General features: G+C 38.1%; 4 protein-coding genes, 1 long non-coding RNA gene and 1 pseudogene across 5 annotated transcripts; 3 read left to right on the plus strand and 3 right to left on the minus strand.

Annotated features, from left to right (window-relative positions):
* Window positions 1-14,965: 14,965 nt before the first annotated feature.
* On the minus strand, window positions 14,966-26,936 carry LOC140230084 (egl nine homolog 1-like). The gene is made up of 6 exons (XM_072310296.1): window positions 26,118-26,936; window positions 24,866-24,985; window positions 24,034-24,167; window positions 23,161-23,240; window positions 20,344-20,477; window positions 14,966-16,461 (listed from the first exon to the last, which is right to left on the minus strand). The coding sequence occupies exons 1-6, from the start codon at window positions 26,835-26,837 to the stop codon at window positions 16,324-16,326; spliced, it is 1,326 nt and encodes a 441-aa protein (XP_072166397.1). The 5' UTR covers window positions 26,838-26,936; the 3' UTR covers window positions 14,966-16,323.
* A 4,155-nt stretch (window positions 26,937-31,091) lies between these two features.
* Window positions 31,092-49,136, plus strand: LOC140234469 (uncharacterized). The gene is made up of 14 exons (XM_072314545.1): window positions 31,092-31,165; window positions 34,127-34,189; window positions 34,955-35,117; window positions 37,577-37,642; window positions 38,053-39,082; window positions 39,614-39,761; window positions 40,702-40,866; window positions 41,926-42,090; window positions 42,606-42,756; window positions 43,644-43,809; window positions 45,667-45,771; window positions 46,386-46,575; window positions 47,864-48,073; window positions 48,986-49,136. Exons 1-14 carry the CDS (start codon window positions 31,092-31,094, stop codon window positions 49,134-49,136), a joined length of 2,847 nt encoding a protein of 948 aa, XP_072170646.1.
* Window positions 49,137-54,018: 4,882 nt separating this feature from the next.
* On the minus strand, window positions 54,019-57,934 carry LOC140235844 (retinol dehydrogenase 14-like). The gene has a single exon (XM_072315844.1). The coding sequence runs from the start codon at window positions 57,907-57,909 to the stop codon at window positions 56,893-56,895; it is 1,017 nt and encodes a 338-aa protein (XP_072171945.1). The 5' UTR covers window positions 57,910-57,934; the 3' UTR covers window positions 54,019-56,892.
* Window positions 57,935-64,889: 6,955 nt separating this feature from the next.
* Window positions 64,890-193,181, plus strand: LOC140230096 (uncharacterized). Its single transcript, XM_072310304.1, has 9 exons — window positions 64,890-65,023; window positions 110,474-112,269; window positions 166,510-166,609; window positions 178,730-178,870; window positions 185,743-185,815; window positions 186,773-186,827; window positions 189,254-189,403; window positions 190,760-190,933; window positions 192,830-193,181. The coding sequence occupies exons 2-9, from the start codon at window positions 110,608-110,610 to the stop codon at window positions 193,043-193,045; spliced, it is 2,571 nt and encodes an 856-aa protein (XP_072166405.1). The 5' UTR covers window positions 64,890-65,023; window positions 110,474-110,607; the 3' UTR covers window positions 193,046-193,181.
* Window positions 88,865-89,025, plus strand: LOC140237535 (U2 spliceosomal RNA; annotated as a pseudogene).
* A 7,138-nt stretch (window positions 193,182-200,319) lies between the features above and the next one.
* LOC140230107 (uncharacterized) lies at window positions 200,320-207,158 on the minus strand. Its single transcript, XR_011901357.1, has 4 exons — window positions 207,123-207,158; window positions 205,025-205,212; window positions 202,108-202,779; window positions 200,320-201,147 (listed from the first exon to the last, which is right to left on the minus strand). It is a non-coding gene; the product is annotated as an uncharacterized lncRNA (long non-coding RNA).
* Window positions 207,159-216,307: the final 9,149 nt, after the last annotated feature.

Here is a 216,307-nt window from a genome sequence, read left to right on the forward strand (position 1 = left end):
ACTTCTTTTTTTTTTTCTCTCTCTCACGAGGATAGCATTTGGGCTTTAGGCTTTAGTCAGCAAGGCTCCCCATCATTGATAACAAATATACTGTGCTAGAATAGCGATACAGCGTGCATTTAGCTCCTAAATTACCGGCAAATATATTTCCTTTGTTTTGCAACCATTACGAAGACATCGAAATGTGGAGGTCAAAATGTCCTTTATCATTCTGGTCTATAGCCGGTTTGCGGAGGAGGGGGAGGGGCTGCACCCCCAAACTTTTAGGGGAAAATATTTTATATATAAAAAAAAAATCAAAATACTATAATGTAAACCATGACCTTCCGAGGGTTCCGCTCCGAGATTCTTCCCATTGAAGAAATGTTGTGTTTGCGTGTATGTGTGTGTGTATGTGTGTGTATGTGTGTGTGTGTGTGTGTGTGTGTGTGTGTTTTCTGAGGCTACCATCACTATCCAAGCACCTACGCACTCATGCATTTTCTTTCTCCTCTCTTAAAGGCCTACTTAAAATAAGTGTAACATGGACTTCTTTGATTTCAATGTATATTTTTATTCAAATAGCGTACTTTAAATGCTATCGTGATCATTATACCTGAATGCTTTGTAGATAGGTGATGATTGTTATTCCGTAGGTTCGTTAATCTGAAAATAAAATGAGGTCCCTCATTCCGAAGGTTCTTTGTTCCGAAACACCCAAATTCTGTATACCTAAGATGTTCGTTAATCAGAACATTATAAGATGATGCCAATTTGAAGGTTTGTTAACCCTAAAATGGCGGAAGGTTAGTTATTCCAAAGATGAAAGAAGGTTCGTTATTCCGAATGTTTGTTATTCCGAAACAAACAAATTTCGGACACCACCCAAATTCCGTCTACCTGGATAAAAAAGAATGGCGTTATTCCGAAGGTGCGTAATTTCCGAAAATGAAATAAGATTATATTAAATCGAAGGTTCGCTAATCCGAAAATGATGTCAGGTTCGTGATTCCGAAGGTTCATTAATACGAAAATAGAATAACTTTCATTAATCCGAAAATAGAAAAAGGTGCGTATTTATGGGGTGACACGACATTTGCTCCTGCGACAGATTATTGCTCCGGTCTTATTTTCTCCAAGGACTTAGGGTTAGGGTTAGGGTTGTGATAGGGTTTCAGGTTTATTTTGATGTGAGGATTAGGATTAGGGTGAGGGTTATGTGTTATGTGTTGGGCTTAGCCTACAGATATTTCATGGGAGCAATTGTTGCAGGAGCAAATGTCATGGAACCATTTATGGACCTTCGGAATAACGAACCCCTTTTTCATCTTCGGAGTAACAAACCTCCCGAATAACAAACCTTCGGAATAAATAACGGCAAAAGTCGATTTTGTTCGTATAAAATTATCGTTCATTCATGTATGATTTCCATGAAAATGATTGATGAAGAAATAAAATCAAACTGAATTGAACCATGGTGTCATTCTAAATCTCATTTTATGCGCACATGACCAGTGCTTGCTATATAGTGATAATGTACCCCGTCTTGAAAACATGTCAAACATTATTTATACAATTCCATAAATTTCTTTTATGTCTGACTATATATGGAGAAATCCCTACGTCTTAATTTATATTAAAAAAAGAAAAACCCGATCGGGATATAGTAAACTCTCCCTTGCCCCCTCTGCACCGCGCTCTCATACACGCATGGCCACTTAAAATAGATCATGTACCACCCAAAGGGCAGTATGTCTTTTTTTTTTTTTGTTTTGTTTTTACAGTAGGCGATGATGGACTTGACGAACCCCTATACAAGGTAAAAAGACAGTCATAAACTGTACATCTTGGTGCGAGGGGTATAACGTCACAATAAGACTTCGTATAGATAGCTCAACGAATCACATCTTTATGCGAGAGTCAAAGGTCTGAAATAACTTACAAATAGTATTGATTGCGGCGAGGAGGTCAAAAGTCTGTCGTGAATTATTCTTACGATCCAACAGCTAACATTAATGTTAGCAACGATGAGAGACGTTTGTTGTTGCTATTGTTTTATTTCACTCCAGTCATTGGTTGTTTTAGTATCCATTTTTGTTATTGAAATCATCGACTTGAATTCAAACTTGACACCAATTCATTATTCCTAAACGGGGTCTATATAGCGCGTTAACGAGATGAGAGAGGCGTATAATACACATAAACTAATGTCATGGACCAGACTGTCCTGTCCCAAAATCATTTTATTAGCACATTATCTTGGTAAAGAATTTTTATATATCTCGTTTTTAAAAGCAATTTTTGCCCCTTTATCTTTATTGGTCGATGATTATTCGGGATTTCATCATAATTACGTTTGTTAACATGCATACTTTACCCCGTCTATCATAACTATGAATAGGGCGGTTTTAATGAAATCTACACTCTTAAAACATCCGAGTCAGAACTGACCCGGAACTGGGTCCGTTGGGGTCATACACCGTTCCGGGTCAGAAATGACAAGGAATGTAGTCAGATATGACCCATTCAAAGTCATAAATTGGCTCAGGATGACCCCATTCGGGGTCTTCATGACCAAATTCCAAGTCATTTCTGACCCGGAACGGTGTATGACCCCAACGGACCCAGTTCCGGGTCAGTTCTGACTCGGGTCTTTTTAGAGTGTAAACATTGTCATGATTTGAAGCTAACTTGAGAAGTATTTTATCTCAGATGCACTGTATTCTTAAAGATAACTTCACTGGAGAATAATATGTTTGTTTTTCTGAGTACATATTCCCGTGGAAAAAAAAATGAGACTAAATAATGCGTATCGACGAACATAAATATACACAGTCATTGTGTGCTGAGTACATCCCACAAACAAACAGACAAGTAAGAACTATTGCACCTATAGTATTGTGAATTTATATTGCGCAGTTTCTATGAAGCATATAATACTCAACTGCGCCTGTGTCTATGACAGATAGTGTCACAAAAGGAAAGATAAAGAGAAAGAAAAAGAAAAGAAAAAAGGAGAGAGGCAGAGAGAGAGAATGTACTTTGCAAAATAAAGGATAAACATTCATCATTCATGAAGCTTGATGGCATCATTGTACAGTAATCGTCAAAGAGATATGCTAAGAAGATAAAGAAATGTTGTTTATTCTATATGTTGTTGATTCTACTCTCCCAGCTTAATGGCACGACTGTCTGTTCTATAGGTCGACTATAAAGGAAACTGCATGTAGCATTAAAAGATTTCAGACATCATTTATCTATGTCGCGACAAACGGCGGCGTGAAAAAAAAAAAGAAGCAGAAGAAAATAAACCTCAGATTTCTTAAAAGGTGAACCACTTTCGAGAACCAAACACGAGGAAAACGTGAGGAAGAAAGGAGATAAACACATGAAAGAAGACAAAGAAAAGTCCTGGAGTGTTTCATCACTCAGAAATTAGAGAAACTCCAGGGAGATGCGAAAATAAGAGAGATAAAAAAAGAGAAATCGATAACTCTGATACAAATGGTCACCCATTACCGGATTTCCTACGATGGAGAACGCCCAGTCACTATAGCCTCCTGATATATATGGGTCATTGCCACGTTAATCGACAAAAACTTCGGCGCGATTCTTTGGCAAAATAACACCAGAGCCTAATGGACGTCATTTCCTCTATGGGGGTGGCATGAGAAGGCGTGGATCGATTTCAATTATGTTGCAACAGAAGCCGGTCTCCGGCAGACGTGACAATGATGATGTGGGGCGATCGATACCGCTATCGATTGCTTTCACTTTTCGGGTCAAGTTGAGTTAAGATTTTCGAATCCTCCGCGGTCTGGTGGAAACAAGGTTATACTTGTTAGTGTTCACGCACGTTCTCTTAAAGATCTCGCTGACTAAACTCGGTCTGGAGAGTTTGTTGTAACCTCTTGTTTCGTGATCTTTGAAGGAGACTCGTTCAATGAAGTACACGTACTTCTGAAAAAGACTTTAGTATGTTTTGTGAATACTGCATAAGAAGAGGCCTGTTTCCAATGATGCAATCATTCTTTTTCTCAATGCTATAGTAACCCTCAAAAGCAACCTGAAAGGTCAACTAATCAGACAGATGAGCAATTATTTGTGTATAATGGCTCATTCTCATTATTCGCGCCCTTCAACTTCTTTGAGAACGAATAATGATACCGACCATGCACTTACGGAAACTCTCATCGCTAATGTACTTTTAGAGATTATCTAAAATAACAGACTCCATAGCATCACCATTCGATGACTACCATTGATAGAAAAAAAAAAACTATCAGTGACCATCGATCCTGTATTACCAGCGGAAATCACTGGAGCTTTTATATCTTACGAAGGTTCTAAGGTATCGAATGGTCTATGAACAAATTTCAAATCAGCCCAGTATAAAGGATTAAAATATGCCTAAGTGTTTTCCAACGCCTTTTCAGAGTCGGTATTTCAACAATAAACTTTGATTATTGTGAAGTGTACCTATTTGCTATTTCCCATGCTTGCGCAGTATCTATTCTTATAGTTTTCTTGCGCTCAGTTTTTTAAAAGATTAATCATTCCAAAATATTCATTTCAATGATCAGCTTATAAAAACAACAACAAACCAACGGATGCAAAGGAGAGACTGACAAATAGACCGAGAAAAAGTCCAAAACATGTTCCTCCTGATTGAAGCATCTCATTAATGTATGAAACATTAAAGAAAAATGAATTCGTAGCATTAACATTGTGTTGAGATATAGCCATTTTCTTTTCATGAGTTTATGGAATCTTTCTAAACAAGCTACTTGATACACACGATTTCGCAGAATCATTCAGTTATTCTTCGAAAGCCGCTGTCGTTTTACGCGTTTTGTATGGCGTGAAGAACTGAAGGGAAAGAATGAACAATGAAAATGAATATCAGGGGGTCATTTTTCTATGGAGGATTTCCACAAAACGAATAATCCATATCAATAGAGCAGCCAAGTTAACATTGAGCAAGGCCATTGGTTGTCGTAAGGACAGTGTTGGGTCCCTCTTATTCACAAGTTACAAGACGAAAAAAATCATGAACGAAATGGACACGCTTAGATGGTTACTCTTTCTTTCCTTTTCTTTTCTTTCGTCGATAAATGCAAGGCCTCTTGCGTTGTACGAAGATGAAAACTCAAATCTGACACAGAAGGGTGACGTCTAGGACATTCTAGGAAACGACACAAACGTTCTCAACCTTTTATACGCCGGTACTACTTGGCGTATAGCGAGAATTTGACCCTGGTATGTCGTTGTTGTTGTCCCTCTGCATTGTCCAAGCTCTGCGGTCATTCCTCGTACAATCGGTCAAGAGACAAACAAGTCTGCAAACGAAGCAAGACAGTGCGTCTCTATTATTGATCTGTGATGTCTGTCTGAAGCCAAATTCAGACGTAAAATTCACCTATTTTCTGTCACATTACATATGCCCCCCCCCCCCCCGAAAAAAAAAAAGCGGATTTTGCCATTCATAACTTCCAATATTACTGAACTGTCAAAAAGTTACTTCAGGATCTCAAAATATGAAATGATTCGAAAATTCATAGTCATATATACATGTTTACATTAATTTTGATGATGTGTATTATTCCATATGTATACTTACCAACAAGGCAGGAACGTCGATTGGAGGGGGGGGGGGGGGGGGAAAGGGGCTGGGACAAATATATCACCCCCCCCCCCCCATAATTCCCGAGATGTGGATGTTTATTTTCATTTTTTTTATTTTTTGCTTCTTGATCGGAAACGTTTCAAAATATTTCACCCCAAGTGTGCACCAGATTGTTGAATCTCAATTCTGAAAATGCAAAATGTCACTCGCGGGGGAAACTCCCTCCCACACCCTCACCAGTTTGGTCCTTTCCCAAGGACTTAGTAGGTCTACACTTTTAGATTTCAAGATTTCCAAATATTTCATCAAAAGTGTGCACCGCTTCAGTTAAAAAATTGCGAAAGTTCCCTCGTGTGGGAGGAGATCTCTCCTTTAAATTTAACCCTTTCCCCGCTTGGTTTTAATTCCTCTCCATTCAATTCAATTCAAATGAAATGTTATTTCCAATAACACATGTTTGTTATCGATACATACACTTCCCTGACAGGGTCCACTCCATGTACCCCGCATCGCGGGGGCAGTCACCAGAGATCTCATTTATTATTCTTTATTTATATAAACGGTGCACTTTGGGATTGACAATTTCCCGAAGAAGTGTGGATCAGATCAGATTGACTTCTAAAAGTGCAAAAGCTTCGTCGTGTGGAAGGGGCTGTATACTTCCTCCCACAATACCCCCTCCACCCGTGCCATCAACTTCCATATACTTAGTACACAGTGATGACGCACACGCGGCACAAGAGTTGTGATACCTCCATTTAGTCGTTGATTTCCGTATTTATTTTTCTTACTTTTTTATAGGAAAAAAAAGTCCAAAAATTTCACCAAAAGTGTACACCAGAAAGCTGAATTTCAGGTCTGAAAATGTAAAATCTCCCTCATGTGTGTGCGTGTGTGAGTGTGCGGGAGGGGGGAGGGGATACCCCCCCCCCCCCCCGCGGTCGCTCCGCTCCCTCGTACAGATCTTCCAATCCAAATCCAAATCGATGCCCCCGCAAGCAAGGAGGTGTACTATAACATAGGGGCCGCGAGCGTCTTTGAGTGTGTGTGTGTGTGTGTGTGTGTGTGTGTGTGTGTGTGTGTGTGTGTGTGTGTGTGTGTGTAGGGGTTGGGTGGGGTGGACTACGGGTGGAAGTCAACGGTATCCCCCAGAATGTCCTGGCGGAATCCTCGGTAAGTCATGCGTTCTGTTCTTGATTTTCTTTATAATTCTTTTTTGTATGTTATTCTTTTTCTCTTCTTTTTGGAAAACCAAAAGTGTGTGTGTTTGTGTGTGTGTGTGGGGGGGGGGGAGGAGGAGGTAGGTAGACCTACCTTCTAATAAGATATTGCTCGTATAAATACGGAGTACATGATATCTTTAAACTTCTCCGAACAGACAGATTTTTCTGTCTATTGCAGGTGCTATACATGGTGACAAATCAGGAAAAAGAATAAAAGAGCAGCAATTTCTATATATGATTTGAAAAAATAAAAAATTCCTTGATTTACTACAGTGTATTAAATTCCCATCCAATGTGTGCGTATATGTGTCACAAATCAGGTTGAATTAGACATGATAGAGGTTTCAACATATTATGCACTATCGAACTTTGAATGAATAAAAGAGTTACCGAATTTTACAATTTCCCATGTTTTGTGATGAGAAAGAAAGAAAGAGGGGTAGAGATGGAAGGGGGGGGGGGTAGAGGGGGAGAAAGCTACAAAACATTGGGAGCCGTCTTGAGCAGTGTATGGAAGAAATCAACCCCACTCTGTGATATTCTCAATTGTGTGCTGAAACATTACAGCTAGATCATAGCTTGCTCATCATGATCTCAGGTCTACAGTAAGCAGAATACACAAAATAATCACTACAATATTGAACGTCTTTTTATGAATAGGCCAAACTCATGGTTTCAAATTCAGCGATATTATTCCCTTACGGATCTAGAGTAAGCTATACTGGCCACCAGTCCTTACTAAATGTATGTCAATAGATGTGATCCAGTTAGCATTCATTAGCTGCTTCTGTGTTGGGCAAGCAAAGGAAGACTTCCATTTATCATACTTCAATTCATAGAGGTAAGCACAAAAGCTGATAATGTAGGTAGCACTAGGCCCTACATCAATACTTCTCCTGTTGGTCAAACTTCAGACAATACACCAGTTTACTGATGCATTAACCTCAGTGGATTATGTTCCCTGGGAATTACTAATAAGTGAGTCAAATCACCCATTCCTCTAGAGTACAGTGTGTACCATTACTTGTTGCTATGTTGCGCAAACATCATGCAAGCCGTAAGGGCGTCCCTAATAACCTTTGTTATTATGAAAGTATGTAAGCAAACTAGATTGGTGTGAAGACCAATACACACAGACACGACACGATTCATACAACTCCATAACCTGCATCTAGCTTCACCAAGTAAGGGATACCGACACATTACACATTCAAGAAATAGCTGAATAAATTTGATTTATTCAAAAACAAAACAAAAAAGCACTGGGTAATACATGAATGAATATACTGCCAAGCGGAAGCATAAATTGTTTAAATGTACAGAGCACTAGAAATGATCGATGCACATTTTGTTTTTCTTTCTTTCTTCACTCCCCCTCTTTGGTTTGATTTACATCAAAGTAAAATCTTCATCTGAAACACATAACACAAAAATAGATGCTAGTTGTGATACACACGCAACAAAGGAATTATACACAGAGATTATCATGGAAGAAGGGCATGAGTACTTGTACCCTAAAATTCATCCTTTAAAGGGACATTGCAATGCAAAGTAACATTGACTTGCATTGATTATTAATACCCTAATCATCAATTACGTGGCTTAACTAAAATCTAAATCTATGTCATATATTTCATTGTAAATTCTTCTTTTTTTTTCAGATTTCTTGGATATGCCCACAAAAAAAAACACCTTTCCAAACTAATAATGTGCTGCCAGCGACATCATCAGTCAATCATTGCCAATGGACATATATGATGAATAAAACATACAACTGCACCTTCCCCTAGACCAAGTATAACTAGTATTGCTCCCTGCACTGTCTTTTGTTAGTCACTTAGTAACATGGAACCAACAAGTTATGCTCAGTCTAGTGAAAGGTGCAATCAAGTGTCTTTTGTGTATCATTTTAGTACTTTAGAAATGACCGACAGATGATGTCACTGACAGAATTTTGGTTTGCAAAAATTTTCATATCTGTTTAGCCACACAATATATATGACGTTGAAGTATCATGAACCAACACAAGTCAATTTGCATTTGCATTACATAATTCCTTTAGTCTGCTCAGCTTTTTCGTACAGGTACAATATATGCTGTGCCCTGAAGTCAAATAAAGATTGTCAGAAAAACACAAGAAGAATGTAGTATGTTAATGGGGGGGGGGTGGGTCTTGTCAATATCACAAAGCAATATAATCCATGAGGATATTCACACAGAACAATATTCAGGCAATAGTACAATAATAATCATTTCTTTCCATGAGTGTTCTCATTTTATATGCGTACAATGTATTTATGTAAAAGTTTTGTATAACAGTCTTGGATTGTGTGTACGGCAGGTATAATTATTACAAAGTGTATATTGGCATTGCCTATATAAATCTGTATGTACAAAATCATCTACCACTCTCAGCTAATATTCAACATATCTTCAAATGAAATGGTGTAAAACTATAATATATATTTCAGATAACATACACCGTAAACTTATACTTCAGTTCTCTCCGTCATTTCCTTTTTTCTGGTCATATTTTTGCCACATGATTATATCGACTGTCAATCTCAGAACTCGATAGTGTGGTTACATGTCTTTGCAACAGGAAACACACAAAGAGAGAGATAGAAGTCATGAACTAGGCAATGCATGGCGGGCACATTTATCAATATACATGAATAAAATATGTCATGTGGCTGTGTGATATCACATAAATACATGTAAAGGTTTTATATCCCTTTCGCAAATGTCAAAATTTTGCACGATTGAAGACAAATGTCTCCCAATATTGGGTATAAAATCTTTATAAAGTAATACACCTCAGAGTTTAAAAAAAAAGGAAATGAAAAACTAATCCTATGTCATTTGAGAATATGTTCCACTTTTGTATCAAGAATAATGGTTGGAATTTTTTCGGGGTGTAAATAAATTCACAGGAACTCTAAGAGTGTTGTTTTCCCGTCCATCACAAAGAAATTTCAAGTTTTATTATTCTGAGGAAAGGTTTGAATTACCTACCACTGCAATATAATGGCTTATGAAGGAGTCTAATTTTTACAGGGTTGCAAAAGGGACTCATGAACTTTAAACTCCATAGTAGTGTAGCAAGAAATGACTCACTATAGGCTTATATTTGCATCATAATCAGCCATATGACATTATGACCATAACATTATCGAGTATGTATAGACACAATTTTAACCAGCATAAACCATGCAAGTGAACATTGTGAACACACTGTACCTGGCAATTGTAGTAGAGGGCACTTCATTTTCCTTAAGTGTCAATAAAGTAACATTCCCCATTAGGTCATGGTCACACATTGTTACTGTATTGGGTATTCACAATGGTCAAACAAACAAACAAACAAACAAACAAACAAGAATCCTACTCTATCACAAAAGGAATGACTCTTCTGTCAGATGGCCAAAATTATTCACAAAGGTGAAATCATGTTGGTGAAATCATGTTGGTCAATTCTTGCAGTCAGTTACAACAGCAAACTCCTAAACTTGCTTCTATGTATTAAAGTAAAAGTACAATGCTGGCTATCCATGATAAGGCTAGCATCATTGCAACACTGCGTACTCATAAACTTCTACGCCATGGTTACAAGTGCTGTACAACAATGTTTCCTATTCAAAAGCAATGAAAAACTCTGAGATACTGTATGGTTCCTATTACATACTATAAATTGTGTTAAAAGCAGAGCTATGAATATGTAGCTCAAAACAAACACTTTATGCTTCATTTAAATAAAGGAAAGAAAAACAAAACAAAAAATGAATAATATGTGAGTCATTAAATACACCATATTCAATTTACCCTACATATGGTTATGTTGAAATAAAGTGTTTGGTAAATGGTTTAATGGGCATGGTGATATTTGTTCAAGATATCTTGATAGCGACAGTGTAATTTTATAAACATTTGAAGAGTTTAATTGCACAATGAATTATGCACTATTTGAAGTAAATCCATCACCAGATATAGCAAAATAAAACCCAGTGATACCTTACTTGTTACATAACAAGGCATATTCTTGAAGTTATGATTAAAAATATCAATTATTTTCTTCTGACTTTGTTTGTTTGGGGTTTTTTAAGCAGCTGTAATCACAAATATCTCAAATGAACAAGTCTGGAGATAACTCCTTTCGCTATCACACTCTTCATATTTGTATGCGTGCCGCTTTGTGCTTGTTATGTTTGTTTTTTATTTTTTACAAGAGCATCATTACGCAGCTCAGATAGAAAGGTTCAATATGTATTTTATAAGAAAGTAGTGTCTAAATTGAGCCATCACAATTTCGAACAGTGTCTTCAAGAGCTTGCACTTGGAACATTGAAGAGGATTAGCTGGATGTCAGGCAAGGAGGAAAATAACAAACAACAAACAGCTTGAAAACTATCTTATACACATAGTAAACAGACTTTTAAAGGTAGTTGGCCTAAAAACAGAATGTCATTCATCCGGTAAACACATCAAAGCATATGACCATGAAGTAAATGTTGAAAACATCTAAAATTAGAATAAAATGCTCTGTACTATGAGTATTATGACATTTGGAAGCCCTACAGATGTAACACATGAACAAAACAAACAGAACAACCTTCTTCTAAAAAATGAAATCAATGGAATACATATGTTTGTCTTTGACTGACCAAGAGCATATTATCAAAGATTTGGCACATAGCATCTCCTCTGACAAACAATCTCAAGATAATTGCAAATGCCTGGAAAAGAGGGAAATATGCTCAAGAGTACATCGATTCAACAGAAATGGCACAAAAATAGCAGGCAAGCATCTATCAGCAGTACACTGTTTAAAGTGCAAAGCCTCTCCATGTTAAAATGAATGTTAATAAACGGAGTAAAATCATACTAACAGAATAATGGCAGTCTAACTGAAATCGGGCAAAGAATGATAAGTTTATGGAATCTAGAGTGTCACGTTTGTATGGAACATTTATAATGCTCACATCTGCTCATGCAAATAAAACAAGGTGATGAAATCTTTGCAACACAAGCCTCCCATTTGCTTTGCACACAAATCTTTTCAAAAGTTCCTTGTTTTACATGAAATAAAAGGGATTTTGTGTGTCAAATTATTGTTGCCTTTTGATAGTCTTACAATGATGACTTCAAAGGAGGAATTGGGCCATACTTGTCAATTTATGACTGACTGAAATCTTAATTTTTACTATTTTTTGTGCACATACCAATAAGAGAGCTGGGAGGAAAAACCTGGGAAATGAATGTGTGGAAAACAAATGATAAGGAATGGTTTCAACACTATGGTATTGACAATAAATACAGTTTTAAAGACTTGGCACTTGCTATTAAATTCATCATAATCAGCATCTTGGAATATACAAGCTTGGTTGGCTGGAAGTATTAAAACATGAAATTCTAAAAAATGACTATGCAATGCTGTAAACACGGTATATTGGCTTTGTGGAAATGTTCTCATTTGTGCTCAAAATCAGCATTTAAAACAAAAACTAAAACAAAAACAAAAACAAAACAAAACAAAACAAACTAGAAATATCACTGAAGGTGATTAATACCCCCGCCCCGTGACGACAGTCTTACCCAAGGAATGATCTTTCCTTGATCTTCTGCCATTTAAATGCCGTTACCATGGCAACGCAGCTTCCGACACGTCCGAAAAATATGTCTTGCACATCTTCCCACCAAGACTATTGTGTGTGCCACATTTCATAAGCTTTTGTCAAAAACTGAGGAAGTAGTTCAATCCACAAGATCTTTCCTTGATCTTCCGCCATTAATATGCCGTTACCATGGCAACGCAGCTTCCGACACATTCAAAAAATATGTCTTGCACATCTTCCCACCAAGACCAATGTGTGTGCCACATTTCATGAGCTCCAGTCGAATACAGAGGAAGTAGTTCAATCCGCAAGATCTTTCCTTGATCTTCTGCCATTTATATGCCGTTACCATGGCAACGCAGCTTCCGACACGTCCGAAAAATACGTCTTACACATCTTCCCACCAAGATCAAGGTGTGTGCCACATTTCATAAGCTTTGGTCAAAAAACTGAGGAAGTAGTTAAATCCGCAAGATCTTTCCTTGATCTTCTGCCATTAATATGCCGTTACCATGGCAACGTACTTTCGGGTACTGTCAAAAAATGCGTCTTGCACATCTACAACCAAAGGCACACATCTGTACCAAGTGTCATGGAAATTGGGCAAAAACTGAGGAAGTAGTTTGCAACACAAAATTTTCCATCATTTTGGCTCATAATATGTGAGCTGTTACCATGGCAACATACTTTTTGTCACTGTCAAGAAATGTGTCATGCTGACCTATATCCTAAGACAAACATTCAATATGAATTCCATGAGAATTGGAAGAACACTGATGAAGCAGTTTTGCCATGAAGCATTTTGCCCTGTATTTTACCAATAACATGCCGTTACCATGGCAACGCACTTTTTGCCACTGCGGAAATATGTGCCTTGCACATTAACATATTCAGATGAACATCTGTACCTAATTTCATAAAAATTGATCAAAAACTGTGGGAGGAGTTCGCGACGCAAGATTTGTACCCATTTTTGCCCATAATATGCCGTTACCATGGCAACGTACTTTTGGGTAATGTCAAAAAATACGTCTTGCACATTTACAACCCAAGGCACACATCTGTGCCAAGTTTTATGGGAATCGGTTGAAAACTGAGGAAGTAGTTCGCGACGCAAGATTTGCAACGGACCGACCGCCTGACCGCCCGACCGCCCAATCGCCCAACCGACCGCCCGACCGCCCGACCGTCCGCTGATTCCTATACACCCCCTTCAAACTTCGTTTGGCGCGGGTATAAAAATACAAATTAAAACATGCCAATATTTTGCTCCCTGCATTTAATCTACTTGAGGTTATAACATTATTTGTACAATGTAAAATGTAAAATGCGATTGTGGTCTCAACAAAAATTTCCAGATAAACTGTGTATTATTGTTGTTGTGACATGTGTGCTTTCTTCTTTTTTCTTCAATTGGAGGAGGACCTGAAAGGGAAGCTTATTACATTATATAAATTCAATTTCAGCATGTTCATGTTCTGGCCAAGAAGAATCTTCAAATATGAAAGCAACATAGAAAAGATCTTACTGTAATATTCTTATGTTCTCAAACTGCCAGTCCCTAAAGACTTTGCTTAAAAGTTAAAGTTTTTTTCTTCAACATCCTCAGATATAAGGTATTAAAGTCTACATTTTCATTCAATTTGAGAAAAGTCATTCTAAACATGTGAATGAGCCAGTGAATTGTACCGCCACCACTGTGATCACTTTTGGAGTAATTGTACACGTTTTCCCCTAGATATTCCTTCAAAACCCATGCTCTTCTGATATACTCTGACCAGGGAATTTCAATGATGGAGCTGAATAAACCATGCATGATACCATTGCTATGTTGGGCAGTAAAAACTTCAAATTGAGCATTCTGCAACAGTGAATCATGCAATGTAACAATGACAGAAGATTGAGGGATAGCTTTCACATATTTGTGGTTGAGACAGCAGCGTATTCTTCGCAATGAGATGCAGAAATACAAAGGGAATATGAGACGAAAAAATTATCAAAAATCTTCTGTCATTCACTCATAATGACACTTGGCATATTAGAAAGTTTTCATTTCGATTTGTGCTAGTAGATGGCTTTGGAATGAATAGTACAGCTGGTTAACAAGAAGTTACAGAAAGTTATACAAAAAGAAATATTTTGAAAACACACCTAGCTCAATGACAGCAACATTGACTTGAATCTGCTCGCTCCTCTTGAAAATAAAAACAGAGTAGCTCTGTGGGCCATCTTTATGAAAGGTAGGCATGTCCAACTCAAACGCAAATCAGACATACTCCAAGCTCTATGATTGACACCTGGGTTGTGTGAACACACCACATCATCAAAGCACAGATGTGCTACAGACTGACTCTTTATGCAGCTTTCAGACTCTAAATCGCAGGGACAAGATTACTAATTTGAGCTTTTGGCTTTCATTGATAGTCGATGCTAGAGTACTGCAGTGCACTCCCGTTATAACGAACATGGTTATAACGAAATTCTGGTTACAATGAAATAAAAATTCAGGTCGCAACAACATCGGCTCTATTTTTTGTATTGTTTATTTGTTCGGTTATAATGATATTTCGATACAATGACAGAACACTGCCGGTCCCACAGACTTTGTTATAACAGGAGACCACTGTACAGGTCGAGTTAGTAGACAAGGCTTGGCTTGAGTTAGGAATTGCTTCATAGGCTAAACTTGGTTTGACAAGGCATGATACTTGGCAAGTATTTCATCCTTGTATTTGATATATCTGTTAACTATGATTGTTTATACTGCGCTATGTGAATTTATCTTTTAAACACTCTGCAGAGACCATCAATATACAGTGATGAAACTGATTTCAGACCTGCAATTTTTAATTTGATGAGTTACTCAGCTATGAAAAAAGTACTCATAACCAATACGAATTTGTACAGTTGAATGGAAATGGAAAGGACAGATGATGCCAACAGCTTTCAAATTATGCCTTTCCTCAGCACATTTCTGTGGGGAGAATATTATGGAAACAGTCACAGCTACTGTATGCTAACTGTGCTATTTACATTCAGAGTGTGCAAAATCAATCATGCAGTAAGGGGCTTCAGTGCATGGTAAACAATGCGATAAATATGATCTGAATGTAAGAAAGCCAGTGCTAAAGGCATGCCATTCTTATAGATCCATGCAAAGTATTTCTCTTTTTTTTTTTTTTTTTTTTTTTTACACTCTCTGTCCATGAGTGAAACACTACTGAAGTCCAGTGATGGCTCTTCAATCGCCTTTGTGCCCAAACTCTGGAATGATCTTCCTCTCCGAACTCATTTATCACCTACCATGGCCAGTTTTTAGACTTCACTGAAGATCCACAATTATGCTTGGTAAATGAATATGACTCTTGTTTTTCTGTGTTGTCATTAACTGTATTACACTCTAGAATATCTAGCTTGCATGAAATTTGTTACATGTGTTATCTTGAAAAGTACTTCGAAACTCTCACAGCTTTACATAACTGTGCAGCGATTGCATTGTTTTGCGATGTCACTTTTTTATTGCGAGAAACATTTCCGGCACGTTCTCACAAACATTCTGCACAAAAAGAGGTCAACGTTTCCACACAAATTGAAGATACCGGTACATCATACGCTTGGTCATTTGCAAAAGCGGAAAACCATGGCAAGAAATGTCTTTACAGAGATGTCAATATTGAAAGGCCAGTGGGATGCCACATTTGATGAAATCTTAAAAGAGCATTTAAATGGGCATGAACTTTTTTGGAATGCGGTCTTTGCTAATAAGAAGCTTTCCCAGCAATCACAACGCAAAATAAAATACGTGAAAGATATGAACAAAACACAAGGAAATGGTCAAACAAAGTACATGTATGATGAAATCAGACCCAACAGCAGAGAGATTTTAGGTGGTGGGAGATGAATCGGTCTGTCTCTTATCCTGGAGGAGAGCCAGAAGAGCCTCCTGGATAGCTGGGGCTATCTTGAGACTGGTGAGCACTTCTCTGGGATTGGGGTGCTGCTCGATCATCGCCAGCACAGACTGTTTGGGGCAAGAACACAGACAGGAGAGAGGAACAGACTGGTGAGACCTAGCAAAGTTTATGAAGACGTGTCTGTTAAAAAGCTACACATCCAGACATTGTTACAGATAGATGGTGCTGTGTTAAAAAAAAATAAAATAATAATAATAATAATCAAGTAAAGAAACAACATTCCATAAGCATTATGTCTCCTCTTCATGGAAGAAAATCTTACAAAAGAAATACAAAGTTCAAAGAGGAAATGTAAAAACTACACTGCACTCATGTTATAATGAAGTCCTTGGGACCTTAAGTTCCTTTTATGTTACATTAAAATTTCTTTACAGCCAAATGGCAGAGTATGTAGAAATATAACATTATGTATACTGGTGGTAATTTTGGGACCTAAATTTTTACTTTGTTGTATTGAGAATTTCATTATGACTGTGTTCGTTATAAAGGGAGTGCACTGTACTTACATTTGCAACCCTATACTATTTTTCTGTATGACTGCAAAAAGACAAAACAAAAGTTGGCATACACCTGAAATAGTACTTTAGGCACTCAATCCACACAGCAAAATAAATAACTGAAATGGAGCATCAAGGCACAAAACCCCCCCCCCCCAAAAGACTAGAAATGTCGCTATGGCGACTGGTATGCCTCCGCCATAATGCATGATTCTCCTAATAGGTCTATAGTACATGTGGACAATGTGTGATTACATTTTCACAAAATTGGCAAAATATTAAAATGACAAGTTTGTCACAAATGTGTTGAATGTTCACCTTCCTTGACCTAGCTTTAATTGGATGAATAGGAGAGCATGTATTTGGGGATTCAAGGACTTTAACTTGACTTTGACCCATTCATATGTTTATGCATTGAGTAATTTTCAAGGTATGGAGAAAAAGTGCAATTTCTGTATTGAATAGTAAATTGTTACCATTTTCATCTGGCCTTTGACCCTAAATTTCATAAGAAAGTCACTGTCAGGCAGAACATGCATAAATATGTAGTAAGTTTCAAGATAACTTGAGCCACTTCCGCGATATGGAGGAAAAAGTTAGTTCAGCACTTTCACTTGATCTTTGACCTTTTGACCTTTGAGGCAAAAAAGAAAAAAGAAAAAAAAAGAAACTTTCCAGAGAATCTCTATTAGGTTATAAATGCATACACCAAGTGTAAAAGAAAAATAATCCTGTTGGCATTGCATAAATATAAGGGAAATAATAAAATTTTGAAGTGTTGCCCTTGACCTTTGACCCCTGACCTTTGACCCCATGAACCCTAAATTCTCTAGCTAATCACTGCCAGTCAGTACATGTATATTATATACTATGTTCCATGAAGATACCTTAAACAATTTCCAAGGTACGGAGAAAAAAGTGAAGTTTTAATATTAATATTTTTACTTGACCTTTTGACCTTTTAACTTTGACCTCATGACCCCAAACTTTCACCAGAGAATCTTAATTGGGTAATACATGTATACACTAAGTTTCAAGAAAATATCTTCAAGCATTGCATAGATATGGTGGAAATAGAGAAATTTTACGTATATGACCTTGACCTTTTGACCTTGAGCATGTGCACCCAAAAGTTGATAGGCACAACTTCACCCCCTACTACACATACATGCCAAGTTTCATTAGGATACCTCAAAAGGTTTTTCAGTTACGCTGTCCACAAAATTCATTACGGACGGACGGAAGGACAGACGGACGGACGGACAACCCAAAAACATAATGCCTCTGGCACCACTTTGTGGCGGAGGCATAACAACAGCACACACTTTCAGGACTAGAAACAAACTTTGTTCAGATAAATGGAGTGAAGATATTGCAGAAACATATCTACACTAAAACTTTCGCACCACAAACTGTTCTTAGCATGTTGGTTTCTTTTGCCACCTTTTACTGAGGTACAGGGTCACGAGTGCAGTACTTTGCTCATAATAGAGTGCCCCTTTCATGCATGCTAACATACGCGTTTGACTCAACATGAAATTATCACAAGATTGCTTTATTGCCCAATCTACCATGCACACTGCAGGCACATTCAAAACTTAAAAAGGCCAGTGTGTAGTATGTGGACCTCTTTAATTTGGCAAACAGGAGGAATCACAATATTTATAATTCTCATAGTTACTCATCTTTTCCTTTTAAGTAGACCTGAGACTTGGGAATTCTCGCTATCGCCAATGACATAAAAAGTACCCGGATGTGGCTTTTTCGTCAAGATTTAGTGCACTTCGTAGCAAGGGCACTTCCGGCGCGGGGCATAATTTGCACAGCGGAGTCACCCGCAAACTTCACCCACGCGGCCACGTCACGTTTCGCATGCCAGTCAGAGTCCTATTTCTGCAGATTTTTTTCATTTATTGTCATGCGAACAACACATGGCAGCTTCGCAGCAACAACCAATAGTCGTATCAACAGCAATTTCTTAAGAATGGAGAAATTTCAATAAGCTGTCATTCAAGTCGAGAAAACAGGAAGTACACGTAGAATACAGTTGGATGTGTGTGTAAATAGCATTAGTCATGTATCACGCGCGTACGAACGGAAGTGACTTTGCTACCGGACTATCCCATAACTCACCGTAAATGATGTTCAAATCAATATCCAGGTACTTTTTTCGTCATTGGCGATAGCAAGAATTAATGTTCTACCAACAGCCCATAAACACACCGAGATTAATTTTTCAAATTAGTGGGGAATAAAGAAAATGCCACAGATTGTACAGTTTTGTCCATTTCTTATCAGGATGTCCCCTGGATAACTGCTGCACTAGCAAAATAAACCTTGCTCCTTACTAATTACAGTTAAACTCGCCTAAGTCGACGTCGCATATGTCGAATAATCGCGTAAGTCGATGATTTTAAAAATTCCCGATTTTTCCCCATTGACTTACGTGTATTAATTCACTCACAAGTCGAATTTTGTAAGTCGAATACTCGCCTAAGTCGATGAAATTCCAAGAACACTTTCACGGAAAAACCATTGAATTCACTGTGCCTAAGTCGAATAAGATTTTATCGTGTAATAAATCACTGTCATTTATTATTCATTATTTATTACTCATTATTATTTTGTTGTGAGATGAGTTTGTGGTGACAAAAAAAAAAGATCTAAAGTATCAAAATTCAAAGCGATCACACCGCATGCGATCGTTGAACTCTCTTCGTGTTTGGAGGTCCGCTGGTACAGTCCTGTCAGCTGTCGCGCTACGTACGTACGTACAGCGACTGGGCTAGTGTGTATTGCTCCACTCGCAGTAAGGCGTTCGTACAGTACACATGCGTTCATTTACATGTACAGTATAGTATTGAGCTTTGCAGTGTAGCTTGGCATTTGCAGCGCTGTGCAGTGGAGTGGTATGGATGAAGCTGCTGAGTTTTCAAAGCGGAAAGTAGGGTGGAAAGTTACGGGCACGGGTAAATCAGAATTGCACCTCTACACGCATTTCAAGCCACGGTATGGTAAACTGGAATCAATCACTGCTCAAATGTCGTTCATATTCACTTCCCCAAGGTTTAACAAGGGTGTAAAGTAATCGGACCTGTGCCAATACTAATGCACTGTCCATACAAAGTTAGCCGGGGCCCTGCCGGGCGACCCGTGCTGCGGCACACCGCTCCAACTCTCGGCTTCTGAGTAGACAACATACATGTACATCATACATAATGTACGTGTGGTGTACCTGGTAACTGTAAGCAGGGAGGTGAGACACCTCCCTGCTGTAAGTCGATTTTTTTCGACTTACGCACAAGTCGAAAATCGCCTAAGTCGATGTGTTTTGCTCAGTCCCGAGAAGATCGACTTATGCGAGTTTAACTGTAGTTGATTTCAGTAGCACGACTCGACGGTCCTGCCTCCTCACTATGTGGAGGATCCTACCTGCAGCTCTTCCTCAGTCAGACTGTTGAGGGCGCTCTGTGCTTGCTCCTTGATGCGGTCCTTGATGGCCACCTTTTCAGCCTCCTTGGATTTGAGATCCATCAGGGCATACTGCTGCTGCAGCTTGTTGATATCTGAGGGGTTGTAAAAACAAAGGGCAAAATGGGATTCAAATGTATGATGCCATCAAAAGGATCCACTGGGACTTGCAAATTTGATCAGTATATCCGGTACATTGTTGTATTTGAAGACAAACACACAAAACTAGAAATGTCGCTTTGGCAACTGGTATGATAATGCATGATTCTCCTAATAGGTCTATAGTACAATGTCTTGACAATGTGTGATGACAGTTGCACATAACTGGCAAAATATTAAAATGACAGGTTTGTCACAAATGTGTTGAATGTTCACTTTCCTTGAACTAGGTTTAGTTGGATGAATGGCTATACTGTCTAAGAGTGCAGAAATTTGGGGATTTGAAGAATATTACTTGACTTTTGACCCTTTTATAAAGTTTATGCATTGAGTAAATTTCAAGGTATGACGAAAAGTATAATTTCAGTACTAAATAGTAAAATTTTAGCATTCTAACCCAGCCACTGACCCTTGACCTTTGACCCTATGATCCTAAAATTCCCAAGAGAATCCATGAAGAGACCTTGAACCATTTACAAGATCTTTCGTGTGTATTTTAACTTTGCGAATCTCGGCACTTGCAAAATTTGCGAAATTAAAATGCACGCGAACATTCTACGTTTTACAGTATGCACTTAGTTTCAAGAAAATACCTTCAGGCACTGCACAGAAATAGTGTGAAATTTTGAGCATTTGACCTTGACCTTTTGACCTTGAGCATGTGCATCCAAAAGTTGATAGGTACAACTTTGCCCACTAATACATATACATGCCAAGTTTTATTAGGATACGTCAAACAGTTTTTTAGTTATGCTCTCCACAAAATTGATTACAGACAGAAGGATGGACAACCTAAAAACATAATGCCTCCGCAAAACTTCGTGGTGGAGCCATAAAAAGGGGGAGCCAACCTCAAAAGGATATTGATACATTGGGGAAAAAGAGAGTTAGTTACAACTGGTGCTTCATCACATCAGAATTCTGTACATGGTTTTTTTCCAGTGTACCATTCACTAGCTACAGTCAAAAATAGAAGTCATGGATAGAATTTTGTTTTAAATCATCAGTGTCTGAATAAATAAAGATGGGGAAAAAAGTAACATATCTCATAGCAGACCAATAAAAGATGTAAATGCTTGGTGAATGGGCAATTCCGACATGAAGAGTGTAACAACACAATTTACAACATTGACTATCATTTAAATAAAAAATGAGTATGATTTTAATAAGTGGTGGAAATTACTTTTTGTCATGCATGCAATGCATTTTCAGGTAAAAGCGCTTCCAAAACTGCAGAATTTGGGCATACTAATTCACAGTGTAGTAAGAAGGGTTCAAAAACTGTTCTGCCAAATAAAGCACACAATATGGATTATAAGAAGAATAAATCATGAAATTGGTGAGTTTGACTCATATCTTGAGCATACAAAGACATGTATGCCAATTTTTGTAAATTCTCAAAATGACAAAAAGGGGAATTCTACCCCATTTCCTACTTATCCTTGTCAGATAATACAATTCTGCACACCAGAGTGAATGGAAGATATTTGAGTGTAGCGAGGGGCCAACTGTATTACCTAAAGTCCCACACAATTTCAAAGAAGAGGCCCCTGAACTAGAGGCATATACATCAGTATAGGTCTTGTCTTGATACTCTGTCTACTTTCTTGCTTTCTTCACTTTTTTCATTACCTTGAAAATTCACATTTCTCATGAGCCTGCAAGTACTGTACGAGCAGAAAATTTCATGTGCAAATTGCTACTTGTCTAGCACTTCTCCCATGTGGTTAATTTCGCAGTTGTGCGGGCCTTGTAATTACTTCACCTCTCACTAGACAAATAAGAATTATGATTTATTTAATTTATCAAGTTTTATCTAAAAAAAGTGAACAGGGTAGTCCCATTCAGGGCCCAGGCACCTGCTTTGATTAACAACACTAGTACTGAATGATTTTACTCTGTGATTCCTGTGCATATGTAGTGTGTTCTGCAGTCGAAGTACTGTACTAGCATGTTGATATGCCCCAAATATCGCTGCGTCACAGCCCACACAGCATGCTAACCCAACAGTAGTTACTAGTTGTGCATGATCCAGCGATGGCATGGGTTGATGTCTTTTATTTTAGAAATAATATTTTGGCTTGTTGTTTTGAGTGTGTTTATATTCGCATATGTCTCGGTGGTTTAGTACACGTACACGGGCGCACAGCGCAAGTTTCCTATAGAGACCTAGATGCTATCAACTCCTCTTTAGTGCTTACACTGTGACCCATTTCCATGAGTCCAAAGAAGTCTGATCCACTGTAGTCAGTGGTCCAGTCACAGTTTGGCTCATGATTCAGCTGAGGGGGATGACAGCTTTAGCAAACTACTTTTGTGACGTCATACTAAGAAGCACATATGCACGCACCTTGGCATTACTACAGACTGCGTGATGCGCAGAGAAAACAACGAAGGCAACGTTACCTAGCAACACCTACGCGATTTACTCTTGATGACAGCTCAACTTCAGCGATCTTCTTATCAATGCTAACGGTGATTGGCAGTATCATCAACAGCGCCCTGCATCCACCGGGTCTACGTGCATTTAATATTTAATAGGCAGTGATTACGCTATAGCACCAATAGAACCGAGTAGCGAGTGTGGCTGTCAGAAGATGGTTCAAAGAAAGATCTAACCTCCATTAGTCCTGGATTCCATAGCCTCTTTTGCTTCCTGTCGCTCCTGTTTGTCAAAGTACCAGACTGTGATGGCGTATCTGTTGGACAAAGATTGCACACAGCAAATAAGATGCAGAAAGTCAAAGTCAAGATGAATCCTAAACATTGTAAATCTGGAAGGATATCATTTCTGAGTAGACCAGTTTAGGTGTACAGCTAAAGAACAAGTGGTTCTCCTGACAACCAGAAAGCGTCCTGATGCTTGCCCAACATAGCAACAACAGGATGCAATGCATGCAAACTGAATTTTAAAGGGAAATTCCTGTGCAGTTGAAAAAAAGTTTGAAAAGAAGGAGCAAAATCTTCACAGAACAATGAAGATTTGACCGAAATTAGATGAAAAATATGGAAATTATGACATTTCGAAGTTTTGCTAATTTTTCAGGAGACAATTTTTGAAAAGTCAATATAAATATTACGCAAAAAGTGAGGTGATACTATCATCCCCTCACAACTTGTCATATGGTTTCTACACAGAATTTTAAAATATCTAATTTTTCATTCAAACGCAACTACACCCCAGTCTCAAATCCTGGAATATCTAACTGATCGTTAATTTCATAACTTCCCTAATTTTTATTTGATTTTGATTAAGCTCTCACATCAGCCATTTTGGAGAGGATTGACTGGGTCATCTGTATCTCCTATCATCTACAAACAGTACTACATCAAACATGATGTGCAATGTATCTGTGAACTAGGGGTTGAATGTTCACCTGTTGAACTCCCTCTTAATAATCAGTTACATCATCATACACCACAGACCCCAGAAATGGCAACTCCCTCTCCCCCCTCACAATCCCCCCCCCCCCCCCCCCCCAGTGGTCCTACCTAGTTTTGAATGCTGGCTGCACCTCATGTGGATTCCTGCGGTCCGACCAGAAGAAGAGCATCCGATTGAGAAAGGGCTCCACATCCACATGGTCCCCGGATGCAGGGAAGAGTCTCAAAAGACCACCATCACTCTGCAGAGGGGTATGCCATCACAGGGATAACTTTTGATCAAGTTTTATTACCTCTACCAATGCAGGAGGTTATGTTTTCATTGGTATTGGTCTGTTTGTCTGTTTGCAAAATAACTCAAAAAGTTGCAAGCAGATTTGGATGAAATGTACAGTATGTCCCCCCAAAAAAAATTACAATCAGATTTTCGCATTGAAAACTTCCAATATGACTAAGCTATCTGAATGCTATTTCAGAGTCTTATATAATAGAACATCTTAGCTATATTTTGCAAAAAAAAAAACAAAACAACAACAACACACATTCAATTTACTTAAGTGGTCACAGAGAAATGTGGATTGTTGTAAAGCATGTCATGGGTCTGATTCTTCCAAGTTTAGCACTTGGATGCTCTTGGAACTGCACATTAATGTGTGAATACAATAGACAACACTTGGAGGGAAGGGATTCCTGACATGCTCTACAAAAATCCTCATTTCTCTTTGACCACTCACGCAAATTGGATGGGGTTTTCTGAAAGATGTGGGTAATAAGTTAAAGTTTCTTAGGAAACTCTTAGAAGAAGAAAACATGACCATAAATTTGAATACAGTACGTGTAGTATTAAACAGGTCCTCTGGCTTCTTTGATTCTGCACTACGTTAACTCAATGCTGACTTAAAACTCACAGTACTTCTGTGTTTCCCTGCTCTGAACTTACTCTAGCATCCCATCCTTCGTTGAGATAGTAAAGACATGTTATGCAGCGGCCATCTTTGTTGGGATTGTCGACATGACAAGCATACCCAGTACCGTTACCAGGGTAACAAGCAACCATAGCCTGGAGGGGAAAAATGACACTAATAATGAAAGTGAAGCTTCTAAAAAGCAGTCAATACAAGTAGGAGTTTTTCAGTATGTATTCAAATTATCCACCAAGAGAAACATGAGTTCCCAAAGAGCTGCCAGATAAGGTGCTGTATATGCCGAATATTTCGGGAGGTTTTTATTTTCGTGAATTTTGCGAGTCAGTCGCTATTCGCGAAATTAAAAACACACAAAAATATTGACTCTGATTCTGATATGAATGTGACGTAAACATACACATTCCTGTGTTCAGTACAGGACTCCACGATCGCGAATTTAACCACTCACGAAATCGTCAGGAAGTTTTGATTCGCGAAAATTTAGACTCGCGAAATATATGGCATATACAGTAACAAATCATGTACTGTAGCCAATGTACCCCATTACCTCATAGTTGTGTATCTCAGCATAAAATATTAACAAAATACCATAAACTGTCAAAAAGACATTAAGTTGGAATATTGGAATAAATACTAAGTTACCATCACAGGCTTGTGTGGCCTGTCATTAAACTAAAAGAATTGGCCAGAATTTACAAATACTGTAGAAGAGGTTTAGAATGGAGACATTATCTACCAATGGTTATCAAGTATCTATATGTCACCAAAAACAAACCATATAATGCATTTGACAATGCAGTAGGATGGAATAAGGAGATGAACAGAGTTTAGCATCAATCGTATGGCTTAATGCTTAAGTTTGTGATGATTCCACACATGTAAGTGGACATGGACATCGAGACTTGTCAAATTGGAGAAACTAAAATAGAAACTCAGAAGCGCCGGCTTCCAGACTTTGCTGATCTAAAAAGGATTATGATGCACAGTAAAAAAAACAAACACACAAAAACTTTTTAAAAAATCTGTATGGAAAGAATTTCTCTAGTCAAATAATGAAAAATTACATGTTGTAGTTATGCACGCTTAGTTGAATAAGGAACAATCATATCTTTAATTTCAAAACCATATTTTCTCAGCTTGGATGAAGAAAAGAAAGTCTCAATGCCGTAAAACCATACAAATTGGAAGCTCCTTGCATGGAACACCCATATGATGTTAACATAATAGAGACAATTAGCGTTTCTCATAATCTGATGACTTTCTAACCTTTGTTCTTCCTCCTATTTCATATTCGCCATCAAGACAGCTGTTGATTCTAGAAAGTAGTCCGTCTAAGGTTTTCACATGAAGGCAGATGTATGGGAAATTCTCCTTTTCGTTGCCCTGAAGCCATGTGATCTTGTCCCCCCTGATAGTCTTCTTTGTCACAATCTGTGACGCCTCGCTGCTTGTCCTCCCGCCAGACAGCTGACCGTCCACAAAGATGCCAGACGAGTGGAGTTTGGTCACTTCACTGCGGATAGCAAGGGCAAGTTTGGGGTTCAAGAAGTTGTTCACGACACAGTAGTTGTCCTGTTTCAAGCGTGTTGTCACATGTGCAGCGAGCGTGGCGGGGTCTTTGGCAGTGGGCTGAGGGAACTGGATGGGCTTGTACGGCCTCTCGTCAAACTGGAAGGATAGGTCGATGGTTTTGTTTTGCGTCCCTGGGTTTGCATCTCCCTCCCCTGGGGCTTTAGCTTGGCCATCGGGTTGCTTCCTCACTTTGTCAGTGTTGACCACTGCAGCAGTAGGTTCCTTTGAAGTCACTTTGTCCTTGCATGTTTTCTTGTGCTTTTTCCAGTCCTGCTTCTGATGTTCCCTGCTACAGTAAGCAACCGACATACACTTGGCGCATCTCATTAGCTTCTGACTCTCACCGCAGACAGCGCACGAATCTGGACTTACTGGAGGAGGTACAGCCACCTCGCTGTCCTGCCTCAAAGCCATGATAATGTCTTCACAATCTTCAGAGTATAAAACTCTCCTGAGTGACTTTAGTGGATGGCTTTGAATTGAGGCGAGGATCACGACCGTGCCATTACATTGTTGGTCATGACAGGATCTTCAGTAGGCTCCTGACATACCCTGTAATGGCAAAAGAGATACAATTTTTCAGTGGATAATGATCATAATCACATAGTAAGTCATCAACTACCAATGCCTGAAGTCTTACAAAAGAAAACAACAACACTTACATTGCTTGAATTGAAAAGGTGCTTAAAAACCCAAATACTGAAATCAAGGAGATGGATGCGATTGTTGAGTTTACAACGCTTACATGTTGGACTCTCAAGATGAATGTTATTCATTTGTGTACAGAAAGAAAAAAAAGAATGATTATTCATTTACATGTAGTTCTACAGACTAGTAGAAAAAGTAAAATGAGACAGTAGCTCAAGTCCACGAACAAGAATGCAGAGTGAGCATCAACACTGATATGATTAACTGTCTGTCTTTTAATATTAGAAAGAGTTCCTATTGTACCCTCCCCCCTAAAACAATGCATACTTTTCCCAAATCCAACATTCTAAGAGAGGCAGCACTTCTGATGGAAATTGAGGAAAATGGGGCATGGTATACTTTAGGGGAATCTCTAATATTACATTGGATGGCTATGAATGGGATGCCACGGAATAATGCACGAGTTAAGGCCAATGTTGCACGAATCGAAGATGAGTGCAATATTGACCCTAACGAGTGCAATATTCCCTGGTATTCCATGAATTAATGCCATCCAATATAATTACTATCATCCACAATCAAGTAGAGCTAGCATAAACTGCACAAAAATACCGGGCGTCTACTCGTCTTTGAAGTTGACGCGGCGGTCATATCCCAGCGCTGAAAAGGGGAAGCCCCTAAAACTGCGTATGAAACAAGCAACTAGCAAGATGTTTGCGCGCTTGTGAATTGAAACAAAATGATGCACACTAGCAGCAAGCGTTTGCGCACTCAGCAAGCGCTCACACAACAGACGAGACAGAATACAGTGTGATCTTGAATGGCCAGTAACAACGGTAGCCTAGATGGGGAATTAATATGTTGGTCTGTGTTTCATTCAATATGCTGTGATATTGAACGGTAAAAAATTGAGCGGACAACAATACACATTTTTAATGCGCCGCTAAACGTCCTATATACAGTAGATGATAATATTCAATATCAACCAACACCTTAATCTTAACCAAACTCAACCCTAGTGCAAGGGTCTCTGGAATCCATATGTACACTAGGACTCTTGTAACAGTACAGACCCCATTTTTTTTTCTCACTCTCTTTGCCTTAGAAGCAATACACATGGTTGGAAATATTACTTCCACCAGGCATGTACATTTATGATAATTCTATTATGTTTATGTTTTTGTTTTGTTTTTTTACAAAAGGAACTCTAAATGATAGTTACCAACAGTATTTATTTGATATGTACTGACATTCTTAAATTGTACTAAGAGGTGAGGAAAACAGACAGCCAGAAACCCACCTAACTATTGCAATGATCTCCTGTCCACATTGCGGCAAAAATTTCCTATTTTTCTAAGTATAAATTGGGTTAATAATTCATCAATCTCACCCACAAAATTTGACTCTCTCTGATCTGAATATGACTGCATGGTCTTCAGTTACTGTATTTGTGAAAGAAAAGCAACATGAAATACAGGGTATACATGTAAATCAATAGATAGTCTGTAGCCTATTACCAAATATTCTTGTAGTCGTAGTACTAATCTGGTATCATAACTGCAGTCATTCATGATTGCTGAGACTAAACATGTTTTGTGGCATGTGGAGAGCTTTTCATAGGTTACAAAACGTACACAAGACCAAATTGATGAAATGACGCAACATCGTCAAAACCCAACATGCACAGAGTTGATCAATAAAGACTAGAATAGATTCTAACTGTGCAATCTACAACTCTAGTATGGTAGGGGTCCAACCCACCGACTGGGTCCATAACGACCGACCGCGCATTATAATGGCATTGCGCGTACAGAAAGAAAATGTACGCATGGGACTACGCGCAACGGTGTTCGATTCTTCACTGGGCTACGCTACCGAGTAAAATGTGGCGAAAACAACTAAGTATTCCCTCTAAATTACCGAAATTTAGCAAAATCGAATAAGGTTTATCGTGTAACTACATATAACTAGGCCTACCTTTGCTGACTCGTTGTTAGATGTAGAGTATCCTTCCGTAATAAATTTGATGATTTTGAACGCAAAATTGTCACCGCCGCTTGTACGATCGTGCACACACGTTACACATACACATGACATAAACATTTTGTCGCCCGCTACGACCGTACGAGTTGATGCAGAAACGAGAAATGAATGTGAAAAAACAAACCGACTCATCTAATTTATTTCAATTACGATGAAAAGTTTCCTAATGAAAATCAAGTCAAATTCATCAAACAGTCCTTCAAAAGTAATATCGAAGGATTCAAAATATATTCAAATATTATTGGGGGAAAAAATTACGACTAGAAAAAAACAGCAGCTTGTCGAAAAAACGCGTTTAAGTACGCTTTATACGTATTGTCAATAGAGGGAGGGGTGGTCGGTCGATATGAGCTCGGCAACTGAGTGCGGAAAAAATGACACCCCACGCGTTCGAAGCCGCCATCTAGAGCGCGTACCTCAGATCGCATTTTTAGTGCGCGCTTGTGAATCCGGAGTATTTTCTCCACACGTGAGTAAAATTTCAGGCAAATTGTGAGATTTTTCAAGTTTCTATTGATAGAAAAATGTTAGGTGTCCGATATTATGAACACCCAACCATACTACATTGTAGGGTATCAACAGGCTTAACCAACCTTGAAGATTCTTGCAGATCTTGGTATTCAGTGTGTGTTATGACATTATAGGGTAGGGTGCATATAATGCCAATATTCAATTTACAAGATACAAATAAAAACTGCCTCAAAACAAGCTGCTGCTGCCTTCCGTCAGCAGGAGACAAAACTGGGCAGGCATTGACTAAGGACGCCTTCACAACATTGTCTGGGAGGGAATTCCACGACCTAACCGTTCTACTAGGAAAGAATGGGTTTTGTTTTGTTTTTTGTCGAGTCCGGGATTTTGGGATGAGGGGCAAAATTGTGGAATAGGCCTCAACCACAACTACCGACAGTACCGTACTGGTGTACCACAGTACCAGTAACCTTATTGTGTTCACACCTCTAAAAGCTCCGCCTCTGGATCACATGGTCTGGTGGTGGATTTGGGTGATGAAAGCCTCACTCAGTTTTGTTAATCAGTTAATGCATTCCAATAGCATCATTACAGCCCATTACAGAAGTGCCAAGAATACCCAAATAGATCATGTAAACTAACCGTTAATAGATCTAGTACTGGTAGCTAGTAGTCTTAGATAGATACAATTTGTAGCATTAGCCATTATCATAAACACTGCCACACTGCACTGCCTCATCTAGAAGCTCAGTGCAGTGTACAGCAAAGTCAGAACTCCAGAAGTGACAGTGCCAACAGCAACGATACCTTCCTTTAATATGCAAATCGTTTGACTGAGTACAGCTACTGGGTATACCATGTAGGCCTATACAGTCGTCTCTTATCATGCTTATTAGACCTAGACTACTATTAATTTAATTAAACTTTACTAACACCAGTCCAGTAACAGTTACTGGACTGTTTTACTACTAGCTAGATAAGATGTTTGTTTATCAATTATTACCAATTGACCAGTCGACAACTGAAACCGACGCTGAGGGGTTGAAGTTTCTTCGCTTGATCAGTCTAAGGTGGTAATGGTGGTGTATTTTCACATGTTGTCTTATTGTCCCGTGGTTTTACCCCCTCCTCATCTCCTAGGATCCTCAATCAGTGTCCTCAATGTGTGTATTCGGATACTACGCCACAGATGTGCATTTGAGACAGCAGCAAGCGCAGTCGCATTCTGACTCGCAACATACAGTGCACTGTACTTGTACTTGACTGTACCCTACTCAATCCTGTTATTCATTCAAGAGCGGTAGGGTAGCGCGACGCCAGAGGTAGGCGCAGGCAGTGGCAGGAGGGCGGGCCAAAGGGGAACTACCGCCGCGCGATCTTTGAACGTTGATCTACACAACGACGCAACACTCGATTCACTTTGCACGCTCCAAAACTACACTCGATTGACTCCATACATGCAAGTTTAACACCGAGAATTCTCTGCGCTAAATTTCGATTTAGGCAATGACGGCACCATCCTCAGATAGTGTAGCATTTTATACTCGTTTGAAGAACATTCAAGCATTGCAACACAAGAGGTAAGTTTGGTTTATTTAGTGCCAATGATGAAAGAGGTTTACCGTTTACCCACGTAGACCCACCAATTAATTTTTGAGTATGTAACGTTAGGCCTAATGATTGAATGTGTAAACTATGTTTAAATTTAACCATGTCTGCTGTCTGAGGCAAACACTCGGCATAGCTATGTGTGATCATCGAGTACAGTATGTCTGGTTAATGAGTGGTAGTCTCCAGAGAGGATATACATAGAAAGACAGTAATTTGAAGACTCTAAGCTAAGTGTAAATTTAGTCAATGGTGGTAGTGTCATTACTGTACTAGATCTATTAAATTAGTTAATTTAGGGACGGTTAATTTACATCAATACATGTATTACTGTTACAAATTTTTCTCGGCTCAGAATGGGGTGTTGTAGAAACGCCCACTGCACTGGTGGGCTGGGGCTAAGTGACATGTAAAAATACATCACCCACTACTGCACTAGAAATAGTACCGTAATGACAATAAAGAAAATTGCCCAAAAACGATGTAGAATGCAGAATCGCACACTAATGTAGAAATAAATTTACATATAGTTCGCATACGTGTATGTGTATGTATGCGAATATGCGCGCGTGTGCTGACTTTTTTTTTTTTCAGTTACTGGTTATAGTTTGTAGAAAGAAGAGACAATACACTGTATTTACTTTCCCGGGGTTAGTTTTAGATAAGGCCCAGCGCCTTCTCATTAACCCCTTCACTTGATAACTTTGGTTGTTTGTTTGCTTGTTTGTCTATTTTGTCACTTTTCATGTTATACTTGTTATACTATTGTCACATTTTTATGTATGCATGTTTTATTAAGTGAAAATAAATGAAATGAATGAATGAATACGTACGTCACCCACAAATATACAATGGTAAAATGGTTATTTCTTTGTTGATGTAAAAATATACATACGTGTTAATTACCTGCAGCATACGAGTGTGTGTATGTGTGTGTGTGTGTGTGTGTTTGACTGAAAGATTGGTGAGCTGTATCTGGTCGTCGGGGCTGTGTTCCGCAGAGACTTCATCTGGCTTCATGGAATCCCCTCCTGCACAGAGGAGAGTGATAACATCAAAAAAAAATAAAAGACTCCGGAGAAAAGATGGATCTTTCTGTCTATGTGTGTGTGTGTGCATGCATGTGTGATGGGGGGGGGGGGGGGGGAGCATATCAAACTTTGTAAAAAGTGGAAAATATGGTATTTTATGCAGTTGGTATGAAGTTGATATCTGTGATTACAGTGATAAATATATTTCCCAAAAAAAAATTGTGGACAAAATATTACTTTAAAAACATGCAGTGAATATTGACTAATAATGGGAGGGCATTGAAACAACAACAACAACAACAACAACAACAAAACAAACAAACATATTTGTGTGTTCTTTTTTATTTGATATGATGTGTATTTTCTCATTATTTTGGTGGCTTTTTTAAATTTTTGGGCACTGGTATCAACCACAAATGTAACGATACATCTCTAGCACTCACTTAATGTAAAAATGAAAAAAAAAAAAGACTTTGTATTTGTTTGTTTGTTTTAATGCCGTGAGGCTTCCCATTTTCACTTTAAATATCTGCATGTCAAACTTACCTTCCCTGTGATAAGGATTAACATACTACCTGTAGTAGCCTGACCATATGCCATGTACATGTGAAGCACGGCTTCTGTACAGTGACAGGGCTATGTATAGTTATTGTAGGAATAGGATGATAGATTAGGATTTGAGTTAAGGTTAAGGATTAAAAATCTGAATTGATTCAGTTTAAGTTAGATAAGGGTTTCAGACTTTTTGTGAGAAACGAAATAGGAAGTAGAACAAGCTGCAATAAACCACACAGTGCAGTATATTTTCCTACATTTATGGGTGATGCACGCTGCTGCCTTACTGCATCAATGGACACTGTTCACTTTTACATTTGTGGTTGAAAATTTCTACATTAGTGTTGATGTTTCTACATTTGTGGGCGATTTCTTTATTTGTGGTTGATGTTCTTGTACATTAGTAGGTGTTTCTACATTTTGTTGGTTCAACACAGGGATAAGTTGCTGTTGATGGGGATAAGACTTTTTATAGCGAAGCTTTTCGAAAGTACGAGAAGTAGGCTTACATGTATAGTACTATTACTTAGAACGATACATCTGCCTCTTGTTCAGTGTCGGTATGAAAAATAGGCAGCCCCTCACAACAGGCGGATATTTTATTCACTCTTCTGTGCAGATTCACTTGTCCAACAATGTCAAGTAGGAAACAGGGCAGAATTCCCCCTTTTCCTTTATAAAGAGATCACAAAACTTGGCATGCATACCATACTCAAGGAACGAGTGAAGCTTACCAATTTCATGATTTATTAATTATTATAATTATTATTTTTTGCATGCATGCGTGCATGCAGACTGCAAACTACAATTGCCGTTGCCAATTTACCATTCTTTTTCTTTAAACCGTGGTGATATCTATATGTATGCAATCTTCTGAAATCGTGGTGAATTGCTGTTTCGATTTGATTGGTTTTTAGCAAAACAAATCTTTTATTTAGCAAAAAGAATCTCCTGTATTACATGGTACCACCTATGGTAATCATAAAAATATGTTAAGTTATAAGTCAGTGAATATATCTGCAATGTTTAGCATTACTAAAGTTAAAGGTGATGATTTAATGTCCCACCTGGCTGCACTTCTTTTTTTTTAATTTGCTTGCTTGTTGCAGAAATATTTTCCCCTTACAACGTAAAATGCTTCTGTTAATATCAATATACAATTTGATATATAAATCTCAAAAATTATTTGCCTTTTCACACTTTTCTATCATGTTGTATTCATCATACTTACAAAATGTTTCGTGGTAAGGTAACTTTGGTTAACACATAATGAGAGAAATCATCTTGTAGCATTTTCAGTGTGCTGCAATAAAGTGCATCATGTGTTATCATTTTGTCTTTATTCAGGGAACAGAAAAGAATGGAACTCCAAAGAAGGTTTGACAGCTATGTTACATCAGATCAAAGACTGTAAGTAGACCGGGAAAAATTGACTTTCTGAACCTTACAGATAGACCATTAGCATATGTGCATGGAGGATTTGACAAACAAACAGTATTTTTATGTCGTTGATGTCTTATGGAAGATGTAATTCCCATTCAAAATGTTATTGAAGCCAAGATATATATCTTTTTCTCGAGGACGAGTTGTACAACCACAGTACATGGAGACCAACTGATGTTTTTTTTTCTTGCATAAATGCAAATTACCCATGGAAATAAACACATTAATTTGTAAAATAAAAGCACACAAAGAAATTGTCAATAAACTTATTTTTATCCAACAGAACATTTATATATTTAACATTATTCTAGATAAACCTGTTTAAAGGGAGACAAACATATTTTCCTTCTTTTTTTCCCTTTATTTTGTCGTGAAACCTCTTTGAGTATCATTTGGGGTGAACATATCACTGGACATTTTCTAATTACTCTGAATACTTACACTGTTTGTCTGTGCATGGTCGTGTGTGTGTGTGTTTGTGCATTTATCTTTTTAGCAATATGATAGGAGTATTGTGTCAAATCTTGAATATTTATCAATAAATTGCAAAGCAATTATTTTCTTGTGAAAGGATGCATAGCTGCTGTGTGTTATTATTCAGTGATTCACCGATGCTTTTTCACAACTGTGAACTCAACTATCTCACAAGTATTCCTACAACTTATACAGCTGTGCATACCCTGTGGTTATCATTCTTTTGCAAGCTCTGCCTGTGCTATGTATTTTATCTAGGTCTAGACTGAGAGCTGCCAAGCTGCAGAGTTACTGGAAAAAGATCTGCGAGGATGAGAAAAAGAGCAAGGCAAGGAATGAGCAGCTACTCCGTGACTTCAACCGAGTAGAGGCACACATTGCAACGCTGTCAAGCAGAACAGAGAGACTTAGACTCTTGAAGGTCGGTTTGATGTTGTCTAAAAACAGCCTTAGAATGGGGATTGCGAGAATGTTGACCTAGCAAATGCAGCAGTGTGATGCAAAATAGGTAATGCTTTTGAAGGGATGGTATAGTTTTGGTTGAGGTGGGGGACTCAAGAGTTTAAGTTTTTGCTAGATAATTAGAAACCTCTTATGAAATATCAAAGAGCACACAATTCTTGGAGGAATTCAAAGTTTACTTGATGAAAAATGGCAGAGATATCCAAAACAAAGTATTAAAAACAAAGTGGTCCTCATAACAGGTGGGTCCAACCTTTTATTAGGATCTCTCTGTTTTTGGATATCTCAACCATTTCAAAACAAATTTTCACCCAATAAACTTTGAATTCCCCTTAGAATTATATGCTCTTTAGTGTTTCATGAGAGGTTTCTCATTATCTGAAAAAAAGTTGAAAACCTAAAGCCCCATCTTAACCAAAGCTATACCATCCCTTTCAGACAAAACAAAAATAGAAAACATGTTATATGCTTTGAGCACATGAGTTCTTAGTCCATGTAGGATGATGCCATGCCAGTCTACTCCTGTCTCTTGTCTAGGCATCACTCCCATGATTCGGTCTCAACATCTTTTATTAGGGGAAATATCCATGAGGGAAACAGTGAAATTGATTTCCCGACAGAGCCTTTTTGCCTTTTTTTCATGAACAAAATTGTTACTGTAAACAAACGAGTATGCCAGTTTTCAGGAAAAAGCCTGAATTCAGGCCCTGGTAGTATTGAAGTTCAGGCCCTTTTTTGGTACAAAGTAGCTTCACGTAGATATGTTTTCAGGACCTCTCTTCCAACCAATCTTGTGTAACTGTATATAGTCCTGTACTGGCCGCACAGAAACGCTTTTAGTGGGAGGTTTGTTAGCGCTATCAAGTCACTAACAAATCAGCCACTAACAGCATGAGCACCATGACTGCACAGAAAGCGCTGTTAGAGCGCTGTTAGACACGTGCACTGTTACGGCGCTGTTAGTGAATTTAGCCTTAGAGTTAGGCAAAATCTACGCTGAGTCACAGTGGTAAACATGTTATTGCGCACTTGTTGCAAGAGTACGCGCACTTGTAACAAAGTTTCGCGCACTTAATACAAGACGCCTCGATAAGTGGCAATCACTAAAAAAAATTTGTCAAGGAAAAAGTCGCCCAGAGTACGCGCACTTGTAACAAAGGTTCGCGCACTTAGTACGAGACGCCTCGATAAGTGGCAATCACTAAAAAAAATTTGTCAAGGAAAAAGTTGCCCAGAGCCAACGAGTGCAGAGAAAAGAACGGGGGAAAACGGGAGGAGGGGAAAATACAGCAGTCGATGATCCTGATGTCCTCAATTCCTTGAATGATGATGAAAAAGAAATGCTCTCAGTCATACCCCCAGAACAAATACGTAATAGGTAGGGTCCTAAGTTTTATTACATTTCCAAATGATGTCCCTATCTACAGTGCTTCACAGAAGTTCCTATATAAGACTATAATAAGGCGGACTGGGCCTAACTGATATTATCTTTTCGATAAAAAATTTACCAGCTAGAGATCAGTTGAAAGAGCTTGACGTGATTTTAGATATTTTTAACCATATCAGAAAGTTGGCATGTTTGACATTGCATGAAATGTTTATTTGTAAAATAACGTCATTTCTATGATGACATAGATTATTTGCAAAATTATGTCACAATCAATTCTGAAATAGTGCGTAGTTTTGTACCTTTCACTCCAAAATACAACACTTTTTAAACAATGTGACATAGCAAAGCAATTCGAACAACGCGCACTGCGCCGTACACTCACTCTGTGAAATGTAACACTTTCTAACCAAACAATTGCAAAGAAATGATCCGTATCGAAACCGAGAAACTAAATGTCATGAAAGAAACTTTGGAAGTCAAGCAAAATCAACGTCTCCCGCAACCCACCACATTCTCAATTATTTGTAGTTCTCGAGTCAATTTCGGGCGAAGTAGGTTTACTTGGGAGACAACAACAGCGCATGCACTCAGCGCGCATGCAAGAAGCACTAACCGTGCCACTATCAGTGCCCCTGGCACTGTTAGTGAGTTAATAAAACAGCACCACTGTTGTTAGCTTCTGTGCGCCCTCGCGCTGTTACGCTAACAACGCTGTTAGTAAATTTGACTACCAGCACGCTTCTGTGCGGCCAAATCGGCGCTATCGGTGCTGTTAGCGCTAACAACGTTTCTGTGCGGCCGCCCCTGATGGCTTTTAATGGTAGTGCAATTGTTTGGCAGTCCCTGCCTGTATGTCTTGTCTGTTTTGTGTTGTTTCATTTGTTTGCCTTGATTTATTACATTCAGTTTGTTAGTCACCTTTCTCTCTCTCTCTCTCTCTCTCTTTTAATTTCTTTATTACATACATGCAAGTATTCTGCAACCGTTTAATGTGATTTACTTGTAACAATTTGTATATTAATACTCAGGATCAATATGAAAAGCAAGTAGAGGCCATGTACCCTTACTGGAAGGAACAATTGGAAATCAAGAGAGTAAGTACAGAGTATGTACATTATAAGTATATTTATAGATGGTCGAATGACAGTAATCTTTGACTTGCAATGATCAGCAGCTCTCAGAATCTGAAAGCAAACCTTTTTTCTGCATGTAAATCGTAAAGATAACACCCCTATTAGTTGAATGTTACAGTATCTGTACTACAGAATGATATTCTTAGTTTGCGGAGGCCTATATTGTAGTTATTTCTAGGCTTGCATGTACAGAGGTTCCAACAGCGTATTAAAGCCATAAACAATATGCTTGCATGGTTTGTTTTTACCCTCAAATCTGAAAAATGATTATCAGATATTAAAAATGTGATGTAGCATCTTTCTAAATGCGTCTGTACTAGAAGATGCTGAGTCTGTGATGAATCCCCCTTTTTTCCCATTCAAACTTTCAGCAATCTCAGGTAGCAAGTAAACAGCATGTAGGTGGTGCAGCTCTGCCTACCGCATATCAACAGAATTTTAGGCAAGATACCCTGAACTCCCACTCTACTCCAGGACCTGTCCTTGATGGGGTTAGTAAAACCTTTTCAAGTACGCCACTGCATCAACCACAGACAACACCGTACACTCATGTGCACTCCGTGCGAGAAGCCGCATCCCCCGTTGACCCACCCCATGCTGTAGCAGTTCCACATCAGTGGAGTGGTCCCTCTCATGCTGGTCAGCTCCACCCCACACAGGTACTCTCCCAGCAGCAGCAGCACCGTGAAGCCCCTGTAACTCTTCCCCAGTCCGGACACAGTCATCCCGTGCAGATTATGACCGATGGCAACACGCTGCCTCACGTCCTGAGTCAGTATCCCACTGCAGTGCCCAGAGAACACATCCGTCATCCGGAGCAGATGGGTGGAACAGCAGCCCAACATGAAGAGAAGCTGCCCAGTAAAATAGAATCAGGAAGGCACCCTCAAGAGCTCAATGAAAGGACAGAAGACACAGGCTCATTGCCCACTACCTTAGAGTTTCCTCCATCTTCACTCAACCAGCCAGGAGACGGGAGTGCATCCCAAGGAATTGCTCTGGGTGTTCCCGCCAACAAGCCAGAAAATCTACGAGACATTGATGCTAATCTCGATGTGGTCACACCACAACCCATGAGTAGGACCCAGGGTGGACAACCTCAGAGTGATAGCAGTCATGGAGGCGGCCCTGGTGTAGCCCATGAAACCAAGGAGACTCTCCCAGCTCACAGCGCCGCTCCTCAGGCTCCCAAGATACCCTCAGTGGCAGCAACACCACCCAAGCTGTCCTCGGCACAGACGGAGCCATTTTCCTCTGATGATGAGGTATCTGATGTAGAGAGTGGGGAACGCCTGGACCAAGCTCTCTACTCTCCCGAGCTTCCACCTGCACTGCCTAAGTATGAGGAGGCCCAGCAACAAGATCCTGTCCATCAGGTGCAGCAGGCCCAAAACAGTGAAGGTATCATTCTTCTCCTTTGAAACTCTCATAATATATGTATGTAGTAAATATTGACAGATGCACAGATCATGGAAAATAAAACAATTGATGTTCATAATTCTTACATTGTATCAATAATTGCCAATAGCTGCCAAGAGAGTGTTAAGAGAGTAAACATCAAAACAGGCTTTTCCTTTTGTGTTTATGTGTGTTTTGCAGTGATTTTGTTGGTTTGCAAGTAGTAATGAGTGCTGGCATTCCAAGACAGCATTGTAATAAATAAGATGAAATAATCTGTATTCCTGTAAAGTCAGGCCACTCAGCTTTTACCATCTCATCATCTTGCACAAAACTTGTTTTATTAAAACATTTTTTCCCCCTGAAATTTATCAATAATTTGACATAATTCATAATCCTCTAATAATAGATTCATGGTTGGGCCATTGGTGAATCACTTCTGCATTGTAGAAATGATTGAATATTTTTAAAGGAAGTAGTTCTGTGATGGTTCTTAATTTCTTTTTCCATTGATTTGCTAAACTCCTATGACAGGGTCACTCCTGGGACAAGGGGATGTGAGTGAGAGCAGTGGTAGTGAAGAGGACAGTGAGATAGACAGCGATGTCAGCCTCCCTCTCAGCGATACTGATGTCAGACATACGGCCCCCATCCCAGCTGAGAGGAAGCAGGTCCCTGCTGGGTAAGATATCAGTCCAAGAAGCATGCGCTAGTAACCAAATGCCCCCCCCCCCCCCCACCCCCCCCCCACCCCCCCCCCCACACACACACACACCACATAAAAACAACACCAAAAACAAAACAAAACAACAAGCAAATAAAAAGAGTAAAGAAATAAAGTAGAAGTGGAATGGACATCCGCTCATACTGGTCATTTAGACTATCTTTGCAGTTACATGACGTACTGTGTCTTGAGGAATACCTGGTAAATCTTTATATAGTCACTCATACCCTCTGAGACGTAGGGAAGATTTTTATACTGCAGACTGCCACTGTTTTGTAGAAAATCTGCAGATTGTGTGTAATGCCTTTTTTTCTTTTCTGTCCATCTTTCTTGCATCCAAAAGTTATGATATGACAAGTGATATGTAAATAATACCTTCATCATAATGCAAGGTAAAATTGGTATTTTTTTCAAGTGGTGCTGCAGCCTGTACAAAAAGCTAGATGGTAATGATAGTGTGCATGGAATGAAATGGCGTGTAAAATCAAATCAGACAAGGAGAAAGCTCCTCTGTCCAGGGTATTTTGAAAATAGGTCACAACTAAAAAATGTAGATGAACTTTAGATAAAATGATAATAGTCATGGGAGAAAATTAAATTTGCTCAAATGTCAAGGGCATTATTCAAGTAGACCACAATTGAAAATTTATTGTAATGGGGTTTAAAATGCAAGTAGCCATGGAAGAAAATTCAAAATGGCTTAATTGGTCACAACTGATGAAAACAAATGTTGAGAATGTAGCAACTACAAAAATATCCCTCTTGTGTAGTTAATGTTGTCTTTGTGTGTGTGTGTGTGTGTGTGTGTGTGTGTGTGTGTGTGTATGTGTGTATGCTAGAGTGTGAGAAATACTTTTGTTGGTGCTTAAAGTGAATGATTTCTTTATATTACCCTCAGGCAAGCAGATAACAAGGACTCGGATCGTAGCTCCATCGCTCTGTCAACCACTGGGTTCTGGCTGCTGCTGAAGGCTGTGGAAGCAGAGGTTGATGAGACAGACTCCCTGGAGGGTATCTACGCCTCTCTTCCGTGCACTCAGATCATCAGAGATGAGATTGTTAGGTAAACCCCATACCCCATTTTTTTTTCCTATGATCCTGTGGCAATTAAAGTATATCACCTTTTACCCTTGTTGTGTGTTTTCTTTGCAGATTGGCACAAATGTGTGGAAACTAGTTGTCAGTGAATAGAGATTACCCATTTTCTAAACCCCTATTGTGTCACCATAGCCTTCCTGTTATATATGGGCTCATTGCTACACATGAGTTGGTTTGCTAATCTACAGCTAGGTCAAGTGTTATGAATTACTGAATACAGGAAAAGAAAAACTTGGCATTTTAAGCTTAATGCTTGAGCACACAAAGGGTTAATAAAGGCACTTCCAACATGTCATACTGACCATGCTCTTCTTATATTTCATCACCTTTTTGATCCTGTGATATACAATGAGAAGAAATTCAGGCAGAGCATTTAATGTGAGAGGCAAGGGTGTCAGCTGTTCGTAAGACTGTTATTCAAATTCATGAAATTCATGAAATTCTTCCATCGAGATCTTTTCATTGCAACTGATTGACAAATTGCCCTACATTTACGTGAATAAGCACTGAATTGATCAGTGTTTTAGTAGTAGCCATGATTAAAAATCATGGGCATACATACTTGAGCAGGATTCGAACCTACGACCTCCTGATCACCGGACAGGCGTCATTTCCACTAGACCACCGAGCTTTCGCCCGACAGCAAGTGTTGGTTCTCATCCTTATAGCATGCAGCAGGTACTGCGTAATGATATTATGTTCAGTGTCTGTGAGTGGCATCCTCAGTTTCTAAAGTGTTGATGTCATAATCATGTTTTAGCATTGCTTATATCTCTCTACTGCAGATTCAAGACTCCCTAATTATTTTACAAATTCATATAAGAAAATTAGATTTATGCTACCTTCTAATTAATAGATGACAATTATGTTAGTCTCTTTGCGGGACAGACAAAGCAGGCATGTTCTTACAAAACATTTGTATCAGATCATTATGAATTTGATATGGTTGTTCCACAAAGTCTGTGGGAACTTTATCTCAGGCACAGAATGTCACAAAATTATAACAATTCTTACTGTAAACCAGGACTGCTAATGCCAAGACCGGCTTTGACCGTCTTGATCCCCGAGCCATCAGCATGGTTGTGCTAGAGGAGCTCCCTCTATTGGTGCGTCAATTGCCTGGTGGCTGCCTCCTGTCCGAGCGACTTCTGGTGGCCAGTAGCAGGACCATCACTGAGGTGTCTATTAGGTATGTGTGGCATTTCATGTCCCTTGTGTGATATTGTATGATATTGTGGTAAAAGGCAAAATTTTGAATTCAGACCTTTATGCTATGAAAGTAAGAGAATATCTATGTAATTGTGCTCATAGCCAAATGCAACGCCCCTGACCCATACTTTTTTGCTTTCTGAAATAAAAGTGAATAGAATTCATGTGATTATTGATTGAAAAACTAGAAAAGCACTCGGAGAGCGCAGACCTCCGTCAAGCCAACAACTTATTTGCAACCATACATGCATGAAATTTCCCAATATAGAAGCTTTCGTTAAGTCATCAGCTTCCAGCTGCATCTTGCCCGAGCAGAGGATGCGCTTTAGTGCGTGTATGTAAACCTCCAGTGCGCGCAGCTAGAACTTCTAAGTTCATTGACCTTATGAGAAGGCAGAGGTATCTCAGTCAACTGTTCTCCTAGTGTAATGACTGTGGTTTACTCAGCCCTCTATATAATGTCTGTATTCACATGAATATTACACTCTTCACCAGGTCTCACATGTACTCCTCATCACTCAAGTTCTGGGATGACATCTTCCACCACATGGTGTTTCTCGTCAGGCGTGGAGTGATGGAGCCAGAGGCGGTTGCCAAGAAGTTTGCTCCGCTGTTGGTGGCCGCTAACTCCCAGGCCGTTGAGAAGGTCGGTAGCTCTGTATATCATGCATGCAATGTGGTCAGTGTACAGACATTTCTGCATTAGTCAAGTTTTTACTGAAGTCAAAGTACATTCTTAGTATTGAGGATGAAGGATGTGTATAATTGCATTATGTAGGTCAAATATCACCTCAGCATATTTTATGTATCATAAATATATATATATATATATATATATATATATATATATATGTATATATATATATATATATATATATATATATATATATATATATATATATATATATATATATATATATATATATATATATATATATATATATATATATATATATATATATATATATATATATATATATATATATATAGAAGTATTGGAACAAGTTCTTGTTCCAATACTTCTGTCTAAAGCTCTTCCTTTGAGGATATCGAGCACTCTTCATAGAAGGATAGAATCACCAAGTGTATATATATATATATATATATATATATATATATATATATATATATATGTATGGTTGAATTTATCAATGCTTCATAACCTACATGGATGTAATTCTGAAAGAGAGCGAAATGCTTATTTGCTGAGTTCATACTGAGACACAATCATTGATGAGGAGAAGAAATTTCTCATTTGAAGTAGAATAAGTGTTTAACACCCGCCATGTAAAGAATTAGTTTTCCAACTTGCAGGCAAAATCTATAGAGGTGCGGAAAAAGTTTGTTTGCATAGGTAGCACACGCTCATGACACATACCACATTTGCAGAGTTACAAGAATGAACATGTTGATACATACAATTTTGAGGGAGAAATTGAAAGCTCTATTACTTAGTGATATACAAGATATTTAAAAAAAAGAATTGCATGTGAAGGTCAACCATCAACCTATTTTTTGCTCATGATTGCGAAGGCTGTCAACGTGATGTCAGACATCTTGCTGAAGGCGGAGGAAGAGGAGATAACTCTTGGCGACGAGTCGTCCGTGACTGAGACCTCACCCACGACTCCCGACAACCCTATCCCCAGCCCAGAGATCACTCCCGCTCAGCTGGACAAGCCCGCTGATTACCCTGTCGGTCAGTGCCTGGTTTTCGCAGCATCTCTTGCAAACGTCTTCCTTCTTCATGTTATGTGCACCTCATGACTATTCGATCTCAAATAAGTAGCGACAAATACGTGGAATTTCATTTTCTCATTCAGTTTCATGAAACAAAGCACAAAAATTTGAGCTCACAAGGACATTATGCAGTATGTGTTATGTGCTACATACATGTAAGCACTGTCAGTTATTAATATTATTAAAAATTGATTGCCACAGAAACCACTGTGGTCACACAAAAGGATATTGCATGAACCTGTTACCAAATGCAGGAAGAATTCACATTTTGTGCATAGTACATCTCCCTATTTTGACTCTGGAGGTTTAGATGAGGGAGTAGGGGGATTAGGGCTGACATTCAAAGTAAAGAGAGAGAAAGAAAGCAAAAAGACAGCACTGCCTATTTCTCAGCATTGGCAGGGTCATAGGCACTATGATTTAATATGTATCATGAACTCTTGAAGAGGATTATTTAGCAGAACAAATGAAATTAAGGTTTGTTCAAATAATACATTTGCCCAAATTCTGAGACTGCTGTGTCATTTCAAATGCTGTTTTTGTCTTTGGGTGTTGTAACACACTTGTACTTGCTTGCGTGGATATCAGCTGGCATGATAGGAGTTTATGGTTTAGTGTAATGACCACATGTTGAGTTTTGTGTGAGGCGATTTGCATGGGTCAATATACCAGCCACTTCGTAAGCTAGAGCCCGGCTTAATCAGGAGAAAAACTTGTTTCCTGACCCTTCTTGATTAAACATGGGTGGCTGTATTACTTACCCTAATGATTCCTGGGTGATGAGATCCTGCGTATGAATTTGCAGTATTGCAGTATTTCCGTGATGCCAGCATTAACATACCAGGGCTCTATTTCATAAAAAGTTGCAATGATAGCAACTCCTGTTGGAATGGCAATTGATGATGGTAATGACAAGAATCCAGCTTCCTGATTGGCCGTTGCTACGGGAAGTTGCTACCAGGTATTCCAGCAAGAGTTGATATCCTAGCATCTTTTATGAAACAAGGCCCATGTGTACCTGTGATGACAACATACAGGTGCTACTTCCATAATACTTTGGATCTCGCTGTCACAGCTCAATTTATCTCAGAACAGCCATTCTAACAGGACAGGCATCTTGATCATGCCAATGTGCCATAGCCAAAATACAGTTCAGTTCTGTAAAACCAGGAAGATTGGTCTCCCACCCCCCTCGTAAAACTTCAATAACTTGCTGTGTTCATGTGTAATAGCATGTAGTCATGAGTGCTTTTTCCTGCATTTGGCATACAGTTCTTGCCAACTGATATTGGTGGGTTGTATCGTAAAATTGACTGATTCCATCGTTCAGGCAATCCCTCGGCATCCCAGTTTTAGATGTCTGCCTGTTACCACGTTTTTTGCTGTAGTCACTACGTCCTAATATTTATCCTTGAAGTATCTGAATATGTATGGCACAAGATGACTAGTACAAAGATGCCAGCTGTTAATTTTTGCAGTATTTAATACTGTTTAATAGTTGTTGTTTTTTTAGAAAATACTGCTGGTTTGTGGAAAGTACTAGTTTTCCCAAATTGTATTATTCAAATACACATGTCTATTGCAGGAAAGGTAAAAATACCATTTCCCAGAAAAATTACACATTTACAGCCCTCAGAATACTGCAGTGGTGTTTACTGGGTTGGCATCACTGCTAGCAGTACCTTGACAGAGTCTGAAAACTCATTTTGCATGTTTTAAATGCAGCATACAATGCAGAGCACAACATTTGGGTATTTAGCAAAAGGTTAGCAAATGTATTGGTACAAGTTTCAAACTTTTTGTGTTTCTCCATCAGTCCCACCACTCTCTCTGGGGAAAACGGATGGCGATACGGATGACCATGTTGACACCGGTAGAACTAGTGCTGACAGCTTCTTTGACAACAAGGTGCCTCTCACCGGTGAGTTTCACCATTTCATTCACAATTCATTTTAAAAATATAACCTATAAGTTGACTTTCAGACATGTTTATTGCATCTTCTGAACAATTCTTTTCTGGAATATTTATGCAAGATTGCAAATTTAATGGTTTACCTTCATTCATCAAAGAAAGGGAAACAAATATTTTTAAATGACATAAAATGCCAGAAAATGTTTGCATCTACTGAAATGAATGTTATGCAGCTTGCTAGAATACTGCAGTTTGTGTTGTAATTGTAGTGTTTGGATCATTTGTAAAAAACTTCATTCAAGTGGTATTTACTCTGCCAGATCTTCCTGAAAGACAAAACTTATTTCACACTTCTGCCCTTTGTTTTGCTCATAACCTCAATCAGTATAATAATTGGGACTACTTTTGTTCATATGCACAATGTGCAAATACAGGGTCCATCTTTTCCGGAATGAGAAGTTGTTGTAATTGTGAGCTGCTACAAGACATGAAATAATAGTCTTAATTCTAGACACATTTTCATTGGCAAAAATAGCAAAAAGAGAAAAAGAGTATCTGTTCATGATGAATGTGAATAATGATTGCTCTCATCAAACCTACACTCTGTCTTCCTCCATATCCAGAAACCTCCGCCTACCAGAAGATGATGATGATGACAACCCAGCAGGAGCGGTCCAGGGAGGGCAGAGAGTTTGCTGGTGCCGGCAGCTCTAACGAGATGAGCGAGGAGGAGGAGGAAGAGGAGGACAGCGAGGATGAGATTGAGAGAGCTGCCCGCCTAGACCTGGAATCCCCCGCTTCCCAGCAGGCCAAGTAAGCATTGTGAAGCCTGTGGCAAACTATCTCTTTTTTATCCTTTTATTAATTGTTGAAAAATGTAGGAAATATATCCATATGCATACCAAATAATGAATGGTTATGAATGCAATAGGCCAGGGCAATGGAAATTAAAAAAAACCCAAACAAACAAAAAAAGCAATAAAGTCTCTACCCACCTCATGATAGCCATTCTCAGTCGTACTTCTGGGTATTCAGCGGCAGCTGGAGTGAAAACCCTCAATCACTGGACGATTGGCGAATTTTTGAGACAAAATTATCTGCTTTTCTTTCATTATTGGCTTTGAAATTCCACGAAACCGTCAGATACGGTACATCTTAACATTTCTGATAGCCACAAGAAATATTATTGATAAGTTACATAAAAAAATGGTAGGTCGAATGTTTTGAACGCTGACGCTCTGTCGTCTGTATCACCACATAGATTCGTACACTGTATGCACTTGCATGCATGCATAGCATTTACACCGATTCACACTCCAGCTGGGCACTGTATTGTACAGGCAAGATGTTTGTTTTCACTCCAGCTATACTGGAAGTGATGTATATCTGATCATGTTTTGCTGTCGTTTTATTTCATCACAGTCACCACTGCCAAACATATGTTTGTTTGATTTTTTTTTCTTATTGTAGCAACAACAAAAAAAGCTGCTGAAAACAGCTTATCCAATAGTTGCGAGCCAGTGGAGTAAAATGGAGTCAAAAGGGGCCTGAGCTTTCAATCCTAGCAGAATCTTCGTCAGAGGCAAAATGACAAACAGGCAGGAAAAGCAATCATATATAAGTACTACACACAACAAAAGCAATCAGGGGAGGGCTAGGGACACAGAACAAAGAAAACAAAGGGATGGGTCATGAGCAAGGAGCACAACAAGTAAAGAGAGGGGATTAAAGCAGGAGGGTGTACAGACAAAAGGCAAAAGGGGGTCAGTGATGATTCCAAGGATCATGGGGGGGGGGGGGCAACCTGTAAAGGCAAAAGATGAATAGGGAGGCAGCATCAAATAAGATAAGGGACCACAGAGGGATAAAGAAAGGAAAAGAGTGATATAGCAACAGCATGAGTGGGGGGTGGGGGGGGGGGGGAGCTGAACAAGCTGCAAGCCCTAACTGGGTGTACAAGAAGAGGCAGCAAAATGAAAGTGAGAGTCAACCAACAAATACAAGTTACCAAACATATCAAAGTAAATATAAAATGAAAATTATAACAATAATGATCATAATGATAATGATAATATATATATTTTTCTGATTATTAATTCAGGAAGAAGAGGAATGTACTCTCATCACTTGGAGGAAGCCTCGGGAGAAGTCTAGACAGTCCAGTGGAGGACGACGATGGGTTGAAGGGAGATCCCATCCCATCTGACCGGTCCGACGATGTGTCATCCCCAGACAAGAGCGACCTACCCAGCTCACTATCCCCCACCCCAAGAGATGGGGGAGGGTACATGCCATCAGCCATGGAGAAGAGGTTTGTCTCAATCATGACTTGCATGTGTTCATGACTTGGCTTGGCTATGCATCCAACCACATGAACTTGTATCTTTTCCATCACACTCTTCTGCAAATATAATTCCTGCGCAGTGGTGAACTTTGAAAGATGAGGCATTGCCCTTTGATATTTTCTTGAGAACTATGGATAGTGTCAATACATCACTTCCATACACAAACCAGTTGAGCATTTGTCGGGTGATGGTACTGTGCTTTCATTCGTGTGATTGTGATCATTATTGTTGTGCTTTCAGACATGTTAATCATTTAAAGTCCATAAAACTCTCTTCTTACTATTTATGTAATATTGATGAAAGTTATATTTTTTTTTTTTTTCATGTTTGTTGAATTTAGTCTACTTATTTTAACATGGAGTGAAGAATCTCTTTAGACCAATATCTGCAATATCACCATTCTGCAGGGATATCAGCACATGGTTTTTAACCTGGAAGTCCACACCTTTCCATTAGCAATAACTTTAGGGCTGCAATATTATCACTGGCCTGAAAGAAGTTATATCACAAATTAATTGCAGCTTCCAATTTGATTGGGTTACACGTGTGCTTACAGTTGATTGGTTCATCCCAGGATTTTATAGGAAGTTACAATTTTCGCAAATTTCGCAAATCACTGTTGGACTGATTCTATCGATATGCGAAAATGTCGCCATACACTAGGCTAATAATGCATTTACAATAGGCTTGATGTCAAATGGCAAAAACAACATCTTGCAAAAATGTCTGTCACCTCCTCATTTGCGAAAATATCTGTACGAATATAACAGCTTGTACAGTAGTGCTCTAGTGTTCTTACTGTTATAATTGTGATGTGTATGCAGCATTGTAAATAATGTGGGATTGTTGCTTTTGTTTTTTCGTCTGTTCTCCCCTAGCATGAAGTCTACAGGACGCACGGATACCATGAATCGGTCAGCTGCCTTTTGGGGTAACGAGTCAGACCTGGATGACGAGTCGGAGATGAGCGTTCCCATGGGAACAGGAGTTGTGGAAGAAGATAAGGACGACTTTGACTTTTATGACTAAGGTCTTGGTTAAATAGAGAGAGGGGAGCAGTGAAACATTTTTTGGTGTTTTGGAACATTTCATCAATTCACAGCAACACCTTGGTACCCCTCTTGAAGTGTTCTTGTAATATTATAAACTTTCATACATTTTTCTTAAATCAAGATTTAACTGTTTTCTGTATATTGGTTATCCTCATATGTGCTGTTTTTAGTAAATCATAGCCTTTTTTTTGTCCTGCCAAAAATAGCTAGAATTTGTCCCCATTTGCCAAAGAATACATTTAGGAAGAATTTTTGTTGGTGATACTCTGTCTTGCTGTTGACCGATCAAATTTATGTATCACTAGTTGTATCACTAGTACCGTATGTCCAAAAAAAAAAAACAATTACAATGGGACCCTCCCCAATGATATCTTTAAAAGTAGTAAATCAATCTAAATACAAATTCAGGGTATGAAACTATAACTCATTGCCCACATCTTACAGAAAACCCCATTCGATTTGCTTCAGTGGTCAAAGAGAAATGAGGAATTTTGTAGAGGATGTCAGGAATCTCTTCCCTCCAAGTTTTGTCTATTGTATTCACACACACAAGAGCATCGAAATGCTAAAATTGGAAGAATCAGACTCATGACATGCTTTACAACAATTTACATTTCTCTGCGACCGCTCAACCAAATTGAGGTTTTCTGCAAAATAGAGCTAAGATGTTATATTTTAAGACCTTGAAGTAGCATTTAGACAGGTCAATCATATTGGGTGTTATCAATTCAAACATCTGATTGTAATTTTTTGGGGGACATACTGTACAGATTATGCAGTTTCCTGTTTTTAGCACATTGGGTGATTCCAAGTTCAGTGCTAGTGCTAGTGCTATCTCAACACTAGCACCGGCGATAAAACGGAACTTGAAATCAGATGGTGTTGGGAGGTTGACCTCAAAATTATGATGTATTTCCAGTAGTTTGTGTTGGGCCAGATGTTGAATGTCGTCTGCTGAACCGAACTCCGCCGTTTGTAGTGGCGATTTACATGCTTTTTCCCCATTGACCAAAACTAGCCCCTAGAGATTATCATCTTTGTCATTTCAAGTTCGATGTGGGCATTAGCATTGATGTGCGAGACCCACATTGATGTCCATAAGTAGATGCATGTTGTACGTGCAAAGACTAAGCTAATGCAATATTCATCCACATAACTAGCACGTAACACTCTAGACATGGCTACATAATCTGAGCCTGGGAACAAAAGTAAGATTTTGGAGAAAGGATGAAATTTGTGGCATTAATCCGTCTTCCTAATAATGACTACATCTTTAACATCTTGTAGTATTTGACTTGAACCAAGCGCTATCACTTCTTTTGTTGTGCAATTCCTGCGGACTCAGCAGTGGTGTGATGCCAACACCTCGTGTTGGGGATTGATAATGATGATTAGTATTGTTGCATTTGCTGACTGTTAGTGTTGGAGCTTGATTTATTATTAAGGCAGTTGTTTAGGAGATAGCACAAGCTCTAGCACTAGCACCGAACTTAGAATCACTCATTGTGTTTTGTTTGGATGTCATGTTGCACTGCATGTGAACTGTCACTATGACCAGTCTTCATTTGTGTGTGTGTGTGTGTGTGTGTGTGTTTCATTTGCAAATATTTATGCATAAACAGATTTATGTAAATGATTTCATGTGTATGTAATGTTTGCTTCTTGTTACTTTTGAATCTCTAAGATGCTATGTGAGAGTGTCATAAAGCCTTTCATTTTCTAGCAGTCAAGAAAATAAAAAATGTCTGTGATATCACATATTTAACAGTGTCTTTTCACTTTTTTCCTCCAATTGACAAACTGTAAATTTCAGGTCTTCTACAAAGCAATGGAGAAAAATACTCCTGGCAGTGATATTTGTTGAATGCTGGAAATTGTATGTTACCTCGATGATTTGCGAGAACAAGTACATGTATTACCAGTATTCTAAATTACAATTTGACTAGCAAATCACCGGCAGTGAAGTTTCTATCTGAATTCTGATTCAAGAATTGAATCAGGACTCTGTGTCTTTGTATGCTTTTATCTCCCTCTTCTCCTATTCTGTCTTTCTGTCTTTCTGTCTTATCACCTGCATTTCTTGGTACAGTGTAAAGATTGTAGTTCGTACTTATGAAGAATTTTATGCACTTGGTTAGTACATACATGTTGAGGTTTTAATAAAACAGAGGAATTTTAACCACCATTACTTGGCACCATTGTCTGAGGGATAAGAATGATTGCACTTTCCATCTGAAACCAGTATATTTTGTATTCATTGACTGAAATTTTGGTCACATTGTCAAATCAAAAACTCAGAAAAGTGTTACTTTATGTGGATGAGAATAAGGTACAGCAATCACAGACACTGTTGTGCGTGTGTGAGAAGTCTGTACATGATTTATTTTTCGTAACTGTTTAATTTGCTTTCTTTGTCTTCAATTATCATTACTTTGTGCCCACTATGTTGTATAGTGTGGTTGAGAATATACAAACATGATGTGTAGACAGAATGAAGATTCATTGATATATGTAATGAAAGGCAGTTCCCATCTGGGATATGATGATCATCAAATCTTAAACATTTGGCAGGCATCAAGAATGATGTGCTTTTCTTTGAGAGAATATGCATTTCCCCATTTTCCTGATCATCAATATTGTGTCATACTATGTACCTGGTATGTAACCTTATCAAAGCGGGACATGTTCATACAGTGTATATTTACGGGTATTTTCCTAGTGTACAGATGCACGTATGAGAGTCTGGATATTAGGTGCATTAATCTGACCCAATGACCTCATTGCAAATGGATTCCCCTGTGCAATGTACTTGTTGTGCACAGTTATTGTCAGTACTGTTATGCTGATCATAACACTAGTGCAAGGGGTTACATTATCTCCATGGAGCACAAAATATTGTGAAATAATGTGTTCAGTACTTCAATTGACTACCATTACATTAAAAGACCCTGTAGCATGGGGACGCCATGAGGTGTGAAAGGGGGGGGGGGGGGGCTCACTTAGATCAAGCTGCACACTGGCACTGGTCAGACGGTCCTTGACCAGTGAAAATCACTGTCAGACCAGTAACTTTATCAGGAATGGACCAATAAAAGAATGGAAAAACTGAGTACCTACTGGTCCGACAGACAGGTCGGACCAGTAGAATAAAATGAGTTAGTGTGCAGCCCTGCTTTAGACGTATTTAAGAATCCCCATAGTGAGCTGTGTACAGCTTTATCACTGATCCCTATGTATGTTCACACACAGCCAGAGAATCTCCACTGCAGTCTACCGTTACTGATGAGTGTACGCTGCCATGCACGTATTTGCCGACACATCGCCAAAGGGTGCTATTTGAATGCCCATGGTGGGCAGCAAATTCAGTTGGACCACTCATGTTTCCCCATGCTACCAGGGCTTTAATAAGGTGTACATTATTTTGCCAAAACCTCATGTACTTTTATTGGTATAGCACTTTGTTGTATATTACTGTACTACAATTCTTGTTAGAAAACTGTCCCTTATTGATTGCTCAAATGCATTCCACTCCTTGTTCAAATTAACTTTAGTAAATATCTTGAGTAAAATCAAACAGAACCATTAATTTTCATTCAAACCACACTAGCGACAAGAAATTTGTATGAAATTTCAAAGTCTTTGACTATTTTTGTTTCACAAACAGTAAGAATTGTCTTAACTACGCGTACATGTGGAAATAAGATCAGTGATAATGCTATCACTAGATGGAACACAGAGATATGAAATAAAAAAACTTTGTTTTGGGTGAATAATGGAACTTCAGTACTTCCCCATCTCGTTAAAGTTCACCATTGCAAGCATAAGTTTTTAATAATACACAGTACATTTAGCACCAGTTAGATGCAAATCTGTATTAATCTTTCCAAATGATGCGAGTTGGTGAACACTATTTGTGTACACATACAGATAATTGGTAGACTTATGAGACAAGGACATCATCACTTACATTACTTTACATAATGTGGTTGTGACTTATACATGTATGTTATTTATGTCACCCTGTCTTGAAAACAGACAAGATTTAATATTCCATGTCTTATTTTATGTCCAAATGCTGATGATACTTCACCCATTCATTTAGTTTTACTCTATACATTGATAGAATTGCAGTGTTACTAATGTATCTGCCATTGTTTTCTTGATGGAAAAAGTACAACATACAGTCAACCTTGCCCAAGTCGAAATCTATTTGAATTGAAGAAGTAGCTTCAACTTAGAAAAACTTCGACTTGTGAGGGATTCAAATCAATAGAATATAAAGAGGACTTCGACTGAAGTAATTATTCGACTAACGCGAGGTCGACTAAAGCAAGGTTGACCGTATGTTTACTTTGTTTTGTGAAGCCATAAATTCAATCTTGGCAGAAGTACATAATTGAAGGATGATTTCATGTTGATTTCCTCCACCTGAACCAAGTTCATTTCACCATTGATCAAAGCACCTTGGCAATATTTTGATTATTCTATTACTCTGTAAACAGTGGATGTATTGTATTTTCCAAAATAATTTGTCTAAATTTCTGAATGATCAGCTTATGCACAGCTTAACAACAGCTGTGTTTGTGCCATGTCCTAACCAGCCCATTCATCCCAATCACTATGAGAATTCCTTATTTTGGAAGCACTGACTGACTTCTAGATAGCAAAGTACTATGTATACAGCATGTATATCGATTGTTAATTCTTAATTTATGACTATACATCTATGATAGATGTGCATGTGTGTGTGTGTGTGGTGATAAATGTGTATGAAAATTAACATTAACATATCAAATGCAAAAATTTGTTATTGTTTTTTACTCAAATAAAGACTCTATTTAATAAACACTTCAATGCAGTTGTCTCATTTTCAATTTAATTTGAGAAGTTCAGCTCATGAAATGGTGTTTTTACATCTTCCCGCACATGCAATGAATATTTTTCAGACATTCGCATTGCTCATCCACTCTATGTACCACGATAGTGATCGTGCAGATTGTTCAGCTTCACCATGTGACATTCTCAATAGTGCTCTCCTAAAATATCAAAGCAAGCTAACAAAGAATAGGTGAGAGAAGCACTAACATGCAAGAAATTGACTATTTACAGTGCTCAGTCATACAAGTGTACAATGTATCTACTGTATTAAATAACACACAACAAGCTCTTTTGTGTAAGGAGGTACCTCCTTGGGACAATCAATTCTTATGAAGTGCATTCTTATTCTTTCTTCCCCCCCCCCCCCCCACTGGTTAGACATGTATAAAATGGACCTACAATGTCGTACATACATTGTACATACATGATACAAATATGTAGTTCCATTGTTACAACAGTTCTCCAGTACAGTGCTAGACTGTACACTCATCACTTTATTGACAATGGCATGACCGACTTGTTAATCATGGTAACCATTTTTTTGTATTGCAGGCCAACAGAATAAAGCAGACGATGGGGGGGGGGGGGGAGGGGGTATTTCAAATTTGTTCATATGCACATATCCATGAGTCTCCAAACATATAAAATACATGTATAAACAAACACAGATACAGTGTAAGCCCCATGAGATCATCATTTTTCAAGTGTACATGAATAGTCAGTGTCCATGATCAACAAAGTTCATTCTGGAGTACAAATATCATCCATCCAAGATAACCGTGCACTGTTTTCCTTTTGAAAATGTTTGCCCCTTATTGCATACACTTGTGGAGTCATTGCTTATTTCATTCTTATTCTTTTTTTTCTCTTTTTTTTTTTACCAGCACATCTGATAATTCAACTACATGTAATTATAATTCAGCATTACAATATTTCAGCATTACAAATTTCAGAAATATTGACACTGTAAGCTCCATTCCACACACTTTACAATCCACAATTCAAGGATCATGAACATTTCAAATTCACAAGAAAAAAACAATTGCATTTCTCCTATTTCATGTGTGTGTGTTGATTATTTGGTTGGTTGTTTTTAGAGTGCATCTGTTCATACAACAACCATGGTACCACTGCACAGAATGTGCTATCAACAATGCCAGTTAAATCAAACACAACTATACATATATACTAACAGCACATCAGTCAATCATTTACAGACTTGCATGAATTTTTCTGTTTTTAAGTGTCAACTGCAACCCTAAAGGCCAGGTCCCACTGGCCGATAGATACAAAACGTATGCAGAAAGGACACAGCAGATGAGCAAAATTTCGGGGATGGCTCCATCCGTTTTCATCCGCTCCAGAAATTGACAGAATTGGCAAAAATTGGCGAAAATAGAATGGAAAAAGAACGGATGTGGGTACAACGTAGTATGTAGCAGGGATGTTAAACGGATGTTCATCGGAAGGGGATGACAGCTCCGAAGGGGTAACCGGAGATAATTGCGAAACGGACGCATAGCAGAAAGAGTGGATGCAGAGCGGATACAGAGTGGATGAAGCAGATGCATCACGTACGCCTAACAGAAACAGACGCTTTCTCCATTCTAAATACTTTATATACGAGATGCATACGCTTGTAACTAAACATCCTTTCTATTTCCGTGCTATTAACGATGTAGGACGTTCCATGTACCATATCTTTCCTCCCTCTTTCCGTTTTCAGCTGCAGCGGATGTGAGTTGTGAGGATGCCCAGAGGATGCAGAGAGGATACAACGGACGTTTAAGGGATGATAACAGACATACAACATTTGTTGCTCGTATGTCGTGGATTTACATCATACACGGCGGAAAGTTCATCCGTTCTAAAAGTTTTAAGCAGCTTAAAACTTTTTGCGCGGATGAAATCGCAGTGGACGGATGCTCGATGGATAGAGCGTATGAAACACGTATGCGATGAGTACACAGCGGATGCGTAGCGTTTTCCAATGGATGGCAAGATTTTTTTTACATTTTACATCCTCTTTGCATCCGTAAGTGCATTGGGACCGGGCCTTTATGAAATGACACCTATATCTGAAAAGCTGCTGTCAGGATCACACTACATGCATCATACATTCCATTCTTTACAGTGTTTCCATTGGAAAACAAGTTGCTACACAAGTTAGATACAGCTCAAGGCAGCACTATCCCTGTAAGTTACAACCCCAGTTTAAAGTACCGGTACCGGTGGATGCCGTAACATTACCAGTGCCAATATGACCAACTTGTACCATATCTGGTATTCAAAATTAATATTTTGAAAGCTTGATTACCAGTTCCAAAAATTAAGTTCATGACTTGCAAAACACCCTTTCGATTACTTCATTCGCCTCTCGGTGCAAAAATATCAGCCTGTACCTTCCACTACCTCCAAAGTATGTCAAGGAACTTTTGATACTGTCCTCTTCTTTTTACATTCTATTTATTTTAATCCCTCATAAGTAAACATTTTCTCTACGTCAAGCTATTTCTTCAGTCCAAATAGATTTAACTTAGGCAAGGTTGACTGTACTGTGAGATTCAATTTAGTCAATTTACAATCTAGCATCACTAGCACAATGAAATTTGAAATTGAACTATATCATAATTCTGCAAATCTTGACCTAAATTGTTGATTGAATGCAGATTTTCATCATACCTTCTTGTGCATGCAAAATACGGAAGTTGATCAAGAAATCATTAAAAAAAAAAGTTTGTCAATGACTGTATATTTGGTGCTAATATGATCACTTTCTGTTATGTAATCGAATATAAGGCAGTCAGTAAAAACATCAAATTCATACTGTTCATCATCATAGGCACTCATTCATCTCAGTTTGCTGTCAGTCCTGTCATCCTTTCACTCACTTCCCACAATTTCCTAGCAACTGCATCATCTGCTCCTTTCACTTCAGGGTACGGCTTCTCCTTGCAGTCTCCGTAGTATCTCCCGGTAACATTCACCAACTCCTCTGAAACAGAGCAGTGAATAGTTGTCTGGGCACCGTACCACGGAGATTTCAGCAACAACCAGCGCAGGGGATAAGTTGCTGCCCAAAATAATGTAGAGAAACCGAGATACCGTCCAAGCTCTGTGTTGATCACACCTGGATGCAGGGTGTAGGTGGTGATGCCAGAACCATGGAGGCGTCTGCTCAGTTCCTGCCCAAACAGCACATTGGCCAGTTTGCTATCAGCATACGCTTTTGCCTTGTTGTAATCTTCTTCACTGGGGTTGAGTTTCGAGAAATCAAGTTTCCCCCTTTTATGCAATGATGAGGACACAATGACAATGCGTGAAGGTGCAGACTTCCTCAGAAGATCTAACAGTCTGTTTGTGAGCAAGAAATGGCCAAGATGGTTGACTCCAAACTGCAATTCAAAACCATCTACGGTCTTCTGGTAGGGGGTCTGGAAGACACCGGCATTGTTGACAAGAATATCTAGTCTATCTATCTCATCCAGGAACTTGTCGCAGAAGCTGTTCACAGATGCAAGTGAAGCTAAATCAAGCTTCATGACTATTAGCTCTCCACCAGTCGTCTGTTTCCTGATGTGCTCCACAGCCTGCTTGCCCTTCTCGACATCACGACATGCGAGAATGACGCGGGCATCCCTCTTTGCAAAGTCGGCTGCAGTTTCCTTTCCGATGCCTGTGTTCGCACCCGTCACCAGAGCAGTCTTGCCCGTGAGTTTGGCAGTACTCTGACAAGCACTGCCCCTGAACCTCAACTTGATGTACATCAGCAACCCTGTACTCACAGCAACACCTGCGACAGTCCACAGCTGAGAGCTGCTTGGAGAACTAAATTTGCCCTCGTCAAGGCTGCTACTGGCGCCCATACCCATTATTGCTCAACTTATTAAGTAGCCTTCTTGAATATAGTAATATAAAGTTCAAATTTGAACGGCAATTTATGTGGCATACATGTAAGTGCACGCAACATAAACGGGTATTTCCCACTACAACTAATTTCCTTCCCAGAGTTTAACGCCCTCTAACGACAAAAGAAGTACACTGTAGGCTAGTCTGGCTTCCAGACCCTCTGCCCATACTATTTCGCTATCCATGATATTGACGCCCTCAACGTCGAAAACTAGTATAGTTTAAGTTGATTTGCCTTCGGCAAAGGCGGCGACTTCGTCGCCGCGGAGTCCAGTTGGCAAAGGGTCTGGAAACCAGACTAACTGTAGGCAGGTGATACCTTCGCCGAACGCGTCACCGTGCATTTTTGTGAATGGAGTACAGTTGGTAAAGGATCCGGAAACCAGCCTTTATACACACAGACCTTTAGAATCTAGAAATCATAAAGTTGTCACTTTCCTGTAATAATGCAAACAATCAACATAACAAATCACATTTCATGGTAATCTATACACAGCCTGGCCATGTCGCTGTACATCACGGCGTCTGGCCGGGAAAATTTCAAGGATAGGAGAATCTACTAAGAGCGCATAGCGCTATGTTTTGTTTTGTTTTGTTTTGTTTTTGTTTTTTATCGAAACACTTGCAATCTATCCACAAGCAGGACGTAACTACACGTGTATGATTAAGATGATATAATGATCAGCATACAATGCAGAACACAACTGTATGCTTTATGAAATCTATATGATCACACCACACTGTCCTTGTGATTGACCGCTCTTGGCAAGAAAGGTTGTCAGGTGATCGCACTCTCGATTGCAGTTCAAGTTTAGGAAAAGTATACTAGTACTCGTACTGTAATTTGAGAGTCTCTTTCCCCCTTCCTGGTGCAACATTGTTTGATATGTATTTTACTGTCTTGCTAATTTCATTAACGTTTAGAATACATAAAGTCTGTATAGTTCATGAAACATACATACAATGGCACCCCATTGGGGATAGTTTGTTTTGATTATTGTTGATTGCACATTACAGAATGTATTTGCATACATGCAAGATGAACGTTTTGCTATATGTAAACTTTGAAATCAAATAAAGAGTATGAAAAAAAAGTGTAACGTGTTAATGTCGGATGATGCGTGTCTTTTTTTTTTTTTTTTGTCTGGTGTGTTGTCTTGAAGATACATATAAAAAACACAGACGACTCACTATAGCTTGTCAGATGAACGTTTGCACCTGTACTCAATCTGGATCATGTGTATCTTTTGGCTCTATAAAAACCAAGCCCAGCGCTTATGGGTACACGACCATTCAGCATCACTATTGTAGCTGTTAGGCCCTTCAATGTATTTGTGCACGTATTGCATCTTGCTTTACCGCTCACTATACACGATTATTCAATTTCATTTTTTTTTTCATTTTTCGACAAAAACATAATTATGTATACACATCACTTTTTTGTAACAGAAGGTGCGTAAAATGATGTAAGATGAAAAGATGATAATTAGGGTTGATAAGAATTTGATATTTGATATGCAATAATCCTCCTTATATCAAGTCAAATTGTCAGAATGCGAATATAAAAAAAAAAATGAAGTACACATTGCAGCTTCAATAAAAAAAAATGAAGCAATCACTATGCAAAGACAAAAATGTAACATATAGGCGCGGGTTAATCAAGGAGATTTATTATTGTAAGAAACAATTACGCAAAAATATATAGGGAGCCACGTTATTTCGTTTTTCAAGGGAACGAAAAATGCCTTATATTTTTTTTTCCGGATGTTTTCCGTTATCCACACTCATCACGTATAATTCGTGTGATATTGACAGAACTCATTACCATCTGTCGAAATGTAAAACATGCAGGGCATTTTGTTGACACAAGCTATACGCTGTCCGAACCTTGGTCACATTTCAGTTGAATTAACGCTTTATCAATGTTCAACTAAACTGAGAGTAATGATCAGATGATATGTATTTTTCGCCTCATTTATTGACAGAGCTTCCCCTCAAAATTTAATGATAACAATTAAGGAGTGAAACGTGAACGAAACAGAACTATGGGAGTTTGTGCATGAAGTTTGAGTTACAGAAGAAAGAAGCCCAGATTCAGATTCATTTAGAGGGTGTGAATTGAGGGAATGCAGCAATGTGAGTAGAAGCAAGTATAGAAGTGGAAGTCATTTATAGAATGTCAGAGGGAGAATGTCAGAGATAAAAAGTCAGAGGTTTCGAATACGTGTGTCCGTTATGAATGATTTTCACGGGACTATTATTGGATGCAAAGACTTCTACGTCAGTTCCTTTTCCTTCATTACGTATGAACTGAAAATCACTCTTTTTGTGTATACGGGTATGGCAGCAATATTGTGGTCACCGATCGCTATTTTGCACCGATTATAATTAAAAGGGTGCTGCCCGGCGTCACACCATCCCGAAGTTGACACAGAATGGCCGCACGAATATGGAATTTTCAATTTCGTGCGAAGTTGTCCCGTTGAATCATGGCCAAAAGCCAATCAACAGCCGAATCTTAGTATTATACAGAAGGTCACAATACATGCGCGCCCGGGTCACACGATGAACACCCGAACCATTATTCCACGAAGGCTGCACGGAGGTGTGAATCTTGCTTGAGAAGTTTACACGAAAGACACACGAAGGAAAACAATGACTGTATGAAGATTTTTCCACCGCCCACGAAGTTGCTGCTGGAGAATGACCCGATGTTCATTCGATCAGAGCCGAATGTGAACATTTCCTTTTTTGTGTGTGTCCATTTTTGCTCAGTTTCGGGACAGTGTGACGCCTGCTTATATGACTATACCCGAACCTTTAATTTTTTTTTTAACCTCTGACATTTATTTTTACCTGGCACCTCATGAATATCTCCATTTTCTCAAGACAGGGGGGGGGGGGTGGCTGCAACCCCCAGCATGATAGCACCCCTCATCCTTCTCTTATGCATGGCACCTCTTGGAGATGTCATAATATCTCCCAGAGTAATTCACAAAATTTACGAGCTATATAATATATGCTTCTCTTGTGAACTCCTCTATATTCCATATGATTATACAGTTTAAAAAAAATCAAATTATGTTTGCTTACTTGTTTATTTATCGAAATACAAAGTTGATATTACTGATATTGTACACAATGTTTTTGTTGAAGCTTGTGTGTGTGTTATTCAAAATTCCTTAAAATATTCCTTAAAATATTCTGTACTCATGTAAGTGTTATGTATGTTACTTTTTTACTCCATTAGCTCGCCACTATTGGATAAGTTTTCAGCAGCCTTTTTTTTTTTTTTGGCTATATTATATTACTTTGTATTACTTTATATGGAACTTAAAATTATTTGAATTTGGACGCTTTTTTAACATTGCAAAATGATCGATTCCCAGAATCGCATAGTCCAAAATACTGTTTAAACTTTTTGTCGAACTCGTGGGCTGTTTTGCCCATTATCTAGACTCGAACTCTGGCTTTATTTGCCTATAGTGTCGAACTCATGGGCTGTATGACTCGTGAGCTGTATGACTCATGGACCTGTTTTCATTGTCGAACTCGTGGGCTGTATGACTCGTGGGTGTCGGTCTCGTGGGATGACCCCGAAATTTTTACCTCTGACCAGTTTTTATATGTTTGGCATTTTAAGTGGCACCAAGTGGAACACATAGCGAATTTGGAGGACAAATCGGAAAGTCCATATTTCAAAAGTTATGAATTTTGAAAGTTTTGATGAGAAGACATACACACTTTGTGACGTCATGTTTGAACAACGCTATAAAAGGAAGTATAAAAAATAAACCTGCTTTCACTTCCTATAGCAAAATGAAAGAGGACATGAGTTATCATACCTCTTTCAGAAACATTAAAGGTAAAATAATATAGTCATACAGTAGGCCTAGCTTATAACTCTATTAACTACATTGTATTTCTATTTGAAATACATCTTCCCTTATTCCTTTCTCCCCTTCGTTCATTCATTTATAGGCATAAAACGCTTGCAGAGTTCTTTCTAGCCCACCTATTAAGATGCGGGGGGGGGGGAGGGCTCTGTGTCAAGGCTAACTGTACCCCTCCCCATACCCCCCCCCCCCCCCCCCCGCCTCCTTTGATCGGAAGAATCTCCGGGCGGAACTGTGTGAGAGTCCCGAGTTTTGTGATTTTAAATACAGGCCTAAACATGTGTGTGTATATTATATAGAAGTTATTGCTGGTCTGATGATGTTGTTGTTGTTGTTTTTTTTTTCCAGAACCCAAAATGTGTGTATGCGGTGTGTGTGTGTGGCGGGCGACTTGCATATCATATGCCTGACTTATTCATCACTCTAAAGCACTTAAGTTGAGCATTCAAACAATTAAGCTCAAAAATTAGTCCAAAAGCGACCGTCATTGTAGCCTTTAAACAAGGCGACTCGCTCTGCGTGCCCCCGTGCGCGTTTACCCCACAAACCTGTTGGCCGGCGAGTGGAGCGAGCCGCTCCACTCGCCGGCCAACAGGTTTGTGGGGTAAACGCGCTATACGGGGGCACGCAGAGCGAGTCGCCTTGTTTAAAGGCTACTCGCCGGCCAACAGGTTTGTGGGGTAAACGCGCTATACGGGGGCACGCAGAGCGAGTCGCCTTGTTTAAAGGCTACCGTCATTGTTGCTACCAGTAGTGCAATGTAGAATAATATCAATGAGTTAGGAGCGCGTAAAGCCACCCATCATAATCATTATGCAACGTTAAATTCTTTGGAGAGCTTTTTCCTTTGGTGCAAAACACGAAGACAGCTAGGAATATCACATGCAAAGATGTTTTTTTATTATTATACATGTTTTATCATCATCGTTATCATAATACCCCTTTTATTATCATTATTAAGCTTCACGGATACTTCATATTCATGTAGGTGCCCGCATTAGCCTTAGAATCTAGCTGTTATCGTAAAGATAAAGGATATATAAAGTGATCATCTTTTGCGGCTTCATTGTTTGCTTGTTTGTTTGTTTGGTGTTTTTTTTTTTTTGAAACTACACAAGGCAAAACGTCAGAGGTAGTGCTGACATGACTTTAAAAATCCGTTACAACAAAAAGTGGTCCATGTAAAGTAAACTGCTACGATGCTGTTTCATTTTATATCGTGTAATCTCTTTTATTCTTCACCTCTTTTTCTGATACTACCTCCTACTTGGCACCGTCTAAACGTGACCTATTTATCCATGAAGTACATGAGTTAATAATTAAGGTCACGGAAACCTTGCTCTATTTATTCATGTGCAATCATGAATATATATTTTCCCTCCTGAATAAATGAAGTACAACCTTGATACGCATTTCACCTGTTTCAGTGCTCTTTATTAGGAAAAAAAAAGACCAAACAACTTTGTGCTTTTGCACACGATCGATAATTTTTGATAGTCTAGTATAGTGGAAAATCTGTGTTTACACTCTCTAAAAAAAACTCGAGTGAAATATTCACTCTTGAAGGAGTGAATACAAAAAAAAAAGTGAATTTAGAGTGAAATTGGAGTGAACTTTGAGTGAAAATGTTCATTTTCACTCATTTTGGAGTGACCTCATGCAGGGATCACTCGAAGATTTTGGAGTGATCCCTGAGGTCACTCTAAAACGAGTGAAAATGAACATTTTCACTCAAAATTCACTCCAATTTCACTCTAAATTCACTCTTTTTTGTATTCACTCTTTCAAGAGTGAATATTTTCACTCGATTTTGTGTTTTAGAGAGTAAGGTTAGTTATGTGAGATAATGTAGGGTATGAAAATATCTGAAACTTTGTTTTCCGATTAAAATACGATCTTGGTTCTTATTTCTCGATGTATACCATTTACTTAGTACATCATAAAAGAAACAACTACGCCATTCATATTACATCATACATGTATGTATGTTGTGTTACGCTGAGCTGTAATGTATAATTACTGTACATTGTGTTGTGCGAAATATAAATATAAAGTCATCAATCAACAGGAAAAAAAAAAAGATGCCAAAAGAAGCCCTTTCCGGTTCGTTAAGTTTTCTACCTTTCTTTTTCTCGCCGTCTACAGTATGTTGTAAATACGCGTATTTACAATGATGAACTGGCTTCGTATACCATCACGCTTTGAGGGGAATGAAAAGATACGGAGGTGGATTGGATTGGCAGTGTCGTCAGCGTGAAGACGGAAGTAAAATGACTTCATACAGGGATCACTCGAAGATTTTGGAGTGATCCCTGAGGTCACTCTGAAACGAGTGAAAATGAACATTTTCACTCAAAATTCACTCCAATTTCACTCTAAATTCACTCTTTTTTGTATTCACTCTTTCAAGAGTGAATATTTTCACTCGATTTTGTGTTTTAGAGAGTAAGGTTAGTTATGTGAGATAATGTAGGGTATGAAAATATCTGAAACTTTGTTTTCCGATTAAAATACGATCTTGGTTCTTATTTCTCGATATATACCATTTACTTACTTAGTACATCATAAAAGAAACAACTACGCCATTCATATTACATCATACATGTATGTTGTGTTACGCTGAGCTATAATGTATAATTACTGTACATTGTGTTGTGCGAAATATAAATATAAAGTCATCAATCAACAGGAAAAAAAAAAAGATGCCAAAAGAAGCCCTTTCCGGTTCGTTAAGTTTTCTACCTTTCTTTTTCTCGCCGTCTACAGTATGTTGTAAATACGCGTATTTACAATGCTGAACTGGCTTCGTATTCACGCTTTGAAGGGAATGAAAAGATACGGAGGTGGATTGGATTGGCAGTGTCGTCAGCGTGAAGACGGAAGTAAAGTACGTTGGTGGTGTGCAACGAAGCAGGCGTCAACTGGTGGTAGTTCCGTTTCGTATTCCAGCATGCATGCTATCGATATGCGATGCGTATGCGCCGTGTACAGTGAATTGAAAACTACGCTTCGATCATACGGTGAGCAACACGTAGCTGTGTAACCTCGGTCCTGTGAGGAAAGGAAAAGCAGTCAACGTAATTTTTGAGTTTTTCGCCTTGGACGATCTTGACTCGCCAGAATAACACGATTTTTGTGGTCGGAATTTGGAATGCAAACAGATGGAAACATGACAACATAGGTAAGTTTTGTCTTTGGCAGAACTCAACGGTGTTTTATACTGGCTTTCCGAGCAGACGAGATAAGTAACGTTAACGTTAGACGGCCAGGCCAAACGTTACGCCAACCGCTTTGGCACCATTTGCTGCTCTCTGCTACGGGAGCTGCAGCTAGAACACCTGTAGAAATCTAGTGGCAGTAGTGCTGTAGGAAGCACTGTGTGCGTCCCAATGTGTCTGTATTTCACTCGGATTTTACTTCTCACGTGACAACTATATACAACTACGAATCAGCTCTGCATGTCGTAAAGGACGTGTTTCAAACCGTTCAGTTAGAGTAAGTTGAAATTAGACGAGAAAGCATAATTACAAATGTATGACGAAAAAAAAAAACATGAAAAGCCTGCAGTGCAAACCAGTTCACTTTTTTTTTTTTTTTTTTTTTTTTGTGAAGCAGGTTTCGGTAAGGCTAAGGCAGGGTGAAACCAGTTTCACTTCCTTGACCTTGGACTTTGGCGCAATCCCGTCTAAGTAAATGTTTCAATTGATAAGACTTAGACCACATATCCCATTCAATCGTATCAATAAAGATGTCAGTGTACAAGACAACGTGACAATAATATTAATATACACTGATCACAAACTCAAGTTGTGTATCGGTTACGTACCTATCTAACGTTATGGATACCTACTATATGGAAGATTCTGAATGCAGGCTGAGCCTCTGTATTCAGATCCAGGTTCAGTCCTTACGATAAGCTGGGTCGTGACCAGGTGGTGTGGCATCAAACTTAAATTTTATGGGTTCATTGTCCCAGAATTTATCCAAACCAATTTCAAAACTGAAGACACTGGGTGCATCTATTAAATTTCTAAGTAAACTATTCCATGGTTTCCTGATAAAAACACAAAGTTCAGTTGCATTCAAGAGTGAATTCATGTCTTTCCTATCTGCTTCTACAATGTAATGGTAATGTGGCAGATAATATTAATATCCTGCACTGCCTGTAACATTAGATAGACACGTTTTGGTAAAATCTAAGTCTAATATAAAAATTTAAAGTTGACATACAAACTCTGTCCCCAAAATGTGAATGGTTTAATACTTTAGGCCTACTTAGAAATACATTGTAATAGTAGTTTGTGAAAGGCTGCCTTTGTGAAATGGTATTAACTGCAACCAGCCGAATGCTGTTCATTCTGGCTGCGCATGTTGGCATTTAGTAGAGTATGTTGTGCGTGGTGGTATTTTGATATTATGATTGAGCTTTAAAAATCAATGTACTGGTATTTTTTATATCAATATGTGAAGATGTAAGTTGATTGTCGATATTAAACTTGTGACAGGTAAAATTTGGTTCCTCCATCCAATAATCCTTTATTGTCCAAATTGCTGAATTTTCTTGATACAGTCAAGTCTATTACAATGTACTAAAGTATACCGCCATGATATCTCTACACATCAATGGCGTGAAATGAGCAATTTGGAACTTTGACCGAAAGATCGGTCTGTATCTGTCCATCGGGGAATGTTCCGCGGAGACTGCGTCTGGCTTCACGGATCCCCTCCGTATACACGCGTTAATGGCAAAATATAAAAGAGTCCTCCGGACAGACGGATCTTTCTGTCTATTTGGAACTTTGTATGCCCATGCACCAGTCGATCATCACCTGTACACAAGCATTGAAGACATTTCAACCCCAGTGCACTCTTGTGAATGAGACCATGCGAACAGTTTGGTTATGTTCCAGTTTAATGTCGGGTAAAGTTCTCATTTAGATATATCAAACACTTATACAGTCTAAATGCCAGCCTATATGCTGGTGACTTAGGGCACTTTTAATAGAGGCGCCTGAATTCATGTGTTTTTCTCAGTACCGGGTATGCAGAATAATGTGCTATTCATTCAGGCTGCTCCCTCGGTGGAGATATAGTGGAGAGCCTCATTGTTATCATGGTGGGCATGGGTGCAGAGGAAAGTTAGACAGAAAATCTGTTTATTCGCAAGAGTTTTTTTTTTTTTTTTTAATCACTTTTTTACTTTTACGGCTCTCCTCCATATAACGTGAAGCCAGACGTAGTCTCCGCGGAACATATTCCCGACAACAAGATACAGACCGTTCTTTGGGTCAAAACTAAAGTTAACCCATGTAAGATGGAAATGAAGTTGTTCAATCCCCTCAACTCATCAGAACTATAAAAACAGAACTTTGAAAACACTGTATCCTCAAGAATCAAAGGGGAACCAGAGGGTCAAACCCAAATTGGAAATTAGCTCATATTGAATGAAAAAAATACATGCATTAGGTCACTACAAATGGGAACAGAATCGGACAATTTTTAAAAAAAAAGGTGGTACCATAACTGCTACACAAATGTATGTGTACATGTAGGTAAAATGTGTAGCATTTGCATAGATGACATGTCAAATTTGCTACAGACTATGTGAGTACAATGTTTTTTTGCACCATGTGCAGAAAGTTTTAACTTTGTGATTACATTTGATTTTTCTAATGGAAGTAAACTTTCTAACTCTTGTCAGTGCAGTTGTCTGATCTTCTTGGGTCTTAACATAACTTTTCTTCAAGGTATTCTATCAGAGTTGTGAAAATTTTTGCAAATTTTTGATAAAATCCAGCATGGTTTTCGGAAATAGCAAAATTATGTATATCTTACTGTGACATACACATACAGGAAAATAACTGATGGTCAAAAACAGAAAAAAGAAAGACTCTTCCCTGAAAATACATGTGTAAGTCACTCATGTATGGTATGAATTTGCATATAATTGATTATTTCACGTAAGTACTTCACCCTCACTTTTAATATTTAGTCACTAAATCAGCCTGTTATGTACTTAAATGTCATGATCATTTGTTATGGCAGTTTACAGTAAATTTTAAGTTTTGTATCCAAGGTGTTTCCCAACCTCATGTCAGAGTTCATTGACCGTCATTATGATAATAACAACTAATTTGTCAGTTAAAATCGATTCAATCTCTTCTCCCAGGCTATATTCTATTCTTATCATATCTTTCTCAATCTTTTCTCCTCTTTCTTTCAAGCTTGAAAGTTTTTCTTTCATGGGCAGCAGTTAATAAGAAGGGGGAAAGAAGAGGGAGGAGAAATCTATTGATTGAATAATTTGTGGTTGCTGTTGAAAGAGAATAGATCAATCTATTTTCAAAGTCATAAAAAACACCCTTGTAAATGTAATGTAAGGTTAAGTTCCTGCATGTAATCAAATTTTTCCTGTGTTGAAAAGTCTGGACTGTTTGTTGTATGTCTGACACGCACAAATTGAGCAGACGTAGAGCATCAGAACTTTGAGGATAGAAGTAATTTATTTATATACACTTATGTCATAGAAAAAAAGAAGAAGAAGAAAAGAGATACATCGTAATCAGTTTACCCCTGTGATTTATGTCTTATTCCATCAGTAAATATGTTTATTCTAAATATATGATGACTCTTCAGTTACTAAACATGCTGATAAAGTTTATTAGATGAAAAGATAGAAAGAGAAGTTGCTTTGTAAATGATTTGCGAAAACAAAAAGGCACATCTTTTAGTGTACATTATGTCCTACCACTGTGAAAAAAAAAAACAAAACAAAAACAAACAACAACTTTCTGTGATATCTACCACTGCTCCTTTAGACATAAATATTGGGAATACTGTAGAATAACTTAATTAACCATTTCCAGCTAATGATTTAAGAATTCCAAGTGTGAATGTTCCCTATGGAATTCTGTTACAACATGAAATTTTCTGCACACATAATTGGACAGGAACAAAAAAGCAATAACTATGTAAATGAGCTAATTTGCTGACATTGTACATGCAATAAGGGCATCACACTTTACTTGCCACAAGAATGTCATCAGGAGTTCACTGTAAAAGTGGATATTTTCGCGAGACTAATTTTTCGCGCTCGGCCGAGTAAGAATAATTTTGCATGTTTTAAATTCCGCATAATCAAGACATCAATTACTAGAACATATGGCAAGCAAAAATATTTGTGTGCTTTATTTTTGCGCTAGTTTCTGGTTGTGCCAAATGCGTAAAAATTTCAACATCGTGAAAATTTCCACTTTTACAGTGGTTGACTTCATTTACTCTGCTCACTTAAATCAGACAGTGATTTTTGCTCAAATAGTTTATTCATGCCTTCTACGATAGTGGGTTTGCAGTAGATAGTGGGCCATGCGCAAGAAACTTTTCTAAAACAAACTTTGTCTTTCAAAGATTACTGGAGATAGCACAATGAGAATGTGATATTAGCATGAAATGGAAGTTCCTTTGAGTGATTGTAGCAAACCATGGAAGTTATTCACATGCATCAAGGATATACACTCGTACTCAAAGCAGAACTAAAACTAGCACAAAAATAAAAGCACACAAATATTTTTGCTGGCTATATACTTACGTCTCCATTCCACAGAATTAAAACATGCAAAGTTGATCTTACTGGGCCAAGCGTGAAAAATTACTCATGAGAAAATATCCACTTTTACAGTCCAGTTTTATATTGCTTATACAATTACACTAGTATGGAAGTAGCAGCACCAGATCATTCTGTTCACATTCATTGTCTAATCGCGGCAAATACCTTTTGCTACAGACAGGAGGCACACAAATACAGCTTATCACTTATCAGGGAATGTATTCAGACTTGTCAAGGTGCTAGTTCTCATTAACGGCATAATGGCTACAGCCAGATACTGTATTTACGTTCTGCAGATAAAACTCACCTTGAAAATGTTTACTCTCTTTTACTGAGCAGATAAAAAGTAAATGGAGAAGGGAGGGGGGGGGGGGGGAAGAACCATAGGTTCAATGGTTTGGTAGCCTGTATGTCCAGGAGGGCTTGTGTCATTGCACAGAAAAATGAAATTAGCTGAATCAACATGCTTGTCCCATTGTAAAAGTTTGTTAAGGATTACATTGTGTATGTCATTTCCCTCTGTCCACAAATCATTTGTGTAGAAATAATATTGACTCAAAGTGTGGTCTCACTTACTGAGTTGAGACTCCTGCGCAATTGGAGGCTACTTTGTCACTCAGTGTTAGGCTTGTTGAAATTTCTCTGACAAAAACAGCCCCCCCCCCCCAAAAAAAAAGTATCATTAAGTACTTGTGATTGAAATTTTTGTAAAGTTTTGCCAATCATGAAAAGAGAACCCCCCCCCCCCCCCCCACAGGAAAAAAAAAGAGAGATATATACTAATGCTAGTTATTATCATTGTAAAGTTTTGGCAATCATGACTACAAGAAATACTGTGAAGCAAGATACACCTGTATTTTTCGCAGAATGACATTTCTGTGAATTGGAGCTGATGGTTGTTTTTGTGGCATGAAGTGCTCGCAAATTGCCACTGGCATTCTATGCCCATTGAGTAAACAAGAATTTTCATACATGTGCATTTTATTATCGCGAATCATGGCTCTCGAGAAATTCACGAAATTAAAATGCACGTGAACATTTCAGGTTTTGCAGTACCCCATAACATTGGATTGTCTTGTCATAGCAGAGAATATCAAACCAATCCTTTGTATATTGAGGAACAGTTGATTTACTGATAGTACTATTGGGCAATATGCAGGGTAAAGGTCATTTATTTAATAATCCTGTGAATGCAGTTATATGCTTAAAAAAGAAATTTGTTAGAAAATTGGTGGTTGTTCAATTTGCACTTAAAGAGCGGAATCGGTGTACAATTGGTTTGCATGATAATGATATCAACAATGCTGCTTTCAGTAATCAGTATGTGTTGTTTTGTGTGTAGTTTTGTTGTTAAAGACCTGTCTTCAATCTTAATAGAAAGTATATTTCACTATTTGAACTTCAGATGACCTTATCAGTTGAATTATTTAAATGCTATGTTGTAGCAGTGATTATAAGAGTGTGTGTGCTTTGCCCTTCTATGACACACATATAAATATCTTTTTTGTTTGTTTGAGTACAGGTGTGAATGATATGTGTGTATTGTTATGATTAGAAATTGTAAACGATACCAAACTTTACTCACGATTGAAATGCAAACAGCAGGTCAAAATGTGAGCTATTAGAGCACAATTTGTTTACCCAGTTACGCTCTTCTGAAAAGGTGTGCATTTACAGTGTACATTGTGCCATTATTTCTCCGATGATACAATGACTTATTAAATAATTCGAAGCAGGATGTGTCTGAACTTGATAGGAAGTGCAGGCATACAAAATACCCACGACTTGATTGAGTTGTAAACGTGGGGTTTTCTGTCAAAGAGCAAATGTATCGCACTTTGATTCATTACAGGATGCGAATTTGATGAAGGAGCATCACCAAACTGATTCTGACATACAGTAAAGTTGTTCTCGAGTACACATCATAGTTCTTGAACATTAGTTCGAATGTGGAAACATCATTTTAGGGGATTTTCAAATGAAAAGTCACAATCTTATGATGCTTCTTTTTTCATGCCTCCGCCACGAAGTGGTGCTGGAGGCATTATGTTTTCGGGTTGTCCGTCCGTCCGTACGTCCGTCCGCATTCATTTACGCGATAACTTGAGTAATATTGACTGGAATTTTACCAAACTTGGTCCAAGTATAAAGTATGATGGGGCAATTAGTTGATTAGATTTGGGTGAAATCGGTCAAAGGTCAAGGTCAAATCTTGAAATTGTATCCGTTTACGCGATAACTCAAGACTGGATCAAGCAAATTTCACCAAACTTTGTCCGAGGATGATGTATAACGGGACAATTATTTGATTAGTTTTTTGAGTGAAATTGGACAGAGGTCAAAGGTCAAAGATCAAGGTCAAATCCTAAAATTTAACTGTTTACGTGATAACTCAAAACTGGATGAAGCAGCTTTCACCAAATTTGGTCCAAGGATGATGTATGATGGGACAATTAGTTGAGTTGATTGTAGTGACATTGGCAAGAGGTCAAAGGTCAAAAGGTCAAGGTCAAATGCTAAAAATGTTGCTATTTCCCCCATATCCATGCAATGTCCGAAGGTATTTTTTTTAAAACTTAGTGTAGACATGTACTACTGCATAAATATTCTCCAGAGAGAGTTTCATGTCATAAGGTCAAAGGTCAAAAGGTCAAAGGTTACGTGAGAATGTTACAATTTCACTTTCTTGCAAATGGTTCAATGTATCTTCATGGAACTTGGTAAAAAATATGTGTACACATGTACTGACTGGCAGGGATTATCTAGGGAATGTAGGGGTCATGGGTCATTAGTCAGGGTCAAAGGTCAAGGTCAACTCCTCAAAATTTTACTATTTCCCTCATGAACTAGTATTATATGCAATGCTTGCATTATCATTTTTAAAACTTTTATATATTACCTAATGTAGATTCTCTCAAAGGTCAAAGGTTAAGGGTCAAAGGCCAGGTTTAAATGCAAAAAAAAAAATTATTTTATACTGTAATTACACTCTTTCTTCATACCTTGAAAATTACTCAGTGTATAAACTTACAAAAGGGTCGGTCAGAAGTCAAGTAAAAATCCTCACTTCCCCAAATGCGTGTACCTGCACTCTTAGACAATTATAGCAAACCTAGTTCAAGGAATGTGAACATTCAAGATATTTCTGACAAACATGACATTTCAATATTTTGTCAGTCATCACACATTGTGAAGACATTGTACCATGCCTATTGGGAGAATCATGCATTATGGCGGAGGCATCAGTCGCTATAGCGACATTTCTAGTTAATTATTGCAGTCAAATTACAGTTAAAGTCTGATAATTTGTAAATTTTGTAAAATAACTGATTTTGTTTCTGATGCTTCTTACGGGTAATGTTAATGATTTTCTAAAGTAAAGTTGAGCGATATCAAACAAACTTGTATGTTACAAATGGTCATTACCATATATAGCAGGAATTGCTTTACGTTAATGAATGTTGAAATCAAGCAAAGTAATTTTTCCCCATTACATGTATGTGGTATATTGCATGTGGTGCAGTGTGTACCCCAATTTGCAAATTAGGACCTATAAGGCAATTGAGTGGTTGAATTGTGATTGAGAAGTATTGCGATAGAATGAAAAGTAAAGCGATGTCCCTTTTCTGGACAAAATGTATAGAATCGTTTGGTGAATTCCCACTATGGGCCTTTGTGTTATGGATTTTTTTTTTTTTTTTGGGGGGGGTGGGGGGGTGGGGGGGGGAGTGATTGATTTTAATAGCAAATATTAATTCAGCTTGTGATATCTGCAGAATATACCACATACTGATATACAGTGTGGGTGACAATGATGGCCAATCAGTCAATACTTTGGTACAGGCCAGTCAAGATACACCTGTACATAGGGGACTAAAGCCCCAAGAAAACATGCTAAAAACACACAAGCAAAAGAAAAGTGCTTTGTATTTTCTCTTATAATTACATTGTATGTGTTGAAATCTCAGCTGATTGGTATGGTTTATTGTAAGTGGAAGAAACTGAAACTGCTCTTCTCATCCTTGTTTACGTGGTGCACACCATGAGAGATACATTGCATCAAGTTTTGATACAGTATCTAAGTTCATGACAGGATGAATTTATGCGATACAAATCATAATGTACATTAGTAATATCTTTTGACACAGCATGAGTAAAAAATTATTTTTGATACAGTACACTGTAAAGCCTTTTGAAGTTTGAAGTTTGAAGTTTGAAGTTTTATTAGCAACAACATTTGAACATGTACATTTTCAATCATTATACAATGGTATTTACATACATATATGAAAAAAAAAAAAAAATACTTATCTATTACTCCTTTACAATAACATGATTAAATGAAGACATTTGAGATTTAAATGTGATACATGTAGCGTAATTCTACAAAGTTGTTGTTAACAAGGAAACCAAAAGTTAGCACACGTGCTAGTCGAGATTGGTCACCTTGATCTTCATACTAAAAGCTAAACACAAACGAAAAATTATTACATGGTTGGTTGAAATGGCTGTTAATATTTAAATACAACGTACATCATATATTTTCTAACACAGAAAACTAATTATACTTGATACAATATCTATTAGAGAAGGAAATCTGCAAGGCATTTACGAAATGTAGATCTTTTGCTTTGTTCACGCATTTCTCCTGGCAATGTGTTCCAAAGTTTTGGTCCTAAGTAAGAAATTGAAAATTGTCCCTGTGTGGTTCTAAATTTTGGTAAGTACAACATTCTTTTTTCATTTGTTCTTGTCCTGTAAGTATGATGCACAATTTGGCAATAGTCATACAGAGGGTGCGGAATAGTTCCATTGCAGAGATCGTACATAAATGTTAAAACTGAGAACTTATGTAACCTAACAACATCTAGAAGTTTGAATCGTTGGAACAATGGTTCTGAATGTGTTCGTAAAGTCGAAAATGTTATAGCTCTCAGAGCCATTTTTTGAGAAATATGTATACAATTTAAGTGAGATTTATAAGTACTGCCCCATACTTCAATACCATATAATATGTGTGGTTGTATAAAAGATTTATACAAAAGCACAAGAATGCGCTGCGGAACATACTGTCTTAATTTATACAGTACACCTACTTTCCTTCGAACACATTTATTTACCAATTGAATGTGAGGTTTCCAAGTGAGATGACAATCAATCTGAGTTCCGATAAAGGATGCAACACTCACTTCATCAATGTCTGTGTCAGATAGTTTTATTGCACCCCTCATCGAAACTAACTGACGTTTTCTTCTGATTACCATATAATTTGTTTTCTTTAGATTGATTGTAATCTTATTGGCATTACACCATGTTTGAACTTTGTGCAGGTTTTCATTTACTTCATTCACATCTATTTCTTTTTGGCGAGCAGCATAAGTATGAAAAATATTTGAATCGTCGGCAAACAATCTGAATTTAAAGAAAGAGCAAGAGCGTGGCAAATCATTTATAAATATCAAAAAGAGTGTTGGCCCCAAAACTGACCCTTGCGGGACACCACAAGTTATAGTCTTCGGTGTCGAGACCATTCCTCTATAAGATAGCAGCTGAGATCTGTTGGACAGATAATCAGCAAACCATTGAAGTGGAATTCCACGAACACCATAATGAGCCAGTTTACATAGAAGAATATCATGATTTATCGTATCAAAAGCCTTTTTAAAATCTATAAAGATACCAAGTGTTACTTTTCCTTCATCAAGTGATGTCATTAGTGTATTTACAAGATCAATTAAAGACAATTTCGTACTGTATCTTTTACGAAAGCCATATTGGTGTTTATAAAAAATATCATCGGACTCAAAAAAATCAACCAGTCTATCATTTACAATTTTCTCTAAAACCTTTCCAATTATTGGCAGAACGGAGATAGGTCGGTAATTTCCAGGGTCCGATTTTGGTCCTTTTTTATATATTGGTGTTACTTTGGCTATCTTTAAGGCTTGAGGATAAATTCCAGTTTCTAAGGACAAATTAAAAATGTAAAGCAATGGCTTACAAACAAAACTTGCTGCATCCTTTAATAATCTTACTGGTAAATTATCATATCCATGTGATTTCTTAGAGTTTAATGCGAATAAAATATCGAACACTTCTTTCTCTGTAACTGGCCTCCAAAATAACGATTTATTATTCTTTTCCCCCAAGAATTCTTTTAGATTAATTTGTGTTTCAGGAATTTTAGTGGCCAACTTTGGTCCTACAGTAACAAAATAGTCATTAAGCTCTTCTGCTATTTCTTTTGCAGAAAAGACAGATTTAACTTCATCAACTTTATTAACCTCCAACTCTTCAATTTCTAAACTTGCAGTATGTTCTTTACCAGGATGTAACAACTCATTGACTATTTTCCATGTTTTACCCGAATCTTGCTTATTATCATTAAACATACTACTATAATAAACGCGTTTGGCATTTTTCAAAACAGTAGTTAGAATATTTCGATATACCTTGTACTCCCTTTCATATTTTAGATCAAAATTTGATGACCTATACTTTTTATACAATTTGTATTTCTTTTTAATTGATTTTAAAATGGCCTTTGTTACCCATGGATTTTTAGGGTAACATTTTGAATGACTAGTACTATTGTTCTTTCTTAATGGAGCATGTTTATCACATATTTCCCGAAATATACCATAAAATACAGAATATGCATCATTCACATCTTTACACTTGTACACAAAATCCCACCTAGCATTGGCTAAGTCTAAACAATATAAATCGACATCATAATGTTTATACGATCGTACAACTTTCCCAAAAGTTGGGACGATACTTTTAAAATAAAACATACTTTCAAAGACAGTAAAGATTGGAAGATGGTCTGAAACATCAGCCTCGATAACACCTGCATGTATATCAAACATGTCCATATTTGTATACAAATGATCAATCAAGGAAGCAGAATTTCGGGTTAATCTAGTTGGAAATGAGATCACTTGAGACAATCCAATACAATGCATGACAGTTAGAAAGTTTTCTGAATCTTTTCCAATATCAATAAGATCGATGTTAAAATCACCCATAATCAAACAATTATGTCTATCCAATTTTAAAGAATGCAATACATTCAAGAAAGATTCTTGGAATTCTGTAATGTTGGTATTGGGTTTACGATAAACAACACCAACAATGACCTTCTTTTTATCACATAAAAGCTCAAGCCACAGGGATTCTGCATGTGCTATTGCAGTGAAACCAAGTCGTTTATATTTTAATGATGAGTGAATGTAAGCCCCTACACCTCCACCCCTAACATTTCCGTGGCGGCATTCAGTCTCAAGATTATAGCCCTTTATTCCCAGTAAAGATGTGTTACTCACATTCCACACTTCCGATAAACCAATGATATCAAAATTTGAACTTAAACTACATTCATACAAGTTTTTTAGCTCATCGACATTTTTATTTAAAGAACGAATGTTAACATGTGTTACTGAAAAAGATTTTGCCATATGTCCCTGTAAAACATTATCGAAATTACTAGGAGTTAGACGGTACGATTTAACATTGAGATTACTTTCATGGTCAATGGGAGGGTTATCGGCCATGTTAACATATTATGTGTACTCTTAAAATAATACAGTGTTAATGTGCTTTCTTAAGCAAGAACATGAAGTTTGAAATCACCGTAATCAACATCGTCGATTCCAATGTCAAACAAGTCATCAGGGTTGCGTAAGATCTTTTGTTCACCATTATGCAGTTTGCAGATGATGTTCCCTGATTTGGTTTTCGTTTTCATCACACTCTGTGAATCCTTGGCCCTGGCAAGCACAGCTAACCGCATCGGGGTGAGGTCCTCGTTGATGAACAGACCTTTGTACTGGTCTTTCCCCTTTAACTTGAACCGTGCATCATACAGCTCATCCCTTCTCCTCCTAGCCACAAACCTGACGATGGCCTGTCGAGGTTTGCCGTCGGTTCTCTGTTTTCCAACCCGATTGCACATGGAGATGTCATCGGGTTTGATGTCGACACCAACTTCTTTGGCTATGTTGCATACTTTTTGGATGAGAGCCTCACCTGTCTCCTCCTCATTCTCAGGGAGGCCGTTCACCCGCAGGTTTTCCCTCCTCATCTCCTGCTGGATCTCGTCTTGTTTGAATTGCGTACGAAGGAGGTATGGGTTTACGATCTCCGTCACACTCGCCATGCAGGCATCTTTTACAGCCTGCACAATAGCAGGTACTGCAGCTTTAACCGCTGCTTGGACAGCAGTAGCAACAATTGTGGACATGTCACCCTGGGCAGCTCTCGCCCCCATCTGGCTGACACCCTCCAGCTGGTCTAGTATACCGTCCAAGTTAATGAACACCCCATTCCCCTCTGGTTTGGGCCCTGCTTTATCCTCCATGCCCCTCACTTTTTTGACTGCAGTGTCTATTCCCCCGTGGGCGATAACATTCTCCTTGGCCACGTTGATATGTGATGGAGTGCGAGCACGCTGTGGAGTGAGGAATTTGCCTGGATTCTTCCCTTGTTTTTGACGACCCATACTGTATGCAATGCAGAGCACTGGTAGCCAAAATACTGCAGGACAATCCCAAAAATGATGATCACAAAAAACTCAAGTTTCGTGGATCCAAGAGTGATAAAACATGTCCAGAAGGTTCCTGAGGCTATAACGATCCAAATATGGCAATATGATGGACCAGCTCCAGTAATAACATGGACAAAATAGCGCACATTTGTAGAGCAGAACAGGGCATGACCTCTTACTCGTCTCTTACTCTGAATGAAGGGCTTTGCAACGTTATGCTCTGATAAATGGCACAGGCTTGAGAATTTCCTACATAACTGCAAACGTCATTGAGCATGAAAGTGTGTAAGTTGTGCGATGTTTATCAGCGGTTGTCAGTCACGACGGCTATTGATATATAATGTTAGTTGCCGATTACCTTCATTGATTATCTCCAGATCAGCAAAAAAGCTGCTTCTTGAAACCTACAAGCCCAAATACACAAAGGTGGTTTAAATCTGAACAGGGAGGTGGGACCTCCCTGATCAAAACCATGGTTTGTGCAAATTTCTTCTGCATAAAAATACGTATTGACAGTTTGCGTATGCCTACAGACGTCCAGTAACAAACATGAATTGATACACACATGTCAAAAATACGCCCATTTCACGCTTATTTTAGACCATAATCTACATTTGTACCATGGTCTCAGTTTAAATCACCTTCTTGAATTCGAGCCACAGCGTTTATGCTGTGGTCGAGGCCCTTTTAGGCTGCTATAGGAGGCTCCGAAACAACCCTTTGTAGGTGGTTTCAGAATCTGATCAGATCTCCTATTCTGAATTCTGTCTGTTTATGCGGAGCTGAAAGACTGCTTGAGACTCCTTGAGGAGGCTTCAGAACCTGGTTTTTGCTTTTAAAGTACATATGTATAAATGGTATACTTGTTTCCAGGCCAATGAAATACCCACTTAAGTCTTAGCAAAATACAGCTGTAGCACTGTGTAGCAGTGCAATTTCCCAAGAATTTAGTGGCTACTTAAATAGCTGATTCTGAGCTAAATGCAGTTGATTGTAGCTTCATTTTGCTGAAGCAGGCAGGAATCTTGACCTACACAACGTAGTCCATGTTTAGAGCTGAAAAGTACCATGAATGCCAGCAGTGGAAATGCTACATGTAAGCATGTCTTCCTTCCATATTTCTGTGTCTTCTCATGTTTCTACTTCCGCTTTTAACTACTACTACTAATGCTGACATTTTATTTGCACCACCTTCTATTGATGCTACAACAGTAATTCTCCTTCTCAGTTGTATTTCCTTCTTTTCCTTCCTCTTCTATTTCTTTCATTCCATCTTCATTGTATCATTCAATTTTAGTCATTCTTTCCAATTAAATGGTTCAAGTCATGTCTTAAATTATGCATCAATGCTTGAACACCCCTAACATCAGAAATGACTAGGCAGTCATTTGCTGAAATTTCTGGAGGAAGGGAAATTATTTGGCTGTGCCTGTTGCACCTTGAACTTTCAAATGCCATTGGGGCTGGTCATTCAGTGTGATCATACAACCACGTACCTATTTACAGGTTGTTCAATTGTATGCATACACAGCTCTTGTCCAGAGATGCAGCTCATCTTCAGTGCAGCTGTTAATATCTGCCACGCCCACATCCTTATGCATGCATAATCATTTTAGTCATAAACACTTCTTATAAATGTCACCTTACAATATGATATGAATGTAAATTATGCAGTAGTACATTGTGCCATTGACATGATGCAAAACAGAACTGAATTTAACCCAGTCACATGTAGGACTTTAGAAAAGCATTCATTTTAAGATAGAGATGAACAAGATATTTGACAGTGTGTAATGGACCTTCTGTTCAAGTAACCTGAATTTAAACCAACCCTGTGTAGTACGATATCATTTTCAATACTTTAGTGTTTGTTATGATTCTGTTGAAGAAGACAGCTAAGGTAGAAATTAACTAAATTTAACCAGGAGTGTACAATGTATGATAAAATGTACTTTAAGGTCATAATGTAGCTTTTGTTTTTAATTAAAAAAAAAATGGTTTAGCCAAGCATAATGATTTTTAAGGAATCCTCAAGCAACTGTGTGAATGACATAGGAAACATTCTCCATTGTCATTGTTAAGAATGCCTTCCATGAACATCAGTTTTTTTCTATTTTCAACACTTATGTACAGTGCAACCTATTCAGTGGAGGTAACAATGTATGGGAATGTGGGATGTATTGCTGAACTTAGTCTGGATGATGAAGAATTGAAAGATATTATGTGTACATGTACAGATATGTATATGTGCACTTGAGATTAGATTCGTATTAATTACTGGGTATGTCAAATACATATGACTTAAAGGTCAATGATACATATTTAGACTATAATTCTTTTCCCACCTGAAATAATCACAAGGTTGTCTGATTAAAACAAATGATGATATTAATAATTGAAAAAATATACAGTTTGGTGATTCATCACTACCAGCACAGCACAGGAACCAATAGAACATTAAATGTTGATTTTTAGATAAAACTCTATATTAATGGCAAACAATAACATCCCTTTAAATGCTTTGATATAAAAGTTTATAAATACAACACCTACAAAGAATGTAGCTGTCCAATCGGTTGATTGCCCATCACATGACATTCAGACAAAAGTACCATTGCACACTGTGGCTGTAAGCTGTGCAATTTTGTTTAAGAGCAAAAACAGATAACTCGTGTTCCATTGCATAGCTCTGATATCATAATAAACAAACATTTGCCATGTGCACTCAACAATTGCAAATGTGCTTGTACTTTTGTCACTCATATTTTTGCAAACAACTAGAACCAGTCGGTTTTGCGTACATACATACATATATATATATATACACTTGATGACTGACTGTGACTGGGCAGCTACTCATTCGCCATTTATGAAAATTGTTGCCATTTCTGTGCTAAATTCAAGAATCTGTGTGGACCATGTCTGTTTACATCTGAGGTGTTTTATAGAACAAATAGTGTATGGCCTTTACTCATTAATGCAATAGAACAAGATTTCACACTCGGTGAAAGATGGGGCGCACTATTCTACTCAGCTTTGCCTCATTGAATAGAGCGTCTCTATTTTTCACCTTGTGCGAAATCTTGTACCATTGCACTTGTGACCATTTTCTGTATTACTACATTTTGGATATATTTTGCTTCTTGACTTATCAAATGGCGTAAAATGAAATTTCACCTTATGATAAAGCATATTAATAAAACAAAAATGATTCCTATCTAGGAATAAAAGTGCATTGTATGTGCAAAAGTGAAAATATAAGCTGTATGTTGTGAAAGTGTTTGAAATTGTACACTCATGGCAAACTGACTTTATCACTTTGCCGATTAATACTGACAAATAAAGCTGATACGGTATTGTCTTCGCGGTTGGTGCTTTATTGAGTTAGTGTCCAGATGAAGTTCAGTGAAGTAATTTTTATGCCTCCACCACGAAGTGGTGCGGGAGGCATGATGTTTTTATTTCTATTTTAGCATTTTTTGTGCAATTTCTATTCATGCAATGCAGTGTTTTAACAGTATGTATACCACTCATCTTAAATAAGTAGGGCTTGTGAAAAGTAAATATCATGATCATAAAGATGTATTTTCCTTAGAGAATGGCTGGTCATGCAATGAGACCTGAATCCATCATCTTCCTATTTTTGAGTGGTGGTATCAAACATGGGATCAAAAGGAATTAAGACTGTTATGACTCCATCTTTTGAACCTCCTTGTACATGTGTACACGCGTAATGTGAAGTATTGCAATTCAATAGTGAAAAAGGTGCTGCAATATTGTCTAGTATGTAGTATCAGCATACAGAAAATAAATTATGTTATACACAGTGGATAGTGTCTTAACACGGAAATTAGTGTACCAACATGTTTATTCTGCAATGCAAGGGGGAAAAAAAAACTGCAGATCCCATCCACTCATATCTTGTCCCTCTGAATTAATGCATAATGAATGGTCATTCATTCCATGGACCTTTCCCTTTGCTGATATAATGGAGTAAGACCCGTAGATATCTGGTGCAGTCGATCAATATCTGGATGATCCTGCAGCAGCTGAAACCATATTTGTGTGTGTGTCTGTGTGTGCTTGTGTTTGTGTATTGTATAAGCAGGCATACATTCAGTCAGTGATGAATTCTTATCAACTTTACCCAAAAAGGGAGGGGAGAGATTACAGCCAAGGCAATACTGTATATGCTGTTATTTTTGCGCATAGATATTTTCGCAAATGAGGAGGTCACAGACATTTTCAACGAGATATGGTTTTCTTGAATTGACACAGAGGCCATCATAAGCACACTAGTACCTCAGCGCATGGTGACATTTTCATGTGTTATCGCGAAATTCACAAAAATACCAGCATACATACAGTATTGTCCAATTTTCCCCAAACTTTCACTGATGTGTTCTACTGATATTGCTGCATTCACTCAATTCACATGTATATAGGGACTGATCCTTTTATCTCTTTTCAGTTAATGCAAATCACTGCCTTGAAAACACTCTATTCTGTCATGGTCTTTGTACTCAAGTTTTGGTTTAAAAGCAAGAGCATCTCATAGTACAAGAGCATTGTACAAGCATTAATAATGACCCCCTTTTAGGGCTTGTAGTTAAAGCTGTTATTTTCGCAAATGAGGAGGTCACAAACATTTTCACAAGATGATTGTTTTTGTTGTTTTTTTTTGCGAGTTGACGCCAATGCTATCATAAATGCATTATTGCCCTGTAGCGCCTGGCGACATTTCCGTGTGTTATTAAATTTGCAAAACTTCAACCCTTGCAAAAATAACAGCTTAAAGATGGCCCTTCCCTTTTGCATTCCTTCCCAAATAGCACAGAACATGATATATTCCACCAGAATGACAAGACTGTTGTAAATCTATTACATTTCTGTGATATTTGAAGGTTGTTAGCTGTTAAAATTCAAATAATGCACCAAACGCTCACCGTAACGTATTCTGTGTACTAGGCACAGCTGCATCCATTAATCCTCCTGTGGTTGAAATATGATACTTAAACTTCGAACAACGGATATGCATGTTAAAGCTGTCAGAAAAGAAGAATTCAGTAGCTTCTCTTACTTTGTTATCAATGGCAAATAACAACACACCACTTACATGAACTACATGTACAACTAAGTGCATCACACAGGTCTTTAAAACTAGACTAGTATTTAGATTTGTAATTTCGCAAAAATTATTCAAATCTTAACGGTCAATTTAACTAAACAAATAAAGACCCTCTTGAGTTCAAAATTTACAGGAGGTTTCCAAATAGTGTTTTCTTCAATACCTAAGTGTTCTCACCAATTTTTCAAAAATTTGCATGCAAAAGGGATTGGCTGTCTTTAAAAGTATTTAGTGATTAAAGCCTTCAAAGATAGTTTTAATTTTCGAACAAAAATATCCCCTGATCATTGTGAGCAATAGAAGTAAACCAGCCATACCAGTGTTGAGTATAATTTGATTTCTAAATCATATCAAGACAGTTCCTCCCTCTGATTACTGTAAAAGTGGATATTTTTGCGCGACTAATTCTTCGCGTTTGGCCGGGTAAGAAGAGTTTCGTGTGTTTTTAATTCTGCGGAATCAAGACATCACGCAAAGGAACATATGGCAAGCAAAAATATTCGCGTGCTTTCATTTTCACCTTAGTTTCTGGTTGCGCGAAATGCGCGAAAATTTCCACCTTTACAGTATGTGACACAGATGTGAACCTTCAAAATTGTGCATACTATTTGAATGGTTTATTAGAGCTTTGAAAACTTTACAGTTATACACCACCAGCATGATGTTCTCCTTAAAATTGAAAGCAATTTCTAATGGTTTATCAAAAAGATTTGTGTATTGAACACCATTACCCCCTCGATTTGATTTTTTTTTTTTTCTCTGTGGACATCTTAGACCCCGTTTACAGTGCAGGGCTGGGCCGAGCCGCGGCCGAGCCCAGCCTCAATTGCGGGGCCAAGCCCCCGCAATTTTGTCTGTTTACACTGCCGGGCTCGGCCACGCTTTTAATTCAAACCTTTCAATATTTTGTCGTAGTGGCGCTCTGCTTGTAAACAAACGCAATTTGGTATAGTCTGGTTGTCAGACCCTTTGCCAACGAAGTCGCCATTTGGGCAAAGGCCTTTGCCGAAGGAAAAATTCTTTGCAGGACAAAACCACCTTAAACCTTATACTAGTTTTCGACGATGAGGGGGTTAATATCCTGAATAGCGAAATAGTACGGGCAGAGGGTTTGGAAGTCAGACTGAAATTGGCCGCGCATTTGGCCCAGTTTGCGTGTATACTGAAAAAAGGCCGGGCTCGGCCGCGAACGAGACCACCTCCAGAGCGTGGCCAAATGCGCGGCCAATTTTGGCCCCGCATTTGGCCTTTTGCGCGTTTACACTGAAATGAAGGTGGGCTTGGCCGCGGCCGAGCCCCGCACTGTAAACGGGGTCTCAAGATACAGGATAACATCTCAGAATGCTTGAATTTTCATCAGTGCAGTATTATGAGACTGACAGTTGTTATCATACAGGAATTTTTAATATTGACATCACTTGTTGACATTCCTCCACTGATGCAGCAACTGAATTTCTAAGAATCTCTGCCCACAGATTTTTTTCTTCATGGTTTTGGCTGTAAATGCAACTAGAAACTGATAATGGCAAAAAAAAGGATCATCTCAGGATTGCTATGAGGACATAAATTTGCACATCAAGCCCCTGTAAACTGAAAGTGTGTTAACCTCAAAATTCTGCATATGATTTGCATTTATTTAGTTCATGAGCAATATCATACGTCACTTTCAGGGGCATTCACTACATAATCAGGGGTCACCATGGCAACAGTGCTCTAGCCATGGGTATAGTGTGTCATAAAAGAATATCAAAGCAACAAAATATAAGGTCCTTCTTCAATGTTATTTGCATTATAATCTTTGGAGGCCCTGAGTGTGCCTCATGGAGAGATTCTCATTACATGATTGTAGTGGTATGATTAGAGTAAGAACACATAATTGAAACTGAAAGACAATTTGTATTAAGATCACTGATGAAATAAAATAATGGAAGTCATATGACAAGGCCATGTGGTAAAAGCATTTTGTACGTGAGTCAGTCCTTGCAAGAGACATCATCTGCATGTATGATATGCAACTACATGTACCTCAGTTGCTTTTTGCATGGAATATCATTCATATAATCATTTTTTTTTTTCAAGGAAATGGATAATTTATTTCATTTTTTCACTGAAAGTGAACATCCAAAAGAAAAAAAAAAAACAACAACGTTGTCACATCTGCAAAATTACAGGGAATTGAGTTCTGTTTCAAATCAAAGAAAAAATATTGTGCTTCTACATGAACTGACTTGAGAGAAAATTTGGGTGTTATTAGCATTGACGGACTGAACAGTTGGTATGCACAATGTTACATGACTTGCAGAAAGCGAAGAAGCGTCTTCTAGGAGAAATTAATATCATTTGTCACAGCCAAACCCGGATGTCATATTTTGCATTGTTCACCATCACATTGATAGAACATCCTTCTCATGATAGTATAGTGAGTGAAAGCAATTATAAGTAATCTCCTACTTACCAGCAGTAATGCATAGAATTTCTTCCGTAATTTGTGCTGCCACTGTAATTTCAGGAATCTACTTCTACAGCAGGAAAGGATTAAATGGATTTGATTACATTAGAAAATGTAGGAGTTTCTTTGTTTGTTTTGCTTTGCGTATAAATTATAGCGTCAATTCAAATTTGTGGTGGGGTAACATCGGCTGACATGTCATTTTTTTTTTTGTCTGTATAGTTCATTTTTTTTTTATGTAACATCCATGTCTGAATTTGTTGTCCCCGCCGAACGAGTTTGAGCAGGGGACTATGAAACGGGCTCCGTACGTGTGTGTGTCCGTGTGTCCGTCCGTCCGTCCGTGTGTCCGTCCGTGTGTCCGTCCGTGTGTCCGTGTGTGCGTCCGTGTGTGATCAAAATCTTCAATTTGCTACTTCTCTGTCATTTATGAGCCAATTTTGATTCTGTTTGCTTTATATGATAGCACTACATGGGAGCTTTGAAACTTGTACACAGAATTTCAGTCGTGACCTTTGACCTTGACCTTTGACCTATATTGTACATTTTGCTACAAAATGCTACTCCTTCGCCATTTCTAACCCGATTTCGATTCCGTTTGCTTTATGTGATGGCACTAGGTGAGGGCTTCAAAACTTCTACACAGAATTTTGACCTTTGACTTCTTTGACCTTTGACCTTGATTTTTTGACCTATATTGTACATTTTGCTACAAAATGCTACTCCTTCGCCATTTTTAACCCGATTTCGATTCCGTTTGCTTTATGTGATAGCACTAGGTGAGGGCTTCAAAACTTCTACACAGAATTTTGACCTTTGACTTCTTTGACCTTTGACCTTGATTTTTGACCTATATTGTACATGTTGCTACGAAATGCTACTCCTTCGCCATTTTTAACCCGATTTCGATTCCGTTTGCTTTATATGATGGCACTAGTTGAGGGCTTCAAAACTTCTACACAGAATTTTGACCTTTGACTTCTTTGACCTTTGACCTTGATTTTTGACCTATATTGTGCATTTTGCTACAGAATGCTACTCCTTCGCCATTTCTAACCCGATTTCGATTCCGTTTGCTTTATGTGATAGCACTAGGTGAGGGCTTCAAAACTTCTACACAGAATTTTGACCTTTGTCTTCTTTGACCTTTGACCTTGATTTTTGACCTATTTTGTACATTGGCTACAAAATGCTACTCCTTCGCCATTTCTAACCCAATTTCGATTCCGTTTGCTTTATGTGATAGCACTAGGTGAGGGCTTCAAAACTTCTACACAGAATTTTGACCTTTGACTTCTTTGACCTTTGACCTTGATTTTTTACCTATATTGCACATTTTGTTACAAAATGCTACTTCCGGCGGGGACATATGTTACGCACCGCGTAATTTCTACTTTTCCTTGTTTGATGTTTGAAATTGTTTGCATAACATGCATATTGATGGAAATGTTGACAGTTTTTGGAGTATTGTGTGTGAAGTAATGTAAAAAAAAAATAACCTGTTTTTGTTGTTGTCATTTTGACGTTTTCCTTAGGTTGTAGGTTTCACGCTCTTTAAACTGAATGTTATTCTGATGCTTAAGCTTTCATGTAAACTACATGGGTAGGATTACATCATATTTGAAACTGGGCAGTATTAGAATGTTGAAAAATCTGAAAAAGTGACTGAAAGGGCTCATAAATCGTCCAAATTGGGTATGAGAAAAAAAAATCAAAAAATTGATGAAAAAAAGAACGAAAACAATTGTTGTTATAAACCTGATGGTGGTAGTATCTCAATGAGTAGAATCTTAAGTATTGACTATTTAGTAATGCCAGAAAATAACTGATGCTATTCATTCAGTAAAATGTCACTGCAATCATGCACATAATTCAGATGGTTGATAATTACATTGGCCATTAAAATTTGTAATAATGACAGTGTTCTCCTATGTCTGATTAGACACGCAAGCAGTTTAAATGACATCTTCAAACAGAATCACCCAGCTCTTACTGTACAAAATTTGCATTAAGCAAGCAATCTAAAGCAGCTTACTGACTTATTGTAGTTGCACTGTGACAGGCAAAAAGAGCCATTGCCTCTAGAATTTCTCAAATCAGTCTTTCTGAATACAATGTATATCAGACTGCTTGAATTGTGTGTTGAGCAATACAGATATAGGCGTGTCCACCTTGCACAGTTGTTTGCGTGTGCAGAAAACGAGAGCCATGTCATGCTTAATTTTGTAAAGCTGAAAGAGAGGAAAGTGAGTCAGGTAGGCAAAACACTAAAGATGCCTTTCAGTGAAGATGAGAGTTGCTCGTTTCTCTTCCATTTCATCTTCCTGACTGTATCCCTTTTTCTGTGGCCTTGATTCCGGACACAAAACAAATTTTTCCCCTTTTTTTTAAATCGCATAATGATCAGCAATGATAGTTGTCATTTATGTGTGTGTGTTTGCATATATTATGTAATGTGGTGGAAATCCCAGTGTTTCCAGTATGGCTTGTTGGATGAAATCTTACAACTTGATATACAATGTGCATCTATACTATAGGTTGTTACATCTCTGCATTTCAATTGATAAACAGGATGATGGCATTTAAGAACAGAAAAGTGCACTGTTAATGTAGAATTTACTCCAAATATAAAGTCCGACCTCGATTGTTCAGCCCTCTATTATCCAGAATTCTCTATCATTCAGACTTTTTTGCCACGTTATTAAGACGAAGAAAAAAGAAAGTGATTTCAAACTCAATTAACCCGTTTAGGACGAGTCCCGAGTATACTCGGGCACTTGTCTATGGGAAATGCATGTTATAGCAAAATCAAACCGTCCTCAACGGGTTAAAACTCTTACAAACTCACAAGATTTACCTATAATATTCCCAACGGAAACCTGTTTTACATTGAAATGTTTCAGTTTCCGTCACAAAAAACGGACTATGATTTTAAGTGGGCTAGAATAGACTACACACAGTACTTCAGTTATAACTGGGTCAGCAGGTTCTACAAGAGTCCATGTACATTGTACTAGTACATAAACATTTTTCTCCCATAACCAGCCAAATTGCTTATCCGGACGGGCGGCGGGCACCGGTCTAAATATGGCTGGACAACAGAGGTTGGGCTGTATATGTATGGATTCAGTGAATACAGCAATATTATTCGAACCCATCAATGAAGTTTGAGGAAAATCAGTAAATTCATTCAAAACTTGTGAATTTGTAAAATATTGGTGTTGTCATCGCTGGATTAGAAGGGTACAACGGTTTGTGGTGTCATAGCAGTGGAATATATAGCAGTGGAATATCGCTTCTCTGCCTTTTGGCTAAGATCATGTGTAGTATCTGTTCTTTTCAGCTTAATATCAAATATGATTGAAATGTAAAGAGAATACCACATATTCACATTTTTACAGCATAATGAAAGAGGACTTGATTTACTTCCTTCAGAGAGCAGGAGAAATAATACAGTTTAATAGTAGATACGTTGTCAGTGATAAGTTGAGGGAATGTGTACTTCTCATTAAAAAAAAAAAATGAAACGTATCATAAAGAATGTGAACTTCACTTAAAAAACAAGGAGTACCTCAAAAGATTTTGGTGCTCGTGACATACAGAAATAATGCCATCAGCAGTATGTGTCTTATGTAACATCATAAAGTCATTTACAATTTTACCCAAATAGATTATTGCCATTATTCTTGATCATGATTATGTAGATCGGCAAACATTCTGACCATTACTGGACATTTGCTGAAGACCCTGTTTGTGGTTAACTATTTGTACTCCTTCAAGTAATTTAAATTTTCAGTTTAAAAAAATTCTCTATTTGTGTAGTCTTACCAGCATATTTGGTGTCACACAGCAATTCTTTAAATTCCTAACAAAATATGAACACATTGTGCGTAATGGTTTGAAACCGTGAAATTACAGCAAAGTGTTGCAATGCCTTTATCCTGGTAATATCCAAAACATTTAACTGAATGCATGATGCTTCTGGTCTGTCAGGTAGATGTACATTGTACATGTGGATTGTCGTGGTCAGCTTGATACAGATACCATGTTAAGAGGCAAAAGGCATTTAGAATACCTTTAAATTCAGTGATGTTATGCCCATATACATGTCATGTGATAATACTGAATAAGATCGTGTTTGAGAGCATAATAACAAAGCATGCATATTGTAATTTAAGCCTATATGTATAATTGCTACTTATCCTTTATTATGATAACATCAATCATGTCTAATTTGTGTAAAGCTACACTCTTTTGTGCTAGGTTAACTTGCAATAACATAGAAACAAGGGCTTGTGGTATCATGTAGCAACCCAAATGGCATTGACAAGGAAGCTAACGTCAGAGAGAAAAGTGGTGAGCCATGAGCTAAATCTGTATTAGTTTTGTCTGATACCCACCTCGAGTGCTATCCTTTTCCTGTTGATACTGCCCATCCTTCTATCACACAGTTTCTCCCAGTTTCAGGGTATTGTAGTGATAGGCAGCATACATGTAAAATTTAACAGTAGATAGCAGGATGATATTGAACCAGTTTCTTGGATACCAGAATTGTGTTCAACTAATCTATTCACTTCTTTGTTTATTTTATTGGAGATTTGTAATATGGGCTTGAAATGCCTAAGAATGTCTTCTGATATACTATGCGTATTTTGTACGTGTAGGTTCCACTATGTCGCAAAGAACTGGTAACTGTTCACAAATTGTGTACAATGGCAGTTGTTTTAGGGACATTTCAAGGATGAAATACAGATGACCAGTTTTTCCCCACGAAATTTTGCAGTGTAACCTACAGTGCCTTTATCTGGACAATTTGTCAGGCACTAGATGAGCAGGGCATCAGCTGAGATGCATTTATAATTGTATTAATATATATTTCTCATTAATTAAATCATGCTTTAAATGATAGTACATATTGCAGCATCATGTGACCAAACATACCGTTGTAATATTGCTTTGATGTTGATGGTGTATACAACAAGATACCAGTGGAGAAAATTGTGCTACTGTACGAGCTGAAATTTTCGCGTACAGATATTTTTGCAAATTGCTACTTGGAGGACATTTTTGCGTGTTGTTAATTTCGCGGTTGCGAGGGTCTAACTAAACTTACTTGAACTCTCACGAAAAAACTATAATTGTCTAAACTGAAAGTAACTTACACATGTAAGTACTAGTGCTTTCTCAATTTGAAAGTAAAACAAATATCAAAAAGAAATACTTTACAAGGACTTTCGAAATTCGTGCCAGACATCGACAGGTGAACACCAAGAAATACAGCTGCAAGAGTAGACTGAACGCACTTTAAACAGCTATAGCTATCTTTTGTAGCTGTACTGTGTGACGTGCACGCACAGTTGACAAGTTGAAGGCTAGCTACATTGTAGGCGTAGCGCAGGATGGGATACAGTACTGTACGGCATTATAATTTTGGTGCAATCCTGCAGCATATGGCATGGCTTGATTTTCATTTCCCTGCATTGTTTTCACGCATTGTTATTTTCGCGGTTCAAAGGCAATTCGCGAAAATAAAACCACCGCAAAAATTTCAGCTCGTACAGTATACTGTGACAACGTTCACGGTATAGTGCACTATGCCATAAATGTTGTTCATATATGTGTATGTGATCGATTACTGATTTTTTTCCCCCATTGATGGTGTACAGTTGTATGTACAGTGTACAGTAAAGTGCTATCGATGACAGCCTCATAGGTCATTGTTCAGAAATATTCCATTGCAGTACACTGATTGTCTGCACTGCAATATGTAAACATCTTTTTATTCTAACATCGTCAAATTTTTTTTTGAAAAATTTGTCATACTGTAAGAAATATGTAATAGATTTATCATGCACTGTTTCAACCGCTATTGGAATCATGGGTTCCTCCATTAGAGAAATTGCACTATTTTCAAATTGCATGGTGTCCCTTAGAAAAAAAAAAAGTGTTATTCCTGCCACCTTGGAATGCATAATTTCAACTACAGCATCTCAGTGCATGGTACTTGTATATTTGTTTATTATCAGTTTATTTGCATTGTAAACATGTCAAAAGTTTTAAAATTTTTTTATTAATCACTGTATTCATAACTTGGAACTTGAACATTTTAGATTGCACTCCATGCAAAATGCATGGAATATGACAACGAAGCATTATTGTCCATGCTGTGAAATATTTAGATAAGGATCATTGCAAAATGTTCACAGGGAACATACAAAACCTTGAGATTAATATTCCTTTTTAAAAGATATTTTTCCACCTCAAGTTTTGCATGACAAAGGGGTCTGATAAATGCTTTATGGAGGAAAAAAAATGAATTGTTGGTGTAAATGATCTCCTTTTGAAAATGTCCAATTTACTCTTGGGGTTCATATTTGCAGGTGTCAGTGATCAATTTTGTCCGCTGTATGAAATGAAGTATACTGTATTCATTTGGTACTTTCAAAAAGAGAAATCTCCAAAATAGTCTTATACCTTTCTTTAAAAAACCAAAGTAGCTGGAAATAAAGACATACAAGTGAACAAAATCCATGAAAAGAACTTTGAATTTTATTGAACATGATTAGTTTGCCAATTTTGTGTTAATGTATAATTTTCATTAATGAGAAGAGAGAACATATTCTGTCGTGGACTGTTTCGAGAGATATTGGTTTCACTCCAAGAAAGTTTTCATACCAAAAAAAGTTGATCTGAAAGTTAGTCTGAAAGAAGGAGTAAATTTTTCATAGCACAACAATGAAAATGTGATCAAAATCAGATGATTAAAAAAAGGAACCTAATGACATTTTGAAATTCAACAAATTTTTCAGGAAACAGTTCTTGAAGAGTCAATATGATTGTATAATGCAGATAGTGATAATGTCACCCCCTTACAACTTGCCATACAGTTTGTATATTTGAAATTTTGAAATTGCCAGTTTTTCATTCAAACGCAATTGCATCCCAGTCTCAAATCCTTATATATCTAACTGATCATTATTTTCAAGTTTTTCAACCTGGAATAACTTCATGTCTCACACTTTGACAGAAACATTCAATTTCGGTCATTTTGTTTAAACACAACTCAATAGAAAATTGTGAGGTGATGACATCATCAGCTCACTCATTTGCATAATTCAGATCAACTGTCCGAGAACTGTTCTTTCGAAATTAGCGAAACTTCATAATTTCATAACTCCCATATTTTTTTTGTCCCCGCCGAACGAGTTCGAGCAGGGGACTATGAAACGGGCTCCGTACGTGTGTGTGTCCGTGCATCCGTGCGTGCGTCCGTGTGTGCGTCCGTGTGTGATCAAAATGTTCAGTTTGCTACTTCTCTGTCATTTATGAGCCAATTTTGATTCTGTTTGCTTTATATGATAGCACTACATAGGAGCTTTAAAACATCTACACAGAATTTCAGTTGTGACCTTTGACCTTGACCTTTGACCTATATTGTACATTTTGCTACGAAATGCTACTCCTTCGCCATTTCTAACCCGATTTCGATTCCGTTTGCTTTGGCACTAGGTGAGGGCTTCAAAACTTCTATACAGAATTTTGACCTTTGACTTCTTTGACCTTGATTTTTGACCTATATTGTACATTTTGCTACAAAATGCTACTCCTTCGCCATTTCTAAGCCGATTTCGATTCCGTTTGCTTTATATGATGGCACTAGGTGAGGGCTTCAAAACTTCTACACAGAATTTTGACCTTTGACTTCTTTCACCTTTGACCTTGATTTTTGACCTATATTGTGCATTTTGCTACAAAATGCTACTCCTTCGCCATTTCTAACCCGATTTTGATTCCGTTTGCTTTATGTGATAGCACTAGGTGAGGGCTTCAAAACTTGTACACAGAATTTTGACCTTTGTCTTCTTTGACCTTTGACCTTGATTTTTGACCTATATTGTACATTGGCTACAAAATGCTACTCCTTCGCCATTTCTAACCCAATTTCGATTCCATTTGCTTTATGTGATGGCACTAGGTGAGGGCTTCAAAACTTCTACACAGAATTTTGACCTTTGACTTCTTTGACCTTTGACCTTGATTTTTTACCTATATTGCACATTTTGTTACAAAATGCTACTTCCGGCGGGGACATATATTACGCCCCGCGTAATTTCTACTTTTCCTTGTTTAAATTTTTTTTTTACAATTTTGATTAAATTTTGTACTCACAAGATTTACATACATGTAGCTCTTTCTTATCGGACTCTTTAACTTATAACTGGGCTAGAATTCCTCTTTAAGGCAGTTTGTGTGGTGTAAATGGACCTCAACAGAAATAACTTTATCAGCCAGGAAGTTTTATCAAACCATTTTGTGTTTCCTATGGCAAGAGGAAGAGTATCTCTGTAATAAAATGTGCCAGGACCGTAGAAGTTTCAGTCCATCCATAAAGCCAGGTATATAAGGATGATTATTTTGGGCCTGTAGTTACAAGCCTAGGAAGTGCAGCAGGGTAGAGGCATTGCGTCAGTGGACGTCATTTCCCTAGGTCGTTGATTTTTTTTTTTTTTTTAATGCAGTACAAGTGTAGTATGAATCACCCACTGAGTGTAACATATAATGGTAGTAGGCAAAGCATACTGAGCAATAAATCATATCAACATGGATAGTGGATTGCACCAGAAATTGATAAATTAGGCAAACAAGGCTGTTCTTGCTGGCCATTAAAGTGCATTGTAACCCTCTAATCATCGCCTCAACAGCCAATGTCAGCCTGTTGAATTTGTTCTCCGGGCACTCCCAATAAACGTTGTTAATGCTTGCCAGGTAAACATATCATTGTCACGTCATACCAGGCCATGGCATAGAGCAGCCTCATTTTATACTGGGTGAGTTCATGTTTGCTTACACATTGCTGTTCTTGTATGTACACAATGGAGTGTGGAGGAATTGGTGTTCTTCTTGAGAGTATTCCTGTTTCCTCTGTGATAATGATTTATAGTTAATGCATCAGTGTCCCATGCACTGTGCTAAAACTTAATTCACGTCATGTGGATGGAAGTTTAAGGGCTTTTTACACTTGTAAATTTTTGCTTAGCCCCGGACTATCGGTGGGGCTAAGGGGGGCCTTAGCCCCACCGTTGGTACGGGACTATCCTTAGCCCACTTTCTGTTTACACTCGTTTTTGCCAAAGTGGGCTAGCCCCACCGATAGTACGGTACTATCTGGCCCTGCAAAATAGCAGGGGTTAGCACCGCAATTGCGGTGCTAGCACCACAATTGCGGTGCCAAGCAAGTGAGTGTAAACAGAACGAAAAAATAATCCTGGGCTAAGCAACGGAGACGAAGTCCGACCCTCACTGACCAATCAGAAACGAGGTAATCAAGTGCTGCCGGTGCGTGCGTGTACATGTACAGTACACAGCGTAATAATGAATATTCATGTGGTTTGGAAAGTCCGGGGCTAAGAAATACGAGTGTAAAAAGGTCAGTTTTCTCCTTAGCCCCGGACAAGAGATAGTACGGGACTAATTGGCGAGTGTAAAAAGCTGAAAATATTGGTACGGGACTAACGATAGTCCTGGGTCAGAGAAAGTCCGGGGTTAAGAAACACAAGTGTAAAAAGCCCTTTAGTGGTCTGTTTCAAGCTGTTGGTTCTTTGGCTCATTGCGCTGAAGGTTGTTGAATCTGTGGGGTGCATTGACCTGTACAATTTTGTATGTTATTGTGAAGGTAAAATTGTGCTAAAAAGGTTCATTACCCTAAAAGGTAGTACCTGGTAGTTGTTTGATTGTGTTAATGGTGGAAACATGTAAGGATGTGTAGATCCAGGAATTTACGAAAATGTAGAGTCCAAGAAGCTCATATTCCGAAATTTTGATAAAATGTGAAGATGATGTCAGATTTGTGTTACCACATATGAAAATACTATAGCAATTATTTTTACCTCCACCAAGGAAGGAGGTTATGTTTTCATTGGCATTGGTTTGTTTGTTTGTTTGCTTGTTTGTCTGTGTGCAAAATAACTCAAAAAGTTGTGAACTGATTTGAATAAAACTTACAGGAAAGGTTGAGAATGATTCAAGAAACAGATGATTATTCGTTTTGGTAGTGATGCAGGAATTTTTATTGATTTCTGAAGGATTTTCAATAGTTTGGTACAATTGTAGGTAGGGTCAATGAACTTAGGAGTGTACATTTTTCGAGGTTTGCATATGTGCACTGAAGTTCTGCTGGGCACAGCGCAGCTGGAAGTTGATGATATATCAAAAGGCTTCTGTATTGGGAAATCGGGCGATTTTCATCATGCATACATTTATTACAAAGTGGAAATCTGGGCTCTGATCGCTGATCTCTATGGAAGAACAAGATCAGTGGTGGAAATGAGCTGCTTGGCGGAATGCTTCTCTAGTTTAGAAATTATTCAAATGTTATATTTTTTCTTTCAAGTCAAATTTTCAAAATTTGCATAGTACTGGTAAAGCTACATTGTAGACATTTGATGTTAGCTTTGCCACTTATCAAAAAAATAAAAATGAAAAAAAAAATCTGCATATATCCATACCCTTCATTCTGTGTAAAAGTGTTCGACAACTAGTGTAAAACATATGAATACAAGTGTCAAATTTATTTGTTGTTTTAAGTATGATAAGACGAGAATTTCAGATGTCTGACCTTAATTTCCCCTTCACTTCTATAATGTACATTCAGTCATCTACCCCTTTTCTACACCCATAAATGGTAGATCCTGTTTTATACCAAAGATGGGGCCATGGCCGAGCTGTGGCACAACCACAAAGCAGCCACAGTACAGCCACAGCCTGAGTTTGGTGTAAATGGTAGTGTGAGGCTGAGCTGCAGCCCAGTTTGGAACCGCTTCTGGAGGTAGTCTCAGCAGTGGCTCAGCTTACAAATATGAAGGCTAGACCGAGCCACACATTTTTATTTTTTATTTTTTTTTATAATGGTTATCTGGATTGGCCATGACTTGTCGCTGCAATTCATGTTTGTTACATCATAATTAGCTCTTTTTTTTTTTTTTTTTTAGTTTTGTGTGTTCAATTACTTGCTTGTGAATTTGAGTGTTGTTTGGAAAACATACCAGATCCTGTCTTGTAAGTAGTGTAGGTTACATGTAGTTACCTTGTATTCCAAACACAACCAAATTTGATAGGAAAGTCAAACTTGGCCACGGCCCGATTTTTCAGTGTAAATGCACAAAGTTGAATCTGCACCAAGCAGAGGATAGGCACAGGCCTTTGGGTTATACAAGGTCATGATCTCAGTGCAAAATAGTTCACAACGAATTCACATGTTGTTGATTTTCTTTTCAAATCTTGATGACAATTATGATTGAATCAGTATGACCATCACCTACAATAGCTTATGTTCAAGGCTTTATACAAAGGAAATTGTTAGCTGTTTATTTGTACCACAACTACAAAATGAGGAGTTGCACATTTATTAGCATTGCATACACATGGCTCCAAGTCATGATGTATAAAGATAAATTCAGAGTTTACATGTTTGCCTCCTGTGAAGTAATACAGTATACATGTATGCAAAGGGGAACCATGATGAATAATCAAGGTATGGGAGAAGGCTTTTTCAAATCTATCAACAGTAGAATGTTTGTATCAAGACGATGCTCTTGATGTTTAATCCAAACACTTTATTCTAAAAGGGAAATGTTGATTAACACAGCACTGTGGACATTTTGAAATGAAAGTTCTGTGTAATGAAAGGTACTGTGACTCTAGAAATTAAACAGACATTTTTGAAAAGGGGTGGATCATCTATACAAACATGCCTGATTGCTTGTTGCACGCCTGCATTCTGTGGAAATGGAATTTCAGGCTTTTAGTTCCAGCCTGAAACGACACCATTTTCTTATCTCTTGAGATCTTACAGCTCCACTTTGATGTGCAAGTGGGAGCTGCAGTTGCAGAAAGTGTGAACAAGCATTGTAAATTATAATTCATGGATGTCAAATTTATTGCAAGCAGTGCAAGCATCACACCTAGAAATACAGGTTTTCTTTGTGTGTGTCTCACTAATTTCAATAGGTAATCATGACTGGAATTTTTAGCAGGAGACAAATGCATGCTGTCTTTATTTTGTTTTTGCTTGTTTTTTTTTTTACGTTTCTTTTTTAGGGTGAAAGGAAAGAGTGTGTCATACATGTATGTGCTAGCACATGTGCATGAATACCAGATACATACTACTGTATAAGCTGTTATTTTCGCGAGGGTTTGATTTTCGCAAATCACTAAATTGAATCGTGAATCGAACAACATGTAAAAATGTTGCCAGGTATGCTGTGGTAGCAATGCATTTATGATAGCCTCGGTGTCGATTTGCGAAAACAGCATTTGCAAAAATGTCTGTGACCTCCTAATTCGTGCAAATATCTGTACGCGAAAATAATATCTTGTACAGTGTATCATGTGGACAGAATGAAGCTGAGAATCTCCTGATGATGGCAATCCAATATCTTGCATGCTCATGATATTGCAATGTTCAATCTGAAAGTAGACACCCTTGACCTGGATTGTTGCATGGTCTGTATTCAGTGGTGCAATATATTGCCATAGTTTATAATACCACTGATATGATGCATTATTTAAAAAATTTCTGCATACTCAATTCTAACAAAGGAAGTATCTAAAATGAAAGTCCTATTCCCTGTAAACAGTCAGAAGTGATTTTAATATTGAAGTGTCTCGATTGTCATACAGCAAAGTGCATTGTTTGACTCCCATTTTCTTATGAAAACATCCATTGCTACACAGTTTCTCTTCAAAGTTTTGGCACAATTGTACACACTTCAGAGAGCCATGTGGACAAAGGCTGTGAAATATGTATGAAACAGGGTTATTCTGACTTTACATGCAGGCCTAGTTCTTTGTGTATAGTCCCTAAATCACATTCGCAATGACTTTCTCGTATGACATGCTGAGTTGTTGCATTTGGACACATTCTTGTGCATGTCATGATAAGTACTGCAAACGTGGATATTTTTCTGTGAGTAATTTTGTGCACGTGGCCGGGTAAGATGAATTTCGTGTGTTTTCTATTCCGCTGAATCAGGACATTAATTACTGGAACATATGGCATGCAAAAATATTTGCATGCTTTTATTTTTGCACTAGCTTCTGATTGTGCGAAATGCACAAAAATTTCCACACCACAAAAATTTCCATCTTTACGATATTTTGAAAAAAATAAAGAATGAAAAAAATTGTTGGATACAAATGTGTTACTTTTCTTTTGAGGAAAGTGCCAGTTAGCTTTAAATAGAATGACATGAGATAGATTTCAGGTTACAAAGATGTGTTTAGTAAATATGTATTTTGCACTTATTTTTTTTTTTTTAATTACTGTAAGTAAAGTCAGTGTTTCTTGCTGTGGATAAATTTGCACCCTTTCCAATTTGAGAATTTGCATCATCTTTGGCAATGGGCATGGATGATGGCAGTATTCTGGGTAGATTGTATCATTTATAGTACAGTGTAATTGTGAAGTATGCTACAAAGTAAATTTTTGTATCTTTGTGTGTGTTTGTGTATGTGACATATTTGACATATATCCATTGCAAAATTATCAGGAAAGACTATGTTGTAATTGCATTCCCTCAGACTGCTTGTACCAGTACCAATCACCTCCGCATAGGAGCAAGCAAGCTACATGTACCCTCGCCCCTAGCTAATGGATGAAAGTGTGTAAACATGAATGGATGCTTTTTCCTTCTCCTGCTGCTGCCTAAACAAACATAACCCTCTCTCCTCACTTTAGGATGTCAGTGGTTCTATTGTTATGGATGTGGAACTGTGGCATTGATATTCTTTGGATATTTGAGGAAACGCAAACACCCGCTAAACATTCAATAGGCCGCTCACCTACACAGTTAGCCAGTAGGACCTGAAAGTGGACCAATGTTTACAAAGGAGCTGAAAAGCATTACACAGAGTATTATGTGTTACCTGTGACAGTGTGTTTCATCTAATGTTTGCTCTTCTGCGAAGTCTGATGTTTATAATTCCAGTGACAGCTGCTTGTAGATTCACTGGAATCTTCAGACTCTTGGGGCTTTAAGGGGTGTTCTGTTGTATTCATAATCTTTAATTTTATTTTGCATTTTTTTTTTTAAATGATGAGTGTTTTAGTATATATCATCATCATTAATTTTATACATAAAAATAGGGGATCCACTTCAGAAGTCGAATATGGGTCTCCAAGTGGGCATGGTGTATGTGTACAATCACAGAGAAAGGTGAAACAGAGTTCAAGAGAGAGAGATATAGAGAAGAGAGATTGATTAGGAATCTGAATTTGTAGATCTGAATATGCCTACTTTTATCATTATGTTAATAATTACCATATAATAATCAAGTTGATATCATATAGCCAGCAATGTTGTTTACCGCACTATAAGGAAGTCATCATTATCAAGGGAAAATCTGAAGGGGATTCACCCTTCACAAGGTGTGAAGAATTAATATTCTTAAGATTCTCACCTGATTTATTATCCAAAACTCTTCAATATTTCTAGGTAAATCAACTTGTGGGTGCCTGCTCCGTCTCCTCCTTTTACTTTCCACGCCTGCTGCCACCCCATGTTTGTCAATAGCCACTTGTTAAATTGTGATAAAGTATAAGAGTGATTGTAGGTCAGGAATGAGTGTTAAATTGCATCCTTCAAAAATCCCTTAGCATGTCGGAGTGCAGACAAGAGAAGCCATGCACTTCTCACAGAGGGAGCTTCTCCTTGGTGAATTAATGCTTGTTGCCATGGAAACATTCTACTTGTATGGTTTTCAATTCAGTGAGCTATTTCAAGCATATATTTGCCATAATATCTTGCGAGTTGCAGACCCTGTTCATTTGATATTCAATACTTTCTTGCCAATGGGGTCGCAATATGCACAAACTTGTACAGCCTAAAGAATGAAACTGTGTCTGTCGCTAGAATTCATAGATGCTATGAATTGAAGACACACATTCATGTTGATGTATAATATTTATCTAGATGGAAAAGTTGCTCGTTACTCTATTTTACATCAACAACAGGTATATGCTAACACAATCTGTGGTCTTTAGATAGAATGCTGTCCATTGTATTACATGGTCATTTTTACTCTGGACCTATTGAAATAACTGTTGGAAAAATTCAGTCTGATTTGTCATGTATACAGTTACACAATTATTTTACCTTGGCACTCTGTCTGAAAATTAAATGGCACCCAACCAAGATCTATTCGTTCTTGCACAGTTGATTTCTTTTCTTTTATTCAGCAAATAAGGAGAAGGCAGTCATATTTTTCCTAGTGGGCCAATGTCTTTTCAATGGTCCTGCCTGGAAAATACATGGGAATTCATGCAGTAATGATTACAGTGATCCTGATCACTCGAATAGAGTGATATTTTGAATGGCTTGAAGAATTTAACCTCTATATCAATCATGCCCACATGCTTGCATGAATCCAAAGTACGGTAATGTGAAACATATTCCTTTTGAAATCAAGATGTATCTGACAGTGACATGACAAATGCATTTGTTATTGCCTATCTAAAATTGTCCTACAGTCCATTAAACCAAATGAAGTTTGTCAAAGAAACTGATATGTGAAGCTCTTTGACTTCCTGAGAGCAAGTACCATTAAACAAACAAAATCCTTGAATTCACTTGTCTTCCAATGTAAGTCATGTAACGAGACAGAACTGTTGCAAATAGTCCATGGAATATTGTGTGTGTGTGTGTGTGTGTGTGTGTGTGTGTGTGTGTGTGATTCAGGAGAGTGCAGTTATATTCAACCAGATTATTGATGCTGGTTTTGTCCATGTTGACTGCTACTGTATTTTACAGGGATTTCCAATCATTCTTTTGTATTGCAGCCATATACAAGTACAATTGTATGTATACATGTTTTATTCAAATGAATACACATTATAACTCATGGCAAATCCTGAGTGGGGAGGGATAGTTTTTATCTGACATTCTTGATTATTGTTGATCGAGATGTTTTGCATGTAACGTCTTCATGCTCGAAACTACAGTACTCTATGGTTTTGAATATTGTATGATTTGCCATGACAGATTTCTGAAAAAGCTGACCTTCATGACTTTAGGCATAGGCTTGAGCCTTCATTGCAGACCTCCCCCACCCCCCCACCCAAGAATTGTTGAATAAAAATCAACTCAGCCCCGCCCACATGTGATATTTTGCTTCCTTTGAATGTCCCTATCCAATGCAGTCAACTGTATTTGATGATGTTCACTTTCAGTATCTAAATGCATTATGTTGATGAGAGACCTTTAAAAGGAACTATAGAATGACTCTCATTTCTCGCTCCCACTTGAAAGGAATCGTACTATTGCGAGTACCAACGCTGTGAGTTTGATCAGCAACAGCAGTGGCATGCATGTCGACGGCTGGGTATTTATGATATGCACCAGTGCAATATTAGTCAGGAATCCTTTGATCTAATTTAATAACGGTTGCTCTAAATTTTCACTGCGTTGCTGAAAAGTAGTAAATTGAATAGATTTATTTGTATAGATACAACTACTCTGTATTGTACACATTGGTGTATGTACTTGGTTGTATGGTATTGTAATATATGATGCGTGAAAGAATGTTATTGCAATGTATCTTATGTGATGTACATGTATGATATTGTATTGTACATTTAATAGATCTACTATAGATCTACCTGTATATTAGGTGTTAAACTTCCAGTTGGAAAAAAGGAAAAATATGTATTAATTACATTTCCTGGCAAGTACATTTGTTCATACATGTAGAATTGTGCAGGTCTATGTTATATATAGTTAAATGCAAATGTATTATTCTACAGACGCTTTACATGCAGTTGTAAATATGTTTACTTTGTCATTGCCAAGCTATCGCATGTTTTCCTGCATGCAAAAAAAAACCAAACAAACAAAACAAGGAGTCTCAGAAATGTAGTTTATTGTCACTCACTCTTGAAACTCCATGGCATTTACAAAATAAGCATCCTTAACCCGTTGAAGATGAACTGATTTGCCTATAACACGCATTTCCCTATAACACACATTTCCCATTTACCCCAGCCAGAGAATACCGGTACTTTGGACTATATAAGGCGCGGTCAGACTGGCAAAAGATCGAGAAGTTTAAGATCGCGAAGTTTGGGCCATTGGTACGATGGACAGTGATTGTGGTGTAACAATGTTACGCCACATCTGTTCACGACAATGGCCTCGCGCTTCGGAGGTACCGCCCGCAAACAGATCGAGAAGTTTCGCGGGAAGCTTGCGGTCACACTGGCAAAACTTCGAGATCTTAAAGGACAAGTTCACCTTCATTAACATAAGGATTGAGAGAATGTAGCAATATTAGTAGAACACATCATTGAAAGTTTGAGGAAAATTGGACAATCTGTTCAAAAGTTATGAATTTTTGAAGTTTTTATGCAGTCACCACTGGATGAGAAGACTACTGCAGTGTATGATGTCACATGCGTACAATATCAGGAAAATATAAAGAGAATTTAACAAAATTTCATCTTTTGAAAAAAGCACACATTCCCTCGACTCGTTACTGACATATGTTATGGGTAATATAATTCCCATTGCCTTTAGAAAGAGGCAAGTCAAGTGCTCTTTTATTATGCGAAAAAAGTGAAAATATGTTGAATTTTCTTTACATTTTCTTTATGCTGTTGTACTCATATGACATCACGAGCCTTAGTAGTCTCCTAATCCAGCGGTTCCAACACAAAAATTTCAAAAATTCATAACTTTTGCATTGATTGTCCAATTTTCCTCAAACTTTCAATGATGTGTTCTACTAATATTGCTGCATTCTCCCAATCCTTATGTTTATGAAGGTGAACTTGTCCTTTAAAGATCGCGATCTTCAACTTCTCAATCTTTTGCCAGTCTGACCGCACCTATAGTCTTCAACAGGTTCAGATAGCATTTTGAAATTTATCATTTCAAAGTAAATTTGCATTGTAGGTGTATTAACAAGACATTTTGTAGCATCTTTCTAGAGCAGCTGCTGACCATATCACACTATTTGGATATTCCTGATTCTCGCCAAAAAAGCTGGTGTATAAAAATGTATGTGCGTACAAGCAGGCTTATTGCAATGCATCTAAAAGTGACTTGTCACCTGTGTGTCATGTGCACCAATTTTGGAAGAAAAGCAGTGTAGAGCCAATACACAGGTGATTTGTCGCTTGCCTGGCAGAAGGAGCCTAGCAAGTTTACATCGTGCAAGACTTAGGGATCTTCTGTTGGGCTTGCACTATAATTACTGTCAATTTCAAATTGTGTTTCCCGCTGTATTTCCATATTGATTTTTGGCAATGTCAGATACCATAGAGATGCAGAGAGCAATGAGGAATGGAATTCATAACACATATCACCTGATATTGACATCTATATGTACAATGGGTATCACTCATATTCAAATATGATAGTGTATCTTCTTTGTTTCCTACATTTTTGTATCGATTTTTGGCAAAGCCAGATACCATGGGGTCCAAACTCTATTTTATTCAAAAAGAGACTCCTCCTGATTAAATCCCATTTTGTCTTGTTACTAGAGATCACCACTTCTATTAAAATGGTGCTATTAAGAGCAATAGTTTTTAGGTTGGCACACTTCCGTTGCCATAGTTACAAAGTGCAATTTATTTGCTTTAATCATCTCCTGGGATGCTACATGTACAGTGGGAAATTTGATCGAATCGGTCTTGGTTCATGGGACAGTTTGCTGATGGTATGATTACTCAAGGAACGTTTGCAAGTGATCAGAATCTTCTTCATGAGTTTACAAGTTACTGCAGAGAAAGCTCTTCTGTGATGTCACTGACTCTTTTTGATGTGAAATATAATTAATTAGCCTTTCCTACAGTAGACATATGAAGACATTTTTTTTTTTTTTTTTTTTTGGGGGGGGGGGGTCAGATTTTTATTTTAGTCAATATGAAGGAACTAAAGAGTGAACTCATCAGTGTATGGCTGATTGTGTGTTTTCTTACTCATCTGACCCACCAATCCATGCAGAACTGCATTATTCATGAACATTCATGATACACTCAATAAAAATTATGAACTTTATATGTGAAGTCCAAATATTTCAAACCAACCATATGCAGTTTCAATACAATGTTGCATAATCTTCTCATAGCAAATGTAAGTCGGGTATATAAGAACCATGATTCAGGCAATAAAAAATGCAAGTAGAGTTGCAAACTAACATGCCATTGAGTAATTGCTCTGTGACAAATTGAATTTTGGTCTCAAAAAGAAAATTGAAAATGCATGTGTACGCAGAGCAAATTTAATCACCATACAGGCTATTATACCAGGATGGAATAAGAATCCTCTCATGCGTGAAACAAGTGCTGCAAAAAGTAGCAGGAGATTCGATAGCGAACACATTAGGCATAATTGCACCTGCAGCCAAATTAGTTTCCTCTTGGCTGTTGATTAGCTGTATAATATATATGCAACCTTCCATGTGTAAGGCTAGGGATGACGCCACATGTATACATGTACAATGTAGGTCATTGACTTGACTCATCAGTTTTTCCTCATCCAGTGATATTTGCACATAGAACCTTTCATGTCATTTTTTTTTTTTTAGCTCAGGCACAGACAGCCAATACAGGAGAATTTACAAAAAAAAAAAGAGTGATTTTTTTTTTAACACTCAATGTAACAGATTTATACTAAAATTGGCTTGTGTACAAAGTTCACTTAGCTGTAAATGGAGCCCAAAAGATCAACTATCATAATCCTGAAGTTAACTGTAGGATTCCCAACTAATCCTTTGTTACCCACTACCAACCCCTAAGAGCACATAAAGAGGGCAGTAGTAAAGGAAAAAAGCTCATTAGGCAAGTCAGGCTGTAATTTTTGTCTAAGTTTACCTTTTCCACTTTTTCCTTGAAATCTTGGTTGAGTTGCTGTTATCTTTCTTCTTTTTTGTGTGTGTTCTTTCCTGTGTGTTTATAAATAATCTCTAATGTCATTATTTACATATGTGAAAGCATGATCTGTTTGGTCAGTTGACTGTTCATGTCTGCTGATAGCCCTTTGAATGCAGTTATGAACAGGGATGTAAAAAGGTAACTACAAGTTTTGCTTGCTGTACTTCACCTGAAAGATAAAACCTGGAAATTGGTATTAAACAGAAGAGAGAGGGGAAGAAACTGGTGATATCAACTTGCTTTTGAGCTAATCACTGTCTAAAACCTGGAAATAGATATTAAAGAGAAGAGAGAAGGGAAGAAACTGGTGATATCAACTTGCTCTTAAGTTAATCGCCAGAAAGGTTGCAACTTGAATCAAGATATTGAGCATTTTTCTCAATCACAAAGTACAGTCTGGAACAGCCTATGATTGGCCAGTTCTGAATGGTTCAAAGAGAAATTTCTTCAGTAGCATTGAGTAGCTTCGGAAAAGGCTTGCTGCCAACTTCACCAAGTGGGATATCAGTTAGGTTTACTCAGATTGGGCTTCCTTTCAAGTTATTCATTTAGGGGGAAACCTAAAGGAAGTATAACTTTTAGGTTGGTATAGTACTAACTGTCTTAACCACAAGACTTCAGTAAAGTCATGTAGAGGGATACCCTTTGTGGAAAAGCAGAGTTAGTTGACTGTGTGAATGCTGTTCAATATCGGCAAGCTTGTGATTGTGAGAGTTTACAATGTGTCACACACTGGCAAAAGATCGCAAAGTTTAAGATTATGATCTTTTAAAGATCTTGAAGTTTTGCCAGTGTGACTGCAAACTTCTCGCAAAACTTCTCTCGAAACTTCCTGCGAAAATTCCCGCTCAAATTAGGGATATTTCCCAGACCCCCGCCAATCTTTCAATCTTTGGGCACTATGAACACTAGCAACTAAAACTTTGCAAAGTTTGTCATGTGACCAGTCTATCTGCTTGTGAGCATTGCCACTTAAAGGCACATGGTCCCAGTGGTTTAGTCAAATGCGTACGCGGGCGCACGGCGCAAGTTTCCTTTAGAGACCTACGCTATCGACTCCTCTTTTAGCGCTTACACTGTGGCCCACTTCCCGAGTCCGAAGAAGTCCGATCCACAGTAGCCAGTGGTCCGATCACAGTTTGGCTCATGATTCGGCTGAGGGGATGACAGCTTTAGCAAACTTCTTTTGTGATGTCATAATAAGAAACACATATGCACGCACCCTGGCAATTCTACAGACTGCGTGATGCGCAGAGAAGACAACAAAGGCAACGTTACTTAGCAACACCTATGCGCTTTACTGTTGATGACAGCTCAACTTCGGCAATCTTCGTATCAACGCTAACGGTGATCGGCTGTATCATCAACAGCGCCGTCTACACTACTGGGACTATGCACCTTTAAGCACGCATTCATCGTGATGGACGTACACTGTACGTGCATTGTTACGTCACAATCACTAGCTATCAGATGGCTTCTTTCTTGCATGTACACGCACCACTGACAAACTTCGAGAACGTAAAGATCAAAAAGTTGGGCTGCCAGTGTAGATGGGACGAGCAAACTTCGAAAAGACTTAGCGATCTTTTGCCAGTGTGACCGTGGCTATTGAGTCAATACTAGTAATCTAATCATGCATTACAGTACCACAATATGAGCACATATAAAGTAGTTGTCATGTCTTTGCTATTTATTAAGAACATTTCATATGGCTGTATTAGATGGTACTCATGGTTGTTGGTGCAACAATTAATAACTGGGAGTTAGAATTTCCCACAAACATGTACAAGGCATCCAAGTTTGTGGGAAAGTCATCATAACCCCCTGTCATCGGCCTGTCAGAGAAATGGAATATTTTCCACGGATATGGCTAATTACGTGGGCTTACATCGGCTTCCTTGTAATTAACTTGTAGTGTCAAGTGTAGAATGCTTGTGATGGCACATTTGGGTGATATTCAGGAGAGTCTTTTTTTCCCCTTCTTTTTTACTGGGTGAGAGAGGGTTTTGTTGTTTTGGTTTGTTCAGTTGCATTATGTTCTTTCCCTGTCCACCCCCTCCCCCCCTTTTTTTTTCAAAGGGCTACTGCTGTGCTGGTACCTATGCTCTGATGAAGTGTTAATGATACATGCATGCTGATGTCAATACAGTATCAGCCTAGGCTGATTTCTGTGGAAACTCTTGGGAATCAGAAATTGCTGACAAAATATATACTTGGAATCCCATTTTCTTTGCTCAATTTTCCAATGACAAAATATATTGATACATTTTTCTGGCCTTTTTATCCTCTATTGAACTTCCTGTTCTTTTACTTTTTCCTTCTCATTCCCTGACAGTATCTGATCAGATATACTCTCTATTTATAACTGAGCTGATTATGCGATTGTGTTGTGCAGATGAAAAGTTGGGATGCGAAGTTTTGCGGAAGTTGTGAAATGTGGACACAGGAAAGAGTATGGGCAGGACACTAGCCTGATCAAATAGCACCATCACTTGAATGCGTCACGGTGCAGCACAGTACAGTGTGTATCACAACTTCATGACAAGTTTACAATATGCTGCAAGATATCTTTGTCATCCAAGACCAGTATTCTCACTATGTTCTATTTTGACACAGTTCAACATGTATAGATCAGCACATAATGATTATTTACCTTTCATGTATGCATTATCTTCATGCCACATTGATCAAGTTCAAGTCCAGATACATTTATTGCAGTCAGGTCAATCACAAAATATAAGGGTACATTTACATTGAACATAGTTGTGCAGTAATCTGATAAGGAGGATATCCAATGTGTGGGTAGGGCAAGTCAAGGAGTGGATTTCCGTTTTATCTGACCACACTATAATGTGACTCCCCTGTTTATATATTCATCTTTTTTTCTTTAATATTTTCAACCATAGGCCTGTGAAGAATTCCATAAGGAGAACAGTGCAATGAAAATTTCTTCAAAACAGACCACAAAAAAGTCAGTTGTAAAGTTTTGATTTGATTGCCTATAAATCACTGGAGAGAAAAGACTCTTTTTGTAACAGAACAAAACAAGTTAGTTAATGCAATGCTAAAGGTTGACATTCATTGATTATTGTCGTGAAATACACTTTTTTTTTAAAAAGAGAGAAAAAAAAATTGATACAAAAAAAAACAAACAGATGCCCAATTCCTTCATGGACTTCCATGGTATAGTATGTGCACTCAAGACAGAATTATTGTCCTCATCTCACAACGTAGTTTACAGAAGATGATGCTGCAGTTATTGGAATCAAGCAGCAAAGGGATTTGTAATATAATAATACAAACTCTGTGTGATATCACCGCTATGCTTCCTGTTGTATGTAATGCCTGTAGGCTTGTACAGGACTGTTGGTAGTATAATTATAGTGGATGCTACAGTTGAGTCAGTAATGACTTGTCAAGGTGAAACAAATATTTGAACGTCCATTGGAGTATTATTTACTTGAAATGGAAGCTGATAAAAAGTTACAGCTAGAACGACGTCATATTGCCATAGTTTGCCAGCGAATATAGAAATATGATTAGTTTGATTCCTTGGATAAAATCACTGTTCAAAAAGGAGTGAAGCTTGATTGAACTTTTTAAAGCTGTTCAAAGGGATTTTGCATAAAATGTGTCAATCATAGTAGACCATGCTACACAACAAAACTGTAGCTGCAACACGACAGCTTGCATGCCTCATGTATTGTGGAACCTTCCAAGTTGACCTACGATCGATGACTTGGCTATTTGGGAGTGACAAATGTAATTAACTGCATCTGCATGCAGCCATGGCAATTGTTATTATTAGCAAAAAGTAAGCCAGGCCAGGAGGACACCTGTATCAATATATGGGACTGTGTTAGTGCTAGCCCAGTGTGATTGCAGTCAGTTAGCTCTGTGGTTACTGGTTGAAGTTCTTGATTGCCAGAGATGTTTCTTGCCATGAATTATTTTTCTGTGTAGAGGATTTATAATTAGATTTGAAGGCACTTTGCCATTGATCATAGTGACTGTCACGGCGTATCCTTTTAAATGAATAGAATGTTTGGCATTGTGGCGATAAATTACTGTCTACACTTCTCCACAAGTGGCCTCTATGACCCCATTTACAGTGCAGGGCCGGGCCGTGCACAGCCTCAGTTGCGGTACTTGGCCCTGCAATTTTGTCCGTTTACAGTACCGGGCTCGGCCCCGGCTTTTAATTCAAACTTTTCAATATTTTGTCGTAATGGCTCTCTGCTTGTAAACAAATGACTATTATTGGGAGCGCGCCGGTCACAGTTTGGTACCGCATTTGGCCCAGTTTGCGTTTACAGTGAGAAAAGGCTAAACTCGGCCGAGACTACCTCCAGAGCTTGGCCAAATGCGCGGCCGATTTTGGTAGCGCATTTGGCCCGTTGCATGTTTACAGTGAAATGAAGGCCGGGCTCCGCCGCGGCCAAGCCCGGCCTTTTCACTCACTGTAAATGGGGTCTTAGATGCAATTCTCCTTTTTTCAGAGGAATGTTTAGGAGACCAGAAATCCCCCACCTGATTTTTACTGCTAGGGGCTTTTAGAATACGTAGTTGAAATGAAAGAGAATTACATGTTCAAGTTGTACCATTGTATTATCCTTCCCCATTACCACACTCCAACTCAGTTAGAATATAAGTCATGATGCACTGATCTGTGGTAGAAAAGAAATGCAGATTATGTGAATGTTCTTTGAATGGACTATGTCTTCCACAACAATGGAAGGAAAGAATGTAGGGACTTTTTTTTTTCTTCATTTGTTGAAGGATGTCATGTTACGCATGTTTCGCTTGGCATGTAAGTTCTGAATCTAGGTTTTGCACACAACAATCTCTATTTTTAGAACATGTTGTTATGTACAGCCATAGTAAATGTGTGCATTTTGGATGTCACTGTTTGTCTCAGTAGCATTTATCTAATTTCTTTCCTCCTCTCTCCATTTTTGCTTGTATTGTAGACGAATTCCTGTGCCCGAACCTTGGAAACATGCAGAAGGGCCCTAGTCATGGTCGATTGGGTAAGAGCAGGTGATGTCATAGCTGAGGAGGAATCGTGAGGGGATTTCCCCGCACAGATGGGAGAGCTTTGATTATGAGCAGCAGAACTGAGCAGAAAGTCTTGGCAGCATCTAATCTGCCTTCTTCAGCCAGTGTGCCCCAGGCGTCGCTGTTGCCATCCTCCTCACAAAGCAGCTCACAGGAGGCCTGCTCAGCCCTCGCATCAACGGTCAACCAACCAGCCATGCCAGAGAGTCTTGAAGTAGACACGGCCAGGAGGAAATTATCTATAGGGGAAGACTGGTCCTCTGAACGCTACCTCTCAACCTCTCCCCGCTCATGGGGCACGACAACGTCGGTTGATTCTGTTACGGTGCGGCCTGTGTCGCCTAAAATCTTCAGTCTATGCAGCAAATTTGCCAATGTCGGTGATAACGGTGATTCAGGGAGTCCTCGAGAACAACTTGCCATCAACAACTCTAGATCCCGATCAAAGTCCTTCACTCTTGCCTCAATCTCAGACCAGCAAACATCTCCGGGTGAGCAGCCCATGTCATCGCTGTTCCGCCGCCGCTCCATCAGTCCGAAACCGCTCAAAATCAACCTTGCACCTCCTGAAATATATCCCCCAGATCCAGATAATGGCACCCTATTGCCAAAACAGCTCTTGTCACCTAGCACAAGTCCAAGCAGTGGGTATGGTAGTGGGTTCTACTCTAGCAGCCCTGTATGCATGAGTCCTCGCAGCCATTCGCCAACTCTTGACTCACAGTTGCAGCGAGAGCAGAGTGATGACAGATCAACGCTTTCTGTAGCTCTCCCAGAACACTCAAGGACTTGTAGAAGCAGCAGCCATGACAGTGGCTTTATTAGGCTGTCAGTAGAATCACCATCTGCACAAGGACGTTCCTCTAGTGAAGAAGAGTCATGCAGCGAGCAAAGTGGCCATGTCAGGAGCATGCCTTCCCATTTCGAAAAGAACTTCACCATACAAGTCCCGAAGCCTGTACGACCACAGTTGGTCAAGACCAAACCAGTATTTCATCTCTACCCCCCAGGAAGCCCAGACAACGTAACTGTAAAACCAGAAATCTTGTCGCCTGATGAAGGCTTTCAAGATCTCAAGCTGCCTCAGGATAAGTCATCAAAAACATCGCCAAGTCTATCAACATCTCAATCTATCCTCAGTCCTGCTAACACTGACATTAAGAGAACTGAATTGAAGGTCAGACTGAACCCCCCTGGCAGTCCACTCCCGGCACGTGTCCATGAGACTACTCCCGGTCTGAGCAACCGCTTCTCTATGCAGTCAGAGCAAGACAGTGTGGACCGTGACACAGATGAGAAGCCCTCACCCCCCATCATCTCAAGTGCCATGGTAGATAAGCAAAGAGTGCCTTCACCCAAACCGCGGCCTGTCAGGCAGGAGACAGAGCCGCCTGCTCTTGTCATCAGCGACATGTGTGATGACGGTGTGAAAGAGCCCAGTGAGCAGGGCCCCAAACCTGGTGCTTTCACTCCAACCTCAGGAATTGGAGGCAGCAGGCCCTATCATTTCCTGACACTCTCTGACATTCAGTCCAGCGTGCCGCACCGAAAGCTGTCCACAGATAGTTCCCTGTCCTCTTTCAGCCAGGGTTCCATTGAGGATGAGCTGGAGGATCCCCCACCATCAACAGGGAGTGTGGAGCCACCTGTGTCAACGTCGGCTAAGGCTCCATTTACTGCAGCTGCGAAGAGAGCACAATTCAGCAGTGTGAGTAGTCTTTCATTTGTTTTCTTCATTAAAGGATAGTATCATTGGTGTGATGTAGCTTTGTGGGGACATCTAACATTGGGGGAGACAAACTGATGAATTTCATTTGACATCTAAGTAATTGAATATTCCTTATTTTAGGTATAAAAGTTGCAAAATAGTGCTTATAGACCTGTGATGTTATAGAATTGTTTGTCCGTAGAGCATTCCAAGGAACTGTCTGAAGCAGGGTTTAACCTGACCTGTAATCCAGAACTGGTGTGGACGTGTGGACATTATCAACAGAGTGTGCAAAGCTTTCCCAGAATCCATACTGTGCAAAAGTGAAACTCAGACATATCAAAAAAGCTTCCAATGTTACATGATCCTGACTAACCATTATCATGGTACAGGGTGGTGTTTTTAAATGCTCTCATATCGAAACTTTGTTTGCACTCTACAAATGTGTGCATATATCCAAACATGACTATCTCAAGTTGATGGAAAACAAGATTTAAGTTTTCTATATGGCAAGGACAGAGTAAACTGCATCCATTGTTACTGATGTCTGGTATGCTTGGGGGGGGGGGGGATATACTTACGAAGGGCACAGCTATCTGCGAGGCAGATTACACATAGGTTTTCTATATAATTTTTCCTAATCCAAGAGTCTTGAATGGGAACAAACAAATGATATTTTTGTTGATATATGATATACAAGTACAGTTTAGGCAAAATACATTCTAGAAAGGTAAGAGTTATTAGAGATCAGTAATGGAATATTCAATAGTTATTCAATATTTATTTCCATCAAAAAGGAAAAAAAAAACATGATTCAAAGAGGTACATGTGTCAATTTGACTTCCATTCAGGTAATGAGGACAGTTCATTGAACACAATATAAATTGTATACATGAATGATATTATAGCCAAAAAAAGAAAAGAAAAAGAAGAAACAATGCACACTTTGTTATGATAACGAAAAAGAAGATGGGTGACAAAGCCTGACAGTATTATCTCACCTACTTAAGTTGTCTTTATGGCATTAGGATGATTGAAGTCCAGTGTCCCCCTCCCCCACCCAGTCATATCTTAGTTCAAGGATGTCATCCACTTCAAGAACTGCTTTTGTTGAAACACTTTAAAACCATTCAGTTGGAGATTGAATAGTAGATAGATTTAGATTCCCTGTATCACATGACATGTGGAATATAAAGACGTACCAAAATTGTAGTCTTGGCAAAAAAAAAAAAAAAAAAAAAAAAAAATTGATCTGTTCTGTTTTTTTTTTTTTTAGTTCGACATGAAAAATGATCACTCTTGAAAAATGTGCAGGCAGAGTTGTGACGTAGGTATGTAGGACGACTAATCAACTCCTTTGCTAGAATTCTGGTATGGGCAGAATTGTATCCAGGCTGGGGATGGAGCCCTTTCATGCATTGAAACCTAGCTTACTTTCGCTTCATGAGCATGGAAAATTACTTCAGTTTACTTTAAATCTATGAATCACATATCCAGCTATTTTCATGAATCTTCATGCATCAATCCAGACAGTGATTCAAGCGTTGAAATGTTTGCGTCTCATACCTGATCAAAATCTGGAGATGATTGAAATCTTTAAAGCATTGACTGCATCGAAATAAGCAGAAAGGTTGTGAACCCTTTATGAATTTAAGAGTGATTTCTGTTCCTGTCATATCATTCAATCCAAAGAAGATTTGCTTTTAAAACTTAGCATCAATGAATCCTTTAGTATTCTTGTTGGGCATTGTCAGATTGCCTTATGTGTTTATGTGTAATGTATGTTGTATGTACAGTCAAACCTATAGCGGCCACCCAAGGGAGACCAAAAAAAGTGGCCGCTATAGACAGGTAATCCAACTTTGTGTGCATTGCCTACATGTACATGTATCATCGTTGCATACATCTGTAAGTACTTACATGTACATGTATCGATGTGTACGTATGCACCCGTGTGTTTCATGCATTGAACAATGCCGGTGTTTATGAAATTGTTGCGCAGTAGCATGTGTACAGTCGTGAAGAAAGCTTAACACTAGTGCATTATATGACTGATGAATGCAGCAGTGGCGATCACTAAACATTGCCCAGGAATGACTGGCACGGCTACAAAGCAGAAAAACACGCTGAATTATTGGCTCGGTACGGCTCCATTGGATTTTTGGCCACTATAGACAGGTTAAAATCTACCGCAGGAAACCGAATTCGTGGCCGCTGTCCGCATTAGCGCATTAGACAGGTGGCCGCTATACACAGGGTCTGTAACAGGGCTTTTCTCTTGAGGGGATTTTTCAGTGGCTGCTTTAAACAGGTGGCCACTAAGGCAGGTTTGACTGTATTCAATTTTGGATGCACTTGGAGCATTCAGGTTTTGTTATCTTTATGCCTTGAAGCAAGGTGTTATGCATTGTCATTGCTCAGACACTTTAAATGCAGTGGAATGAAACCTTTGTCCTTGTGTGGTTAATTGCACAGGAAAACGGTTGCCAAGGTATCCCCTGTTCAGAAATATAATTTCCTCGACAACTAATACTGGTTAGGCATGTTCACTTTAGGTTTAATAGCTGCTTTCATTTTTTTATGAGGACTGCCATGAAGTGCAATGTACCATGAAAGGACTTTTACCTCGCAAGCTTGTTACATGTACCTGAAGATGCATAAAATTTGAGTGCCTAATATACATTTACCACTTATTTTTTTCAGAAATAGTTGAATTTATTTTCCCTTGAGCATAGCAGTAAGAAACATGTATGGCTAATGATGACATACAACTGTATACTTCTTGGAAGATTTTGTGTATGGGAATGACATGCAACTTACATTAATGTATGATGACAAATGTCATTCTTTGTTTCTTTTCTTTTTTTTTTTTTTAGAGTAGGTGCAATATTTAAAAAAATTTAGCAAAAGGGATCTGACATATCATTTGAGCCCATGAATTATTTGAATAACTGACATTATCACATATCATGAAATTCATCCATGAATGTATTAAACTTGAACTTCTTTTCTGCATCTGGTAGTCAATCACTTCATGATAAACATCACTTCTATAGTCACAAGGGGTAGACAGTCTATAGCTCAATTACTACAGACAAATAGTTCTTTCTCGCCTTCCCAGTCTTATTGTTAGCCATAGTTAAAAATTAGGGAAGAATATCTTTTTGGCAGATGGAAAATGTTTTCCTTTTTCTTTGGCAGTTCCATTTTTTTTTTCTTCTTTTTTAGTGCATGCTATTTGTGTCCCTGAAATATACTTCAAACATGGAATACGTCTTATAACCAAGGAACTGATTTTACCAGTAGTGTGGAAAATTGGTAGAAGAATTGAAATTGCATCAAAATATTACCGCACATCTGAAATCAGTAAACTGCAATTATATTATACATGCTGATATAAAAATTGATTGGGAAGTCACTCATGACAAACACATTTTCATATTTAAGCACATATGGTAAACAAGTGATTTGCATGATAGATGAACTGAAACAATAGTAAGGAAAATAAAATCTTTCAGAGATAATGCAAAATAATATCAGGTATGAAATCAAAGTAAAAATCCAATCAAATCAATTAATACCTCTACATGTACTTCATAGTCATAATTTTGTATCCAATAGGACCCTGAGCTGTGAATTGCAGATTGAACAGAGCACTTCAAATCTTAATTTATTTTATATCAAGCATCCCACATTCATTTGGTAAATCAAGACTGCTGACTCAACCAAAATACTATGACATATCCGCTAAAAATATGAAGGAGAAAATAAATGAAATCATAGCTTGGGACTAGCCACTTTTACATGTGATGCCACAAGGACATTGTTGCACATGGTCAACTCGTTCATTCTGCCACCAGTTTCTCTACTGTCAGAATAGAGAAATTTTGTGACACTTCCTAGCATCTCTCCATGTCTGTGTTATCAGGTGGAATGAAAACAGACGTGTAAGCTCTTTCCTGTTAGTGGTGTGATAACTGTCTGGTCTCATTTCAGCTACATCGATCGGAGCTATGAGAAGCTTTCTGACACCTGCCTCGTTAGTTGATAGTATGTAGCTTGAAAACCTCCTTTGAAATGAGGGGAGAGGCTCGGGTTGTGGAAGGGGGGAGAGGCTTGGGTTGTGGAAGGGGGGAGAGAAAATGAAGAACGGTAAAGCCAGTTTGATTTAAGATTTTGTTGTCTTATTTTTTCATCATGGGAATAAAAAATTCTATGAATTTAAACTTGATTTTTTTTGCTCTCATATTCTGTAATTTTGAAGAAATCAACATGCAGTCATGTGGCAATGCTGAAACTTCAGAATGCATTCATTGAATAGGCATTAGATGAGAAATAGGAGATCAGTTTACAGTGTAGACTTTCTGAACATTTGACATTCCACTTGTGCTATTCATTCCATATTGATGAAATATAAAGCTCTTATTTTGAGGTATAAATTTAAATCAAAGATTCCTTTTGTATAGTTGTGATTACATGAGACAATTTAATATTTCAGGGGAGCTAGATATTTTTAGAGAACATATTTAGCCACATATAAAATGTGAAGAAAAAAGGAGAAAATAAATCTTCCTTTTCATAATATCTGCTTGTAAGCCCTGAAGGGTATTAATAGACTGTGCTAGTAGTCATATTAAAAAAGCCCATTTTGTGTGTTTGTTTTTCAATCCTATGGATAGAGCCATCTAGTGCAGTCATATTGGCAGAGACATGGTAAAACAAAACAGCACATGATATGGGGAAAAAATGTCACAAGCAGAGATGATGGGAGAGTGTAAATTTCATTGGCAGTCTACAGAGTTTAAAACTGTTTGCAATTGCAATTACATTCTTTAATTACAACTGCATGTGCTTGGAAGTACATTGTAGCAGCAGGGTGATGACCAGTCAACTACAAGCATTTCACTTTATCCAGCAGTGACTGTTAGTAATGGGTGTTGCAATTTATGCTAATGACATTGTGAAACTAGTCCATTGTTCTCGACTAATGGTATGAAACATTGTTGACAGTGTGTCTACTCATACTCCTATTTTGTCAACAATATATGGCATCTGTTAAAACATTTAAAAAAAAAGAAGAAAAGATTGTAGCCACAATTGTTGACAAGCAAGTACAAGTCACAATGCATGATGGAGTTGAGATGATGACTTACACAGTTTAGGGCTACAGTGATGCTTGTTCTGTAATACAGCATTTTCCTTTTATCATGGTGCATTAAACCATATATACTCATAAGTCATGCACCATAATCAAGGGTACATTCTATTAACACAGGAATATCTTGGCTTTTGGAGAGAGAGAGAGAGAGAGAGAGAGAGAAGTGTTTACAAGAGCATCAAGCCAAAATTTCATTTGTGTCTTTTCATATGGATATTGTACTGAAATTTGACAAGACAAAATAAGATGAACTTCTGAATTGAGATTCACTCTGTAAAACACACCATATATGGTAATGTGGGTTGGGATTGCCAGGGATGACTTCACAAGGTGACATTTCAGTGCCGTTGGTAGAACTTTAAGAAGTGTTTCCTCTGCATGATATTCTGTATGACACAGTCATATACTATAAAAAACGTACAGATGATGACCTTTTCTGACTTTTTCACCAAGTGCAAAATGGGGACATTGGCTCTCTACGCAGAAGTACATGAATGAAAACTATCTGTTCATTTTGTCTTTCAACTGATCAATGTCGGGTAGGTTCAAAGTATTTCCTCTTTAGGAGTAAAGGGGTGACAAATATTCCCTGCCAAATCTTCTCTATCACCAATTCTGTCACATGGATTCTCTTCTCACATTTTCCATTGTAAAATGACTTTAGAAGTGAACTTCTTTTGCAATGTGTGTTCACACTTTTAGTTCTGATAGTATACAGGTGTAGTTCTGCAACTGATTTTGTATTGCGTTGCTGTAAGACGTGTGATATATATTGCTCTCAACTGCTTGTCCATGGATTATGATTTTCTCGGCTGGTTAAACCAAAGTACACAACTCATAATATGTAATATGACTTCATTTTCTTAGAATTAAAACAGTTTCAACATTTACTTTCTTTGATTTCTTATAATACGCTTGCAGCATTTTTTTTTTCATTTCAACTAGTGTGTGACATTCAAATTAACTCAGTAATATTTTTTCATTCGTATAGCATTGGATAAAGGTTTGATTTTTAAAAAATGCAATATTTTTGACATTTTATTGAAACTTGATGTCCATATTCATTTACTGCACTAACCTCTCCTACTCTTCTACTTCACAGCTCTTTTGCAGATTACTGAAATAAAGTATTTATCAGCTGAGAAACAAAATCCTGAGTTAACACTTGGCAATGTATGGAATTGTTTAGTTTTTGGTTCTTAACCAAAGATTTGATACAAAATAACAATTAAACAAGAACTTGCCATGAAAGTAAGATAACTATGTTCTTGTATGTTGCCACTATTTTATGAGCATGGCAGCTCTTATATTTGTGAGACATGCTTGTAGTATGCAAGATATAGTGACACTTTATCTAGAAAAAAGCACATGTTCGAACAATTGATGGTTCATTGGCTTGTTATTTAATGCTTCATGACATTGCTACGGATTCACAATGTTTTTGGCTATGATAGTAAACCGATATAGTTATAATCCATGTCCATACATTATCAACTCTCTATCTTTACACAGATACATGATTCCGTCTAGTTGCCATGGATACGGTGTGACATGCATGTTTTGGTTGTTGAGGTCAAAAATCCTTTGTCGTATCCACTTGCAGTGGCTGTTGTTGCTGTGGCAACTTTTTGCCCATTTCATCAGTCTATGACCTCTTGGAAGTTTGACGTGATTTGTCTGCAAATTTCCATTCTTTTTGTGATTATTCTTTCCTGGCCTTCTTCAGTGCTTTGCCCCAAGCCTGTTTGTTATCAAGAAGCATCTCAAAGTGTGGAATCAAGCGTCATCATTTACACCTCCACATCAGCAAACAAGAAGTATAATAGATCTGTACCCGCAAGCTAATTTACGTACGATCGCATACAGCAACACTCGTATTATCGAGATGATGATAATGATAATTATTTTTATCACCATTTAGTACTGTCATGATCATTCATGCATTTCAATATCTTTATCGTTATGGCTAGAAATACATTTGTAGATTCATGTGAAAGAAAAATATGATGCCATATGTAAAGTTTAAAATGAGTATAACTATTTCACAGACCATACAGTGATTATAACAATTTCTGTCTAAACCAAGAAATTATAAGTTCACACTTGTATTTAATTTTATGTGATGATATGCTTGTTAAATGCAATGACACACCATTGTATACTATACTTTAAAATTTAAAGCCATGAAATGGGAAGAATCAAATTTGTCTGCAATGTCGAGAGTGGTTTTGTTGCTATCACTATATTGCTATTCTGGATAGATTCATGTTCATTTACTGAGGATTGTCAAAAAGCACTGAGTGAGGTTGCCACAATATAAGAGTGGAAAAAGCCCCAAACACAACAAATAGCTCACGGTTTTGTTGATGACTGACAACTGCACTCCCCCAGGCCCCCCCCCCCCAAAAAAAAAAGGTTATTGGATGACTACAATAAATTCATATAAAGTATCTTACTTCTTGTTTTCTTTCTATCAAACAGAAATTTTTAGTGAAAGTTTATGTACAGGTCACCTCGAGACTGGTGCAATGATAAAATCACCTTTTCCAGTTTCCTGGTGCAGTTGCTACCGATATTGCTATTTCATGAGACATTGAACATTAAACATGTGAATCATTCATATTCCATGTGTGTTACTTTTATTTGTCATACACACGCATTGGTCTAAATTTTAAGCCTGTAACATTCTGTTCATTTGTCTCTATTCTATTTATCAAAACCAACCATAACATGAAGTGGAGGAATTAACACTTAAAGCCACTGGCATGCAACAGCCAGTAATCCTGTCTGAATCAGTACCCTCTCATTTTACCACTTTGGTTAATAACTGGCCTGTGCCTGTACCTTTCACCTACTAATTAAATGTGCATTGTACCTGCTTTCCCTCTAATGGACTTTTTAGTAGAAGGGTGTATATCACGTACAATTGAATATCGTCCCCTCAGTCGGGATTTACCCTTTGCGGAGAGTTTGTGGAGAAACGTTTTTTTAATAGCCATCGCTGCTCGGCATTGTCCTGTGTTCGAGGCTAATGATGAGAGCTGATTTCATGGAAATTGTCTTGATGCACAAATGAATTACTTTCATCAGCAGCCCCTTAGCCCTTGGCTATAAGAGAGAGCAAACTTTGTAAAATATTCAACAATGTGAATGATGAAGATTGTCTTTTTTGATAACTAGAGCAAAGTATGGGGACCTGAGATTCATTTTATTTCCATCATCACACATGTGTGGATGATGCTATCAAAAGAAGGTAAGTTTTGAGCGTATGAGGAATGAGAAATGAAGCACAGGTCTGTCTCTGTTTTTATAGTATCTTATCAAATAACACAGATTTCAGTGGATATCATGAATGCTGTAACTCTCTTGTTCTGTGACTATCTTGCACTTTGCACCATCTTCTTCCATTAGCCACTCCTGAAGTGAACATCCTTTTTAGAATTTTTGACCTTTTTGCATAACACTGTTCAATATTTCACATCATACAGAAAATTAAACTGTTCTATGCTTGGGTGATTCTTTCCCACTCCCCCCTCCCCCCTTTTTTTTTTCTGGTTGCAAAAAGCAAGGAGAAAAAAAGAGCTATTTTTATCATATTTTGCCTACTCCATTTGTGAATACCTTGATATTGTGCAGTGGTCATTACTGTCAAATTCATCTCAAATGTATTGCAGTTTGTTCAGTTATGACATGTGTAACCTGTAATGCCAGAGATTACATATAATGTGCAAGGTGCATAACAGTGTGCATACTATATTCATGATTCAACATCCAAATGATGAAAGGCTGAGCCTGCTCAGACTTAACTCACAGGGCAGTGTAGAAGTAGTTGATTTTAAAACATACATGTATGTCATCATCAAGTGTGACTAAGCATGCATGCAACATGCTGCAAGTGTCAATGGCATTAACAACTGAAGTTGAATGCTGCCCTCTGTAGTTTGGTGTAGCACATGTGCACAGCATTGAACACTTCTACGGTGGTCCATCCACTACTTTGTGTTGGCTTAGTATGAACTACAAATCAATATGTTCACAAAACATAGACCTTATCGCAAATAGCTTCATGCAAGGGACGATGGGAACGAATAGGGAGCAAGAGCGCCACCTATTGTCTGAATGCGACCATGCGACATGTTAGCAGCCGACGCGTCGTACGTAATGTGTACAGTGCTGTGTACAGTGTACAGTACTGTATGTAACACGATCGCGTCGATCGTATTCATCCTTCTACTTTCTCAACTAAAACATTTCCTCACATTTGCCTTGCGAAATCGCTGACCACTTTGATTTTGAAATGTAATGGTGGGGCTAGATTTGATATAGAAATGATTGCAATAATGACCGAATATATCATGGCAGGTACGAACTATTTTTGTTTTTCTAAGCAGTCTTGTTACGAAGAGACGTACTTTGTAATAGCTTGTTGATAGTGAGTGTACCATGACCGTGGAGATAGCGGCGGCAATGTGTGCATGTGTGATATGAGTGACAGCTAATCATGGCGTGAATGATGCCGCCGAAGCTATTCTATAGCAGTTAGGCCCTATATTATATCAGAATATAATTTGATTACTCTGCTTCACACGGATATTTTTGTTATTATTTTATTTATTTCTTCTTCTTTTTTTGTGCAGAGTTTGTACATCAAGAGCAATAGCAATTTTGTTACGAATGTGGAATACAATGGCACATGAATAGCTCAGCAGAACCGAAAGAAGTTTATCCCTCAATTCATCTGAGGTTGCATATATTCATTTCTATGTGATGAATAATATCATTCTGTGTAAGTCATTGTTTCCTCATTGCATTTTCGTCAAGGTAAATCAGTGTATGAATATTCATTTAATAATTATGAATTTGCATGTAAGCCCATTCCAAATAATTTGGGAGAGAGTTGGACAAGAGATTTTTCATCAAAGCAACATGTGTGTTGCCCTGTCTGTTTCTGTTGAGTCGCAAGAAGAAAGCGAAGAAAGATATAGAAAAGAAGATGTGGTGTTTGAGGGGCAGGCATGTAAGTGAAGGGAAAATGAAATTATTCAAACAGAAAGGTTGCATAATTTTATTTTTTTTTAAACTGTTGAACGGTGGGTTTCCAATACTTACGATGAAAAGATACTTACATAGAAAAAATTAGATGGACATCAGAATGTGAAAAAGAGACGATGAACTAAAAGAAAATGAAAAACTGAAAAGATTACCCATGACAGTAATGCTCAATCTTTTATTTCAACCGAATCTTATGTCTACAGGTGTAAATATTCCTTTTCTCATTTTTTCTCTGGCACAACACACTCGAAAACTCAAATCACACGGCAATACATATCAGAATTCATTAAGAAATATTTCCAAATTACTCACAACCAACATTCATAGTAGCTCTCTTAAAAATAGGTTTGCATGACATAATGTCTAAATGTTATTTCCTCCTTTGCAAGGCTTTACACACCAGTACATATAATTTATTCCTTTTTAAAATTTAATGAATAACAAGCCACACAGACAAACACACACACCTACACACACATTCTTTGTTCTCTGATTTCTTTTTCCCTCATACATCATACAATAATTGTTGTGTACTTTATTGAAAACAACAAACAATAATGCATGTCGTGCAAGCAGATCACCAGGCCATAGCTCATGCAGATCTATTATGGTATACACGGATGGGGAACATTATTGGCAATAAGGGATAAACTGGTAGTTCCACAAATGAAAATTATTACAAAAAACTTATTACAAAAAAAATTATTACAAAAATTATTACAAAAAAATTATTACAAAGGGCCTTTGTTGCGATAAAATGTACATGTATCAGTGTTCGCTGTGCTTCATGCTGCATGGGCTTATACTCGCTATCTGCGGTACTGTCCTCGGCTATTCTTAAAAAAAAAATGCTTAAAATCAGTTATAAAAAGCTGTAAAAACCTATGAGAAGCTATGTCGTTATTGTCATGTGCAGTAATGTAACAAACATTGTTTTATTGCCTCTGGTTGAAGAATCAGAGTTGTAAAAAACGCGGTGAACACTGTCACTCCGTGAATCGTATGGCTTTGCGTATAATTTTAGCAAGGCCACGTGGCTGAGATTTGAGACTAACTCACCACACAGACCATTGCGAGTTCAAAAGGCTACGACTGCTACGGGTAACCCAACCCAATCTCGCACTCACGCGGCGCGTTCGTTCGCAGTTAGTCTCTTTTCCAAACCCTAAACAGGAGACTACGTTGCGTGCGGGCGGCGGTGCGTGGCTTCGCGATCCCGAAAATCGAATCGGCGTTTGCCCATTATTCAGTCCCACAATTCCTTTGCGCGAACAGCGCCACCTAGCGATAAATGCTATTTGCGATAAGGTCTATGGGAGAAAATTGTTCCTGCTATCTACATAGATGATGCTAATTGCATCAGGCATAATATCAGCAAAAGCTGTTCTCATAGATAGGCACTCAGTTGCCACCTGTAAAAAGTGAAAATAGATGCCAACAATATTTAGTTCAAAGCTCTTGTAGAAATGCAAAGGGCCTTTCTCACTGGATGAGATGTTGCTGTGACTGCTGTGACTGATCAGTAGCCATGTCTTGTGCGACTTGAGATATGGAAAAAAAAAATGGCCTGCGCTCTCACCAAGAATGTGACTCCAGGGTGACTTCTGAGACATCTCCAAACAAGGTGATGACTTATTCAGCAGAAAGTAGCCATAATGTCTCTGAGACATCTTCTCAGTCGTGGAGACATCTCCATGATGTCTCCACAACATCTCCACATTGTTGCTGATAGGATGCCCTGGGCCTCTGCGAAGTCATGGAGAAGTCTCCAAGACATCTTCGACACCAACTGGAGATTGGAAATAGTCTCTGAAAAATGTGAACATGTTCAGTTCTGTTGTGATTCTCCCTGGAAATGAGGCCAGTCTCCTGGAGATGTTGCGGAGACGTCACAGAGATGTCTCCATGACCAGCAAGACTCATCACCACCAGGTCGCCATCTAGTCTCAAAACCATTGAGATACCCACCTAAAGATGTACATACAACAGTGATACAGACAATCAAGGAACTAACTCATTACTGAAGAAGAGACATGTTTTTAGCACACATGTCATGCTCAGAGATTAAAAAAGTGTGCAGCATCATTTCTTTGTCTCAACATCTTTGCACAGATCTGTAATTTTTCTAACAAATGTATTGGCAATAATCATCATACCCTTATTACATAGGATACTTAAACATGCATTGATCATAAGTTGTGAAGGAATACCATGGAACAGGGAACAAAATGGCATTTATTCTTTTTTTTTATGAGACAGATATCAAGAATGTTCACATCAGTTGAGGGCAAGTTAACTGTACAGTGAATGGTTAGCATTTGTATGTTGTCTTCCTAGTAGCTATTACTGTGTATCATTTCCATTTATAAACTTTGTTCTGAGAAATCAACTATGTCATAACAAGATTAGGTGACGTACTATAAATATGGACATTTTTGCATGAGTAATTTTCTCTTGTTCGGCCTGGTATGAAGAATTTTGTGTGCTTTTAATTCTAAGTACTCAACAAACAAGTAGCATTCGATGTAACAATAAAAAAAAAAGGAAATAATGTGTGCTTTTATTTTTGTGCTAAGGTAAAGTCACACAAAATGCACAAATAGTCAACACCTATAAACTTTCCCTTATAGTATATCAAGCATAATTTGTGTATTTAATGTCTGTGAATATATGTGATATAGTATTTAATTTTTTAGTATTATGTTAATGATAGACCAAGACTCAAGCTATGGGAAATAGGTAAACAAATAAGGAAACAGTGCACATATCATAGAGATGCAAATCATTTCAGTTTGAGTTAAGTGATGTAAGTAATTGCATGTTTTACACATGATAGATTCCATATTTTAAAGGTGCCAGGTGTTTGAATTTGTGATGAGTAATTGAGAGAAAAATTAAAGAAGGCATACTTTGTCAGAGTGAGTACCCAAAATAACTGGGGCAATTTTTTTTTTACAATAATTGTGGAAGGCGTAAAAATATCAAATATGCATGTAAAGAGAGCAAAATATGGTAAGAAAAGATATCTGCATTTATTAGGGAAATTGTAAAAACCTAACTTATTTCACAGAAGAAAAAAATAGCTTATGCAAGCAAGGTCAGGCCTCTGTGGAGAAAGGTCATGAGAAGAAATGTCAAAAGACATGCTCATACAAGAGAAGTCGGTCATGTTGGTGCTAGAAATAAGGTAGAAGACTTGATGAGTGTGGTGTACCCATCCTGCCCCTCATCAATGTAAAGTAAGCTCCACATATCTTTCTGCCATGTGCCTTACTCACGGTGAAACCTTCATCTTTCGTATACTTTTCCACTCTTCTCAGTCTTGAAATCTTGTGATCAAATTATAGCACAGCTTTTCATTTGTGATACTTTATCCCCCTCCCCCAAATCTTTCCTCATATCAGAAATCTGATTTTTCTTGTGTGATTTGCCTGTGGTGTTCATCCAGTGATGAATAAAATTGGGAGCAGTGACGTAAATGACGACAAAGCGGCATAGTCTAGAGCGATAAATGTCACAGGTTATGCCATCTATACTCCAGCCAGTATGCAGTGACTACATTTTGCATTACTAATGCATGAATTACTGCTGTCACTGTTCAAACTTACATATTGAGGGGTTCCCATCCGTTTCTCTCCCCCTTCCTTCTTCCACCCCCCCCCCCCCCCCCCCGATCAAACCTGCTTATCTTGGGATTATCAAAAGAAATGCAATATTCATCATGACATTGTATTACAGTGCATTAGTTGAAACATATCTTGTGGATGTGGTTTGAAGTGAGGAGTGAGGCAATACCTATACACAGTGCTGTAGCCTACTGAAGTTTATATTTGTGCTGATGCAGTTACAATGTGCCTTATCCAGGTCTGTTGCATCATTTAACAACAAAGCATTCTGTTTGCCCAGAATATATCATGGTCCTAATTAAGGAGGCACTGTGGCATAGTGCATAGAACTCTTAATATTTAGTCAGAGGTTCTTGATTACCATCAAGTGCCTACATCCTTGAAGTATGAAGATGATTTTAACTACCATGTCCCTCTCTATCCAGGCGTAAAAATGGCTATCTGGCAACACTAGGGTAATAAAAATGGTAGAGCATTCTGCAATACCAGTGGAAACACTGAAGTGGCCTAGCTTCTACATCATAGAAATTGTTAATTTTGATCATCTAGAAAGATTGAGAAAAAGAAATTTTAGCCAGGTATAAATTTTACTTTCAAGAAAAGAGCTGGAAAGTTAACGTCCATTGAAGTACCCTGACTTACTTTCTGTCTGTTGTGTGTGTGGAACAAACAAGAGGGGATTTAAAACTCCATAGCAATCGCTATGAAGGGATTAGCACCTAAACTTGAAATTTGATGTTATTATTAGACACATTCCTCATTCATCAGTTCCTTACAAGTAGCCATGCTGCTGCTGGCTGATTTTGAAAGTCTTTGTAGGGCATTATGCCCATTGTTATGTGTATCATTTATGGAAAATGGAGAAAGCCATAATCACCTGCAAAAATCGTGATCTGTAGCAGTTGATAATATTGCTTGTTCTGTCTTTGAACAAAAGAGTAGAAGATTGATATTTTAATGTCTGCTTGTGCGTACTCTACTATCCACATTTTATGATGGATTTTGTTAAGGTTTATCATAATCAAATCTGAACGCCTATCATTTTTATGATGCTGCCCCCAATGTCCAGCCTCTTACAAGGTCAAAGGCTGTCACCATGTTTTATTTCTTTTGTGTGCTCTACCATCCACATAATTATGTTGAAGGATTTTATTGCAAGACTCATATATGAACCTGCTTGTAGGTGAAATAAGACCCCTATTGTTTCTGGTAATCCTGCCCCCAGTGTTCCACCCTTTGTTGGGTAAAACGTCATATCTAGGTTGCTGATTCCTATACACTCATATAGCCAAATTTATTACCCCCCCCCCCTTTTACAATTTGTTTTCCTATAGTGCAGTTTAACAAGCTGGGAAAGGGGGGGGGGGGGACTATGTAGCAGCTGATATTTTAGTTTGAATTTATGTGTCCAAACTTCATACTTATCCAGAAAGGATTTACTCTTTTAGAACATGTCCATGAGTAAAACACAGTCTTGTTGAACCAAAGCTCTCTTTTTTTTTTCTTTTTTTTTCTCAGGCTACAGGGGTCTCATATGCTTAGTGGGTTTTTTTTTTTCTTTGATGATATCATTATCAAGTTTGGGAATTGTTTATTGTGAAAGAATACACTTTTATCATTACAACCATTTCAGCATGTGTGGCTGTCAACTTAAACAATGTCACCTGATGCAAAATTAGTTGCAATCGATGTAAAAAAATAAGCACTCTGGTTATTGTCAGAAGTAGTCAGTTCCGTTGTGGTATCATTAGCTGTGTGAGTATGATGAGTTTTTCCAGCTGAATGCCAAACTTGATTATCCATCTCATATCTTCTTGCTGTCCTTGTGTGGAATTGCCTTTACTTTCCATGTGATGACCTCAAGCAGAGTGCCATTGCAGTATTGCATTGCAATGTCCAGCACGTGCAGGTTGCATCTGTCCCCTTCCGTCTCTGCAACACCCACCCACCCACCCACACATACACACACACACACACACACACACACGCACACACACGCACACACACACACACACACACACACACACATCTTTTGTCTTAGCCGGAAGTCATTATTCTGTCAGACAGGCAGCTTTGATGTCATTGGAGTGCAGGATGTAAAAAGTGATGATTTCCATCTCATCTAATCATCACTCAGCTACTAATAAATCTTCTGCGATTTGTGTCATCTGGACATGTTTCTGATGAATCGCAAACATCTTTGTACACACATTATCTTCTTCAGTCCTTCTCATCATTGTTCCGCCCATGCCAACCTTCAGATAGTGGAGGACATCTTTGAAACGATGCCCCGCTGAGGATGCTGCCAGATGAGCTCAGGGAATTGAGTTAAACGCAGAATTTGTTTATCAGTTTCAAATAGTGTGACCTGCTCTGTGTGAGAGAAATGGGTCTTCGTGAATGATAGATGCAAACATTTTGGATGTAAATCTGCATTGCTGATGTGACCATGAATGAATCTCATCATAATACCCATGGGTGCTTAGTGAAGTACATCTCTGAAGATTAGTGGGCTTACTCATTTCCAAGATGTGACAACCCACAAGGACTCCGTGTGGGCAATCCCTGCTTCCTTCCCTTCTTGCTACTCGCAGAGTACAGTACCACCTATTCTTCTACTGTGAAGGAGGAAGCTAGTCAACTCACACAAGATATCTCATAAAATGGTGCCAAAGGAAGAAGAAAACCATGTAAAATTTCACAATTAACTAGATTTGATCTCATCATTGGGACGGGATACATCTACAATGTATTGTACCAGTAAATGATAAAATGACCTCTTTAAGATCTGGAAATATTTGTGATCTGCTTTGCCATGCTGGCGGATCACCTAGCAAACTTTGCTGTTTTTCACTTTCCAGTATGTATGTGCATTTGCAATATCTTATAAATTAGAATTAAGCTCAGTAATTATCTTGACTCATAAAAGAGTAAAACTTTGAGTTCAAAAAACCTGTTGAAACTGGATTTAAAAACAAACAAGTTTTTATACTATATTAAAGGAAACAGAAAAGGAATTGATATGTATGCATCCATTTCAACTAATCATAGTTGCCATCAGTTCTTACTGTTGTGTTTTTGTTTTTTGTTATCTTTTGGGATAAGAGGGAACATGGGAAAGGGAAATGAGGGGCAATGCAATATTTTCTTTTCCCAGTGAACCTGTAAGGGAGCTGCTATTAGAAGCTACCTAGCTACCAGTGAAACAGTTGCCACTATTTGTTTTGTAGTCACTTTATCGTAGATAGAGATTGCTAATTAACTGATTTGTAGTAGTCCCCTATGGCCATCGCAGATAACAGACCCATTTAGCTCATTATCTCTGCACCCTACCCCCCCCCCCCTCCATTCTCAAATTCTGTAACATTTATTGAGTTGGTGTACAACACCCATGAGCATCACTAGTCTTGCACACCTTGAGATGAAAGAAATGTTGGATTTATGATAGGGCAGATGACAGTGCCACAATCTTTTTTTTTTCTCTCTCTCTCTTTTCGTCCTCTCGTCACCTATGGGTTTTTCATGTCCATCTCATCTTATGGCACTCACAGTTGAATAGAATGTGGAATAAATGTGACATCCTATGAAATACTCAGTTAACTTCAGGAATTGTAGGGATTCTCAAACCATGCTTTGATCATAGACTTAATTTTTTTCTCACCTGACTGCAGTCTTTCATCTTCCGAGATACCTTCCATAAGCCTGATCTGACTGCAGTTTGGTGCTGGATTCCTTTGCAGCAAACTCGAAAAGATGGGTCATCGCAGACTCTCCAGTCTCTGCCATGTGGCCAAATATACTGACCCATGAATGAACATGCCAGTAAATAAATGAAAAGTACAGTATGTCAAAATCTCCTAAACGTTCATTTACTGAAGTAGACAACCCACTCTATCATCAACTGCCAACTCTGACTGTTAAAACCAACATAATGCTCTGTAACATTAATATCCTGGTGCTGTTTTTCTTTCATTTCAGTTCTCCATCTTCATGCTTTGCCAAAGTTTTATTTTAGTCCCTTCTTTTAAAGCTACTTTAGTATTGATTTCACTAAATCTTAATCTAGTCCTGGCCGAAGAGATTGAGGGAAAGATAGATAGATAAGTAGATTCAGATAGACAGACAGAGAGGGGAAAAAGAAAAGGAAAGGTATGGAGAGAGAGAGAGAGAGAGAGAAGAGAAGGAAGCTCATTAAGCTCTTCTTTGCTTTCATGATCATTCAAAGGAGGACATACTATGATGTGTGTAAAGGCCCGGTCCCACTGGCCGATGGACACCAAACGTATGCAGAAAGGACACAGCGGACGAGCAAAATTTCGGGGATGGCCCCATCTGCTTTCATCCGCTCCAGAAATTGACAAAATTGGCGAATATTGGCGAAAACAGAACGGAAAAAGAACGGGCGTGGGTAGTATGTATCGGGGATGTTAAACGGATGTTCATCGGAAGCCTAGCAGATGAAAGCGGTGTCACAAATGTACACACAAGTAGTTATTGTACATGTATCAAGGCTGTATGCATGGTTGTTTAATGTGTATGTACACAGGCTGACCAGATCAGTGGAGAATTTTCTACATGGTATACAATGTAGCTGCAGTACATGTATGCATGTGACAGGAAATACATTATAGCTCACTCAATCTAGAATGATTTAACCCATTCCAGAAAATTCTAGGAAGTGCTGGCTGAGTGAGGCACTGCCCTTGTAACCCAATGTGATTGGTAGTTAATTTTGGCAATGATGTTATGCACATATTAGGCAGTGAGTCATCCAGGATTCCTGGAATTTGGACTTGCTAGTATGTGCAGGTATGTGGCCCCAGGTTGGAGAAAATTACAGAATGTACTAGAAAGGGGTGAATGGATAGTATATAAGCAGGAGAAATTCTGAGGTAGGCAGAGTACCCAACACCTCTGCTCTGAGAGTTACGTCACTTCTGGCTCTGAAGCGACTTGTTATAGTCAGTCCTGTGTTACCTGCTGACCTGCTATACAAACTGTGTTTGTGGAGATAAGGCCTGGGAGACATTTTGCCTGCTGACATCTTGCCTGCAGAGAATTAATTTGCCTACGTTGGAGATAGACTCCATATTTTAGTGTCAACGGACATTATTACGGCAAAGCTGTTGACGGGCTGGTTTCTTTGCTGGACATTATAAAGTGAATCATCATTCAACGCATCAACTGGACGTGGTCGTCATAACGTTTGGATTTTGCACGTTTCGCCGTGGACATACACCTTGTTTATCGTGGGCTTTACCCTGGATTTATAAAGTGGATTATTGCAACCAGTGCCTTTGGAGTTACGTCGGAGGAACCCTTCATCGGTGCGTCAAGGATCATTCATCGGTGCATCGAACATCGTATCTGGACACTATCAAAGGATTACTTGCTTTCAAATTTGGCTGTAAGTGATTTCACTACCGATTTATAATTGTTTTATTGATCATTATTGTACTGATGTGAAAACCGATTACGAGTCTGTACCCACAATATCACTGTTAATAAACCGCCTGAACATTAGTTGATTGTTTCTTTTGTGCGATCATTCTCAGAGTGATTTTGGTCGTAACAGCGGATGGAAGGGGATGACAGCTGCGAAGGGGTTACCGGAGATAATTGCGAAACGGACGCATAGCGGAAAGAGCGGATGCAGAGCGGATGCGTTCTAAATGCTTTATATACGATATGCATACGCTTACATCCTTTCTATTTCCGTGCTATTAACGATGTATAGATGTTCCATGTACCATATCTTTCCTCCCTCTTTCCGTTTTCAGTTGCAGCGGATGTAAGTTGCGAGGATGCCCAGAGGATGCAGAGAGGATGCAGCGGACGTGTTAAGGGATGTTATAAAATGGGTTCAAGAATGTAGCCAATTGGAAGCGCTGAAATGAGTCACGTGTGCTTGTATTAATTTCTCACTAACATCCGGATCCACGGCCGACATCACAATGTTTGCACTAGCAGTGCGCACTCAATCAGTTGTTACAAGAGCGTCGTGCGCTACTATACGCGCTGTCAATCCTGTAAACAACACTTTTAGTTCGGGCTGCCGGCCGGCCTTTTCTTGTGTGCATAACATGTGTGGCGTACGTATACGTACAGTACTTATATGTGCGGGATTTCCGAGTGCGACGTGTTTGGGACGAACATCTTCGGACATCTTGATCTACAAAGGTACGTGAAAAATGTTGTTAGTTTTCTACCCATTTTATAAAACAAATGATGCACAGGATTATTTCGTGGCGTTAGTGGAGACACAGCTCACTCTCGGGTATTTACAATGTAGTGCAACATGCACTCGGCTTCGCCTCGTGCATGTTTCACAATTGTAAATACCCTCGAGTGCGCTACGCCTCCACTAACGCACTCTATCCTGTGCATCATTTGTATAATAACGGACATGCAACGTTTGTTGCTCGTATGTCGTGGATTTACATCGTACACGGCGGAAAGTGCATCCGCTCTAAAAGTTTTAAGCAGCTTAAAACTTTTTGCGCGGATGAAATCACAGTGGACGGATGCTCGACGGATAGAGCGTATGAAACACGTATGCGATGAGTGCACAGCGGATGCGTAGCGTTTTCCAACAGATGGCAAGATTTTTCTTACGTTTTACATCCTCTTTGCATCCATAAGTGCAGTGGGCCTTTAGGAACAGGTTTAGACAGAAAATTGCCCAAGACAATGATCATGGGGATCAGATCATAACAGACATACTATTAAATTGGACATTATTATACCAGTATGCCACTACATGGACATTGTGTCACAGCGTATCTGTATACTTTTCTCGAATTTGTAGAGCCATGCTGATAAATGAGAAATTCCCTGTTCAGCCATTCAGAATATTATAATTCAGCTAGAGTTCTAAAGGTAACAATGTGCATTATCCAAACTACATTGGTTCCTTAAAGAAACATTGGAAGTTGTTTCAAGGACTGTTGACTGCATGGCATTTCGTTATCTCCACAATTGCTTTTATTGTGTGGTGCCATTACGCGGTGCAAGAGTGGGCAAATTCCTGCTGTTTGTGCATTTGTATACCTTTACAGCCTCTATTAAGATTTCCCAAACAGATATAGACTCATTAAAGCCATTCACAGAATACAAATTAGCAAGATCCAAATGAAGACAAAATGAGCCTTTTTTAGCTCACCTGAGCCGAAGGCTCAAGTGAGCTATTGCGATCGCTCTTCGTCCGGCGTCCGTCGTGCGTCGTGCGTCGTGCGTCGTCCGTCGTGCGTCGTCCGTCGTGCGTCGTCCGTCGTGCGTAAACTTTTTACATTTTCATCTTCTTCTTGAGAACCCCGTGACCGATTTTCACCAAACTTGGCAGGTAGCATCGCTAGGGGGATAGGATCTCAATTTCTTCAAATGGGCACCATGGCCCACCTGGGGGGCCCCAGGGGGGCCCAAACACACTAAAATTAAGGAATCTTTAAAAATCTTCTTCTCTAGAACCAGAAGTGATAGGGCTTAATTGATACTATGAGTAAGTACATTGATGACTGTAGTTTCAAGTTTGTTCATGGGGGAATCAGGGGTGCCCCCCTTGGGACTCAGGGGAGGGGGGTGGGAAGGGGTCCAAATGGGGCCTAAATTGTGCATTTTCATCTTTACCTTGAGATCGCCATGTCTGATTTTCACCAAACTTGGTAGTTAGCATCCCTAGGGGGATAGTATCTCAATTTGTTCAAATGGGCACCATGGTCCACCTGGGGGGTCCCCAAGGGGCCCAAACCCCTAAAATCAAGGAACCTTTAAAAATCTTCTCTAGAACCAGAAGTGATAGGGCTTAGATGATACTATGAGTTAGTACATTGATGACTGTAGTCTCAAGTTTGTTCATGGGGTTGGCAAAATCAGGGGTGCCCCCCCCCCCCCCCCCCCTTGGGACCCAGGAGAGGGATGGGGAGAAGTTGTACAGTTGTAATGGAGCCTGAATTGTACATGTTCATCTTCTTCTTGAAAACCTCATGATGAATTTGACCAAACTTAGCAGGTAGCATGATGCATCCCTATGGTTATAGAATCTCAATTCCTTCAAATGGGCGCCATGTCCCTCTTGAGGGGCCCCTAGGGGTCCCACCCCCCCCCCCCCCACATTAAGGAATATTCAAAATCTGCTCTAGAACCAGAAATGATAAAGCAATGTTAATACCATGAGTTTGTACATTGATGACTTTAGTTCCAAGTTTGTTCATTGCAAATCCAGGGCTGCCCACCCCCCCCCCCCCCCCCCCGGGAGTTGAGGGGGATCCATATGCAGACCTAAGTTTCCAATGTTCTCAGGTAAGAGTGTGCAAGAATGCATGGAAGGTGAAATTGCGAAACTCAGGTGAGCGCGTGACCCGCGGGTCTCTTGTTTAATGCTGCTGTGGTTTTTACATGTACAACAGCTTACTCATTTTGTTAATGCCCTCCTTTCTCATTCGCTTAACCTGTTTTTCTCTCCTGCCTTTTCTTTTCGTCAAAATGAACCCAACATAAAACTTTCTTGCCTTCCAAAGATACTGCCAGTATACAAGGTCTTATACACATTTGTGTACATTCCTTGGTTTCTTGTGTGTGTGTGTGTGTGTGTGTGTGTGTGTGTGTGTGTGTGTGTGTGTGTGAGTTTGAATCAAAAGGTCATGAAGTGTAATTCTGCAGACATTCTGAACTCTTCTAGTTGTGCAAGAACAGTTTTTCTCTGGCTCTTTTTTTTTTTTTTTTTTTTTTTTTTTTTAAGTCCAGCAGAGTTTAGTTGCCTTGTAGTTGGCATCAATACTGCTACAAATGGAACACTTTTCAAAGCGTTATTGGTAAACTGCTTTCATCAATGTACAGTCTAGGGCTTGTTATTGCTCCCAAACACATTTGAATGGCAAATATCTGGACTGTCGATCAGAAGTTCTCATTTCCTCAGCTTGGTGTCATGAAATGCAAATATTCATACACTTCCTCCCAGTTTTGACCTTTAGCTTGGCTCCAAATTAACATCATTGCTGTCAGCAATTTTTGTGCACAATATCAGTGGCAATTTGAGGGGATGGGGCTCAGAGGGTTAGATCCAGTGCCACCTGAGAGGGCCTAAAGTACGATTACTTTACACTTACAGTGTTGGCTGCATGCCAAGGTATAGTAATTTGCTAATGGGTAGGGGATTTTAACAATGTATCTCCACCAAGGAGGCTTTGTTTTTGCCAGCATTGTTATGTTTGTCTGTAAATTGATAACTTAAAAAGTTGACGGTAGATTCTGATGAAATTTACAGGAAAGGTTGATAATGGCACAAGGAACTGATGATTAAATTTTGGTAGTGATCCGAATTACTGTCTTGATCCAGGAATTTTTTGGTTAATCATTTTGAAGGATTCTTGACATTGTCTAGTAGTAGGGCCAACAAACTAGGGAATTTAAGCTGCATGTATTTCAGGAGCGCACACATGCACTGAGTGCATGCTTGAGCTCAGCAGTCAAGCTTTGGTGGAGACAATAGAAAGGATCCTTTATCATTGTTGAATAAGTGTATATGGGTGGAAATGAGCTGCTTGGCAGAAATCTTTGTTCTCTGTGTATTTTCATAGTTTATTTATTTATGTTTGTTTGTTTGTTTGTGTGGTTCATTTCTATCTGAGAAGATGGCTGGATAACCCACATTCAGCTGCAATAACTGGTCTTCCATGGGGTCCAGTTGGATGTAAGGCAGGACCACTTCACTGAGTTAAAACACCCTGCTCTTTGCGAAGAATAAATGAAGCGTCCTATCTGAGAGACAGAGTATTTTGCTTCATACTAGAGGGGATGGTATGATTGCACACAACATTGCACAGTGGGACCCGGGAATTAAACCGGGGTCCTTTGGATCCCGAGGCAGGCGCGCCACTGACTGAGCTAACTCGCCGCCCATATTTATTCATTTATATCTTTTTTATTTTGTGGGAGTAATAGGACAGCTAACATTGTCATTAAAAATTTCAACATTTTAGTGCTTGCAACCTTGCCAAAAGCTGCTAAAAACATCCCAAAAAAATTCCAGACTTGAAGTGCATTTTTTCAATTACTTTCTTGCAGATGGCCTAAAAGTCTGAGAAAATCATTCATTTTTCTTTTTTAAGAATGCATAATAATATCTAATATTGCTGTGCATTTGAGGAACAGACTGCTTGCTGCTCTGAGCTGGTATCCATTAAATTTGAACTAATTTTGTACTTGTGTCATCAAAAGATACTTTGCAAATAAGACTTCCTACAATTCTTTTAGGTCCATTCCCACTCCACACAAGAGTTACTGGATTTTATGGCATCGCGATGCGAAAAACAATCGTATTTGCCTCTGTTCACGTATGGCCCCCCCCCCACCATATAACTCATTTGTATGCAAGCAAAGCACTTTGAATCTCCAACCTGTGTACATACTATATGCCTATAAAATGACTGGAGCGTGACCCCAGGCACCATATTGTGCAGACCTTTTGTGGTGACGTGCATTGTAGGACTAAAGGAACTTGAGTATTTTTTCACTTCCTGTTCACACACACTGCTCAAGGCAAATTATCACAACTGTTTAAAAAAAAAGAAGTTAAGACGGATTAATTTTTGTAGAGTGATGCTGATCATGACACTTGAGTATTCATTTGTGTCAGCAAACAATAGAAACAACCACTGTAAAAATTTGAATCCATATAATCGATGATAAGCATCGTTAAATACACAAAATGTGAACAATAGTTATAATAACATGTTTCGACACTAAACCGTCTACAGTTATGGTTTATTGAGAAAAATAATGATATCTCCTTATTTTTTAGGCTTTATTGCAAAATCTTTTTATGGTAGGATGTTTTATGATACAACAGACCTACACATATGCAGCAAATGTGATATCTTGAAAATTTTTTAAATCACTGCTCCCAAAGGTAAACTGGACCTTTAAAACTGTGGTGCCATCCAGTAAGAGAAAGACCTTTCAAGCTGTCAAAGCTTGTTCACTCTCCTAAATGCACTTATTCGTATCATAGGGCTTGCCGTGAAGGCAAGATGTATTATAAAGCACAATATTTTCGCGGCATGAAATTTTCGCGAATTGGAGCCGACGGCCTTTTCTGCGGCATGAATTTTTGTGAGTTGCTTCCAACATTCAATGCATGTTTATAGTGTAGACAAGAACTTTCGTGTGCATTTTAATTTTGTGAATCTTGGCTCTCACGAAATTCGCAAAATTAAAATGCATGCGAACATTCCATGTTTTACATTATTTGGCTGTCATAGTTCGGTAGATATATTTAATTTCAAAGATCAAATCATTCAGTCTAGTAGACAGGGAGTGTGACAGTGAGAAAAAGTGAATAAGTTAGAGAAATTTTGAGGAAAAAAGACACAAGTTGATGGAGAGAGAGAAATAGTTGGAGATAAGTAGAAAGAGAGTACAGAGAGATTGTGGTATAAAACGGCATAGATATGAAGGACCGAATTTTTACAGCCTTTTGTATATGTTTCTTTCACCGAGTTATTATCATATGTATAAATTATGCATTTCTTTTGCTGTTCTTCAGTCCAAGAATTAATCTGCTTTGAATGGTATTGATCGTTTTTGTAAATCAGTGGGTGGCTGTCATGACCCATTTTGCCCCCTCTGAGTGAAATGGAACAGCCCATCTTGCTTTACAGGTTAGCACTTTATAAAGAGAAGCGACTGTTGACTTACTCAACAAGAAAAAAGGGGGGAGGAAGAGAGAGGAAAAAAAAAAAATCAATAATTCTGCACCCATGCATGGGTGTCAACATAGGGCTCAATATATGCAAGGTGAGGCTTAGGGCCAGCATGCGTTTGACGTCAGCAGCACTCTGAGGGGGGCAGAACTGGCGACCTGGAGAGGGTCTCGGAGGAGTTCGTTGCTACCCAGAGGTAGGAACTAGAAAGAGAGGTAGCAAGTGACATCATACTGGCTAGAGTACGACAAACTGCACCTCCCCTTCCTTCACATGTCACTGTCGAAAATGTGGAGAAAGAGAGAGAGAAAAGGCCATCTTATTAAGGTTTCAAGTACCCAGGATTTGGAAGCCACAAGGTGAACTGCTCTGGAGCTTAACGTGAGAGGCAGGATGGCTGTTTTCTTTGGCAGTATCGTTCTATTCATAGCTCAAGATTGTCGCACAGCTTAAGCCTCGCCAGAAGAAACTCACTGACTGTGTGTCAATATTGTATACTACTATCAGACGGCCTTTGACCACACTGCTATTTATTGCCAGTGTGTAGGAGCAAGCTTGTTTGCGTGAGTGTGTGTGTGTGTGTGCTCTCGAGGAAAGATTGCTGCTCTTGTGCACAAGCGAGTGAAATTGAGAACTACAGTATATGCGTGGACAAATACATCGAACTTCCAGCAACGAGGTATCGGTTGCACTGCTAATTACTGCATGCAGTTCTAGCTCTCTGCTGACTGTATCAGTGGTGTAATCTTATTTCTTTAGTAGCGCCTGATGCATGTGGAGCTGATAAGCCGCCCCAGTCACTGCTATCTATGTGTGTGTGTGTGGTAGGGAGTTTACAACATACTGTATGTATCCAAGATGCTGTCCTCTTCCCCTGTCATGTGATGCTATCATGCATGTTGATCTCACATCCCATGGACTCAATTGACCAGCATGAGAGTGATTAATATCTTGTCAATTTGCTAAACAGATGAACTTCTTGACGTGATGGGATGGGCCGTCATCTGATCGATAACTTCCGTGATCCTTTTCTGCATGCAGCTGGCTCTGTGTGATTGAGGTTGCCATCCTTTTCATTAAAACCATCTGCTCCTTCAACATCAATAATCATCGCACCTTGGCGTCAGGATCAGGGGTGGCGGGAGATGCTTGCCCTTCAGTTACGTGCCTTGAAATAAACTTATTTTCTGTATTTTTCATCTCCCCCATTGTGAGTGATCTCTAAAAGATTCATGTTCAGTTTGCTGAATTTCTTTCATTGGCAGCCTTTCTTCCAAAGGAGGCGTAGGAGAGATTCAGTGCTATGAATGATAGATGAGGAATAATTTTGTTTGTTCAGTTTGATCTTGTGATGTAGCCTTGAAATTGCCATCAATACACAGGAGGAAGGCTACTGAAGTGACTGTGAGATTTGGCCATTAGTAGAGAATTCCAGTGGTGGATACAAGAAATTGCAAACAATAACAAGGAACCCTTCATGAACTGTGCTACCAGCATCCTCTGCTTGAGATGGTTGCCTTGACAGCAATCAAGAGATCAAGTTTCGTGGGAGGTCATAGTTTGGTACCGCTGCTGGAGCCTGCCACTGCACTTGTGTGCCATTCCCTGTCCAATCTCTCCCTCACCCTCTCTCTCTCATTGGAATTTGTTGCTGGTATGTAATTCCTTGTTCCGATGCTGTCCAGTCATATGTGCCACAGTACGGCAAGGTGACTACGCTCACTTTTATTCGGCGGTGTGCTCGTAGTGGAAGCGTCATCTGTTACTACCGTCCCGGATACAAGTTCCCGCTGAAACAGCTCCATCCCTCTCTAACACGGGACCTGAGGTCTGGTCTGTCATGACACTTCCTGCTGCTGATGTTGCTGCTCTCCACCAGAGAACTGAGTAGCCCCCCCCCCCCCACCTTCAAGTCCCCTACATTGCCCTCCTGGCGCTGGCCAGATGAGGTGACATTCTTGGACAGACCATGAAGGATAACGCCAACAAGAGTCTGGACATGATGGAGGTGTCGGACAATTCGAGCGAAATGACGACCGAGTCGGACAGTGATGATTCCTGGATGGACGAATGCTCCAGGATCTGCATGTGCGAGAAATGCGTTCCTAAGGTGGCCCTTACACAGAAAGGACCGGTAAGAGTGTTTGCCCATTTTTCCCCATAAGTTGAATTCTCTCGATTTTCCATTTTCAGAATAAGTATTCTTTTCCTTCCCCCATCCAAATTAAATTGTTTGTTAGAATACAGAAAATGATCATGAATTTGCCAGGAAATTTATGTCCTTGTGTTCTGTTTCAAAGAAACATATAATCTGATTATAGGCGGAAAGTATCAGCATGCCAGCATAATTATCGAAGGAGCCACATCAATGTATCTCTAGGCTTATATGGCAAAGCATCTCTTCCATATTACAGTCATTTGAAAGCCGTACTTGTCACTGAACATATGTACATGCACAATTTTTTTTTTCTATTTAAAAAGAAGAATACATTGTTGAACCAGAAGCATGTAGTATTATACTGACATGAATATTTTTGTAAGAAGATATAGCAACGCTGTAGTTAATGCCCATTCATGTCTATATCCAGCATTTAGCATTACTACAATGCAAATGTGCTCTCATTATCACTATCCCACGTTAGTTTTGCTTGTCTTCAACATGCACAATGTTTTGCTATGGGTATTAACCATATCGAGTAAAACACATGCAGTTTCTCTCACAATTTCTCTCTCATTAACAATACCACTAGCCTCAAGTGGTATTAAAGGGGATGGCTAGTAACTGATCAGTGGGAATCAGTGGGAATGCTGAGGGATGATTGTTCCAATCCTTGTGGGATTCATTTAAGAGTACATTATATATCTACTGTTGTGTGTAAATTATTTGCTTCAGAACGGTCTCATATTCAAGTAATGTGCAGATTAATGCCGCGTCACTGACCAGGGACGCTTACCTGGAAACATTAAACTGCACTTTACTTGAATATGAGACCATTCTGAAGCAAATAATTTTCACACAAGAATAGATATGTACTCTTAAATGAATCCCACAAGGATTGGAACAATCATCCCTCAGCATTCCTACTGATTCCCACTGATCGGTTACTAGCCATCCCCTTTAAACTCTGTCTAATGTCCATACCTTTTCTAGCACACAACTATATTAGTCTCTGTGATTGAGAAAACTCTTTTTATACATCAACTTTACTCAACTTGATGTCTACCACACCTGTTATCTGATAGATGTGAGTTGTGTTTGGATTTGTGCTAGCCTTATTGTGTTCATTACTGTGTGCTCCCATGCCTGATTAAAGGATTGGTAACCTTGGAAGCAGGTCTTAATAGTACCCTTTTTAATTATTTTATTTTTATTTATTTTTATCTTATTAAATCTTCTTCAAAAGCAGGGTAGTCCCATTCAGTGCCACAAAGGCCTGCTTTACAAGGGACCCCTGCAATAAGTAATTGCAAAATCAAAGGGGTCCCTCGCAACATGGTGCATACCATATCTTGGTAATCACAATTCCTGTATGTCAAACACATATTTGTCTTTTTAACGTGTGCTGGCAGTTTTATTTCCTCTGCAGTAGTATGTTGGTACTTTTCAAATACAGAAAGCTCTGTCATTAGTTAAGGAAGTTACACCATAGGCATTTACCTGCTGTAATCAGACTAATCAAATGATTCATTTTTCATGCTTGTGACGGTGGTATACATGTATTGCATCATTTAGTCACACTTATCTTTTCTTTTATATTTTAGTTGTTTAATTTTTTTTTTTTAATTATGGACGGATATTTCCTTCTGAATAAGCAACAAGAAAACAAATTACAAATAGTGAGTATACTTTTTGACCCAAAAAGCTAGAAAGAGTGGATAGTACAGGCCAGACTCATGGATTATATGTCAATATAAGTGCAGTCTCTACTTGCAACAGTCTTTTCACTCAGTAGCACAATGTGGAGTGAATGTCAGTGCTCTGTATTCCAAAGTGGCAAACAAGCGCCCAGCATGCCTAGTCGGATTGGTAAATGATTAATCCAAGCCAAGTTCAGCCATGTTTACTTTGGCATGTTTTCCCCTCATCAGGTAGGTCGTGATGACCTACTGTACTAGATTAAATACGCCGATAATATTAAATTGTCACTGTGGTGTCAGACTGACTGTGTGTAGTATGCCATTAGGTCATTTATGCTGAATAGAGTTGTTAATGTGCTATAAACGGTTCCCTTCCTGAACACATCATTGGTTATGGATTGGAACCAATCTGCACACAGGTGCTTTAGTAAATAGCAAGTGCTTCGATGGCGTTGTTGTTAATAGCTGAGAAAATAGAACAGTAGAGAGAGAGAGAGAGAGAGAGAGAGATTATTATATTCACTTGTTGAATCACTGTCAAGCGTGTGTTTGTGTGATGCATGAATATTTGAACCGGGATGAATATAGATGAAGAAAAAAAAAAGTGAAAGTGAAATCTTCTTGTAATATCTCCATCAAATACTGAGAATCTTAGGAATCATGTACCGTATAGGCTCCTGTAGCATATATATCATATGTTTTCCACTACTTGCCAAAATGATTGTCAACATTTAAATCTGCACAGTAAAAGTTGTTTGCAGGAGGTTGACAAGTTCCAGGTGTTTTCATACAGTAAATCATCCATTTTATAATCAGAAAGACTGAAACACTTGTAGGAACCCAAATTCATAGACTTACTGGTATGATTACAGGAAAGTGTATTTGCCTCATGATTTCCTCTATGTTATTCATGTTGTTATAAAATCAAAAGAAGTGAGTATGTACAGTAAAATAACTTACAAGAAATATCTGTACCTTACTCCTTCATGAGGACTTATACCATATTTTGTCAGTAGCAACAGTAGCTTTCCTGTAGAGTGCTTTAGAATCTGATGAACCACTGTATGTCATTATGCAGGATATTAACCTCTCTAGACCACTTCACATTGAAGTGCCAGTGATGTCGTATGCAGTAAAGTCGCTTGGTGGTAATGACAGAGCTAAAGACTGGCAGTCTTGAATGTTATATGCGTAGCCATATTTGTTCACTTGCACACATTTAGTAGAACATGGGAGTTCGTATCTGTGAAAAACTCGCAGGGAACAACAAAGAATTTGCTGTCAGTTTCTGACAGCTCGAGCCTGGTGCAAAGTTTGCTTCGTTGGATCCGGAGCATTGTATGTACATCTCAAGCGCTTGTTTCATAATCCCAGTAACGAATTGTGTATAGCTTTATATGCAGCGCACAGGTGAGCGGAGAATTTTGTTTGACTGGAATTTACCATTGCCTGTGATGCATATGCTTTGGTGCACATATTCGCTGATGGGCAATTCCATTTTAGTAGGCCTGTGCTAGTCAAGGTTTTTGAATGTACAGCACTGGGCAGCAAATCATGATCAATTCAAAGAACCATAATAGCTGATGACTGTCTCCCTTTAATGGGTGCAGTATGTTTTTTCTTTCCTGCACTGACCATCTGTGTGACAACAAAGATTGGATCATCATCATTTTGTAAGGAAAAAGGAAGCCCGAGAAGAAAGTAATAAAACTCTTCTTAATACTATTACTAACCTCAGAATTTCATGCACACATTTCTAACAAATGTTGTTCCTGACAACCAGGAAACTTACCTCAGTACTTCCAAATTTGCCTCATAAAGCAACTGTTGATATGTTCAGATTTTTTTATTTTTTTTTTTTAGTATTGGAATGCGTACAGTAGGAATAGGGAATAGCACATGACTATGTCCCCAAATGAAAAAAGCTATGATTTTGATAGTGAATTGATCTATCTTATCCCACCAATGCTCTTAAACAAAGACAATTGAAATTTTAAACAAAATCAGATTAAAATATCTGGAAGAATGCATTGTGAGACATTACGAATATAAATGAAATGCAAAAAAAGCTAGCAACAGATAGGATGAAGGTTGGATTGTGTGTTTTTTTCTTGGAAAATGTTAATGCCATGCCTCACAGAATAATTTCAGAGTTGATACTACCATTACACTGAAAAAAAAAAAAAAAATCTGCAAGATGTGAGCATTTTGTGCATGTGTTTGCGACGATCAGCCTTCTCATCAATACCAGTCAAACCGTGTAAGTTGTTGCTGAGGGAAACTGAGTCTGGGTATCTTGAAATGATGTGTGCAACCTTCATTGAAGTTGAGGCTGTGGAGTGCAGGGAGGAGAATATCAATTGAACGTACAGAGAAAATGGCAGAAGGAGTGAGTGTGTAGATTTGTATTACACCAGTGTCTTTATTATGGTGCCACATTATTGGAGTCCTTTCCAGATGAATTTCTGAATTGCCATAGTTTACAGGGCAAGACCAGAAATCCTGTAATGTGAACAAAAAAAAAAAAAAAAAAGAGATCCATGAACAGCTCCAAATTGAGATATAAATTGTGGAACTGTGAGTAAATACTACTGGAATGCTTTGTGGAATATCATATCAAATAGTTATCACAATCCATGTATTTCATGCCCACACACACGATGTATTCTGACTATGTTATAACACTTTCAGGGACATGGATGTTTAAAGGGTACTGCCAGGCATGCACTTTGTTTTCGCTATGTGACAGATATACTACTGTTCGTGAACAAATTTCACAATTTCGTGAATGTCAACACTTCCTACCAGCTCCACTGAAGGGCAACATTTGCGCACTCTCTTGATGGGTTGATGCTATGTATAAATGATAAATTCCTTAATGTTATTATGTAACACAGGTAGATGCATTGCTGGCCCCTGTGCATGAAGTGCTTGCTATCATAACTAATTTATGTTTACCAACTGTATGTTTGTGCCTGAGCTGTGGCTGATGCTTATTCCTTGTATCCCTGGAAGTATGTGCCTTGCTAGAGCTGATATCATCTCCAGCTCACAACTTTCACTTTTTTTTCTTTTTTTTTTTTTTTTGGCCGGGGGGGGGGGGGGGGGGGAGGAGGAGGGGTGCAAAGATGCTTTTAAAATCATGTTTATTAGTTGATAATTTACCAACTACAAGTCTTCCCTAGCATGTAAAAGTCATTTTTACTAGATTATTGCAACAGAACAACAACAAATAACACGAGGTAGGCACACGTGGCTTAAGCAATGAGTTTATATGTGTTGTGATGTTTTCTGAATATTTGAATGGCATGCTACCCACACACATAGTCAAGGTGTGCCACAATGTAAATATGAGCCAGTGGACGACATTGGGGTTCAGGGAGAATTTCAACAAAAGTTGGGCAAAGGAAGTAAGCCAGCCAAGCATGTCAGTGTTGAATGTTTAAACAAAGACATACACATTCTCTTGTTTCTTTTTCTTTTTTCTTTTCTTTTTTGCTCAAAATTAAGGGGAAAAAATCTGTACCCTCTGCCATCCTAACTTCTATTATTTTCATTATGTAAAGACTGCTACATATTTGAAAATGGCATGCCAGAATTAAGAACAAAGTCCAAAGTCTGATGAAGATATGCATGCTAACGTGGAGGGAAAACATTTACTTCAACAGCAGACTTGTGTATGTTATAACTACTCTATTTTCTTTCTTTCTTTTTCCTATTATTTTTCAAGCTCTTATGAATGAGCCACAACTGAGATTCCAGAATAATACTGTAAGAGAACTTTCACTGCACTTTCATCGTAGATTTGTATCAAGTCAATCAGATACTGACTTGTATACACTGCATTTCACAAAGGAAATCTCATGCAAAGGAAATGAAATATAATGTAAAATATTCAAAATGAACATTATGGACTTTTAACATTAAATACAGTATTTATTTGGATTTTGTAAAGTGAATAATTAAGTTTTGTGTTTGAAAATGACTTGCTGTTATAGTATGGATTAGTAGCAAGGAAACAACAGAAGTTCTTTCTTATTTATGTACCTATGAAACTAGTATTGAAGACAATAAACCATTAAACATTTATAGCAAAATAGGAAATATACAAATGTAATACCAGTTTCCCATTTCTTATTGGTTGAGAAGAAATGTTTATAAATGATGAGTCTTTAGTCTTATGATGATGAGTCTAAACTGTGACAGCAGCTGTTGTATGTAAACCATTGACAAAAAGTATATTTAGGCATTTCATGTAAAGCCTATGAATTTGTGGGTCTTTCACTGCTTCCTCAGAACTACTTTTAATCATATCTTGTTCATTCAGTAGAATTCATTATGAAAGTTCTTGCCTCTAGAGTGATTACGAATAGAAAATAAAAGTGTTAGCACTTGATATGCCATAAATATCATCTTAAGTCTTTCTTTGGTAAGCTAAGACCTCAAGGAGGAGAGAAAAGTGTTCTTCAAATGCTATGGCAGACTTCCTCTGACGTGAGGTACTTGACACTCCCAAGAAACCAAACAACAGCCAAACATTGTATCTTTATTGTTGCAGCACCGCAATCTTGGAACAGTTTCCCTTAAAAATCCAGTCTGTAGTTATTAACACAGATCAATTAAAAGAAAAAAAAAATGTTCTGAAAGTAATACTTCTTTATTTATCATTAATTTGTTTGAATGCTTTGAATATATTTTGAAAAGGCATTATATAAATATTGATTGTTATTATTATTATTCCCGTTTCATGTTCACTCACTGTATATACTGTAATCCAACATGGCTGAGGTCATTTACACTGTTCAGATACTGATTGATTTGACTGTCTGAGTAGAAACTTTGTTCATGCCTATCATTTCTGATCATTCATCAAACATGATGATCCCATGGTATTTGGCATATTATTTTACAATGTCACAGAGCTGAAAATTGTAAATCAACAATGTGTATCCCATGGACATGTTACCATGCTACCACCCACCACTGTCTCCATCTATAATTTCATGAATAGTGACAGAAATGATGACTATATTGAAAAAAAAAATGATATTTCAATTCCATTGGGGCTGTTAGTGCTGTTTTTTTTTTTTATGTGGATGTTCTTCTCTTTATTATTGATAGTGTTATCAATTTGCAATTATTTTTATTACTATTGTAGATTTTGTTATTTGCTATATTAGTAGTAGTACATTATCTAGGTAATAATATTTCTTATATGGTCATAATAACTACAGTTTGCTTTTAAATTGTTTCAGAATCAGAAAAAATCTCGGACAGGAATAGGTATATACGCACAAAGACAGAAACGCAGACGCAAACATACTGATTCACCATACAGATTTCCAGTAAGATATTGACATTCAAAACTGCAGAACACATACTGATAATCTTTATCTACTGAATCAGTGTTACATAGTGGAGGGTACAGCAGGGTATTAAGTGGCATTGTTGCTCATTCGTGACGTCACAGTTAAAATAGATCATGAGGATCATCAGTCTTGACCTACAGGCAAGTGCCATAGAGACCGCATCCCTAGAGATGGGATGACGGAGATTCAAATCACCCCTAAAGCAAACAACCAATGTACACTTACAGTTATGGCTGCTCTTATTCCGGATCCCATGCATAATTCAGCGGCACATGAGAATCAAAAGTAATTAATACAGATGTTTTATGCCTACGAAACCTATCGTCATCTCACTTATCAAATAACAATAAATATGATATGGTATGTGCAGGGCATGGGACTGTTTTGTCAGAACTCTTGTCTCAATTGCCGTCATTAGTTGAACTTCTTGTCTCGATCAGAAGTTGATTTCCATTGTGAGAACTAAATGTAATGGCTTTTTGCCAACAGCATAAAAATCTGAATATGCTCACCTTACAAGTAACATGTATGTTCATTCGCCATTGAAACTCTTGAGGCACTAATGTGCTAGGGAGAAACTTGAAGAAGATTTGAAGGAAAAACTTCACAAACTTGGTGAAGACCATGTACATTTAAAGCTACCATCATGAGTGTAAGTATTTGGGACTAAAATATTTTATGCAGTCTCCAAAAGAAATATCATATATTCACTCACTGATTGTCAACATGTTGATCTTACACACACATTGTAAACTAAATCGCATATGCTGTAAGCATGTCTTCCTGACATTGGTATTTAACCAAAGATGTACTAGGCGAGAAGGTATTGGTAGTACTCCCTTGGTACATAACCCAGTTAAAGGACAAGTTCACCTTCATAAACATAAGGATTGAGAGAATGTAGCAATATTAGTAGAACACATCATTGAAAGTTTGAGGAAAATCAGACAATCCGTTGAAAAGTTATCAATTTTTGAAGTTTTTGTGCAGTAACCGCTGGATGAGAAGACTACTGCAGTGTATGATGTGACATGCGTACAACAATATAAAGAAAATATAAAGAGAATTTCACAAATTTCTTCTTTTGAAAAAAGTACACATTCCCTTGACTCGTTACCGACATATGTTATGGGTAATATTATTCTCCCTGCCTTTAGAAAGCGGCAAGTCAAGTGCTCTTTTATTATGCGAAAAAAGTGAAAATATGTTGAATCTTCTTTACATTTTCTTTATACTGTTGTACGTATATGATATCACAAGCTGTAGTAGTTTCCTCATCCAGCGGTTCCAACACAAAAATTTTAAAAACTCATAACTTTTGCATCGATTGTCCAATTTTCCTCAAACTTTCACTGATGTGTTCTACTAATATTGCTGCATTCTCTCAATCCTTATGTTTATGAAGACGAACTTGTCCTTTAAGTTGTGTAATATATTTTGTTCTTGTTTTCCGAAGCTACACTCTGTTAAAGATACATGTATCTTCACTATGAGCTAATATCCGTAGGGTAGGAAAAACAGTTTGATATGTAAGCCCCATTTTGTTAGAGTGATATACTGGCTTGTTCACTCTTGGTATTACAACCCATCAGTATGCATCATGGGGATGAGCAAAACTGAACATGATGAATACAGGGCCCCGTTTTATCAAAAGATAAAATCGATTTTAAATTTCCTTACCACACAGGCTGCCATAGACTTGCAGCTGAAATCAACTTTAAAATCAACTTTAACTCTTCATAAAATAGGGCCCAGGTCAGATCCACCATAGGCTTCTGTTTGTTGCGGCATAATGCCTATAGGTCATTGACTCACATTATTGTAACTCACTGTCTGTAAAGTCAAAGAAAATTTAACTGCAGAGAACAAGCTATTCTTAAAGAAAACAGCAAATTATCTGCATCAATACTAGTGAGGAAAGTTTGTTGCAATGTTTGAAAAAACAGTGCTCAGCCAGCCTTTTCAAAGTGTAAATGTGGATCTCCCTTGGGGGTCACTTTTGAAAGCTCAAAATGGCAGTGTGTTCATGTGGCTCGGATATCACCAGATTAATGTGTTTTGGTTGTGTCATGCATATAAAATTGTCCTGCTGTTTGACTTTCCTCCAGAAATAGTGCATGTTGAACTCTGCCCAAGATAATATACCAGGTACATCGTGTGTTTCACAGATTGTGAGTTCTTTTCATCTCCAAAGCACAACATACCTGTTCCTTCATGTTGAGTGGTGATGATGGAAAAGCAAAATAATAAATTTTCTATGATAGTAATGATGATGATAATAATGGTAATGATAATAATAGTCATGGTGGTCATAGAAGTTGGAAGGTAGTCCCTTTGTACTCAGAGCACTTCAAACTGCACCACAGCAGCTGAGATGTTATTTGAATGATCTGGATGCTGCCTAGTGAGTGCAGACACTTTTAAAAAGTGGTATTGCTTGTGGCAGCGAGAATCCTCAGAAAAAATACTAGAAGTCTGAGTTCTAGGATGGGACTGGATGATCTAATGTATGTTGATCTTTAAGAGACATCTTTCAGTGATAGAGTTAATGACAACAATAACATTGGTAATACAAATTATTGCCAGGTATCACATTTTAAATTTGACATTTCTGCCAGTTTCAGATGTTTAAAATATTACATTCATTATTCTGTGGGTGCTTTTATCAACTCACTTCTAGCACAGAATTAGGTTTCCGAACAACTTTAGGTAGTTTTGGGCAGTTGATAGAAGCTAGAAGCTGTTTTGATTGTGGGGTTAGAAACATGTTTCTGAAACATGGAAAGAGTTGATAAATGCAAAGCTGTTCTGAAATGCGTTTCTAGCTCAGACCTGTCCACGCCAACCACTGCCCACTACACATTTCTGTTCCTCGGGTCAAACTGCGCAATGGAGCTGTGCAGTAACAAGGCCTCCCAATTGACTCACGACAGAATTGATACATGCAACAATTCCAGACTGGCAGTCTGAAAGGCATTTGCAAACATGTTTTGATAGTGGGCATTGAAAATGCATTTCAAACATGGAAAAGTTGATAAATGCAGCCAATAATAGATGAATGTTTGTTTACCCAATCATAACAAACACCAACAGCTGTGTTATCATTATTTCCTCCAACATCCAGCTGTCACTGACTTCACATTTGCATTTTACGATTTGATTTATAAAAAATGTTTACTTAGTGTAACTTTCAAACACAAATAGCCGGGTGGAGACACTTTATCAGTGACAAGATAATCAGGGTTATCACAGATCACAATTGACTGTATGTGGACTTCGGACTGATATGATATGATACAATATTATGGCAAAGATATGACCCGTACAATCCCAAAGAATATTGCAATGTGCTATGCAACATCATACTGCTCTATAAAGATAACTGTAAAGCATTCCAATTTAAACACTGACATCAAATCTAGTGCATGTATTAGCTGATGAGAGACTTATAAAATGATGATATCATGCACTAATTTGCTTCTATTATTGTGACCAAAATTACTCTGATTTATAAAATATATGAAAAATTAGATTGCCATAACATTCTCACTCTTCGCAGTTTTGATCAGGCTTCTTTTCAATATTTGTTACGTGTCTGTTTTGATTATGTTTACTTTGTTTGATTTTGCTAGATAATAAAGTCAAAATAGACTTGGAGTGGTTGTTGCTATGGGCCAACTTTTCATGGATGAAAAAGATAGAACTTGACCTTTCCAAAAGAAGACTATTGTCTCTAAACAAAATTGACTCAGGATGCTATTGACTGCACATGGCTAATTGAAACAGTCATGTTTACTTCGTGGAAAAGACATGAGTTTTTCAAATTTATGAAGTTCTTCCGTCGAGATGTTTTTCATTGCAACTGATTGACAAATTGCCCTACATCGACGTAAATAGGCACTGAATTGATCAGTGTTTTAGTAGTAGCCATAATAAAAAATCATGGGCGTACATACTCGAGCAGGATTCGAACCCACGACCTCCTGATCACCGGACAGGCGTCATCTCCACTAGACCACCGAGCTTTCGCCCGACAGCAAGTGTTGGTTCTAATCCTTATAGCATGCAGCGGGTACTGCTTTTGTTATTCAAATTTATGAAGTTCTTCCGTCGAGATGTTTTTCATTGCAACTGATTGACAAATTGCCCTACATCGACGTAAATAGGCACTGAATTGATCAGTGTTTTAGTAGTAGCCATGATAAAAAATCATGGGCGTACATACTCGAGCAGGATTCGAACCCACGACCTCCTGATCACCGGACAGGCGTCATCTCCACTAGACCACCGAGCTTTCGCCCGACAGCAAGTGTTGGTTCTAATCCTTATAGCATGCAGCGGGTACTGCTTTTGTTATTCAAATTTATGAAGTTCTTCCGTCGAGATGTTTTTCATTGCAACTGATTGACAAATTGCCCTACATCGACGTAAATAGGCACTGAATTGATCAGTGTTTTAGTAGTAGCCATGATAAAAAATCATGGGCGTACATACTCGAGCAGGATTCGAACCCACGACCTCCTGATCACCGGACAGGCGTCATCTCCACTAGACCACCGAGCTTTCGCCCGACAGCAAGTGTTGGTTCTAATCCTTATAGCATGCAGCGGGTACTGCTTTTGTTATTCAAATTTATGAAGTTCTTCCGTCGAGATGTTTTTCATTGCAACTGATTGACAAATTGCCCTACATCGACGTAAATAGGCACTGAATTGATCAGTGTTTTAGTAGTAGCCATGATAAAAAAATCATGGGCGTACATACTCGAGCAGGATTCGAACCCACGACCTCCTGATCACCGGACAGGCGTCATCTCCACTAGACCACCGAGCTTTCGCCCGACAGCAAGTGTTGGTTCTAATCCTTATAGCATGCAGCGGGTACTGCTTTTGTTATTCAAATTTATGAAGTTCTTCCGTCGAGATGTTTTTCATTGCAACTGATTGACAAATTGCCCTACATCGACGTAAATAGGCACTGAATTGATCAGTGTTTTAGTAGTAGCCATGATAAAAAATCATGGGCGTACATACTCGAGCAGGATTCGAACCCACGACCTCCTGATCACCGGACAGGCGTCATCTCCACTAGACCACCGAGCTTTCGCCCGACAGCAAGTGTTGGTTCTAATCCTTATAGCATGCAGCGGGTACTGCTTTTGTTATTCAAATTTATGAAGTTCTTCCGTCGAGATGTTTTTCATTGCAACTGATTGACAAATTGCCCTACATCGACGTAAATAGGCACTGAATTGATCAGTGTTTTAGTAGTAGCCATGATAAAAAATCATGGGCGTACATACTCGAGCAGGATTCGAACCCACGACCTCCTGATCACCGGACAGGCGTCATCTCCACTAGACCACCGAGCTTTCGCCCGACAGCAAGTGTTGGTTCTAATCCTTATAGCATGCAGCGGGTACTGCTTTTGTTATTCAAATTTATGAAGTTCTTCCGTCGAGATGTTCATAAATTTGAATAACAAAAGCAGTACCCGCTGCATGCTATAAGGATTAGAACCAACACTTGCTGTCGGGCGAAAGCTCGGTGGTCTAGTGGAGATGACGCCTGTCCGGTGATCAGGAGGTCGTGGGTTCGAATCCTGCTCGAGTATGTACGCCCATGATTTTTTTATCATGGCTACTACTAAAACACTGATCAATTCAGTGCCTATTTACGTCGATGTAGGGCAATTTGTCAATCAGTTGCAATGAAAAACATCTCGACGGAAGAACTTCATAAATTTGAATAACAAAAGCAGTACCCGCTGCATGCTATAAGGATTAGAACCAACACTTGCTGTCGGGCGAAAGCTCGGTGGTCTAGTGGAGATGACGCCTGTCCGGTGATCAGGAGGTCGTGGGTTCGAATCCTGCTCGAGTATGTACGCCCATGATTTTTTATCATGGCTACTACTAAAACACTGATCAATTCAGTGCCTATTTACGTCGATGTAGGGCAATTTGTCAATCAGTTGCAATGAAAAACATCTCGACGGAAGAACTTCATAAATTTGAATAACAAAAGCAGTACCCGCTGCATGCTATAAGGATTAGAACCAACACTTGCTGTCGGGCGAAAGCTCGGTGGTCTAGTGGAGATGACGCCTGTCCGGTGATCAGGAGGTCGTGGGTTCGAATCCTGCTCGAGTATGTACGCCCATGATTTTTTATCATGGCTATTACTAAAACACTGATCAATTCAGTGCCTATTTACGTCGATGTAGGGCAATTTGTCAATCAGTTGCAGACATGAGTTTGTTGTACATTCCCTGTGTGTGAGCACAGCTAACAAATTAGCTGCATACCTGGTACATGTATCTTCACTTCCTCCTTTTTTGAGCTGGTGTAAAATCACCACAATGCAATCAAAACTACCAACTTCATTACTGAATAACACAATGCAGAGCTTTTTTTCTTTCTTTTCTAAATCGTAACCCTTGCTTGTACAGCAACCGGATATTACCGTATTTGTCCTCTGTTATATGCCTAACTATCTTTGTTGTAGATGAATTTTCTTTTCATGACTTCATAACAGATGATGTATCAGCTTCCCATACAACCAAGCACTACTGAATTGCGGTCATGATGTCTCAATATTAGGCAAATGTGCTGGGAGTGATGGATAGTTGGGGGCAGTCCAGTATGATCCTCTAATGTGATTTTCATAGTTCCTGCACAAAGGCGATGTGTGACAGGCACAATCCTCAATCCTCCGATCCTCACCAAAGTACCTGTCCTTAACTACAATTCAGAAATATTTGTACAATTTCACATGTACTATTTAATTTTGTGATCTGATTCTTCAGCAAAATCAGAGTTCTTAATGATGCTCAGTTATTTTTTTTTTCATCCGTAATCTATAAATGGTCGAATTCTTACATATTTGGTACTGAAGTTATTTATTTTAATGACATGTCGACATGCACTATGGTAACACTGCACTGAGGAAAGCCTTGATGTCAATTCGCAAAAACAACATCTTGCAAAAGTGTCTGTGATCTCCTCATTCACAAAAATCTATGTGAAAATAACAACTTATATAGTGGTGTGTGTGTTTGTTTGTTTGTTTTTTGTTAGGGGAGGGAGGAGGGAGAAGTCACCTGTAGCTCTATAGTATCATCAGCTAATAACAAAAAGGGTGCTATCGCGTTCTAAGATTTGAGCATTAAGAAAACTAAACAATCAATTATTATGAAATAAAAAATGTATTTAATCAAAATAGGGTAGATTTATGAGCCTTGTTCCAAATATAGGGTAAAATAGCAAGCTTGTGGTTAATTTTTGACATTTTCCTGAAATTGATTATGATTTAAAATTGGCACCATAATTATTATTATTATTATTTATTCAAGATTTCATGCGTGTTCACAAAATAGGAATGCATACAAATGTATGCAAGTACATCTCATATAGCCAAGACAGAATATAAGTATACAGTGATAAGAAGTAGTTACAGGATAGTATACAACTCCACTAAGAGAGCTACATTATTTAAGGTAACGAACACGTAAAGGAATTGCAACATAAGCTGAAAGCTTGAAAATCGTTGCAACCCCCGTGAACACAATCTATATGCTTGCAAATAGTTTAAATGATACTTGATAGGAGTTGGGGGGGGGGGGTATATAATGTAGAGGTGATCGAGCTCGACAACAGGATATCAATAACTCTGTACCCCCCCCCCCCCCACCCCCCCGCCATTGCAGTAAAGCCCTTCTGGTTCTCAGCCGACAGTATGCCAGGTACTCTCTTCTCTCTCTTTTGGGAGAACTTATCAAAGTCATTTTTCATCCTATTCCACTTTTATAAGATAAAAAAAAAAATGGTTGGTCTTGCTTGTGTAGATCATTTCCATTTCCAACAGTGCGAGAAAGCCACAGAGATTTTCATGTTTGCCGGTTCATGACAATGCTATAGATCATTCAACGTAGTGGCTGCCACGATTATGCTTCCTTGTTATGCTGCATTCCTGCCTTTTTCTCTGCATTCCTCGACTACTGTATCTGCAGTCTGCAGTGAGAAAGCGTGGAGAGGATTTAACTCAATGTGTGTGTAGATAATATATAGGAGATTTGCTGGTAATACATTGGAGACGACATGCAGACAGCCTTCATTTTCATAGTCATATACATGTATGACAAGAGGGGAAGAAAAGAAGTAATACTTTGAGTGCATGTTTCTGATTAAGGCAAATCAAATGTTTGTTTTATTTGTTGTTGTTTTTTTACTCAGCAGCTGCATCATCACACTGGGGCAAAATAATTTGGGATACTGTAAAATGTAGCCTCAATGCCAATAGAGACAGTGTTACTTTTTTTAAATTTAAATTAGCAGGATATCTGCTATGACATTACTGGTATCTCTATCTGAATTGCAAATAAATGCATATATCATGAATGTATTGTATGAGTGTGATTGAGAAGAATATTTATCCAGCATGGTTAGCTCGAAGATGTATATTTAATGCTGAGAATATATTATGATTTCCAGTATTTATCTGCTTGGATTGTTACAACAGGAATTTCATTAGACGTTAAATGAAATCCATTTTGATATCTTTCTGTATGTAATTTTCAGGACATATCGTATGTGGGTGTAAATCATATTGTCAGTAGATGGAAAAGTAAATTGATATGGAGGATGTACTTTTTTTAAGTCAGGGTGTAGGAGACATGTGAAGGTCATGAAGTCAGCCACACTATGCCTTATTTTGTGTGGAATTCTATCTGCTCATTATGAAATACATTAGCTTCACATTCGTCAAGGGTTAACAGCACAGAAATGCATTTACATGTATACAATGTGCATGGACTTTGTTAATAACACATGTCACTGTAATTTAATGATGATTTCTTGTTGGAGGCATTTATTTATTAATTTACTCATTGCGTTTTCATTCATTTTTTCATGTTTTTACTTATTCAATCATACCTTCCAACATATTTATCATAACCATTTGTAAGTTAGTGTACTACAAGCAGACAAATACAATTTCGCAGTTCATGTGCATTTTACTGCATGTAATTGAAATGCATACATTATGAATGCAGAATACAATGTAGTAGTACGGCTGTGAAACTTGGAAATGGTACGCTTACCCGCGGCTTACTTGTAACAATGCAATATCCCTAGGTTGGTTTCTATATAATTATTTCTATCCCTTCCTGCCCTCCCCCCCCCCCACATCCCCACACCCCCCTCCCCCCTTTGGTTTCAGTGAGTACAATTGTATTATATGTGCTGTTATGACAATATCTCTTGCATCTCATGTGGAGGTGCTAACATGCAGCGAATGCCAGATCCGTTGTTTGTTGAGAGCTGCGTTTGACGTCATCAGAGAAGTTTACCCAAGATATCATTACAAAACCCTGGAGTCGCTAGCTAGTCACGCAGTATCAGTAACTTGGCTCTTGGCACGTTGTCAAACAGATAGACAAAGACAAATAGGCAGTAACTCGCTGATCAAATATTGTAAGAGGGGATGTCATTACATTTCAGTGCATTAGGACACCTTAGATGTAAGGGGAAATATGCAATGTATTTATTTGATCATCTTTTTCAATAAGCATTCTAAAAGTTGCTAGTAGAATGCAAGTTAATGTGAGTTGTGCAGTGGCATTGTTCAAAGTAGTATATTTAGTTATTTCTATACACAAAGCATAAATATTTTCTAGATAAAATCATGTTAATTGACATGGGTTATTGAGCACACTAGGGCATTGATTACACACTGTACAATGTATGCTACCTTGTGTGTCCTCAGCTAATTGGATCAATTTTACTATAGCGTTGTTATTAGCATACCATAGTGTTGTTATTAGCTTTAATAGCATTTTTTTTTCCATTTGTCGGCCAGCACTGTCAATGTCCCATACCTATAGATAAAATATAACCATTTGAACCATATCACTCATTAGTGCCAGAAATACTGAGCTCAGGATGAATAAAATTAAAATGCAGATATACCAGAGTGATAACAAGGATGTTTCATGCACTGTCCCTGCAAAGTCCCATACTTACTAGCCTGAGATACTTTCTTCTTTTTTTTTTCCCTAGCTATTTTATTTTCATTTTACATCAGATGTATTAGATATTTAGGTGTAGATATACTTGAACCTTTGTTAGTAGGCGTTTTCACATCAGCCTGATGTTTCGAGATAGCGCGCTATCTTCTGACTTGGGAAATTTTCCTGATAGTGAGATAGCGCGCTATTTAATAATGTGAACACAAATTTGCGCGCTAATTGTATCGCTCTGATCGAGAAAATTTCTCGACTCCAACTCGGGAAATTTCTGAAATAGCGGGATAGTAGCGCGCTATTAGATAATGTAAAAATGACTTGAGAAATTTGCGCGATGAATTCCATCATTCCTAGCGTGTGTGACCCGATCGACCGAGGCAAACTGCACACAAAGCATTAGGAATTTTTGAGAGGGCACACACATTACTGATGCTGTTTGCACATACTCAGCTGTCTATTTTAAAATTTTTAACTATTTGGGCTACCCCCTCTTCGGGCTGATGTGAATAAGAAATGCAATAGCGCTCTAATTCGCAATCGCGGAAAATTTTTTGAGCTTGGATGTTTATCGGGCTGATGTGAAAACGCCTAGTGTATAGCAGACCCCTCTGAAAAGAGCTGAAAGTAAACATCACATTACTTGTTTTTTCTTTGTTAGTCCTGTAACAGCTTTATGGTTTCCTCTGATAATTGTCTATATTATTAAATACTTGAGTAATCCTCCACACCTACACAAGGAAGTCGATATAGACTCAAATCCACACATGTTGGTCACTTATTTGTGCAGATAAGAAACTATTTTTCGACCCCGTTAGGGCCTGCATTTATACAACGATTACATGAAATGAATTCCAGAGAAATATCAAACATTAAGATTAAAGAATTGTGTATTCAATTCATTTTTATGATCCATAACTTATACATACCTGTAGAGAAATGTTTACAGGTGTGACATTGGGTGTCTCAAATCTATTTGACTGTAGTAACACCAGAGGGCAGTATTCAGTTTGTCTTGAACGAATTTTTGCAGCAGCATGAATATGATGGAAACGTGTGCTAAGCTGTCTATTGCATCAGCATTAGTGGGTAGATGATCATTATATTATTATTATTATTATTATTATTATTATTATTATTATTATTATTATTATTATTATTATTATTATTATTATTATTATTTATTCGACCAGGTAAAGAATATAGGTCGAATAAATGATAATAATAATAATAATAATAATAATAATAATAATAATAATGATCATCTACCCTGGAATCATTCCGTTTTGTCATTATTTACTGTTCTTCTGCATGAAGAAAGTGGGATAGTTTGAAACCTTAGTGCAGACTGGACACATAGGAAAAGATATCTATTGATTCAGGAAGAAAGGGAGAAAAAAAAGAAAGAAGAAGAAAAGAAAAGAAAAAACCCTCCAGTAAGGCGAGTAAAGTACCCTTCTCAAGCACACAGAGGCTAATTGACTTTACTCTGGAGAAGGAGGGATATTCCCCATTATTTGATAGAATCTGTCTTCAGAGTGTGAAAACCTCTGTTCAGCGATCTTTGCATTATTTGCAGGTAGTATCGTTGTGAAAAAAGTTGATGGTTTCAATTGCAAGTTAAGTTTGCAAGTGCAACATATACACTTGTATACAGATATTATACATGCATATTTTTGTGTATGTGCCATATTATTTTGTGATTCATTCTTTGTAGGTCCACATCAGTAGTATTGTTACAGGTAATAGGGGAAGATTATTTTGGGGTAGGCCCTGAATATAAATTAGATGTGCATGTTCTGGTCTTGGTACCAATATTTTGCTCTCTAATACCGAGTTCACAGTGGATTTGATCTGTGTTATATTCCATCTATGCTTTCAACATCAAATGAGTCCGAAAGTAGGCAGTATGATGTTACTTTGAAGCAGATATTCAGGCATGCATCTGTTGTATTCATACATAATAAAGATAGTCTCTTTTGTATGCATAGATTATGTAATAACTTGTGAAATAGCATAGTGAAGCATAGCTGCTACCCACAGTGACCTTGTGCCGTACCAGGAGGAACAAAACTGAAACTCACTCTGTTAAGAACCCCACGCAGCTGAGGTTTCATATCAGGTCAGTTTCATCTCTACATTTACGTAGAATGTTTTAATGTGTATAGTGAACTAATATAGAGCACAGCAATACTATACACCCTGTAAGTAGTATTACCGTTGGCTGTGTCATTCATGGCACTACTGTCTCCATGGTAATTTCAGTGTCATAGCAACACTTACCTCTTTCCCTCAGATATTTCCATGGCAACGCCAGCAACGGCAATAGTGTGCCAGTCCTTTATGATCATGGGATGCATTTGTATTTTTTTACCCAGTCGAAGAGAAAGAGATAAGTTGAATGGGGGGGGGGGGGGGAGAAGGAGAGAAGAGGAGGGAGGGAGAGAGAGAGAAAGAGAGAGCCTGTAAAGTGTATATTCTCCTGTTTTTAGAAGAACCAGTAAGGATTTGTCCTGGTTTCATTGTTGCTCTCTAGCCTGTACGAGAGAAGAGGCTTTTCCTGGAAGTATCCAGACGTATTGTTTGAAGAACTGCATGGCCACAGGCTTTTCTGTAACATGTTGTGCACAGCTTTGCAGTCAAATGACTCATGATAGCTACTGATACTAAAATGATGTTAGTGGCAATGCAGAAGGAGAAATGTATGAAGTACCTATAGTTGAGTAATCAGTTAAGGTAATACAGTGAATAATGAGAACATAAATGACGCTGATGAAAAATTGAAGCGATAGTAATTTTGCTGAAGGTAATGAAATCATTATCATGGATAGTAGTAGAGGTGGTAGTAAGTAGCAGTGGCAGTATTAGTTGCAGTTTCAATAATGATAACAATGATAAAAATATTACAAAAAATAACAAAAGTATAACAAGAATAAAACAAATATGCAGTGAAGAGAAAACACAATCACAGATTATCATTCATATTTCTATATTCATTCATTTATTTTTCCATTTCCAATGAAACATGTTAATGCAATTTTATTTTTACAAAATTTTGCATTACAAAATATAATAAGTGAAATTTATGGATATACTATTAAATGATAAGGTTAAAAAACCCACACAAATAACATTCTCAAAATTTGAGAATGCTAGAGATAGGAAAATGCTAAAAAGAATGCTTGCAGGTTGCATTCCTCCCCACCCCCCCCCCCCTTATAGTAAAACAATTATGCTTACATCATTGATCTTCTATTTTTGTATGTGAAAACTGTAATTATACAAAATCGAACGATATGAACTAAGAATATACACCTAACTAGCCAGAGACAAATACCCAGATAAATCCCAACACTAAGTCACTGTTATGCAGAAAAGAATATAGGAAAGAAGAGAGGGAAAATAGAGAGAAGGAATTGAGAGAGAGAAGAAGAAAGAAATCAGACTTAAAGGCATGATTAACTATTTGCAGATGAAACAAAAACCCAGCATTAGTGCTTCAAAATAGTTGTTTTATATTAAAAATAGTTCAGTTATTATATTAGTTATAATAAAAATGTTTCCAGACTAAACCGTCTACAGTCACTGTTCATTGAGAAAAATACAGATATCTCCTTATATTTGAGGCTTTATGGCGGATACATTTTTTTTTTTTTTTGGTACAACAGACCTACACATATGCATTAAATGTCATATCTTGAAATTTTTAAAAATCACTGTTCCCAAAGGTAAACAGGACCTTTAACCACATAATAACACAACAAACTCCCCTAGATGGACCATCAAGATTGAATTCCCATTCTCTTACATTACAGTGACAATTTTCTAGTGACGCAAGAAAAATTAGATTCTTGTTTCTGTTGTGGCATAGTAATGGCACTTCAAACATGACTTTAGTTTCATTAATGCATTCATTTAATGAGTTCAGGGCCCTATACACAAAAGGGAGACCAAAGCATGTGATGCCCAGGAAAGGAAACTACTTTCAATATCTATGTTATTGTGTGGGTCTTATATGTTTTATTTGTTTTTTGTGCATGCAAGCGTGTTGTGTGTGAGTGTGTGTGTGTATGTATTATGTTTTGTAGTATGTTGGTTGTCTTTGATGCAATAAGGACACATGTCGTGTTTGTGTCAAACAGAAAATTTATAGCTGTTTCAGTTTCATACAACAGTCAATCAAAGTAAAGTTCTTTGTGTTGTTGTTGCCGTCATCCTTTGTCCGTTCTTAGTTGGTCTCTCCTGCAGCCAATAGTATGAACAGAATAAACTTTATGTCTCTGAGCCAGTCAGAGCTGTGGTTTTCTGTGGTTTGTATTGGCATGTGATATTCTCACGATGTAGCTTGAATTAACATTATGTTTGTATGTTCTGTCACAACCAAATAGAACTTTTATTTATAACTATCTCCCCTTCTATGATCAGTGGGGAAGTTGCAATGGCTTATAAAAACACTATCAGATGAAACATTGCAATCACAGATGGCCTGTGACTGTTTGCAGTTTGTATACTGCTTCTTTTTTTCCCCTTTTTCTTTGAATTCCTTTATTTGTTTGTTGTTGCATTTAGAATTCTTCCCAATTAATTCTGGCTGTTATAAATCTGTGCTTCCTCTTTAAAAGTTGTTCAAATTGTTCAAGTTGATTTATTTCATTTCCAACAGACAAAATAATTGGAAGTACAATGAAACATTCATATACACAGATGTCAGAAAATCAGTACCACAATGTGATGAACAGAAATAACATTGTAAAAAAGATCCAGGTAAATTATCAACAGAGATACAAAAAAAAAAATAACTGTTATGTCACTGTGGTAAATGCATAAACAATATTGCTGGAAATGGAGGGGACTGCTAAAAAGCAGAGCTTGTAGAATGCAGTCCCCTTATACAGAAAAAAAACATATAGTAGCAAAAACAACAACAATTTCCCTAAGCAGTAGTAAAAAAAAAAAAAAAAAGACAGAGTAATACACACATACATGCACACATACCAATGCACATTGACAAACACAAGGCGGCTCTCTTGTAAGGAAAGATTGATGAGAGGATAGAAGGATAGTGAGGAAGGTAGTAAGTCCGAGGTGGACAAGGGGGGGGGGGGGAGGGGGGAGGGGGAGAGGAGAGGGAAACGATGGGTCATAATCATGGCACTGGAGGCACAGAAGCTCGGGCTCAGTGATAAACAAAGAGTAGTGAGATTACCGAGCAACAACAGTTTTGAAAATCAAAAGTAAAAAAAAAAAGAATGAATCATTATGCTGCATTCGAAGTTTTTAAATAATTCTTTAACTTTAAAGAAAATGTATTAAAACTTAAAGCTTCTGTTATATTATTATCAAGAGAATTCCAGAATTTTGGTCCAGAAAAGGAGAATAAAGATTTTGCAAAAACAGTCCTAGTCAAAGGCAAATGATATTCATGGGATTGACGGGTTGGATATGCATGAATAGTTTCATTCTTTAAAAACATAGAATCAAACACAAGGGGGAGAGAATGGTTGGTGAGTTTATACATGAATTGTCCTAACTGCAAACGATAAAGGTCATACATTTTCAGAATATTTTTTTCGTGAAATAAATTATTAGTATGACTTCTCCACGATACGTGACAAATGATACGAATAGCTTTTTCCTGTAATAATAATATTCTTTCTGTGTAAGTAGAAAAAGTGTTTCCCCATGCGAGTATCCCATAGTTTAAGTAAGGTAGTATCAAAGTAGAATATAACATAAAAAGTACATTTTGGGGAAGATAAAATTTAACTTTGTTTATAATACCTATATTCCTTGAAATAACACGACATAAAATGTGCAGCTGCCGTCTTGAGCAGTGTATTCTTGGTTTGCATCCTGACTGAACAAGAGAGGGCAGTCTTTGTGTGTGCTGTCAGTCCAAATGCAGCAAGTGTATGCGCCTCAATCACATCTTTAACTCACTGCATGCTTGGCTCATAGGACGGCATCAGTGTAGAGGCAAACTCATACACACTGTGTTGCTGCAGTGATCACACTGGTTGAACAGACCTAGGGGTAACACTGGGGGATCATATTCAGTGGTAACAGAAGAGGATCCAACTCATTAATTACACACTGTGATCAAACTGTGTGAATCACTCACCATGATTCACACTTACCGTCCCTGATCAGTGATCAGTCTTATACGCAGTGAGATCAACAGCTCCACCTGCTGGGGGGAAGCTGAAATGGTGGGAAGGCAAGACAACGTCATTATCGCTGGCAACACGTAGCAACCAGGCTCAAATCGTCTCCTCCCCCCACCCTGCTGGTTGCTGTTCAGGTGCCAAGTGCTATTTGACTGACCAGAAACTAGGCAGCCCCGCTCTCTCTCTCAGCTCACTCACTCACTGCCAAGTCTGTCCAAAACTTGACGAACAGCTTGGCCACCTCCTTCCGCCCGATGAGTGAGTTCTGTGGTTGTGCTATAAGAAGCATCACCGGTACTCTGCAGGCTGCTCTTCTGGTAGAAATTTTTACCGTGATACCTTCTGGAAACCAGTCTTTTGCTTGAAAAGTGGAGGTCTCCATAGCTGAAAACCAGTGTATATCTTGCCTTGTCCAGAAATCTGCCATCACTCCAGGTTCAGCTCTTTCCCACGTTGAGAGGGGAAGAATCGATGCAAGTCTGTGGATTCTTCCCAACTGGTTCCTCCAGCTCTTCAGAGATGGTTTCCAGAACCTTGTCTGGCTCTGATGCTCCCTCCTACCCCCTGGCAGGGAGCATCGCTGCGATGGGGGAGCTCTCCTTCTCCTCGGCAGTCTGCGTTGAGATTTTTCTCGGATGCATGGTGGTTTTGTTGGTATGTAGGTCTCTGTCTTCCTCATCTCTGGATGAATTTGGAAATTATTCCATCCCATGCTTTAGAAGATACTTTTTGGGGCATAATTATAACTATCAGTAGTAGTGTGCTGCAGGGACTTTTATTCTCCTACCTGTGACATAAGTTACAGTTTTATTATAAGATTCATCTCATTGAAATGTAATTGCAGGATTGCTAGTTTTTACAGGTGTGCTTTATCCCCTTGATTTTATCCCCCCCCCCCTTGATCTTTTGTTTCTTTTTTATATTTCAAGGTGAACAAGGTGTCAGGATATGTTCAATTCAATTTCCATTTAATCTCAATTTATTTTCATATTTCTGAATGAAAATATACATCAAATATAACAAAGTACAAAAAATCCATATCTGGCTAGGATGCACAATAAATTATTGCAAACATAAAGAATGTGGTGGTCAATTTATGAAAATTTGGGTTTAGTGTAATTGATGCTAAAGAAATATGATGAAACCTACCTGAAAGCAAGCTTGTTAAAAGAGTGTAAAGATCGAGGTAACGAGCACATATACAACATAGTACCAAAATATAGAAAACATAAAGGAAAGACAAGAATACTTTGGGATATCGTGCTGATTCTTCTCAAATACAGATAAGGAAAATAAATAAATGTTGACCAGTCCGTGACTCAGGAGGTGTGTGCATTCATAGGGGTCTCAATTACGGACTGAAAAGGATATGCCTGTGTGCAGGCCATCCATTTTATGTTATGATCAAGTGATATACATAGCCAAAATTTGTAAGATGTTAAGTCTGGGTCTTTAGGTCCCTCTTGAAGCATCATGGTATACTTTTTGATTACTCTAAGCAGATATGAATGCTACTGAGGCTTATTTTGAATGCTAGGTGTTGATATATTCATCAGTTAACCTGTACATACTAAGTCTCAATATCTAGAATGTAGAATATGTCATATTCTGCTCATTCTGAAGCATTATTACTGCATTGAAAGTATTACTCCTGTGTGAGCTTTCCATCACCAGCTTATTACCAATGTTATATCCTGTCTACTCCAGTATTCAGTAAAGAAAAAAAAAGTGAAAGACTTTTGAAGAGTTTTCAACAATCTAGCAGACTCTCAACTTCAGAGTAAATTGAAAGACTCATATCACTCACTTTTTTCCTGGCTTTTAAATCAGTGATTCTTTACCTTTTTTAGCCAAAACTGAAGAACTTGCCTTGTTAGGGACCATTTGATGTAATGAATTCTGTAGCTGTTCATATCAGTTGACGCAGGTTGTGTTGGCTTGACAGTAAAAAAAAAAAATGAGGTAGTTCCAGGAAAGGTACGAATACTGAGTTGACATTATCTCGTCTTTTTCTTGCACAGTCAGTTTTACTTTGCTTACCTGCAAGTGAACACAAGAGGTTGTTGCTATTTCTTCAGTGTTTGTATTATTTTAAAGTAAACTGAGCTTGTATTAAGTATTATGTTTGAAGTGGTATGTTTGATGCAACTTCCTGTAACAACCACTCAAGTCATTAAGAGCAATTACAACCATCCTTCCTCCCTTACCCCATCCCCATTTTTGCAGCCCCCCCCCCCCCTGCCAGTGTAAGTTTTCATTATGTGTTTACTTCAACACTCTGATTTTACAACAATAACAACAAAACTATCACTTTCTGAGGTTTACCTGGTACTAATATTTCTTTGTTCACTCAACCCAAATTCAAAGTGATTTTTCATTGTGCCCAATTTTCTCCTAAGAGATTTATGTTTTAGTAGTGTAACTGTTTCTGACATGTACGGTTTATGAACAAAACTGTCACTATCCCTGATTTATCTGGTACTAATAGTTCTTGGTTGTTCACTCAACCCAAATTTAGAGTGATTTTTCGTTGTGCCTAATTTTCCCTTGAGCGATTTGTGTTTTTGTAGTCTGTTTCTGTCATGTATAGTTTCTATGATGAATTTCTCTCTCCCAGTTTCACTGTGGAAACACGCTAGCAGTTAACTGTTGCTTCTCAGGCTGTTTACAGCTGCTAGGAATTTCTCTGTTTTTAGATATTTTCCTTCTGATTTACAGTTCTGTTATGAGCAATCACCTTTTAAGAGAATAAAAATAGTCTGTTATCAAAACTTTCTGCCTTTTTCGGCTTTCATTTTCAGAAGCATTAAAAGTATTTGAGGACAATGTTTGGTTTTTAAATTAAACTCCTAAATGCTTCTCAGTAAGTGTTTGTAGTTTTGTTTTCATCCCTAAAGTGTGAATGCCACATTTGTAAACAATTATATTTGTATTCATATGTATTTATTTACTAGTTTTCTATCTTTTCAGCTTTCATTTTCAGAAGCATTAAATGTGTTTGAGGACAATGTTTGGCTTTTAGATTAATTACTAAATGCTTCTTGGTAAGTATTCGTAGTTTTGTTTTCAACTTTCCCCCTTAAAAAAAAAAAGAAGTAGTGAATATTACATTTGTAAACAGTGGTATTCATATGTATTCATTTCTGATTTCATGACATTTAAATGGCAAAGGAAAGAATATATGGTATTGTGCACCGAAACTTTCTCAAAGAAGGCTGTATGTGATGTATCTAGAAAATAGTTCTAAATCTGTATTGACATGTTCAATTCTGTCTTTATTTCATCCCACAGGCGAGCTCGTGGAGAAAAATTCGCAACATGGTGCATTGGTCTCCCTTTGTGCAGTCCTTCAAGAAGAAATACCCTTGGGTACAACTTGCAGGACACCAAGGTAAGGATTGTAATTCTCTTTTACTACCAATAGAAAATGAAAGTAAAGGAGAGATAGGGTGATGAGAAATATAGCTACACATAGGCCTTTTTGTTTATTTTATTTATTTTGTGTGTGTTCATTCATATTCATATATTTTTCTCATGGTGCGATTATTTATTCATTCGTTAATTAATTCACTTGTTCAATTCTTTATATATTTTGTTATAATTTATGAATTAATCCATTTAACTTTGTGCATCAGTTGACATTTATCATGCATCATGTGAAACCCACGTATTTAATGTAGTGTCTTTATTAAACTATCAACTTGGCAGTGTCACATAGTGTCCTGCAGCAGCTGGGTAGACCAGAGTTGTCTGAAAAACATGCCATCTTCCATGGAAGTAAAGATGTATGGGCAGGTGTCGACAGAAACTTGCCAACTTAAGATTAACAAAGCTTTGTCATGACTATTAAATCATCCCACCTTCAATCTTTTCTCAGAATTTGATTTTATTCATTTATGACCATTCATGCGTTGGTATTGCATCATAATCTATCTATGTAGTAAGCTATAGAATGAAATATTAAATACTAGATTGTTATATTCGATTCTGGTTTTTTTTTCTATCAAAGCTCATTCTTTCTTTCCCTCAATCTTCAAAATTCTTTATTCCTCTGTGTAATCTGTCTCAAATCTTTTCCTTGGCACTTAGGGATTTCTCTTGAGATGCTGCCTCCCAATCATAAATCCACTGTAATTGACTGTGTTGCCCTTCTGCTATCCCTCTGAATATTCTTTGTCGGCCACATTGCTTAAAGGGGTGTCCTTGTTCTATGGATTAAGATGTGAGTGAGTGTAATATGGCATTGATGATGAATTCAACATTATATGCTTTCAGAAGTATGGCGAACTATGAAGAAAGTGTATAGTGTGTGTCTGTGTGTCTGTGTATCTATGCGTAGGTATAGAGAAAAATTAGTATTTGTTACTCTCTTTATGTCGTGAACATCAATCCACCTCTTCCCTCTACCCACATATTTCCACAAGTTAATCCTGGAATGCTTGCTTAGATCACCACAGAGTTTGTTTGTTTTTTCCTCTTTTTTTCCTTGTCCCTAAGATACTGAGGCATATTACTTGTCACATTATACACTGCTTGGTCACTAATTCATTTGACCAATTTGATGTTGTTTATAAGTCTGGTTTAAAGCTGACACCACTTGGTGCAAAATCAAAAATAAGCCTAGCTATACCCGGTGAATAGGTTATCTCTTAAAGTCTCATTTGTCTGTATGAAAGTGGAAAGATTTTTATGTTCTGCAGCAAATGAACAAATCTTAGGAAAAGGAAAGAAGGCTTAGTTCACAAAGTATCTGTGATAGAAATTCAAGGCTCAAGCAACAAACAAACAAAAAACAGACAAACAAACAAAAACACACCATGCTGGTACATATACATTGAATAGAGTTTGATTAAAGAACATTGACACATAGTATTCTTATGCTGATATATTCAATATCTTTTATTCATTTGTTTATTTATTCATTTATTTATTCATTCATTCATTTATTTATTTTATTTATTTATCTATTTATCTATCTTTTCATCTATTTTAGGGGAGCAAATTTGATCTTCAGAATCTGATTTAGAAATATTTTAAGAGGCCCACTGACATTGACTGGTGAAATTTAACTGAAGGTTGTGAAATGAGGACTGTTTCCAAGAAATAAGATGGAAGCTATTCATCTGACGTATCTGATCTGATAAAAATGACTCAAAGTAATAGCGACATCAGTCCCTGATTAGTGAGTGACATTTCGTCATATGTCTATATCACTATCTACATATGTATGTGTTTATTTATGTATGTTTTATCTGTATTCTATCTATATGTTTTATCTGTATTATATCTATATGTTTATCTATCTTCATAATGTATTTATGAGAAAGAGAGATACATGTATATCTAAGACGTTGAGGTATGATGTCTGTATCTTCGTATCTCTTCTTAAATGTAAGGAGTGATTACTTGTAGACTCTAGAGACCTACGAAGCGAATATCTGTATTTGATTTTTTGAAATCATAAATCTTTAATTTATGACATCTCCTATTAGTGGCAGGTTTGTCATGATTACCTTTTTTGCTTTAATTCTACATAATAGTGTTCAAAGTAGAGGAGACACTAATGCCATTACATGCAATACAGAGAAACACCAAGATATGGTGTTCCCCCCCCCCCTCCCGCCCTGTCTTCATTACATAATGATCAAATATACTATGCATTGAGTGGCTCTGGTTGAAGTTATGGATTCCAAGATGGCAGGAATAATGGTGTTGTTTTTTTTTTTTTCTGAGGGGCATAGTCCCAAATAAAATGGTGCAATTTTTGTCACAATAGAATCAGTAGTTTCACTTATGGCTCCAAACAGTGTGATATGTTTCTTTGTAATTTTCTTTAAATGAATATTGAAAAAAAAAGTAGTAAAAGTACATATTGCTGTTCAGACAATCAGGGTACTGTAGTGGACATGATTTAGATATTTGTCTGTGAGGCCGATACAGATTCCACTTTACACACACATTGATTTAAAAAACATTGATGAATATCACATGTATGGCAATATTTCATCAGTGGTCATCCGAACCGTCGTATTATATACAACTTTCGTGTTAGAGTGATATTTTGAGACAATCACGTTTGAAGTTGACTTGTTTTTTCTACCATGATTTCATTCCAACTATTGTTGTAATACGTCAAACTTTAATTCATACTCTAATGTGTGATATTTTCCTCAAATTGTGTTGTTAGGAATTATGCAAGATATTAAGAACAAATTTCATCAAATTAGAAACTAAAAATTTCACAATATGTATAATGGAATGTCCACAATCGAAATGACTGAAAATTTCAAAATCAAAGATTTGACGGAAAATCGGGATATACGACAGTTCGGATGAACGCGGACGATTTGTAGTATTACCATGAATGTCATCATGTTTAAGAACACTTTCCTCCATTTGTACTCTTGTTTCCATCATCGTAGTATTGTTATGTTTGGTCGCATGATACTATGTAGACCAATCACTATTAAACAGGATTTCATTAATGAGGGATATGACGTGCATTGTGAACCAGAAACAGTGATAGAAAGACATAAAGAAAAGACAAACGAACATCTTTCTTGGTAATGATGCAATGCCAGTGGCAGGAGCAAATTAATTTCCATCACTTCACTTTCCATCTGTACTCATCTGTGAATTACTAAAAATATGACATGCGGGAATTTCTTGTACTTTTTAAAGACACCCTAGATCAAAGTGCGTCATGCAGCTTTCTTTGGCAGTTTAATTTTGCTCTGAGAAGTAGATCACGCTCTGATCACTCCCAGTCCCCAGCTCACATGCTGCTTTAGTTTCTTGCCATTCCTTGACATCATAAGTGACGTGGTGCACAGACTCACACACAAAAAAAGAAGAAGCAACAACAACTGCCACAGATGGATTGTCCACATCTGGGACCTCTGACGCACAGGATAAAACAACTTTAGTAACTGGCCCAGTTGGCCTGTGGAGAATTTGTGATTCTTCTTTTTTTTTGGGGGGGGGGTGGTGGGAAAAGGCAAGCCATTATTGGCTCAATAATTGGGGGAACCCTATGTGTATCAGAATTATAGAATTGGATTGTTTGGCTGTTCATATTTGATGTTTCTTTCTCCCTCCACTAAAAAAGTCCATTTGCATCTCAGCATACAATATCTATTAAGAACTGCTTTCCTTCTTAGAGTCACGAGTCACTGATTTTCTTTTTCATAATTGTATCACAGCTAAAAGGTAATACAGGAGGGGAAAAACATCCTAGATTAGTGGTAGTCCTCTTAGTTCTGAGTTGCGATGGATTGCTTTTTAAAAGTGTACAGTTTGAAAGCTAAGGCTTATTTTGCAGGTCCCTGTTTATGGCTCTTCTGCTCCAAATAAAGCAGTTTTTCTTGGATATGTTAGGAAAGTAGAATTAAAACAGAAATGCTGAACCTGATACTGTATAAGCTGTCATTTTCGCGAGGGTTTAATTTTCGCAAATTTTGCGAATCACAGTTGGATTGCAAATTTAACAACACGCAAAAATGTCTCTGTGCGCCCTGTTAATAGTGCATTAATGTAAGCGTCAGCATCAATTCGCGAAAACAACATCTCGCGAAAATGTCTATGGCCTTGTCATTCGCGAAAATATCTGTACGCAAAAATAACAGCGTATACAGTAGTTGCATCAAGTTAAGGGAAGACTGATATTTTGTTCAACTTGAGTACTGCTTCTAAATGTAAATCACATCATATGCATGCCACACTCATCAAAGTGAATCTGGGCATTGAAATTAGCTGTAACTTGAACTTGAATATATCTCATAGTAGGAAATCAGTGGATAGGAGCTGATGTACGAATACACAAACACACACGCACACTAAACAATTTATACAGACACAGAATACATTAGAAGGAAAGTTCTCATGCATGCACACACACACACACACACACACCCACACACCTTTACTTGTAAATACTTTTGCCTGTAAGGTCATCATCTTCCATGCTTTCCTTCTTCCTTTAAGTGGAACATTATACTTGAGATTAATCATTTGACCACCAAAGATTCTAAAAAGGACTATTGAAACCACCTGCCCTCACAGAGCTTGATGCATTCATGTCACCAACCTACTCACAAGTGGGCTAAGGATGTGCCTCTTAAATCATCCTTTTGCTTGACAGAGTTTTCTCAAATGTTTTTAAGTCTGTCCTGCTATAGGTTGTGATGTGAAGACTTGTGTTTTATTTTAATATAGTGTATAATCTGATTTTTTTTTTTTTCCTATATGGTAAAGGAGAAGTATCAAAGGGTATCCTCTGTGAAGTTCAGGCCCTCAGTTAATCTGTCCCCACTTGAGAAAGAGTGACATTTGGCCGCACGACTCACTCCCGGCTGCTCTTGCGGTATGAAAACAGCATTAATCCAAAGTTTCCTGTCTCTTCCTGTGTCCATGGCAACCAGATGCCTCAAGATACAGCCAATCTCCCACGACCACCTTTTCCTCATGCAATCGCTCTATTTTTGGGGTTAAGACCTTTCGCAACAACTTCTAGAGAAAAAAGAAAAAGAGAGGGAGAGAGATAGACAGGTTAGAGAAATGTGATACATGATCTAATCGTTTGTCCTTTTTTAAACAAAATGTCAAACTTTTGCTGGACTGCTGACTCTGAACATGAAAATAAAGAATAAGGACAATTTGCCCTTAAACAATTCCGCTTTATTTTTGTCACTCACATTTAAGCTGCGTCTTTGAGGCATTTGATTTTAGAGTCAAACCAACCAATCCCTGTGGTTGGCAATTTTTGACCTCGTTATCTGTATTCCTGAGGAAGTTTCTAAGACTTTCACAAGTGTGTGTGTGTGTATATATATAAATATTATATATATATATAGCAACTTGTTCACTATGCAGATTACTTTTTGACATTTTTAGGTGTGACGTGAGAAAAACAGCTACTTTTGTCATAATCTCAGCGTTTGGTTGTTGTTTCTTGTTAATCCTATGATGTAAGATACATCTACAGTCGATCACTACTGATGTAACATTTTCTTCAGTTACTCAAGATACAGTGATTAATTCTGATGATTAAAAACATCCTTAAATTTGTGAGCACATTAACAATCTCTTCTTCTTCTTTTTTTCTTCTTTTTTTGCCCGAAGCTACATCAAAATGTAGTCGGCACTTGTTCACATTTGCCTCCAGAGAACCGTTTTCAGGTTCTAAAGATTTGTCTATTCTGTGTATGCATACAAATGCGCATTTCACAAAGTAATCTATTCCGTCTGCGACAGTATAAGTAATGTTTCACATGGCATGGAATGTGATGAACAAACTGATCTTAGTGGAGAAGTTGCTCACTCCACTCAGTCTTTCTTAACATTGTTTAACATAACTTTGTAATATGTGCAACGAAAACATTGATCATCTGTCTTTTGAAAGGAACCTCAGTTACATACTGTAAAACCAGAAATAGTTGAGGCATGTGGCCTTTTTATGAATCGCTACTGACATTCAATGCCTTGTGTAGACAAACACTTTCGCCTGCATTTTAGTTTCACGAATCTTAGCTCCTCTTAAAATTTACAAAAATTTCATGCTTGTAAAATATGTGGTTTTATAGTAATTTGTGAAATCTTCATTTATTCAGCAAAATAGCAAGCAGCATCAGTGTTGCAAAGGCAAAATATAAGCTTTAATCTCATCCCTATATTTGCTATGGATTTATTTCCCCATGGTATTCCTTCGTAATACTGAAGAACATTCCAGTCATTTCAGCCGTTTTTCATGACCTTTTAGCTATTATTGAGGTATCTTCTCCATGCAAGTCTTCAATTCAATCTTCGGTGAATACACATTTATTTGAATCATTTACCAGTGATGATTTGTAAATTAGAAATAACTGCCTTTGTGTGTAAACCATGCAGGCATTGACTTAATATATCTCGCCGATTTATGAGCTTTCCCTGCTTTTGTGCAAGGCAGACTCTGTCCTCAGAGTCAATATCAAAAGATCAAAGTAAAGACGGTTACTTATAGATGTGTACATTGTATGCTCACTGGTATGTAGTAACAATCCGGAACTGGAGAATAACAAATACCAAAAGTATGATTATATAGGCAGTGTAATGCATGCTATGTAGAGTGGTCAAGTTCTCCAAAGAAATAGAACCCTGGAAAATACTGAACACTTCTTCATGCGAAACAGTGAAACTGTATGAAATCAAATAATTTCCCTGGTTCAAAAACCAAACTCTTAGTGATGCAAGGACTATAAGGCTCGCTGTATATGACAAATATTTCATGAGGTTTTTATTTTTGCGAATTTCATGAGTCAGTTGCTATTCGCGAATTTAAAGACACACAAAAATACTGACTTTGAGCCCGATATGAATGTGACATGCACATATACATTTCTCCGTTCGTTACTATGCTCCACAATTTAACCACTCGCGAAATAATCAGGAAGTCCCTATTCTCAAAAATTTAGACTCGCTAAATATATGGCGTATACAGTAACTTCATAGTGTCGTTCATTCAGAAATTGGGCAAGTGAGTTGACCAGGAGTCGCCTATCACTTTGAGGAAGGAGAGGCCCCAAAGGAGAGCTGAACACCATCAGATATAAGTACCACATAAAGTGAAGGGTTGATAGGGCTGTGTGTATATCAGTCACTATGGCAAGGAAGTGCTGTCCCCTCTTACATCTGTTTTATTTATACATTTATTACTTCTTTAAATAGGAAAAGTGATTATATCCCTGTAGCCAAATTTTTAGACTTCCGTACACATTTCAGTGTCTCTCGTTTTGATTCCCCCTTGGAGGGGAAACATCACCATAACCTGCTTTGGCAAACCATCATGCCTCCACATCTTTGTCTTCTTTTGCTCCCACATGAGTCATGTGATCATCTCTTCTCACCTACCCACCCCCCCCCCCATCCCATCATCCATCAGTCATCCAAATGTCCGTTTCGTTTTCATTCTTCTACGGAATCAACATTTTTCCTAGGCAATGCACTTTTGGAATATATGTCCCAAATAATGATGACTCAATAAAACCTGGCAGGTATACAAATTAAACCATTTTCTTTTCTTTCTTTTTCGTTTTTAATTTGAAGTCTATTTTGGTCTCCTACAAGGAACAGTGAGAGCAATGAGTATTTATGGCACTGTTTTCTTTGCAGGAGTGAAATGACCTTAAGATATATTGAAAAAGACATGAACAGAAGACAGAAATTCCTGTTTCTATATATTTGTACAGAGACAAAAATATGTGAAAAATATTTCATTAAACCCTACAGGAAGTTCTATTATTGGGTGACTAATTGCCCTTCATCAATATAAAATACTCACTAATTACTGAGTGTTTTGAGTAGCAGCCATGATTTTTTATCATAACCAGTATGTATGACCCATAATTATTTATCATGGCTACTATTAAAACACTGAATAATTGGTGTTTATTTACGTTGATGAAGTGCGATGTGTCAATCAGTTGCAATAGACCAACTTTGCAAAGACCTTTAATTGAAGTCCCATTATTGTCGGATAATGATCGAGGGGTCCTCCCTCAAAATAGCAAAATGCGTCCCTTTTTCATGTGCAGAAGGATGTGTTGTGTCCTGTGAAGTACTTGTATTTACAATCATTATCTATAGAGGAGATTTTTTTATGAAGATATTTTTTCATACAGCACAAAAAAAAATGTTTTGGTGTGTTCTGCAAAAGGGTGGTAATTTCAATTTTGCACAAGAAACTGGGAAAAATCAGGGTTTGGTTTCGGGTGTAAAGGTAATTATATTCAAAGCTTTTTCATGTGTCTGGGCAAGATTATCTAGGAATTGAACAAGGGTAATTAATGCATTAATAAACAGTTACAAAGAGGTGTGTTTATAACATCCAATTCAACCTTTTTTTGGCTTGATATTTAAAGATAATGCCCTTTTGTAAATAAAATATGCATTAAGATAAAAATATAGAAAAAAGTGTGCTTTGGTTTCTTTCCCACGACGCTATACGTGAAAAGACATTGCAGTAAACTTACCTGATATGTAAAAGCAATCGCTGCATTCACACACTCCCCAAAGTATTATTATTATTTCCAATTTGTATGATAAGTTTGCCCTGTGCCTTGTGTGTGTGTGTGTGTGTGTGTGTATGTATGTGTGTGTGAGCAGGTTCACCGTACATGGGTTTGGGTGGGGGGGGGGGGGGGAAGGTTGCCTTGTTCCCTTCTGTTTGATGTGTTTGCCTTTTCTTTATCCCTTTTTTTTTAAATACAAAATTCTTTCTTTTTCATTCATAATATTGACAGTGTGGAGTTTATGTTGTCATAATGAAATTTATATTATTTTGCCATTAACTAATTTGTATATAATTTTAATATGAAATAAAAGAAAAAGAAAAGATTGAAAAAAAACCAAAGGTAGGTGTGTGTGTAAAGAACACACACACACACAACAACTCCTGTGTGTGAATGCGGTTGTTGTGATAGCCCGCTGATAAGGACACACCTCCTCTGTCCTTGATATGCCAAGTGTAATACATGTCTGGTCCCTACATTTTGTAAGCAAAGATTAGTGGCCTCACATTCATTAAAGGACAAGTTCACCTTCATAGACATGTGGATTGTATGAATGCAGGAATATTAATAGAACACATCAGCAAAAGTTTGAGGAAAATCGGACAATCCGTTTAAGAGTTATGAATTTTTAAAGTTTCTGCTCGGTCACTGCTGGATGAGAAGACTACTACAGTTTGTGATGTCACATGTGTACACCGATATATAAAAGAAAATATAAAGAAAATTCAACATTTTTTCATTATTCTTGCATAATAAAAGAACACTTGACTTCCCTCTTTCAGAAGGCAAGGGGGAATAATATCACCCTTAATATACATTAGTGACGAGTTGAGGAAATGTGCACTTTTTTCAAAAAGTAGAATTTTGTGAAATTCTCTTTATATTTTCCTTATAGTATTGTACGCATGTGACATCATATACTGTAGTAGTCTTCTCATCCAGCAAGTGACTGTGCAGATACTTCAAAAATTCATAACTTTTGAACGGATTGTCTGATTTCTCCCAAACTTGCACTGACGTGTTCTACTAATATTGCTACATTCACTCAATTCACATGTTTATGAAGGTGAACTTGTCCTTTAACATCACATTCCTAGGAACACAAAGAAAAAAAAGAGTGTGGCAAAAGAAATGGACCCCTGTCAAAAAAAAAAAAAAAAAAAGGTATAATTTTTGCATATATATGCTCCTAAATCAGATAAAAATGCCCGTCATCACAGGTCACTAAACTCAGAATAAGCAATGTCACGTTCTGTTTCACGTGACAAAAACCCAAACTGCACAGGCTTGACAATATGCAAACAAACAAACAAACAAATAAACAAATACTGTCTCCTGGCTCTCTGGCTAGCTAGCTTGAGAGAGATTTGTTTGACAAATGATGTGCAACTTTAAGAGTTTTTTCTTTCTTTCTTTCTCTCCCCCCCCCCCCCCATCTTCACCCCTTTCTTTCCAACAAAAACGTTCTTGCATGTGTTGGTGATATGCTTTGTTATGTAATACACACAAACTCTTTTTAGAAAGTTGATTAGAGTTTTCGCCATGAATTTTAATACACTCACTACTACCTATTTAGCTTTTAATCAGAGGGAATTGGTTTGGTAGTCACCCTGCCGACAAAGGATCCACTTTAATCAGGTTTTTTCGAAGGGGGAAGCCATTTCATGATTGCCGTCATCAAAGTGATTGGTGTAGTAATTAAGGCTGGGTTCAGATGGGGTTTTTCTGTTCCTTTTTTTTAACATAGATGGCTGACTATAACATTTACTTTTATTGCCCACTTGTCTGTCTTTTACTTGCACTCACCCTCTCTCTCTTTCTCTCTCAAGTTTGTACATATGTGTATGTATTATATTTAAATTCTTCATTTTTTCTATCCTACGTCATAATACTTGAAGAAATATCCTTATGATGACATAGACACACTTGTGGTACATATCTTGTCTGCAAGTTCTCTAACTTGAACTTTTTAGACATTTGATACCTCTGAAAGCGCAACACACATTGAATATGTAATTGTTATTCATGTCTCAAGAATTCAGTCTCACTAAATACAACTACATAATTGAAAGGGATTTCAAGCACATTGAAACTAGGGTCCATGACCTTATGTCATAGATTATTCCTACGTCATAATACTTGAAGAAATATCCTTATGATGACATAGACACACTTGTGGTACATATCTTGTCTGCAAGTTCTCTAACTTGAACTTTTTAGACATTTGATACCTCTGAAAGCGCAACACACATTGAATATGTAATTATTATTCATGTCTCAAGAATTCAGTCTCACTAAATACAGCTACATAATTGAAAGGGACTTCAAGCACATTGAAACTAGGGTCCATGGCCTTATGTCATGGATTATTCCTAGAAGCATTTTAACAAAAATGAAACTGAACTGGACTGTCATTCTAGTGGCTTCAGGACTAATCTAAATAATGGCATTTGCACACACAAAAACGCCCAAACAAACAAACAATAGTAATAGATGAATAAATAAGTAAGTAAATAAATAAATAAATGAACTGGACTGTCAGTCTAGTGCCTTCAGAACTAATCTAAATAATCGTAATTGCAACAACAAAAAAATAGATGAATAAGTGAATAAGTAAATGAATAGATGACTAAATGAATAAATAATGAAAATGAAAGGAAACAGGGTAAGAAAGAAAAACAAGGAATGAGTGATAGTGAGAAACTTTCATATTGTATGTTTTATGGAAGCAATGGGACACAGCAATTTCTCTGTGTTATCCCTTGATCCACAAGAGCATTACATTGAGTGTTGCAAGTGGATTTGTAGGATGCTACTAAATCTCACCCTGAAGCAACACAACCGGATAAGTGGAGGTCTAAATTGCCATTTTCAGAGGCAGAAATGCATGTTTTCACAATGACTGAGGTGGAATTTTTCTGGGATAAGGCTAGATTGTAATACTTACTACTCCTGGGATGCCCTTGATGACTGGGATAATTACCAGAAGTAGTTAATACACGCATACTGTTTGGCCAGGGAGGTGGGAAGAGAATTGGCTGTAGCTCCAGTTGTGGGAAGATCACATCAAAGCTTTTAATGCTATACCAGATATGCTAGACCTACAGCTAACATGATCATGCTGTTTCTGGGTGTAATTTCCTGAATGCTGCCTTGTTTAGTTGAACAAAAAAAAAAAAAAAAAGGTACACAAAAATTTCATCAACCCATTCCATACTGGATTCTGAAAAGCCAATAGACTTTACAATTCGCAGTCCACCAGGTTCCCATGCTAAATGGCTTAACATGCCTTTGCACAGAAAAAAAAAAAAGAAAGAAAGAAAGAAAAAGAACAGGAAGAAAGAAAAACAAGGATTCTTGGAATGAAAACAAACAATAGAAAATCTACTACCTATAACTATTAATGACTATTTGTGTTGTATGTTCTTTGCTGATTTCAGTATTGTCTTTGTATTCCACCATTGCAGGTAACTTCAAGGCGGGTGAATATGGCACGATTCTCAAGAAATACTGCCAAAAGGAACAGACAGCGCTGAACACACTGATGTCCGACGTCCTAAGACCATACATTCCAGAATACAAGGGAGAAGTTGAGAGAAACTCAGAAAGTATCCTTTATCTTTATCAATAATTGTCCAAAATTTCTTCCTGTTTTTACCATTTTTCTCTTTTTTTTGGGGGGGAGGATGTGGGTTTAATGTAGTGAGATTACACTTTCTGTTCAGTTGCCCATTGCTTTAGAGCATGGTAGTCTATCATTTATTTATCAGTTTTGAATCTGAAGAATTTGAAAATTGAATTCTACAAGGTGTTTGATATTGTGGACTAAATTAGAGAAATGCATGCCTACAGGAATGCTATTTTTCAACAGATGTAGATATGATATTGGCATTGAATTCCTATGCAAAATATGGGTTTTCCATTCAATTTGATAGGTTGGATGGTGTTTAGGAAAATAAAACATGGCAAAATTGGGATGAGAGGATTGTTACTGCATAGACCTTCTCGGCCATGGTCTGTGATTTTTCAATAGGCATATGCAGAACCATGTGTGTTGCGTGCCACAAAAATCTTATGATGTGAACGTGACCAGTACTAGTAATTACAGCTAATTGGACATTTACACTGACCAGACAGGAACATTGTGGTTGAAAAAACAAACAAACAAACAAACAAAAAAACATGAAAGTGGACAGGGACAAAGCTGAGGTAGATAAAGCCAAATGAGGCTGTGTATTAAATTTGTGGTTGTTGTGTATCTGTATATCTTTGTGTGAGGATGCAGTTACATCTGAGAGTCTGCAGGGTACTGATTATGTGTGTGGAGATTGTGGGTGTGATGTGTGATTTCATGTAATTATACATAATGTTGTGTCCTCAATCTTTGCCTAATTAGTCCTCCAGGGCACCAAATAGATATCACGTGATTCTGCGGGTGGTAGGGTCTTGATCACACCATGTCCCCAAACATGGCCGTATGCACATACATTTTCTTGGGAGGGGGGCAAGACTATGACCCCGTTTACAGTGCGAGGCTCGGCCGCGGCTCGGCCGAGCCCAGCCCCGCTTCAGTATAAACGCGCAAAAGGCCAAATGCGAGGCCAAAATTGGCCTCGCATTTGGCCTCGCTCTGGAGGTGGTCTCGGCCGCGGCTCGGCCACGGCCGAGCCCGGCCTCTTCTTGGTGTAAACGCAAACTGGGCCAAATGCGTGGCCAATTTTAGTCTGCCTTCCAGACCCTCTGCCCGTACTATTTCGCTATTCACGATATTAACCCCCTCAACATGGAAAACTAGTATAGTTTAAGGTGGTTTTGTCCTGCAAAGGATTTTTCCTTCGGCAAAGGCCTTTGCCCGAACGGCGACTACGTCGCCACGGAATCCAGTTGGCAAAGGGTCTGAAAACCAGGCTATACCAAATTGCGTTTTTTACAAGCAGAGCGCCACTACGACAAAATATTGAAAGGTTTGAGTTAAAAGCGCGGCCGAGCCCAGCAGTGTAAACGGACAAAATTGCGAGGCTCGGCCGTGCAATTCAGGCAGGGCTCGGCCGCGGCCGAGCCCGGCCCCGCACTGTAAACGGGGTCTATGTGCAATATTCCAGACAATACAAAAGTAAGGGAGTGCAGAGACCCAGCTAGCGGGAGAAAGGTGTGGAGGGAGCTTTTGCATATTTAGTTACATCTGTAGGTGTGCGAGTACCAATTTTGTGTGTGTTGATTGGGGGTGTGCAACATGTGAATTCATATACCTAATCACACATATTTTGTCCTCAATTTTTCCCTAATTAATCCTCCAGGGCACCAAACAGTTATCACGTGATTCTACTCAATGTCCCAAAGCATGGCCAATACACTTCAATTTTTCCGGGTTGGGGGGAGGGGCAAGAATTATGTTCAATATTCCTTGGCAACATGCAAGTGAGGGAATGCAATGACCGAGTGGGGGAGTGTGTGGTAGGGAGCTTTTGCATTTTTAGAATTGAAATTCAGTGATCTGGTGCACATGTTTGTTGGACTATTTGGCATATTTTCAATCAAAATTAGTAAGAAATATAAAGTCAAGGACAATGTGAGTGGCTAAATCATGGTACAGTATCTTTTTCCTCTTGCTCTGCATGTGCATCTTCACTGTATGCTATTTTTTTTTTGGGGGGGGGGGGATGGGGATATACCCACACAATGGAGCTTCTGCAGTTTTAGAATCAAAATTCACACTCATTGGATGGACCATTTGCCATATTTTGAATTAAAGATTAGTAAGAAAATGAATATTCAAGGCCAGTGTGAATGGCTAAATCATGGTATATGTCACCTCTTGTGTTGCATATACCTACTTACAAGTAAGGGAGCTTCTGCTGTTTTAGGACCAAAAAAAAAAAAAAAAAAAAATCTGATGCACTCTTATGGTGGTATGTGTGGCAAATTTTCAATAAAAAAAAAGAAAAAAAAAAAAGAAGAACTATGTAGGGACAAGATTATGAATAGCTGAATCGTGTCTATTACCTCTTTGGTGTATGTGCCTTCGTTGTGTATTGAGTCAATGGAGATAGACAGCGCTCACCGACGATTACAATATAAATGGCAGTGAATCGAGTGGTGACAGATATCAGGATATTACAATGTGTGCATTCACACTGGGATTTGTGAGAAATTTAATTCGCAAACACAAAAATACCCAAAACTGTTATGTGATTTTGTCGTTACTGATCAAATTATTCCAAATCTGATATCCAACTCTAAAGAAAAATGGGGATTTGAACATTTCTGAGCCCCCCCTTGCAGCCATTTCCCCAAAGTACCGGTATGTGTACGTGTCTACTTAACTTTGTCACTCTCCTCCTCCCATGTTTATAATATGTGTATATTTACATATACACACATACACCAGAGGCGCGGTCAGACTGGCGAAAGATCGCGAAGTTTAAGATCGCGATCTTTAAGATCTCGAAGTTTTGCCAGTGTGACCGCAAACTTCCCGCGAAACTTCTCGATCTGTTTGCGGGCGGTGCCTCCAAAGCGCGAGGCCATTGTCATGTACAGATGTGCATTGTTACGTCACAATCACTAGCCATCGGACGGCGCATTCTTGCTTGCGCGCGTACCAATGGCCCAAACTTCGCGATCTTAAACTTCTCAATCTTTTGCCAGTCTGACCGCGCCTATAGAGATTCATGTATGCAGAGGATAAAGAAAAAGAAACAGACATTGCATATCATTCAAGCATACTCTTGTATGATGTTCTGTTTCTGTCACTGTGTTCGGCCTTGATTAGTTGATTACATTGTGTGGCCTTCCATTAGTTTATTATGTTAATTTTCTCTCCGCTGATTATCCTTTCCTTTTTATTATGTGGATTTGAGTAGCACCATGTATTTCTATCCTCTCTCTAGCTAATGTTGCGTGGAGGGGGAAAAAAGGCATGTTTTCCTTTCAGGAAAGAAAATGAAATTGTCAGTGCCTGCTGATGCATCACAATTCATAATGGCCTTGGACCAAGATTTTGAAAGGACAGTCAATTTAATCAGTGTGCCATCACAATGGCTGTGTTCTACAATACCTTCTCTCCTACTGTCCTTCCCTACATCTACCTCTCCCCACACACATCCCTCCCCAGCACACACTACCACCAAGAGTAATAGCAATGGCTTCTTCATTTTTGAAGCACTTTACAAGGTAAATTTCTGCAAGTTTTTATGGTAAAAGATGGCCTGTAGCTGTAGTAAAACCTCAACTTTGTTTTCCTCGACTTGAATGAAACATCAACTCCTTATTTATAGTTCTCAAGAGTTCCTAGCCAAAAGCACACATCTTTACAACTTTGGTTTGACTGATGAGTAAGTGTCATAATTCCATACACACAGTTCTCAATGCCCCTTGTTCAATTTTGATGTTTGATTTTTAACAATGACCACAAACATTTTTATACAAACCTGAGTTGCAGGTATGATATGATGTTGAAATATAGTTATTATTGTAGATAAGTATTGGCATTCATTCCATAGCCTGGTGCAAGAACCTAGTGCTAGTTCATGACTTCAGGTACTGTAAAACGAGGAATGTTCGCATGCATTTTAATTTCGCGAGAGCTAAGGTTCATGAAATTAAAATGCATGTGAAAGTTCTTGTCTACACTATACGCATTGAATGTTAGAGGCAACTCATGAAAATTTCATGCCGTGAAAAAGGCCGTCGGCTCTAATTCGCGAAAATTTCATGCCGCGAAAAATATTGTGTTTTAAAGTAACTTGGTATGATGTATCTCATTGGACCTCTCCTCTAAATTATGGCACAGTCACACCAAGTATTTGTAATGTTTGATGATGGTTTGCATGTTATTGCTTCTAGTACTGTGGTAATAAAAGTAATACAGTTGAACCTCTATTATCCGGCCTCCCTTTATCCGGATCTCTCTATTATCCGGACGCAATCTCGCCGTGATTTTTTTTTTAATAATCACGGGAAGAAAGGGGGATTCCCAACTCCTTGAGAACTCCTACCCAAACACACATGAATTACATATTACTTCCAATATGATTAACATACATTGCATCAAATTTCCTTCCAAATTGCTTACCTTCAGACATTTCAACATCCCGAAACATCCCCAAATGTAACAATGAAAAGGTTGCAGTATACACATTACTACATGACACGTGTGGCACTACAATGGGCTACATCAGTACATGTGTATGTATATGTACATGTATAAAGCATTGAGTCTCCCGTATCCGGCCAAATCCCTTCTCCGGATGAGCCCCGGTCCCGACTTGTCCGGATACGAGAGGTTCAACTGTAGTTGGGTTTGAAGTGTGTCATATACATCAAGACACAGCTCACATGCTGCCCCCGCAGCGAAGTCATCTAACATTCAAGAGCTAGATGACCTAGTAGTGTGTTAGATGCATAGCACTGATATGGTGGTCAAGAGATCAGTCAATGCAGCATGAACAGCTTACATACCGCTGATAGTGATCACCAATGGATGCGTGCACTGCTTGCATCACACGCAATGAGTGTGACGAACAGAAAGAGAAGTGGATTACGGTTTCTTGACATACCCAGGATTTTATCTATGTTTCTGTCTCTGCCACATCCCTTGTCTCTTGATAACCAAGAGTATTCTTTTACAAGTTATCCTCTCATTCTGTCTTGCTATTGTTTCTTGACATTCAATGGGTCCATTTGGTACATATTCACAGCATGTTTTCCCCACCCCCTTGAATACTCTGTATTATAAAAAGACCTTGTCAGTCCTGTGTGCAACGTCTTCTTTCATCGTTTTATGCGGTTCATTGCTGCCAATTCCCCTCCAAAATCATGTTTGTTTCATCTTTCACAAATTTGTTTGCCAAAATTTTTTTTCTCCGTTGAGATGCAGTGATGATTTCTACATGTATATACAGCTGTATATGTATGCTTGTGTGTGTGTGTGTGTGTGTGTGTGTGTGTGTTGTTTTTGTTGTTGTTTTTGTGGTACCCTTTTAATCTTTATTTTTTTCTGTCTCTGCTGCTTGTCCTCACCGACCTGTCAAACAAATGTAGCTATGATATGGTATACTTGTAGTTGACTTGGGGGATGGGCTCACTTTGTCTTGCAAAAAGGGACCTATCATATTCTCATTCAGTGACATCTTTTTTTCTAGATAATGACTTCAAAGGTGGTGTTACCTTTCACTTGATCTCAACTTCATTCTTCTTTTTTTCCTGTTCTGTAAAAGCATCAGATATTGGGGCATCCAACCCACATTTCTGTCAATTTCAGTGTGCTGTATCATTCTTTCATGTCTGATAATCTGTACTCTTGAAATGCATGTTCTCTTGTTTCCATTTTCGCACCTGTTACAAATAATTGCACCTGTCTGTAATACTTTGTCAATGTATGTATTGTGAGCTTGATCAGTACCAGAGATAAGGGATCATATACTTACACCTGTCTCTGATACTGTACCATAGTATGTATTGTGTATTGTGTGATAGGTCATCTTGCAATTCAGAGCAGTCCATCCATTTTTTTCCCCTTGATATTTATTGATTTCATTCAAGTCATTAATGAATCAAATGAATCAACCCATTCTGGGTGTAACAGCAAAAAAATTACAAATGCAATTCAAAACAAAACAAATCTTTATTTCTTTCTGTCTTGTCTGTCATAGACACACACACACAGACACAGACACACACACACACAAACACACACACATTCTTCATCTTCTTTTTATCCGTATTTGTATGCATTGCATTAGTTCTGCACTATTTTTTTTTATAACTCTTTCACTGACGCCCCTTCTGCCATCGACTAATCTGCAGGGAGGTGAGAATTGAGATTGCTCAGCGTGGACAATTTCATCTTGCTCATCTGGATTGTGCAATGTACCCTGCAGGAGGGAATGCTTGTTTTAACCAGTGTGATGCATGTTGCTGTGTGCTTGTTTGTCAAAACACCAGGTGCCTTATTCTGTCTTTGTTGTTGATGTGAAATTTTCTAGATTTCCTGGTTGGCTTACAAAAGAGGTTTGTTTTGTTTTTTTTTTAATTCGTGAAAAAAAAAGAATTAAAAAAGCCTCCCTCAAGCATTTTCAGATAGTGCATGAGTAATTTGATTGTTTCTTTTTACTTTGTGGTTGCCATGAATACCAGTCTCAATCTCAGTATGACAAATTGTCATCTGAAAATGCGTTGTATCTAGTGTAAAGTGGATTAGGACTTGAAATTTTTTTAGTCATCCGTGGCTGCCAGGACAAATAGTGCAGTTACGTGCACACATTTTGTGTTTGGGTGTATGTGTGTTTCTCTGTAAGATTGCTATGATTTCTTGGAGCAAAATAATTGTACTTGTGGAAAGAGTGAGGTATTATGTGCCACCATTCTGGGTGTTGATAATGATGTTCATGAGAAGTGATGTGAAGTCACACAAGATTGTATAATCTCTCATGCTGTAGCAGATTTCGTAAGTTCCTTAACCTAGCCTTGCTTTGCACAGAATATGTCCAGATGCAGGACCTTCTGGGTGACTTTGACAACCCTTCAGTGATGGATTGCAAAATGGGAACAAGGTAGGAGTTCCATCCATTAACACTCCCACTACCTGTCATTCTGTTTGTGCGCAAAGTTTTGCGGACTTCCATCCATTTACTGTAAACTTTGATATTTTCGCGCAATTAATGTTTTTTGTGTTGTTGGTTTTTTTTGCACTACAAAACCCAATATGAGCAAGCAGTCAATTATCTTAATATTTGTTGGTTTTTGCTTTTTCTTTGAAATTCAAATCTTTCGAAGATTTGCCAAGCAGGTTTCAATGAATTAGATGCAACACACATTCACACATTGCATTTGTTGATGCATTTCCATGATTCACAGATGATACAGTGTATGCTAGGAAATGAATGTCTTGACTCTTGGTCTTTGTTAGTTAAGTGCAGGGTATATACTTCCATACCAATGCACAATCTTAAAAGAAATATTCATTGGTGTCATTCACTAATTTGAAGATAAACAATAAAAAACATTATGTGACAGAAATAATACAAGCAAGGAGAGGTGGAGGAAATGAAGATATTATATTATATTGTAGCAACCTCCAGTCCGTTTGGCTATCAGTGTTGAAAATGTACTCAACAGTGTATACAGTACAGAATGAAACAAATTGTGTTTGGAAATGGAATGAAATCATTTACATACACACACACACACACACACACACATACTTTACAGACATTAAAGTACATGCAGATATAGTACATTCATAATCTTTTTGTTTATTATGGGAAAAACATGTGATGTAAAGTGATTACAATAATCCTCTTATGACTATTGTGAGTGTGACATAACTCATGCCTGCTCTTTTTTTTTTCTCCCTCTCTCCCTCTTTCTATCTTCTTTCTTCTGTCACTTTTTCTCCCCCTTTTACTTCTCTCTCTATCAATCTTTTTATATACATGTACTCATCTATATTTCTGTTTGTCTCTGTCCTTTCTTCCCTGTTCTGCTACTTGCTACAATTTATTTCACAGAACCTATTTGGAGGAAGAGCTGAAAAAAGCCAAGGAGAAGCCCAAGTTGAGAAAGGTTTGTTGAGTGCTGCCTTTTTCTCCTTTATTTACTGATCAAATGATTACTGGTACACTGGTGCTTTCCTTGCTATTAATAGCAAAAAGTACATGTAGTGCACATTTATCCAGTGATGATTGTCTCATGTATTGAGGAACAGAATAAAATGCATGAGATAATTGTTTGTCCCGGTGCTTTGTAAAGGTAAGTATGTGAAAAGCTATCCTGGTAATGTGTCATATATTAATTTCTTCTTTATGACCATTGTGAGTTGATTTTGTCACGGATAAGTATGTGTAGCTGACACTTCCATCGAAGCTGAAGAGGATGAAAAAGTCACTCTATGAATAGACCAATGTCATTCCAAGAAGAAAATCTGAGTATTATGTAGGAAGGTCAATTCTTACATGATGCCCAAGTGTTATCCTCTCATGTCTTGTTCATGGCTTTATGTTTTAGTTGAAGTGACTTTCGAAGACAATTTACCACATGTACTTTTTAACACTGATATTTTTGCGCAACAATATTTTTGCAAATGACAGGTGATGGAACATCTTAGCAAGTGGTTAATTTTGCACTTTGTGATCTTCTCATTATGATAATTGCAAAAGAAAAAAACATAATACAAACATTCCAAAGAAATTCTGATTTCTCAAACAAACCACTTTTTTAAAATGTTGTTTGGTTTGAGATCAAATCTCTTAAGGAAAAGTACTAGTATTCCAAGGATTTGGGAAAGGGGCTCATAAGCAACTACCAAGTAGTAGTCACTTGATATTGCAATGCCAGTGTGCTGGCCTGGGACAGTGCATGTAGGGCAAATTTTGATTTCCATTTTTTCACCATATTTTTGTGATCGAGAACTTTTTTGCGAAATTGACGGAAAGAAAACCACCATGAAAATTTCAGTATTCATAGTTTAGCATTGGGACAGTTCACTCCCCTTACAGGCTGAACCATTTGTCTTCATTTCTGTTTGTCTGTCTGTATGTCTGTCTCTTTCTTTTCTTGTACTGTTGTATGGTTGATTGTTTTCAAAAACACTTCCACATTATTACTAATTTTTGGTAGAAGCAATGATGTCGGATTGAAGGCTGATAACATCGTGCTCATGCCAGACATGATTGAGATTTTGTCAACATGTGTGCTGAAAGAACATGGCAGAATTCTTAGGGGGTTGTGGGGGGGGGGGGAGGAGGAGGAAGAGGGAGGTATACAGTATAATGAAGACAGCAAAAAGAAGAGAAACTTTATGTAGTAATGCACAAAATGGAGATTACACATTTGCGCAGTCTCTGCTTTATGGACTCAGACACAATAATAGTCGTTTCCATCATCCTTCTCAGTCGCCATGGCAACCATCCTTCATCTCTGAGAGAGAAAGGACATGGGCGCTTTGTGTTCTCCTGTATCCCACTGGGCACGCAGTGCTATCCGAGAATAATCTTCTTGTGAGGAAAGAAACTAAATTATTCTCGTACCTCGAGGTCCGCAGATCATTTCTTAGATGATGCTGGCAGTAATGCTGTTTTGTCACATAGTGTAGGTCATCCTATTTTTGCCCAGCCACTTTCTCCGACTGTCAATGCAGTGTGTCATTTAGTTCGGTCCAGTTGTGACATGATTCCCAATGCCAGTAGTATCTGTGCCTACATGTGTCTTGTAAGTAATTTCAGGTAACCTCACAGTGAAGAAAATTATTTTGCCTTGTCCTTGCTTTTTTTTTTTCTTTTCTTTTTTTAGTCATGCTGTTCGAATAAACTGAATATAGAATCACAAAAGATACAGCAATATGAAGATTTTTTTTCTTTTTGTGTTGTGCGATGCATATTAACAGAAATACATACTGGGTAGTTCAAATCAAAATTAGGTAACATACAGCATTGTACATGGGTCAAGCAGTAGCGTTCTTTCATATAGAAGTGGTGTGATGTTGATTTCACCAGAAATGATTTGACGCTGGGGTCACCAGAAATGAGATGTGGGACAATGTAAGCATGTAAGGAGCATTGGCAACAGTTGTTTTGAAGTGTCTTCGTTCACCACAGGTGATGGTCAGTGGTGTGGTTAGTATAATGGCCTCATACAGACTAATAGCCAAATGAGAGAAATAATCAGTGAGGAATGCAGAGCTGCCAAATCTCTGTGATATTCCAGGAGGCTCCTTGAAAATGTAGATTTCTCTTCGTGTCCTTACAAGAGAATATAAAAGTCTGCCTGATTTGGGAATTTTTTGTGTCCTGTTGAGACGGCAAGTAACTCAAAAGCATCTCACTGGGTGATCTGTGGAACCACTCTGATTTTGATGTGTGAATGGTGGTAGCCCTAAGAGGAGTTACATCAGTGCAATACATTTGAGTCCAATAGTAGGATCCCCCACCCCAAGCATCATACTAAGTCCTCCATACTCACTTAGCTGTCTTTCTTTTTGACTTGTCCGACAGGACATGTACCAGAAGATGATCGAGATCGACTCCAGCGAGCCAACAGAGGAGGAGAACCATCGGCAGGCGGTGACTAAACCGAGATACATGCAGTGGCGGGAATATGTCAGCTCCTCTGCAACCCTCGGCTTCAGGATAGAAGGGATAAAGGTAGAGAGAAAGAAAAAGAGGAGGGGATTGCCCTTAAATCTATAAAGAGTGAATCTCAGCATTTTGCCTACTGTTGGGGGAAATGCAAGTAGAGAGAAGAATGTCTTTCATGAACCAAATGGCAATGGCATTTAGTGTTAAAGGCATAATTTACCATTTGCAGATGAAACGAAAACCCAGCATTAGTGCTTTATAATAGTTCTAGAATGTGAGATAGGGATAGAAACAATCAATGTAAAAATTTTGAACCAGTATAATCGATGTTAGGTATTGTTAAATATACAAAATTTGAATAATAGTTATAATAAAATTGTTCCCAGACTAAACCATGTACAGTTATGGTTTAATGAGAAAAATAATGATATCTCCTTATATTTTAGGCTTTATTGCAAAAACCTTATGGTAGGATGTTTTGTGAGATAACTGACCTACACATATGCATCAAAAGTGATATCTTGAACATTTTTAAATCACTGCTCCCAAAGGTAAACAGGACCTATAACTATGAACTACCATTACTTCAAAACCAGGTATACCCATGAAGAAACAGACATCCATTTAAAGGACAAGTTCACCTTCATTAACATAAGGATTGAGCGAATGTAGCATTATTAGTAGAACACATCATTGAAAGTTTGAGGAAAATCGGACAATCCGTTCAAAAGTTATGAATTTTTGAAGTTTTTGTGCAGTCATCGCTGGATGAGAAGACTACTGCAGTGTATGATGTCACATGTGTACAACAATATAAGGAAAATGTAAAGAGAATTTCACAAAATTTCATCTTTTGAAAAAAGTACACATTCCCTTGACTCGTTACTGACATATGTTATGGGTAATATTATTCCCATTGCCTTTAGAAAGAGGCAAGTCAAGTGTTCTTTTATTATGCGAAAAAAGTGAAAATATGTTGAATTTTCTTTACATTTTTTTTATACTGTTGTACTCATATGACATCACGAGCCTTAGTAGTCTCCTCATCCAGCGGTTTCAACACAAACATTTTAAAAATTCATAACTTTTGCATCGATTGTCCAATTTTCCTCAAACTTTCACTGATGTGTTCTACTAATATTGCTGCATTCTCTCAATCCTTATGTTTATGAAGGTGAACTTGTCCTTTAACCAATATTTATGTACAAAATATGCATATTTTGATTTCCTGTAATTTAGAATTAGGCTGTAGTTAAGAAGTGAATACTATTAAAGAAATAAACCATTATGGTAATGAGCCTAATTCAGTTAGGAATACCCTACTAGTGTGCAGCATTTATGCAATCCAATGTTGTCATATGGCAAGCTTTTTCTCGTTGTGTATATGACCAAATTTTTGCCGTATATTCATGCTTCCTGCAGAAAGGAGATGGTCACTCGAGTCGCGACTTCAAGACGACGAAAACGAAAGAGCAGATCAGCGAGAGCTTCAACTTCTTCGTCGATGGTGATGCCGAGGTACAGGCCCGCTACATCCGCCGGCTGAAGGCCGTCCGAGCAACGCTCGAGGCTTCGCCCTTCTTCAGCACCCATGAGGTGAGTGGTGTTGCAGGATAGGCAGGAATGTCCACCCATGTGTTTCCTCAAGTGGCACAAAATCATCTCTTCTTGATTTTTTGAAGGAATCAAGATTTTTATTTTAAAATCACAAAAGTTGCCATAAGATACTGTAAAAGTGGATATTTTTGTGTAATTTTTGGTGTTCTGCGAAGTAAGATGAATTTGCATGTTTTTGATTCAGTGGAATTAAGACATTACATAATGGTACATATAATAAGCAAAAATATGTGTTTTTGTGCTAGTTTTTGGTTGCTCTAAATGTGTGAAAAATTCCACACTGCAAATTTCCACTTTTAAAGTAGTCACAAGTTAAAGCTTTGCATGATGCTTCAGAAAATATTTCACCCTCTTGCTTGATCTGGCAATGAGGTAAGAGTCTCATGCAAGCAGCAGTCAAGTATGCAAACACTTTATTTTTGCCCAACATTGACATTTGTTTGCCATCGGCAAGGGGGCTATGTGCCTGCACAACAACATGCTCACATAGTGGTGTAAGATGAAGAATGTAACGTATAGACCATATATATATATATATATATATATATATATATATAGCGAGTCTAATTTTTCACAAATCGGAACTTCCAAAAATTTCGCAAGTGGTTAAATTCGCAATTGTGGAGTGCATTGCTGTTCAGAGAAATGGATGCGTGCACATCACATTCATGTTGGAATCAGAGTTGATGTTTCTCTGTGTTTTTAGATTCACAAACATCAACTGACTTGCAAAATTTGCAAAAATAATAACCTCATGAAATATGCATCATATACCGTACATCCCCCAAAAAATTACGAGACCCTCTGCAATGATATCTTAAAAAAATATTGAATCAGTCTAATTGCAAATTCAGGGTATGAAACTATAACTCATTGCCCACATCTTACAGAAAATCCCATTCGATTTGCTTCAGTGGTGAAAGAGAAATGAGGAATTTTGTAGAGGATGTAGGGAATCTCTTCCCTCCAAGTTCTGTCTATTTTTTTCACACACAAAAGCATCAGAAGTGCTAAACTTGGAAGAATCAAACTCATGACATGCTTTACAACAATCCACATTACTTTGTGACTGCTTAACCAAATAGAATGGAGTTTTCTGTAAAGTAGAGCTAAAATGTTATATTTCAAGACCCTGAAGTAGCATTTAGACAACGTAATCATATTGGTTGTTATCAATGCGAAAATCTGATAGTATTTTTTTTTGGGGGGGACATACTGTACAGTATATCACACGGACTTCATAGCCAAACCCCATTATCGAGTAGGTATGAATGCCAAACTGTGATTCATTGGCTGTTGCTCATTAGCACATTGATGAGACAATATGTTTGATCACCTGTTCAAGACACCATGATATCATGTGTGATTGATATTGGTTACATGTTCTAGAAAGAAGCCCTCTCTCATGAAATGTGATATTCAGATAACATCTAGATGTTTATTCTCTCAGATCCTGTAAAAAATTAGATTATCACACCTGCCAGCAGCAGTAAAGTGATATTTTCCCATAAACTTACACAACCAGTTATGTCTAGCCCCCTGGCTGACAAGACCATGTATCTCCAAAAAATGATGAATATTCAGGAGAGCAACAAATTTTCTCATTTTTGCAACACTTGTGCTAAATAACATCAATGTTTATATCAAGTAATATAGAAATATTGTTTTGGCTCACATTGATGATTGTATTGTTTGAATATTCAATTCAGTATTTTTGACATACAAACTTGAGTTAAGAGGATCTTTTTTAATACATTATGTGCCAACTGAGATACAAAATCTTGTCATGACATGCTGCATTTATGATCTAGGATAGTAGCTTGCAAGTCAAACCAACCTCTCCTTTTTTGTTTGCTCACTTCCGTGCACCCACAGGTGATTGGTAGCTCGCTGCTCTTCGTCCACGATCGGACGGGGAAGGCCAGCGTGTGGATGATCGACTTTGGCAAGACGACGCCCCTCCCAGACAACTGCACCAACGACCACCGCACCCCCTGGGTGGACGGAAACCACGAGGACGGCTATCTCTACGGTCTGGATCAAATGATCCAAGTCTGGACTGAACTTAAACCATCCAAACCGGCGTCATAGTCCTAGGGAAATACCCTACGATCGACCAGCGCCCTTAGTGAAATCACAGTTGAGGTCACACATGGCTCATCCTCAAGGGCAAAAGACTTGATTGGTGATATTGTCTACGAACAGCTCTGTTGAAGGCAAAACAAGGAAGTGCTTTTTTCTTTAAAAAAATGGTGCTACATAGCTCTGTAATGAAAGTCAAGAAAAAAAAACCAACAACAGAGAAACACATGTCAGAGGTTGGTAATCTGAGAGATCTTCTAGTGCAACCAAGAGGTCACATCCCAGCCCCCCCCCCCTTTTTTTTTTCCATGTGGAGAAAACAAAGGTTCATCTGCTGCGCAGCCAAGACAGATCTAGGGCAGATATCTTGTGTAACATCTGAGTCTAGTGTGCCATCTCGACATGCCTCCGGGTCTAATTCTGCCCCAAGTGATTCAGTGACGCATACTCTGTGCTGCTCAGCGACTGCTGCTCCCACAATGCAGCAATACAGATCAGAGACTTCTTTCCGCCCTGATCGTTCTATCTCACTCTCAGACGATGGATTCCCCCAAGAACTACATCCCAAGATCTGAGATGAAAAAATGAATATATCTGCTGCAGAGTAAGAAGAAGGGGATGTGTGACAACAAGCATGAAAAACCAACAACAGCGACGAAACTTGTGTCTGAAATCTTGTACTCGTTACTGCACAAATCACCCAATATCTAAATGTCCGTACACACAAGTTTCAGATATATCTGTGTTCTCTGAAAGTTCGTTGAAATGCCAGGATACTTCTTATTCTCTCCTCTCTTTTTTTTTTTTTTTTTGTTCTTTTTTATTTTTTGCCAAGGTGAAGAGGAGGGAAGGAGGGGAGATGGGAGGCAGACAAGGGAAAGTTCTACCTGATAAGTGGTGGACTGTTTATCTCAGGTAAATCAGCCATTTTGCACTGGTTAAAAAAAACAAACAAACAAAAAAAAACCTAAAAACAAAAACAAAACTCATTTGAGTTTCACCAGTCACCCAGTAGGTAGCCATGAATCCATTCCATGCAGATTTGATAGTGGGGGCCTTCAGTTGCAGGTAATTAAGGAGGGTTCAGGAAAGAGACGAACCTCATTGTAGCATGAATGGCATCCCTCTTGGTTTTCAAATACACTTTTCATGCCATCTGACAATAAATTTGGTGGGAGAAGAAAAACCCTGAATGTTCCTTTTAAAGTGGACCGCTACAGTGTACATCACCTAAAGCACAGGGGCTGAACTCGGTGACCCAGCTAGTAATGACCAGGTATAATCAAGGTAGACTTTCCATACCTATTTACTGGCTGTTCATTTCTTAATGTGCTCGTAGGTCAGTCCCAAGAAACACACACACCCACACACACATTGACACACAAACATACACACACAAAAAAAGCCCCACAATGCCAAATTTCACCGAACGTTCACACAAGGGTGATTCAGCATTTGAAGCATTATGAGAACACATCAAGATGGGTTGTCATGACTACAACTCATCGTCATCTCTTTACCTTGGCTGCTTTCTGCTGATTCTTGTCAGAACTATTGTCCAGATGTGCCTTTTCAACAAATATAATGAATATAATAAAAAATAATGTTTTTAATTTCTCCTTATCCCTCTTATCTATTACTTTTCCATATTTGATAGCTAAAACTACTACTGTATTTGTGCAGGACACATGAGTGGGGAACATACTTTCATATTAGTCTATTGTTGTTTTTCATGAAGAGAAACCTTGTATTTTTATCTTCTTCTTTTTTTCTACCTACTGTTGTGTATTGTAGATTGAGAGAAACAAACTTGCAGAGTCTGGTTTGGTTATATTTCTTGTACAGTCAGATTGTTTTTTTTTCTATGATAACTGTGTGGTAGCAGGATTTATTTGACAACAGAGGCTCTATGTGACTTTTGCGTTACTGGGAATGACTTACACTATCTGCCAACAGCATTCTTTGTTTTGTCTTGTTTCAGTATACAGAATGGGAAAACAGTGGTGACGTAATATAAAGTCAATCAGCATTTTGTGTGGCAGTTTTTTTTTTTATCTTGGCATTCAATGCACCTGCTGATATATATATATATTATTTTTTGCCACGTTTCCTAGATAATTGTATAATTGATTGATGAGGTGGCATCAAAGGGATAAGAAAACAGCTACAGCAAAAATTATTTTGTTGATTGTATAAAATGCTCTTGTGTCAGTTTGTATATAATTGTATCAATACCAGCATTAAATTATAGATTGTACATTTTGCACACGTAGCAATCATGTGTTTGTATATGTGATTTGCTAAGCATCCATCGAGGTATGGGATGACATTGCCAATTGAAAACTGCAACGTGTGAAGTGATGAAAGATAATTCACCATTCAGTGTTCTGTGACAACTAGATACAACAAACAGCTCAGATTGTTTGAGATAGAATCTGATGAGAACATTTTCCGTTTGTTTTTTTTTGTTTTTACTCAGTATATTTTATTTATCAAACTCCGTACATGCTCACCCACTAAATCACACAGCTAGAGTAGATTATCTGATTCAACATAATGAGTTTATCAGTGCGAAGTAGTCGTTACCACGTATGTAATGTGCTGTTGCCGGCACTTCACCTTGGGTTGCTATAGTGTTGGTACAATTGATTTTGTTCTCATATTTTATGTAATTGCTTAATAATGGCCATTATCATTTGATCTTTCTATCTCTGCGATCAAACCATTCCGACAATTTTTCTTCTGAGGTAGAATAAGGGTTCCAGTAAAAGATATCTAACTCCGTGTATCGATGTATATTAATCTTTAACCATTTCCGTAATGGTGACCTTTTTTTTTTTCTACTTTTGATCACAATTGTTTCATTCTAGCGAGTTAAAGAGGTCAAATATGCAATGAAAAATCTTAGTCTCAAGAACCCATTCCAAGAGTGGCCAGACAGTGTCTCCACATTCCAGGTTTTTCATCATGCCTGAGGTGATGAATTTATAACCACCACTGCATCTGCAGTGGATGGAAATCAATGTCTTTCACAAGTATCTCTGAATGCTCTGCACATGCTGTGCTACGTGCATTCTCCTACCCCACCACCCTCTCCTCATCTCATGTTATTGCCCTGCATTGCATTTAGAGCCTCTCTCTCCACCCCATTAGAACTTTTGTAGAAATCATCTCCCCTGTGAATGCCTGTTTAATATTGGTTTCAACACTCCTCAATTTTAGTGAACCCTCCTATCTAGTGTGGCCACAAGATACAGCAAATAATGCTTCTAAGTTTTCTTCTTTCTTTAGGAAATTTCATCTCAACCTGCTGTCAGTCTTTCTAGAGAAGTTTCATCCGAAACCTTACTTATATTTTCAAGGAAGATAATCATAATTGAATTAACCCCCACCCCTCCCCCTTGTGCTACTATGTGAATTAAAATGATCACCTCTTTTCTATGTGTCTTTTTTTCTCATGTGTCTTAAATCTTTTTTTCTTTTTTAAATCTAAATGCATCCAGTTGCCTATCTCTACAAGTTGGCTGCGCAGAATCTCGATCTTTCTTTGATTAACCAATTTCGTTGACATCGTATCATATTATGATAACAGGGATGTACATAAGAAAACATTAACCTGTAATTGGTGTTTGTGTGTGACGCAGCTGTTTAATCTTGCAGTGGTAATGATCTTTCCTGGGTCAAAGTGTGCGAATCTAACCCACATCTGTGCCTATGCAAATGCATGTCCTGCTATAAACTCCAGTGCGGTTTAGACAGGTGAAAACAGCCTCAAAAATGCCCATCCCATGCCTTCAGAAAGAGAGGGGAAAATGGAATACAACATCACTTTGTAAACTATCCATAAACAATAGGCTTAATCTAACTCTTGTGAAAATAAAGTGAGATATGTCTTTAAAGAGTATGTCCATTTATAAATCTGTGTATCAGTCTTTCTGACATAATTGTTTGAAGCTTACATAATTGCCTTCATTGATACATTTGTCAATAGCCTCTGTTCTCTGTTAGCAAGGTATTGTTTGATATTACACTGTATTTATTCATAAGGCATCAGAGTACAAATTTTTGTATCCTGCTGTAATTGTACAATAAAAATACCCTGGCTTTCTTCTCAATTGTCAACTATGTATCTGTTTTATATTTCAGGTGATTTTATTAAATTCATCTTTTTTTTTCTGCCTAAAATTGCACCTCCAAGAACAATCTTGGATTTTGTTGCAGTGTATGACATCAAAAAGCAGTCAGGGGTAGTTGTATCAAATCATTTCTTCTTTCACTTTTCCAGTGGAGAGGCTGATGTAGTATCAAGACCCCACTGTGTGAAAGTGTGCATCAGTTTGGTCTAAGTCAGAAATCAGATGGAATATTGGCCATCAGCCAGTCTGAATTATACTTTGGAAACTAAGCAAGTTCCCTCAATTACAACCACTCACAATTCAAACAAATACCAAATTTCACTCCACAATTACCAATTAGGTTCAATTCAATACATTTTGTTATGTTTTTTCAATGCAGAGGGACCCTTGTAGATCAAAGTTTGGTCAAGTACATTTTCAGAGTTATTCCTATACTTGGTGCGAGTCTATGGACATTTATTTTCATGCCCAAACAATTACAATAAAAGTTCCAATTCATAGATCTCTTGATTTCTGTATGTTGTGCTCAGTTGCAACATTGCCTGATGTTACTCAAAATGACACCCTTTTTTTCTCTTAGAACAGGAAAAAAAGTTGATTAATATATGCTTTGTTACATTTTTTTAGCTTGTTAATCATGACTTTTGTTCACAAAAATGAATGATATTTCTAAAACCAAACATATCTATTTAGAGTCATATTCCTTTCTTATACTGCCGCAAATTACCCAATGGTAATTCAGTTCTATTCTCCATCTTCCTATATGCAAGCACACCATCTGTCATCAAACACTGACCATTCAATCAGAATTGTTTTGTTTAAGCTCTATTTTTTTGGTCGACACTTGTAGCTGACTTGTCAAGCAATCAAATTTCATCTGTTCAGTGGTTGTATCCTACTCGCCCCCTTCCAAGACCTGTTGCCTTTATTTTCCCCTTATTATTTTCTTAAATAGCTGCTTGTATTACAGAATACTTGGAAGTGAGACTATTAGCAAGGTATGGCAAGAATGAATTCCTTTGGTGTGTCACCGAGTATAGGTAGCCTGGTTATTTAAAATGCCTTTTTGCATTGCATCCTCCTTGGAATAAAATACTGTGAATGGACGTAGTGGAAGAAGAATGATTGTTTTTTTTTTTTTTTTTTTCCAAGAAAAGTGTTGAGAAAATATGTGTCTTGTTCAAGATCAGGGTGAGAATGAATGAGTTGGAACTAAACAAACAAACAAACAAACAGTCAAACACAGAGATGCTGGTGATTATCTTTGATGGTCACTACAAAATCAAAAAAAATCAGCAAGTATGGGTGGGGAAGAGAGGAGAATTTGTCTTAACCCATAACCTCCTATATTCAGTTATACACATGCAGATATATCTGGTAACAGAGAGCAGAGGGCTTTCCAAGCAGCAGTGTTACAGCCCATATATTACAGCTTGTCATGCATAAGTACACCAGCTGCCACTCAATATACAACGTGCAGATCATTTGAACAGGTGTCCGTTCTTTTTATTTACGATGTGAAAGCACCCTCATGTGATAGCAGCAGCAGTCTGCTCAAGAGCCTATCATGGTGTAAGAACCAATTCCTATTGTGCCTGCGCAATACCATGCAAAGAGGGACGTGCTCTTACTTTTTTACAGAGTGAACGAGGAATTTCTCAGCTGATCCTTGTGTTGTAATGATTGTTTTAATTTAAAGCAAGTGTCATGTGTGATACACAAACTTTGTACAAATGTCTGATTCTCATGCAGAAATAACTTCTGATTCTTTTTTTTTTTTTTGTTCCTAGCAACACCACAATATTTGAACAACTGTTGTTGAGATATGTGTATATTTATCTTCGCATGTTTATATTGGATATATGATAGCTATGAAGGCGGCAAAAGGAAAAATCATTTATTGAGGAAACAAATAGGCCTTGTTGCATTTTATCACAGAGTGCTATGAAGTATTTAATTGATCTAAAAGTCTGTACATTTCTCTCCTGTCTCCTTGTATGGGTTCTTTTGATATATCATTCTTGGTTCTGAAATGGAAAATTTTAATCTGTTTTTGTACCTCAAAAAAAGGGGAAACCACAAACAGGGAGATGGTAATGTCAATAAAAATGAAAAAAAAAAAACAAAATGCTCAGGTTTTTGCTTGTGTATTATCTGTCGTGTTTATGTCCTGTGAGTGTTTAAAAATGATGTGAATGTTTACACTTGTGCTACAGGGTGTGTTGATCTCATAACTGGTTTGAAATATGGACTAGCCTTGAGGGGGATATGACATTCATGGCCTGAAGTAGAACTGTATACTCCATGTCAAAAAGGAGGGCAATACGAGTTTAGTGAGGGCAATGTTGTTACTAATGTATCCCCAGAAAGTAACCAGTCCATATCATTATCATTGACAAAATCAGACATCTACAGCAAACTTTAAAATATTGACAACCAATGTAATCACTCAAATTCATGAAATTCTTCCATCAAGATGTTTTCATTGCAACTGATTGACAAATTGCCCCACATCGACGTAAATGAGCACTAAATTGATCAGTGTTTTAGTACAGTGTAGTAGCCATGATAAAAAATCATGGGCGTACATACTCGAGCAGGATTCAAACCTTCAGGAGGTCGTAGGTTCGAATCCTGCTCAAGTATATACGCCCATGATTTTTTATCATGGCTACTACATGTACTAAATTACTGATCAAATCAGTGCTCATTTACATCAATGTAGGGCAATTTGTCAATCAGTTGCAATGTAATCACTTTTTAAATTGCATTTCAAAAGGGGGGGGGGGACAAAAAAAAAAGGACAATAGGTCAACTTGTTATTATTGGATGCATGGCTAGCATTATACTGCTAAGTGTGCAAACACAAAGTGTGCAAACGCTTTTGCTACAAGTGCATGATAGCATGTCTGCAGCATCCAACTTATTGCCCTGTATTTTACATGCAAAATCCCATTGATTTTTGTACATGGGCAATCAGAAGTTTTTTGACCTGCAAATTTTGTCTGCTTTGAAAAGTGGGACAATAAGATAGAAGAATCAAATTGCTCAGATGTTTGATGCAGTTAATAATATATGTTATACATTGCTGAGAGGCACTTTCAACAAATAAGTTAAGAATGAATAAACTAATTTTTCGTCGGGCATTCCTCTGGCTGGCTTGCTGGTTGCCAGGCTTTTGTTGAAACTGTAAGCATATATTGTAGACTGGAGTGTGCCAATAAACCGCTTCATGAAATCAGAGAGATATGGTATGCATGTTGTATTGACTGGCAAGGAAGGAGATATATCATAGAATATTTCTACTGTTTTTAACCTGTTGAGGATGGACTGATTTTGCTACAACACGCATTTCCCATAGACACCTGCCCGAGCATACTCGGGACTCGTCCTCAACCAGTTAAAGAGATTTGAGTTGGATGAGAGATAGTTCAAAATTCTTGTTACCTTTAAGGAAAACGGACTGAATAGAGACATTCTGTTTATTGAAACATAAATTCACATTTATTATATTTCATGGAACATTATGCCAAGACTGATGAATAAAGAATTCTTTATTTTCTTCTCATCAAATAATTATACCTCAGCAGCCACAAAGGTGGTACAATCTTTTGTCAAGACCGTAGTTTTGTATGGGGCGCCAAGTGTCGCATGACCTATTTTGTTACGAAATCAGTCATTTCGTCAACGAAATGAAAGTATTTATGAAATGACTGATTTCGTGACGAAATCGGCCATGCGACACTTGGCGCCCCATACAAAACTACGGTCTTTGACCATGGTTTAAACCATGGACAAAGATCGTACCACCTTCGGGAATTCGGGCCCTAGTGTGTAAGGGGGTACTCAGTATAAAGGAATCAGCATGTGGTCGGTCTGGTGGTTGGGTGGTCGGTCAGGTGGTTGGGCGGGTGGTCGGATGGGCAGTCGCACAGTCAGTGGCGTGGTCCATTGCAAATCTTGCGTCACAAACTCCTACAGTTTTGAAGCAATTTAGATGCAACTTAGGGTAAATGATGACATTGAGGTGAAGATGTGGAAGACATGTTTTTTGTGTTTGTCAGAGAAAGCATTGCCATCGTAACCATGATTTTCGAAAAACCTTGTGGAGCAGTTTTTAAGCAATTTATTTCAAATCTAGTATGTATAATGATCTATAGCTGTAGTTATGCAAGACACTCTTCGTGCTTGTACCCAACAAGACATTGCCATGGTAACTGCATATTTTCTTGAAAATTTTGTCGAGTGAACTACTTCCACAATTTTGAAGCAATTGAAATCAAATTTGGTAGACATTATGGCACCAAGGTATACTGTAGATGTGGAAGACCTGATTTTTGTGTTTGCCAGAAAAAGTGTTGCCATGGTAACCACAATTTTACCAAATCTTTGTGGAGCAAACTCCACTGTACTTCCACAGTATTAAAGCAATTTATTTCAAATTTGGTACATATCATGATCTACGGTGTAGCTATGCAAGACACTCTTCGTGCTTGTAACCGACAAGGCATTGCCATGGTAACTGCATACTTTCTTGATTGACCTGATTTTTCTGTTTGCCAGCCAAAGTGCTGCCATGGTAACCATAAATTTGCCCAGACCTTGTGAATTGTATTACTTTCACAGCATTCAAGCCATTAAGGTCAAATTTGATATGTGTGATCTATAGGTGTAGATATGCAAGACACCAGTGTGTTAGTATCAGAAAAAAAGTATTGCCATGGTAACCACACATTTTTGTATCAAACTGAAGCATTTAAGCTATTAAGGTCAAATTTGGTGTGTATCAAAACCCTGATTCATAGGAGTCTGAGCTGCTGGAGCAGATGTATTAATCACCTTTAGTGATAGTTCTAGTTTATGTTGCTTTAGGCAAACATCAATACCTTCAATAATACCAATATAAAGCTTCTAGGGTCCTGGCATTATCATTACCTCTGCATTCCTGGGTGCCAACTTCTAGACCTGGAGGTAAGAGCGACACTGGTGGTAAGAATATCTTATCCAAAAGATGTATGCAGTGGACAACAAATGAAATCACAGATTATCTGTCTACGAGTTCAAAGGCCCGGCCATATTATCACCATGCTCCCAATGTGCTCAAGGTTTTTGTCGCGTTGCCAGTCCGCACTTTAAACAACATAACGTCGCTGGGGCGACAAGACCTCATATCTACAAAATGTCAAATGTTCAGGAGAGCCAAAAAACATAGCGGCCAAAGCATTGTAGCAAATGGGATAACCTTTCCTTTGACATGCTGTGGTGGCTTCATTTTTGGAGTAAGACAGTTGGGATTTGGCCAGGACATCACTTAATCCATTATTTGACCATTAATCCAAAAAAGTCATTTTCACCAAAATTTCAGATACAAGGTCTTATCACCCCAGCGATGATAAGCTCAATCCAGTTGAATAATGCATGGAGGAACTGCCCTGGCTCCACAGGTACGGCCATCGACTATCACTTGTGAGGTTCCTGCTTCAAGTCCCCCTCGCTACAGCGGTTGAGCCCTTTTAGACGAAGCACCTAATCCTCACTGTCTTGGATCTTGTCCTTTGGAGAAACCGTTGGTGCCATAGTTGCTTTCATACAGGCATTGAAGGCTTCCTAAGGGGGAAAAAATAGCACAATTTAGTTTATTTGATACAAGTACTCTGACAGAGGAAACTGTAGGAATCCTGCCTTTGGTTTGCATAAAAGACTTATTTTATACTGTAAAAGTGGACATTTTCGTGGTGTTGAAATTTTCACACATTTCATGCAACCAGAAACTAATGCAAAAATAAAAGCATGTGAATATTTTTGCTTGCCATGTGTTCCAGTACTTACTGTCTTGATTCCGCGGAATTAAAAACATGCGCAACTCTTCTTACCAGGTCGAGCGTGAAAAATTAGTCGCGCGAAAATATCCACTTTTACAGTTTCTTATTTTCTTATGCATCCATAATATGCATTTATTCTGACTCTGGCCCCCTTCTCTAGGATTATAACAATGCTAAGTTTATGTTTCATAAGCATGTGGCTTTGGTTTTCATTTCTAAGATCCCAGGAATTTTTAACGAAATAATTACACTTCTCTCTTTACATGGTAGCAAAAACTGAAATTGGGGTAAAACATGGTGTTACAACATGCATGAAAATTGACAAAAATGTGTGTGAAATTTTATTCAACATTCACAAATTTAAAAAAGAAACAAAAACAAAAACAAAAAAACAAGTGATATATGCTGATACCACATCACCTAATTACATAATCGAAAAGATTACCTAGGGAAAACTTTATTTGAATCATACTCTATCATAAGGCCAAAGTATCATCCAGTTTTTAAAGGTAGGGAATCCCATTTGCATTCCTCAAATGAAGAGTTGTATAAATACAGTGGTATGTTGAAGAGAGTATCATTTTCGAAACTCCCATAAAGTATTGAAAGTGGAAGGTAACATTTAGTACATTTTTATTGACCGTCAGATTTTGAATTGAATTTTTTTCGGGGCTCACCGTAAATTCCAGTACATTACTAGGCTACCTTTGCAGACCCATGCACTGCATGTGTGTCCATCATGTATATTTTGTGAAGAAAGTTCATCAAAACTTACAAACATTTCTATATACATTCTTGCCACACACTCTAATATGTTATTACATCTAGCTCTTATACTTTTAGATTTGTGTTTATACATAAAAAAATACAGAAGACTGCAACAAAAAGGCTTAAGTGTGGCTGACACACAGAACTACTGAGTATAGTTGAGTTTTGTGCATTATTCAAATTGTAGATCACTGTTGACTTCCAAATTTCTTAGCAGTGGCCTAAACAAGTCCCCTGAGGTTCATATTTAATGTTTTGCTGCATTTTGGGAGGTCTGTAAAAGGTATCCCCTACCTTTAAAGGACAGTCTTACTGCGACTTCACTTCATTACTTCCATGATCACTTAAATCAATGGAAGTATCTCTCATTTTCACAAATGCAAGTTCACATAGTGAGTGAAGATTTACATCTCTGATCTGCTCCTCTGACATCACTATTTCCATCTTAAATATGAAAGGGAGTTAAAAAACAGTAATTCACGTAATCTTAATATATATTTGGTTTTGAATAGATTGAAATTGAAATTGAAGGTGTTATACACGTATCTTTAAATATATTGCATTTTGGTATAATGTAAATCTAATACCAACATACATTTTTGTTACTTTGTTCCATGTAGACATTTTTGTATTCAATCATCTCAATGATATCTGCTGGAGCACTTGCTGTCCATACATGTGACCTGGGATAACACATGTGTCCATTCTGTACAGATTCAAAAATCAATGTGGTGTCAACATATATGACCACCCAGCTCAAAACCTATGAAAAGTCATAGATTAGGACTCTCTGTAATGGACCAAAATGGTCACTCGGATTGATCGTATCAAATTCTTCAAGTTTGTCTTACCTGGCAAAGTAATCTCTTCTCTACCTACTGTCAAAATGTGGCAGCTTATATCAAAGCTGAAATCGAGATATCAGCAGTTTTTCTTTTTTATTTATTTCTCATTTCTTGCACAGTCACTGCTTTACTGTGATTTTCATTGATATTGCTGCGCAGCACAGAGTGACAATTATCTTCAAATCCTCTTTTCTCCCTTTTCTATGAAACTGCACCTCCTAACTCTCTCTTATTTCAATCACTTTTAAAGCTCAGAGCTTCTTCTTCGAAACTACACATGTACGAAAAAGAGTGAAAATTCATTTGGACCTACTTTTTGTGGGTTTGCAGTCCGGCGGTCACATATAAAGACAAATGGTAGGAACTTTTGTCAATGCCTAAGGTTTGCAAGGGATGAAGGAAAAAGATATTTCATACCTAGGCCCATCTCCATGGGAGCAATTTCCCATCGACGGTTCAATTAATGGTTGCAGACTGCCCAGCACCATTGGTTACACTGGGCAAAGTCCTGAAAGAATGTTCCTTCTTGCAGGCAGAGCACTGGATGGTGAGGGTGCAGCAGAGTCCATTGCGCTGCTCTTTGGCCTCAGCAACTTGCAGCACACCTGCAAGACAGTAACAAAAATACAGAAGCTATGTACCAGCTATCATAGTTATAGAAATGGTGGAAAGGAAATAAGAGGGGGAAAAAATTATCCTGCCCAAATTACAACATTCCTTCCTGCTTTCTATGCAACTAGAACAATAGGCTTATATTAGAGATCCATCTAGGATGAGATCCTATCTTCCCCCAGTCACATTACTTGAAGCAAAATTCCAAATATCAACATCAACATTAAACATCAATAAATATCAACAATATCCAAACATTGAATACCAGTATGAATCTTTTTTTTCTTTTTTTTTTAAGAGTGGCTATTTTGGCAGAGGTCATACCTTCAAAATACTGTTAACACACTCAACCTAGGTGACTATAATATGTCTAGTAAAAAACAACAACAACAACAAAAAAACCTATACGCCAAGGTTTGACCTCCCATGCCAAAATTCCCCCGCAAATGAAAGCATAGAATAGGTTTCTACATGTAACCTAACCCGACACCGTACATGTTGGGGTTGCTTTTGAACCCAGATTCAGCGGGCGGGCAGGCAAATTTTGGATGGCAATTTGCGTGTTTACAAATGGTCGATTTATGGGCAGTTTGCTTTATATTCAAGGAATTAACACTGTTAATATACTGACATTTTCCATCTTTCTATTATTGACCAAATTACTGAGTCTTAGCCCGATCAGACGCCGTGTGAAGCGACACTTTGTGTACAGCGACAGGGATGTGTATAGTTAACCGAGTCTGTGAATCAGTCCACTGAGCAAAACTGTCTTTTTGTTTTTGTTGTTGCTGTTTTTGTGAAGAGGATTTAATAATGGGGTTGCTAACCTCAGCAAACATCAAGTGATATACAGTTCGACCTCGATTATCTGGTCATGTCGGGACCAGTGCTCATCCCGATAAGCGAATTGGCCGGATATGGGAGACACAATGTTAATGTATAGCTGCCGTCCCAAGTAACTATACACAGCCCAGTCGCTGTATAAATAGCGACAGGGCTGTACCGTCACAACCCACAACACAAAGAGAGCTCAGCGATCGCATTGCAATCTCTTTGAGTTTTGATACTTTAGATCAATTTCTGTCACCTCAAACTCGAACTCATCGACTTTAAATGTACCTTCTGTAATATAAGCATGCACTTTTACGTGAGTATAATGTCTATAAGTAATGAATGTCTAAATTGATATAAGTTTGGTAGTTGTGTTGTGGTTCCCCATTTTGATGGCAAGGCTTCGACTGTCTGATGCTGTGCTTCTCACAGACAGCGTCTGGTTGGGCTATCGTCCAAGCTGCCGTCCCAGTTCACTGGCAGCTAGGCAGGTAGGTAGCGTACCCCGCAACGGTGGTGTAATCTGGGCTAGCCTGCGCAAAATTGTAGTCCCTTCTTCACAAAAATAAAGTATATTTTTATGTGAAAATCATACATGTTTTACCTCATTAGATATTGAGAAACCTATCATGCACATCTTATGAAATTAGTGAAATAGATCCATTCCAAAGTCACCGTTTTCTCTCAATTTTTGGATGAAAAAAAAAAAAGTTCTTCACTGCATGAACGCGTCCGGATAATAGAGAATTCCGAATAAAAGGAGGCCAGATAATCGAGGTCGAACTTCAATTAGAATCTACAAAACAATTGCATAAATCTATTTCTACTTTACTCTAGTCTCCTAAATTACTTCTAAAATTTTACTAGTATCGGTACCCGCACCAAGGAAGGTTAGAAGCTGAAGGTGCGAAAGCTACCCTACTAGAAATTAAATAAATTTAGATCTAGAAGAAATAAAATTCAAATGCAAAACAACCTAGACTACCACCTGGGCATGAGTGCATGATCGATATGTGACCTCTGAATTCAGCAAAAGCTGAATTCAGTAGCTTCATGTCCACGATAAAATCACCGTCATCAGTATCATCAAGTCGTGCATGTGCCTCCTTGGCCTTGCTACCGGTACTATTACTAGGCCTGCTACACCTAGCACTAGCCACGCCCACGGCAAGCGAAGCAGCAGCAGGCAGGGAGAGTGGCTTGTCACCACACAAATTGTTAGGTGTGGGACTATTTCTATGCTGTGAAGTCGGTGATGATGAGGACAGCTGTATTTTGGAAGCAGCGTCCTTCTCAGCCTAAGGTGTAGCGGCTGCTTCAAACTGGAATCCCGTCGAGGCTTGAGTTGAAACACCCCTAAACACGTGCTAAAAACTTTCTTCTTGGAAGATTTCCTCCTACCCATGATTGTGTCTTTTTAAATAGAACTGTACGTACGGTAGTAAGCTGTGTCGCAGAAGAGCACGTGCTTTTCAATTTTGTTTTATTGCATAGGGGAGGGGGGGGGGGGGGAGGCGTGCAAGATCAATGGGGAATTCCCCACTGATCTCGTGCACGCGCCACCCCCCCCCCACCCCCCCCCCCCTCCCAATAAGGTTCCTATCACGGTTGGTTGGTGGGTTGGTGGGTTGGTGGGTTGGTGGGTTGGTGGGTTGCTGGGTTGGTGGGTTGCTGGGTTGGTGGGTTGCTGGGTTGGTGGGTTGGTGGGTTGCTGGGTTGGTGGGTTGCTGGGTTGGTGGGTTGGTGGGTTGGTGGGTTGCTGGGTTGCTGGGTTGCTGGGTTGCTGGGTTGCTGGGTTGCTGGGTTGCTGGGTTGCTGGGTTGCTGGGTTGCTGGGTTGCTGGGTTGCTGGGTTGCTGGCTGCAGTTGTTGTTTCCAGTGCTTCTCGGAGCTCTGGCCGCTATGACAGGTTTGACTGTATGTTGTTTGTGGAATGTACACTGCCATTATTTTTTCATTTGAAATATTTTGTGACATTCTGATCTCATCATGAAATACATATTTACATTGCAAACAAAATGATTGCAATGGTGTGACAATCATATCAAAAGAGCTTTTCCCGGTCGCCGAAAAGGGTAATTAAAAAAAAAATGAAAGAAAACTCATCAAAGAAAGAATAAAATCTCATTCTTTTATTCCGCTGTGTCCGGAGCATGCTGAAATCTTAGCGATGAGGTAGATGTGATGGCGCCCTTCATAAAGTCCAGAGCCACATCTTTGAATCACATAACGCGTGCAATTTACTCGACAATTTTTTTTTTTTTGATACAAAAGACGCTGTGTGTATTTATTCACGAGTTTCGGGGGGGGGGGGGGGCTCTCCAAACAATTCAATTGTCGGTGATTCAGCTGCTTTTCTGTTTGTTTGTTTTTTACGTACGGTAGTAAGCTGTGTCTCAGAAGAACACGTGCTTTTCAATTTTGTTTATATTGGGGGGGAGGCGTGCAAGTGATCAATGGGGAATTCCCCACTGATCTCGTGCACGCGCCACCCCCCCCCCCCCCTATAAGGTTCCTATCACGGTTGGTTGGTTGGTTGGTTGGTTGGTTGGTTGGTTGGTTGGTTGGTTGGTTGGTTGATTGGTTGATCGGTTGTTTGTTTGTTTGGTTGGTTGGTTGGTTGGTTGGGGTACAGCTCGTTATTCCGAAGGTTCGTTATTCCGAAGGCTCTTCAGTCCGAAGATTCCTTATTCCGAAGGTTCGTTTTTCCGAATTTCATTTTCGGATGAACAAATCTTCGGAATAACGAACCTTCGGAATAACGCCACAAATGTTCGGATTAACGAACCCTTTTTCATTTTCAGATTAACGAACCTCTAGGTATAGGGAATTTGCGTGTTTCGGATTAACGAACCTTCGGAATAACGAACCTTCGGAATATCGAACCTTCGGAATAACGAACAGCACCCGTCGAGGTTCAGCCATCTATGAGGTTGACAAAGAAACTTTTTTGGAGTGAAATTTTGAAAGAGGCAGAGGGTGATTGGGTTTGTTTTGTTTGTTGTTGTTTTTTTATAGATACTGTCAAACCTGTCTATAGCGGCCACGCAAGAGAAACAACAAAAGTGGCTATTATAGGCAGGTGGCCCCTATAAACAGGTTGGTGGCCATTTTGAATTTCAATACTTGCATTTTATAATAGCCGAAAATACTGCATGTTTTTTTTTTTTTTTTAAGACAACAACCAGCACGTAAGTTTGCATGTGCAGCTATATATCATGGAGATTTTTGTTGTACAATTTACTTCAATTTGATATCTTTTTTCCCTACTTCTGTTCTTTTGGTTTTAAAAAATAACATTTCGGGCTTGAGGAACTGCTCTGGTTCCTACCGGTTTGCATGAATGGGGTTCACGAGTGAGTTTGAGGGGATTGATAATGTGTGAAGCTGACGTAAACAACAAACAATGCCCAGACATAGTACCCTATTGTCCTTATTCAAATGAATTTAAACACTATAAGGCCTAATTAGTCGGCATGTTGGTAAAATTCTAAGATGTCATTAGGAGTTGTCTTTGCCTTCATATATATTCAGGGTGGCATTACTGAAGCCTAGATCTAATCTAGTCGTTAACTCTAGTTAGTGGTAAGATAGCTTTTCATGGTGAAGAGCTGCATTAATTTTGCCAATCATGTCTGGTTGTGACTGAACTAGGACTTGGTAGAATTCACGCGATGAACTTAAAAGCCAACGTATTCATGGGTGACTTAAAGGGCCGAATGCATAAACGCTAGCAATCATTGCTTGTGCTAGCCTTTTACTCGAATCCGTATGCATAAAAACAAGCAATTGCTTGCAAGCAGAAGCTTTTGCTAGCAAGCACAAGCTATTGCTTGCTGCCCGCAAGCAATTGCTTAGAGACCAAGCATTTGCTTAAAAACGTATGCATAAAACATACCATTTGCTAGTTCTTGCTAGCAATTGCTTACGATTTTCCAAACTCTGTAAAATGAGCTTGAGCTTTTGCTTGAACCGGAACGTTCCATTTTCATATTTATGAAAGAAAGACCACACTTGTGAAGGAGTGGTATAAATCTACAAGAAATTACTCATAAGTAGTGTAAGAAACTTTTTCATTTCAACAACGAGAATGTCCGGTGGTTAGCACGCAAAATGTGATGAAAAACAGGTAGGATGTCTGACTTCGGTGGAGAGCGAGGAGACCTTTCTCCACGTGCGATCTGGCAGATCCGGGCTGCTGTGACAATGACAATGACAATGACAATGACAATGACAATGACAATGAATTTTATTCTTGAACGGCCCCGCCAGGGGGCATGGAAGAATAACAAACAAGTAAATGTTTTATGGCTAAACAAAGCCATAAATAAAGATGTAATACAGAAAGCATATATATACTATATACATATAATGAACTTCATAAAGCAAACAACGACAGTTAACAAAAAAAAAAACGATCGAATGTAATTAAGACAATCGGTACTTAATGGCAAACAGTGGCAGTAGTATCTTACAATATATACATGTACAATGAGCTGCAGTGGTGGGAATCAGCCAGTAATACGTATGTGTGTATAGATGTGTGTGTATGTGTCTGTGTGTGCATTTCATAGCTCTTCTGCTATGTCAGGAAATGTTTCCACACACACATGCCCTTTCAAATACATGCTGCCACATTCGCCTTTGTTCTTGTGTTCGCACAGGCGTGACATCCCTTTTGTTGAAAACGCAAGCAATAATTGCTTGTGCGGGACAAGCAAAAGGTATTGGAATAAGCAAAAGTTATGCATATGGATTTGAGCAATATGCTTGAGCTAGACCTTTTGTAGACGAGCTTCTGCTTTTGCTTGAAGCAATTGCTTACAAGCAATTGCTTGTTTTATGCATTCGGCCCAAAGGTTCGGCTAAATTTTTGTGGCCGCTATATAAGCAGGTAGATATTCACCAAGGGATACAAAATGAGTGGCTGCTGGCCGCGTTAGGCAGGTGGCCGCTATATAAAGGGTTTATGATACGGCAATTTCCTGCAGGGGATTTTTCAGTAGCCGCTATAAGCAGGTGGCCGCTATGACAGGTTTGTCTGTATGTTGCTTGTGGAATAGGAATATGTACACTGCCATTATTTTTTCAAATGAAATATTTTGTGACATTCTGATCTCATCATGAAATACATATTTACATTGCAAACAAAATGATTGCAATGGTGTGACAATTATATCAAAAGAGTTTTTCCCGGTCGCCGAAAAGGGTAATTAGAAAAAAATGAAAGAAAACTCATAAAAGAATACAATCTCATTCTTTTATTCCGCTGTGTCCGAAGCATGCTGAAATCTTAGCGATGAGGTAGATGTGATGGCGCCCTTCATTAAGTCCAGAGCCACGCCTTTGAATCACATAACGCGTGCAATTTACTGGACGATTTTTTATATATATATACAAAAGACGCTGTTTGTATTTATTCACGAGTTTCGGGGGGGGGGGGGGGGCTCTCCAAACAATTTTATTGTCGGTGATTCAGCTGCTTTTCTGTTTGTTTGTTTGTTTGTTTTTTCTAGAAATGTGTTTGGTTGCCTAAAATCCCCCCCCCCCCGATTTTAGGCAACCAAACACATTTCTAGTGACAGCAGGGCCAACAGTGGGTTCTTACGAAAATAGCTCATAGATTTTTGTTTGTTTGGATGGGTGGGTGGATTTATCTTTTTATTGTGTGTACACTGTACATTTGCTGTTTCTTTGTTTTCCTAGGTCTGGCATTTTCCCGAAGAATCATGTCCGTTTCTGGATTCATTTGGAGCTTCTATCCCAGCAATTAAATGAAAGAGACAGCAGCTTTCTAATTTGTTTGCAAAGCGGTCGTTTTGATTGAAAACGAGAAAGAATTTAATGTATACGTCATGTTACGCAAGCTTGCAACGTGCAAAGAAACAGCTAGATTTCTGTTTCTCTATTTTCGAACGAAGCATTATAGTAGGGCAGATATGTAGCAAAAATTGGTCGAGATGCTCACATCCGGCGGAAAGTATATGAAATTTTACATAAAGGGGTATGTTGGGGCGCTGATTTCAAAAATTACCGGATCCAAGAGATCTGACCACGGGATTGGCCGCCATTTTGAATTCCAATATGGCCGTCATAACGAAACAAATTTAAAGATCCCTATCTTCGGTTCTGAATGACCTGTAGCACCAAAATTTGGTACATAAGAGCGTTTTGACATAAGGAATTTGATGACGGATTAATTTGAAGTGTTTGACAAACATCAAATAGTCGCCATTTTGAATTCCAATATGGCCGCCTCGACAAAATGTTCAAAATCCCTATCTCGAGTTCTCAGTGGTGAGTGACGCTGAAATTAGGTGCAAATAAGTATTTTAACATATTTAGTTAAAAAACGGATTGATGTGATGTGTCTGACAAACGCAATGCCCGCTATTTTGAATTCCAATATGGCTGCGAAGACAAACGTCACCACTAGCATTCATGGGCATGCAAAAAAGTGTTGCAAAAATGAAGCATAATGCACCTGTCACTGACGTCACAATGTAAATACAGCAGCGCGCACTCAATGAGTTACAAACGCGCGCTCGATCCATCAGGTAGCCTAATTTACAAATCCGAGATAGAGATTTTCAACACTCCAACATGGCAATTATGTATAAAAATTCAAATTAGCTGCCGTGCAGCTTGTCTGACATATCAAATAAGTCTGTTATTGAAGTCATCATATCACCACGCTTTTATGTATCATATTCCAATGGCTTATGTCATCCAGAACTGAAGATAGGGATTTTTGAAGGCGGCCATGGTGGAATTCAAAATGGCGGCCAATCCCGTGGTCAGATCTCTTGGATCCGGCCATTTTTTAAATCAGCGCCTCAAAATACCCCTAGTCGCAAAATTCCATACTTTCCGCCGGATGTGAGCATCTTTTTCACATATCTGCTCCACTATTAATATTATACTTTGTCAAGCTTGTGTTATTTGAAGAGGAATTAACCTCAAATAAATATACGCGGATTAATGTATGTACGTGTGGATAGTAAACATGCAGGTTAAGTTTGAGGAAGACAATCATACATGTTTATATACATGTTTATATAGTTGGCTAAATCCATGTGTCGTCGTCGCTGGACAAGAAGACTACACCATTTTTGTAGTGTCATGGTATCATAGCGAAACGATGTCAAGAAAATAAAAAGATATCCTGCTCATTCTCATTGATTCAACCACGACACAAAGTTTCCGTCCCATGTTCACACGACATGTGGTGTATAAACATGTTGGTAACAATGTCTGATGTAAATGTGTTCAATAAAAGTAGTAAGTGATTGATGAATTTTAAAGTTTTATGAGAGTTTAACGTGGCCTTTTTCCTCAAAACTATACTCGACCAGCCGTAAAATAAATAAATAAATAAGTAAATAAATAAATAAATAAATAAATAAATAAAATAGATAGATAAATAGATAAATATATAAATAAAGAATAAATACATAAATAAAAAAACACGTGAAAAGTTTCAGGATATATACCGTATTGTGTGACGGTTTAAAGGGATGGTATAGTATTGGTGGAAATGAGGATTAATTGGTCTTCGAACTTTTTGTGAAATACCAAGAAATCACTCCAGAAATAGTACAGAGCATACCATTCAAAGAGGAATTCAAAGTTTGTTTGATGGAAATCGGTTTCGGCATTGCTGAGACATCCAAAAACAAAGTAAAACAAAGCGACCGTAATAGAAGGCAGGTCCCACCTTTTATTAGGATCGCTATATGTTTTGGATATCTTAACCATTTCAAAACCAATTTTCATCAAATAAATGGTGAATTCCTTTTGGAAATACATGCTCTTTCATTCATAAGAGGTTTCTCATTATCTCACACACACACACACACACACACACACACACACACACACACAAAATGTTAAGAAACCTGAAGCTTGGTCTCAACAAAAACTATATACAATCCCTTTAAACGATAAAACAACAAAAACATTTAAGCACACACCAGAAACATAATGTTTAACAGCCCCCTAACGTGACTCTTATGATCTCTCGTGGAAAGTGACCATTTCGTATTTGATATGTTATAACAATAAGAGCAATTTTATGAGTATATTATGTTTGCATATACGTGCGGTTTTTCATGGTGCACAGTGACGTACATCCAGGTGTACACCTGCAGAATGTAACTAAGGATTATTATCACCATCATTAAATGATTAAATTTTGTGGTATAGGCACCTCTATCATGTTACAACCATTATTGGCTCAACGTTTACTCTTATCTCGCGGGCGAGCTGTGAAACTTTGCATTTTAGTCTGGTCATTCTAACTGTCATTAGGCAACTTGATGGGGATTTCTCTATTTCTTCCGGCTTTCATTTTTTTTTTTTTTTTTTTGGGGGGGGGGGTGGCAATTGTAGAATGCTAAGCAATAACCTCATGGTATATATTGCAAAAGCGTATTTTGTAGTCTACATATGTTTAAAGTCCCACAAGAATTTCCTGTCTCGTGGTCCCATCCTTTCCGGTATTTGCGATATATATATTTCTAATACCCAAGCCGGGTTCATCTCTGAGTGAACAGTGGAACACGGGTAGCTAACAGGAAGGTATAATACGCTAGTCCTGCGACAGTATTGTGCTGTATGGAGCATAATCGCTTCAATTTTCTATCTTCTGCACATGCGGGGATTTACTGTATGAGTTTGCGTATACCAAGCATCAACTTCGCGAATATGACAATATAGTTTGCAGTATATTATTGTGTGTGTTATATTATTTGGATCATCCTGTTGCACAAGTCTTCGTGTGAATCAGGTAAGAACTAACAGTGTTTTTATTATTATTGTTATTATTATTATTATTATTATTATTATTATTACTATTATTATTTCAAATCATGGAGAGTTGCATGTGAAACTATGCACGCCGGGAAACAGGTCACTCAACGAAAACTTTACCTTCAACCGTTCAGGTATTCGCTCGTGTGTTCCATGTACTCAGAAAACCCGTTTCAGGCAATCATTCATCCCTAACGCCATACACCTCTATAATGCGCAAGTCCGAAGGTCTGTGTCACACCCGTCATGAATACCTTACCCAGATATCAATTGATTGTAATAATTATGGATAATCTCATTTTTCTTTTGGTGTATCAGATGTAACATTACATTGATGACGTAATTCTGAAATATTTGTGTGTAAGAAGAATTTACTCACACAAACACACACACACGCGCGCGCACCCATACACACACTCACACATACAAAATACATACCACCCTTACTCACACTATATCTCATATTACTCTCAAATGCTATTGCACACACATACATCTCACCATGTATATATATATATTCGTAACTTAAACTCATATGTTGTAATTAAAGATCATATTATATTGTTTTTTTTTCTTTAAACGAAAACATTATATGAGCAATTATTGAAAGTTTTCTTTTTATGACTTATATGATACAGAACTTTTGGCCAAAATTGATTTACAAGACAGTTGTATATTATCCATACTTGGTCTATTTCATATGCTATCCTTATGTATACATTGGGCAAGCAGAATTATATGTTATGCAATATGTACCTTTGAACTATGATGAATTTGTCAATTTGTAATATGTAATTGTAATTTTTTTGTCTTGTTCACTATATGGACTATATGCAACAAAAAAAAAAAACCAGTGAAAAGAGAATTTCCTTTATGGACAATAAAGCAATTCATTCATTCATTCATTCATTCATCTCTTCATTTCAAATCTCTGTATAGCTCGGTGTGGGTGAATAAATATTTCTCGCTGTCAACTCTGCGGCATAAAAGAGTAAAAACTATCTCATATTGTTAAAGTTGATTTTAAGGAGAAGACAAACAGAACAGCAAAAGGTTCAGTGAAATCCGGACAGTAATGATACAATAATTCATTATAATTTCCCGTTGAGGTTCACGTGTTATTACGGAACATTGCTGTCAGTCACAATCAAAATAACATCATGCTAGTAATTCAACGAGATGGTCACGTCAACATAGAATGTGTCCTAATCACTTGCACACACATTTCCTTTCGATTTACCTTAAACATTCTTTAACATTGAGGAATTTATCCCTGGTATTATGTATTATAAAGTGATAATGATTTATTTAGTCATACAACGGTCCCGTTGTATGACTAAATAAATGACATTATGAACATGACATGTTGAACATGACATTGTAACGGGAGAGATAATTAACTACAATTATTGTATCAAAAATAGTTTTATGATGCCATTTATTGAAA

The sequence above is a fragment of the Diadema setosum genome, chromosome 1 (genome assembly GCF_964275005.1).
Source record: "Diadema setosum chromosome 1, eeDiaSeto1, whole genome shotgun sequence".
Lineage (NCBI taxonomy): Eukaryota > Metazoa > Echinodermata > Echinoidea > Diadematoida > Diadematidae > Diadema > Diadema setosum.

Coding starts and splice junctions, on each gene's coding strand:
- LOC140230084 (XM_072310296.1), bottom strand. CDS start 26,837: ATGGCTTTGAGGCAGGACAGCGAGGTGGCTGTACCTCCTCCAGTAAGT. Junction 20,478..23,160: donor GGAATCCAGGACTAATGGAG/GTTAGATCTTTC, acceptor ACAACCCCTCAG/ATATCAACAAGCTGCAGCAG. Junction 16,462..20,343: donor TGACTGAGGAAGAGCTGCAG/GTAGGATCCTCC, acceptor TGCCCCAAACAG/TCTGTGCTGGCGATGATCGA.
- LOC140234469 (XM_072314545.1), top strand. CDS start 31,092: ATGACGGCACCATCCTCAGATAGTGTAGCATTTTATACTCGTTTGAAG. Junction 31,166..34,126: donor CAAGCATTGCAACACAAGAG/GTAAGTTTGGTT, acceptor GTCTTTATTCAG/GGAACAGAAAAGAATGGAAC. Junction 39,762..40,701: donor AGGAAGCAGGTCCCTGCTGG/GTAAGATATCAG, acceptor TATTACCCTCAG/GCAAGCAGATAACAAGGACT.
- LOC140235844 (XM_072315844.1), bottom strand. CDS start 57,909: ATGGGTATGGGCGCCAGTAGCAGCCTTGACGAGGGCAAATTTAGTTCT.
- LOC140230096 (XM_072310304.1), top strand. CDS start 110,608: ATGAGCAGCAGAACTGAGCAGAAAGTCTTGGCAGCATCTAATCTGCCT. Junction 166,610..178,729: donor ACAACTTGCAGGACACCAAG/GTAAGGATTGTA, acceptor CCACCATTGCAG/GTAACTTCAAGGCGGGTGAA. Junction 189,404..190,759: donor TCAGGATAGAAGGGATAAAG/GTAGAGAGAAAG, acceptor TGCTTCCTGCAG/AAAGGAGATGGTCACTCGAG.